Here is a 231,931-nt window from a genome sequence, read left to right as displayed (position 1 = left end):
AGAAGCCAATAGAAAGATGGGACGAGTCACGGAAAGCCAGGAATTTTGATTTATTTGTAGCTGGCGCGTTTCCTGTTGGCACAATCTTTTCCCTAATTGTGGATTGAATGATTGACACATGCGTACATGCAGTCGGCATATATCTATTAGGCCCCATATATCTATTAGGTTCCAGATTTCCCAATTTAGCTTTCAAGACACCAGAGTTTTACTCAGGATTTTAAGGCTATGTCAGCTTCCCTTTCACTTAGTATTCTACAAGAGACACTTCACCAAACACTTCTCTGAACTCACTTCAGTATTACTGAGAAAAAAACAAACAAACTTTGTCAGTTTGTCCTTTGCCTGATTTTCCCATAGCACACAGCCACCTAATTTTCACTATATGTTTAGAAAACAAACAAGTGATAGGGTGGGGGATACAATTTCAGCAATATCAGTGAAAGACTGTTGCTGGTTTCCTGATAACTATTATAGGCTGAGCATGAACGTAACCAGATTTTCTTTAGCTGTTCTTCACATGGAATCTACACAGATTTTTGCAGTTGTGTCTGAAAGGGAAAGAATGCATTTTGTTAATTAGCTTGTAGTGGGAAATGCATGGTCTTTAGATCCAGACACCGATAGTTTCAAATCCTAGTCCTGTGATTCACCAGATTTGTGATCTTGGTCAAATTTCTTAATCACTTAGGCATTAGTTTCTTTTGTGTAAAAGGGAAATAATACTCTTTTTATACAATTGTTGAGAGAAGTAAATTACAATGAAGATCATGTGTGTCTGGCACTTAGTAGGCACTCAACAAATGTCAGTTTTCTCTCCTCTTTCTTTAAATGGACTCAACTGAGCACTTATTGCATGCCAAATACCATGCTAGGCTTTGGAAATACAGTCGTGAACAAGATAGACACCATCCTGAAGCTCTAGTGATCATTTATGTGGTTATGATGGTTGACTTTCAAACAACTTTTACATTATGAGTAATTGGTCTAAACCGTCTCCATACAAATGACCAATACAGACTAATGAGAAATCAGAGGAAATCTAATGGGGACTGTGGGGTAAGATTTCCTAGCATTTTTAGAAGAGATGCAGGAAGAAATATCATCTTTTCCCTTTGGCCATTGTTGTGCCTGGATGAGACACCTGGAAGCACCACAACCGTTTTGCAATTATGAGGGAAGGCAGAGGAGAATGAAGCTAGACAATAAGGATGGTAGAACAGAGAGACTGAAAGAATTGGGATTCTTGAATGTAGTTTTTAAACTACTAATTCTCCCTTGCCCAGACACTTCCCTATTGCTGGCCTTGTAGTTATGTGAGATAATAAATTTCCAATGAGTGAGTTGGGGGTTTCTATTAATTGCAGCCAAAAGCATACTAGTTTGTGTAAAAGGATATAGACAAAATAAACAAGTAAACAAATAAGTAAAATAATTTCAGTCAGTGGCAAATGCTATCTAGGAAAGAGCTAAACAGGTGATGTTATGGACAGTGACTATTTGGGGAAAGGAGAGGCTGCTTTAAGTAGCATGATCAGGTAAGTGCTCTCTGAAAAGGTGGGTTGAGATCTGAAAGGTGAGGGAGAAGCAATCCAGGTGGAAAGCTGGGAGAAGAGTGTTTCAAGTAGAGTGAATAGCAAAGGGAAATGACCTGAGACATAAATAAGCTCATCCTGTTCAAGGAACTTAAAAAAAGCCACTGTGAGTAGAAATAATATTAGATATGAGGTAAGAAAGATAGGCAAGAACAAGATCATATATTGTCTTGAAAGATATTGTAAGAAGTTCAGATTTTATTTTAAATTCTATGGAAGATATTTGGAGATATTTCAGCTCAGTTTAGGTTTAACAGTTGATCCTAAATTCAAAACCTTGAAAATTAGAGGAGAAAAATGTGGATGTTCCATATTAACTATAGGGACAGTCACATGTGGGAAAGAATACAGATCAATATTTCAAGAACTGTTCTTGCTATGGCTGATGGAAAATAAAGGCAGATTTTATTTGATTAAATTGGGGATTTTAATAAAGAAATGTTTCCTTGGTAAAATTCAATAATACAATTAATTAATGGCTATAATCCAAAATAACTGCCGTCCATAGCTAATCATTAGTCCCAGAGTGTGTTAATGACTTATAAAGGAACCAAATGTAGGCACTAAGATAGCTCTCAGTTTTTACTTTCTCATCTGGGAATTTAAGGTTGACTTCAGATGCAAAATAATAAGACTAAGCCAGAAAGCAGTGAGTTTTGAGTTGGGGATAGGAAATCCTAGGGAGTTTTAGGATATCAGGAGGGGTATGTGGTTGGTTTTAGGTAGATTTAATTTGAATCTATGATTTAACATCCATGAGCTTGGATATCTTGTGTAAGCAACCCAAATTGTGCTTATATAAACTCCTCTGTAAAATGGAAAACAATTTTACAATATTCATAGTGCTATAGGAAGTAGTAGATAATAATCATCACAAATTCTACAAAAATATCCTTAAAAACAAAACACTAGGAGAGAGAGATTATCCTCACTCTATAGATGAGGACGTTGAGGCACATATGTGTTAAATGATTGACTTAAGATTCTGCAGCTAGTTAGCATTAAACTAGTAAGTGATAAAGTATAGAGTTAAATAAAATCAATCTAATGCCACTCCCCCTCATCTTATAATTAAAAAATTTGTCACATGAATTGTAGGAAACTCTTCTGCACAAAATGAAAAGGCAACCTACTAAATGGGAGAAAATATTTGCAACACATATATCTGATAAGGGGTTAATATCCAAAATATATAAAGAACTCATACAACTTAATGGCAAAAAACAAACAAACAAAAATCAACCTAATTTAAAAATGGGCAGATGACCTGGATACACATTTTTCCAAAGAAGACATACAGATGGCCAATGGGCACATGAAAAGTTGCTCAGCATCACTAATCATCAGGGAAATGCAAATCAAGACCGTAATGAGATATCACCTCACATCTTTTAGAATGGCTATTATCAAAAAGACAAGAAATAAGTGTTGATGAAGATGTGAAGAAAAGGGAATTTTGTGTACTGTTGGGGGGAATGTAAACTAGTGCAACCACTATGGAAAACAGTATGGAGGTTCCTAAAAAATTTGAAAATAGAACTACCATATGATCCAGAAATTCTACTTCTGAGTATTTATCTGAAGAAAATGAAAACACTAACTCGAAAAGATATATATACCCCCAAGTTCATTGGACCATTATTTACAATAGCCAAAATATGGAAACAACCTAAGTGTCCATCAATGGATGAATGGATAAAGAAAATGTTATATATATATAATGGAATATTATTCAGCCATAAAAATAATGAAATTTTATCCATTTGTGACAACATGGATGGACCTTGAGGGCATTATGCTAAGTGAAATAAGTCAGACAGAGAAAAACAAATACCATATGATTTCATTTATATGTGGAATCTAACAAGCAAACAAAAAACAAGCTCATAGATACAGAGAACAGACTGATGGTTGCAAAGGCAGGAGGTGGGCGAAATGGGTGAAGTAGGTCAAAAGGTACAAGCTTCCATTATAAAATAAGTAAGTCATGGGGATGTAATGTACAACATGGTGACTATAGTTTATAATGCTGTATTGCATATTTGAAAGTTGCTACGAGAGTAGATCTTAAAAGTTCACATCTCAAGAAAAAATAGTTTGTAACTATGTATAGTGATAAATGTTAATTAGACTTACTATGGTGATCATTTTGTAATAAATGCAAATATCAAGTAGTTATTCTGTAAACCTGAAATGAATATAATGTTATATGTCAATTATACCTCAATTAAAAAAACCCCACAAAAATAACTTTTAGAAATTAAGGAGAGCAAACTTTAAATGAAATGGTATTGCTTTTGTCTTTAAAAAATATATGTATATGAATTGTAGGCAGATTGTTACTGTTTAAATGGCAAATATGTTAATGTTTGAACCTCCTTTAAATGACTTGCTTTAATCATGCTCTTTGAAAACTATAATTATATTCCACCCTTGCTTAAAATATAACATAGACTCAGTTATCCACAGGATAAAATTTAGACTCATGATTAAATTAAAGCCTATCAAAATCTATAAGACTAGTCAGCACCTAATTCAGAGGTTCTAAATCTGAGTGCTGTGTATGCCTTCAGTATACTGTGAACCCTCTGCATTTATTTTTTTTTCTTTTTTTAAAATTTTTAATGGAGTATAGTTCTTTACAATGTTGTGTTAGTTTCTATTGTACAGCAAAGTGAATCAGCTATACGTATACATATATCCCCTCTTTTTTGGATTTCCTTCCCATTTAGGTCACCAGAGAGAACTGAGTAGAGTGAAGACATGTGATGTGATTGTCTCCAGAGTCCCATTGCTTTCATTAAGGAGAAAGTGACCTAATTTAGTTTAGAATTTGAAATCTGTTCCCTGCCTCCTACTAACCCTCCAGTCATATGATGAATAAGTCATTAGCTAAGGAAAAGCAAAGTTATCTCACAAAATGGGTTTATTTTGTGGTAGAGAAGCAATCTAACATTTAAGCAACACTAACCACTTACAAATGGGTACCATTTAAACTAATTATTAATGGCTTATAAGGTAACTGGAAACTGAGGTCCATAAAAATGGAGGCAGACTTTAGAGCTATTCCCAGATGTGAGGAAATAGAAGATTTAAAAAAAGTAGAACTCTAAGCATGCTGTGAGCATATTTCTGAGGAAAAACATAGTAAATCCCCTTAGATGAGTTTTAGTCAGATACCCGTTTCTCAAGACTGCAGATACAGAGTAAGAGTGAGAAATTCTTTGCCAAGGACAGCTACAAATCTGAGTTTTTCATGACATCATGATACATCTGATTATAGCCCTGGGTTAGAGCCACAGGGATTTGTATAATCCTGAGTAGCTGATCATGATCTGAGACATTAAATTTAGAGAATTTACTTACTTGGATATATCAGATTCCCTCAAGGCTCAAGGAGGAGCCACCCATGCAGACTTTTCTATACATAAAAGTGAAGGAGAATTCCTAAAAGAACTGGGTTAATTCTGTTTTTTTTGTATGTTTTTCATAATGCACTGTGAGCCATCCTGTTAGTCACAGTAAAGTAGGTATGGAATCATAACCTTACCAACATAGGATGTGTGAGAAATTTTCTCCTGTACATTGCAGTTCGACGGAGCCCATTTAAATGCAAATCCTAAGGCAAAGGCCTCATGCACAATTAAGATCTCCGTGTTGAGTAGAGAATTCACATGAGAATCTGTACATATTTATATGTATTTAAATATGTGTGTGTGTGTATACAGACACACACACACACATATATATACATGAAAAATAAACCATACCATTGTAAAAACTATGAAAAAGCTTCATTAATAAAGAAAAAAATCACAATAATCACTGAAGAATCTACTTAGGAAATACACCTAATAGTGTTTAGAGTGTGCTCAAACTTCTGCCAGGTGGAACCCTTTCAATGCTATCAAAAAATGTATATTTTAAACACCAGAATATACATGCCCCAAATAATACCTAATCAAGGTCATGTCTTATCCTGGTCCAAGAAGAAAGTTAATGATGATGTGCTGTCTCGACTTATGAAGAATAAATGTCGTGATACATGTGAAGTACTTAGGAAGTCCCTGGAACATCATAGATGTTCGACAAATGCAATTACCTAGATTTTTAAATGAAAAATTTAAGGGAAAGCTCAGTGACTCACAGAAGAGGATGAAATGACTATGAGATAATTAAGAGATAAAAATGGTTCTTAAAAAATGAAAGATGGGGGCTTCCCTGGTGGCGCAGTGGTTGAGAATCTGCCTGCCTAATGCAGGGGACACGGGTTCGAGCCCTGGTCTGGAAAGATCCCACATGCCGCGGAGCAACTGGGCCCGTGAGCCACAACTACTGAGCCTGCGCGTCTGGAGACTGTGCTCCGCAACAAGAGAGGCCACGATAGTGAGAGGCCCGCACACCGCGATGAAGAGTGGCCCCCGCTTGCCGCAACTAGAGAAAGCCCTCGCACAGAAACGAAGACCCAACACACCCAAAAATAAATACATAAATAAATAAATTTTTTAAAAAATATTGTGCTTGGACCCAAGGTTTAGCAGTAAATAAGACTCACAAGGTTCCTTGTTTTATGGAATTTCATTCTTGAGGAGACAGGGGTTCTAAAATGAAACCATGAATTACACAATTAATTGTTTAATCACTATTGGGATAATTGTCTGAAAGAGACCTCTATCATGCTAAAGAAGATATATAGTAGGGAGCCCAGATCTGGTCTGGAGGATCAGGGGCAGTGAGATGGACAATCTCTAAGATGGCTCCTGTCTTGGTTCAGGCTGCCACGACAAAATACCACAGACTGGGTGGCTTAAACAACAGTTTTGGAAGCTGGGAGGTCCACGATCAAGGTGCCAGCTGATTTGGTTTCTGTGTCCCACATCCTTATAGGCCTTATCTTCAAATGCAGTCACATTGAGACTTAGAGCTTCAACATGTGAATTGGGAGGTGGCGGGGCACAAATTAGTCCATAATAGCCCCCAATGTTCTCTGCCTCATGGTATTCATGCCCTTGTGCAACTTCCTTCTTTGACTGTGAGCTGTATCTAGTAACTGACAAATAGAATATACTAAAAGTGATGGAATGTTACTTCCAGGATTAGTTACAAAAGGACTGTGGCTTCTGTTGTGGATGTCTTCTCTCACTTCCTTGTTCTGACGGAAGTCAGCTGCCATATTGTGAGATGCCCTATGGAGAGGTCCTCATGGCAATGAAGAGAGAGAGACCTCTGGCCAACAGTCAGTGAGGAACTGAAGCCCTCAATCCAATAGCTCATGAGGAACTGAATCCTGCCATCAGCACCGTGAGTGAGGTTGGAAGCAAATCTTTTCCCAGTTGAGATTTCAGATGAGATTTCAGACTTTGTCGATAGCCTGACTGCAACTTCATGAGAGACCTTGAGGCAGAAGCATCCAGCTAAGCCATGCCTGGATTCCTGATACACAAAAATTGTGAGATAATAAATGTTTGTGTTTTTAGTTACTAAATTTTGGGTAACTTGTTATGCAGCAATAGGTAAGTAGCACAAAAGATTTCCCTGAGGGAGTGACTCTTACGTAGGAATACAAAGGATGATGGGAGTTACTAGGTGACAGAGTTTGAATGGAGGGAGGAGTGTTCTAGACAAAGACACGAAAGCCAGAGAGGCAAGGACATCTTGGCAAGAGTTCACTGGAGAGAGCAGTGTGAGACAAAGCTGGTGAAATGGGAAAGTGCTTTGGAAAGTTCAGGAACATAACAGGAGGAATGAGCACAAATCAGACAATGAAAGAGCATTTTCCTAGTTGCCTAGATGCATCCATAGAATTATAGGGTGGAGAGCACCATGATGAGAGCCAGGAGACCTGAGTCCTAGTGCTAACTCTGTGACCTCAATCGATCACTTGGTCATTCTGGTCCTCAGTTTTCTCATCTATAAGATGGAATCTGAATTCTTTACAACTCTCATTCCAGGGTCATTATAGTTATATGAAACCTATATGAGGAAAGCCATAAGACACTCCTGAAAGAAACAAAAGTAGGCTTGAGCAAAGAGAAAGACATCCTATGTTACTGGAGAAGAAGACTCAGTTTCATAGAGATGCCAGTGCTCCATAAATTAATTTATAAATTTAATGCAATCCAAGTAAATCAATATCAGAGTTTTGACAGAGCTAGATAAGTTGATTATAAAGTTCATATGGAAGAATAGACAAATGAGAATACCCAGAAATAGTCTAAAAGTAGAAAGAGCAAAGGGGAGGGCTAGCCCTAACATATTATTACAACATGTTCTAAACCTCTATAGTTAAAACTGTGATTTTGGTGTATGAACAGACAGATGAATAAAGCAGGGTAGAAAATCCAGAAATAGACCTAGGAACACATGGAAATTTAGCGTGTGATAAAGATGATATCTCAAATCAGTGGGGAATATATGGACTGTTGCATAAATGATGCTATACAACTATGGAAAAAGGTAAAATTGAATGCATTCCATATAAGGAGTTGAACCCCAGTGCAGTCTCAACAAAGGCCTCTGAAGACACTATGGGACGCTTAGAAGCAGGGATGGCCCCTCAGAGTTTTCACAAGTTGGAATAAAGGAGCTGGGTCTTTCTATCCCACAACAACCAAATGTATCAGAAGTTTAAATGCAAATAATGAAAGTATAAAAATAGTACAGGAAAACACAGATGAATTTTTTAAATTAAGTGTGGAGGAAAACTTCCCTGTGATTCAAAATCTAGAGGCAAAAAGATAAATTTGACTGCATAAAAAAAATTTCCATGGAAAAAATGTTACAAATGAAGTAAGAAAATGACAATTAGGAAAAACATATTTGCAATATAGGACTCATAATGTACTACATCCATGGCTCTAAAAAATGGAGAAAAAAACCAAATAATACAGATACTTGGGCAATATATGGACAAGCAGTTCACAGAAATAGAAATGGCCCTTAAACACTTGAAAATATATTCAGTCTTATTCATAATAAGATAAATGCAAATTATAGCTATACTAAGACATAACAGGTAGGCAAAAATCCAGAATTGGACAACATGCTTTGTTGGCATGACTGTGGGGAAAAAGGCATTCTCATTCATGGCTAGTGTGTGTGCAAAATGATTGAACTTCTATGGAGGGGGATTTGGCAAGATTTAGCAAAATTATATTTGCATTTACCTCTGACCCAGCAAACTCACTATCCCAAGGAAACACTTGCGAAAATTAAAAAAAATTATGCACCAGGCTATTAACTGCAGGATTCTTTGTGGGAGCAAAAGAATTGAAACAACTCCAAGGCTTCTCAATAGGGGACTGATTGAACGAGCAATGGGATATCCACATAATGAGGATTATGCAGCTAAAAAAAGAAGTGAGGACAATCTCTGTATACTTACTGCAGCATGATCTTCAGGATATATTATTAAGTAACAAAACCTAAGTGAACAGTGTTTACAATATGCTAACTTTGATTTTAAAAGGGGTAGAAATATGTGTGAGTGTATATATGTGTATTTACTTATTTTTTAAAAAACAATGGAAAGATAAACTGAGAATTAATAAAAATGGTTAGCTAGAGGGGAAAGGAGGGAACAGGGTAGAGGAATTAGAGATGGAAGCCAGATTTCTCTGAAAGTATTCAATTCTATATTTTTATTTATTAAATGTTCTTAATAACTAAAAATTCATTTAAGCAAGTTACACTTTCATTTATTATAAATTTTATTTTATAATAAAAATAGATTTTTAAATTTAATTTTATTTAAATAAAAATTTATTTTATTATTATATATTATTAAATAACATTTATTTTTTATTTCAATAAAATTAAAGGCATTTTATTTAAATATCTTTAACAATTTTTAAACAAAATTTAATCAAAAGAGAAAAAAGCAATACCTGAATATTGAAAAACAAATGGGCCAAACAAATTGGTGGCATATGGTGAATCCTGTAATGCACCAGTCAGACATCTTTTGGGGAATGAGGGACATGATCCACCAGCCACTAGAAGTGCTAGTGGCAGAGAGATCTCAGCTGGCAGCCCTTTGTGGGAAGCACCTTGGTGGAAGAGAGGGGCTTCCTGCCCAAGGTCTCACTCCCTTCCTGGGGCAGCCTGCAGCCAGTAACTGGTTGACGCAGGGGCACAAGGTACAGCTCCTTTGCCCCATCTTGGGACAGCTCTGAAGGGCCACCCAACTTCAGAGTTCCCCAGATGGTCTGAATCAACCTTTGTTGAGACCATATTGCAGCCCAGATTCTCCTTGTGCCCTGTTTCCTTACCTTTCTTTCCAGGTGTTGCTCTCAAGAGCACTCCCTAATAAATTTCCTGCATGCAAACTCCATCTCAGCATATGCTTCCTGGGTCACTCAACTATGACAGTTGGTTCCAGGAATGCCAAGAGTGGGTCAAGAAGCAGTCACTAAGATAGTGGTGTTGGATCACCTGCTGCCAGGCTGGCAGAAGATATCATCACTTCTAGTAGAAAGTGTACAAATAGTCCCTGACGCAATTGCAGTGCATATGTTAAAAACTTTCACTATTAGCAAACTGGTGGGGAGGAAATATTCTAGTGGGTACAGTGTATCAGGTGTTAGAGATATATAGAAGAAATATGGGTGGATGTTGCTAAGCTTATTTGATGCTATTTAATGAAATACTGAGAGTGATTAATTGGTTATTAAAAACTAAACATGAAAGCTAAAGGATTTCCCTGGTAACAAATATAGAAGCTCTCATCTTCTGCAACTGGAGAGCAGGAATAGCTGAGGACCAGGTCCAGGGCTTAATCATAAGAGTAGCAGAGCCTCAAAGGAGCTTAAACTCTCAATATTGGCAAGTCTGGTATGCCAAGGACGTGGTGCTAATTAGGAAAAAGTGGGACCTTGACATATGGAATGGGGATATCTGGGTTCATGCACCTAAAATATTTAACTCCCAAAGGTCCGTGAACACTTTGAGCCAAGGAAATGACTCCCACCTCCCTAGGGCTAGTCCTCCTCCTTTCTGCAGGACAACTCGAGCCCTTTCGGGGTCAGCTCTACCTTCCAGGCCAATAGAGTAACTAGAGTTAAGTCACTAACTGGGGATGTGATGGACCTGATGATGAAGGAAAGGGACTATACGTTAAGGTGGTCAGGATCCAGGAGGGTACACATGATGATGGAGTAAAAGGGACTATATCCTAGGAGTTCAGGATGTGCGTGAATACACATGGGACTGAATTCTGAGAGTGCTGGATCAAGAGGGATAGAATACAGAGTTGAGTAAGGGAGTTTAATTAATTTGGAAGCACTCTCCTGGGATACAGGATTTAACAACCTGGCAAGGATCTCAGGACATGGTGTAAACATGCTGTCAGAATGGTTTCATACATATGGATAGTGATGGCCCATACTAAATGAGGTAAAGATGCCTGAATTGCCATAGAAGGCAGTAGAACAAGGGATTAAAAAGTTCAAAGAAGTGAGCATGCTAAAATGGATATATGTACTAAATATGTAAGCCTGGAAAACTCACCAGGCAATAATATTCCATGGGACAGACCAGAGGATACACCATTTACCAAAGTAATAAGGAAGGTGCTAGAGAGATGGGAACCCAGAATCACTAATAAGTTCAGTAGTGGCTCTCTGTAGACCAGATTGATGGTAGGAGATTCCAATACAAAACTGGGCTCACTGATTGCATTGCGGATGTTAGAGATGGCTCGAGAGGCCGAGCTGATGCTGCATGACCCATGGCCCCACCATAAAGCACATTATTAGCACAGACTATGCAGCATGGTCCAAGGCCTCCAGGTAAACAAAGACAGGCAGGACATACCAAGGGTTTAGAGGTTACCTCCAAGAAGCTGGGGGGAAAGGGCCAACTTTTCTTTGGACAAGGTTAATCCTTTACTGTTCATTTTCTCACCAGAACTTTTTATCCTCATGCACCTTTGTCCTTCTGTCACACCCACTTCAGATCAAGCTGGATGTCTGAGCGTTGCTGGAGAAAAGCACTTGACTCTGCAGGTTGGGGGTCACTAAAATTCATGGTCTCCAACCTCATTCACCTCTTCAATGCCATCAACATTTTTAAACTTTATTTTGCCAAATCTTCAAGCCCCTCACTCATCCCTTCCTCCCTCAGTTTAAGCATACTTTGTTCAAGGCCATCAGGCTTGGTTTCTTTAACTTCCAATACCACAGTCCAGAAGAATTATCTGTATCCACACCACTGCTACCTTTTCTATTTCAGAATTAGAGGACCAAGCCACGTTCCTCCTCGCTGAGGCCAACCCTCCCATCTATACCTTAACCCTTTTCCCTCTAATTTCCTTTAGGATCTTACTTCACCTGTTATCTCCTTTCTTAATCTTCTCTTTCTACTAGTTCCTTGCTATCATCCTATAGATACACCCAGGCTTCTGTGATCCTCCCGCTGCCAAGACATCTCCCTTAACACCGTGTCTTCCTTTAACTTCTGGGCAATCTCCTCCTTCCACATCTTAGTCAAACTTCTCAAAAGAGTAGTGTATATTTACAGCCAGCACTTCATTTCCAATTATAGTTGTTAAATTGATGACCCTGATGTTGTATCTGACAAATGCCAAAATTATCTTACATTAAAAATAAAGATATTTCTTGCATTTAGAGAGTCCAAAAAAAAAGCCTTTAAAAAAAGAAAAAAAACTTAGTGGTTCTACTTCCTGACCTCTCTCATTCATTCCTCAGTCCACTGAAATCTTGATTTTGCCTACCACCCTTCACTAAAACTGATCCCACAAAGGTTACTCCTAAGTGTCAAATTCCATTGTCATTTTTTCAGTCTTTTTTGAAACTATTTCCTTGGCTTCTATGTTGTCACACTCATCTGGGTCTGTTCATTCTCAGATCATTCTTTCCCTATCTTCCTCTGCTTACTTCTATGTAATTGCTCCCCAGGGCTCTGTCCTCAGCCCTCTGTTCTTTCATTCACTCATCTTGGATGACTTCATCTTCTTTTCAGGTTTTTGATAACATTTATACTCCAATGACTCCCAAATCTATATTTATATCCTGGTCTTGTCTACTAAGCTTTGGATTCAAATATACAGTAACTGATATCAGGCACACTGATATTTCTACCTTTTCTAAGACTGAACTCATTATCCTGATTCTGACCCAGCCCTTCTTCAAAATCTCTCTTATTTAGGAAACCACAAGCCACAAACCACCTGGTCACACAAGATAGAAACCTGGGAGCCAGCCTTGGCTCCTCTTTATGCCTGCAGTCTTATCCTCTCCAAACCATTCTCCCCATTGCTGTCTGACCTCGTCTAATCTCCCTAACTACGTCTCTTGCCTCTCTCCCAACCACATAGTCTCCTGCTACTTCAACCTACTTAGGTATTCACTAATGCACTTTGCTGTTTATTTTGTGCCTCGTGCATTTTTACATTTCTTTTGGGTTGCCTTTTTCTACTCCTTTGCCTGTTGAATTTCTAGTTATCTTTTGAGTTTGGATTTTCACTCTGCCATCCTCTCTCATATTATTTATTATTCCAAGCCTTGGGTCATCTGATAAGTATGCCTTATATAGTTATATTTGTCACTAACTCAGAGATGGTGAAATGGAGAGGGTGACAGAATATTAGGGCATTTTACTAGAAACCTGCCTCCAGGTTAACATTGATCAACTAACCAATAATATTCAAGCACGGTTGTTCTAAGTGAAACTCGTAACTGCAATATTATCCTTCGCAAATTTCAGGTATTTACCCCTAGGGATAGCATGTTTCTAAAATAAAGCCATCCTATATATTCCCCCCCTCCATATTATGGGACACTGATGTTACAAGTAACAAAAATCCAATCTTTGTTTGAATTAGAAAAAAGTAATTTATTGACTTACACAATTGAAAAAGGGGGGTAAAAAATGGCTTTGGGTATTTCTAGCTCCAGGGCTCAAGGAATGGCCTCAGGATTCATTTCTTGGCTCTTTCGTTGCTCTGTCAAACTCTCTCCATATAGTGGCAAGATGGTTACTGGCAATTCAGGCTGACCTTCTCTCATCAACCCCTGCTGAAAAAAGAATGCCTATTTACCTACTGCTCTGGCAAAAATTCAGGATTAGCTTTGATTACACTGATCTGTGTTCCATGCTTTTTCCTGACCTAATCACTGTTATCAGGGGTGTAGAAAACACTGCTTGGCTGGGACTTGATCTGGAGTGGGACTGGCCCTACCCAAACGACTTGGGCTGAGAGTGTGTGAAAGGGGTCCCCTACTAGAAAACTGTGTGCTGTAACCAGAAGAGGAAGGATGGGCAGGCAGAAACAATGGATGTTCAGTACATTCTCCTTCCAGTTTCAGCTGTGAAGATTAGCTATATGCAGAAACAGTCCTTTAGTCATACAGCAGGAGTGGTATTGATATTTTCTAATTACTGCCAAAACGATGGCTCAAGAAAGATTATTTAAAAATTAAATTATCAGTTTGGATGGGCATCCTCTAATACATAATTAGTTTATAGCTAACCAGTGGCAATCCTGTGGTAATTTAAACCACACTGACCTAGGTTCAAACCCTGGTTCAGCTCTTTTCTAGCTGTGTGGTCTTAGGTAGGTGACCCAACTTTGCTGAGTGTCAGTTTGAAGAATAATAATACTACCTTCACAGAGTTGCTCTGAGGATTAGGGATTATTTATAAGAATCACTTCATAGTACTCAGCATATGATAGGCTTTTAGTTAATGAAATATGAATATTAATATAGTACATTAAGTTACCTTGGAGTAACTTTCTCAACTAATTTATCCTGTTATTTCACCAGAAATTAACTTGTATAAAGAACATGATTCTCAGTCTATGAACTATGGAATTTAAGAAATATAATAATAATTAAAATAATTTAAATTCTTTTTTTAAAATACATTTATTTATTTATTTTTATTTTTGGCTGCGTTGGGTCTTCATTGCTGCGTGCGGGCTTTCTCTAGTTGTGAGCAGGGGCTACTCTTCATTGTGGTGCGCTGGCTTCTCATTGTGGTGGCTTCTCTTGTTGCAGAGCACGGGCTCTAGGTGCGTGGGCTTCAGTAGTTGTGGCACATGGGCTCAGTAGTTGTGGCTTGCGGGCTCTAGAGTGCAGGCTCAGTAGTTGTGGTGCACAGGCTTAGCTGCTCTGTAGCATGTGGGACCTTCCTGGACCAGGGCTCAAACCTGTGTCCCCTGCATTGGCAGGCAGATTCTTAACCACTGCACCACCAGGGAAGACCAATAATTTAAATTCTAATCAGAGGACCCATTGTCCTAGAGTGGAAAAAATGAATTTCAATCAATTTGGAAACCTCTCTACCATAATTTTTTGGAGCTGACCTGATTTTAGGGGGGCTTGAAGAGTGCTTACCTCATCTGCTCCTTAAGTAATTTGTACATCAGGCCTTCACTGTCTTATCTGGACCCCCATTGTTAGTACCCACAGGTTGTTGTCAACATGTCTCTTGTACATCCATTTGCCCCCTTCAGATCCAATGGCTCTTTATCCCAAGCTTTGGGTGGCGAGCATGGGAGTTAGAGGTGATCGTAGGAGTCTATCTGCTGCATCTGGGCCACACTGGAGGCAGGAATCTCCTTTGTAAGGCTGTTTCTAACCTAGTCTGCCCCAATGAATCATGCAGCTGTTTCTGACATGGAGTTAAGAAGAGAACAAGGCCCCTTTGATTTTAGGTTTCTCAGACCTATTTAGTGTTTTCCCACCCTTTCTAGCATTCAGAGTACTAAAAGTAATCTTTAAGAACTCTATTTAATTTTTAGTTATTTAATTCAATTTAAGACTTTCAAGAAACAATTGTATTTGGGAATTCTTCACAACCAATGAAGATTAATTAAAAACATAATCATGCACAGTCATGCATCATAAGTCATCTTGCATTCAGACATTAAAAGACTCTCCCCAAACCAAAGACTATGAAAAAGAACATATTAAAAGTGAAATGCCTAAAATGTCTTGCTCCTCCACCAACTTCAGTAGGAAATGAGTGTTTAGTAGAGCAAATACGCTGTATCGGTGATTGCCGGAGCAAGCTAGCAGCTGACAAAGCTTCTAGACTACTGTCTCTGTCTACAAAGTCATCTCTACAATTCTGATTACCACAACTTATCTGAATAAGAAATTTTAATACTACAGTTTAAAATTCTTTCAAAATTCCTCTTGTATTTCAGAAGTTCAGATCTATGACAGTGATATTTTGCTTGGGCCTTAGGCCAAATATTCACTTTAAAGCTAGGCTATTCAGCCTTCAGCTAAAATGTTTGGAGTTTCTCTAAAATGGTACCTCTTCCTTAATGATTTCCTTGTAGAAACAGATGATGAAAGAAATGAAGGTTTTTTTCCTTTTCAGTACAAAAACTTCCCGGTCTTCGCTCCGTGATCGATATGAACATTTACATAATTTCTGGGTAAGCTTACCTCTTCTCTACTGGTTTCTTTCGATGCTCCTATCCCACCTCCACTCTTTTCCCCCTTTTTAAAGGTCGACTGTTTTGGATCTTAAATTCCTGAATCAAAAGAGACACAGTTTCCAAACTGCTTCCGCTCCTGCCATAGTTGGCGCTTGTGAGGTCTCAAGAAGCGCCTTTTGTTGGTGACAATGACTGTAAACCATAGGAGAAAGATCTTCAGTAGACTAGAAAATTAAGCAAGTTGTCCGTTTTATATTTACAATCTTCCGTTGTTTTAGAATGCATCCTCATATTTCCTGAAAATTCTTTCGTTTAAAGGCCAAACGTCTAAGACTGGCCGGCAACCAATATACACACCTTATTTTTAATTTATTTATTTATTTTTGGCTGTGTTGGGTCCTCATTTCTGTGCGAGGGCTTTCTCCAGTCGGGGCAAGCGGGGGCCACTCCTCATCGCGGTGCGCGGGCCCCTCACCATCACGGCCTCTCCTGTTGCGGAGCACAGGCTCCAGACGCGCAGGCTCAGCAGTTGTGGCTCACGGGCCCAGCCGCTCCGCGGCACGTGGGATCCTCCCAGACCAGGGCTCGAACCCGTGTCCCCTGCATTGGCAGGCAGACTCTCAACCACTGCGCCACCAGGGAAGCCCCACACCTTATTTTTAAATTTTATTTTTTAAATTTGTAATATAAATATGGACCATATTACTGAAAACTTACAAAACAAAGAAAAAGCTGGCACGCCACCGTCCAAACACAGCAATTTAAATCATTTTGACGAACTCCTCCCCGCCTTTGGCCTCTCGCTTCACTGCACCTTGTACCCTTGACGTTTGCGCGCAGCAGGAGCCGCCGCGCTCGGGGTGGCGCTGCCGCGCTCGGGGTGGCGCTGCCGCGCTCGGGGTGGCGCTGCCGCGCTCGGGGTGGCGCTGCCGCGCTCGGGGTGGCGCTGCCGCGCTCGGGGTGGCGCTGCCGCGCTCGGGGTGGCGCTGCCGCGCTCGGGGTGGCGCTGCCGCGCGCCGGTGCGCCGTCGCCATGGTAACCGCAGAAGCCCGGGGCCTAGGGAGCGGTGAGTCCGGGTCGGAGGGTCGCGGGTCCGGGGTCCGAGGGGCCTGGGGTGGGCGCTCCGCGTGGGCGTGGAAGAGAATGGGCATCTCCCCTCCACGCTGCTCGGCAGGGGCTGGAGGGGAGTGGGCTTCAACCGCGGCGTCCTCAGTCTTGGCCTTTGCCCCGAGCTTTGCGTAGCCGGTCACGCTCCGCGGGCGGTCCCTCGGGCTTCAGGCGGAAAGGCGAACTATGGTGCCCAGAAATGACCGGTATCCCCTCCGCCCCTCCTCCGTGTTCTCGCACTGGGGCTGCCACTGTCTGTATCCTCGGGTCTTCCCTCTGTTTAATCCTGGGAGCCCAGGGCTGCCCTTTGAGGCCTTTCCCTTGAGCTGGGACTTAAAATCCTTAAGGGACTACACTTTTTGAAGAAAAAATTCAATTGGCTTAAAAGGCCCTTAAGATCTATTCCTCTCCCACAACTTCATAGTGTCTTGTCTGCCTTCCTTGCCCTTTGTTTATGCTAATCCCATTACTTGGATTGTGCTTTTCTCCTCCTTTTAAGACTCCTGCTCTTCCATACTGAAGGGTCACCTCTTCTAAGAAGCCTTTCCGGGACCTCCCCACTCGGGAGTCTAATTTAGAGGTCCAGCCTCTTTACTCTCCAAGCCCCCTTTGCTTATGTCCATTATGCCCCTTATCTCACTCTGTCATTGCTGATTTACTTGTCTCTTTCCCACCAGACTGGGATGCCTGTGGAGTAGGGACCTATGTCATTTTCTATTATTAGTGCCTTAGCAGCCTCAAAAGAATTCACACTTAATAGTTAAAATTCACACTAATTCAGTAAGGCAGAACTATTCTCAATTCACAATTGAGGAGAGTAAGTTCAGAAAAGTCGCATAATTAATAAAATAAGTACAAGAATCAGGACTAAAGCATGGGTCTTCTGACTCACAGTCATTCTGCCTTCAGAGTTCCAGCCCTCCCTCTCCCCTCTCCACGCTCATTTTCTATGTGAACTGTTGGTTATATGTAGTGGGGTTGCAATTTTGATTCATGTTATAACTTTTCTGGGCAAAGAAAGTATCTATCCATACAGTAAATATTATAGGTATAGTAAAAATTAGAACTTAAAACTGAGAATTAAAAAAAGTTTATTGTTTTAACAATAACACAAATAAACCCACTATATATTAAACATAAGTTACATATTTCTCATGGGAAAAACTGTTTTCTAAAACAAAAATATTAGTGAGTTAAGTTTTTTCAATATCTAGAATGTTGATAAAAGGAAGAAAGGAAAAGCTATGTATGTTAGTATGATCACCCTGTTACAACTTATATTCACAGTAAACATACTTTAAAATATTCTAAATCTTCTATGTTATAAGAAGAAAAAACCCATAGAAAATAGAATTCTTTGCTCTGTCTTCAAAGGACAATATGATGAAGGGCATAGTCAACAATAGACCACCAAACACATGAGAGTTATTCTCCTAATTAGATATTGTCTTTCAAAAGTCAGGCCTAAGGATAAATGGCGTATAAGACTTCACTTTGTCCTTTTATTACAGAAAGGCTGATCCTAGTTCAGTCTAGATTTGGATTAGAACAGTCTTGGGAGCTTGCCTATAGACTGGAGTGGCTTGAGGGTTAGTCTTAGTGCAGTGGTTCTCAGAGTATGGTCTGAGAATCCCTGGGGATCACTAAGACATTTTCAGGGAGTCTGCCAGTCAAACTGTCTTCATATTAATTCTTCGATGTTTTTTGCCGTTGCACCCTCATTCTCTCACATGTCACAGTGGTTTGCTAGAGGCCACATGACACGTGATATCACAGTATCACACATCATTGCAGAAAATGCAGAAACAGATATGAGAATCCATCTGTCTTCTATTAAGCCAGACATTAAAGAGATGTGCAAAAATATAAAATAATGCCACTCATCAATTTTTTGTCTTTATATAGTTATTTTTTATAAGCTATACTTTTATGTTAACATGTAATTGTTTTAAGATGAATTAGTTAATATTTTAAAGGTTTCTCAGTTTTAATTTCTAATATGATAAATACAGATAGATATAACTCTCATAAACAAAAACTTTTGGTGTTCTCAATTTCTAAGAGTGTGAAGAGCCCTTAGATCATAGAATTTGAGAACTGCTGCCCTAATCATATTACTTCTGGATTGGTATGGAAATTACACTCTATTCAAGGGTGTACCAAGGGTAGCTTTTAGTATTCTGGCCTGAATCATATTCCTAGATTTGATCTAATTTATCTCCAAATCTCTGAATTAACCTGGGATTAGATTGATCTCTAGATGCAGAATAATCTGTCTGTAATCAACTGTTCGGTGGTCGTAGAGTAGAAAGTCATTTACTCAAACCCTATGTAGGAAAACTGTGTATTAAAAAAAAAAGAATAGAATTACCATCTTGTCTTTTGCTTCATGGATGCTTTTGCTCTAGGAATGACGGTACAATGATGATGATAGGGTCCGCATACCAAGTGCTCACCATGTGCTTAGCACATGCATCATCTGATTTATTTTAAGTCTCACAATAATCATATAAACTAGGTTCTAGTGTTATTTCTAGCAGAGATTAGGTAAACTTCCCAGTATTATGTAGCTAATAAGTTGCAGGGTTGCATTGTGAACTCAAGTCTTTCTAACTCCAAAATTCATTGCTCTTGGCTGTGAAGAAAAGCAGGGGGAATTGCAAGCCTGATGTTAAGAGTTATTGAATGCATACGACAAGCCAGGAATTGTGGTAAGTCTGAAAGTGACAGAAGAGAAACATAAAGCTTGCTACTTGCTCCTATCCAGTTTACAGTCAAATTGAGTTGGTGTCTTAAGTACTTGAAACAAATAGAAAATAATACAATACCATATTTGGTAGGTTGTATGGTACAGAATATATATAATGACCTTTGAAGTTCAGAGGAGGGAGAGGCCTGGGTACATTTTAGAGAGGAGTGAAGAAACGTTTTAGGAAGAAGGTAGGTTTATAGCTTGGCCTACATAGGATTTGGCTAGTAGGAGTGGAGGAGGAAAAAAAGCTATTCTAGGCCTAGCAGGAATACATATGAAATACAAATAGAATTTTCTCAGTATCTTCAAGGTATGTCTGGGCCCCTGATGGGCCAGTGAGGAAAGGCATTTCAAACACATCCTGCCTCTATTCTCTAAGGTTTGAATATGGATATCTTTAGTAGAGTGTTCCAGAATATCACATTATTAGTAAGGTGACAAAATAATTTATTGTGTAGTAGTAATGGACGTTTTGAGAGTGAAAGAGGATGCTATTAAAAATCACACCAGGGCTGAGGCTTCCCTGGTGGCGCAGTGGTTAAGAATCCGCCTGCCGATGCAGGGGACACAGGTTGGAGCCCTGGTCTGGGAAGATCCCACATGCCGCGGAGCAACTAAGCCTGTGCGCCACAACTGCTGAGCCTGCGCTCTAGAGCCCATGCTCCGCAACAAGAGAAGCCACCGCAATGAGAAGCCCACCCACTGCAACGAAGAGTAACCCCCACTCACAGCAACTAGAGAAAGCCTGTGCGCAGCAACAAAGACCCAATGCAGCTAAAAATAAATTAAAAAAAAAATCACACCAGGGGAAGAGATGTCACTGGAACTGTCCTGGGTGCATGAGGACATATGTCACCTAAGCTATAAACCACAAGCACATGCTGTCTAACTTCTGTTAGAGTCTCTCTTGTTGATTTCATGGTAGAGTTTCCTTAGTGGTTATTCAAGACTAATATTTTTTCACACTGTGGGTTGCAACCCGTTAGTGGGTCATGAAATCAGTTTAGTGGGTGGCACCCAGCCTTAAAAAATAGATGGGATTAAAAACATCAGTATGTTACATGTAGTAAGGATAAATGATATTTTGTTTAATTATATGTATGCAAATATACCCATAAATGCACTGTGCCCAAGATAAAAATGTCCATTACTACTGAACAATTAATTCTTTGTTTACCCTAATAATAGATGTTATATATGTTTACATGTATAATTAAAACAAGATATGACAAACTACTATATGCTATGTATTATAATTGAAGTAATATGTATGTATTTGGACAGGACATCTACCTCATGGTCTAAATGAGCTGTGCAAGCTCTAGGTATCAGGCTTGCAATCCAGTGAGAAGGAAGTACACTTTTCTAGAAGTTACATACTATCAATACATATCTACTTACATCTTATTGTTTACTACTTGGACATATGGCCACACCATATTACAAGAGTGCCTGGGAAATAGTTTTATTCCAATATAAATATTGGTTAAAAAAAGTATGGTTAAAAGAAAAGAGGGAGGGAGATTAGATTTTGAGAAAGAACTAATGTCTAAGTGCTATACTTACCAGGGGCCCACATGGTTAGGGAGGCTGGATGAGCAGGAACTAAGGGAGCTCTGGGGGGCTCAGACCACAGGAACCACAGCATGTTCTCATAGCAGGAAGTTCGATCAGTACACTGTTGCTGTCACTTGTGTTGAATGTCCTTCGAATAGCCTCATGTCCTTGTGGCCCATGTCAAGAGTCAAGATCCTGTTTTTTTATATGTAGAAGCTAAAAAAACCCAAAGTCATAGATGCAGAGAACAGATTGGTAGTTGCCAGAGGCAGGTGTAGGGGATGGGTGGAATAAATGAAGGTGGTCAAAAGGACTTCCAGTTACAAGATAAATACCTTCTGGGGAAATACTGTACAACATAGTGACTATAGTTAACAATATTGTATTGAATTGAATACAGTATTGTATTTGAAAGTTGCTAAGAGATTAGATCTTAAATGTTTTTGTCACAGGAAAAAACTTTTGTAACTATGCGAGGTGATGGATATTAACTAAATGTATTGTGGTAATCATTTTTCAATATATACATATATCAAATCATTATGTTGTACACCTTAAACTAATACAGTGTTATATGTCAACAACAACAAAAATAATACAATGATTAACAACAACAACAACAAAAAGTCAAGATCCTGGGACTTAGTAGCTGATTGGCCGAGCCTAACTTATGTGCCTGCTCCCAAGCTTTTGCTGAGATGGAGAGAAGGAGGATCGTGCCTCTCTGGCTTCTGTAGTGGGAAGTTAGCTTTATCTCCCATTAGAAGAATTTTTTAAAATGGAGATTGGGATTCTTTAAGGAAGTGAGTGTGTGTGTGTTTATGTGTACAGGGATGTGTGTTGGGAGGGCGGATAGTGGATGTCAGGCACTCAAAGGATTATAAGTTTCCTCTATATTCATTCTGTAAAATGAAGGAATTGACTAAAACAGTCTCAAAGATAAGATTTGGATCAAATTTTATGGTGGAGTCATGACTGATTGGCTAACTCAACTCCCATCCCAACTCCATCTACCTTGCTTGCTTCTGTTATTGAGACAGGAAAATCAAGAAACTTTTTTTTTTCCTTCTCTTAAATATAAGGAAACAATCTGGCCTTTGAGATATAACTGGAAGTTTGTTGGGTCTTGTTAGGAAAGATTTTTTTTTTGCTTTCCTCTCAAAAGGGATGAATGCCACTAGTGTCCTCAGGGCGATTCCCCCTTTTTACTGCCATAAATGCAGACGTGATGCCAGGAATTATGACAGTCATCTTGTCACCATTAGGCAACAGCCATGATAATGAAAGTCTTATGAACTGTGATAGAATAGAAAAATAGAGCTTAGATCTATATTTTTGAGCTGCTGAACCATCTCCACCTTTAAACTTCCTGCTATGTGAGAAAATCATCTCCTACTTTTAAAAGTCAATCCTATTATTTTTCTATTATTTGCAATCAGAGAATTCCTAACTTCAACAGATTACAAGTATTATACACATTTACTGACGGTAGAGATTAATATAGGGCTATGGTATAAAGAGATGTTATTCTGTCTAACTAGATTTCCCTTCCTTCTGACTTGTGAATGACCAAATCTTGCCAATTTTTTATGGTGCAGCTTAAATGCCGTATTCTTTACTAGAAATGTGATTCCCTTTATCCCATTTCCTGCATCTTTACTCACCCCCTCAACACTATCCTGAATCTTGTGTTCAATCTTGCTTTTCTTCTTCTTTTTAGAATAGTGTTATTGTACCTACTTATATTCCTAAAAAGTCTGTTTTAACTTAAGTTAATTTTTATTATTTTAATTTTTTTCCTTGTTGGTTATTTATTTTAAATATAACAGTGTGTACATGTCAATCGCAAACTCCCTAACTGTCCCTCCCCCCATCCTTCCCCCTTGGTAACCATAATTTTAATTACTTTGAACTTTACAAAAATATATCTTGGTATGTTTAATCTTTTGGATTTACTTTTTTCAGTTAATACTGTATTGCTAATATTCATTCATATCGCTGTGTGCCTTAGTTATTTATAGCTGTATAACAAATTATCCTCAAAGTTGGTAGCTTAAAACAGCACATTCAGTATCTTACAGTTTCTCTGGGTTAAGAGTCAGGGCACAGCTTAGCTGGATCTTTTACTTCAGGGTCTCTCACAAGGCTGCAGTCAAGGCGTTGCCTGGGACCACAGTCATCTCAAAGTTCAGCTGGAGCATATCCACTTCCAAACTCATTCAGTGGTTGGTGGCAGAATTAAATTCCTCACTGGCTATTGTACTGAGGGCCTCGGTTCCCTCTGGCTGTTGGCCGGAGGTTACCAGGAGGTGGGGTAGGGTCATGGGAGCCATATCAGAAGCCGCCTTCCACATAGTGTATTACTGTAATTTCTTCATTTTAACTACCATATACAATTTTGTGTGAATATGCCACAGTTTATGCTCCTGTTCATAGGCATTGGGTTTTTTTTCCTGCCCAGGATTTTTGCTTTTATGAACAGTGATGCTGCAAACATTTTTGTACACATGAGGGAACCATGCTGCTCTTCTCTGAATCATCCCCAATTTAATATGTGTTCTGACAGAGTGAGTACTATTAAGACTTACTTGATTAACTTTACCAGGACTTAATCTGGTCCCTTCTAAACTCCCATAGCACTTCATCTTTTATGATTCTTAGCACTTGTCACCATTTATTAACTTATTTTATACATGTCATATTTTCTCCTTTGAAATAGTGAGTTGTTAAGGGCAGGAAATAAATTTGATTCTTCTCTGTAATTTACATAGTGCCTATACAGCACTTAGTATATTAGTAGGCTTTCAGTAAGTATTACTGAGTGAATGAATTCTGTCTAAATGTCAGTGCCTGATTTTTAAGTTCTTAATAATCTGGCTTCAATGATCCAACTGTATTTTTCACTTCTCCCCACCAGGGACCCTTGTTTAGGCAGGTGAGCCTCTTTAACATTCTCTTTCAATCTTTTCCTAATGAATCTCACCCATGTTGATATTTCTTCTCCTGTTCCTACTGAATTTACTGTTTACATCACACATTCAGCATTTTAGTATATATTCAGGCAGTGTGTTGGTGCACAATAAACTTTATTGATTGAATGGATGAAGTATCTTATTTTATAACTGGTTTATTTTGAACCAGTTAAGTACTTTCATTTCATTCAGTTGACTGAATGTCAGTTGACTGATCAAACAAATAAATAAAGAAATACTGATTTGTTTGAGTAGATTTCTATTACTTTTTTTGGTCTCAGGTATTTTTGCAGTTAATGGAGTCAGAAGGACCCCCAGAGTCAGAGAGTTCAGAAAAATCAATATTTTTCTCACAGCAAGAAGAAGAGGAAGAAGATGATAATGAAGGAAGAGAAGAATCCAAAGAAGCAGAGGAAACTGCCACCATTAATCCCCTCTTACCACCTGCTCTCACAGGGGATGTAGAAGGTTTGCAGAAGATTTTTGAGGATCCTGAGAACCCTCACCATGAACAGGCCATGCAGCTACTCTTGGAAGAAGACATCGTTGGGAGAAATTTGTTGTATGCAGCTTGCATGGCTGGGCAAAGTGATGTGATTAGAGCTTTAGCCAAATATGGTGTGAATCTGAATGAAAAAACCACTAGAGGTATTTTGTCTTTTTTCTCTTATCAGTATTACTTATGACTACCTAAAGATGCTATGTATTATCTTTAAATTTGGATAAATTTGATGTGCCTGCTTTATATTTTGCATATGTTGTGTGTGTGTGTGTGTGTGTGTGTGTGTATATATATATATACACACACACATATGAATGTGTGTGTATGCATGTTGATGTATTTAGTATAGCATAGTAGTTAAGAACACAGAATTCACTATTTATTAGCTGTGTGACTAGGGCAAGTTACTTAATCTTTTTGTGTCTCTGTTTCATCTACAAAATGGGGATGATTGTATTTTCTTTATAGGGTTTTCCTTATAGGTTATGAGGATTAAATATGATAATAAATATAAAGTTGGTATACAGTAAATGCTCAATAATATTATTATCTCTTTCCTTTGAAGATTTATTTGTTTTTGCAGTCATTATCCAATTAACTCTTTAAATTCAGTCACTTGTTTTTTTCAGATTGCAAATATAAAACATGGTCATTGTAGAAAATAAAACAATGATCTTTAGCAAATAGGGACTATACATTTTCTTCATGCTCACATGGAACATTTTAAAAAATTGATATGTTAGGCCATAAAGGAAGTGTCTACAAATATCAAAGAATCCGTAGCATGCAGTCTGTGGTCTCTGACAACAATAAAATAAAATTAGAAAATAGTAACAAAAAGATAACTGAAAATCCCTATAATTTTGGAAACAAAAACACACTTTAAATTATCTGTTGGTGACAAAAGATATAATAGAAGTTATGAAATATTTAAGTGGCAACAGGATCTAGTTATGTCAGAACCTGTGGAATAAAACTAAAATTAAAATTCTAATTTAATGCATATATTAGAATATAAGAAATATTGAAAATTAGAAAGCAGAGTATTTAACTCAAGGAGTTAGAAAAAGAACAACTGAAAATCCAAAGAAAGAAGAAGAGAAAATAATAGAGTAAAATAATGACATTGAAAATAAAGAAACAGTAGAGAGGGAATTCCCTGGTGGTCCAGTGGTTAGTACTCCACTCTTCCACTGCAGGTGTCCCAGGTTCAGTCCGATCCCTTGTTGACTAAGATCCCTGATACTGCAAGCTGTACAGTGCAGCCAAAAAAACCCACCAAAAGACAAACAAACAAACAAAAAACACAATAGAATCAACAAAACCAAAATCTGGTTTAGTGAAAAAGAGTTGAAAAACCTTTGATAATATTGATAGTTTTTGATACGTGATATAAGAAAGAGAGAGCATAAACAATATTTGGAATTTTAAAAATGAAGCATTCACATAGGAAAAACTAAGATTTAAAAAATTACTAGAAAGTGTCATAAACAACTTCATGACGGTACATTTGAAAACTTGGATGAAATGGACAATTTTCCAATAAAATATAAATTACCAAAATTGATTCAAGAAAAAACTAGGAACTTGACTAGAACAATAGTTATTTTAAAAAGTTGAATAAGTAATCAAAACCTGCCTCATTGTCCCACCCCCACCTAATTCCAAACTCAAATGTTTTAAAAGGTAAGGTTTACTACACTTGTAGGGAAAAAGTAATCTCTAGCTGATACAAAGGTTCCAGAGAATGTAAAGAGAGTTGGAAAACTACTTAACTTATTTTATGAGAGATAACTTTTATAGCAAAACTAGTTAAGGACAGCACTAGAAAGGAAAATTATAGGCCAGTCATTTAATAACACAGATGCAAACATCTTAAATAAAATATTAACAAATTGAATCTAAGATTGTGTGTTAAAACATTTATTGGACTAGGTTGGGTTTATCCCATTAAGGCAGGATGGTTTTAACATTAGAAAAAAATGTTAGTATAATTCACTACATTAAAAGATTAAATAAACAAAACCACATGATCATTTCAATAGATGTAGAAAAGTCTTTTGAAAGAAAATGCAGCACTCGTTCATGATGAATGCTTTTAGGGAAGTAGGAACAGAAGAAACCTTCCTTAAGGCTATTGAAAACCTGAAGCAAACTTACCTAGTATTGAATCTTAGCTATGACTTGGGCAAATTACATAACCTTTCCATGCTACAGTTTCTTCACCCAAAAAATGGGACTAATAGTAATATCTAAAATCATACTACATAAAAGAAAATGAGAGCCCCAAATCAATATCTGACAGTGTGCCTCTAATACTATTCAAGGAAGGTGGTGTCCTGACTAATTGATATGAGTATTGCCATCCTCTTGTTAGGTATTTTCCAGTGTGTGGGTATAGGTGTACAGTCTTTCAAGTTTGATGATGTGCTCTAAGATAATCCATTTCTTCATTCTGATATCATGCTCGCCATGAAATCTTGTTTAGCGGAGGTTGAAGGTGCATCCTGCTTGCTTCTTGCTGCTTATAGTAAAATGGAGAGGAGAGAAATTGAGAGAACTGGTAAATTAAAAGGAACCAGGACTTGATGATTTGGGAAATTCTAAGCTTATTTGGCATTCCATGAAAATGATTTTATAATGGAAAGTATGCATGAACTGGCCAACCTAATTGTACCAATTTGACAATTATTATTTTAATCATTATAAAATAATGAATTACATTACAGTTTACCAGTAAATTTCTTGTTTGGTTGGTATTGACTCAGTTCCCACGAGCTTGTTCATGTGGGAGAACAGATCAATTCAGGGTTTTTTGCATTTTTTTTTGTGAGAACATTTACGTTCTACTCTCAGCAAATTTCAATTATACAATATAGTTATTACCTATAGTCATCATGTTATACATTAGGTCCTCAGACATTTTTCATCTTATAACTGGAAGTTTGTACCCTTTTACCAACCCCTCCCTGTTTCCCCCACCCCTCAAGCCCCTGGTAACCACTTTTCTACTCTGTTTCCATGGCTTTAACTTTTAATTTTTATTTTAGATTCCACAATATAAGTGATACCATGCAGTATTTGGCTTTTTCTCTCTGGCTTATTTCACTTAGTATAATGCCCTTGAGGTTCATCCACGTTGTCACAAATGACAGAATTTTCTTTTTTTTTTTAAAGGATGAATAATTGTGTGCGTATATGTGAACACTATTAATTTTTGGAACATAAGAAGCCATTGGCCTAAACTTAAAGGACTTTTGGGTGAAGAACTGCAGGTAGATATCTCTAAAGTAAGAAGATGTATGCCATTTGTTTGTGGATGATACTCAGATGGATAGGAAGGAAAATGATTTTCCAGGTGATTGATGGATCACATTTATGTTCAGGATTTCCTTTCCTTTTAAATACTGAAGAATTGGACACTTTTGATCCAAAGGGAGGAGAATGAAACAGTTCTTACAGTCTCAGCTCTCTGTACTACTGACTTCTGGTGAATTGGGAAGTGCCTTGTTTTCTGTTTGAGCCAAGGACAGGTGTGTGCAGTTTGCAGTTTATTGATGGTGGAACCTCCTCTGGTTCTGGCAAGTCTTTGGTCTCTAAACCTGGCCATACTCAAACAGGCATGATCGGAACTAATTACTGTTTTAAACTCTGTCTTTCCATACAATCAGCAAACATTTGTTAAGGATGGAGGACTAGCCAGGTCTTGTGCTGGGAACTGGGGAAAGATGAATGAATTCAACAAACTTGGACAAGTTCACAGTTTAGCAGAAAACAGATGTGTAAATAGATAATTAATATACAGTGGGACAAGGTACAGTGATAGCTCAGAGGAGAGATTAGTCAAGTTTACGTGGAAGTGTTGGACATGGTCAAGGAAGGCTTCACAGAGGAGGCGATATATTGAATCTTTTTTTTTTTGGCTGCACCGCGCAGCATGCGGGATCTTAGTTGCCTGACTGGGGATCGAACCTGCGCCCCCTGCAGTGGAAGCGCGGAACCTTAACCACTGGACTGCCACGGAAGTCCAATATATTGAATCTTGAAGAATGACCAAGAGTTTACCAGACAAAGGAGGTTGAAGGATTGGTCATGGCAGGCAGTATAGTAACTGTAGTATCAGATTTTAGTGTTACAATATTGTTGTTATTCTGGTATACTTACCCACTATTTTAGGTAATGAAATACTGGCCTTTTTATAGGTATAATAGTTTTATTTGGTATTTAAAAAATATGAAATCAGAGTCATTTATGGGTTGAGAACAATTTCAATGATTTAATTGCTCAGTGTATATAAAAAGACAAACTGAAGATTACAAACTTAAACGGTCCATATTGTGGTATTACAAAATTTCTACTGTAAGAATAATTTTTAAGTTCACAAACTTCCCAAACAAGTAGAATGTGAATCTCATAGTTTTGAAATTGATCAGGAAACTGAAATGGAACCTCTCTCTGTATATGTGGAAACTAAAAAAGACAAATATGAACCAGCAATGTTTTCTTTGGTGATAAAGATTACAACTTACTCTCAATAAAAAGATTGCAGTTCTATCAAAAAAGCAAAAAGCTGTTCGGAGATATCGCTCTCTTTTAAAATTAGAGTTGAGGTAATTTGAAGGAAAATATTTGGTATTGGTTTATAACTACTTCCAACTAATGTTGAGTGAGAAAAACTTCAGTAGCTGAAAAAATTTGTACAGAAATATCCTGTTGATACCATTGACACACTTAAAAAATCAAATAATGTGTTTTTTGCAATTTTCATGATTATAGTTTCTTCATTTTTATAGTATTTGTGTTTTTTAAAAATTAATTAATTAATTAATTTTTGGCTGCATTGGGTGTTCGTTGCCACGTGGGCTTTCTCTAGTTGTGGTGAGTGGGGGCTACTCTTCGTTGTGGTGCATGGGCTTCACATTGCGGTGGCTTCTCTTGTTGCAGAGCATGGGCTCTAGGCACACAGGCTTCAGTAGTTGTGGCACGCAGACTCAGTAGTTGTGGCACACAGGCTTAGTTGCTTCGCGGGATGTGGGATCTTCCCGGACCAGGGCTTGAACCCGTTTCCCCTGCATTGGCAGGTGGATTCTTAACCACGGTACCACCAGGGAAGTCCCTAGTATTTGTTTTTTAATCTTTAATTTTGATTTGTTTTATCTAACAATTTATATTGCTAATAGAATGACAATATATACTTAATATTCCTATTTGATAGTTATGCTTTTATCTGATATTTTATGCTTATGCATTTTCGTATTTAAAGTGTATTAGTGGGCTTCCCTGGTGGTGCCACGGTTAAGTGTATTAGTTACACTAATTAAAAAAATGAATTCTGAACTCTGAGTTTTACAAAATACCAGTATTAATGCTAAGTAAATATAAAATTTATACTTCTATTTTTTATTTTGCTACTGTAATTACTGTATCAGTCAGAAAAAAGCAGCATATGCAAAGTTATAGAGGCATGAAACAACATGATTTGGGGAATTCAAAGAGTCTGGTACTGCTGGTGGTAGGCAGATTGTGAAAAATATTCTAGGTAGGGGAGTATTTTGCTCCATGGCCTATTACTTGTTTGTGTCTATCATCATCGGAGTTTTTGGATTTTGACCTTATTAATGACCTTCATCAATTTATAGCAACCTTGAGAACAGTACTTATCCTCTCCATACTTTTGTTTCCTCATCTATAAATGAGAAAAATACTCGTGCCTACGTCATAGGATTGTAGTGAGGATTAAATGAGTTGATACTTGTGAAGCACACAGAACAATGCCTGCATAGAGGAAAAAGATTACTTTTCTTCTTGTCTGATCTTTTGCCTTACTGTGAACTACCTGCTCAATTGACTCTCTCTATTTAGTAACCAGTAGTCTTCCACAAAGAAATTATTTTTCTCTTAGAACCAATCCCAATTTTTCAGAATTCCATTTACGGTCCCTTTCTTCCTGCTGGGATTTCTAAATGTAACCTTCTTTATCTCCCTTCTGGGATCAAATACTCATTGCCAATATTATGGGAGAACTTTAGGAAAATCCCCTTCTTGTCTGGATGCTTTTGAAATCATCTTATTTAAATGTTCTTCTTTTCCTGGGAAGGCTGTGGGGTTCATATAGTACAAAAGATCTGTGTGTTTTCTTCTAGAAAACACACCATCTCTCACAAGGGGAAAAAGAAAACATAACAATGGTTTTTTTAAACCCATGGTTTAAACCCATAGGTTTTAAATTCCTTGGTCAAAGCCTGTCTCTGTTTAGAAATCGTGTTTTCTTGTTTTTAAACTATGTATATTAAAAAATAGGAAAAAAATTTAGATGTTACTGCTGGCCTGGCCTGTAACTTCAGCCTTGAGAAAAGCAATATCAGGACCCAGAATATCTCATTTGGAATGGCCTCCTGCTCCTGCTACTGCAGTGTCTTTTCCGTAGATAGTGTCCCCCTCTCCCAGCAAACCAGGGGCCCTGGGCCGTTTGGCTGAAGAAATGCATCTTCGGAAGGCAGGAACAATGAGGGTTGGTATCTGGGTATTTCTTGGCCCCCCATTTTGTAGGGGCTAAAGCCATGATCACATTCTTGGGCCAGTCTTTATCTCTTGGTGTTCTGAAATGTCTCACTGTTGTAACATTAAAAAAAAGAGTTGGGCCAAAGAGCGGAGGTAATTCCACATTTGGCTGATCGTGGAGTAGCTTACTTCATGCTCCTTTTGATTCCTTATTAATTCTTTATTATCCCTTCTGGTTATGATAGCCTCAAGACAAAGATAGTTTACAACTTGGTCTGAGACCCAGGACTGTGGGAATGTGGTAAATAGGGAGCCAAGGGAGAGGTTTCTGGAAGGAAGTGGAGGAGTCCTTGTTCTCTCTTTCCCTACTCTAACCAGTGGCAAACATTTGAGTGCTATTTCCTTTTCCTTATAAACCTTTTATCTGGCAACAGATCTGGGTTGGATTTTGCTTTGGCTGCTTACTACCAGTGTGGCCTTGGGCAAGGTATAGTCTTTCTGATCTGCACTTTCCTCTGTATCCTTTAATGGGGCTGATAATACCTACCTCATAGTGTTAGTGGAAGGATTAAATGAAGTAGTAGCCCATAAAGTACCTAGTACTTAATACATTTAATACATGCTAGTTCATTCTTTTGCTCAACTCTTCTTGTAGTACTACATGCCTCTTTGGCCAGTTAAGTGAATCACAAATGTATCCTCGTGGGTAAGTTAAAACAATCAGTCTTGACTTGATTTTTTTAAACCAGTCTGAAAAAATTTTAAAGATGCCGCCCATGTTTTTCACCTTTACAATTATACCTCATGGTAGTTGCCTCAGTAAATCTAAGAAATAACTTTCTGATTTGATAGGTCATAATTTCCATTTTAATTCAAATGATTAATTTCCAAACCAAAGGCATACCAGTTGTAGTAATTTGTACGATTGTGTTAACAATAATAGAGTAATTAGAGTTGATGCAGATTCCTTAGACTAAAGTCATAGGTCTAATTGTGTTCCAGTAGATGACTGTTAGGGAGATTGCCATCTTCCTTAGAAGATGTTGAAGAGCTCAGGCTTCAGACTGCCTGTGTTGGTGCCTTGTGTTCATCATTTACTGGCTGTGTTCCTTGGGCAAGTTTAGCTTCTCTGGACCTCTGTTTCCTTATCTGTAAAATAGGGATTATAATAGTTCCTACCTCATAGGGTTTTTTTATGAACTAAATGAATTTACTGTATGTGAAGCACTTAGAATAGTGCCTAGCCTGTAGTAATTGTTCAATACCTGATTGCCATTGTGATCTTCTAGTCCATAAAATAGCCTAAAGCAGTGCAGTCTTCTTGACCTGACCATCCTCATTCTATTTGTTAGGTTACACGCTCCTACACTGTGCTGCAGCCTGGGGTCGTTTGGAAACTTTGAAAGCACTGGTGGAATTGGATGTTGATATAGAATCTCTGAACTTCCAGGAAGAGCGAGCTCGAGATGTTGCTGCTCGGTATTCCCAGACTGAGTGTGTTGAGTTCCTGGACTGGGCAGGTAAGGAAGCTCACAAGGTAGTAGCAAACTGACTCAAGTTACAGGGTTATAGGCTATGCATTTAACAAAGCAAAGAGGTGATTAACATTTTCACCTTCTATCAAGATGTTTTATTTGTAGACCTAACCATAGTCACTGGTGGTGATAATACGTGAAATCTGCCTTTTTTTGTTGTTGCTATTTTGCTATTGGCCTAAAACATTGTACTTAATAGAAACTATATTGGTTGGAAGCTGGTTGATTTATCACCTTCTAACAATTTCACCAATAATTTTCTGTAAGAATATATGTATAAAATATGTTCAAGGCCATTTTCTGAGAGACCTAGGCAGAGTGGACCATTCCTTAAATGTTTAAAAAAAATGACATACTTGAGGAATATATTTGATTCCCCAGGTAGAAACAATTGTAATAATTTAAAATGGTTTGCTAGGCAAAATTAATCTATGGTGGTAGAAGTCAGAATAGCAGGTATCATTATGGCATGAGGGGGACTTCTGGGGCATAATATTTTTTTCTTAATTTGGTTGCTGTTTCCAAGGTGTGCTCATGTGTGAAAATTCATTGAGCTGTACACTTATAAATTTTGCACTTTTCTATATGTATATGATGCTTTAATCAAAGGTCAAAAAACTATGTACTGTTTTGAGTTTCACTAATACTTTTCTTGCATCATTTCCGTAATCCTGTAGAATAGAGCTTAGAGATTTCACGAAGATATACCTGTGTAATTATGTATGCATACAAACATTGGTTAAAAAACTAGTACTAAGGAAGTTCATGGCATTCATTTTACATAGTTATCTGCATTTGTGTTTTTTTAGCAAGCATTTATTAAATGCCCACTATGCGCATAGCACCGTTGTGGTACAATTAATTGTTCCTGCCCTCTGGACATTTGTTAGGCAAGGGATGATAACCTATAGACACACTCCAGAGTTAAATAACAATATCAGAAAGACTATAATTAAGGGTTAAAAGAGGCAGAGCAGGTGGTACATGCTGTGGGGTGGTCAGAGAACATGAAGTCAGAGCATGGTGGAGTTGAGGTGGGCCTTGAAGAAAGGGTGGGATTTACATACACAGTGTAAGGGGAAAGGGTGTGAGCAAAATCTTATGAATGAAAGTGACACATTGGGGAAAAAGTGATGAGATTGCCTTACTAGAATAGCAAGTCATAATTTACACAGCTAGGCTACAGCACAGGCAGAAGTAAGTACATGGGCTTTTGAATCAGATTGCTTGAGTTTAAATAGTGGTGTCTCTACGTGAAACCTATGTGACCTTGGACAAGATACTTAAATTCTTTATACTTCAGTCTTAATTTCCAGATAAGGGAGCCAATAATAGTTCTTACCTCTTGGGGGCGTTGTTGTGAGAATGAGATGAGATGATATAAAGCACTTAGCACAACGCCTGGTGTGTGATCACACTCGGAGAATGATGCTACTATTATTACAGTCAGATTATACTCCCAAATGTCAGGCTAAGGTGATTTCGTTTCTGTAGCCTTTGGAAGCCACTGAAAGATTTTACGTAGACGAGGGAGAGGATTAGAGTGATATTTAGGAAGATTCATATGGAAACCATAACGAGCTTGCTTATTAGTAAAATGAGAAGGGTACTGGGAGAATTAATAGAAGTAAGGAAATTGAGGGAAGGTAACATATTTGGGAAGAAAAAGATGAGTTATACTTTTTAGATTATTTTATACATAATTGTCCACTTGTACTGAATATTTTCTAGGGGCATTATTTCTGTCAATACCTTTGATTTTGTGATTTTGTATATATATATATATATATATATATATATAAAAGCAAAAAGAAAATAGCAAAGAATTTAATTGATCCCTTCATGAATAGTTATTGTAGGTGAAATTCACATTATATAATTTAAAATCCGTTTTTGAAGAATGACCCATGGTACTTAAAAAACACAATCCAGGAACAAATTTTGCTGTAACTTTTCTGAAAGCCTGGGGCTTACGGTGTTGAGTTTCATTGGTTTTGTTACCAAATGCAAGTCCATGTGCCTGACATTCAGTGAGGCCAAACAATACCAAAATGTTGGAGTTTGGAGCAGAGAAAGGTTTATTGCAGGACCATGCAAGGAGATGGGTGGCTCATACCTTAAAAACCCCGAACTCCCTGAAAGCTTTCAGCAAAACCCTTTTATAGGAAAGGTGAGGGAGGGTCATGGTTAGTTGTTGCAAACGTCTTGGTGTCAGATTCTTTGTTCTTGAGGTCAGGTCATGGTCAGGTCACGATGTTCCTGTAAACCTCCACCAAAATAAATGTTATTCTTTGTTCTGACAAGAAAGGGCAAGGTCCCAAGGCTCTACTTTCGTCCTCTGAGGTCCAGGCCTGGCCAAAAGGAGGGGTCCCTGCACGGGCTGGTTACCCTGCTGGGGAGCGTTTGTCCAGCACCCAGTCTGGGTCCTCCTGCCAGTGCCCAGCCCCGGGTGAGGAGGCAGATCTCAGCTGGTGGCACCCTCAGGGCCAGACCCTGCCCAGCCATCATCACTGAGGAAGCCAGGCTCCCAGGACCCAGCTGGCCCTCTGACTCCTCAGGGCACCCAAACAGTGGCCGGGACCCATGGAGACAGCCACCGCCCTTTGGTCGAGGAGGTGGGGATGGGGGAGAGGTTTGCTGCTGCTTCCAGGCCTGGGCCTGGCCAGTGGGCGGCTGTGGAGAGGGCTCTAGAGCTCTGTGGGACACAGCCCTCAGCCTGTCCCTGGGCCCCCCAGCTCACCCGCCAGGCCCGAAGCCAGAGGGCCTGGAGGGCCCGGGGGAGAAGGACGCCATCCGCCTCTCACTGCACTCTCTGCCATGAGGACCACTGTGAGGCTGACTGTTGGCAGAGCGGGACCTCTAATCGCCAAGCCAACGGTCATGCTAAAGGCTGCGTGCCCACCCCACTTTCCATCTCCCTAATGTCCGTCTGTTTAGTTTGGGTCCTTACAGTCTTAGGCGAATTAGACCTACCATTTCCTAGTGATGAAGATAAGAAGACTATAATACTAAAAACTAGTCTTCTGTTTCCAGATCAATGATGGGATTGCAAGGATTGGCGCTTCATGGTAATGTAGCTGTGAAATGTCAAAACACAAACTACTCAACATAAAATGTAACGTTTGTTTAATTCAGACTGAACAAGAGTATAAACCACTTCCATTTCTTGCTCTAATGATGAGAGGTTTACGGGGCTGAGGACTCCCTACCCCAGAGACTCCTCTATACTACTGAAAATTTGACTATTAGAGATAAATTTCATTGGGTCTTCAAGGTTTGTAGACTTTTGAAGTGTTCAAGGGTCCTCCATTAATAGAGATACATATCAGTGTTCTCTAGAGGGAATTAGTTGACAGTTCAGAACTCTGAAGGTACGGAGCAGACATTCATGGAAATGTGGGAGTAGGGTTGTGGTTAGGGAAGAGTGGAAGTAAGGAGGGGAGTGGAAAGTGGAACCATAAACAAACTTTTAATAATCCACAATAACCCAAGGCAGGCACTGTTCTCTTCTGTTATTTATAAAGACTGTAGCATTATCTATTACTGTACAAAGGATTGTTTTTTTAAAAGTTTTTTTCCCCTTATATTGATGGGAGGTATATTATAGATCTGGCATATTTTTCTGGGATTCTTCAACATGTTGTTAAGAAAATGTGTCCTAGTCTCAGACCAGTCTCTCAGTTTTTGTTTGGAAAATATGGAAACCATACTTTAAAAAATTGAGGTGACTGATCAACAAAAGTTTGGAATGTTTTAAAAAACTGAGGCATCTTATCAACAAAAGTTTGAAATTAAAAAAGTGTTGATACTTAATTCCTCATTTATTTTACTGAAAATGGAAACATTTATACTTTAAAAAATTAATCTGTTCCTTAGTATTTCCATACCATTTTAATAATATGAGATGGGAAATTAAACGTCTCAGTGTGGCCATAAAATTTGCTCAGGAAACCAAGAAAAATCACAAATATTATTTAAGTCAGAGATTTATTGAAACAGTAAATGAAGATTCTGTTCTACAGATTGCTTAATGATTAGTAATCTAACGCATTAAAAAGAACAAAACACTTAAACATGAAGCAGTGATTGTATACAGTCTTTCCCCAGTACTTTTAGTGAGTATGGAGCCGTTTTAGCTGAGTAGAAATAACTGTTCAATCCAGACTTTGTTGGAAAGTTTCAGTAAAGAATGTGGCAAAAAATTTACAAAGCATCCCAAAGAACCATTTTTGTCCTTACATGAGTTCTTGCAATAGATTTCTTGTGTAGTCTCCATAATGGACTGAGCTATATTTGCATATGGATATGTCTTGTATCCTCTGGCTCCTTTTCCTTCACTCTCTTCCCCTTTAGTTTTTGGCGCTTGACTTTCTTAGCTGGAGGATGATGGGACACCTGATTCAGGTACTTGGTGATCATTGATGTTGTGGCCACCAGTCTGCAGAGTATTTGGTCAGCGTCATTGATGGACTGGCTTTCTAGATCATTACCAGCTGTATCTAAGGAGGCTTGTTTCTTCAGCTAAAAGGAGAAAAAAAATATTAGAGATTTTTTTATTACTGTAGTTCAAATTAAATTTTTCTGGATATATACACTTAAACTCCAAATACCACATGTTACTTATTTATACAAAGAAAAAGTTACTGTAGATGAAAGGTATAAATGCAGAAGAAATGCTCTTTTGTATATGCCCTTGTGTAAGGTTATAGCAATCATTATCACCATCGGCAAACATTTAATAAGTACTTTCTGTGATTAGAGCATTCTGCTGGGAGAAATTATTTGAGTATTAGTAAAATATTTTCCTTTACTCTAAACAGCCTTAAGGTATAATGTGATAAAATCATAGTCATTTTGTAAATATCTAATTGTTGTGAAGGTCAATGAGCTTTTAAGATTGCCTCAAAATATGGTGTCACTGGCAAAGTGGGAAATTAGTTTAAGAGTGCTATTTTCCAGAAAGTTATACTAAAATTAGAAATTAGTTTACAGTCCATTAAAAAAATACGTGCCGACTTTTGTATACTTAGCTTTCTTAGATAGATCGGGAAGGGATCTAACAAGATGTCGTTCCATATCCTTAATTTTATGGATCAGGCAGCTGAGAAAGATACGACGACTTACCTAAGGGCCCAGACAGATACCTTCACTTCCTATGCATTCTATTCATTGTAGCTCACTACTTTCTTGGTGTGTTTTGTAACTTGAAATAATCTATCTAAAATTAATAGGTTATTTTAAGGACCTTCTAATTGAGTACACCTTTGCTGAACACCCGACATATGCAAGAAACTGCTACATGCTGGGGATGAATGGTGGAAATTGGGGAGGTTATGAAGAAGAATAAGACATGGTTCTTTCTCTCAAAGAAGATGATAATCTTATCTTTTAAACTCTTTGATATTCTATAACTATTACTATTTGCATCACTAATTCACCTTTTTTTGGTGTTTCTTCCATTTCACCCACAGGTAATGAGCAGATAAAACAGACAGGATTAAAAAGAGAGCTTGTACTAAAATATAAATAAGATGTAAACAACTCTGAAAGATATCCATACTAGCAAAATTGCAGCATAGTTTGTCCAGAGGGTAAGGTAGACAGTGAGATGGAGAAGGCTTAACTTTCAAATAATGCGTTTCTTCTGGAAAAATCTCCCATCCAACCTTTGTCCAGGTAGTACCATCACAAATGCAGAAGCTCTCCCTGAAGAAGCAGATAAACAACAGAGGAAAAATCAGGGATAGTCCTTGAGAAGGCATCTTTCTCTCTCAAATGGAAAAAGCGTTTATAGTCAAAAATTGGTTAGAGACAGAGCAGAAATGCCCTGAGTACTAGTTAATATGGTGCTCCAGTCAAAGCACTGAAGATACTTTTCCTAGTCAGCAAAATATACACTGATGGTCACTGTAACATCATCAGTCATTGTGATTCAGGGATAAATTCAGTGATGTCATAAAGAACCACACTGGACTGAAAAGGTGTTGCCTAGCCAATCACCTTGGATTTCTTAGGAACACTTTTTCTTGTCTTTTTCCAGAATAGTTTGAGCCTCTTCAGTTCTCTGAAAAACAAATACTTTACTAATATTTTGCTAGCTAATAAATTTAAATTGTAATTATATTAATAGAATTTCATGGAAACAACTTACCTATATCCTTTCCAACCCTTTCTTTTTTTACATCTTTATTGGACTATAATTGCTTTACAATGGTGTGTTAGTTTCTGCTGTATAACAAAGTAAATCAGCTATATGTATACATATATCCTCCCAAATCCCCTCCCTCTGCGTCTCCCTCCCACCCTCCCTATCCCACCCCTCTAGGAGGTCACAGAGCACGGAGCTGATCTCCCTGTGCTATGCGGCTGCTTCCCACTAACTAGCTATTTTATATTTGGTAGTGTATATATGTCCATGCCACTCTCTCACTTCGTCCCAGCTTACCTTTCCCCTCCCAGTGTCCTAAAGTTCATTCTCTACGTCTGTGTCTTTATTCCTGTCCTGCCCCTAGGTTCTTCAGCACCATTTTTTTTTTAAGATTCCATATATATGTGTTAGCATACAGTATTTGTTTTTCTCTTTCTGACTTACTTCACTCTGTATGATGGACTCTAGGTCCATCCACCTCACTACAAATAACTGAATTTCATTTCTTTTTGTGGCTGAGCAAAATTCCATTGTATATATGTGCCACATCTTCTTTATCCATTCATTTTTCGATGGACACTTAGGTTGCTTCCATGTCCTGGCTATTGTAAATAGCACTGCAATGAACATTGTGGTGCATGACTCTTTTTGAATTGTGATTTTCTCAGGGTATATGCCCAGTAGTGGGATTGCTTGGTTGTATGGTAGTTCTATTTTTAGTTTTTTAAGGAACCTCCATACTGTACTCCATAGTGGCTGTATCAATTTACATTCCCACCAACAGTGCAAGAGGGTTCCCTTTTCTCCACACCCTCTCCAGTATTTATTGTTTGTAGATTTTTTGATGATGGCCATTCTGACTGGTGTGAGGTGATACCGCATTGTAGTTTTGATTTGCATTTCTCTAATGATTACTGATGTTGAGCATCTTTTCATGTGTTTGTTAGCAATCTGTATATCTTCTTTGGAGAAATGTCTATTTAGGTCTTCTGCCCATTTTTGGATTGGGTTGTTTGTTTCTTTGATATTGAGCTGCATGAGTGCTTGTATATTTTGGAGATTAATCCTTTGTCAGTTGCTTCGTTTGCAAATATTTTCTTCCATTCTGAGGGTTGTCTTTTCGGCTTGTTTACAGTTTCCTTTGCTGTGCAAAAGCTTTGAAGTTTCGTTAGGTCCATTTGTTTATTTTTGTTTTTATTTCCGTTTCTCTAGGAGGTGTGTCAAAAAAGATCTGCTGTGATTTTTGTCATAGAGTGTTCTGCCTATATTTTCCTCTAAGAGTTTTATAGTCTCTGGCCTTACATTTAGATCTTTAATCCATTTTGAGTTTATTTTTGTGTATGGTGTTAGGGAGTGCTCTAATTTCATTCCTTTACATGTAGCTGTCCAGTTTTCCCAGCACCACTTATTGAAGAGGCTGTCTTTTCTCCATTGTATATTCTTGCCTCCTTTATCAAGATAAGGTGACCACATGTGCGTAGGTTTATCTCTCGGCTTTCTATCCTGTTCCATTGATCTATATTTCTGTTTTTGTGCCAGTACTATACTGTCTTAATTACTGTAGCTTTGTAATATAGTCTGAAGTCAGGGAGCCTGATTCCTCCAGCTCCATTTTTCTTTTTCTTTTAAATTAATTTATTTAATTTATTTATTTTTGGCTGTGTTGGGTCTTTGTTGCTGCGCGCGGGCTTTCTCTAGTTGTGGCGAGCGGGGGCTACTCTTCATTGCGGTGCACGGGCTTCTCATTGTGGTGGCTCCTCTTGTGGAGCACGGGCTCTAAGCGGGCGGACTTCAGTAGTTGTGGCACGTGGGCTTCAGTAGTTGTCTCACGTGGACTCAGTAGTTGTGGCTTGCAGACTCTAGAGCACAGGCTCAGTAGTTGTGGCACACGGGCTTAGTTGCTCCGCGGCATGTGGGATCTTCCCGGACCAGGGCTCGAACCCGTGTCCCCTGCGTTGGCAGGTGGATTCTTAACCACTGCACCACCAGGGAAGCCCTGCTCCATTTTTCTTTATCAAGATTGCTTGGGCTATTTGGGATCTTTTGTGTTTCCTTTCAAATTGTGAAATTTTTTGTACTAGTTCTGTGAAAAATGCCATTGGTAGTTTGATAGGGATTGCATTGAATCTGTAGATTGCTTTGGGTAGTATAGTCATTTTCACAATGTTGATTCTTCCAATCCAAGAACATGGTATATTTCTCCATCTGTTTGTATCATCTTTAATTTCTTTCATCAGTGTCTTATAGTTTTCTGCATACAGGTCTTTTGTCTCCTTGTGTAGGTTTATTCCTAGGTATTTTATTCTTTTTGTTGCAATGGTAAATGGGAGTGTTTCCTTAATTTCTCTTTCAGATTTTTCATTGTTAGTGTATAGGAATGCAAGAGATTTCTGTGCATTAATTTTGTATCCTGTTACTTTACCAAATTCATTGATTAGCTCTAGTAGTTTTCTGGTAACATCTTTAGGATTCTCTATGTATAGTATCATGTTATCTGCAAACAGTGACAGTTTTATTTCTTCTTTTCCGATTTGGATTCCTTTTATTTCTTTTTCTTCTCTGATTGCTATGGCTAAAAATTCCAAAACTGTGTTGAATAATAGTGGTGAGAGTGGGCAACCTTGTCTTGTTCCTGGTCTTAGTGGAAATGGTTTCAGTTTTTCACCATTGAGAATGATGTTGGCTGTAGGTTTGTCGTATATGGCCTTTATTATGTTTAGGTAAGTTCCGTCTATGCCTACTGGAGGGTTTTTATCATAAATGAGTGTTGAATTTTGTCGAAAGCTTTTTCTGCATCTATTGAGATTATCATATGGTTTTTCTCCTTCAATTTGTTAATATGGTGTATCACATTGATTGATTTGCATATGTTGAAGAATCCTTGCATTCCTGGGATAAACCCCACTTGATCATGATGTATGATCCTTTTAATGTACTGTTGGATTCTGTTTGCTAGTATTTTGTTGAGGATTTTTGCATCTATGTTCATCAGTGATATTGGTCTGTAGTTTTCTTTCTTTGTGACATCTTTGTCTGGTTTTGGTATCAGGGTGATGGTCGCCTCATAGAATGAGTTTGGGAGTGTTCCTCCCTCTGCAATATTTTGGAAGAGTTTGAGAAGGATAGGTGTTAGCTCTTCTCTAAATGTTTGATAGAATTCACCTGTGAAGCCATCTGGTCCTGGGCTTTTGTTTGTTGGAAGATATTTAATCACAGTTTCAATTTCATTACTTGTGATTGGTCTGTTTTTATTTTCTATTTCTTCCTGGTTTAGTTTCGGAAGGTTGTGCTTTTCTAAGAATTTGTCCACTTCTTCCAGATATGCATTTTATTGGCATATAGCTGCTTCTAGTAATCTCTCATGATTCTTTGTATTTCTGCAGTGTAAGTTGTTACTTCTTTTTTTTTAATTAATTTATTTTATTTTATTTATTTTATTTTTGGCTGCATTGGGTCTTCGTTGCTGCACGCGGGCTTTTCTCTGGTTGTGGCGAGCGGGGGGCTACTCTTCGTTGTGGTGCATAGGCTTCTCATTGTGGTGGCTTCTCTTGTTGGGAGCACGGGCTCTAGGCACGCAGGCTCAGTAGTTGTGGCTCACGGGCTCTAGAGCACAGGCTCTGTAGTTGCTCCACGGCATGTGGAATCTTCCCGGACCAGGGCTTGAACCCGTGTCTCCTGCATTGGCAGGGGGATTTTTAACCACTGCGCCACCAGGGAAGCCCCTGTTACTTCTTTTTCATTTCTAATTCTGTTGATCTGAGTCTTCTCCCCTTTTTTCTTGATGATTCTGGCTACCAGTTTATCAATTTTGTTTATCTTCTCAAAGAACCAGCTTTTAGTTTTATTGATGTTTGCTATTGTGGCCTTCATTTATTTTTTTATTTATTTCTGATCTGATTTTTATCATTGTTTTCCTTCTGCTAACTTTGGGTTTTTTTGGTCCTTGTTTCTCTAATTGCTTTAGGTGTAAGGTTAGGTTGTTTATTTGAGATTTTTCTTGTTTCTTGAGATAGGATTGTATTGCTATAAACTCCCCTCTTAGAACTGCCTTTGCTGTATCCCATAGGTTTTGGGTGGTCGTGTTTTCATTGTCATTTGTTTCTAGGTATTTTTTGATTTCCTCTGATTTCTTCAGTGATCTCTTGGTTATTTAGTAGTGTGTATTGAGGTGTCTGTGAACTTATTATGCTTTTAGGCAGCCTCTCAGCTAATGGGTGGGGTTGTTTTCCTGTGTTGCTAGTTGTTTGGCATGGGGTGTCCAGCAGTGGAGCTTGCTGGCCGCTGAGCGGAGCTGGGTCTTAGCGTTGAGACGGAGATCTCTGGGAGAGCTCTCGCCGATTGATATTACGTGAGGCCGGGAGGTCTCTGGTGGCCCCATATCCTGAACTCGGCTCTCCCACCTCAGAGGCTCAGGCCTGACACCCGGCTGGAGCACCAAGACCCTGTCAGCCACACAGCTCAGAAGAAAAGGTAGGGGAAAAAAGAAAGAAAAATAAAATAAAGTTATTAAAATAAAAAAATTAAAAAACTAATAAAAAAAAAGGAGAGCAACCAAACCAATAAACAAATCCACCAATGATAACAAGTGCTGAAAACTATACTAAGATAAACATAAAAATCAGAAATTAGTCTGTTGCATACAGCAAACCCCAAGTCTACAGTTGCTCCCAAAGTTCACGGCCTTAATTTTGGGACGATCTGTTGTCTATTCAGGTATTCCAGAGATGCAGGGTACATCAAGTTGATTGTGGAGATTTAGTCCGCTGCTCCTGAGGCTGCTGGGAGACATTTCCCTTTCTCTTCTTTGTTCACATGGCTCCTGGGGTTCAGCTTTGGATTTGACCCTGCCTCTGCATGTAGGTCATCTGAGGGCGTCTGTTCTTTGCCCAGACAAGAGGGGGTTAAAGAAGCAGCTGATTCGGGGGCTCTGGCTCACTCAGGCTGGGGGGAGGGAGGGGTACGGTAGTTATAATTCGAATGCGGGGTGAGCCTGTAGCAGAGGCTGGTGTGACGTTGCAACAGCCTGAGGTGCGCCGTGTGTTCTCCCGGGGAAGTTGTCCCTGATCCCAGGACCCTGGCAGTGGCGGGCTGCACAGGCTCCCAGGAGGGGAGGTGTGGAGAGTGACCTGTGCTTGCACACCGGATTCTTGGTGGCTGCAGTAGCATCCTTAGCATTTCATGCCTGTCTCAGGTGTCCGCGCTGATGGCCGCGGCTCGCACCTGTCTTTGGAGCTCGTTTAGGCAGTGCTCTGAATCCCCTCTCCTTGTGCACCCCGAAGCAATGGTCTCTTGCCTCTTAGGCAGGTCCAGACTTTTTCCTGGCCTCCCTCCCAGCTAGCTGTGGCGCACTAGCCCCCTTCAGGCTGTGTTCACAGAGCCAACCCCAGTCCTCTCCCTGGGATCCGACCTCCGAAGCCCGAGCCTCAACTCCCAGCCCCCACCAGTCCCGGCCGGCAGGTGAGCAGACAAGCCTCTCAGGCTGGTGATTGCTAGTTGACAGCGATCCTTTGTGCGGGAATCTCTCCGCTTTGCCCTCTGCACCCCTGTTGCTGCGCTGTCCTCTGTGGCTCCAAAGCTTACCACACACCCACCCCCCGTCTCCACCAGTGAAGGGGCTTCCCAGTGTGTGGAAACTTTTCCTTCTTCACAGCTCCCTCCCAGAGGTGCAGGTCCTGTCCCTATTCTTTTGTCTCTGTTTTTTCTTTTTTCTTTTGCCGTACCCAGGTACGTGGGGATTTTCTTGCCTTTTGGGAAGTCTGAGGTCTTCTGCCAGCATTCAGGAGGTGTTCTGTAGGAGCTGTTCCACTTCTAGATGTATTTCCGATGTATTTGTGGGGAGGAAGGTGATCTCCGCATCTTACTCCTCCGCCATCTTGAAGATCCTCCCCAACCCTTTTGAAGTATGGTACTTTCACATCTACTTACAAAGTAGCTATAGCTGTATCATTTCATACAACCTAGCATCTGCTTCTGTTTTTTTCGTTCTGGAATGTCCTTCCCTTCAAATAGTCAAGCAAATACTGAATCCCTCCCCCTTTCGACCTATGTCTTTTTGGTGGCAATGTGGTACTATCAGGTAGTGGGTGAGGGGTGGGTAATTTGGCTTGGTAAGTGAAAAAGAGATGGTGAGGTAGAATGGTATATGATAAGAAGGTGATACAGACTCTGCCTTTAAGGAACTTATAGTCTAGAGGTAGAAGCAAAAAACAGGATAACAAAAAATTACAAGACAGATTAAATTCAGAGCTAAATCAAATGATAATCACTTCACAGTTGATAGAACAATGAGATCTACCTGGGGGAATTAGGAGTTTCACAGAAGTGCATTTTAAAGTAAGCTTTGAAGAATGAGTAGAATTTTGGTGGGTGGCAATGCAGAGAGGGCATCTTAGGTTGAGGAAACATAATAAGCAAAGAAATTCCGTGTAAACCTTTAGACAACCATTTATAAATATTTATTGAGCACCTCCTATGTGCTAAATACTGTTCTAGGAGCTGAGAATACATACACAACTAGGCATAAAACAATCTTTATGTTTATGGAGTTTACTTTCTAGTAGGGAGACACAGAAAATAAAATTATCTAAATCTATGTATCTATGCAGTGTTACAGAGAAAAATAGAGTGGTAACAGGGTTATGAAGTTGCCAGCAAGTGAATGAGCGAGAGTGTGTTATTTTATAGAGGGCAATCAGGAGAGGCTTCTCTGTTAAGGTGATGCTCGAGCAGAGACCTGAGGAACGAAGGAGTGAGCCCTGTTGACATCTGGGAGCAGAGGGAACAGGGAGTAAATAATGGACAGGGTCTCTGGATGAATGTTGCAAGGGATGAAGCTGGAAAGATAGTTTGTGGCTAGATAGATCTTGGAAGGCCCTGCATTTTATTCAGTAGTCAATAGGGGGTCATTTACAGAGCTTTGGGGAGAGGAGTGACATAATAATAAACTTATTGAGGGCTTTACTGTGTGACAGGCGCTGTGTCAAGACATCTGCGTGCATTATCCTATAATACGTTGTGTTTAATTCTTACAACAACCCTATGAGGATGTTACTATAATACTTCCATTTTCTAGATGGAGAAACTGAGGTTAGTGGGGTTAAGATATTACTATGGTCTGAAAGTTTGTGTTCCCCCCAAGTTCATATGTTGAAATCCTAATGCCCAATGTGATGGTATTAGGAAGTGGGGCCTTTGGGAGATGCTTAGGACATTTGAAGGTGGAGCCCTCATGAATGGGATTAGTGTTCTTATAAAAGAGTCCCCACAGAGTTCCCTAGCCCCATCCACTATGTGAGGGCACAGTGAGAAGGTGCTGGCAATGAAGGAAGAGGGTTTTCACTAGACTGCAACCATGTTGACAGCTTGATCTTGGACTTCCCAGCCTCCAGAACTGTGAAAAATAAGTTTCTGTTGTTTATAAACTATGTAGTCTGTGGTATTTTGCAGACTGAATGCAGTAAGACAGGTATGGTGGCATTAAGAGGATGCTTGCAGTAAGCTCCTTTCTCTACCAAGCCACCCAAAATACATATATGCTGTTAGTAAAATCAGTGTGCTTATTATATAAATGCAGTTCTATGACAAGTCCCTTAGTCCCCTCTTCCAGCTAATTCCTCTGCTAAACTTCATCCTGTATTGAAATTCTGGAGCCACTACTGACTCCAGGTCACCCAGCTAGTGGAGCCAAAACCTAAACCTTGGATTCCAGTTTAGGGAATTAATTCTGCTTGCAGCATGAATGGTGGGTTTGAAGCTGTGACTGACAAAACTATTCAGCTGCAAAAACGTGCTGTCTTTCATGAAAAAGGAAGGATGACTCAGGCTGGAGCTGAAGGCCAAGAGGATGGAGCCTTACACCACAGATGATTATCCCCAGGCTTTGATACCTAATAGAGTTTGCCCTGTGGGATTTCAAAATTACTTGGGAGTGTGGTGACTCCTTTTTTCCTCTAATTTCTCACTTTTTGAATGGCATTATCTATAACTGTTGCTCTGTGCCTGTTCCACAACTGTATTTTGGGAGCAGAGAACTTTGTTTTCTAGTTTCACAGGTCTACAGATGGAGAGGAATTTTACCCCAGGATAGATGGATCATACTAATGTCTCATGCAAACCTTGTTTAGATGATGAGATGAGACTTTTGAGCTGATGATATTTTAGATGAGCATTTGGACATGAGTTGATGTTGTAATGGGTTGAAACTTTTGGATGTTGGCATGGGGTAAATGTATTTTGCATGTGGGATAGGTGTGAGTTTTGGGATGTCAGAGGGCTGACTGTGGTAGGCTGAAAAAAGTCTGCCAAAGATATCTAGGTTCTAATCCCTGGAACCTGTGAATGTTACCTCATATGGGATTTTGCAGATCCTTAAATTAAGGATCTTCCGATGGGGAGATTATCCTGGATTATCCAGGTGGGACCTAGATGTAATTACAAGTGTCCTTATTATAAGTGAGAGGCAGGAGATTTGACACAGAAGAGGAGAAGGTGATTTGATGATGGAACTAGACATTGGAGTGGTGTAGTTTCATTGAAGATGGAGGAAGGAGCCACAGCCAAGGGGTACAGGCCGCCACTAGAGGTTGAAAACAGCAAGAAAATAGATTCTCCCTTCAGAGCCCCCAGAAGGAATCTTCCCTGCCAACACAATCAGCTAAACTGATTTCAGGCTTTTCGCCTCTAGAATTGTAAGAGGATAAACTATAAACTTGAGTTGCTTTAAGCCACCAAATTTATGGCAATTTGTTATAGCAGCCACAGGAAACGAATACATCAATTGTTAAATTAATTTGAGGCTAATCTACCATTTATTATATTCAGTTGTTCCATCTAGGAATATGGTAAATCTTCCCATTTATTTGAGTCTTATTTCTCTCAAAGTGTTGTAATTTTGTTTAACAGGTCTTGCAAATTTTGCGACGGGTGCTATAGAGAATGGAATTATTTTAAACACTTTTTTTTTTAAAGAGGGAAGCTATTTGAATTTATTTTGCAGGATAAAGAAGGGTAAAGCAAGTGACAGTTTTTCTCTTGGAAATGTTTTTTGTTCCTTTCCCCAGAGTAGATATTTTGATAGACTATAGTCTCTGTGGTATCAGGTATCACATTTTATATTTATTTGCTCTTTAAAAATTTTAGTGCAATTCTAGGAATACAGTGAGTGCCCCAAAGTGCTGTGCTAGTTGAATGTTATCCTTTTGAAGTTCCCCAAGGAAAACAACTGCAACAAATCTCCTATGCAGTCTTTATAAAGCTCTGGAGATATAAATGTACATTACAAACATGTAATGTTTGTAATGCATATTTTTTGGTCTTTGTCTTATTATTATGCACTTTACTGTTCTGTTCTTTCAGATGCAAGGCTGACGCTGAAAAAATATATTGCAAAGGTCTCTGCAATTGTTACAGATACAGCAAAGGGACCAGGGAAGCTTTTTAAGGAAGACAAGGTACTGCATTGTGATTATAGTTTGCTCTGAAGTCTTCTGAGATTTTTGCCTTGTATCTTTAATTTCTACACTAATGCACTAGAGGTAGATAGCAGTCCTCACTGCTCTCCTCTCCCTCCCTTCCTTCATTTTTTCCTTTCTTAATAAACTGCTGTATAGGGGAGGGGCACAGGAACAGCATTAATAGTACTGGCAGTGTTCTTGTTCCTCTGTTGATTAGTGGGATCCACTGATACTCATTTCATTATTTTGCTTTAAAACTTAGATATACATCATGTATTTTTGTAAATATGTATATACACAGTACATATTTTTTAACATATCAAATTTAACATAATGGTGAAAAAAGATACACAGATGTAAAGATAGCTAATTGTAAAGCCAGCTTGCCACATTTACTATATACTAAGTACTGCATGTGAACTAGTTTATTACTTTGGATGTACACTAAAAAAAAGATACACTCAAGGTGTTAGAAATGTGTTTGGGTTTTAAATTATTTCCTGCATTTCTGTACAGGAAGTTCTATGAATTTTCTGTGACTTATAATTCTGATGAAAAAGAATAGCTATTGCTAAAAGTATAAGACATCATCAAGTCTGAGAACATGCTAAGTTACACATTTCACTTGTTTGTAAAACACTTTACAAAATCTCTTATGAAACAAAATATAGGCAGAATTCTATTAGAATAGCTATTGCAGCTATTAGATCTGCAAAACAATCTTTCTGGCATGGACAGTGCTTTGTCAAACTAGTTACTATAAAAGCCTTTTTAATTTCAGTTTTCAAATATTTGGTTATTTGAGCTAGAAAATATAGTAATGATTAGAATAAAATAAAAATAAAACATCTAAAGCAAACTTAATAGTTTTCTCTTTTCCCTTTGCAGTCTTATTACCGTGTGGTTCTAATAACAATTTTGTGTTAATCTCATCATGCTTTCCCTTCACTTATATAAACATATGTATGCACACAGAGTTTTATAAGAGATTTTGCTTTTATAAAAATAGGATCATACTATACAAATTGTTCTTTAATTTTTTTTTCCTTTAAAGAAGATATTATGGATATCTTTATAAATACACTTTATTCTATATACTTCTGTATATACTACTGCTTATTTAATAATATGGACAGGACATATAATACATTTATTCATGTCTCTTTATTATTACAAACCATAGAGTAATGAACATCTTAAATCAGATATCAGCAGTTTGCTGCTCATGTACAAAGAGATGGTTTTGCAATGCAAACTGAGAGGTTTTCAGTGAGGTGGAGCTCTTTTTGCATTTCTTGCACTTTCTTCTCCTGTGAACCACCTGAGAAGGAATAAAATATCCTTGGCATTGTCCGTTGAGTTGCATGTAGCTCATACCATCCACCCATTTTTTTCCAACCTTTGCAAACACTTTTCTTTATCACAGGGCTCATTGAAAATAAAGAATTAGGGAGAAGGTGTAGACTGGCCCAAGGCTTCATGACTCTAGATTATGAGTTTCTTTATACGCACATTCCACTAATGTTAGAGCTGCACTGTCAGATATAGTAGCCCCTAGCCATATGAGATTATTTAAATTAGAATTAATTAAAATTAAAAATTCAGTTCCTCAGCCACTTTTCTAGTGCTCACTGGCTGTGTACGTCTAATGGTGACTGTATTGGACAATGCAGATACAGAACATTTCCATCATCACAGAAAGTTCTGTTGCACAGTGCTGGTTTAGAGATACTATAGAGTTTTATTTTTAAATAAACAAGTGGAAAGTAAATTCTTTGTTTCTGTCTCTAGAATACCATCCTCAATGCATGCCGTATAAAAAATGAATGGCTGGAAACCCATTTAGAAGCTTCCATTAATGAGCTTTTTGAGCAGAAACAGCAATTGGAGGATATTGTGACTCCTATCTTCACAAAAATGGCTACACCACGTAAGTTTTGGATAAAAATGGTTTGAATGTCAGAAAAGGTGAAAATTAGGTTCAATGTTGTTATTTCTGAGATAATCTGATTTCGACACTCTTCATTAAGTAGCCATTAACCTTGTTACAGGCACTAATCTGTAACTCAGTTTCATTGAGTTACAATATTAATAATAACTAAAAATAATGACAGAGTTATTTCTACAGAGAATGTCTAGTACTAATCTTATTACCATCATTAATCATTTAATTTTATGTAATTTACTATGGTTTTGACCAGTGACTTTCAACCAGGAAGACATGTCCTTCAAGGAGATAGAGTGGCAGAATTTGAAAAAAACATTTTCAGTAATGTAACTCTATAGTTTGAAAAACCTATTGTGGGAATACTGTCCTGTCAGTGGAGAAGGTGCACCATCAGAACCTTGGTGGCAGGTGTACCTAAGATTTAAAAAATATCAGCTTTATTGAGATAGAATTCTCATACCATAAAATTCACCATTTAAAAAATGAAAAATTCAGTGGTTTTCAGTATATTTTCAGAGTTATATAATCATCACCACTGTCTAATTTTAGAACATTTTACCAGCCCGAAGAGACACACCACATCTATTAGTAGTCACTGCCCATTCCTCCCTTCCACAAGTCCCTGGCAACTACTAATCTACTTTTTATCTCTATGGATTGCCTGTTCTGAACATTTCAGAGATAGATCATATAGTCTGTTGCCTTTTGGGTCTGGCTTCTTTCGCTTTGCGTGATGTTTTTAAGGTTCATCCGTGTTGTAGTATGTGTCAGTATTCCTTTTTATCGCTGAACAATAGTCCATTGTATGGATTCAAATTTATCCATTCATTAATTGATGGACACTTGAGTTTCTACTCATTTGACTATTATAAATAATGCTGCTATGAATTTTTGTGCACAAATTTTTGTGTGGCCACATGCTTTCATTTCTCTTGGGTATATATTTAGGAGTAGAATTGCTGGGGTCATATGGTACCTCTATTTCTGACCTTTTGAGGAATTGCCAAACTGTTTCCAAATTTCCATTCCCATAAGCAATATATATGAGGATTCCAATTTCTCCACATTGTTATCAACATTTATTATTATCTTAAAAAAATTGTTTTAGCTGTTCTAGTGGGTATGAAGTATCTTAATGTAGTTCTGACTTGCATTTCCTTAATTACTGGTGATGTTAAACATTTTTTCAAGTGCTTACTGGCCATTTGTATATTTTCTTTGGAGAGATGTCTCTGAATCTTTTGCCCATTTTTAAGTTGGGTTGTATTCTTATTTTTTTTAATTGAAGTATAGGTGATTTATAATATTATATTAGTTTCAGGTGTACAGCATAGTAATTCAATATTTTAATAGAATTTAAAGTTACTACAAAATAATGGGTACACTTCCCTGTGCTGTTCAATATAGCCTTGTTGCTTATTTATTTTATGTGTAGTGGTTTATATCTCTTAATCCCCTACCCCTATCTTGCCCCTCCCGTCTTCTCTCTCCCACTGGTAACCACTAGTTTGTTCTCTGTATCTGTGGGTCTGTTTGTTATATTCATTTGTTTTATAAAAAATTTTTTAGACTCCACATGTAAGTGATAACATAGAGTATTTGACTTTCTCTGACTTATTTCACTAAGCATAATACCCTCTAGGTCCATCCATGTTGTTGCAAATGGCCGAATTTCATTCTTTTTTATGGCTGAGTAAACATACATATATAAACACACACACACACACACACACACACACACACACATACACATATACACACACACACGACACATCTTCTTTATCCATTCATCTCTTTGTTTTGTTTTATTTTTTTTGTTTTTTGTTTTTTGGCCATGCCAGTCAGCTTGTGGGATCTTAGTTCCGCAATCAGGGATTGAACCTGGGCCCTGGCAGTGAAAGCACCAAGTCCTAACCACTGGACCGCCAGGGAGTTCCATATCCATTTATCTCTTGAGGGACACTTAGGTTGCTTTTATGTCTTGGCTATTGTAAACTGATGCTGCTATGAAAATTGGGATGTATGTTTCTTTTTGAATTAGTGTTTTCATTTTCTTCAGATATACACTCAGGAGTGGAATTGTTGGATCATATGGTAGTTCTATTTTTAGTTTTTTGAGGAATCTCCATACTGTTTCCACAGTGGCTGCACCAATTTACATTCCCACCAACAATGCAAGAGGGTTCCCTTTTTGCTATATCCTCGCCAACATTTGTTATTTGTGGACTTTTTGAAGATGGCCATTTTGACAGGTGTGGGGGGATAACTCATTGTGGTTTTGATTTGCAGTTCTCTGATGATTAGTGATGTTGAGTGTCTATTTGTATGCCTGTTGACCATCTGTATGTCTTCTTCGGAAAAATATCTGAATTTTGAAAAATTCAGATCTTCTGCCCATTTTTTAATCGGACTTTTTGGTTTTTTGATATTGAGTTGTATGAGCTGTTTGTATATTTTGCATAAAAACCCCTTGTTGGTTGCATCATTTGCAGATATTCTGTAGGTTGTCTTTCCGTTTTGACCACGGTTTCCTTTGCTGTGCAAAAGCTTTTAAGTTTAATTAGGTCCCCTTTGTTTATCTTTGCTTTTGTTTCTTTTGCCTTTGGAGACAGATCCAAAAAATTATTGCTATGATTTATGCCAAACAGTGTTCTGCCTATGCTGTGTTATAGGAGTTTTATCATTTCAGGTCTTACATTTAGATTTTTAATCCATTTTGAGTTTATTTTTATATATGGTGTGAGAAAATGTTCTAATTTCATTCTTTTACGTGTAGCTGTCCAGTTTTCCCAGCACCACTTATTTAAGAGACCATCTTTTCTCCATTGTATAGTCTTGCCTCCTTTGTCATAGATTAATTGACCATAAGTGTGTGGGTTTATTTCTGGGCTCTTTGTTCTGTTCCCTTGATCTAATTATCTGTTTTTGTGCCAGCACCATGCTGTTTTGATTACTGTAGTTTTGTAGTATACTCTGAAGTCAGGGCATGTGATACCTCCAGCTTTGTTCTTTTTTCTCAAGATTGCATTGGCAAATTGGGGTCTTTTGCGGTTACATATAAATTTTAGTATGATTTGTTCTAGTTCTGTGGAAAATGCCATTGGTATTTTGAGAGAGATTGCATTAAGTCTGTAGATTGCTTTGTGTAGTGTGGACATTTTAACAATATTAATTCTTCTAATCCAGGAACATGGGATGTCTTTCCATTTCCATTTATTATCTTCAAATTCTTTCATTCATGTTTTATAGTTTTCAGAGTATAGGTTTTTCACCTCTGAGGTTACAGTTATTCCTAGGTTTTTTTAATGTGATTTTGAATAGGATTTTAAACAGGCTTGTTTTCTTGCTTTCTCTTTCTGATAGTTCATTATTAATGTATGGAAAAGCAACAGATTTTTGTATATTAATCTTGTATCCTGCAACTTTACTGAATTCATTTATTAGTTCTAATAGTTTTTTGGTGGAGAATTTAGGGTTTTCTATATAGAGTATCATGTCATATGCAAATAGTGACAATTTTACTTCTTCCTTTCCAATTTAGATGCCGTTTGTTTCTTTTTCTTCTCTGACTGCTGTGGCTAGGACTTCCAAAACTGTGTTGAATAAAAGTGGCGTGAGTGGTCATCCTTGTCTTGTTCCTGATCTTAGAGGAAATGCTTTAAGCTTTTCACTGTTGAGTATGATGTTAGCTGTGGGTTTGTTGTAAACGACCTTTGTTATGTTGAGATATGTTTCTCATTACCAACTTTGACGAGAGTTTTTATCATGAATGCATGTTGAATTTTATCAGATGTTTTTTCTGTGTCTTTTGAGATGACTATGTGATTTTTATTCATGTTTTATAAATGTGGTAGATCACATTGATTGATTTGCAGATACTGAACCATCCTTGCATCTCTGGGATAAGTCCCACTTGATCATGGTATATGATCCTTTTAATGTATTTTTGAATTCGGTTTGCTAAAATTTTGTTGAGAATTTTTGCATCTATAGTCATCAGAGTTATTGGCCTGTAATTTTCTCTTTTTATAGTGTCTTTGACTCATTTTTTTTTGCTTTTTAAAAAAATTTTAATAGATATTTATTGGAGTATAATTGCTTCACAATACTGTGTTAGTTTCTTTTGTACACCAAAGTGAATCAGCCATATGCATACATATGTCTCCATATCCCCACCCTCTTGAGCCTCCCTACCATCCTCCCTATCCCACCCTTCTAGGTTATCGCAAAGCACCAAGCCGATCTCCCTGTGCTATGCTGCTGCTTCCCACTAGCTAACTGTTTTACATTTGGTAATGTATATATGTCGATGCTACTCTCACTTCGCCCTAGCTTCCCCCTCCCACCCCGTGTCCTCAAATCTGTTCTCTACGTCTACCTCTTTATTTCTGCCCTGCAACTAGGTTCATCAGTATCATTTTTTTTTTTAGGTTCCATATATATGTGTTAGCATGCGGTATTTGTTTTTCTCTTTCTTACTTCACTCTGTATGCCAGACTCTAGGTCCATCCACCTCACTACAAATAACTCAACTTCATTTCTTTTTATGGCTGAGTAATATTTCATTGTATATATGTGCCACCTCTTCTTTATCCATTCATCTTTTGATGGACATTTAGGTTGGTTCCATGTCCTGGCTATTGTAAATAGTGCTGCAGTGAACATTGTAGTACTTGTCTCTTTTTGAAGTATGGTTTTCTCAGGGTATATGCCCAGTAGTGGGATTGCTGGGTCATATGGTAGTTCTATTTTTAGTTTTTTAAGGAACTCCATACTGTTTTCCATAGTGGTTGTATCAATTTACATTCCCACCAACAGTGCAAGAGGGTTCTGTTTCACCACAGTCTTTCCAGCATTTATTGTTTCTACATTTTTTGATAGTGGCCATTCTGACCAGTGTGAGGTGATACCTCATTATAGTTTTGATTTGCATTTCTCTAATGATTAGTGATGTTGAGTATCTTTTCATGTGCCTCTTGGCCATCTGTATGTCTTCCTTGGTGAAATGTCTATTTAGGTCTTCTGCCCATTTTTTAATTGGATTGTTTGCTTTTTTGATATTGAGCTCCATGAGCTGTTTGTATGTTTTTGAGATTAATCCTTTGTCTGATTTGCAGTATTTTCTCCCATTCTGAGGGTTGTCTTTTTGTCTTGTTTATGGTTTCCTTTACTGTGCAAAAGCTTTGAAGTTTAATTAAATACCGTTTGTTTATTTTTGTTTTTATTTCCGTTGCTCTAGGAGGTGGGTCAAAAAAGATCTTGCTGTGGTTTACATCAAAGAGTGTTTTTCTTATGTTTTCCTCTAAGAGTTTTATAGTGTCTGGTCTTACATTCAGGTCTTTAATCCATTTGAAGTTTATTTTTGTGTATGGTGTTAGAGAGTGTTCTAATTTCATTCTTTTACATGTAGCTGTCCAGTTTTCCCAGTACCACTTATTGAAGAGGCTGTCTTTTCTCCACTGTATGTTCTTGCCTCCTTTGTCGTAAATTAGGTGCCCATATGTGTGTGGGTTTATCTCTGGGCATTCTATCCTGTACCATTGATCTATACTGTTTTTGTGCCAGTACCATACTGTCTTGATTACTGTAGCTTTGTGGTATAGTTTGAAGTGGGTGAGCCTGATTCCTCCAACTGCATTTTTCTTTCTCAAGATTGCTTTGGCTATTTGGGGTCTTTTGTGTTTCCATATGAGTTGTAAAATTTTTTGTTCTAATTCTGTGAAGAATGCCATTGGTAGTTTGATAGGGATTGCATTGATACCGTAGATTGCTTTGGGTAGTATAGTGATTTTCACAATATTGATTCTTCCAATCCAAGAACATGGTATATTTTTCCATCTGTTTTTGTCATCTTTGATTTCCTTCATCAGTGTTTTATAGTTTTCTGAGTACAGGTCTTTTGCCTCCTAGGGCAGGTTTATTCCTAGGTATTTTATTCTTTTTGTTGCGATGGTAAGTGGGATTGTTTCCTTAATTTCTCTTTCTGATTTTATGTTGTTGATGTATAGGAATGCCAGAGATTTCTGTGCATTAATTTTGTATCCTGCAACCTTACCAAATTCATTTATTAGTTCTAGTAGTTTTCTGGTGACATCTTTAGGATTTTCTAGGTATAGTATCATGTCATCTGCAAACAGTGACAGTTTTACTCCTTCTTTTCCAATTTGGATTCCTTTTATTTCTTTGTCTTCTCTGATTGCCATGGCTAGGACTTCCAAAACTATGTTGGATAATAGTGGCAAGAGTGGACATCCTTGTCTTGTTCCTGATCTTAGTGGAAATGCTTTCAGTTCTTCACCACTGAGGATGATGCTTGCTGTGGGTTTGTTGTATATGGCCTTTATTATGTTGAGGTAGTTTCCCTCTATGCCCATTTTCTGGAGAGTTTTTATCATAAATCGGTGTTGAATTTTGTCAGAAGCTTTTTCTGCATCAATTGAGGTGATCATATGGTTTTTATTCCTTAATTTGTTAATATGGTGTATCGCATTGATTGATTTGCATATATTGAAGAATCCTTGCCTCCCTGGGATAAATCTCACTTGATCATGGTGTATGATCCTTTTAATGTGTTGTTGGATTCTGTTTGCTAGTATTTTGTTCTGGATTTTTGCATCTACGTTCATCAGTGATATTGGTCTACAATTTTCTTTTTTTGTGATATTTTTTCTGGTTTAGGTATCAGGGTGATGGTGGCTTTGTAGAATGAATTTGGGAGTATTTCTCCCTCTGCAATTTTTTGGCAGAGTTTGAGAAGGGTGGGTGTTAGTGCTTCTCTAAATGTTTGATAGAATTCACCTGTGAAGCCATCTGGTCCTGGAGTTTTGTTGGTTGGAAGATTTTTAATTATAGTTTCAATTTCATTACTTGTGATAGGTCTGTTTATATTTTCTAATTCTTCCTAGTTCAGTCTTGGAAAATTGTACCTTTCCAAGAATTTGTCCATTTCTTCGTGGTTGTCCATTTGATTGGCATATAGTTGTTTGTAGTAGTCTCCTATAATCCTTTGTATTTCTGCGGTGTCATTTGTGAGTTCTCCTTTTTCATTTGTAATTTTATTGATTTGAGTCCTCTCCCTCTTTTTCTTGAGGAGTATGGCTAATGGTTTATCAATATTGTTTATCTTCTCAAAGAACCAGCTTTTAGTTTTATTGATCTTTGCTATTGTTTTCTTTGTTTCTATTTCATTTATTTCTGCTCTGATCTTTATGATTTCTTTCCTTCTACTGACTTTGGGTTTTCCTTGTTCTTCTTTCTCTACTTGTTTTAAGTGTAGGGTTAGATTGTTTATTTGAGATTTTTCTTGTTTCTTGAGGTAGACTTGTATTGCTATAAACTTGATTCTTAGAACTGCTTTTGCTGCATCCCATAGGTTTTGGATCATCGTGTTTTCATTGTAATTTGTCTGTAGGTATTTTTTGATTTCCTCTTTGATTTCTTCAGTGATCTCTTGGTTATTTAGTAACGTATTGTTTAGCCTCCATGTGTTTGTGTTTTTTATGTTTTTTCCCTGTAATTGATTTCTAATCTCATAACGTTGTGGTCAGAAAAGATGCTTGATATGATTTGAATTTTGTTAAATTTACTGAGGCTTGATTTGTGACCCAAGATGTGATCTATCCTGGAGAATGTTCTGTGTGCACTTGAGAAGAAAGTGTAATCTGCTGTTTTTGGATGGAATGTCCTGTAAGTATCAATTAAATCTATCTGGTCTGTTGTGTCATTTAAAGCTTGTGTTTCCTTATTAATTTTCTGTCTGGATGATCTGTCCATTGGTGTAAGTGAGTGATCTGTCCATTGGTGTAAGTGAGGTGTTAAAGTCCCCCTCTATTATTGTGTTACTGTCGATTTCCTCTTTTATAGCTGTTAGCAGTTGCCTTATGTACTGAGGTGCTTGTGTGTTGGGTGCATAAATATTTATAATTGTTAACTCTTCTTCTTGGATTGATCCTTTGATCAGTATGTGGTGTCCCTCCTTATCTCTTGTAACAGTCTTTATTTTAAAGTCTATTTTGTCTGATACGAGTATTGCTACTCCAGCTTTCTTTTGATTTCCATTTGCATGGAATATCTTTTTCCATCCCTTCACTTTCAGTCTGTCTGTGTCCCTAGGTCTGAAGTGGGTCTCTTGTAGACAGCATATATATGGGTCTTGTTTTTGTATCCATTCAGCCAGTCTGTGTCTTTTGGTTGGGACATTTAATCCATTTACATTCAAGGTTATTATCGATATGTATGCTCTGATTACCATTTTCTTAATTGTTTTGGGTTTGTTTTTGTGGGTCATTTTGTTCTCTTGTGTTCCCACCTAGAGAAGTTTCTTTAGCATTTGTTGTAAAGCTGGTTTGGTGGTGCTGAATTCTCTTAGCTTTTGCTTGTCTGAAAAGCTTTTGATTTCTCTGTTGAATCTCAAGTAGATCCTTGCTGGGTAGAGTAATGTTGGTTGTAGGCTTTTCTGTTTCATCACTTTAAGTATATCCTGCCACTCCCTTCTGGCCTGCAGAGTTTCTGCTGAAAAATCAGCTGATAACCTTATGGGGATTACTTTGTATGTTATTTTTTGTTTTTCTCTTGCTGCTTTTAATAGTTTTTCTTTGAATTTAATTTTTGTTAGTTTGAGTAATATGTGTCTTGGTGTGTTTTTCTTAGGGTTTATCCTGTATGGGACTCTCTGCACTTCCTGGACTTGGGTGACTATTTCCTTTCCCATGTTTGGGAAGTTTTCACCTATAATCTTTTCAGATATTTTCTCAGACCCTTTCTTTTTCTCTTCATCTTCTGGGACCCCTATAATTCAAACGTTGGTGCGTTTAGTGTTGTCCCAGAGATCTCTGAGATTGTCTTCAATTCTTTTCATTCTTTTTTCTTTATTCTGCTCCTTGGCAGTTATTTGCACCATTTTGTTTTCCAGCTCACTTATTAGTTCTTCTGCCTCAGTTATTGTGTCATTGATTCCGTCTAGTGTATTTTTCATTTCAGTTATTTGTTTGTTCTTTAGTTCTTCTAGATCTTTGTTAAACATTTTTTAATTTTCTCAATCCATGCCTCCATTCTATTTCTGAGATTCTGGATCATCTTTACTATCATTACAATGAATTCTCTTTCAGGTAGATTGCCTATTTCCTCTTCATTTGTTTGGTTTTGTAGGTTTTTACCTTGTTCCTTCATCTGTGACATATTTTTTTGCTGTCTCATTTTTTTCTCTTTTTTTAATGCGTGGGATTGTGTTCCTGTCTTGGTGATTGTTTGGCCTGAGGCTTTCCGCACTGGAATTTGTAGGCTGTTAGGTAGAGGTGGGTCTTGGTGCTGAGATGAGGACCTCTGTGAGACCTCACTCCAATGAATATTCCCTGGGGACTGAGGTTCTCTGTTAGTCCAGTGGTTCGGACTCGGAGCTCTCACTGCAGGAGCTTCGGCCTGATCCCCGGCTCGTGAACCAAGATACTGCAAGCCACATGGGGTTGCAAAAAAAGAAAAGAGAACCATAACAAAGTAAAAAATAGAATTAAACTAGTAAACTAACAGATATATGAGAAAGAATATAAAAATAAAAATGTAGATAAATAAACAACCAGAATTTACAACTGTACCACAATAGTGAAAAAGAGGAGGGAAAAAAAAAAAAGAAAAAAGTTGGGGGGTGGCCTTAGCTGTGGAGAGCGGGGCCTAAGCAAGGGCAAGGTTTGGATGGTGGGCGTGGCCTATGCTCAGGACCCACAGGGCTGGAAAAGGCCCTGGGGGCTGTGGGGGGCAGGGCTTAGCCTCAACGCAAAAGAAGGGGCTCAGGCTTGCCCACCACCCCTGGTCTCAGAGGGTGGGGGACCTCACCTGGGAGCCCAGGAGGCTTCCTGGGCGCGAATGGGTGGGGCAAATGCCCTCTGCTCCTCTCCTGCTCCTCTCAGAGGACCCCTCCTGCCTGCCTCTCCTGATCTCCCTGGTGTCCCCCCCTATGCCCCCAGTACCAATGTGGCCATGGGGAAGGGGAGCCCTGGAGGGTAGGAGACCACCCTGGGAACTCAGCAGGCTCCCTGGGCCCGAGTGGGTGGGGCAGTTGCCCTCCGCTGCTTTCCCACTCCTCCTGGAAGGCTCTTCCTGCCTGCCTCTTCTGATCTCCCGGCCTCAAGGGTGCTGATCCTGTCTGGCCTCCACTTCTCTTCCCCGCTCAGTCCCACCATTTCACTTGGGGGTTCCTCCCGTCTCCTTGGGCATCAGGGTTTCCCACCAGCGGCTGGCAGGTGCCCTAGTTGTGGGGAGACGCTAACTTGGAGTCTTCCCACACCTCCATCCTGACTCATTTTGGTATTAGGGTAATGGTGGCCTCATAGAATGCATTTGGGAGTGTTCTCCCATCTTAAAAATTTTTCAGAATAGTTTGAGAAGGTTAGGTATTAACCCTTCTTTGTATGTTTGGTACAATTCTTCTGTGAAGCCATTCAGTCATGTCTTTTGCTTTCTGGAAGTTTTTAAAATTACAATTTCCATTTCACAGGTAGTGATTGGTCTGTTCAGATTGTCTATTTCTTCTTGATTTAGTCTTTGAAAGTTGTATTTTTCTAGAAATTTAACCATTTCCTCTAGGTTGTTCAATTTGTTGGCATGTAACTGTTCATAATATTCTCTTATGATTTTTTGGTATCTCTGTGATAGCAGTTGTTATTTCTCCTCTTTCATTTCTTATTTTGTTTATTTGGGTCTTCTCTCTTTTTTTTCCTTGATGAGCCTGGCTAAAGGTTTATCAATTTTATTTACCTTTTCAAAAAAACAGTTCTTCGTTTCATTGATCTTTTCTATTGTTTTTTGGTCTCTATTATATTTGTTTTCACTCTGATACTTATTTTTTTCTTTCCATCTGCTAACTTTGGGCTTTGTTTGTTTTTCTTTTTCTAATTCCTTTTTTAAAAATGACAGTACTTTAAATTTATTATTTATTTTATTTATTTATTTTGGCTGTGCTGGGTCTTAGTTGTGGCATGTGGGATCTTCATTGTGGTATGTGGGATCTTTAGTTCTGGCATGCGGACATCTTATTTGTGGCATGCGGACTTCCTAGTTGTGGCATGTGAACTCTTAGTTGTGGCATGCAGGCTTCTTAGTAGCAGCATGTGGGCTTCTTAGTTGCGGCACACAGGCTTCTTAGTTGCAGTATGTGAACTCTTAGTTGTGGCATGCATGTGGGATCTAGTTCCCCGACAGGGATCAAACCCCGGCCCCCTGCATTGGGAGCACGGATTCTTACCCACTGGACCACCAGGGAAGTTCTTCTAATTCCTTTACATGGAAGGTTAGGTTGTTTATTTGAGATATTTTTATTTCTTGAGGTATACCTATATTGCTATAAACTTTCCTCTTAGAACTGCCTTTTCTACATCCTCTATAGATTTTGGAAAGTTGTGTTTACATTTTCGTTTGTCTTGAGGTATTTTCTGTTTTTCTCTTTGGTTTATTTTTTGACTCATTGGTTTTTTAGTAGCATGTTGTTTAGTCTCCACATGTATGTATTTTTCTTCTTATTGTTGAATTGTAAAGGTTTTTATGTATCTTGGGTTCAAGTCTCTTATCAGATATATGACTTGCAAATATTTTCTCCCATTATGTGGATTATCTTTTCATTTTCTTAATTGTGTTCTTTGAAGCACAAAAGACTTTAAGTTTGATGAAGTCTAATTTATCTATTTTTCCTTTTGTTGATTGTGCTTTGTGTCATATCTAAGAAACATTGCCTTATCTAAGGTCACCAATATTTACTTTTATGTTTTTCTGTAAGAGTTTTGTAGTTTTTTTAGCCCTTATGTCTAAACATGTCTGTGATCCATTTTAAGTTAATTTTTGTATATGGTGTGAGGTAGGGGGTCCAGCTTCATTCTTTTGTATGTGGATACCCAGTACTTAAGATTTTTATGTTTATCAAAAGGGACCATGGTTTTTTAAAGGTTAAGGCACTGAATCTGTTCTAGGTAGTATGACAAACTGTCCCTTGCCAACTGTACCTAACGTCAAATGAGCATATACATAGCACTCTCCTAGGTCCCCTGAAGGGAAATAGATGCCTTTGCACCATCCTTGTCTTTAAGGAGTCCACCAACCACTTTGTGAGTAAACATGCCTACTTGAAAAGATAAACTAAGAGCTGTGTATGTTCAGGGAAGCCTAAGCATAAAGAGAAGGCATCATGAAGAAAGAGGAATTGCCTGAAAGGATAGGTTACCAAGGTGGAATATGTAGGGAATTCTGGAATGAAAGCACAACATAATGATGAAAAGTTGAAATATGGGACTAGGGAAGTGGTCAGTATCCATTTGGCTGATTGTAGTTGAGTACGCATTAAGGAAGAGTAGAAAATAAGGTTGGAAAGTTAGCTTGTGATCATTTCATTAAAAGTACTGAATTAGGGACTTCCCTGGTGGTGCAGTGGTTAAGAATCCGTCTGCCAATGCAGGGGACACAGGTTTGATCCCTGGTCCGGGGAGATCCCACATGCCATGGAGCAGCTAAGCCCGTGTGCCACAACTACTGAGCCTGCGCTCTAGAGCCCGTGAGCCACAGCTACTGAGCCCACACGATGCAACTACTGAAGCCCAAGTACCTAGAGCCCGTGCTCTGCAACAAGAGATGCCTCCGCAATGAGAAGCCCACGCACTGCTATGAAGAGTAGCCCCCGCTCGTTGCAACTAGAGAAAGCCCGTGCATAGCAACAAAGACCTAACACAGCCAAAAATAAAATAAATAAATTTTTAAAAAGTACTGAATTATAAGCTTCAAAGTTTGGACTTTACTTTCAGTGCAGTGGGTTGCCATTAAAGGCTTTGTTTGGGGTAGGAGAGACGAGGGATTAAGTAGTGGAGAATAATCTGGCTGTCCTTGCAAAATGGATTGGAGGAAGAGACCAGAGGGAGTGAGACCAGTATAGTCCAGGAATGAGATGGTTAAGACGAGTTGTTGGTTATACAGTTCAATTCCCACCTTTCCCCCCCAAACCACCACTATTGTTAGTCTGGACCAACAACCCTCCCTCCTTCCCTTCTCACCTCTGAGGAAGAATTGCAGAGGCTCCAATCAAGATGGTGGAATAGAACGATGTAGAGCTCACCTTTTCCCACAAATACATAATGAATACATCTACATGGGGAACAGTTATCACAGAATACCTATTGAATTCTGGCAGAAAATCTCAGACACGCAGAAGTGCGAGGAAGATCTCCATGTAACCGGGTAGGATGGAAGAAAAAAAAAAAAAAAAGGAAGCAAGCAGGATAGGACCTGTGCCCCTGGGAGAGAGCTATGAAAGAGGAAAGGTTCTCGTACCCTGGGAAGCCCCAGCACTGGTGGGGAGATCACCTGGGACAGAAAGGGAGCTTCAGAGGCTTGGAGGGGAGCGTAGAAGCTGGTTTGTAGCAGGCAGAACAGAGAGAGACCGGCACAGAGGATCCATGCTACCTTGCTGCAGTCCCCAGTCCGAGACGTGGACCTGCTAGTAATACATGCGAAGGCTGGTTGCTAAAACTCGGGCTTCAGAGGACAGACCTGGGGAGAGGACTGGGGTTAGCCCTGCGGAAACAGCCTGAAGGGCCTGGAGTGTGGTAAGGGCTGCAACCAGGAGTGTATGTGGAAGAAGCCTGGCCCACCATAGAAGTGAAGTGCCATTGTTAAGAGGCACTCGAAGAGAAGGGCAGGACCCGCCATTGCAGCCTCACTTTTGGCATGCTTACGGCCAGTGTGTGCCGCCATTGAAACCCCATTGTTAATGCATGAGTGAAGTGGGGGGTGGGGCTTGCCATAGCAGCCTCTTTCTCATTGCCATCTCTACGAGCTCTGGGAGCATGCAAGCACCAGCAGGTTGCCCACATGCGGAGGCAGGGCTGAAAGCAGAGCCTTCCCCCCATGGCATGTGATCCACAGCACCGCCGCTTGCTTTGTAAACTCAGTGCCTGTGGGACATCCGAGTGGAAAACGGGTGCTCCTATGGCTGGGACGGGTCTGACCTTAGCAGCTGTGGGCTTTGTGGGTGCATGCACGTGGAGGTGGGGCCAGAGTCTGGGCTGCTTCCCTAGCTCCCATGGCAGGTCAAGGTACGCAACTGCTGTGGTCCTGGTACCTGATTTCAGTGGATTGACGCCTATGGATCTGTGCTGGTGGCTTTGTGATCACAGTGCCTGAGGGGCACCAGGGCTGATAGCCTGCATTCCCACAGTGGAGGCGGGGCCGAGGGTAGTGTGCACAACATTGTACTTTGTGTGCTCACGCAGTGGGTGACAGGTGACACCACAGAGTGCACTCCCCGATGGACAGCTCTGGTGGAGGAATACTCAGTGGCTTCTCTTCCAGTGGGAGCGCTCCAATCCTGCCTACGTCACACTGCAGCTTAGAAATGGATCTGGGGGTTTCTATGCCAACAACTAGGGAGCAGACCCTGCCCCCAGCAGGGCTGTAACAACACAGAGCAAAGAGGAGACCCCGTTCAACATCCAGCACCTGCTCCGTTCACCACAACATCAGCCATACCCCCATCAATGGGATAACAGCCAGCAGACACTGAGGAAAGATGCAGCAGCCATCCATACTAAAAAACAGCCCTTGCACCAAAAATATTAAACCCACACAAGCTACACAGGGACACTTCTACATAAAAATAGCCCTCCAAGACCACAGTAGGTAATTGTTTCTACTAAACTCATAGAGTAAGAGAAATATAAGTAAAATGAAGAATGAGAGGAACCACTCCCAAATAAAAGATCAAGAGAATTCCCCTGAAAGAACAAATAATGAAACAGACCTCTTCAGTCTAATAGACACCGAGTTTAAAAAGGAGATACTGAAGGAATTAAGAAGGGCTATTGATAGAAATGCAGATTACTGTAAAAAGGACCAGGAACTATAAAGAGGAACCAAGACAAATTAAAAGACTTACTTGCTGAGACGAAAGCTGAGTTTAAGGTAATAAGTAGCAGATTGAATAATGTAGAAGAACAAATAAATGATCTGCAAGTTAGAATAATGGAAATCACCCAATCAGAACAGCAGACAGAAAGCCAAATGAAAAAAAAATGAAAGCAATATAAGAGACCTATGGGATAATATAAAGCACGCCAGTCTACACATAATAAGGATCCCAGAAGGAGAAGAAAGAGAAAAGGGAACCAAAAGTGTATTTGAAGAAATTATGGCTGAAAACCCCCCAAACCTAAAGAAGGAAACATCCAGGTACAGGAAGCACAGAGGGTCCCAAACATGATGAACCCAAACAGACCTACACCAAGATATACTATAATTAAAATGGCAAAAGTGAAAGATAGAGGATTCTAAAGGCAGCAAGAGGAAAACAAGGAGTTAATTACAAGGGAACCCCCATAAGACTATCAGCTGATTTCTCTACAGAAATGTTGCAAGCCAGAAGGGAGTGGCAAGATATATTCAAAGTCCTGAAGGGAAAAATCTGCAGTGTAGGAAACTCTACCCTGCAAGATTATCATTTAAAATAGGAGAGATAAAGAATTTCTCAGACAAGCAAAAGCTAAAAGAATACAGCAATATTAAACCTGTTCTAAAGGAAATATTGAAAGGTCTTCTCTAAATAGAAAAGAAGCAAGAATCTATAGGAAAGAGAAAATCACAATTGGAAAGTAAATTACTTAAATAAATCAGTACACAGATTTTTTTTTTTTTTGGCCAAGTTTCATGGTTTTATTAACACAAACACAATGTGCCCATGAGCAATCTATTCATTTTCTTTGCTGCATAGCCTGGTGTTGGGATTGGTGACTGTGATAGCCAGCTGGGATGCTCTTTCCACAATGGCTTTGTGGTTCTTGGAGGAGATGTTGTGAGCAATCTCAGCACAGTAAGATTTGTTGCACAACAGCGGCACTTCAAGCTCCTTGACGCTGTGGACCAGGAATTTCCAGATGCTGCTGGGCAGCATGTGCTTTGTTTTCTTGTTGCTCCCATAACCAATGTTGGCCATCAAGATCTGGCCCTTGAACCTCCTGTGCATCCTGTTGTCAATGCTTCTGGATTTCTGTCAGTTCTGCTTAATTTTTAAAAAAATTTTTATTTATTTGTTTATTTATTTATGGCTTGTGTTGGGTCTTCGTTTCTGTGCGAGGGCTTTCTCTAGTTGCAGCAAGTGGGGGTCACTCTTCATCGCGGTGCACGGGCCTCTCACCATCGCGCCCTCTCCTGTTGCAGAGCACAGGCTCCAGACAGTTCTGCTTAATTTTGACATATTGATCTGACTGGTGCTGGATGACCTTCTTGGTCCTCTTTTTGACAACCTTGGGCTTTCTGAGGAGTCTGAGGGCAGCCATCATGCTGAGTAGGAGATGGCTGCCACTTCCATAGGCCGTGCTGAAGAAGAGAGCAGTACACAGATTTTAAAAAATAAAAAAGATTTTTCTGTGAAAGTGATGATAAGCACAATGAACAGCAAAAGAATAAACATGAAGATGCAAAATAGGACATCAAAATCATACAGTGTAGGGGAGGAGAGTAAGAACATGTTGATTTTTTTTTTCAGAATGTGTTTGAGCCTATTTGACTACCAGTCTAAAGAAAGTAGATATAGGAAGGCGTTAACATACTTCAAAAACAGGGTAACCACAAATCAAAAACATACAGTAGATTCATAAAAACCAAAAAGAAGAGAACACAAGCATAATATAAAAGAAATCATTAAAGCACAAAAGGAAAAACAAAAAGAAAAAGAAAGGAACAAAGAAGAAATACAGAATCAACAGGAAAACAAGGTTTAAAGTGGCAATAAATACATATCTATCAATAATTACCTTAAAAGTCAATGGACTAAATGCTCCAATCAAAAGTCATCAAGTGGCAGATTGAATAAAAAACCAAGAGCCTACAATATGCTGCCTACAAGAGACCCACTTTAGGACAAAGGACACATATAGATTGAAAGTGAGGGTGTGGAAAAAGATAATTCACGCAAACGGAAATGACAAGAAAGCAGTTGTAGCAATACTCATGTCAGACAAAACAGACTTTAAAACAAAGGCCATAAAGAAAGATGAAGGAGGACACTATATAATGATAAAAGGATCAATACAAGAAGATGATATTACACTCATCAACATATATGTACCCAAATACATAAAACAAATACTAACAGACAAAAAGGGAGAAATTGATGGGAATACATCAATGGTAGGAGACTTTAACATACCACTCACACCAATGGACAGATCTTACAGACAAAAAAATCACTAAGGCAACAGGGATCCTAAATGATACAATATAACAGTTAGACCTAATTGATATTTTCAGGACAATACATCCAAAAAAAACCCCTAGAATACACATTCTTTTTAAGTGCACATGGAATATTCTATAGAATTGACCACACTCTAGGGTACAAAACAAGCCTCAACAAATTTAAGAGTACAGAAATTATTCCAAGCATCTTTTCTGACCACAATTGCATGAAACTAGAATTCAACCACAGAAAAAGAAAAGAGAAAAAAAGTCAATTGCAATTTTTTTCTCTTTTCAGTCAAAAAGAAAAGAGAAAAAAAATCAATTACTAAAAAAAACCAATGGGTCAACGATGAAATCAAAGAGAAAACTAAAAATATACCTTGAGACAAATGACAGTGAAATTCTATGGGATGCAGCAAAAACAGTTCTCAGAGGGAAGTTCACAGTGATACACACCTTCTTCAAGAAACAAGAAAAATCTCAAATAAACAAACTAACCCACCACCTAAAAGAATTAGAAAAAGAAGAACAAACAAAACCTAAAGTCAGCAGAAGAAAGGAAATAGTAAAGATCAGAGAGGAAATAAATAAAATAGAGATTAAAAAACAATAGAAAAAATCAATAAAATCAAGAGCTGTTTCTTTGAAAGGGTAAACAAAATTGACAAACCTCTGGCCAGGCTCACCAAGAAGAAAAGAGAGAGGACCCAAACAAATAAAATAAGAAATGAAAGATGAGAAAGCACAACTGATAACTGCAGAAACACAAAAAAACCATAAGAGAATACTATAAACAATTATATGCCAACAAATTGGGCAACTTAGAAGAAATGGACACATTTCTATAAACACACAGCCTACCAAAACTGAATCAAGAAGATATAGATAATTTGAATAGACTGATCTCTAGAAGTGAAATAGAATCTGTTATAAAAAAAATTCCCTACAAACAAAAGTCCAGGACCAGATGGCTTCACAGGAGAACTCTACCAAACATACAAAGAAGAACTTATACCAATCCTTCTCAAACTCTTCCAAAAGATTGAAGAGGAGGGAACACTCCCACCGTCACCCTGATACCAAAACCAGACAAAGACACCACCAAAAAAGAAAATTACAGGCCAATGTCTTTGATGAATATAGATGCAAAAATTCTCAACAAAATACTAGCAAAATGAATCCAACAACATATAAAAAAGATCATACACCATGACCAAGTTGGATTTATCCCAGTGTCACAAGGATGGTTCAACATATGCAAGTCAGTCAGTGTGATACACCACATCAATAACAGACAAAAACCTCTCATTAGATTCCTCTCATTCCTCTCATTAGATGCAGAAAAAGCATTTGATAAAATTCAACATCCATTCATGATAAAAACTCTTATGAAAGTGGGTATAGAGGGAATATTATCTCAACATCATAAAAGCTATTTATGACAAACCCACAGCCAATACAGTACTCAACAGTAAAAAGCTGAAAGCCTTCCCGCTAAAATCTGGAACAAGACAAGGATGCCCACTCTCACCACCTCTATTCAACATAGTATTGGAAGTCCTAGCCACAGCAATAAGACAAGAAAAAGAAATAAAAGATATCCATATTGGTAGGGAAGAGATAAAATTGTCATTGTATGCAGATGACATGATACTATATGTTGAAAACCATAAAGACTCCACACAAAAACTATCAGAACTGATAATTGCATTCAGGAAGGTAGCAGGATACAAGATTAACGTACAGAAATCGGTTGTATTTCTTTACACGAACAAAGAAATATCAGAAAGGGAATGTAAAAAGAAAATCCCTTTTAAAATTGCATCCAAAAAATACTTAAGGATAAACCTGACCAAGGAGATGAAAAACTTATATGCTGAGAACTATAAAACATGAATAAAGGAAATTGAAGATGATTCAAAGAAATGGAAAGATATCCCATGCTCTTGGATTGGAAGAACTAATATTGTTAAGATGGCCATACTGCTCAAAGCAATCTACAGATTTAATGCGATCCCTATCAAATTGCCCATGACATTTTTCACAGAACTAGAACAAATAAGCCTAAAGTTTATATGGAACCATAAAAGACCCAGAATTGCCAAAGCAATCCTGAGGAAAAAGAACAAAGTAGGAGACATAACCCTCCCAGACTTCAGATAATACTGCAAAACTACAGTAATCAAAACAGCGTGGTATTGGCACAAAAACAGACATATGGATCAGTGGAACAGAATAGAGGGCCCCAAAATAAACCCACACACCTGTGGTCGATTAATCTTTGACAGAGGAGGCAAGAATACACAATAGGGAAAAGACAGTCTCTTCAGCAAGTGGTGCTGGGAGTTGGACAGCCACATGTAAATCCATGAAGTTAGAACACACCCTCACACCATACACAAAAATAAACTCAAAATGGCTTAAAGACTTAAATGTAAGACATGACACCATAAAACTCCTAGAAGAGAACGTAGGAATAACATTCTCAGACATAAATCGTAGCAATGTTTTCTTAGGTCAGTCTCCCAAGGCAGTAGAAATAAAAGCAAAAATAAACCAATGGGACCTAATCAAACTTACAAGCTTTGAGAAAATATTTGCAAATGATGCCACCAACAAGGGCTTAATTTTCAAAATATACAAATGGCTCATACAACTCAATAACAAAAAAACAACCCAATCAAAATATGGGCAGAAGACCTAAATAGACATTTCTTCAAAGAACATACAGATGGCCAATAAACACATGAAAAGATGTTTATCATCATTAATTATTAGAGAAATGCAAATCAAAACAACAGTGAGGTGCGACCTCACACCAGTCAGAATGGCCATCATTAATAAGTCTACAAGAAACAAATGCTGGAGAGGGTGTGGAGAAAAGGGAACCCTCCTGTGCTGTTGGTAGGAGTGTAAATTGCTGCAGCCACTGTGGAAAACAGTATGTAGGTTCCTCAGGAAACTAAAAATAGAGTTGCCATGTGATCCAGCAATCCCACTCCTGGGCATATATCCAGAAACAATTGTAATTCGAAAAGATACATGCACCCTTATGTTCATGGCAGCACTATTAACAATAGCCAAGACATGGAAACAACCTAGATGTCCCTCAACAGATGAATGGATAAAGGTGTGGTACATATATACAACAGAATGCTACTCAGCCGTAAAAAAGAATGAAATAATGCCATTTGCAGCAATATGGATGGACCTAGAGAAAGGGAAAGGCAAATATGATGATATCATGTATATGTGGAATCTAAAATATGACACAAATGAACTTATCTACGAAACAGAAACAGACTCACAGACACAGAGAACAGGCTTGTGTTTGCCAAGGGGGGGGGGGTGGGGGAGGGATGGATTGGGAGTTTGTAATTAGCAGATGCAAACTATTATATATAGAATGGATAAACAACAAGGTTCTACTGTATAGCAGAGGGAAGTATAGTCAATATTCTGTAATAAACCATAATGGAAAAGAATATGAAAAAGAATATATATGTCTATATATACATATATATGTATAACTGAATCACTTTCTGTACAGCAGAAATTAACACAACATTGTAAATATACTATACTTCAATTTTAAAAAATTGCCTCTTTATCCAAGTCCTCTCTGTCCCCTCCAAGCACCCCAGTATCTTGCATGTTCATATTATAGAAATGTTAGATCTAGATGGAACCTCTGAAACGACCCCCTTGTTTTACAATGAAGAAAGTGCAGACACATGAGGTTAAGCAGTTTATTCACATGGCTGAATTAGGAACAGTAATACTGATTATGTAAGTGTGATCTCACAGCTTTAAATATTAAAAAAAAAGGTGGGAATACTTGAATTGACATACAAACATCAGGGTTTCATTAATGACTGGTTCAGCCTTGGACATTATGATTTATTTCATGCCCATTGTTTTTAAAAACTGGCTTCATTTTTGTTTTCTATAGCAAGCTAATTAAATGTAATTTAAAAATCTGCTTCCTTTCAGGTCAAGTGAAAAGTGCCAAATCTGTATTCTAAGCCATGGTCAGAAAAGAAGTCTTATTAAAAGGCCGCATCTTCTTCTATATCTATAAAGGCAAACCTATTCATGCCGACTGAAGTTAAATAGATGTGGGGTTTTATAAATATGTTTAAGTATGAAGTTAAATCACCCTCGTTTTGTTTTACCCCATTCAGCATGCTTATGTCCAGACTCTCTGGCCTTGCCTCTGCCTCAGCAAGTCAGTTTCATGTGAGTTCCACGTGCTCCTTCCAGAGAGCACTTGGCTGTGAGTCACTCACAAAGACCATATGGAAGCTTTAAAAGCTACTTAGAGAATCTAACAATCTTCTGTGTAACTGAGGCAGGAAATTTCTGTTCAAGTGTGGAATTCTATTAAAAAAAAAAGACATATTGGCCATTTCCAGAAGAAAAATTTGTTTTCCCTCTCTCAAAAGGAAAGCTATGGGATGACATTCTGGAGCAAGGAACTATTAAGGATGGTTTGAATCAGGGTCCTCTGCTTATACAACTATTAACTTTTTTATGTCCAAATTGAAATTCACCTTTAAGGTGGGATATAGTCTCTTAGTAAATCTTCCTGTTTCTTTATCTTTAACACCCTTGTCTTTAAATTAATAAATACAAATCTGTTTCGTTTTATATTTAGATTTCCCCTACTCAGTAGGTTTAGCAATATAGTTATTATATCTGTACTACATGCCATTTTCCTTTTGTTTTATATTACCTACATTTTAGATATCATTGTTGGTTTCATATTAGTGATTTGGAATGTCCTTTTTTCTACTTTGTCTAAGAGTCCCTGAACCTTCTACTACTCTGTGACTTTCCGGAAAAGTTTTATAGAAAGAAAATTATTCTCTTCTTTGTCCCATCCTGAAAGCTAGTTTTTCGTTGTTGAGGGGAAGGAAAAGAAATGAGCAATTCAGTAATTCCTTGTCAGTTGGCATTTTCTCAACCATGATTTTGAGGTAACACTGTCTCACAAATTTAAAAGTTTTGAGATCTTTTTTTAATGTATGAGCAATTCAGTTTCAGTTGCCTTAAGCAGAAGAAAAGGTCAATGACTCTCACTCCCCTCTCTGGTAGATCCAGTGGGTGTTTATGGAGTAGTGCAAAGAAGCCCTTTTTTGCGCCATTCTCTTAATATTGTAGATTGTGAGAAGTCTATTATCTTTAAGCATCGCAATAATTTGGGAAAAGGCCAGGTGCCGTTTTTGTCATTTCTACTCTAATTCTACATTTTCTGAGCCTTGATCTCGAATATGACAATATTCAATTATATTGTCAATTATACCTCAATAAAGCTGAAAAAAAAGTCAATCCTGACTCTTGGCGAGGCAATCTGTAATTCTCCATTCCATGACCTCTATCCCCAATGTTAGGAAGAATTAATCCCTCCTTCTTTGGGGCACGCATAGCATTAATAGCTTCATACTGTATTCTATTTAATTGTTCACATGTGAACTATGAGCTTTTTGAGGGTAGGGGCTTTGTCTTGTTTTTCTTCATTCCTAAAGAACCTATAACATAGTAAGTTAGTAAATAATAGTTGAATGAATTCTCTTCCGGTGCCACGTTTTTCATAGAACTCAGTAGTCTTCATTCATTTATAAAGCTTGTTCACCTTTATAGAAATGAATCCTGAATCCTTTTCTCCATATTTTGCTAGTGCCAGTGCCCCATTTCAACTCCTGCTCCTCCAGAAGACAAGCCACACACACGTCTAGCATTATGACTGTACATCTAGTTTCTTCTCTAATTGTCTATTTTTAAACTTTCTTCTTGAATGCCACCTTACTTTTTAGGCATATGAACCTGGTGGTTACCAAGGAATTCCTGGATCTCATTTCAAAGATTTCATTGATGTGACAGTCTGAATATACATTTATATCTATAGATCTGTTACTTTAGTATGTTTTGAGAGATACGATATGTCTTGTGACCTATTGTTGCATTGAATTATAAGTATATTCACAGGAGTGTGAAAGGTCCTTATACTTTGAGTTTTAGCTATTACTCGAGTAGCTGCATGACTTTTTCCACACACCCACAGAGTAATTAATTACTATTTCAAGGTGCATACTAGTAAATTAAATCACATTATTTGAGAGGTAGTAAAGCAAAGGCTACGTTAAGTGTTCTGATAACTTCTAGATAGTGGTTCCTTAGGCTTTTGTATTTTTTTTCATTGACTGGAAAACTGTAAAGAAAAAAAAAAACAGGGAGGAGATCGGTATGACATCATTAAGAAAACAGCTATTATCTGTTATCGCTATCATTTAATAAAAGAAAAGACATATTAACACCAAAAAAGGGGAAGATATGATCTCAGTATAAGGCTCCACTCTTTAAGTTGAATAAATTAAGTTTTATTATAGACTTTTATGTTTTCATTTTGCTATATATGATGGAACTTTTGTCATGAATCACAACTGGCACATGGTCTACCCTTTGATAACTACTGCTCTAGACTGAGCTAAAGCAGTCAGACTGCTCCTTAGGTTACCATGATGTCCCAAATTACAAAGGGCTGATAATCCATCCCAATGTTTCATCTAATTTGTGATAGATTGTATTTTCCAAGATGGTCACATCTCCCATCCCACGGTCATGACATTCTTCACATAGGGAGGTGGGTCTCTGTTCTCTCATCATGAACCTGGGCAGGCCTGTGATTACAGTAGAAGTAATACTATGTGATTTCCATAGATCATAAAAGATAAAAGGTGATACAGTTTCTACCTAGTTCTCTTGAGATGCTGCCTTGGAGAGAGCCATATGGACAGGCACTGAGGCCCTGGCTGAGCTCCAGCCAGCAGTCATCAGTGATACGGGTGAGTCATCCTGGAAGTGGATCCTCCAGTGGAGCCACCACAGCCGATGCTGTATGGAGCAGAGACAAGCCTCTGTTGAGCCCTGCCGAAATTGTTGATCTCAGCCAAATAAATGATTGTTGTTCTCATCTACTAAGGTTTGTGTCTGTTTGTTATGCAGCAATGTATAGCATAAAAATTTTGGAACCAGGAAGTGAGAAATTGACATAACAAACCCAAAAATGTGGCGTTGCCATTTTGGGACTGGGTAGTAGGCAGATGCTGGAAGGGGCCAGAGGAGAGTCTTAGTGAAAGCCTGCAGGGCCTTAGATTATTAGCAGAATCTCTAAGGCTGTCTAGGAGGCTATTAGTGGGAATTTACAGGGAAGAGAGGAAAATGTTATTAGAAGCTGGAGAAAAGGGGCCCTTGTTATGTGATGGTGGTAAGTTTGGCCACACTTTTGTCTAAGTAATGAACTCAGTGATCCTGCTAAGGACTTTTCCAGTGTTCAACTGCCACCTGGATTCTCCTACTAAAATATGAGAGGAGAGAGATGAGCTGAAAAGGAACAGTTCAGTTTTCAAATAAAATTTAAAAGAAATATAAAGGATTCAGTACTTGCTAGGTTTGAAAATAAAATTAGTTCTCATTTCTAGCCTTTCTAGATGGCCAAAAATTCTCAAACTAAGAAATGGCTTCAGAGAAAAGATAAAATCTCAGGCAGGATTGTGAGGTCATTTTTTTAAGACCTCAGAGATATCCAGGTGGTATGTCATGGAAACTTTCAGACTCAGAAAGGCTTTTCTCAGCCTCAGACTTGAGGTGGGCTTTCTCAGTGCAGCTGGGAAGGTGGCCTCTAGCTGTTCTAGGCAGTCATCACCACAACTAAACTCAAATGGAAAGAGAACAGCTCTCTCCCAATAGTGGTATATATATCAAGGCATCATCTGATTGGTCTTGTCTGAGTCCCATGCTCTGAACCAATCACAGTGTTAGAGGGATGGGGAACTATGACTAATCAACCTGTCATGTGCCTGTCTCAGTCAGACAGTATAGTCTATCATCAAAAGATGGAGTTTGGGGGAAACACACTGGAAAGCCTCTCACCTCTCAACATTCAAAGCCACCAAAGTCTATTCAACTGGCTCTACCAAAAATGGTGAAATATACATTTATTATTGCTTTCTTTTTTACTCTATGGGAAATACTGTTATGTAGAAAAATGTGATCATCTCTGTGTATTTTAGTTATGTGCTATCTGTAGCTATCAGAACTATATGTAATCTAGAGCCGACTCTATGAATTTTGTTCAAGTTTTCTTGAGGTATGAGTATTTTTCCAAAAGCCATGGAGAATCTGACTTTTGAAATGTAAAACTGCATGAGTCTTACCTGGAGGGTCTAGGTGACCCAGGTGAGCCTGAGAGGACAGCATTGGGATAGGAACTAGATAGAACAGGAAGGATATGACTCAGAGTGACCTGAGGCATTGCAGTGGAGGAGAGAAATCAAGGTGACAAGCAATGTAGATAAGGTTAAGATGAAAATGGGAGAAAGGGTAGTGAACTTGGTAACCAGAAGAGTTCAGTAAGGGCAGGATGGGAATGAGTAAGGAATGGGTCTCTCAGGAGACAGCCTGAGAATAAGACAAATTTTTTTTTCAACATGGTCCTTGGGATTTATGGTAGGGAGGGACCCAGTGGCTTAAAAGAAACATACCAGATGACAGCAACAAAATGCTGTCAAACATCTATTTTAGGGGAATGGCGTGTGAGTGCCAGTGGTGGTTGCTGCAGTCAGAGGGAGACATAGAGCTGTTGACTGATACTACTTAGTCTCAGGTAGGAATTGGGACTTCTGTTTGTTCACGTTTCCTTAATATAGTGACGGAGAAGATCGACGATAGAGTTAGTAATCTCACTGCTGTGGTATTATCCTTGGTGCCCAAGGGAAGAGGATTTGATTAGTGTGGCACAGGGATGAGAGGGTAGAATTTCATTGTCAAAAAATAACTTTCTTGAAAGTAAACTACAAATTAATAACTTGTTCATTTGTTTAAATTTATGCTGTATTTGTTTTTAATGATTAGATTTGAGGTAAAAATATCACGTTAGGCATCACAGAATTTGGGATGCATTTGTCCTGTGAAGAATGGGTGATATTGTTTCTTCAAGGACCAAAAGCCAATGACAAATAGGAGTTAAGGAGGAAAAGGCGAAACTCCACTGAAAAGAAAAGAGAGATGGAAAAAAGAGAAAACAGAAAAGGATGAATGAAAAGGTCAGAGGGGAGACAAATCAGTGTTGAAAAGGGTTAGGGTTGAAGAAAGAAAGACAGTATATATTAAAAAACCGTATAGGAGGAGGTTCCATCTACATGGTCCATGACCATTTCAGCCATTACATCAGGCAGAGAAAATCAGTTAAAACAGTTGTAAATATAGACACAGCTTAAGCATTAAGAAATGCAAACTTCCCTGGAACTGGGATCACTTAGCTTCTTCTGGATTGGGGGTGGGGATAATGTGTGTAACCAATCAGAATGAAAGTAAGTTGGCAAGAAACCAATAGGAATTAGGCGTGGAAACGGCTTTCATGTGAAATCAGTTGGCAGTACCGTCTGTGGCAAACAGACACAGAGCTGAGCATTTTTTGTGATTTCGAGTGCCTTCATCTTGATTTCAACTCTGAACCTGCTTAGCTTTGGCAGAAGGTATTGCTGGTCTTAATAGTTTAGAGAACTTGATTTGAGTAATGATGAGTGGGCTGTGAAGGTGCCAAGGATGTGAAGTGCTACTTGAGGGACAGGTTTGAAGATACGACGCTTTGAATCCCATCTCTGGCCCACCCTCTGCTTCACACCAGAATCATTGTGGCTTGCAGACCAAACAAATGCAAATAAATATCCAGAGATGAGCTCCACATATTATTGGGGATACTTCAGGAGCCTCCAGGAATTTTAGGTTAAGTCTAGCTGCAAGGAAAAGAAAAAAAGAATGAGCCCTTCTCAGGACCCCACATAGATTTGTGCAAGCCATGTCCTACACAAAGGTGGCAGCTGAGGTGGGGTGGGTATTGGGGCTGAAGTCCAGCCTGTTATTCATGTGCCAAGCCATGTGCCCTGTTGTTAGCAAGGGAGACTTTTTCTAATTCACTCAAAGCTACCATATGAGCAGACCTCAACTTTCGTCTCTTCCTTTGTTATTCACATCCTTCCCCATCCCCGACCTTAACTGGTGTGACTCAGCTTTGACCTTGTTTCTCATTTGCCATTTTGGATTTGGAGGGGCCTGAGAGAGGAAAAAAGGGACAAGGGATTGCAGTAGTAAAAGAAAATTCTAGAATGATTTGTACCCGTAGAGAAAGAGTTCCCCCTCAAAGAGTTCAGTTCATCAAATATTTATGGAGAGCCTATTGTGTGCCACATACTGTGTGCACAGCCTTAAGGAAAATCAATAGTCAGCCCTGACCCTCAAGAAATTCACTGTCCAATGGGGAAGGCAAACATTACCATATCGTACAATAAATGGTATGGGCAAAAATCAATACAATCCCTCCCCCATACACACGGAGCAGTATGAGGAAGAAACTAACATTGCTGTTAATGTTCTTAGAGCGAAGGTGCAACAGGCAGTATTAACATGTACCTTGTGGCAAGAAGACATGTGCTCAGATCTGAGTATGGTATAATCTTAGGTAGAAAGAATGTGGATGGATTGGGTCCTGGCAAGTCTCATTTTCTTCTTTTTTGTGTATCATAACGGATTAGTCTGTACTAGTGAAAGTGTCAACAGTAACTCTCATCCAGGTTCATCAGTTGGGACTGAAAAAGCAATGGCAAAAGCAAATGTGTCCTTTTGGGTGCAAAAAGAAGGTAACCAGCCTGATTTACTCTGTGGACGGTCAGCTGACTACATGCCAACAAAGGGGCATTTCCCAATTCTTGTATGTTCCACTGTTGTTTTGGGAGGTAGGTGGTCGTTTTTATACCTCATCTCTCCTCTGCCCTCTGAACCTTTCTTACTGCAGAATGTAATCACAACTATAACAAAAGAAGGGGACCAGTGAAATTATAAGATGTTAGTGAATGCTATTAGTCTTGTTTCATTTATTTGTAAGTATCACCTTTACTGTGCTCCTTCATTCAGTGACATTTGCTGGGCACAGCAGTGTGGAGAATAAGATAGTCCTTAAGCTCAAGGAGACCTCTCGTGGGGGAGACAGGCAGACAGATAATTACAATGCGGTGTTGTTAGTGTAACTATAAAGGTATGGTCCAGAATCTCTGGGAACAAGGGAGAGGGAGAGCCTTACACTGCTTGGCTGCCTGATTGCCTGCCAGGCCTAACGTGACCAAAATATCTGGGCTGAGGGGACGGCAAATAGAACTCAGATATATGGTTTACAATTTGCTTAGTTAACATCATCAATTTTGTCCATTCTAGTATCGCTTTTATGTGATTTTTCTTTAGGGAGGATGCACCACCCACCCCACCCCCTAGTGGGGAATTAGGAAAAGCTTCACCTGTAAGGTCTCTTAAACAATGATTAAGAATTCAATAGGTATGGTGAATGATACTCATGCAGATAAAATAACGTATTAAAAAACACAGATGCGTTATTCCATAATTCAATGCTGGCGGTTAGAGAAAATTTTCTAGTCCCCTTAAAAATTTTTTTATTTGGGAAAAATGTCAGCTGCTTTAAAATCCTTTCTGGAACTAGGAAGACTATAAAGAAACAAACAACGAAGCACACACGCATGAAGAACTTCAATTTTACTCATTTCAGGGAATGAAATTGCTTTCTCTGGGGTCTTTAAAACACTCATTAGTGACCTTGGTCCCTTTTGGTACTAGGAGGTGCTGTTGACCATGAATTTCGCTAGCTTTGGATCCTTTATGATTACCTAGAGACAAGTGCTCCAGCAGTAAAGGGCATTGCAGAAATAGCTTGAGAAACATTTCTTTGGCTAGCCTTATGCATAAGAAGTATTCAAAAAATATTTACTGATTTGTCATGACCTCTGGCTGGAAGGAAGGAAATGCAGACTCTGAGATGCCAATGAGTCTTGCCTTAGGCATAAATTAATTGGATTGTAGTCGATATATTGCCTCAGGAGGTAATGAGCTGAATAATCTTAGAGTAGGGAGTTTTAAGGCAAGAAAATGCATATAAATAGGATAGCTAGTGTCTTTTGACACTTGCTGGTGAAGGCAGTTTTCCCTATGGTTAGATCTCAGTTAAAAGTATTTCTGGCTTTTAAGAAAACTATAGAATATATGTTACTGTAGCTTAGGAGGAGTAATGATTAATATAAGGCATACTTTGTAGGTATGAAATTTGGTTTTTCATAATTTCTCATCATCAGATCCATAGGCAAGATACCCATACAGTGATCCTAATGTGCCACTGGGTGGGCAAATGGGAGGTTGTTGAAACTTCAGTATTTTCCAAACTCACCTATGAGTGATGCCTCATTATGTGTGAGACAGCATTTCTAACAGCTGTCAGTTATTTATTCATGATGATATGACATTCAGAGGAAGTTTAAAATCAAATACCTAGAGAGAGGTAATATTAAATTGTTTTTAAACCATACCTTATGTCTAAATAACACATACATGTCTTTTTTTTTTTTTTTTAGGACTTCTGAGGGCATTTTTAAAGAATTCTGAAGTCATTGTCTTGACGATTCTTTCTCTTGTTGGATTTTTGATAGGACAACTGGCCTACAATTTTGTTGAGGTGACGTACATACGAAAAATTAGAGAATAGATTAAAGAACAAAGACCAAAAACAAGGTCAACTCCCATCCCCGTCCCTGAATGAGTGGAATTATTTTTTTTTTTATGTGAGGAGCTACTGAGAAAATTTTATCTGGTGTTAAATTTTTGAAAATGAAAAACCATCCAAGAAAGGAAACAAATTAGAGAGGCTTAAAATAAAGCAGTAATTTGGAAGTGAGTAAAATGTGATTGCATTCTTGGGTTCTTCCTCACCTGCCTTTGGTCCTTACTCTTGTTTCCTTCCCCTGTACATACGCTGGACTCTCCCCTGCTATTGTCTTCAGCACCCTCGGAGACTCTAGTTACAAAAGGCAGCAGTTACTGTCATGATGAAGCAAGGTTACTATTTTCTAACTGCCAGATTAAATGCAAAGCGTGTATCATATGAAACATAATATAGATCCAAGAAAAACTTCATTAATTTAATTTATTGACATGATTTCAAATGTATAGCTGTGTGATCAACAACAGTTTGTCTCCACTCATTCTTTTATTTAAAAAAAAATGGAGACAATGCTTGTACCTATTTAGGATTGTAAAAGCCTTCTTGTTATTCTTCTGAAACACCACACAACTAACATCTTTTGAGTGTTAACTATGTGCCAGGCTCCCTTTTAAGTTCTTTGTTTTTTTTTTAAATAAATGTATTAACTTATTATTAACTCTTGAGTTAATTCATTCATCCTCACAGCAACCCAATGGAATTAGGTACTCTGTTCCCATTTTACTGATGAGGAAACTGAGGCACAGAGATGTTAAGCAGTGAAGATTAAACTATTAATTGGGCCAAAGACTTTTGAGGAGGGAATATTTACAGCACTTCAGTCGTTGTTGTTAGTGTTTTCCATTCATCTGTGTATAACCTTCATGATTTATGTCCTATATACACGATCTGTACTATTATCTAGGTATTATTTTTCTCTACTTGACTCACTGAAAGATTTTAAAATCCTAAGCAAATATCTGTGAAATCCCAAGTATCCATGCAAAGTTCTTTTTTTCCTCTTATGCAAATTAAAATAATTATCTAACAGTCAAATAAAAAATACCTATCTGTGAACCACCTAAAATCCCCTCAGGGATCACCGATGGTGAAGTACGACTTTTTTTTTTTTTTTTAAACATCTTTATTGAAGTATAATTGCCTTACAATGGTGTGTTAGCTTCTGCTTTATAACAAAGTGAATCAGTTATACATATACATATGTCCCCATATCTCTTCCCTCTTGCATCTCCCTCCCTCCCGCCCTCCCTATCCCACCCCTCTAGGTGGTCACAAAGCACCGAGCTGATCTCCCTGTGCTATGCGGCTGCTTCCCACTAGTTATCTATTTTACATTTGGTAGTGTATATATGTCCATGACACCCTCTTACCCTGTCACATCTCACCCCACCCCCTCCCCATATCCTCAAGTCCATTCTCTAGTAGGTCTGTGTCTTTATTCCCATCTTGCCACTAGGTTCTTCATGGCCTTTATTTTTTTCCTGAGATTCCATATATATGTGTTAGCATACTGTATTTGTTTTTCTCTTTCTGACTTACTTCACTCTGTATGACAGACTCTAACTCCATCCACCTCATTACAAATACCTCCATTTCATTTCTTTTTATGGCTGAGTAATATTCCATTGTATATATGTGCCACATCTTCTTTATCCATTCATCTGTCGCTGTCGATGGACATTTAGGTTGCTTCCATGTCCTGGCTATTGTAAATAGAGCTGCAATGAACATTTTGGTACATGACTCTTTTTGACCTATGGTTTTCTCAGGGTATATGCCCAGTAGTGGGATTGCTGGGTCGTATGGTAGTTCTATTTGTAGTTTTTTAAGGAACCTCCATACTGTTCTCCATAGTGGCTGTATCAATTTACATTCCCACCAACAGTGCAAGAGTGTTCCCTTTCCTCCACACCCTCTCCAGCATTTATTGTTTCTAGATTTTTTGATGATGGCCATTCTGACCGGTGTGAGATGATATCTCATTGTAGTTTTGATTTGCATTTCTCTAATGATTAATGATGTTGAGCATTCTTTCATGTGTCTGTAGGCCATCTGTATATCTTCTTTGGAGAAATGTCTATTTAGGTCTTCTGCCCATTTTTGGATTGGGTTGTTCGTTTTTTTGTTATTGAGCTGCATGAGCTGCTTGTAAATCTTGGAGATTAATCCTTTGTCAGTTGCTTCATTTGCAAATATTTTCTCCCATTCTGAGGGTTGTCTTTTGGTCTTGTTTATGGTTTCCTTTGCTGTGCAAAAGCTTTTAAGTTTCATTAGGTCCCATTTGTTTATTTGTGTTCTTATTTCCATTTCTCTGGGAGCTGGGTCAAAAAGGATCTTGCTGTGATGTATGTCATAGAGTGTTCTGCCTATGTTTTCCTCTAAGAGTTTGATAGTGTCTGCCCTTACACTTAGGTCTTTAATCCATTTTGAGTTTATTTTTGTGCATAGTGTCAGGGAGTGTTCTAATTTCATACTTTTACATGTACCTGTCCAATTTTCCCAGCACCACTTATTGAAGAGGCTGTCTTTTCTCCACTGTATATGCTTGCCTCCTTTATCAAAGATAAGGTGACCATATGTGTGTGGGTTTATCTCTGGGCTTTCTATCCTGTTCCATTGATCTATATTTCTGTTTTTGTGCCAGTACCAAACTGTCTTGATTACTGAAGCTTTGTAATATAGTCTGAAGTCAGGGAGCCTGATTCCCCCAGCTCCATTTTTCGTTCTCAAGATTGCTTTGGCTATTCGGGGTCTTTTGTGTTTCCATACAAATTGTGAGATTTTTTGTTCTAGTTCTGTGAAAAATGCCAGTGGTAGTTTGATAGGGATTGCATTGAATCTGTAGATTGCTTTGGGTAGTAGAGTCATTTTCACAATGTTGATTCTTCCAATCCAGGAACATGGTATATCTCTCCATCTATTTGTATCATCTTTAGTTTCTTTCATCAGTGTCTTATAATTTTCTGCATACAGGTCTTTTGTCTCCTTAGGTAGGTTTATTCCTAGGTATTTTATTCTTTTTGTTGCAATGGTAAACGGGAGTGTTTTCTTAATTTCACTTTCAGATTTTTCGTCATTAGTGTATAGAAATGCAAGCGATTTCTGTGCATTAATTTTGTATCCTGCTACTTTACCAAATTCATTGATTAGCTCTAGGAGTTTTCTGGTAGCATCTTTAGGATTCTCTATGTATAGTATCATGTCATCTGCAAATAGTGACAGCTTTACTTCTTCTTTTCCGATTTGGATTCCTTTTATTTCTTTGTCTTCTCTGATTGCTGTGGCTAACACTTCCAAAACTATGTTGAATAATAGTGGTGAGAGTGGGCAACCTTGTCTTGTTCCTGATCTTAGTGGAAATGGTTTCAGTTTTTCACCATTGAGGACAATGTTGGCTGTGGGTTTGTCATATATGGCCTTTATTATGTTGAGGAAAGTTCCCTCTATGCCTACTTTCTGCAGGGCTTTTATCATAAATGGGTGTTGAATTTTGTCGAAAGCTTTCTCTGCATCTATTGAGATGATCATATGGTTTTTCTCCTTCAATTTGTTAATATGGTGTATCACATTGATTGATTTGCGTATATTGAAGAATCCTTGCATTCCTGGGATAAACCCCACTTGATCATGGTGTATGATCCTTTTAATGTGCTGTTGGATTCTGTTTGCGAGTATTTTGTTGAGGATTTTTGCATCTATGTTCATCAGTGATATTGGCCTGTAGTTTTCTTTCTTTGTGACATCTTTGTCTGGTTTTGGTATCAGGGTGATGGTGGCCTCGTAGAATGAGTTTGGGAGTGTTCCTCCCTCTGCAATATTCTGGAAGAGTTTGAGAAGGATAGGTGTTAGCTCTTCTCTAAATGTTTGATAGAATTCACCTGTGAAGCCATCTGGTCCTGGGCTTTTGTTTGTTGGAAGGTTTTTAATCACAGTTTCAATTTCAGTGCTTGTGATTGGTCTGTTCATATTTTCTATTTCTTCCTGGTTCAGTCTCGGCAGTTTGTGCATTTCTAAGAATCTGTCCATTTCTTCCAGGTTGTCCATTTTATTGGCATAGAGTTGCTTGTAGTAATCTCTCATTATCTTTTGTATTTCTGCAGTGTCAGTGGTTACTTCTCCTTTTTCATTTCTAATTCTATTGATTTGAGTCTTCTCCCTTTTTCTCTTGATGAGTCTGGCTAATGGTTTAACAATTTTGTTTATCTTCTCAAAGAACCAGCTTTTAGTTTCATTGATTTTTGCTATTGTTTCCTTCATTTCTTTTTCATTTATTTCTGACCTGATCTTTATAATTTCTTTCCTTCTGCTGGCTTTGGGGTTTTTTTGTTCTTCTTTCTCTAATTGCTTTAGGTGCAAGGTTAGGTTGTTTATTCGAGATGTTTCCTGTTTCTTGAGGTAGGCTTGTATTGCTATAAACTTCCCTCTTAGAACTGCTTTTGCTGCGTCCCATAGGTTTTGGGTCGTCGTATCTCCATTGTCATTTGTTTCTAGGTATTTTTTGATTTCCCCTTTGATTTCTTCAGTGATCACTTCGTTATTAAGTAGTGTATTGTGTAGCCTCCATGTGTTTGTATTTTTTACAGATCTTTTCCTGTAATTGATATCTAGTCTCATAGCGTTGTGGTCGGAAAAGATACTTGATACAATGTCAATTTTCTTAAATTTACTAAGGCTTGATTTGTGACCCAAGATATGATCTATCCTGGAGAATGTTCCATGAGCACTTGAGAAAAATGTGTATTCTGTTGTTCTTGGGTGGAATGTCCTATAAATATCAATTAAGTCCATCTTGTTTAATGTGTCATTTAAAGCTTGTGTTTCCTTATTTATTTTCATTTTGGATGATCTGTCCATTGGTGCAAGTGGGGTGTTAAAGTCCCCTACTATGATTGTGTTGCTGTCGATTTCCCCTTTTATGGCTGTTAGTATTTGCCTTATGTATTGAGGTGCTCCTATGTTGGGTGCATAAATATTTACAATTGTTATACCTTCCTCTTGGATCGATCCCTTGATCATTATATAGTGTCCTTCTTTGTCTCTTGTAATAGTCTTTATTTTAAAGTCTATTTTGTCTGATATGAGAATTGCTACTCCAGCTTTCTTTTGATTTCCATTTGCATGGAATATCTTTTCCATCCCCTCACTTTCAGTCTATATGTGTCTCTAGGTCTGAAGTGGGTCTCTTGTAGACAGCATATACATGGGTCTTGTTTTTGTATCCATTCAGCCAGCCTGTGTCTTTTGGTGGGAACATTTAATCCATTTACATTCAAGGTAATTATCGATATGTATGTTCCTATTCCCATTTTCTGAAATGTTTTGGGTTTGTTATTGTAGGTGTTTTCCTTCTCTTGTGTTTCTTGCCTAGAGAAGTTCCTTTAGCATTTGTTGTAAAGCTGGTTTGGTGGTGCTGAACTCTCTCAGCTTTTGCTTGTCTGTAAAGGTTTTAATTTCTCCATCACATCTGAATGAGATCCTTGCTGGGTAGAGTAATCTTGGTTGTAGGTTTTTCTCCTTCATCACTTTAAGTATATCCTGCCACTCCCTTCTGGCTTGCAGAGTTTCTGCTGAAAGATCAGATGTTAACCTTATGGGGATTCCCTTGTGTGTTATTTGTTGTTTTTCCCTTGCTGCCTTTAATATGTTTTCCTTATATTTAATTTTTGACACTTTGATTAATATGTGTCTTGGCGTGTTTCTCCTTGGGTTTATCCTGTATGGGACTCTCTGTGCTTCCAGGACTTGATTAACTATTTCCTTTCCCATATTAGGGAAGTTTTCAACTATAATCTCTTCAAATATTTTCTCAGTCCCTTTCTTTTTCTCTTCTTCTTCTGGGACCCCTATAATTCAAATGTTGGTGCGTTTAATGTTGTCCCAGAGGTCTCTGAGACTGTCCTCAGTTCTTTTCATTCTTTTTTCTTTATCCTGCTCTGCAGTAGTTATTTCCACCATTTTATCTTCCAGGTCACTTATCCTTTCTTCTGCCTCAGTTATTCTGCTATTGATCCCATCTAGAGTATTTTTAATTTCATTTATTGTGTTTTTCATCATTGCTTGGTTCCTCTTTAGTTCTTCTACGTCCTTGTTAAATGTTTCTTGCATTTTGTCTATTCTATTTCCCAGATTTTGGATCATCCTTACTATCATTATTCTGAATTCTTTTTCAGGGAGACTACCTATTTCCTCTTCATTTGTTAAGTCTGGTGTGTTTTGACCCTGCTCCTTCATCTGCTGTGTGTTTTTCTGTCGTCTCATTTTGCTTATCTTACTGTGTTTGGGGTCTCCTTTTCACAGGTTGCCGGTTCGTAGTTCCCGTTGTTTTTGGTATCTGTCCCCAGTGGCTAAGGTTGGTTCAGTGGGTTGTGTAGGCTTCCTGGTGGAGGGAACTAGTGCCTGAGCTCTGGTGGATGAGGCTGGATCTTGTCTTTCTGGTGGGCACGTCCACGTCTGGTGGTGTATTTTGGGGTGTCTGTGGCCTTATTATGATTTTAGGCAGCCTCTCTGCTAATGGATGGGGCTGTGTTCCTGTCTTGCTAGTTGTTTGGCATAGGGTGTTCAGCACTGTAGCTTGCTGGTCATTGAGTGATGCTGGGTCTTGATGTTGAGATGGAGATCTCTGAGAGATTTTTGCCGTTTGGTATTACGTGGAGCTGGGAGGTCTCTTGTGGACCAGTGTCCTGAAGTTGGCTCTCCCACCTCAGAGGTACGGCCCTGATGCCTGGCTGGAGCACCAAGAGCCTTTCGTCCACACGGCTCAAAGTAAAAGGGAGAAAAAATAGAAAGAAAGAAAGAGGCTATAATATAGTGAAGTAAAAATAAAGCTATTATAAAGCAAAGCTATACAGACAAAATCTCACCCAGAAGCATATACATATACACTCACAAAAAAAAGGAAAAGGGGAAAAATTAATATATCCTGCTCCCAAAGTCCACCTCCTGAATTTGGGATGATTCGTTGTGTATTCAGAGATTCAACAGATGCATCACATCAAGTTGTTTGTGGAGTTTTAATCCGCTGCTTCTGAGGCTGCTGGGAGAGATTTCCCCTTCTCTTCTCTGTTCGCACAGCTCCTGGGGATCAGCTTTGGATTTGGACCCGCCTCTGCGTGTAGGTCGCCTGAGGGCGTCTGTTCCCCGCCCAGACAGAACGGGGTTAAAGGAGCAGCTGCTTCGGGGGCTCTGGCTCACTCAGGCCGGGGGGAGGGAGGGGCACGGAGGCGGGGCGAACCTGCGGCGTCAGAGGCCGGCGTGACGTTGCACCAGCCTGAGGCGTGCAGTGCGTTCTCCCGGGGATGTTGTCCCTGGCTCACGGGACCTTGGCAGTGGCGGGCTGCACAGGCTCCTGGGAGGGGCGGTGTGGAGAGTGACCTGTGCTCGCACACAGGATTTTTGGAGGCGGCAGCAGCAGCCCCAGCATCTCACGCCCGTCTCTGGGGTCCGCGCTGATAGCCGCGGCTCGCGCCCGTCTCTGGAGTTCGTTTAGGCAGCGCTCTGAATCCCCTCTCCTTGCGCGCCGCGAAACAAAGAGGCAAGAAGAAGTCTCTTGCCTCTTCGGCAGCTGCAGACTTTTTCCCGGTCTCCCTCCCAGCCAGCTGTGGTGCGCTAACCCCTTCAGGCTGTGTTCACGCCGCCAACCCCAGTCCTCTCCCTGCGATCCGACCGAAGCCCGAGCCTCAGCTCCCAGCCCCGCCCGCCCCGGCGGGGGAGCAGACAAGCCTCTCGGGCTGGTGAGTGCTGGTCGGCGCCGAGCCTCCGTGCGGGAATCTCTCCGCTTTGCCCTCCGCACCCCAGTGGCTGCGCTCTCCTCCGTGGCTCCGAAGCTTCCCCCCTCTGCCACCTGCAGTCTCTGCCCGCGAAGGGGCTTCCTAGTGCGTGGAAATCTTTCCTCCTTCACAGCTCCCTCCCACTGGTGCAGGTGCCGTCCCTATTCTTTTGTCTCTGTTATTTCTTTTTTCTTTTGCCCTACCCAAGTACCGGGGGAGTTTCTTGCCTTTTGGGAGGTCTGACGTTTTCTGCCAGCGTTCAGTGGGTGTTCTGTAGGAGCAGTTCCACGTGTAGATGTATTTCTACTGTATCTGTGGGAAGGAAGGTGATCTCCGCGTCTTACTCTTCCGCCATCTTCTCTCCTCCCCCCTGAAGTACGACTTTTGAAAATACTGATTACTTACCACAAGCAATGTTTGTGTAGCCTAAACTCACACACGTTTCTGGTGAATAGAGGACTATGCATTTAACTCATGTGGATGGTTAGTTAGATGGAGAAATCTACCACAAGACCCCCAGGACTGGCCTTGTAGATAATTTCTCATTAGTTGCAAATTGGAATGTTATAAAATTTATATTGATTGACAGAGCATCAACTTAATTTCTAATACTTCAGAATGGTAGCAAACTAACTTTTTGTTTGCCTTTGTTACTTTAGATGCACCAAGTCGTCTACCCTCTTCTAAGAACACCAAGTTTTTCACTTTATTGTTATTTTTCACCTTTAATTATATTTATGGCTGCTTTGGATGTGGACTTCTATATACTCAAGAATGTGTTTTGGCAGGTAAGAACACATTTTAAGACAAATTATGGTCCATTCTTGCTTATTCATGTTGACAGAGAATCTGTCTCTCTAGAAAGAAGATTAATAATTCATAAATCTCACATTTTTAGTTGTTTTATCCTGTTCGTTCTGCAGAACCACTAATTAAAGAAGTTGAGGGGAGGGAGAAAGAATGAATATTTGCTGAGTGACCACTGGGACTAGGCACTGAGTTATTATCTCCATTTCACATATAAGCAGAGTGTAGTTCAGAGGTCACAAGACTGATAAACGGCAGAACCTGGATCCTAATCCCACCTCTGACTTCATCTCAGCTGTCTATCTGTAGATTTGTCCGTTTTCACTGCTCTGGTTGTTTTATTTATGCATTCTCTCTCTCTTTCTTTTCTTAATCATGCTTGCCAGATTATTTTATGTTTCTTTTCAAAATATTTTATTTTCTTTGATTTTATTCTGTACTTTTTCTAACATCTTGAGCTAGGTATTAGTTGATTGACTTTTAGCTTTTTTATTTTTGCATTTTGTACATTTAAGGTTTTAAGTTTTCCTCTAACAACTCTTTTAGATTCACCTCAAATGTTTAGATTTAAGTGTTTTCATTTTTATCCCTCCTACCTAAATTTTATTATACTTTTTTCTTTGACCTGTTAATTATTTAAAAGTCGTTTTTAAATGTCCAAATACAGCTTTTAAATTATCATTTCTCTTGTCACATTGTGATCAGAGAATGTGCTTTGTATATCAACTCTTTGATTTTTGTGGAAGTATTGTTATTTTCCTAATTTTTTCCTCATTATTTAGTTACCCTTTTGTCCCAAATAATGCCTTTGCCTTAAGTCAGTTTCATCTGGTATTATTATAGTTATACTAGCTTTCTTTTGGTTAGTATTTGCCTGCTAAAAATTTTCCATTCTTTTACTTTCAAGATTTTGATGCCCTTATACTTAGATGTCTTTTTGATAATGTACAGTTGGATTTTGTTATTTTATCCAGGTTGAGAATCTCTGCTGGGCTTTTTTTGGATTTTGGGGGTAATATTTGTTGTGATTAAAAATAGATTTAGAAGGGAAGAAGATTTTAGCAGATTTGAAACACCAAGGAAGATATGTAGATGTCTTGGAAAGATGCTCAACATCTTAAATGTTATTAGGGAAATATAAATTAAAACCATACTGAGATACCACTGACATTCCTATTAGAATGGCAACAGGAGCAAAAATAACAAACCTGATTAATACCAAGTGGTGGTAAGAATGCAGAGAACCTAGAACTCTCATACATTGCTGGTGAGATTGCACAATGGTACAGTCACTTTGGGAAACAGTCTGGGAGTTTCTTATATAGTTAAATATACACTTGCCTTATGACCCAGCAATTCCACTCTTATGTATTTATCCAAGAGAAATGAAAACTTAATTTACACTAAAACCTCTGTGTGAATCTTTATGGCAGCTTTATTCATAATCTCAAAAGTCTGGGGAATTCCCTGGTGGTCCAGTGGTTAGGGCTCCGTGCTTCCACTGCAGAAGGCGTGGATTTGATCCCTGGTCAGGAAACTAAGATCCTGCAAGCTGTGCAGTGCAGCCAAAAAAGAAAAAAGAAAAAAAAAAAAATCTCAAAAGCCTGGAAACAGCTCAAATGTTATTCAGCCAGTGATGAATAAAGAAATTGTGGCACATCTTACAATGGAATCCTATTGATAGGCACAATATGGAAGAATTTCAAATGCATTATGCTAAGAGAAAGCAACCAGACTCGAAAGGGTACATATTGTATAATTCCATTCATCCATTCGTAGACCTTCCTTCTAGCAAAGGCAAAGCTATAGCTTTGGAAAACAGATCATTGGTTGCCAGAGAGTGGGAATGAGGGAAGAAATTGACTACAAAGGGACAGCATGAAAAAATTTTTTGGGGTGATGGATCTGCTTTGTGTTTTCATTGTGGTCATGTTTACATGACTGTATGCATTTGTCAAAACTCTTATAACTATACATCAGAAGAGTGAATTTTACTGTATGTAAATTAAAGATAAATTTAAAAAAATCAATTGATTCAGTTTTCTTTATCCTTTTTGTTCCTTCTGCTTGTTTAAAAGTTTTGCATTCTGTTGCTGTTTTTAAGGCAGGCATTGCTGATTGCCTATTCCTTTCTTTCTCACTAACAGAGTGACTTACTGTATTTTGTATAGAATGGTAGTGGGCCTAGTGTAAAATAGTGCTACATTTCCCAGCATCCCTGACAGATGTGGTAGTGTTAGAAAACCGTTGGGGAATGAAATGTATACAAAAGTTTGCTGACCATGGCTTCTTCCAGAAAGCACTTAATAAGGGAGCCAAATCAGCTGGCATGTGCTTTTTGCCCACTGTTTTACCTTTTTTTCTGCCTGGAGCCCTGCAGATCATCACTTCAGAAACACCAGGAAATGTTTTACACAGAAGCAAGAAAAATTTGCATTCCATTTTAGAACATTTTGATGTGGAGAACTATTAAGCTGGAATAGCGACAAGAAAGATGGGTGAATTGGTCTTTTCATAGTCAGGTAGAATTTCATTTGTTTGGAAGGGATGGTTTCTTTGAGGCAGGTAAACTAGAATACCTTTTACATTTATCTTCCCGAGTAATTGTATAAAATATATAACGAGATCTGATTCTTACAAGAGTAAATGCAGTCATACCATGTTTAGGTGTTAAATCTAATACTGTGTTATGAATTTGTTTCACAGGTTGTGTTAACCGGATTAATTAGCTTCTCTATGGCATTCATCGTAATTGGATATGTGGTTCTGAAATTCAATAAAGATTCATGGGATTTGCAATCTTGCCTCCTCTTTAGCATGACCCTTGGCATTACAGATCCTGTTCATTCTGTGAATTCACTGAAAACTATTGGTATGTCAGATTTACTTCTCTCTCTTATTTTGAAGATATGAGGATAAATTATTTCCTTTTGATAATATTTTTCTTGCATGAATTGTGCATCCAGCAGAGTAGATATTTGTGCTGTTTTTCCTTGGAGATGAGCATTGATTGAAGTATGCAAAGTGAATAAGGCAACCTGGGATCTGGGATAAATAATCTCAAATAATTTTTTTCAAGAGAAAATGTTATCTTTCTAGAAGGTGATAAAAGTAAGCATTCTACTCCATTCCACTGAGTTTTAAGCCACAAGGTAGGGACTCGGCTCTACCTCTAATGGCACTTTTCCGAGGCCTAGGTACCTCTTGTTAGAACTGCCTTTATTTTGGAGCAGCTAACCTTGGGCATGTGGGAGAGGGAGTTGTAGTTTATTTAAAAGAAATGGGGTGAAAGTATATAGTCTGGCAAATATGATATTCAATAAAAGCTTATTCCCAAGAGGGTTAGGGGTTCTCACTACTTCCCATCTTATTTGGTAAAAGGTAATTGCACTCTGAAATATCCTGTTTTTTAACACAGCAGTAATTTCACTGTGAAATATCCTGTTTTATTAACACAGCAGTAAAAACATAAAATGGTTAGATGCTATGATTTCTGTTTTTGACTCAGAAATATTTAACCAATTTTAAGGTTTCAGTTATATTTAGTGGAAAAATGTTGCCTTACAACTGGGGTGGGACAACCCACCAGACAGGTGATAGTCCCATTTTTACACCCATTTATACTTACAGTTGAGAAAACATAAGAGGTATTGACACTTTTGCTGGTGATATTCTAAATTGTGCCAGATATTTCTCAGAGAGTCTGATCCTGTCCTCTTTCTCTCTTTTTTTCCCCATAGGTGCAGTTTTTTCTATCTTTTCTTCATCTCTTTTTCTCTTTTAGCCATTTGTATTTGCCACTTGTTTTATTCCCTTCATTATCTTCCTGCTCCCTTTTCTGCAATCTCTTGAGTGTAAGAGGCTCTAATAAACTATAAACTTTAGTTATTGCAGTTTCCATATTCAAAATTTTTTTTCAGAAAAGGAGTAGAAGTCTTCTATCTCTTTAAAAGAAAACTAGTAAAGGTATTTGACTTAGTTGATATTTTCTTTATGTCAATAATACTAAGGTCGTGCATGGTTCTGGATTCAGTGACATCCTTACCTAGTGACATCTTTACCTAGTGACATCTTTACCTTTGTGTGAATTAGATAAAAAATGATCCTTTCTAATTGTCCTAATACATTACTTTTTTAAGGAAAAATATTTTTTGCCATATGCCTAAAATTACCATAATCATATACAAAACTGCAGTTCCTACAGTGTGACTGGTGTTTCATTTGATGTGGTACCCTTGTGCACTACAAAACCTGCACAAGCTAAGTCTGAGGTGGCCTGACCCACTGAAAAAAGTAGTGGATGTTCACATGCAAGTTAAAAGGAACTTGTCTATTCATTACCTATTTTAAAAGAATGCACAGGGCTCAAACAATTTTTACTTTAAAACAAATCTGGAATGGGAGCTTGTAAAGGAATAAAATACAAAGTTTTAGTATGACCTCAATTAAGTAAAAGGAATTATATGCTTTGAAAAAGACTTCAACATTCAAATGGTTTTATCTGGGTCGTGGAATTACAGATGATTTTTGTTTCATTCTTTCCTTTTCCAAATTTTACAGTGAATTAGTGAATATAAGTTAGTTCACATTAAGCCAATAAAAAATGTGGGGAGTAATTCTTGTGGTGTTTTACTATTAAAAATAACTATACATCAAATTCAAAACTTCATACAACAAACGTTATGCTTTACTTGCTCCTGGTTGACTCACTGAATCTGAGGGAAGAATTAAAGCGTTTCTTGACCAGCTAAGTCAGATGTGCTAACAATAATCTTCAAACCTGTGTAACCAGTATTTTGTGTCTTCTGTCATAGTCAAAGTTAGTAACAAGTAGTAATATAAGATGATTATAACTTACCTTACCTTTTATTTTCTTTGCTGTCTTTATTGGCTACAATAATGAAGCACAAAGAACAGAAATAAACAGCCTGAATACTGATCCACAATCAGGCACTGAGTTATCAGAAATTCTGTATTATCCTGGTATTTATCCTATCATTCAGGAGAGTTTTTGTAAAGATAAATAGAATCTGAATATTCTGATATTTCATATACTCAGATCAAACACTGGAAAGCGGAGATTTACTTTCTTTTCAACTACATAGAGTATCTTAAGAATAGTAATAATGAGAACCCCCAGCTATATATTTTTAATTGTTATGTGTTTCAAAAACACCAAAGCAAAAAAAATAGAATCTTAATCAGATTCGGTTCTGCTTGGATTAAAAAAATAGTATCATTTAATGTGATCAGTTTGGATTTTGATGCAACGGAATATATTAAACAGCTGCTTTAAAAAACCATGTAGTTGTATAATTCTTTCTATATCAATTTGTGGTTATATTAGTGTGTCACATGTTCTTAAATTTGGGTTTATGCTCTTAAGTAAAAGAAGTCCAGGGCTGGCCCGCAGCTCCATGAACTCATCAGGGACACCGGGTCCCTCTATATAACTTCTGGAGTTAAGATAGAGTAGCAGGGACTAGATTTACCTTTCTGCCTGAACCAACTAAAAAACTAGACAAAATATATGAAAATGAAAAACAGTTCTCAGATAGTGTACATCAGGCCATGCAGGACAGTAATCCCCAAGAAAGGAAAAAAAGAGGTGTGTTCTTGATTGCCCTTGCCGCAGCTTGTTACCTGGAGAGAGTTTCCAGGTCTTCATGTAGGGAAAGGTAACCTAGGTGGAGCCTAGTGGTTTCTTTGAGTAGGGGAGATCCAGAGTTGGGTGTCCAGGAAGGCCAAAGCAGTTAAGAGTTCATGGGGCAAATTACTGCAGAAATGAAAGCTGTACTGAAGAAGGAATTCTGAGAGCTGCAGAGACGCCCACTTGAGTCTTTGGGTGACTACTCATTAGTGCATGCACGTGAAGAAACTTCCTAAGGCTGGGAAGGAAAATACTAAAAGGAGCAGAAGGAAAAATCCCTTATGTTTACCACAGCCAGCGTGGAAAACCATCATAATTCATAGGACATCAGGTAGAGGACTCAGAAGTTTATTGCCTCAGTAGCATGGAAAATTAACCTTCGACTAAAGGCTGCTCTGGCACTACCTAACAAATCTAAAAAGCAAGCCTCAAAAGGGTCAAATTGTTTCCAAGTAACAACTGCATTCCAGAACAAAGTTCAAGAATATTTATAAGAATACAAAAAAATACAGAACTTAATTAGGTAAAACATACAGCACGTAATTAGGTAAAACATACAGTTCTGTCATCTGTAATAAAAACTTGGGAGGCATGCAAAGAAGCCAGAAAATATGACCCATAGAGAGTATAAAAATAATAAGTAGAAACAGACCTAGCAATGCTGCAGATGATAGAATCATTAGACAAATATATTAAAACAGTTGTTGTAACTATATTCCATTGGTTCAAAAAGTTAGAAGAAAGATTGAGTATGGGGTATAATTGCTCCCATCAGCTTATGAGAGCCACTTGTTAAATAATTAGGAATTTTGCATGCTAGTGGTTAAACCTTTGGTAGCTTTGAATTAGTTATTGTGGGAGTGTTTACACATGAAGTTGGCAAACGCTACAAATCAGGCCTTTTTTAATTTTGGAAAGCTGGTTTATCAGCACACCACTGGACATGGTAGATGTAAAAGAGACCTAAATCAGACTTCTAGAGATGAAACCCACAATGTCTGAGATGAAAAATACACTGGATGGAATTAACATCAGATTAGACATAGCATAAGAAAGGATTAGTGAACTTGAAGATGTAGCAATAGAAACTATCCAAGATGAAGCACAGACAGAACAAGACTAAAAAAAAAAAAACTAAATAAATAAACAGAACATTAGTGAGCTGTGGGACAATTTCAGTGCCTTAATATACAAGTTCCTAAAAGAGAGGGGAGAGAGAGAGAGGGAGGAACAAAAAATATTTGAAGAAATAATGGGTGAAAAATTTCTAAATTTGATGAAAACTATAAGGCCACAGATTCAAGAAGCTCAACAAACCTCAAGCCAAAGAAACACAAAGAAAACTACACCATGGCACATAAAAATCAAATTCCTAAAAACCAGTGGTAAAGAGAAAATTTTGAAGGCAGCCAGAGAAAAAGGATACATTATATAAAGAGAAACAAAAATAATAATCATTAACAGACTTCTCTTCAGAAATATTGCAAGCCAAAAGATGGTGGGCAATATTTTTAAAGTCCTAAAACAAAAATACTGCCAGCTTAGAATTCTCAGTGAAAATATCTTTCAAAAGTAAAGGAGAAAAAAAGACTTAAACGTATAAAAGCTGAAAGAATTTATCACCAACAGACCTACACTACAAAAAATGTTAAAGGAAGTCCTTCAGGCTGAAAGAAAATGGAATCAGGTGGAAAATTTCATCTACGCAAAAGAATGAAAAGTACCATAATTGTAAACAGATGGGAAAATATGACTTCTTATTTTTAATCTCTTTAAAAGATAATGGATATTTAAAGCAAAATGATAGCAGTCTATTGTGGGGTTTATTTATCTGCTCCTCCCCTTTGTGTATGGCTTCCATCCTCAGGATCACAAGTTGGCTACTAAAGTTCTAGCCATCACCCCATATTTCAGGCAGGAAAAGGAAGAAGAGCAAGGGTCAGGAAGGTGCTCCTTTCAGCCAAGTCTCCTCTCCCTCCAAGAAATTTCCCAAAAGTTCCACTCAGTAACTTCCACTTACATCTCAGTGGCCACTCTTAGAAGCCCAGGAGTTGGGGAAAAATTGTCATTTATCTGAGCACATTGCCACCCTGAATAAAACCAGTTTTGTTACCAAGAACAGAGGATAGATACTGGATGGGCAGGTACCAATCACTATCACCCTACTTATAAATTGTATAACACTAGGCAATTAATTTGATTATATTTTCCATTAAACTAAACTGTTAATGAATGTTAAGTGCCAATAAGATTTTGTGCTTAATTTTTAAATACCAGCTTAATTGAGATGTAACCCACATATCATAAAATTCACCCTTTTAAATTGTACAATTCAGTGGTCTTTAATATATTTACAGAGTTACGGAACCATCATCACTGTCTAATTTTAGAACATTTTCATCAACCTCAAAAGAAATCTCATACCTATTAGCAGTCATTCATCCTCATTCCCTCACTCCCAAGTTCCTGGCAACAAGTAATCTATTTTCTGTCTATGGATTTGCCTATTCTGGACATTTCATATAAATCAAACCATACAATGTGTGATTTTTGTGTCTCACTTCTTTCCCTTTGTATAATGTTTTCAAGGTTCATCCATGTTGTAACATGTATCAGTCAGTACTTCATTCCTTTTTGTGGCTGAGTAATATTCCATTGTAGGGATAGATTACATATGTTTATCCATTTATCAGCTGAAGGACTATGTGTTGTTTCCACTTTTTGACTATTATGAAAATGCTGCTATGAACATTCATGTACAAATTTTTGTGTGGACATATATTTTCAGTTCTCTTGGGTATATGTCTAGGAGTAGAATTACTAGCTCATATTTTGTACTTATTTCTAAAATGTGATTCTTTTGGAGTCTAACGATTCATATTTATTCAAGCTAAATGTAGTGACCTGAGAAGTGTTTTGTCTCATTGCGAAGCTCTGTCACGCTTTGAGGCAATGGACACTTCAAGAAGTGCTCTTGCCATGTTCCTTTGCCATTGGAGATATAGAAGGCATACTGGAAAAATTTAAAAATGATCATGATTGTCATATGGACCCATCCCATTATGATCTCCTTTTTTTCTAGCATATTCCTTCTCTTCTATGTTTGTGTTTCCTGTGAAAGAGCATCATTTTCATGCATTATATTAAATTATATTTTATATTTCCTTTTCCAGGCATTTCTAAAATGTATACTGATATCATTAGAGGAGAATCAATGATTATCTGTGGCTTCACATCCATTTTTTTTGGAGTTTTTCGGAGCAACATACTTAGCATTTCCAATTTTAGGGGTAAGAGCATTATTTTCTCTGTATATTTTCTAAAATCATTATTATATGGTACATTTCAATTCATACTGAAATTAAAATATATTCAAGATGTCTTAACTTTACTGCTTTCCCTATACTTTACTCATGGACCAATTAAAGTAGTATATCAGGTAACAAGAAAATAATTACCATCTATGTGTTTTCTCAGAGATTATGGGAGAAAAATTGTTAAAGAAATGATTTCATCTCCCCCAGTATGCATGCACACACACACACACACACACACACACAATTGTGTCATCTAGCTTAGATTTACTTCTTTCCTAGACCAATATGGATCTCAAAGAGTGCATGTTAAGAACTGGCTTGGTCCTGGATTTGAGTCTGAGGGTGAAAGCAGAATGGTTCAAGCAGTTCTGGAGAGTCAGGTCCTAGAAGTGATAATAGTCAGACTCATGTGGTTAAAGTTTGCTGGGATATGGACTAGGTTGATATCCTGGGTTTCCAGATGTGGTACTAAGGAGAGAAGAAAGGAGGGAAAATCACAGCATGAAGAGGGAAAATGTGTCTTCCTGATACATTTATGAAATACTAGTCAGAGGAGAGAGGTGCTACAAGGAGAAAGAAATTTTGGTAATAGAGGTTTGCAGTGCTTCTCAGTGGGGGAGCTAAAGGCATTTGGGGTGGAACAATCTTTGTTATTTAGGACTACCCTCAGCTTTGTCTGGTATCTGCTCACTGATTGCCACTATTGCCCCCAGTTACTGTGACAATGGAAAAATTTCCTTCTCCATTTCCCAAATATCCCCTGGGATGGGGGCAGGAGTCACAAATAGACTGCAGGTTGGTGGGGATCCTGGACATGGTGTGCTTGACCCTGCCACAGTTTGTAAAAAAAAAATTGAATTTGAATGTCTTTTGGTTGAGCATTCACTGTCCAGCTTGTCATAGCTTTTTCACATTTATGCTCCTTGCCTGACTCCTGAGGGCGTTTGAGTCTGCTGTCCCCAGATAAGCAAACCTCAAGCTGCAGACTGTAAGGGAAATATATCCCCAGAAAGCCTCTTTTGCCAGGCTTTCATGGGGAACTCCCATCTGCTGAAGAACAAGGTCCCCACTCAAAATCTCAAGAGCAAACCAAAGTGCATAGACCCAAATGCCATTAATGAAAGAAAAAAATTATAGCTCAACTTTTGTTTTTCTTATTTTCTTTTTCTAGAGTTACATGTAATCATGGGCCTCAGCTTGGACATTCTGGGAAGCATAATATGTGGATATTGGTGTGCAAGGATCATTCAGTTTATATTGACTGACCTGTTTAGCAATACACTGACCAATATTGTTCTTTGTATCTCAATGGTGTACTTGACTTTCTACATTGGTAAGGCAGAAACAGATTTTAAAAATGCCATCCTTAAAGTGAACTTTATGCATTTAAAGTTTTCCTTCTTCCTGAATCCAGTTGCTTCTTCCCAACCACTTTCCCCTTGATGTGGCTCCTCTGTGTGTCTTGTCATATTATCTTGCTGCCACTTCTAGCTCTTTCCTGGTCTCTCTTAACATCCCCTCAATTTCAACTCCATGTCCCTTCCCTTTGCATTCCTCCTCCATGTGGTAACTCTCTTACTCTTTTTTAACTCCACCCTTTGATCTTATGTTTACTCACTGGCAGTCCCCTGGAAGAGGAATCAGATCTGAGCTGATTTCTGCTCTGACCCTTAGCAACCCATCTCTAAAATGAGAAAGGTGGGAGACATGCTCCTGAGGTCTTTTTCCAGCTCAACAGTACCCATTCAGTGGGTACCAAACTGAGGGGACTGTAGAAATGGCAGCCCTTACCTGGGACTAGGAGGTAGAAAGGAGACAGAGAAATCAGGTATGTCTACATCTGGAAGAGAAGCAGGAGAGTGGAATGATCGCAGGAGTCAGAGTGCCTAGCACTGGTAGACCTTTAACAATGATTTCCTAGTTTAGTCCAGTGAGATTGGGAGCTAAAGTTTTTACCCCACTGACTGGGGTAACCAGTCCCCCAAAGCCGTAGTAACCGTGGTAAAAACATGGCCCAATTCTGCTTCTGCTCTTACCTCACACAGTGGAGCAACTTCCATCCATGAAAGCCCTCAGGTATCAAGAGGTTAATTACTCCTCTTTTCACCTCCAGTGACCAAACAGAACTGCTTCCTCTACAGATAAATTGCTACCTATTGTTGCTCACTACCCCAAATCAGTAAAATACAGAAAACATTCACTGAAGAGTCATTTCTTTCAACTTTCTTCATGTTTTCCCTCCCTTATGTACCTAGTAGGAATGCCTTAAGTGTCCGAAGAAAAAAAATTAATTTAATATTTCCTTTTTTTTCCCATTAGATCCTAAGTTCCTTGAGGTGGAGGCTGTCTCTTATTCACCTGTATATTTATTCTCTTTTCTGTGTCCCCCCAGCCAAGCCCAATGCTTGCCATATGCCCAACAGTAAATTAACACATGTTGGTTGAATAAACTGTTAGTCCTTAGAGAGCTCTGAAGTTAGGCAGAGCTAACTTGAAATCCAATCTTTATAATTTATTAGCTCGGTAACCTTGGAATATTACTTAACCTCTCTAAGCTTTAGTTAGTTTCCTCATCTCTAAAAGTGATATAACCTAATTTAGAGGGGCGTTACAGGCATTAGTGAGGTAACTTGTGTTGGGTGACTCCCTCATGCTGGTGTCCTGGAGGTAGCTCTTGCTGGCTCATGAGAGCTGATGGTCCACATCTCTTCCCAGCACTCTATTCAAGTGACATAATGTTGGTAGCTTGAAACTGGCCATAGTGGGACCATGGAAATTGGCAGACACTACCAACTGGGGCTTTTTTTTTTTTTAACCCCCAGATTGCCACTTTTAAACATTTACCAGCATACCACTGGGCTCAAGGTAGGGCAGCCAATAAATGTTGGTTCCTTTCCCCTTTCCTCCTAATTCATGGAGGTGCTCTCGGTCAGTGCTTGAGAGGTCTGGAATAGATCTTCTCTCGCAGCTCTCAGAAGGAATCACTGCTGCAAAGCCTTGGTCTTGGAAATCTAGCCTCCAGACTATGAGACACTAAATTCCTGTTGTTTATGACACTTAGTTTGTGGCCCTCTGTTACAACAGCCCCAGGAAATGAATACCCCTCCCTCATCCATTACACTTTCCTCTGCTTCAGGAATTAAAAACAATTTCGGGCAGTTCTTTCCTCTTATACTTAATCAGATCCTGACAACAAAAGTCAGCAATAGACAGTTAATAAGGAGAAGTTCCATCGCCAGAAAGCTAAACATAGGTAAAATTTTCATTTACACATTCTCTAATGTTACATTTCTGTCATGTTATCTAATTTTATTTTTTTCCTTCATTAATGAACACACTGATAACTGGCTCAAATCCAGGGAGTGTCTGATTGAGGTTAGAGAGTCACCTCTTTGGGCACATTTTTGTCTCTATTGTATTAAATTCACAATACTTGGGCTTTTAGAAATCACTTGTATCAACACATTCATTCTTTTTCATAAAATAAAATAGTCCAAATATTGCACAGACATTGCCGCACAGAAAAAAGACATATTGAAGCATTGTTGGTTGACAGGTAGTGCAGCTAGAAATATTAATATATCAGCCCATGGAAGAAAATGTGAATTTAGTGTATAAAAGGCAGCGTATAATTCGTGAAAGATGGTGGGTTATATAAAAGTCTAGCCCAGAGGTACAGCAAGAGAGGTGGTGGGAGAGGTCTGTCCTAGCAGAAGGAATATTTTATCCAGTGACATTGGTCAGAATTTCTGGTGAATGGAGATAATAAAAAGTAGACAGCTTTTACTCAGTTTTTTTTTTTTTTTAGTCAGTTTTATTGTTTTAAAACTCTCTACAAACAATGCATTCCTTTCTTACCCGTGCCAGGGCTGATTGCTCTCACTCTTTTTTGTTATGTCATTGGTCTAGGCCAGAAATGTCAAAGGACTTCAGTCATCACCCTAATATTTTCTAGTTAGGAAATGTCCATTCCTGAATCCTGTTGTTTTTTGGAGACAAAATCCCTTTGATTCTCCTAGTAGGAGGACCTTCACTTTTTCTCAGCCAGAGAAGGAAAGAGAGAGACAGAGTTTGATGGAGAGAGCCACTTTCCTGTGGCATCAGTTTTCTGTGGTGGTTTCTTTCCATTGAATCAGAAAAATTTTACAACTCTATTTTTAACTGCTTGGGTTTATGCTGATGAAAATTACTTCCTTTATTATATGATCTATGACTTTTTTTCCCCTTCTTGAACATTTAAAACACCATTTAATGTAATAACGTTTGTAATTTTTAAAAGACTTTGTTTTTCTAATTATAAAAATAATACATGTTCATGTAGAGTTTTGGAAAACTTCTGAAAAGTCAAAGAAGAAATCACCTATAAACCTATGTCATAAATTTAACCACTGATACATTTTGTTAAATGTACTCAATCTTTAAAAAATACATATAAATGTACATACATGTATTAATGTATGCATTCACACCATATGTTCTTGTAACGTTGGGATTATACTAAATAATATCAGTTTTAAAATAAAGTTATTTAGTGGTTTCCTCATAGCAAATGTTGTCTCTAAGTAGTGACTGTTACTAAAAAAGACTATAAGCTTTAAAATCCCATACTACGAGTCATAGGGAATTGGAAATAAGACTTTGAGAAACAGTTTCCCTCTTATCACAGTTCCCAGTACCACTGGTTTTATTGTCATTTGTTATTTTTATTAAATTCAGTTAAGTAAGTAGGTTAAAAGAAATCTAAAGTGGATTTAAGTGATTAGATAAACCAAAAGAATAATAAAATCCTCTTCAAATGAATAAACAGTATAAATTTACTAAGCGGTAAGGTGAACATATAAAAATAATTAATAGCGTAATAATAATGATGATCATTTATTCCTTGTTCTAAAAGTGTGCCAAGCACTTTTCATGTTATCTAATTTTATCCTCACAACAACTCTGTGAGGCATTATTCTTTTACACCCGTTTTACAGATGCACGGACACTAATGGAGAAAGGGGAGGTCACATTCCCAGGGCAACTAGCTCTGCCTTGCACCAAAGGGCTTCCACTCCTACCTTGCACGTACTTTCCCTTCTGTCTGACATTTATAATGTGCTATTTGAAGGTTCTGCAGCTAGGACTGTTAGTATTTATGGTGTTCAGACATTCTTCATAGTTGGTTTACCTGCCTCAGACTACATTTACACATCTGTTTAGAGCCCAGAGAATTACAGTTTTAGGGGAGCCTGTATCATGCAAAAGAACCGTAGGCTTCAAGACCTGCAGTCACCAAGGAAGCACTGAGCTTGGACCACAACCCCTAGGACATGCAGCACAGTGTCCTTGAGGTGCTGGGCAGAGGTTGTTAAACTTACTTTTCATTAGCTCCATCCTCAAGGATGGTCTATGGCAGGGGTTGGCAAACTATAGCCTGTGGGCCAAATATGCCTATTTTTTGTATAGCCCATGAGCTAAGAATGGTTTTTACATTTTAAAATGGTTTCAAAAAAAAAAAAATTGTTTCAAAAAACCCCCAAAGAAGAATATTTTGCAGCATGCAAAAATTATGTGCAATTCAAATTTCAGTGTCTATTATTTATTGGGCACTCATTAGTTACGTACCATCTACGGCTGCTTATGCACTAGAACAGCTGAGTTGAGTAGTTAACTGAGTAGCAACTGGGACCATATGGTCCACAAAGACTAAATATTTACCATGTGATCCTTAACAGAAAAAGTTTGTCAACCCCTGATCCTAAGGATTAGGCCAATCCCTTTAAGCAACTTACCGAGAAATACTACTACCCTTTTAAGTTTCCCAGCAATTCTTCACTCAAGATAAAGTAGCTCAGTGTACAGATTTGAATGCAACTAATTTTATTCATTTTTTTTCTCCCCAGTGGAATTTTTGGGAATGTCAGGTATGGTTGCTTTAGTCGCTGTAGGACTAAATTTAGATTCCTTAAGCTTTAAACCGAGGATCGAGTTAATAATTACTAAGTAAGTCTATTGTGTACTTTATATAGATCTCATAGAAATTAAGTGCTTAAGTGGTCCTGCCTTCATGAACACTAATAAAATTTTTTTATAACTTTTTTCTATGTTTTAATTTTTAATTTTACTGCCAATTATATTTGAAAAGAACTTAAGCTACCAACAATTATTAACATTAATTGGTATTCCTATTATGAATAATGTATCAGTGGCTCAGAGATCATAGTACTTTCCATACATAACTCTTTGATAAAAAATTTACTTTGAATTGTGGGAAGTTTAAAAAATACTTTATTCCTTTGTTTCCTTCATAACTTACCTGAATGACAGTATCCAAGTATGGGAAGAGCTGGAAAAGAAAGGTAGCAGAAAGATGCAACACCAGCACACTCTTGTCTAGCCTTTACATCTGGTGTCATATGGACATCTGTGGACAGAGGGAAAGCCATTTGTCTTTTCAGACAAATGAGTTAGCCATTCTATGAGCGACTACGCTAAATTATAGAATTGTTTCAGAATTATCTCACACCAAATCATAGTCTAGTGTAGAAATTCTCATATCGGATGAAAGCAAATGTTGAAATGAGAAAAATAAGCATTATCCTGAGTTTTCCCATGAAGATTCATTGCTTTAATATAAAGGACTATTCTTTGTTCTGAAATTATGTTCTTCCTACTTTTTTGGTGTTTAATATGTAATTTCTCTCATGAAATTCCACTCATAGAAGATGGTACTTTTTTTTTTTTATAACTCTACTTGGCAAAATTTTTAAAAAAATGGCACCTGTAACTTATTCTAGTTTTGTGTATATGTGAATGATACTTTACCGGTTTTTAAAAGCCAGAAGCTTAGGAATAACTAGTTCTTGGAACACATACTTTTTGTCTGTATTTGGACAGTTTTCTGAGCTCAGTCATGCTGTCTGTCAGCATCATTATAAATTACTCATTCTATTCATTCAATTGTTTATTCTTTTAGCTATTCAACCAATCCTTTCTTAATATCTCCTGTGGCCTGGACATTGTATCCTAGGTTTGGGGATAGGAAAATAAGTCCCTTCTCAGAAGACACTCATGTTAAGTGGTGGACATGTTTATGTAAGAAACTAATAATAAGTGTAAATAATTATATGTTTACTGGGATCTTACTATATGTAAGGCATTTTTTAAGGTCCTGTGGAGACATTTTAAAAAGTATTCTACTCAGTCAGTTATTCCATCATTTCTGACTTTTTATAAAACTAAGCTTTGGGGTTTGGGGTCCCACTCATACCCTTTTCTTCTAGGAGTTCTGAATCAATTGAATCAAGAGACAGGAATCGGATAGAGAATTGGACTATCTGCTTGATTGGAGTAATGCTGTATCAGAGAACATGGTTTATATCTGTAGCTAAAATGAGGCTTCCTAATGCTTCCTTCCCAGTGTAGATCTTGAGACCTACCTATAGGGAGACTGGTTTGTGGGACAGACACAGTCACCCAGTCCTCTGAAAGGGAAGGTCTGAATAGAGGGGACTAAGAAGAGACAGGACTTGAGATCTGCTCATGGAAGTCAGACCTGGCCCAGACCCAGATGTGTTACCACATGGAATCAGAACAGCTCCATGCCCTAAGCACTGTGCTCTGGTCTTGCATTAGGAATCTCTGGGGGTGAGGCTAGATGTGTAGATTTAAAAAACACATCCCTTAAAATGTGATTTCCTTTCCATTTATCCTAGGTTTCTAATAATGTTTTCATGTGTATACCAACATTTAATATACACTTTCTTTGGCATTGTCATTGGATGTGGAGAAATCAAGTATTTTCAGTTTCACACTTTAGTTTTCATGTTCATCTTATTTGCAACAGTGAATTTTGTAAGGTAAGAATTATAATTTAAAGTTTGCTTACTAGACTTAGGTTCTCAAGCCCAGAATTAGAATTGAGAAGAAGTGGGTTATAGCAAGAAGAGCTGTGGACATGCAGTCAGGAAACCTGTATTGTTGTCAATAGCTTGCTGCACAACTGAGGGAAAGTCTGTTTACTCTTCAAGCTTTCATTGTAAAATGAGAAGGCGCAGAACAACAGCATCAGCATAACCCATGAGCTTGACAGAAATGCAAATTCACGGGCCCATCCCATTTTACTGAATTGAATCTCTGAAGTTGAGATCCAGGAAACTGTTTCAACATGCTTGTTAAAGTCTGAGCACCACTGGACCAGATTAATAGCTCCTAACATCTTGTTGACTTTCATCATCATTTATTATCATCATAACTATGATAAAGCCATTTGTTAAACATTAACCATGTACACTATGCCATTAGTATTAATGCAACCCTATGCGGTAGGTGTTACTGTATCATTTCACAGAGGAAGCCCCAGAGAGGTTAAAAACTTGCCCAGACTCACCCAGATTGTGAGGACAGAGTTGGGATTTAAACTTGACTCCCAAGAGCGTGCTATTTCTAGAATGACATTGCCCACACGTGGCAGTTGTGTCTTCCATAAGAATTCGTAACAGGGTCTCTGAAAGTATTGTCATTTCCACTCAGGTTAAGCCTGGCTGAGTGAGCTTACTTTATAAGATGTTCTCATGAAACATTGCTTTTGCTGACTCTGAAGGCACTGCAGGCAACTCGGATAGGCACTGTCACACAGAAGGGTGGGTGTACAATTTATGTTTCTTTCCACCATGGGAGCACAATTGCAAGGTGAGGTTGGTCTCAGTGTACGCAGAAAGATACATGGCTTTTTGCACAGATCCATTATCTCATTTCATCTGCATAATGACACTGGGAGATAAGAATTATTATCTCCATTTTATAGATAAAATAACTGTCCAAGGGACTTCGCTGGTGGTACAGTGGGTAAGACTCCGCACTCCCAGTGCAGGAGGCCGAGGTTCCATGACTTTCCGTAAGAGACTTGTTGAGAAAAATGTTTCAGAGACGATGAGCCAAACAAAGGCCTGGACATCATAATCATTGCTAACGTGTGTTAAGTGCTGACCACATTCTAAACATCATGCTAAGCCCTGTGAATTTTATTTATAGCCCTCATTTTATTGAATCTTCATAAGAGTCCTTTGAGGCAAGTTCAATGACTATTATTTCTCCATTTTTCAGATGAAGAAATTGAAGCTTGGAGAGGTTAAATAACTTGCCTAAGGTTACACAGTAAAAGACATCTAAATTTGAACCCAGGTAGACTGACTCCAGAGCCTTTGCTATACTGCCTCCCTGTTTTTGATATCAGGAAATGACATAAATTGTTCTATTTTGGCTGGAGTCAGTGGTATTTTAGAGAAAGATCATTTAGTAAGGCTGAAAAGGTTGATAAGAATTACTTTGCAAAAGGCTTTAAATGCAAGGTGGAGGAGTTTGCCCAAATTAATTATATATATTATAGATGGCAAATTGTAGATTTTCTGTTTCTCAATGACAGGAATTCCCTAAATTGTCATACGAATTTCCCGGTTAAGCGACTGATACACAGGATCTTTTTTGAGGCTGAGAACATGTCAATTATATTTCTGCTGAAATTTCACTTGAAGGACAGTGCTGATATTTTTTTGGTGCAAGTCTGCTATAGATAGAATCTAGATTTTGGCATAGGGTCCTATAGCAAAATGATCTGTAGAGAAAGGAGGCACAAGTTGAAATTATTTACATGGCGTTTAGTGTACGATTCTTGTGGAAGCTCAAGAAAAATTTGGTTGAGCTAAATTTATTAAAGTGTCTACAATAATTTTACTTTTTCGGCATGATCTACAAGGTCCTTGTGGTCTAATTTCTGCATCTAGTCGTGGCCTTCCAGGGAGCTTGTTAATGTTATTTGAAGAAGTTTCCCTGCAGGAATTTACTACCAAGATCCTAAACACTACACCCTAGTGTTAATGATAATTTCTTATATTTGTATAGAATTTCCAGCATTATTTTTCAAGATCTGAGTATTATATGCAAAATTTAGATCGTAGGTTTGGTTAGTCTCAGAAAGTTTGAACAACCTATCAATAAACTAGATCGTCTTCTCTTTTCTGAAAAAATTGTACATGAAATTTAGTATTTACTAGCTAGTATCATCCATAAATAACATTAATACATAAGATGCGATATAAAAATAAATGTTTTTCTCTCCACAGGTTACTTACTGTTGTATTAGTGAGCCCTATTCTGAGGCATTCAAATTATGAGTATAATTGGAGATGGGGAATTGTTATAGCATGGTCTGGAATTAAAGGAGTTTTTAGCTTACTCTTGGCTCCTGATATTCATAATCTGGCTGAACAAAAAGTAGAGTCACCACAGCTGGTAAGAAAAATCATATCCCATGATTATTCATATTTACTCATTTTAGTTTTGTGGCACTTGTCATAGTACCCAATAATAAAGCTAACCATTTAAAAAATTAGGTTTGAAGAATGCAGTCTTCTAAGTAGGAAGGAACTTTTGGGGGAAAGTTTATTTATGTTGACAGTGTGAAAGGGACCAAAAGTCAAATAACAGTTCCAGATGTGGGAGTTGGGTGCACTTGGGATTGAACCCTGGCTGCACCATTCACAGGCTGAGTGGCCTTGGGTAAGTTCCCCAGACTTGTGGCACTTCAGTTTCCAGTGGAGGATCGAAATGATGCTTAGCAAAGTACCTGACACTTAGTAAATGTTCAACATATGTTGTTGAATGTATAAATGCTGTTTTTCAAGAGCTGTCAGAAGGTATGAAAAAAATAATTCCTTATCTAGAGCATTCCAATTCCTATAGCTATTAGAGCAAAAACTGAAATGCTCATTAAATATGCTAAGGAAAGAAAGATTTTGTAAATTTTCAAATTCAGGATCTAGTCATATTTATGTCTTTTAGGGCTAAATAAAAAATTAATTTCTTGAAAAATTTTGGCTGAAGACTATATTATACATAGTGAAAGACAAATCTCGGTTTCCTTTCTACTCTCTCTCAAAGCCTTTTCCCCATGGGCCAGCCAGTGGATTTCTGGGCCTTCTGGTGGTGGCAGCGTTGGTGAGACTCCAGGGAAGGTCCAGAGAGCCCAGAGCATCTGTGGACAGCATGAGGGTACCTCGTCATTCGTGACAGTACTCTGTGAGCTAGCTGGAGAAGTTGTGAGAAGTTTCTAGAAATCCCCAGGACACCCCCACCACTTCCCAGTCAGATGAACCCCAAACCTGCTCCTGGGAGGGAGAACACTTGAATAATGTAAATTAAGAACATTACCCACCTCCCAAGGAGCTTTAATCTGGAGGTAGATGTACAGAGTTTCTTGATAGTATCCAACTTCAAGTTCAGAATTTTCTCTTCTTTGCTATTTTACTCCTGTCCTAGAAGACCCTAGGAGCCCAGTATTTTTCAAATATCTTTGTTGGGGGGAGCAACTATCACCCTCTCTATCTTGTAGGTAGGGAAACCAAAATAAAGAGAATAGCATGTTAGTGAAAGAACTCAGGTACCCTAACTCCCCAAAGAGAAAGAGTTTATTTATTTTTTATTTATTTTTATTTTTTAAGAAATTCATGTTCTTTTATTTATTTATTTATTTTATTTATGACTGTGTTGAGTCTTCGTTTCTGTGCGAGGGCTTTCTCTAGTTGCGGCAAGTGGGGACCACTCTTCATCGCGGTGCGCGGGCCTCTCACCATCGCGGCCTCTCTTGTTGCGGAGCACAGGCTCCAGATGCGCAGGCTCAGTAATTGTGGCTCACGGGCCCAGTTGCTCCGTGGCATGTGGGATCTTCCCAGACCTGGACTCGAACCCGTGTCCCCTGCATTGGCAGGCAGATTCTCAACCACTGCGCCACCAGGGAAGCCCGAAAGAGTTTATTTTTAATGTTGCTTTTTAAAAAGTGGAGTATCATAGTCCTCACCATCTTTCCTGAGGATTTACACTTCATATCTGTGGGCATGGTCTGGGCATTAATTTGGAGTTCAAACACACCTGTGGTTTTGCAGGGACTTTGGGTCCTTCCATGTTCCAGAGGAAAAGAATAATGAGCTCCTTCAGTTTTCTTTTGTGCAAGGAATTGGCCTAAAACCAAGTCAAAGAAATGTTAACTAACATTTGAGTATCATTTTTCAGTGTTTCCCAAATCTGTCTGATGTTAAAAATCCCTTTGATGCCACCCCAGACCTACAGAATCAGAATCTGCAGGGAATAAGCCTGGGAGTCAGTATCTTTAAGAAGCATTTCAGGTGCTTATTGTGATCAGTCATTTGGGAAATACTCTCTGAAGACATACTGCTATTAACTCCATTTTTCAGTAAAGGACATTGAGACTCAGAGTGGTAACCTGGCCTCAAATTACATGGCTAGTAAATGGCAGAGCCAAGACCTACAAATGTGGTTCTGCTTCTGCCTCTGCACGGTGCCTCTCCTGACCCCAGCGCAGCTCCTGTCTGCTTCTTCAGAGCTTCTCGTATGGCTGTAGTAAATGCTTGTGGCAGGTGTACTTCCCTGTCACCACTGCCTGCCATTGCCGGGGTTGCTCCCCAGCCCCGCAGGTTCCACAGCAACGTCTGAGAATCAACCACCGTGCTGGCTTTGCAGGCTTTGCACGGCCAGTGTTGACGGCAGGGACCATGGAGAGCTCCTCTCTCAGTGTCCTTATCCCTCCCAGAAACTACAAAAGCTATTTTTTTCTCACTCTGATTGAAAACTGATTTCTACCCCAGTGGATTATATTCAAGCAGTGTCCACAAAATAACTCTTTTGCCTCTTCTTATCAGAGGCAGGATTTTAAAATGTGGATTAAGGTAGAATTTTGTTGGTGGTTAATTGAACAATGATTCCCCTTGGAGAACTTATTAATGTTTTGACTCTGTGTGTTTTGTTTTTCAGTTTATATTGTATGTACAAGTAATATCATTAATGACTATGGGAATAAATTCATACATGATGACTTATTCAGCCAGGACATTAGGTAAAGTCTAATTAATTGGGGAGAGTAATGCAAAGAGATTATTGTTGGGGGGGTGGTGGAGACATTTCTTATGGGGCTCAAGGAATTGATTATGAAATCACTCATTTTTCATTCACTCCCTATTTATAGATGATGTATGAATTGGGATATTGATTCAGCCAGTTTAACAGAACCCACATTAACAGTGGCTTAAACAAGACAGAAGTTTGTTTATTTGTTTCCCCTCCACCAGAAAGTCCAGAAAAGTGGGATGGTTCTGTTCCACAAGGTTGTCCAAAGATCTCAGGTCCTTCTCTTTTGTTGTTCCTCAGCTTCCCAGGGTGTTGCTTTTTTTTTTTTTTTTTAATTTATTTTTATTTATTTATTTATCTATTTATGGCTGCGTTGGGCCTTCGCTTCTGCGCGAGGGCCCTCTCCAGTTGCGGCGAGCGGGGGCCACTCCTCATCGCGGTGCGCGGGCCTCTCACCATCGCGGCCTCTCTTGTTGCGGAGCACAGGCTCCAGACGCGCAGGCTCAGCGATTGTGGCTCACGGGCCCAGTTGCTCCGCGGCATGTGGGATCCTCCCAGACCAGGGCTCGAACCCGTGTCCCCTGCACCGGCAGGCAGACTCCCAACCACTGCGCCACCAGGGAAGCCCCAGGGTGTTGCTTTTGTCTGCAGGGTAGATGCTGGCTCACTGCCACTGTATCTTCAATCCAATCAACTAGAAAGGGAAGATAGGGCGGGGGTGATGGTGGTGGTGATGGTGTTAATGGAGGGTAAGCAGCTTCCTTTTAAGGGCACAATCCAGAATTTGTACATATCATTACCACTCACAGCATTGGCCAGAACTTAGTCACATGGGCACACATGGGCAAAGGAAGCTGGGGAATATTATCTTAACTGACTGGCCATGTGCTTAGCCAAAACTCAGAGGTTCTATTGTTAAAGGAAGAAGGGGAGAATGAATATTGGGAGCAGTCAGCAGGCTCTGCCACAGTTGCCTATTTCTAGAAAAAAACTGAAGCTGTTGATAATAAAATACATAAATATAATAAAATCACAAATAGACCGATGATCAGTAGAGAAATCAGGGTAAGATAATCAGTGGCAGTGGAGTCAAGGGGGAGAGAAAGGGCAGGGTGGGATTGCACAAAGGTTTAGAGTAGGGCCTTAGTATCCTCCAGTGTCCCGTGGCCTGGTCCTCAGCTTTGCTGTTGCAGAGACCTGATTTTGTCAGGGTATCTAGAATTAATCAAAAGGCTGGAAATTTACATATATTGCACTCACAGGAGAATATAGATGCAGCAGAAAATCAATTTATTAATTTATAATGAGGATGATTTCTTTCTATGTCAGAAATAATCGTGATCATTATTCAGGGTATTCACCTCTAAATACCAATTTCCTTGATAAATCAAATTAGTAATCAGAAGGTTTCTTGGAAAGCGTGGAACTGGTGAGAGGTCAAGGAAGGGTAATGCTGAAGGAGAGTTCTTATAAACAGGGAAGTAGCCCGGTGAATTTAACCCCTCTGCTTGTGTCTTTTCACAGTTCTGCCCACTCCTGAAACTGTGCCCCATCCACGCTATTGCAGAACTTCCTGTGATAGCTTACCTCAAAGTCCATGGCCCCAGTATGCGAATAGGACTAGTAAATGGGGCAGATTTTTGGCAGCTCTCCTTCTCCCCACGTCATGGGTTTGCTCTTGTTTGCAGTGGAAAGTAGAGCTTGGATCAGCAAAAGCCTACACTGGAGCATGACTAAAGTTAACTTGATCCATGAAGGTTTGCTCACACCTCCCTTCCCACCAGTTTTCTTTGGCTTTCAGGGATCCAGACCCACTCTGCTCTCTTTGCTTATGATATAACATCTGGTTTTCTCCCATGCTTGCTTTCTTGAGATTGCTCTTACTTTGATACCCAAAGGCAAGAGCAAGAGGTTTTACTATCATGGAAATATTTTTTTCTCCTCCTTTTCTTCCCATACAATTTTTTTTTATTGTATTAACTGAACCTCAGAATTTTCATTGTGAAACAAACATGTATGGCAAGTACTTTATCCTCAGAATCAGTGCTCATCCTTTCTAGAAACACTCGCATGTTAACAGGTAATTGACAAAATTGAGTTTTATCAGGAAGAGTTTCAGACCAACTTCTTCCATCGGGTCTAATGCTTTTAAGAGATTCATCCTCTGGACCTAGAGATTATCATACTAAGTGAAATAAGTCAGAAGGAGAAAGACAAATTCCGTATGATATCACTTATATGTGGAATCTAAAATATGGCACAAATGAACCTATCTACAAAACAAAAACAGATTGACAGATATAGAGAACAGACTTGTGGTTGCCAAGGGGGAAGGGAGTAGGGGAGAGGACTGGGAGTTTGGGATTAGCAGATGCAAACCATTACATATAGGATGGATAAACAACAAGGTCCTACTGTATAGCACAGGGAACTATATTCAATATCCTGTGATAAACCATAATGGAAAAGAATATGAAGAATATATATATGTATATGTGTGTGTATATATATATATATATATATATATATATATAACTGAGTCATTTTGGTGTACTGCAGAAATTAAACACAACATTGTAAATGAACTCTACTTCAATAATATTAAAAAAAAAAAAAAGAGAGAGAGATCCATCCTCATATTCTTCCAGGATCATCTTAAACACAGGAGTTTGTTCAAATGTACTGGTGCCATCAAGTGGTCCACTTATACCCATGTTTCCCCAGAGCAACTGGAAAGTGGCCGTTGCTCCATCCTAATGGGTGGGATGTAATTAGGCAAATGAATAAACTTTCTCCTTGTGTGCTCTCAGCCATGGAAATTTTAAATCCAAAGCTGACACGTTCTAACTCTTTAGCATGGCAGTCAGATGCATCTTTGCTCTGGACCATAGAGAACCGAGAGGGATATGATTACAAACCTTTTTGAATCCCTGAAAATTTGAAATACAGCACACCACAGTGTCCTGTAGAGAATGCAATAAAGTTAAACTGAAACATTTAAAACTCTTTATGAGACATCTCATATGCAATTATGAAGAGAGAACAGTTTTATTATTTATTTATTTATCTATTTAATTGACGTGTAGTTGATTTACAATGTTTTGTTAGTTTCTGCTGTACAGCAGTGATTCAGTTATACATATGTATACATTCTTTTTTATCTTCTATTCCATTATGGTTTATCACAGGATATTGAATATATTTCCCTGCGCTATACAGTAGAACCTTGTTGTTTATTGAGAAGAGTTTTATTGAGGTGGAATTCTGAATGAGTAGGCTAAGCTCATTCACTAATTAAATTCTTCTTTTTGGTAAGCAAGCCTCATATCTATAACTTCAAATTGATACTTCAAGATGATACAAACTGCTACAAGTTTTGGACATGTAGATTTGCTGGCCAGGAAACAGAGATGTTAAATTTGAGGGATCTCTATTGCAGTGGCCATTACATTTTATTATGTATAAGAATCAGTTGGAGAAGTTGTTAAAATGCAAATTCCCAGGCCACTCTGATTCTCCAGACATGGCGTAAAGCTCAGGAATTTGCATAATTTAATAGGCAGCTCCTTTACCTGTAGACACAGGTAGATTTCCATACTTGGAGAAATACTGATTGGATGCCTTTAAATAGTGAGTCACGTTTCTAGCTATAGGGAACAAAAAGAAACTAAGAAGACACTCTTTAGCACTTGAGTCAGAAAAAGTTGAGCTGTACAGCCAAAAGGAAATGGATAGTTGGGTAATTTTCTGGAAAATTTTGGACAAATAGTTGTCCTTGCTCTAAGCACTCTGGTTTGGCTATGCAAGTGATGCCAAGATTTCACTACATTATGCGACATTTCGCTTCCCTGTGCAATCTTCACTGTATTTTATTAAGGCCCTTCCTTTTCTTTGTCACAGGTTTGTGTGCCATCTCCCTTCCAAGACAAATGGCCATGCAAAATGCCATTAAGCACATCCAGGAGATAATACAGAACAGAATAACTTTATTTAAAACAGAAAAAATTTTGACAAATGTTAACTGGACCTTAGTAGAAGAAAAAACAAAAATTGAATACATCATTCCTGTGAGTTGATACCTGGCAAAAAATAGTCCTTTCCCTTTCTGGCCTGCCTCTTTCTTTAGTTTATTATAAAAAACTTGATTCTGCTAGTTATATGTCAGGATACTGAAGGGAGATACATTTACTAGCTTTGCTATATTGGCAAAAATAGTTTGAATTCTGTCTCTAAAGAGAAGGTGTTGGTGATCTAGCCTTATTTGCCAAATACAGGAGAACTGGTGTTTTTACAAACTGGCTGATTGAGTAACTATGAATGGCCTCTGCCAGGGTGACGTTTCCAACTGGTTGAGGAAGTGAGAGATCTCTCCCTGTATAAGTACTATCAAAAGCAGAAAACATAGGCTGCTCCAGAGAGCAGTCAAGCATACACTAGCTTGGGGAAGAATTTGGCTTCTAAATCTCCCCAAATGAATAGTTACTTCACCACAGTTGAAAGCAACATTTCTAATATGGAGAACGTTTTTCACTTATACACCCCTTCATTTTAGCGATTCTGATCTGAGTTATTGGAATCTTGGTTGAGCGAAGTATTTGACAGCTCCTAATCATTTTTACTTATTTGTAACTTTATCTCTGTGTGTTTTTAAACTTAGTCTGATACTGTTCAGTTTCCTCATGTTTCATGTGATAAAAGAGTGAAGGAGGAGTCCCCAACAGATGAAGTTTTAATAGAAGAGGCCAGATTGCATGTAGCTATAATACAAATGGTTGGTACCCTTCACATAATCTGCTTTTTATTTATTTATTATGCTTGCAATGCTTTTAATTCTTACGTATGGTTTTCAGGTGACTAGAAGATTTTTTTCCATCTTTTGATTGGTTGTTAAAATTTATGTTTGATTTATGAAAGTTAAAAAATAAAAGAAAGAACTCTCTTAGGATTTAAATTCAAGTCACAAATGTTATTATTCTATTTCTAAGTCTAGCTAATTTTAGCAGTTCACTTTTGGGGAGTCTTTGAATAATGTTTGGTGCCATTTACGTACTTAATTAAAATCTTCAAATATTTGAAACTGCTTTTATAAATTTAACATATTTGAGTTCCTTTTATACAAAATTCTCTCAAGTGCTTATTTAACTCTTGTAAATCTAATAAGTTAAAGTAAATCTAATGAAGCAAAATTCTCTTAAAATATTTATGATTTAATATTTAAATGTTATAAATGTAGGAAGATTACTAGATAAAATCAAGTTTAAATCAACTTATCAAATTGCACATTTAAAATTGGGGTTTTATTCTAATAGTACAAATTTAATCAATTTTACAAGTATATAAAATACTCGTTATGCCCAGAATCCTTCTTTTTTACTTTCATTTTAGAACTTATTATTATGAAGAATTTCTAAAATATACAAAAGTAGATAAAATAGTGTAATGAACTCCCAAGTACCCATCACTCAGCCTTAAAAACCATCCACACATGACCAACTGTGCCCCATCTGCACCCTCATTCACTCCTCCATCTTCCATATTATTTAGAAACAAATCCCAGATATTATATCATTTCATCTGCAAATATTTCAGTATGTATCTCTAAATTTTGGTCTTTTAAAAAACATAGTAAAATACTAATATTTCACCTAAAAATTAATAATTCCTTAATAACATCAAATATTGGGTCAATGATCAAATTTCCAATTATCTCATAAATGTGATCAAGGCGTATTTTCACAGTTTATATTTTTAAATTACATTTCATTAAAATCACGTATTGCAATGAATGAATATATACTTTGTCTCTTTTAATCTATAAATTCCTCCTTTTATTTTTTCTGTTGAAGAACATATTTCTTCTTAATACAAAAATATTAACACTATATTTTCATTTTAAAAACATTTCTATACTTAATTTAAAATGTTCTCAGAATTTGAAAAGTTCTTACCCAGAGAGGTAAAGTATGGTCACAAATTCTTTGTAAGACCTCCTATTAAGAGGTGGTGTCTATATCCCTCCCCACCATTAAATTTGGGCTGTTCTTGTGACTTGTTTTGACCAGTACAATGTAGCAAAAGGACTTTGGGAATGTACTGGAGTCTAGGCCTTGAGGAGATTTGCAATTTCCCCCTTCTTCCACTTTGAATACCACCCTGAGATTGTCATGTGAGGAAGCTGGCCTAGCCTCTGAAGAATGAGAGGCCACATAGAAGTAACCTGAGGCATACAGCTGAGAGTCAGTACCCTACTACCAGACTTGGGAATGGAGCCACTTTAATTTGAGGCTTGGGACAGTAGATTCAACCTCACGATGGTAAGAGATGCAAAGAATTTGTCACCATATTTAATGTACCACGTTCCACTCACTGGCCACAAATATTTTTACCCCTCCTACGAAGCAAAACACATTCATCTTTTTCTAAGACACTGCACGCCCGCCCCGAACCCTGGCAAGCCTTCATCCTATTATGGTATCAGATTCAATGTCCAGTATCTCATGATGTGCATTTAGTCTAGGTCTGCTGAGGCCTCTGGGTTGTATCTCCTGAAGTATGATTCCTCTTGATCCAGAGAACTGTGGACTAAAAAGAGAAGTTATCTGTCTCCCCCACCTCCACCCACAACATTCAGTGGTGATCAATAGACACCTCTGTTCAAGAAGGGGAAGAACAGGAAGCACTGATTAATCACTGGTCCTTGGCAATTCTGAAATCCAGCTGGGCATATGTCCCAGTTCTCCCCATTCTCTACATTTTCATAGGAAATAATCCATGTTTGTGGCTGAGTAACCTTCTCAGACTGATTTCTGCCAGTAGAAATGGAAATTCCTATTTATTTAGAACTCTTTCTGTCTTTTTTAGTCCAATCTGATACAGTTTCCTTAAAAACTCATGTGTTTTCAATGAGTCTGATTGTAGGCCGCTCTACTCTGTAATTCCTTTTCATGCAGGCCACATGTCAGACAATGTGAGTCTGAGAAAGCCTTTAGTCTGCTTGAGAGGGTAGGCTAAGGACCACCTTTAACCTTTCAGTGGTCTTATCCAAGGGTCTTGAGCCACACCCTTGATTTGATCTTGAGCCTGAGGCCATATTTTACTGGCAGAACTCTAGATTTGATTTTTACTTCCAGATCTTTTGCCACCTGGAGAGACTTGCAGATGAGAAGTAGGTTTGGTTTTCAACCTGGCAAATCATGGCCTCTTTATATTTTCTGTAATACCTGCTTGCAGATTGAACTGTTGCCCTTCGGTTTATCTCTCTCTTCCCACACCTTATCATATGCAGCTAAAAAGGTTGACACTTTAATATTTCTAGAATATTAGAAGCCAGATTCATAAATTCATTAGGTACATCCTCTACTTTCCAAGTTTGCCTTAGGTGACAGTATTGCCAATTGTGCTGTCTCTTCATAGCACAGCTGCCTCCCTCCAGCCTTCTACATCAGTTTTCTCACTGCTCTTCCAGCTTCCACTAACAGTCTAGCCTCTCCTTCTAGCCTCTGCTCACCACCTCGTCCCAAAGCTAATGATACGTGGTTTAGCGTTTTGTTATGGAAGCTCTGCACAGTTGGTACTGATTTCTGTTTTGGTTAGCCTTTGCTGTATTACAAACCTTAGTGGCTGAAAACAACAATGATTTGGTATTTCTCACAGTTCTGTGGGTTGGCAACCTGGATGATTCTGTTGTCGGTCTTGCCTGGGACCACTCATATGTCTGCCACCATCTTAGCTCAACTGGGGTTGGAGGGTCCAGCATGTCCTCACTCGCAGATTTGGCAGTTGACTCTGGTTGTCTTTCAGGGCACTTTGGTTCTCCTCCACATGGCCTCCTATCTTCCACTAGAGTGAACTGGGCTTCTTTGTTACATGGTGGTCTCTGGGTTCCAACAGGGTGAGAGGACAAGATGCAAGCCCTCTGTACCTCCTAGGCTCTGGAAGTTGAATAACATCACTTTTACCCCCATTCTATTAGTTAAAGTAAATCACAAAGCTAGCCCAGATTCAATGAGTGAAGAAGACCCCACCTTTGAAGGAAGGAGCAGCAGTGTTAGTTACAAAGAGGCATGGGACAGGCATGCTACATTGGGACCATTGTTATAATGACCTACCACATTTACTTTTTAAACCAACAATCCCATGTAATGACCCACTCCATGTTATCTTTTCTAAAAAAATTGAAATATATTTGATTTACAATATTGTGTTAGTTTCAGGCATACAGCATAGTGATTCAGGTTTTTTTTTCAGATTATATTCCATTGTAGGTTATTATAAGATGTTAACTATAATTCCCTTTGCTATGCAGTAAATCCTTATTGCGTATCTATTTTATGTATAGTAGTTTGTATCTGTTAATCCCATACCCCTAATTTGTCCTCCCCACCTTTCTTTTTGGTAACCATAAGTTTGTTTTCTATGTCTGTGAGTCTGTTTCCATTTTGTGTATAGATTCATTTGTATTATTTTTTAGATTCCACGTATAAGTGATATAATATTTGTCTTTGTCTGACTTCACTTAGTATGGTAATCTCTAGGTCCATCCATGTTGCTGCAAATGGCATATTTCTTTCTTTTTAATGGCTGAGTAATATTCATATATATATATATATATATATATATATATATATATATATATATATATATATATATGCCACATCTTCTTAAGCCAATTGTCTGTTGATGGGCACTTGGGTTGTTTCTATGTCTTGGCAATTGTAAATAGTGCTGCTATGAACGTTGAGGTGCATGTATCTTTTTGAATTAGAGTTTTGGGGTTTTTTTTTTTTTTTGATATATACCCAGAAGTAGGATTGCTAGATCATATGGTAGCTCTATTTTTAGTTTTTTAAGGAACCTCATACTGTTCTCACTAGTGGATGCACCAGTTTACATTTCCTACCAACAGTGTACAAGGGTTCTGTTTTCTCCACACTCTCTCCAGCATTTATTATTTGTAGCCTTTTTGATGATAGCTATTCTGACCAGTATGAGGGGATACTTCATTGTGGTTTAGATTTGCATTTCTCTAATAATTAGTGATGTTGAACATCTGAAGTAAACTCTTTGAGTTGTATAGATTTTGAGTTTCCTGAAGCCAGAAGTCTTTGTATCTTTTATAACATCCAAGAGAGTACTTTGCAAAAATGGAATATTCTGTAAATATTTAAATTGAATGAAATTTATTTCTTGCTCTAGAAGTTTTTGAATAGTATATTTTCATATATTGAGTTCAATAATAATAGTGAGGGGTATGTAAAGGTCAAGCAGAGTACGTTACATTAATGTTTTGGTCCTTTGTAATTTTTATTTAAAATTGTATGTTTAGAGTAGCTTTGAAAAACAGTGTAACGATGGAGTCCTCAGTGTAGAGGCAGCCCGGACATTAATTGGTGCAACCAAAAGCTATTGCCACATCCAAGGAAAGTAAGTGTAATACTTCTTTAATTGATATTTCCAAAATTGAATGGGTATGTGATAGAGAATGAACAAACTGAGAGTTCAGTGTCCAGATTGATCAATCTTTTTATCTTATCTATCTGTCTTTCTATCCATCCATCCATCCATCCATCTACTTCCTATTTTACTTTACTTTTCTATTTTACTCCCTATTTTTCTTTTTCTTCTTTTTTTTAAACATCTTTATTGGAGTATAATTGCTTTACAATCCTATTTTTCTTGTTTATACTTTTCTCCCTGAAAATTCATAACTCTGATGACATTGGGAGTTTCTGGAGGAAGATTTGACTACAGAGCAATTATATGAGAGACAAGGGGAGCCATGAAAAAGAACCCATATAGTTTTAATTATGATGATAATTATTTTGTCTTTATATCATATTCACTAAATTACTGCATAGGGGAAGTCAGGAGGCCTGGAGCCTGCCATTAAACTGCTCTCTGGGGTGGAATAGGATCATAGTTTCTGGAGGAATTGATCCAACCCATGGAACTGATAGATGCAATTAAATATGATGGGAAAAGCTCAGTATCTTAGAGATATATTGATGTCTGGTTACAGTCCTGAAACATTAGATAGTGGATGGTCTAAGACAAACCTGTGGGGCAGCAGTGACAGGAGAGTCTGTCTGGATGATAGTTAACATTTCAGCAGCCTGGTAATATATCTGGGAGATGTAGCATCAATTCCTAAATAAAGTTTGGGAAGGACAGGGACTTCAGGGCCTTGGAGAATCTTGGGCTAGGCAAGGCGTGACAAAAGGAAGCTTGATTCTGAACCCCAAAGAGTTGGATTCTGAAGTTTTAATTTTGTTCTACCTCAGGTCACGGATAGTTCCAGGAACATGGACAGCAGGAGTCTCCCACTAAAAATGTTTCTGTTCCATAACCATGGGTGGGTAGGTGGATGGATACAGAGGCATATTTAATAAACCCATATTACATTTATATTTAGTATAACTTTCTGTTTTATATTACCCAAAGGTATAGCATTTGCTTTTCATTATAACATGTATGTATATTTTTCTCTATTAGATTCATGAGTATTTATGATGTTTCAACTTATGTAAGAGCTAGAAGTTGGCTTATGAAGTTTAAAAACATATTAACTTTCTTGGAATATCATAAAGAAAAGGCACCTCTTTCTCTATATGGGTAAGTACTGTGAACCTTTAATAGCAATGTACTTGAAAATATGACCTTTTCTACATTGTCTGAATAGATTACTTTGATTTTCCCTAAACAAACAAACAAACAAACAAAAAACCCAACTAATATTATAGTCAAGTCTTATTGATTGAGTGCGGAAGGAACAAAGTGCTTGCTTCTCTTTCTCCATTCTGTTTTACCAATTTCATTGGCACCTCTATTAGAGAGTGGGTAGAAAAAAGATGAAAAGGATGGTCATATTTGGATTCTTCAAGTTTTAATTACCATGTCTTAGGGTCACATTACATGTTGGACTTCTTTCATATTCTTCTGGTATTCTTCTGGGATGAGCAGGGGTGAGAAAGAGCAAACTCAAAGACTAAATCTAGCTCTCAACTTAATTTCATCTGTGCCATGGGATGGTTCTGTTGATGTCTGTAATTAGGAAAAACACAGCATGGCCTTAATAATACTTATAACCAACGTCCAAAATATCGCAAGATACAGATTTTTCTTAAGTTGCATAGACTCTTTGTTGTATAAGTTGTGAGCTTATATACTTTTTAGAGCAGAAAGACAAGGTTTTTCTACTAACAAAAGATGTCAAATGAGAAAATACTGGGACCATTAACGCCAATAAATTTTAAGTGGGTGTTAACATACTTTTCATAACAAATTATGATAATTTTTTACTTTCTTCCATTTATTAAGTTTACAGAAAAATATAAAAATTTAAAACCCTAGGATCTTGACATATATCCAGGTAACCTCTTTTTGTCAGCTTCTACTTTAGATGAATAGAAAAAAATTTTTTAAATGTCATAGTAATATTGAATAGAATATTACATTCTGTTCCTAATTTTAAGCAGTGTTGATGTCTTTCTCTAAATTAAGTTGTTTCTTTCTTTTGATGTATGAATTTTTACATTGTTCCTATGTGCAATTAGCCTTGATTTTAAAAAATGCTCTCCAGACAAATCTCAAACAAACAATCCAACCTTACACCTAAAGGAGCTAGAAAAAGAAGAACAACAAAAAAAAAAAACCCTTAGTTAATAGAAAGGAAGAAATCATAAATATCAGAGCAGAAATAAGTGAAATAGAGACTAAAAAACAATAGAATAGATAAATGAAACTAAGAGCTGGTTCTTTGAAAAAATAAACAAAATTGATAAACCTTCAGCCCAACTCACCAAGAAAAAGAGAGGGCCCAAATCAATAAAATCAGATGAAAAAGAAGTTACAACTGAAATCACCAAAATACAAAGGATCACAAGAGAGTACTACAAACAGTTATATGCCCATAAGATGGAAACCTAGAAGAAATGGACAAATTCTTAGAAAGGTACAATCTCCCAAGACTGTAGCAGGAAGAAGTAGAAAATATGAACAGAACAATTACCAGTACTGAAATTGAATCAGTAACGTAAAAACTCCCAACAAACAAAATTCCAGGACCAGATGGCTTCACAGATGAATTCTACCAAACATTTAGAGAAGAGTTAATACATATCCTTATCAAATTATTCCAAAAAATTGCAGAGGAAGGAACGCTTCTGAAATCATTCTATAAAGCCAACATTACCCTGATACCAAAACCAGACAAAGATATAACAAAAAAAGGAAATTACATGCCAATATCACTGATGAGTATATCAATAGATGCAAAAATCCTCAACAAACTATTAGCAAACCAAATTCAGCAATACATTGAAAGGATCATATACCATGATCAAGTGGGATTTGTCCCAAGGATGCAAGGATGGTTCAATATGTATGTATATATTCCATATATATAATGGAATATTACTCAGCCCCAAAAAAGAGTGAAATCTTGCCATTTGCCATGTGGATGGACTTAGATGGTATTATGCTAAGTGAAGTAATTCAGACAGGGAAATTCAAATACTGTATGATTTCACTTATATGTGGATTCTAAAAAACAAAACAAATGAATAAACTTAACAAAAGAGAAACAGAGTCATAGATACAGAGAACAAACAGGTGGTGTCCAGAAGGGAGGGGTCGGGGGAGGAAAGAAATATTGAGGGAAATTAAAAGGTACAAACTTCCAGTTGCAAAATAAATGAGTAACCAGTATGAAATGTACAGTGTGGGGAATATAGTCAGTAACTATGTAGTATCTTTGTATGGTGACATATCATAACTAGACTTATTGTGGTTATCATTTTAAAAGGTCTAGAAATATTGAATCAGTGTGTTGTGTAACAGGACCTAACATAGTGTTCTAGGTCAATCATACTTCGAAAACAAAGTAACAAACAAATCCATAGAAAAGAAGATCGGATTTGTGTTTACCAGAGGTGGGGGGTGAGAGAGGGGGAAGTGGATGAAAACAGTCCCCAGGTACAATTTCCATTTATCAGATAAATAAGTACTAGGGAGGTAATGTACTACACCATGATGAATATAGTTAACACTGCTGCATGTTACATATGAAAACTGTTAAGGGAGTAAGTCCTAAGGGTCCTCATCACAAGGAGAAATTTTCTATCTGTTTAATGTTGCATCTATATGAGATAATGGATGTTCACTACACTTACCGTGATAATCAGTTTGTGATGTACGTAAGCCAAACCATTATGTTGTATACCTTAAAACTTACACAGTGCTGTATGTCAATTATATCTTAAGAAAACTGGAAGAAAAAAACACGCCCCCTCCCCTAAAGGCCACCGTCCCAAATGAATATGTATTTACAGTACCTAATGTTTTGGCAAAGGTTAATGAAAATGTTTCTTCTACCTGGGTGCATAATAAGCATAAGACATTAACTTAAATAAAAAGCTCATCAGCCCTGATCTAGATTACCAAAAGGCATATTTTTATCTTTTTCCCTTATGATTTTTATGTATAGAAAGTATGGTTTAGATTTTTGCTTAGCTATGGTTTCATATTATTTGTATCTTTCTTCAAATTAATGTTAATATTTATTTAAACAAATGAGCTTCAGATTTTAATTCTTATACTTTTAAAGTGATCTGACATTTTATTTGATCTCTTTTTTTTCAGGAATAATAAATTTCTGATTTTTATATATCGCATTGTATTTTCAGAAGAATTTGAATATGCAGGACATATTATAGGAATAATGTACATTTATCCTATGATAATGCATCTATGGCCAATGGCAAGAGAATTAAATGTGTCAGCACTGATATTAGTAAACTACTATTTTGTATTTTTATATCTGTTAGAATCAGCATTGAAGGTACTGTTTAAAATAGAAATGTATCCTATAAAAAGAACAGTTTAGATAATTTGAATCTATTTTTGTCATTTTTTTGAAATAATTGATACTAGAAGCCTTTGGCTGTAACAGTTGATAGGATCCTGGAATTTTAGTAGTCTTTTTGAATTTTCTGAGTTTAATAATGAAATCAGTAAAACAGTTAGTCTTGGATATCAGATAAGAGAAGTAGCATAAAAGTGGAGACAATCTCAAAGATCAGGCAAAAAAGAATTGAAAATCTAGACATTTGCTGTTTCCCTCAAATACTCCCTGTAACGATGCAAAGAATAAATAAGTGAATAAAACCAAAATGGTTTGCTAGTTACTTGTCATAATATAAGATGAGAACTACTTTTTAGGATAAATGCTTCAAAGATGATTTATCAGCATTACTGTTTTCATACTTTAATTATAATTAATAGTATTGCAATGAATCTGTTTAGTATTTTTCATTGCTTTTCTTTGGCATTACAGCTTCATAATAGATTACGTATATTTGGAATCAAATTATAATTTTTGATGTGGGATTTTTTTGAATTTCAAATGAATGACTTAAAACCCAACTTTTGGAATATAACTCATTTGTAGTTGAGGATTTAACTGTTAATTTTTAAGAATCCCCTCCCCATATCATTGTATAGTGCTATGAAATGATGTACATTCTATATGTTTTCTAAACAGATAACAATTTTGAAAAGCAGATATTTTCATCAACATTGGAATACTTTGGAGTTTTTTATCGTGCTTATTGGAATCGTTGATATATTTTGTATACACTTTGTCAGATTGAGACCAGACCACTTGGTTCTTATTCAATTTACAGTAATAATAGGTTATTTCAGAATAATTAGATTTATTCCTCTTATCAAGGTAAAACTTCACATTTTAAAATACTGTTTTTTTTCTATACTATTTGTCGAATGAATTAAGAAACCTCACTCTTTTGAAAGAAATGAGAGAGGGAGCTGTCTTTTCTCCTGGAACCCTCTCTTTATAGGTATCTGCATGGTTCACTCTCTCACTCCCTTCAAGTCATTGCTCAAATCTCACCTTCTCATGGAGAAGGTCTTCCCTGACCTTCTTTTACGCTACATAAAATGGCAACCTGCCCTCCATACTTCCAGCATGTTCCACCCATCTCCCTGATCCCCCTCCACTTGCTTAAATTTTAATTTTTCTGCATAGCACTTATCACCTTTTTACTGTATGTTATATGTGCTTTCCACAAGGTAGGGATCTTTGTTTTGGTCACTGATGTAACCTGTGGCTCCAGAATGGTACCTAGTATATAGTAAGTACTTAATAAATTATGTATTGAATGAATAAATGAAAACAGTGGTGCCCCTTGCAGCAGGATAACCCAGAAACAAGTTCTCCAAGTTTTAGTAAAATTTTCTCATAAAGCCCTAACTGTGCAGAAGCATAAAAATATTTACCCTAGAGCCCACACTACTTACATAGCCCACTGCCTATGAAGTTCAGTTTTACTGTGGCCTTCAGTCTCCTTAACAGTGACCATTTCTTCTTTTCGTGGCTCTGGTTTTGATTCTGAAGGTAGAGCTTCAGATTTTCAGTCTCCGTTCTTAAGCCTCCTTTCTCTTTCCAATGTAGTTGCATTATATAAGCTTTTAGCTTGGGTGCTTTAGATGATTTCACTTGCCACTCCATATTTTTGAGTTGCTTAATTCTTATGACATCAAATAAGTCTGTTAGTATGTATTGAAGTTATAGAGGCTTAATATTAAAAAGCATTGCTGTAAACCCTGACGGCAAAAGGCATACATTAGAATCCTCCAGCTAGTCCCCATTCTCCAAGCAATTTAATAGTGATCTTAAAGGCAGAATCGTCTGAATGCCCAGACTTGTGCGTGTTGACTTCCTTTTTTTGTTCCTTCCTTGATTCTATATTAATGTTACCAAACTTTTAGTGTTCATAAGAATGACTCTACAGAGTTGTATACACAATTTATTTATGATTTTTTCCCTATGAGCTGAGTTTAGAGCAAAGTGCCCACATAAGGTATAACCCACCATAATACAAACGACTCTAGAAATGAGGATATGTAGAATGAGGCTAAGTCTTAATGTGGAAGGTAGAGGTGTCCTTAGATAATCAATTTTTATACAGGGATCTTATGCAGATGAATGTAAAATAATTATTTTAGAAGGAATACTTTGCAAAAAGTCTCTCTGAGTGAAATAAAGATTTAAAGATGTGTTATTGTGGAAGTCAACCCTATTTAAATTGTGAACTAGTTGCTATTTCTGTTTAACATGCTCTGACAAGTCCCAGTGGAGTGTATTTAAGTAAATATAGTCATGATTAGCTTTTGTTTACTGAGCAGTTACTATGTTCCAGGAACTGTGCAGACCACTTTACTTACATTATCTAGTTAAATTGTTATAAGAGCCCTGTGAAGTAGGTGTCACCACTTTATCAAGTTAGGTGTCCTAATGGCCAGTCTCAGCAGAGTATGGCTTTCAAAAGAAACAAATCTGTGTTGGAAAACTTTGAAGAATATTGGAGACCTTTACTTCAGATCGGCCCAGGGGGTGCCAGTGCATCATGGAATAAAACTTTATAAAAATCCTCTTTAATATCTCTCCCTCTGCCCAAAGTTTCACAACCAGAATAACAGTTAAAAAAAAATCTGTCCCTTCTCTGCTCTTGTGACTCCTTCTCTGTGATGTTCTTTTCCTGGTCACATCTTCCTCTTGTGTTACCTGGCCCCTCACCATCCTCCCTGTGCTCTGATGTGCATCTGTCTCTGTGGTTCACTGCATTGCTCGTGAGGGCCACTCCACTGGAATTCTGGTACTTAGGTATCATTATCCTCATTGAACAGATGAGGACACTGAGTCCTTGGAGTCACTAAGTAACTTGCTCAAGGTCACAGAGCTGGTGAGTAGCAGAGCTGGTATTTGAACCCAGGCAGGTTTATATTTAAAAGTCCCACTCTCCTCAGTCACTGCACTCTCCTTCCTCAGCTTATGATTTGAGAAATTTAGAGCTAAGGAGGATCTTAGATACCCTAAGGTCCTTATCTTACAAGTGGAGAAACTGAGGTGTAGAGAGAAGATTTATTCGGTTGGTTGCTATCACCACCAGGTTACTGGGGTGACCTCTCTTGTCTCCTGAAAACTGGTGATATGGAGAATGAGGGAAAGCTCAGGGTAGGGATTTCCCCTTAAAGCTACAGAACAGTTATTCATTGAGCTTTCATTTCTTTAGAGTGGCTCTCAAACTTGAGTGAGCATAGAATCACCTGGAGGACTTGTTAAAGCACCGATTTTGGGACCCATCCCCAGAGTTTCTAATTCAGCAGGTCTGGAGTGGGGCCTGAGAATTTGTGTTTCAGCAATGGCATCGCATTTGTGTTTCTAACAAGCTTGTGAGAAATGACACTTTGAGAACATCTGCCTTAGAGGGTGCTTTTCCTCATTAAATTTTCAGTTTTTTTCTCTCCGTTATTCCAGGTACTAATACCACTGCTGATGAATATTGTAGATGTGCAGATCAAAAAGCGCCTCAGCTTGATGTATAGTATTACAAAAGGCTATGTCAAAAGTCAAGAGGATACCAAGTTTTTAATAAAACAAATTTCTAGCCGAGAATCAATAAATCAGGTGAGAGACAAGCACTGGTCATTTGGGGAAAACATCACTTAGGTGTCTTGATTTCTTTGAAGACCATTTCTGCATGTATCTGACCCAACAGATAAATTATATCAAGTGAAAGGGATTCAGTTGTTTATTATGTGATACGAGGTGCTGCAGAGAACAGTCTCTGCTCTTTAAATTTCAGCTATGATTATCACACTCATTTACGATCTTCAGAGAAGAAAATCTATTCGTTTTTATTTTCTGAGTGCTGAGCAGAGATTCTGTCTGTCTCTGTAACACTATCGAAGGGTAGGACACTTGAAATAGGCTTCATGTAGGAAATGAGACATGAACAAGGCTTTAAGGAAAGGGTAGGTCTGAAGTGGCGGGAGAGAGAGGGAAAGAGCACAAAGATTTGACAGTGAAAACTTCAAATGCTGCTACTGAGGAGTGCATGAGTGGTAGTATTTATTATTATTATTTTTTATCATTCAAGATCCTCCTCATTTCTAGGCAGGATGAGGTAAGTACCAAATGGGAGATGAGGACGTAAGCACATTAGGAACTCATAGGTGGAATGAATCACCTCCTAACCAGGTTCCGTCACACCAGCTGTCCACTTCAGGCCCCTCTGCAATTTAGCAGAGTCACGTTCCTAAAAGGGCTATTTTAACTTTCATATATGATTTTCTGCTTCAGAGTATTCAATGCCATGGCCTAAGAGGTAAGGTCTTTGAATATACACACACAGACACACACACACACACACACACAGAACACTTATGGTAAAAAATATTCATGCATAATTTTGCAACTTGAAAATAATATAATAAAAGAAATAAAATTATCCCTCTCAGCCCTCCACTCTACCATCTCCCAGAGACAGCCCCAAAGCCACCATTCCTGGGTTAAATTCCTCTACTATTTGCCAATAATAATTTAAATAATATGCATATGTATTTAATTTTTTTTTTTTGAATTTTATTTATTTTTTATACAGCAGGTTCTTATTAGTCATCAGTTTTATACACATCAGTGTAAACATGTCAATCCCAATCGCCCAATTCATCACACCACCCCCCGTCCCCCACCACTTTCCCCCCTTGGTGTCCATACATTTGTTCTCTACATCTGTGTCTCAATTTCTGCCCTGCAAACCGGTTCATCTGTACCATTTTTCTAGGTTCCACATATATGCGTTAATATACGATATTTGTTTTTCTCTTTCTGACTTCACTCTGTATGACAGTCTCTAGATGCATCCACGTCTCTACAAATGACCCAATTTCATTCCTTTTTATGGCGGAGTAATATTCCATTGTATATATGTACCACATCTTCTTAATCCATTCATCTGTCGATGGGCATTTAGGTTGCTTCCATGACCTGGCTATTGTAAATAGCGCTGCAATGAACATTAGGGTGCATGTGTCTTTGTGAATTATGGTTTTCTCTGGGTACATGCACAGTAGTGAGATTGCTGGATCATACGGTAATTCTATTTTTAGTTCTTTAAGGAACCTCCATACTGTTCTCCATAGTGGCTGTATCAATTTACATTCCCACCAACAGTGCAAGAGGTTTCCCTTTTCCCCACACCCTCTCCAGGATTTGTTGTTTGTAGATTTTCTGATGATGCCCATTCTAACTGGTGTGAGGTGATGCCTCATTGTAGTTTTGATTTGCATTTCTCTAATAATTAGTGATGTTGAGCAGCTTTTCGTGTGCTTCTTGGCCATCTGTATGTCTTCTGTGGAGAAATGTCTATTTAGATCTTCTGCCCATTTTTGGATTGGGTTCTTTGTTTCTTTAATATTGAGCTGCATGAGCTGTTTATATATTTTGGAGATTAATCCTTTGTACATTGATTCATTTGCAAATATTTTCTCCCATTCTGAGGGTTGTCTTTTCGTCTTGTTTAGGGTTTCCTTTGCTGTGCAAAAGCTTTGAAGTTTCATTAGGTCCCATTTGTTTATTTTTGTTTTTATTTCCATTACTCTAGGAGGTGGATCAAAAAAGATCTTGCTGTGATTTATGTCAAAGAGTGTTCTTCCTATGTATTCCTCTAAGAGTTTTATAGTGTCCAGTCTTACATTTAGGTCTCTAATCCATTTTGAGTTTATTTTTGTGTATGGTGTTAGGGAGTGTTCTAATTTCATTCTTTTACATGTAGCTGTCCAGTTTTCCCAGCACCACTTATTGAAGAGACTGTCTTTTCTCCATTGTATATCCTTGCCTCCTTTGTCATAGATTAGTTGACCATAGGTGCATGGGTTTATCTCTGGGCTTTCTATCTTGTTCCATTGATCTATGTTTCTGTTTTTGTGCCAGTACCATATTGTCTTGATTACTGTAGCTTTGTAGTATAGTCTGAAGTCAGGGAGTCTGATTCCTCCAGCTCCATTTTTTCCCCTCAAGACTGCTTTGGCTATTCGGGGTCTTTTGTGTCTCCATACAAATTTTAATATTTTTTGTTCTACTTCCGTAAAAAATGCCATTGGTAATTTGATAGGGATTGCATTGAATCTGTAGATTGCTTTGGGTACTATAGTCATTTTCAAAATATTGATTATTCTAATCCAAGAACATGGTATATCTCTCCATCTGTTGGTATCATCTTTAATTTCTTTCATCAGTGTCTTACAGATTTCTGCATACAGGTCTTTTGTCTCCTTAAGTAGGTTTATTCCTAGGTATTTTATTCTTTTTGTTGCAATGGTAAATGGGAGTGTTGCCTTAATTTCTCTTTCAGGTTTTTCAGCATTAGTGTATAGGAATGCAAGAGATTTCTGTGCATTAATTTTGAATCCTGCTACTTTACCAAATTCATTGATTAGCTCTAGTAGTTTTCTGGTGGCATCTTTAGGCATCTCTATGTATAGTATCATGTCATCTGCAAACAGTGACAGTTTTACTTCTTCTTTTCCAATTTGTATTCCTTTTATTTCTTTTTCTTCTCTGATTGCCGTGGCTAAGACTTCCAAAATTATGGTGAATAATAGGGGTGAGAATGGACACCCTTGTCTTGTTCCTGATCTTAGAGGAAATGCTTTCAGTTTCTCGCCATTGAGAATGATGTTTGCTGTGGGTTTGTCATATATGGCCTTTATTATGCTGAGGTAAGTTCCCTCTATGCCCACTTTCTGTAGAGTTTTTTTTTATCATAAATGGGTGTTGAATTTTGTCAAAAGCTTTTTCTGCATCTGTTGAGATGATCATATCGTTTTTATTCTTCAGTTTGTTAATATGGTGTATCACATTGATTGATTTGCATATATTGAAGAATCCTTGCATCCCTGGGATAAATCCCACTTGACCATGGTGTGTGATCCTTTTCATGTGTTGTTGGATTCTGTTTGCTAGTATTTTGTTGAGGATTTTTGCATCTATAGTCATCAGTGATATTGGCCTGTAGTTTTCTTTTTTTGTGACATCTCTGTCTGGTTTTGGTATCAGGGTGATGGTGGCCTCATAGAATGAGTATGGGAGTGCTCCTTATTCCACAATTTTTTGGAAGGGTTTGAGAAGGATGGGTGTCAGCTCTTCTCTAAATGTTTGATAGAATTCACCTGTGGAGCCTTCTGGTCCTGGACTTTTGTTTGTTGGAAGATTTTTAATCACAGTTTCCATTTCATTACTTGTGATTGGTGTGTTCATATTTTCTATTTCTTCCTGGTTCAGTCTTGGAAGGTTATACCTTTCTAAGAATTTGTCCATTTCTTCCAGGTTGTCCATTTTATAGGCATAGAGTTGCTTGTAGTAGTCTCTTAGGATGCTTTGTATTTCTGCGGTGTCTGTTGTAACTTCTCCTTTTTCATTTGTAATTTTATTGATTTGAGTCCTCTCCCTCTTTTTCTTGATGAGTCTGGCTAATGGTTCATCAATTTTGTTTATCTTCTCAAAGAAGCAGTTTTCAGTTTTATTCATCTTTGCTATTGTTTTCTTAGTTTCTATTTCATTTATTTCTGCTCTGATTTTTATGATTTCTTTCCTTCTGCTAACTTTGGGTTTTGTTTGTTCTTCTTTCTCCAGTTCCTTTAGGTGTAAGATTAGATTGTTTATTTGAGATTTTTCTTGTTTCTTGAGGTAGGCTTGTATAGCTATAAACTTCCCTCTTAGAACTGCTTTTGCTGCATCCTGCCAGTTTTGGATCATCGTGTTTTCATTGTCATTTGTCTCTAGGTATGTTTTGATTTCCTCTTTGATTTCTTCAGTGATCTCTTGGTTATTTAGTAACGTATTGTTTAATCTCCATGTGTTTGTGTTTTTTACGTTTTTTCCCCTGTAATTCATTTCTAATCTCATAGCGTTGTGGCCAGAAAAGATGCTTGATATGATTTCAATTTTCTTAAATTTACTGAGGCTTGATTTGTGACCCAAGATGTGATCTATCCTGGAGAATGTTCTGAGAGAAGAAAGTGTAATCTGCTGTTTTTGGGTGGAGTGTCCTATAAATATCAATTAAATCTATCTGGTCTATTGTGTCATTTAAAGCTTCTGTTTCCTTATTTATTTTCATTTTGGATGATCTGTCCATTGGTGTAAGTGAGGTGTTAAAGTCCCCCACTGTTATTGTGTTACTGTTGATTTCCTCTTTTATAGCTGTTAGCAGTTGCCTTATGTATTGAGGTGCTCCTATGTTGGGTGCATATATATTTATAATTGTTATATCTTCTTCTTAGATTGATCCCTTGATCGTTATGTAGTGTCCTTCTTTGTCTCTTGTAACATTCTTTATTTTAATGTCTATTTTATCTGATATGAGTATAGCTACTCCAGCTTTCTTTTGATTTCCGTTTGCATGGAATACCTTTTTCCATCCCCTCACTTTCAGTCTGTTTGTGTCCCTAGGTCTGAAGTGGGTCTCTTGTAGACAGCATATATATGAGTCTTGTTTTTGTATCCATTCAGCAAGCCTGTGTCTTTTGGTTGGAGCATCTCATCCATTCATGTTTAAGGTAATTATCGATATGTATGTTCCTATGACCATTTTCTTAGTTGTTTTGGGTTTGTTTTTGTAGGTCCTTTTCTTCTCTTGTGTTTCCCACTTAGAGAAGTTCCTTTAGCATTTGTTGTAGAGCTGGTTTGGTGGTGCTGAATTCTCTTAGCTTTTGCTTGCCTGTAAAGCTTTTGATTTCTCCATCGAATCTGAATGAAATCCTTGCTGGGTAGAGTAATCTTGGTTGTAGGTTCTTTCCCCTCATCACTTTAAGTATATCATGCCACTTCCTTCTGACTTGTAGAGTTTCTGCTGAGAAATCAGCTGTTAACCTTATGGGAGTTCCCTTGTATGTTATTTGTCTTTTTTCCCTTGCTGCTTTCAATAATTTTTCTTTGTCTTTAATTTTTGCCACTTTGATTACTATGTGTCTCGGTGTGTTTCTCCTTGGGTTTTTCCTGTATGGGACTCTCTGCGCTTCCTGGACTTGGGTGGCTATTTCCTTTCCCATGTTAGGGAAGTTTTCGACTGTAATCTCTTCAAATATTTTCTCTGGTCCTTTCTCTCTCTCTTCTCCTTCTGGGACCCCTGTAATGCGAATGTTGTTGTGTTTAATGTCATCCCAGAGGTCTCTTAGGCTGTCTTCATTTATTTTCATTCTTTTTTCTTTATTCTGTTCCACAGCAGTGAATTCCACCATTCTTTCTTCCAGGTAATTTATCTGTTCTTCTGCCTCAGTTATTCTGCTATTGATTCCTTCTAGTGTAGTTTTCATTTCAGTTATTGTATTGTTCATCTCTGTTTGTTTGTTCTTTAATTCTTCTAGGTCTTTGTTAATCATTTCTTGCATCTTCTCGATCTTTGCCTCCGTTCTTTTTCCGAGGTCCTGGATCATCTTCACTATCATTATTCTGAATTCTTTTTTGGAAGGTTGCCTATCTCCACATCATTTAGTTGTTTTTCTGGGGTTTTTTTCTTGTTCCTTCATCTGGTACATAGCCCTCTGCCTTTTCATCTCGTCTGTCTTTCTGTGAATGTGGTTTTGTTCCACAGCTGCAGGACTGTAGTTCTTCTTGCTTCTGCTCTCTGCCCTCTGGTGGATCTAATTCTTGATTTATTATTTCTAAACAGCCTTTATATACTCTTTGCCGTGAAATATAAGGAGATTAAACATTCATTCTCCTTTAACCTTTTCTTTTTATCTCTTAAATTTTTTGGAGCTCTTATTTTTACAGGGAAACGGTTTATAACATTACATTCTATGCTGTAAGTATAATTGTCTTCATTCTTTTCAGTAAATGACTCTATACTTGGAAAACCAAAAAACAACCTCTACTTATGATTATATAAATATTATGATTGTATAAATGTTATTCACTCTAGAACCTATCATTTGATTGAATCCATAACAAAGGAAATATGATCCAATGTCATTAAACCTTACGTACTTGAAGGAGACTCTTCTCTATGAAACAGGAAATGAATTAATTTTTTTAACCATACCTTTCTTCTCTTCCTTTAGGTTATATTCCTCAGCCACTCTTTCTGGAGTCTCATGTGAGCTCCCTTTTTACTTTCCTTTCTATTATGCCAGATTATGTCCATAAGAAAATTTTTCCATATGTCCAGAATTTTTCTTGTAAGTCCAAAATTCTTTTTGTTTTGATTTTTATTTAATAGTTTGACTCTCCAAAACCATTTTCCTGAAGTCATTGCCCCTCTGTCTTCAGCATTGCTTGTAGAAGACTGATTTACTTTGCTTTTTAAAAAAATTTATTTATTTATTTATTTATTTTTGGCTGTGTTGGGTCTTCGTTTCTGTGCAAGGGCTTTCTCTAGTTGTGGCAAGCGGGGGCCACTCTTCATCGCGGTGCGCGGGCCTCTCACTATCGTGGCCTCTCTTGTTGCGGAGCACAGGCTCCAGACGCGCAGGCTCAGTAGTTGTGGCTCACGGGCCTAGTTGCTCCGCGGCATGTGGGATCTTCCCAGACTAGGGCTCAAACCGTGTCCCCTGCATTAGTAGGCAGATTCTCAACCACTGCACCACCAGGGGGAAGCCCTTACTTTTGCTTTTGTAGGTGACTTTTCCCCTCACTATTTAAAGTCTTTGGGATTTTCTTTTTATCCTTGGAGTTCTGAAATTTCACCAAGATGTGTCTACGTGTGATTTTTTTTTTTTTATTTGTCCCATTCAGCATGTGGTGGAGCCTTTATAATCTGAAGATTACCATCCTCCTTCCATTACTTCTTGGATTATTTTCTCCCCTCTGTGGTTTCTGTTTTCTCCTTTTGGCACTCTTTTAAAGAGAGTTTTGAATATCTGTGTTTAGTCCCTCTTTCAACTTTCCTCATAACTTTCAACTCTTTCCTCTTTGCATTGAGAACCCCTAGTTTGATTTTCAGGTTCCTAAGTCAGTCTTTAGCTGTGTCTATTCTGTTATTCAGCCCATCTGTTAATTTTTTTTTTTTGACAAATACTTTTTGTCAAGCAATCAAGAACTTTGATTGCTTCTTTTTCATAGTAACTGTTTCTTTTTTGTTTTTAAATGAATGTGATATTCTCTTGAATCTCTTTATTTTAAGAATTTCTGTTTCCTGTATCAGTTCTGGTTCTTTGAGGTTCATTGTTCTATTTGTTGTGTTTGGTTCTTATCTTTCATTCAGTTTTTCACCCAGTGTTTGGTGATTTTGGGTTATATTTTCATATATGTAGATGAAAGTCTAAATTGAGTAGTAGCAATAGCTAAAGGGTGTTTTCTCAGCCCAAGTGAGACTCCTGAGTTTTAATCCAAGAATGAATTTAAATCCTAATTACTGAAGCCCTAGATCTTATAATTGTGTGCATAAAAACAAAATCAGGATGGGCTGGGGGTTATGTTTTCCAGTTGTTATGCCTATTTTTTTGTGATGACTGTTGGTTGCCTCAGGTTCTCAGTCAAGAAAGAGAGCCTCTTTCTTTATCAAATTCAGGAGAGGGAGAGGTTGTGAAGACACCTAATTTAATGTTTTAATTTTTAATTTCTAAAATACATAAAAGATATATTGTTAAATATCTTTAGCATTTAAGATTTCTTTTTTTATAATCAGGTACCACTATAGGAAGAGTATACCTAAATTTTAGGAAGGCATCTGACATCTTTTATGATATCCTTATAGACTGGATAGAGAAATATTGTCTAGATTTATCACAGGAGTATTGATTATTGGATCAAATATTAATGTGCAACAGAATTCTATCCTGTTGATTTACTTAGAATATTGGAGAAGAAAATTAAAAGAACTACTGAAAGTTTAGGTTGATCTATATTAGAAAGAACATAAAGCTATTCATAGGAGAAAATATTTCAGAAACAGGAAGAGGAGAGAAGAAAAACAAGAGCCAGTGGGGGAAGTTAAGAATGTGTTTTGAGGAGTTTGGGTGAAGGCGTAGCGATTTGGGGGCAGAGATTTGCCTGGAAGTGTAAGACATGAATTCCCCTTTGGCATTTTTAAAGGAGACTTCAGTAAACATTTAAATGTCTTATTGAGATGTGTTTAGATATCAAACTGGCGTTTATTCTGAAAGTGACACGGTTCAAGAATCTGGTCAGTGGCACCTCACCTTTAGAGAAGTCACATGTATGTCCAGGCTTTCATGATTTTCTCTTTGTGGGAGGAGTCGGTTCCTATTGGTGTCTTATGCAACGTCATTCTGTGGCAGTTTTACAGAGCTGGTAGTATGAAGGGGTCTTAGCTGCTGTCTGTGAACCGTTGCAAGCAGGGCTGGAACACAGTATGTGGGTGTCATGTGCAGGCTAATAATTTGGTACCTTCCCATTGCTGATTCAGTGTTATCAAGTGAGAAGAAACAATTTAATAAAAATTGTATACTCAGGGAATTCCCTGGTGGTCCAGTAGTTAGGACTTTGTGCTTTCACTGCCAAGGGCACGGGTTCCATCCCTGGTCAGGGAACTAAGATCCCGCAAGATGTGTGGTGGCAAAAAAAAAGAAAAAAAATTGTATACTTCATTCCTATATCCAAATGAGTGATTAATGTGACTTCTCTAAACCAAAAGCACACACACTTAACTTAATTGCTTAAACTTTAAATAACAAACCAGTTGTTCCTTGTAAATAGGAAGATACCATGCATGATTTGGGTGCGAATTCAGCCATCTGTACCTGACCATCCTAGAGAACTTTCAGTTGTTTAGTCCCAGGGCTGTTGATGTGGCCAAGTGGAAGCTCCAGAAGGACTCAAACCTAGAGGACAAGCTCCATGTAGAGCCATGCTTGGGACATGGTGGGAATTGGACAAATACCTATTGCATGAATGAACAGAGATTGGTTAGCCCAGAGTGGACCTCTTTCTTCAGTTATGTCAGGAGTTATCTGTAGGAAACATGACCTACTTGACACCATATTTTCTCATTATTCCACTTGTTTTTGCACTCCCGATAGACTGGCTCCCCAAACAGCTTCTCTGTTGGCCACCCTCTAGTGGCACGCTATCTATGAGAATTCTCCTTGATGCACAGTGAAGTGTACACTAGTGTTATCTAAGAAATATTAGGCACAGTAGTTATGTAAGCTACTACACAGCATCCATTGCACTATGAGTGTGAGCCTGGGGAAAAGCAGCAGAATTGACAGGGAAGATTTGAGCTAAATATCTCCCCAAACGCTAATCTAAGTGAGATTTCTTCTACCTTACTTCTTTTTTAAAAAATTTTATTTATTTAATTTATTTATTTTTGGCTGGGTTGGGTCTTCGTTGCTGCACGCGGGCTTTCTCTAGTTGCGGCAAGCGGGGGCTACTCTTTGTTGTGGTGCGCAGGCTTCTCATTGCGGTGGCTTCTCTTGTCGTGGAGCACGGGCTCTAGGCACGCGGGCTTTAGTAGTTGTGGCTTACGAGATCTATAGCACAGGCTCAGTAGTTGTGGCGCACGGGCTTAGTTGCTCCGTGGCATGTGGGATCTTCCTGGACCAGGGCCCAAACCTGTGTCCCCTGCATCGGCAGGCAGATTCTTTTTTTTTTTTTAATTAATTAATTAATTTATATTTTTGTCTGTGTTGGGTCTTCGTTTCTGTGCGAGGGCTTTCTCTAGTTGCGGCAAGCGGGGCCACTCTTCATTGCGGTGCGCGGGCCTCTCACTATCGCAGCCCTCTCTTGTTGCAGAGCACAGGCTCCAGACGCGCAGGCTCAGTAGTTGTGGCTCATGGGCCTAGTTGCTCCGTGACATGTGGGATCTTCCCAGACCAGGGCTCGAACCTGTGTCCCCTGCATTGGCAGGCGGATTCTCAAACCACTGTGCCACCAGGGAAGCCCCTACCATACTTCTTTCTCTCAGATTTTAAAGCCAGTAATGCACTGGTGTAATTAGAAATTAATGTGTTTCTTAACTTCTCACAAGAAATTATATGAAATTTGGAAACCAGACAAACGAGATGCTGTCAAAGAACTAGGTAAGTAGTTGGAATATCTAATTTCCTGAAATCACACCTTATCATCCCGTAATTTAACCAAAGGAAGACAAGTTCATGTTTTCATTCAATCATTGACTCATTCGTTTATTCATTCAATAAGCATTTATTGAACCCATTTAATAGGCCAGGTGTACATAAAGTGTAGATCCTGGTGGGAAGTGGTGAGCATGTCAATAGATAATTGCAGAAGAGGAGTTCTATTATTTGCTATGGAAGCATAAAGAAAAATGAAGAGTGCAGAAAGTGTATTAAGGTGGCAAGATCAGATTCCTTAAGGCAGAGGTCCCCACCTTTTTGGCACCAGGGACCAGTTTCTTGGAAAACAATTTTTCCACAGATGGGGGGATGGTTTTGGGATGATTCAAGCACATTACATTTATTGTGCACTTTATTTCTATTATTATTACATTGTGTTGCTTATTGTCCAGTCTACCTCCGTAATCTCGTTTTGGTGGCTGTCACTGCAGAAAACCCTGCTTCACAAAGATGGGATGTTGGAAATGGAAGCAGCCTTTTCAGTGCTTTTTGTGGCAATCTCAGGGTATTCCGCCTTGACTTTAATCCAGAACATAGGAGATTTGAAGTTGTCTCAAACATACTTTTAAGGCCACCGTCATTTGCGACCTCAAGCAGTTGATCCTCTTCTAGCACAGACAAAGTCGATTCACCTGGCTTATTCACAACTGGGTCGCAGATCCATTCCTTCCCAGTTCGGGGATCTTTTGTGGTTGGAAGTAGTAATGCTCAACTCTTTTGAAAGCTGAGGTAGGTGATCATGCACCAGCTGGGAGGAAGAAGGCCCTGGCTCAGTCTCTTTCAAAATCTCTGCTAATGTTTAAAACATGTCAAAAATCCCAGTGTTCCCTCGTCGTCCCCATAATTCCAGTTGGCTTTGAATGCAGCCACTTTACTGCCGACTTGAACACAGTAGTGTCGTTCTCCCCTGAAGTGACAGATTGAGTTCGTTGAGCAGGTTGAATATGTCACACAAGTAAGCAAGTTTTGCGACCCATTCTGTGTCACTGAAATATGCTGCCAGTGGTGACTGTTTTTCTAAAAGAAATCTCTGGAGTGGCTCTCGTAACTCAAAAAACCCTGGCCAGTGATCTACCTTTAGAAAGCCATCTCACTTCTGTGTATAAGAGAAGACTTGTGTGCTCTGCGTCCATCTCCTCACAGAGCTGCGCAAACAGACGTGAGTTAAGGACATGTACTTTAAATTTAGTTGATAATTTTAATCATATCCTGCAAACGTTGTTAAGTTCAGGTGACATTTTTCGGCTAGCCAGCATTTCTCTGTGGATGACACAGTGCATAGACTCACATTCAGAAGCGACCCTCTTTGACCCGAGTAGTGAAACCAGAAAGATGTCTAGTCATGGCAGCCGTTCCATCCATGGCATATACCGACACAAAATGACCAATTCAGTTTTCCTGATATATAATCATTCAGAGACTTGAATAGTTCTGCAGCTGTGGTGTTGGTTGGCAACAAAAGTGCACATAACATATCCTCATGCACATCCTCCTGAATATATATCGCACAAAAACAAGCATTGTTGCCTTGATGTCAACATCAGTAGACACTCGTCAACCTGGATTGTGTACCACGGTGACTCATTAATCCTCTCTAACAGTTGTGTGCCTCACTAACCTCTGCTATTTCACCAATTCATCTAGTTTCACCAATTCATCTAGCCAAAAGAGGAACACGTGTCACCTTTTGAACTGCAGGCTCTCCTAAAAGTTCATGACAAATGTCCTTAGCAGCAGGCAGGATCAACTCTTCACCAATAGTAAAGGGCTTCTTAGCTTTAGCAATACGGTTAGCCACTAAGAATGATGCTCTCAGTGCAGACACATTTGATGAAATGGTGGCCTTCAATAATTGCTTCTGTTCTTCGTGTTCACACTTTTTTCTTTTGAAAACTCCAAAGGCTTGTCTTTTAATGCAGCATGCTTGGTCTCCATGTGGCAAAGCAGTTTTGAAGGTTTCATAGTTCCATTGGATAGCATGTCGCCACATATTATACAAAGTGGGCTTGGAGAATGTGAATCACCTGTTGCAATGAACCTATAATTTAAGTAAGACTCTTGGTATTTTCTTTTCTTTCTTTTTAAATTAATTTTTAAATTTTTATTGGAGTATAATCGCTTTACAATGTTGTGTTAGTTTCTGCTGTACAATGAAGTGAATCAGCTATATGTATACATGTATCCCCTCCCTCTTGGTCCGCCTCCCACTGCCCCCATTCCACCCATCTAGGTTGTCACAGAGCACCGAGCTGAGCTCCCTGTACTATACAGCAGGTTCCCACTAGCAATCTGTTTTACACATGGTAGTGTATTTATGTCAAACCTAATCTCCCAATTCGTCCCCCCCCCCCCCTCCCCCCCCGTGTCCATATGTCTGTTCTCTACGTCTACATCTATATTCCTGCCCTGCAGATAGGTTCATCTGTACCATTTTTCTAGAATCCACATATATGCGTTACTATACAATATTTGCTTTTCTCTTTCTGGCTTACTTCACTCTGTATGACAGACTCTAGGTCCATCCACATCTCTACAAATGACCCAATTTCGTTCCTTTTTATGGCTGAGTAATATTCCATTGTATATATATACCGCATCTTCTTTATTCATTCATTTGTTGTTGGACATTTAGGTAGTTTCCATGTCCTGGCTATTATAAATAGTGCTGCAATAATCATTGGGGTACATGTGTCCTTTTTTTAAAAATTTTATTTAAATTTATTTATTTTTGACTGTGTTGGGTCTTTGTTGCTGCATGCAGTCTTTTCTCTAGTTGCAGTGAGTGGGGGCTACTCTTCGTTGCGGTGCGCGGGTTTCTCATTGTGGTGGCTTCTCTTGTTGCGGAGCATGGGCTCTAGGCGCGTGGGCTTCAGTAGTTGTAGCACGTAGGATTCAGTAGTTGTGGCATGTGGGATGCAGTAGTTGTGGCACATGGGCTCCAGAGCACAGGCTCAGGAGTTGTGGCACACAGGCTTAGTTGCTCTGTGGCATGTCAGATCTTCCCGGACCAGGACTTGAACCCTTGTCCCCTGCATTGGCAGGTGGATACTTAACCACTGTGCCACCAAGGAAGCCCCCATGTGTCGTTTTGAATTATGGTGTTCTCAGGGTATATGCCCAGTAGTGGGATTGCTGGGTCATATGGTAGTTCCATTTTTAGTTTTTTAAGGAACCTGCATATTGCTCTCCACAGTGGCTGTATCAATGTACATTCCCACCAACAGTGCAAAAGGGTTCCCTTTTCTCCACACCCTCTCCAGCATTTATTCTGTGTAGATTTTTTGATGATGCCATTCTGACCAGTGTGAGGTGATACTTCACTGTAGTTTTGATTTGCATTTATCTAATAATTAGTGATGTTGAGATCTTTTCATGTGCCTCTTGGCCATCTGTATGTCTTCTTTGGAGAAATGTCTATTTAGGTCTTCCACCCAGTTTTTAGTTGAATTGTTTGTTTTTTGATATTGAGCTCCATGAGCTCTTTGTATATTTTGGAGATGAATCCTTTGTCCATTGCTTCGTTTGCAAATATTTTCTCCCATTCTGAGGGTTGTCTTTTCATTTTGTTTATGGCTTCCTTTGCTGTGCAAAAGCTTTTAAGTTTAATTAGGTCCCATTTGTTTATTTTTGTTTTTATTTTCATTACTCTCGGAGGTGGATCAAAAAAGATCTTGCTGTGGTTTATCTCAAAGAGTGTTTTTCCTATGTTTTCCTCTAAGAGTTTATAGTGTCCAGTCTTACATTTAGTTCTTTAATCGATTTTGAGTTTATTTTTGTCTGTGGTGGTGGGGAGTGTTCTAATTTCATTCTTTTACGTGTAGCTGTCCAGTTTCCCAGCATCACTTATTGAAGAGGCTGTGTTTTCTCCATTGTATGTTCTTGCCTCCTTTGTCATAAATTAGGTGACCATAGGTGTGTGGGTTTATCTCTGGACTTTCTGTCCTGTTACCACTGATATATATTTCTGTTTTTGTGCCAAGTACCATACTGTCTTGATTGCTGTAGCTTTGTAGTATAGTCTGAAGTCGGGGAGCCTGATTCCTCCAGCTGCATTTTTCGTTCTCAAGATTACTTTGGCTATTCGGGGTCTTTTGTGTTTCCATATAAACTGTAAAATTTTTTGTTCTAATTCTGTGAAGAATGCCATTGATAGTTTGATAGGGATTGCATTGAATCTGTAGATTTCTTTCAGTAGTATAGTCGTCTTCACAATATTGATTCTTCCAATCTGAGAACATGGTATATTTCTCCATCTGTTTATGTCATCGTTGTTTTCTTTCATCAGTGTTTTATAGTTTTCTGAGTACAAGTCTTTTGCCTCCTTAGGTAGGTTTATTCCTAGGTATTTTATTCTTTTTGTTGCGATGGCAAATGGGATTGTTTCCTTAATTTCTCTTTCAGATTTTTTGTTGTTAGTGTATAGGAATGCCAGAGATTTCCGTGCATTAATTTTGTATCCTGCAACCTTACCAAATTCATTGATTAGTTCTAGTAGTTTTCTGGTGGCATCTTTAGGATTTTCTATGTATTGTATTATGTGATCTGAAAACAGTGACAGTTTTACTTCTTCTTTTCCAATTTGGATTCCTTTTATTTCTTTTTCTTCTCTGATTGCCGTGGCTAGGACTCCAAAACTATGTTGAATAATAGTGGCGACAGTGGACATCCTTGTCTTCTTCCTGATCTTAGAGGAAATGCTTCAGTTTTTCACCATTAAGAATGATGTTTTGCTGTGGGTTTGTTGTATATGGCCTTTATTATGTTGAGGTAAGTTCCCTCTATGACCACTTTCTGGAGAGTTTTTATCATAAATGGCTGTTGAATTTTTTCAAATGCTTTTTCTGCATGTATTGAGATGATCACATGGTTTTTATTGTTAATTTGTTAATATGTTGTATCACATTGATTGATTTGCATATATTGAAGAATCCTTGCATCCCTGGAATAAATCCCACTTGATCATGGTGTAAGATACTTTTAATGTGTTGCTGGATTCTGTTTGCTAGCATTTTGTTGAAGATTTTTGCGTCTATGTTCACCTGTGATATTGGTCTCTAATTTCCTTTTTTGTGATATTTTTGTCTGGTTTTGGTATCAGGGTGAGAGTGGCCTCATAGAGTGAGCTTGGAAGTGCTCCTTTCTCTGCAATTTTTTGGAAGAGTTTGAGAAGGATGGGTGTTAGCTCTTATCTAAATGTTTGATAGAATTCGCCTGTGAAGCCATCTGGTCCTGGACTTTTGTTGTTTGTTGGAAGATTTTAATTACAGTTTCAATTTCTTTACTAGTGAAAGGTCTGTTTATATTTTCTATTTCTTCCTGGTTCAGTCTTGGAAAATTGTACCTTCCAAGAATTTGTCCATTTCTTCGTGGTTGTCCATTTGATTGGCATACAGTTGTTTGTACTAGTCTCTTATAATCCTTTGTATTTCTGCAGTGTCAGTTGTGATTTCTCCTTTTTCATTTCTAATTTTATTGATTTGAGTCCTCTCCCTCTTTTTCTTGATGAGTCTGGCTAAAGGTTTATCAGTTTTGTTTACCTTCTCAAAGATCCAACTTTCAGTTTTATTGATCTTTGCTATTGTTTTCTTCATTTCTATTTCATTTATTTCTGCTCTGATCTTTATGATTTCTTTCCATCTACTGACTTTGGGTTTTGTTTGTTCTCCTTTCTCTAGTTCCTTTAGGTGTAAGGTTAGATTGTTTATTTGAGATTTTTCTTGTTTCTTGAGGTGAGGTTGAATTGCTATAAACTTTCCTCTTAGAACTGCTTTTGCTGCATCCCATAGGTTTTGGGTGGTCCTCTTTTCATTGTCATTTGTTTCTATGTATTTTTTAATTTCTTCTGTGATCTCTTGATTATGTAGTAGTGCATGTTTAGCCTCCATATATTTGTGTTTTTTACAGTTTTTTTTCCCTGTAATTGATATCTAATCTCATAGCGTTGTGGTAAGAAAAGATGCTTCATATCGACATATATACACTACCGAGTGTAAAATAATTAGCTAGTGGGAAGCAGCATGGTATAGGGAGATCAGCTCAGTGCTTTCCGATGACCTAGAGAGGTGGGGTAAGGAGAGTGGGAGGGAGGCTCAAGAGGGAGGGGATATGGGGATATATGTATGCATATGGCTGATTCACTTTGTTGTACAACAGAAACTAACACAGTATTGTGAAGCAATTATACTCCAATAAAGATCTATTAAAAAAAAAGAAAGAAACGATGCTTGATACGCTTTCAATTATCTTAAATTTTCCGAGGCTTTATTTGTGACCCAAGACATGATCTGTCCTGGAGAATCTTCCATGTGCACTTGAGAAGAAATTGTATTCTGCCACTTTCAGGTGGAATGTCATATAAATATCAGTTAAATCTTTCTGGTCTGTTGTGTCATTTGAAGCTTGTGTTTCCTTATTTATTTTCTGTTTGGATGGTCTGTCCATTGGTGTAAGTGTGGTGTTAAAGTCCCCTACTATTATTGTGTTACTGTCGATTTCCCCTTTTATGGCTGTTAACATTTGCCTTATGTATTGAGGTGCTCCTATGTTGGGTGCATAAGTATTTATAACCGTCATATCTTCGTCTTGGATTGATCCCTTGATCATTATGTAGTGTCTTTCCTTATCTCTTCTAACAGTCTTTATTTTAAAGTCTATTTTATCTGATATGAGTATTGTTACTCCAGCTTTCTTTTGATTTCCGTTTGCATGGACTATCTTTTTCTATCCCTTCACTTTCAGTCTGTATGTGTCCCTAGGTCTGAAGTGGGTTTCTTATAGACAGCATATATATGCGTCTTGTTTTTGTATCCATTCAGCGAGCCTGTGTCTTTTGGTTGGAGCATTTAATCATTTACATTCAAGGTTATTATCGATATGTATGTTCCTATCACCATTTTCTTAATTGTTTGAGTTTGTTTGTGTGGGTCTTTGTCTTCTCTTTTGTTTCCCTCCTAGAGAAGTTCCTTTAGCATTTGTTGTAAAGCTGGTTTGGTGGTGCTGAATTCTCTTAGCTTTTGCTTATCTGTAAAGCTTTTGATTTCTCCACTGAATCTGAATGAGATCCTTGCTGGGTAGAGTAATCTTGGTTGTAGGTTTTTCTCTTTCATCACTTTTAGTATATCCTGCCACTCCCTTCTGGCCTGCAGAGTGTCTGCTGAAAAATCAGCTGATAACCTTATGGGGATTCCTTTGTATGTTATTTTTGGTTTTTCTCTTGCTGCTCTTAATATTTTTTCTTTGAATTTAATTTTTGTTAGTTTGAGTAATATGTGTCTTGCTGTGTTTTTCATAGGGTTTGTCCTGTATGGGACTCTCTGCACTTCCTGGACTTGGGTGACTATTTCCTTTCCCATGTTTGGGCAGTTTTCGCCTATAATCTCTTCAAATATTTTCTGACTCTTTCTTTTTCTCTTCTTCTTATGGGACCCCTATAATCTGAATGTTGGTGAGTTTAGTGTTGTCCCAGAGGTCTCTGAGATTGTCTTTAATTCTTTTCATTGTTTTTTCTTTATTCTGCTCCTCGGCAGTTTTTTCCACCATTCTGTCTTACAGCTCACTTATTCATTCTTCTGCCTCATTTATTCTGCTCTTGATTCCCTCTAGTGTATTTTTCATTTCAATTATTATGCTGTTCATCTCTGTTTGTTCTTTAGTTCTTCTAGATCTTTGTTAAACATTTCTCTTATTTTCTCGATCTGTGCCTCCATTCTATTTCCAAGATTTTGGATCAGCTTTACTATCGTTACTCTGAATTCTTTTTCAGGTAGATTACCTATTTCCTCTTCATTTATTTGGTCTTGTAGGTTTTTACCTTGGTCCTTCATCTGTGACATATATTTTTGTCATCTCATTGTTTTTTTTCCTGATGGGTGGGATTTTGTTCCTGTCTTACTGGTTGTTTGGCCTGAGGCTTCCAGCACTGGAGTTTGTAGGCTGTTAGCTAGAGCTGGGTCTTGTTGCCAAGATGAGAACCTCTGGGAGACCTCACTCTGATGAATATTCCCTGGGGTCTGAGGTTCTCTGTTAGTCCCGTGGTTTAGACTCAGAGTTCCCACTGCAGGAGCTCAGGCCCGACCCCTGGCTCATGAATCAAGATCCTGCAAGCTGGGGAGATTAACCAAGATGGCGGAGTAGAAGGACGTGCTCTCACTCCCTCTTGCGAGAGCACCAGAATCACAACTGGCTGCTGGACAATCATTGACAGGAAGACCCTGAACTTCACCAAGGAGGATACCCCACGTCCAAGGACAGAGGAGAAGCCACAGTGAGACGGTAGGAGGGGCGCAATCAGAGTAAAATCAAATCCCATAACTGCTGGGTGGGTGACTCACAGACTGGTGAACACTTATACCACAGAAGTCCACCCACTGGAGTGAAGGTTCTGAGCCCCACGTCAGGCTTCCCAACCTGGGGGTCCGGCAACGGGAGGAGGAATTCCTAGAGAATCAGACTTTGAAGCCTAGTGGGAATTGATTGCAGGACTTTGACAGGACTGGGGGAAACAGAGACCCCACTCTTGGAGGGCACACACAAAGTAATGTGTGCATCGGGACCCAGGGGAAGGAGCAGTGACCCTGGGGGAGACTGAACCAGACCTACCTGCTGGTGTTGGGGGGTCTCCTGCAGAGGCGAGTGGTGGCTCTGTTTCACCGTGGGGATAAGGACACTGGCAGCAGAGGTTCTGGGAAGTTCTCCTTGGCGTGAGCCCTCCCAGAATCTGCCATTAACCCCACCAAAGAGCACGGGTAGGCTCCAGTGTTGGGTTGCCTCAGGCAAAACAACCAACAGGGAGGGAACCCAGCCCCACCCATCAACAGTCAAGTGGATTAAGGTTTTACTGAGCTCTGATGGCCACAGCAACAGGGAGGGAACCCAGCCCCACCCATCAACAGTCAAGTGGATTAAGGTTTTACTGAGCTCTGACCGCCACAGCAACAGTCAGCTCTACCCACCACCAGAGCCTCCCATCAAGCCTCTTAGATAGCCTCAACCACCAGAGGGCAGACAACAGAAGCAAGAAAAACTATAATCCTGCAGCCTGTGGACCAAAAACCACAGTTACAGAAAGATAGACAAGATGAAAAGGCAGAGGGCTATGTACCAGATGAAGGAACAAGAAGAAACCCCAGAAAAACAACTAAATGAAGTGGAGATAGGCAACCTTCCAGAAAAAGAATTCAGAATAATGATAGTGAAGATGATCCAGGACCTCGGAATAAGAATGGAGGCAAAGATTGAGAAGATGCAAGAAATGATTAACAAAGACCTAGAAGAATTAAAGAACAAACAAACAGAGATGAACAATACAATAACTGAAATGAAAACTACACTAGAAGGAATCGATAGCAGAATAACTGAGGCAGAAGAACGGATAAGTGACCTGGAAGACAGAATGGTGGAATTCACTGCTGCGGAACAGACTAAAGAAAAAAGAATGAAAAGAAATGAAGACAGCCTAAGAGACATCTGGGACAACATTAAACGCAACAACATTCGCATTATAGGGGTCCCAGAAGGAGAAGAGAGAGAGAAAGGACCAGAGAAAATATTTGAAGAGATTATAGTCGAAAACTTCCCTAACATGGGAAAGGAAATAGCCACCCAAGTCCAGGAAGCGCAGAGAGTCCCATACAGAATAAACCCAAGGAGAAACACGCCGAGACACATAGTAATCAAAGTGGCAAAAATTAAAGACAAAGAAAAATTATTGAAAGCAGCCAGGGAAAAACGACAAATAATATACAAGGGAACTCCCATAAGGTTAACAGCTGATTTCTCAGCAGAAACTCTGCAAGCCAGAAGGGAGTGGCATGATATACTTAAAGTGATGAAAGGGAAGAACCTACAACCAAGATTACTCTACCCGGCAAGGATCTCATTTAGATTTGATGGAGAAATCAAAAGCTTTGCAGACAAGCAAAAGCTAAGAGAATTCAGCACCACCAAACCAGCTCTACAACAAATGCTAAAGGAACTTCTCTAAGTGGGAAACACAAGAGAAGAAAAGGACCTACAAAAACAAACCCAAAACAATTAAGAAAATGGTCATAGGAACATACATATCGATAATTACCTTAAACGTGAATGGATTAAATGCCCCAACCAAAAGACATAGACTGGCTGAATGGATACAAAAACAAGACCCATATATATGCTGTCTACAAGAGACCCACTTTAGACCTAGGGACACATACAGACTGAAAGTGAGGGGATGGAAAAAGATATTCCATGCAAATGGAAATCAAAAGAAAGCTGGAGTAGCTATACTCATATCAGATAAAATAGACTTTAAAATAAAGAATGTTACAAGAGACAAGGAAGGACACTACATAATGATCCAGGGATCAATCCAAGAAGAAGATATAACAATTATAAATATATATGCACCCAACATAGGAGCACCTCAATACATAAGGCAACTGCTAACAGCTCTAAAAGAGGAAATCGACAGTAACACAATAATAGTGGGGGACTTTAACACCTCACTTACACCAATGGACAGATCATCCAAAATGAAAATAAATAAGGAAACAGAAGCTTTAAATGACACAATAGACCAGATAGATTTAATTGATATATATAGGACATTCCATCCAAAACAGCAGATTACACGTTCTTCTCAAGTGTGCACGGAACATTCTCCAGGATAGATCACATCTTGGGTCACAAATCAAGCCTCAGTAAATTTAAGAAAATTGAAATCATATCAAGCATCTTTTCTGACCACAACGCTATGAGATTAGAAATGAATTACAGGGAAAAAAACGTAAAAAGGACAAACACATGGAGGCTAAACAATACGTTACTAAATAACCAAGAGATCACTGAAGAATCAAAGAGGAAATCAAAAAATACCTAGAGACAAATGACAATGAAAACACGACGACCCAAAACCTATGGGATGCAGCAAAAGCGGTTCTAAGAGGGAAGTTTATAGCTATACAAGCCTACCTAAAGAAACAAGAAAAATCTCAAGTAAACAATCTAACCTTACACCTAAAGAAACTAGAGAAAGAAGAACAAACAAAACCCAAAGTTAGCAGAAGGAAAGAAATCATAAAGATCAGAGCAGAAATAAATGAAATAGAAACAAAGAAAACAATAGCAAAGATCAATAAAACTAAAAGTTGGTTCTTTGAGAAGATAAACAAAATTGATAAGCCATTAGCCAGACTCATCAAGAAAAAGAGGGAGAGGACTCAAATCAATAAAATCAGAAATGAAAAAGGAGAAGTTACAACAGACACCGCAGAAATACAAAGCATCCTAAGAGACTACTACAAGCAACTTTATGCCAATAAAATGGACAACCTGGAAGAAATGGACAAATTCTTAGAAAGGTATAACCTTCCCAGACTGAATCAGGAAGAAACAGAAAATATGAACAGACCAATCACAAGTAATGAAATTGAAACTGTGATTAAAAATCTTCCAACAAACAAAAGTCCAGGACCAGATGGCTTCACAGGTGAATTCTATCAAACATTTAGAGAAGAGCTAACACCATCCTTCTCAAACTCTTCCAAAAAATTGCAGAGGAAGGAACACTCCCAAACTCATTCTATGAGGCCACCATCACCCTGATACCAAAACCAGACAAAGACACTACAAAAAAAGAAAATTACAGACCAATATCACTGATGAATATAGATGCAAAAATCCTCAACAAAATACTAGCAAACAGAATCCAGCAACACATTAAAAGGATCATACACCACGATCAAGTGGGATTTATCCCAGGGATGAAAGGATTCTTCAATATACGCAAATCAATCAATGTGATACACCATATTAACAAATTGAAGAATAAAAACCATATGATCATCTCAATAGATGCAGAAAAAGCTTTTGACAAAATTCAACACCCATTTATGATAAAAACTCTCCAGAAAGTGGGCATAGAGGGAACCTACCTCAACATAATAAAGGCCATATATGACAAACCCACAGCAAACATCATTGTCAATGGTGGAAAACTGAAAGCATTTCCTCTAAGATCAGGAACAAGACAAGGATGTCCACTCTCACCACTATTATTCAACATAGTTCTGGAAGTCCTAGCCACGGCAATCAGAGAAGAAAAAGAAATAAAAGGAATACAAATTGGAAAAGAAGAAGTAAAACTGTCACTGTTTGCGGATGACATGATACTATACATAGAGAATCCTAAAACTGCCACCAGAAAACTGCTAGAGCTAATTAATGAATACGGTAAAGTTGCAGGATACAAAATTAATGCACAGAAATCTCTTGCATTCCTATACACTAATGATGAAAAATCTGAAAGAGAAATTATGGAAACACTCCCATTTACCATTGCAACAAAAAGAATAAAATACCTAGGAATAAACCTACCTAGGGAGACGAAAGACCTGTATGCAGAAAACTATAAGACACTGATGAAAGAAATTAAAGATGATACCAACAGATGGAGAGATATACCATGTTCTTGGATTGGAAGAATCAACATTTTGAAAATGACTATAGTACCCAAAGCAATCTACAGATTCAATGCAATCCCTATCAAATTACCAATGGCATTTTTTACGGAGCTAGAACAAATCATCTTAAAATTTGTATGGAGACACAAAAGACCCCGAATAGCCAAAGCAGTCTTGAGGGAAAAAAATGGAGCTGGAGGAATCAGACTCCCTGACTTCAGACTATACTACAAAGCTACAGTAATCAAGACAATATGGTACTGGCACAAAAACAGAAACATAGATCAATGGAACAAGATAGAAAGCCCAGAGATTAACCCACGCACCTATGGTCAACTAATCTATGACAAAGGAGGCAAAGATATACAATGGAGAAAAGACAGTCTCTTCAATAAGTGGTGCTGGGAAAACTGGACAGCTACATGTAAAAGAATGAAATTAGAATACTCCCTAACACCATACACAAAAATAAACTCAAAATGGATTAGAGACCTAAATGTAAGACTGGACACTATAAAACTCTTAGAGGAAAACATAGGAAGAACACTCTTTGACATAAATCACAGCAAGATCTTTTTGATCCACCTCCTAGAGTAATGGAAATAAAACAAAAATAAACAAGTGGGACCTAATGAAACTTCAAAGCTTTTGCACAGCAAAGGAAACCATAAACAAGACGAAAAGACAACCCTCAGAATGGGAGAAAATATTTGCAAATGAATCAACGGACAAAGGATTAATCTCCAAAATATATAAACAGCTCATTCAGCTCAATATCAAAGAAACAAACACCCCAATCCAAAAATGGGCAGAAGACCTAAATAGACATTTCTCCAAAGAAGACATACAGACGGCCACGAAGCACATGAAAAGATGCTCAACATCACTAATTATTAGAGAAATGCAAATCAAAACTACAATGAGGTATCACCTCACTCCTGTTAGAATGGGCATCATCAGAAAATCTACAAACAACAAATGCTGGAGAGGGTGTGGAGAAAAGGGAACCCTCTTGCACTGTTGGTGGGAATGTAAATTGATACAGCCACTATGGAGAACAATATGGAGGTTCCTTAAAAAACTAAAAATAGAATTACCATATGACCCAGCAATCCCACTACTGGGCATATACCCAGAGAAAACCGTAATTCAAAAAGACACATGCACCCGAATGTTCATTGCAGCACTATTTACAATAGCCAGGTCATGGAAGCAACCTAAATGCCCATCAACAGAGGAATGGATAAAGAAGATGTGGTACATATATACAATGGAATATTACTCAGCCATAAAAAGGAACGAAATTGAGTCATTTGTTGAGAAGTGGATGGATCTAGAGACTGTCATACAGAGTGAAGTAAGTCAGAAAGAGAAAAACAAATATCGTATATTAATGCATGTATGCGGAACCTAGAAAAATGGTACAGATGAGCCAGTTTGCAGGGCAGAAGTTGAGACACAGATGTAGAGAATGGACATATGGACACCAAGGGGGGAAAACTGCGGTGAGGTGGGGATGGTGGTGTGCTGAATTGGGCGATTGGGATTGACATGTATACACTGATGTGTATAAAACTGATGCCTAATAATAACCTGCAGTATAAAAAAACAAACAAAACAACTAATACTAAACTTTCATTGGGTTATTTGTATGGAAATATGTTAATATAAATGTTTCAGACATTACATGAAATTTCTAAAAATCTTATATGTTCTGGTATAATGTTATAAGTAATAATCCTAGTTATTACTTTAAAATGTACATCTCAGAAATAACTAATTTTCTTGTCAACTGCATTATTATGAACTTTCATCAAATCTTTAACTGTGGTCATTTTTAAGTCTTTTATCATTTACAGACAGTTCTGGGTGTACTCTGATGATTTTGCAAATATGTTCCTATAAAAGGGTTTCATCTTCAAGAAATTCATGGAAAAGACTCTGAGAAGTACAGGTTTCTGGTAACTGACTGTACTGCTGAACTGAATGAATAAGCATTTTCAGAACTCTAATGAAAAACTGATGAACTCATAAAAGTGCTAACAAAAGATCAAGATAAAAAAAAATTAATTACATGGGACTGAGTGAACTGATGAGGATGAGTATAATTTTTGTGACTTTCTGTCTGAATAAAAAAAAAAAAAAATCCCACAAGGACTCAGAGGCAAAGAATATACAAATCAATTTTCACTGCAAAGTAAAGGAGCTGTTACAGTGGAGGATTACTGGACTGAATGTCAATATTATGACATAGTATGAGTGTGTTTCATGTTTGGTAATTGCAATCATTGTTGCTTTTGTTGTGGTCATCCATGTACAATGCTTGGTGTCAGTCTATTTATCTCTTGTAAAAATAAAATACAGTGTGTGTATGTGAAAAAAAAAAAAAAAAAGATCCTGCAAGCCTTGCAGGGCAGAAAAAGAAAAAAAAAAGGAGCAGAACAATAACAAAGAGTAAAACAGAAAATAAGATTAGAAAACTAACAGATATGTTAGAAAAAATAAAAATATAGATGAAACAACAACTGGAAGGTGAAACAGAATCACAATAGTGAAAAAGAGGAGAAAAAAAGGGGAAAAGGCCTTGGCTGTTGGGGGTGGGGCTTAGGCAGGGGTGGGGTTTAGGTGGTTGGCGGGGCCTATGCTTAGGACCCACAGGGCCTGAAAAGGCCCTAGGGGGATGGGGGGTGAGGGTTAGGCTCAATGTGGCGAGAGGGGCCCAGGAGTGCCTCGGGCCTCAGAGGGCAGAGCACCAGGTCCAGGACCCCAGCAGGCTCCCTTGGCACCAGTGGGTGGGGGAAATACTAGGCATGTCCCCCTGATCCTCCGATCCCAGAGGGTCCCTTCCCATTGGCCTCTCTTCTTCTGCCCCCCACCCCATGCCCCTAGGACCCCTGCAGATGGAGGGAGCCTTGGAGGCGGAGGATTAGGCCCAGGAGCAGACTTCCTAGGGCCCGAGTGTGTGGGGAAAACGCCCACGGAACTTCCCCTGCTCCTCCAATCCCAGAGGGCCCCTCCCTGTCCGCTTCTCCTTTTTCTCCCCCCTCCCCAGGACCAGCATCATTCAGAGGGGGCCTTGGAGGCTGAAAGACTCAGCCTGGAAGCCCAGCAGGCTACTTGCAGGCCGATTGGGCAGGGAAAACACTAGGTGTGGTTTCCTCTGATCCTCTGCATCCCTGAGGGTCCCTGCAGGCATGGGAACCCCTCCCCTCTCCCAGCCACCCCTTAGCGGTGCTGGTCCTGTCCGGCCTCCACTTCTCCTTCCCCCTCACTCCCCCCACGTCCTATCCTGTCGCTCAGGGGTTCCTCCCGCCTCCTTGGGCATCGAGTTCCCCCACCAGTGTCCAGCAGGTGCCCTAGTTGTGGGGCAACGTGAACTCCGCATCCTCCCATGCTGCCATCTTGACTCCGCCCCCCCCCCCCCCCCGTATTTTCTTTTAAGTGCAGCTTTCTTTTTGTTGGCAGTCTTAGAGTCTTCTGCTGTATCATCATTGGGTCTTAACCCCTTTTCAAAGAAGCTCTCCAGTGATGCTTGTTTTTTATTCATTTTGGCTAGGGTTAGCTTGTGGGCTTACCAAAACTGTGATTGAGACAAGTACAGAGTGCGGGAAAGAGGTGCAGATGGAGGTGGAGAATAAAATAATGGGCAAAAATAAAATAAAATAACGGATGGGCCATGCACGGCCTAAAATAACTGTCGGATTCTGACTTAAAGCCTGCCCCCAGATGCAGCTGTACAATTGAAGTACCTCAACTCACTTGCCACTATAAAGCCTGCCACCAGGTGCAGCTTAATTGTCACTTGCCACTCACTGATACGGTTTTGATATGAGTCTGCAAGCAATTGATTTATTATGGTCTCTGTGCAGTCAAACCTCTCTGCTAATGATAATCTGTATTTGCAGCCGCTCCCCAGCACTAGCATTACCGCCTCAGCTCTACCTCAGATCATCAGGCATTGGATTCTCATAAGGAGCACGCAACCTAGATCCGTTGCATGCGTTGTTCACAGGAGGGTTCACACTTGTATGAGAATCTAATGCCACTACTGATCTGACAGGAGGTGGAGCTCAGGCGGTAATGCAAGTGATGGGGAATGGCTGTAAATGTAGATGAAACTTTGCTCGCTCACCTGCCGCTCACCTCCTGCTGTGTGGCCTGGTTCCTAACAGGCCACGGATTGGTACTTTTCCGTGGCCCGGGGCTTGGGGACCCCTGCCTTAAGGTTGTAAGAAAAAGACACATGAAGATTACCTTTGACAGAGGGTGTTGTTTTTGTTTTGCTTTACTTTGCAAAGGAATGTGGAGCTGCAAGGGATGTCATTTCTTGAGCATCTACAGTCACTCTGCTGGAGTTGAAACGTACAGGGGAGTCCTAGGATTTTATACAAAACTTCTCGGGTCTTTTTTTCTCATATGTGGGCTGTGGGCCAAGCTCTCAGTGTGTGCAGAAGTATCTAATAGAGAGCCTGGCATATGGTAACATCCTAACAAATGGACGTTATTGTAAAAGAAATAAAGCAAAACCACTTTGTATTCATAACCACATTGTAAGATGCCATATGGATTTATGAGGATCATACTTTCCACATCAAAACTGAAAGAACATGGTCTAATGAACGAAATTGTAAGTTTGGAGACAATAGGTCAGAATATTTTGGCAGCGTCTCAGAAAATCCAGGACCCATTGTTTCCATTTACATATTAAGCAGATTTTTATTTCCGTGCTTTTAAAGATTAGGGGCCTAGGAGTTGCTGTTTTATGTTTTAGACCACTATGGAATATTACGAAGTTTTCTTGATTCAGTCATGTGAAAGGGAGTGCCTGTTCCTATGTGGTTACTGCAACCTATTACTGAATGCTAATTATATCAGGAATTGTGTTAATGGCTTTATATGCATTATTTCATTTAATCTGTATAATTGCTCCATGAGGCAAATACCATTATCATCTTCATTTTATAGATAATGAAACTGAGGCTTAGAAAGGTTAACTCCCCTGAGGTCCTATGGATGGTAAGTGGTGAGCTAGATCTCAAGCCCAGGTGTATCAGACACTAAAACCTATGTTCTCCACCATGGTGTCCTTCATTTCACTGCTCAGCTCATTTCAGTTAAAAAATGATTGAGTACCTTCCAGATGTCAGGCGTTGTGCTCAAGGTTAGGATTACAAGGATGAAACAGATGCAGTTTAAGCCTTGACTCCCAGTCAGTCCCTTGACTTCTCATGCTTGTTGAGGAGGAAAAATATGAGATTTGATCTCAGAAAGACCCACCAGCGAAAGTCCAGGGGCACTTTTATTCAGTCATTTGTTCATCCACCCACCAAAAATTATATAATATGGAGAATGAGACAAATAAGGAAAAATAATAATATTACAATGTAATGAGTTCATAATGTAGATATGTAGGAGATGCCATGGGAATAAGATGGAGTGATTTTCTCTTAGCTGGTGAAGGAAGCCTTTTTTCAATTCTCTCATCCGTAAAATAAAGATGAAAATAACTTTAGTCCTACTGGTCTCACAAGTTCTATATGAGACAAGAATGAAAGGATATTGTATAAATACTTTGGAAATTATAAACTATTATGCAAATATTTGTTATTATTGTGGTTATTGAATTGTTTGCTTACTGATAATTTTATTTGCTTCAGGACTCATAGAGCATGAGGGTCGTGATGTTGTCATTGCTTTGAAGACTAAGCAGGCAATCCGGAACGTGATTGCTAAAGCTCTGAAAAGCCTCACCTTCCTTTGGTCAAGAGGCATTATTGATAAACATGAGGGCATTGAGATGAATAAGGTAAGAAAGCAATTTTCCATATTGCTGGATTCCATAAGCCGAACACTCAAGCCTGCAGTGCTACTCTAGCAGAGTGTAATTAGTGAGGGAGATTGGGAAAAGGGTGAGTCATGACAGTTGTAAACTTTGTAATTGCCTAAGTCTTTGTTAATGCCAATGGCAACTAGTGCCAGCACTACCTGGTTCACTCCATGTCAAAACCACTTGGTTGCAAGTAACAGAACCAATCTGAGCTAGGTTTAGCAAAGAAATGGAGTTGGAGGATTTATTATAAGGACACAGAGCACTTTACAGATCCCATGGTAACCAGACCACATGGCCAGACCTCAGGAAGGGACTTGAATAATGACCTAGAAAGCTTTCAGATTCTGCATTTCTTATCAGGGTTGCCCCTCTGTGGAATCTTCTTTTGGCTCCCTCTACAAAGTCATTAGATTTTTCTGCCTGTCTGTCTATTGGTGGAATATGTAATGCCCAGGCCCACCAGCTGTGGCAAGGGAGGTGGTAATTTCATAATGTTAACATAGACAGGAGGGGACTATCGTGTGTGTGTGTGTGTGTGTGTGAGTGTGTGTGTGTGTGTGTGTGTGTTGGTGAAGATCAGGGAGGGGACAGTTCTGAGAGGAACAGGGAAGACACCCTAAGTGGTTAGCTGATAAATGGACTTTTGAAAAATTATAAATTTGCAAAAAAAAATTAGGAACATAAGACAGAGGAAAAAATGTTTAATGTTTAATCCTACCACTCTATCACTTCTACCATCTAGACTGCAAATTGTGAAAATAGGAAAGTTTTTTTCTATTCTGTACAATGGTGTATCGGCTTCCTAGCATAAAAAAGAAAAATGGAAGTTCTGGTCTCACATTCTGCCTGTGTATTCCCAAGGATAAGCTGCTCCTGGGTGTCACATGCTTTTCCTTGTCACTGGTCCCTTTCAGCCACAGGCCACATGGACTGTGCTTCTGGATATTTCCTGCACATAGTCCCTCTCCTTGGCCCCAGAAGGGAAGTGGGCGTGGGACAGGCCAGCTTTCCCTGTTATAGCTCTACCTCATTAGTCTATAAGGTCATGGCACAGGACTAAATGGGTAATATGATTTCTCCTTAGTGTCTGTCAAAGGGACGAAAAAGACCGCTTTACAGTATTCTTCAAGTTACACCTCTGTGCACATTGTGTTTTGTATTTTTGTATATTGTTCCCTTCTTACTTTGGATATTGTATAAGATTCAATTGAATGCTTGATACCCATTAGTTAAAATAAATAAATAATAGCCCTTATGAAGAGAAAGTCTTATTTTTTCCTATAGGTTTATTTAGAAAGGTAATGGGTAAATCAATCATTCAACAGTTATTTATTGAATGCCTACTAACTGCCTAATTGTCAGCTAAAGAGATATAATTATCAATCCCAGGTCATAAAGAGCTAGGTAAATCTAGCCAGTTTAATTGAGTAAATATTTGTTGAACACCTACTACATGCCATGGGGTCTTGAAAAGTCCATGGACTCTTCCTCTTTTTTTCATTTAGTCACTTATTCAGCCAATCAACAAAAGCTACATGTAACAGATAAGTAGAAATAATAATACTACAATGTAATGAGTTCCATAAGGGAGATTTGTAAGAGATACCATGGGAATAAGGCAGGTAAGTGATTATCTCTTACCCGGTGGGGGGAATCAGAGAAGGCTTCTAAGAGGCTACAAAACTAGAAATATATCCTCCAAAATTAGAAGAACTTAGAGAAGCAAATTATTCACATGAAAAAAAATTTGAGAGAAAGTGGCATTAAATCATATGGTAATCAACTGTGAATTTTAGATAATTTGAGTTTAAGATAGGGTAGACTACAACTGTTAATTGGATTATAAAAATGATAAATTCAATATGAGTTAATATACCAGTGGAAATAGTAATAAAGATAGTAATAAGGGGGAGAATAGGGACAAAAAAAAAAAAAGGTTAGAGGACAATTTAAATAGGGTGAGAGAAGCTCTGAGTCAAAATCATGGTTAGATTTGCATAACAGTATTTTATTTAGATTTCCTTCATTTTTACTTAATGTCCCTTTTCTGTTACAGGATCTGATCACCATTATTTTGATTGTTTCTTTTAGGTGCTTCTTGCAAAAATAAAATCACTGAATAACTTTCCAATGGCAATTCCGCCCCCTACTCCTGACAAATATCTTCATAATATCATTTGGCTAGAAAATAAAGATGTTCTCATTGAGTTCTTCAAGGTAAAGATTCTGTCTTCTATTCTAGCTCAGGTTCAATGATAATTGTTTTTCATTTTTTCCACTCCCTAATGCAAGATTAACAAAAAAACTTATCCAAAGCAAGAATCCTTTAATGACCAGTGAAAGGTAAGTCAAAACGGAGGCCTAGAAAACCCCAGAAGAGTAGATTTCATTTTGAGCCTAAAGGGCAAAGATATTTTTTATAATTGCTTATCTGCTTAGGGTGAGTTATCTATGTTTCCTGATTATTACCAATTCCATCTTAGCCTCTGTGCCAGAGACTGTTCTAGGTTTGGGGATATGGCAGTGAACAAAATAAATAAGTCCCTGCTTTCATGGACTTTGTATTTTATGGATAGAGATTGACAATAAACACACCCACGAGTAAATGTATAGTCTGTCAGATGGTGACAAATGCTATATGGAGAAAAGGTGAGAAAAGGGAATATAGCTAGACAGCTATTTTATATGGGTGGTTAGGGAAGACTGCTCTAATAAGTTTCCTTTGGAAAAAGATCTGAAATAAGTGTGGGAGCATACCATATAGATACCCAGGAGAAGGCAAGTGCAATGCCCTGAGGTGTGTTGTGTTCAAGGAACATCACAAAGGCCCCTGTGGTCGGAACAGTGATGGAGGGAGGAGATGAAGCCTGAGCAGTTGTGGAGAGCCTGAGTTTGTAGAACTTTGTAGGTCATTGTAAGGACTTTGGCTTTTACTCTGAATTAAATGGAAACAGATTGAAAGGTTTTGAAGAGAGAAGAGACATGATCTAACTTATACTTAGAAATGATCATCTGTTGATGTGTTGAGAACAGGCTGTAAGGGGTCAAGAGCAAGCCAGGGAATCCAGTTAGGAGGTGATTACAATAATGTAGGCAAGAGATGACAGTGGCTTGGATGAGTGAAAGTGGTGAGAAATGGTCAGACTCTTGATAGGTTTTGAAGAGAGAGCATATAGATGTTGATGGAGTGAATGTTAGAGAGAAGGAATGACTTCTAGGATTTTAGTCTGAAATTAGAAAATAGTCTGAAAATAGAGTAACCATTTACTTGGATGGGGAAGAGAAGATTTATATGGGGAGGGACAAGAAGTTGCTTTTGAAGAGGTTAAATTTGAGCAAGCTATTAGACATCCAAGTGGAACTGCTAAGTAGGCAGTTAGATACATGACTGGAAGGCAGGTGGGAGGCCAAACCGGAGAAAGACATTTCAGAGCTGTCAGCATAGAGCTGATATTTAAGGTCTTGAAACTTGATAATTTAAGGAATTATTATAGACAACCAAGGATCGAGTCTTGAGCTATCCAACATTTAGAGGTGGGGAGATGAGGAAGAATTAGCAAAAAGAATTGAGGATAGAAAAAGTGATCAGATTGATGGTTACCGGAGGTGGGGAGAGGAAGCTGGGTGAATTGAAGTGGGTCAAAGGGTACAAACGTCCAAGTTATAAGATAAATACTGGGTATACAACATGATGACTGTAGTTATATAGTCATATATTTATAGTATGTTTGAAAGCTGCTAAGAGAGTAGATTCTAAAAGTGCTTATCACAAGGAAAAAAAATTTTTTTGTAACTATATGAGGTGATGTATGTTAACTAAACTTATTGTAGTAATCATTTTGCAATATGTGTATGTCAAGTCATTATGCTGTACACCTTAAACTTATATAGTGCTGTACGTCAATTATATCTCAATAAAACTGGGGAAAAAAGAATTGAGTTATCTATCACATAGGAGGAAAATAATAAAGAATGGTGTCCCAGAGCCAAGTGAAGAAAATATTTCAAGAAGGAGAAAGTGATCAACTATGTCAAATGAGGCTGAGAGATCAAATAAGATGAAGACTGAAAATTAACTATTAGATTTAATAATGTAGACGTCAGTTTTTTAAAAAAGAGGATCTGTAAATCTGAATTTTTAGGTGAAAATTCCAAAATTTTAAAACTTGGTAACAAGTTCAGAATTTTAAAAATACAGTGCAAGCCAAACAAAATATATCTGTGGATTGGGTGTGACTCACAGACCACCAATTTGTGGCTTTAGTTTTAAATGGCTATTATATGAATTATAGGGATAATAACTTTTTTGTTAACTTGTTAAAACCTGTTAGATTTTTGGAATCAGGAAAACTCTTTGACGAAGAACAGTACTTGCTTTACTACAAATTTGGTTGTACTGTACCTTGTTGTCTAGTCATGGAGATATATGTCATCTGTTTATCCATAATGAGGGGACATTTTCCTTGTTTTCTAGAAAGACAGTGATCATAGTGGAGTTTCTACTGAGCTTTGAATGTCTGATTTCATTTAGGCCATACTAATGTTTTCTTCATGCCAGAAATATTTGAATTTTTCTTTTGAAATTGATTTCATATTTTGAATTGAGTTAAATTAAGACTTCTTTGGTTGAAAGTAACAAAACCCTGCTTGAACTAGTTTAAGCAAAAGGGGAGCTTACTGAAAATATATTGTGGTGGTATACAGAAGCTAAGAAACAGTTGACAAACTAATCTTGAGCAGGGTGGGAATCAGGCCAGCTCTGGGATGTCAGTGGTAGGAATTTGTGGACCCTTCCTGTAGCACTTGGCTATGATGACTCAGGTCTCAACTCCCAGGCTCTTTGTCCCTCAGTTCAAATTCTTGAGAGAGAAATCCAACTGGCTTAGCTTGAACCAGATCTCCAGCTTTGGGAAGGACAAGTGTGGCTGTGAGGGAGAGGAAACCTGATGGGCAGGGGCCATTGGGGGTAGTTTGGAAAACAGACCTCAAATAAACGAGGGTGGGAGGTGAGGGATGGGCCTGGACTGGTAAGAAGGTATCTAAACGGTGTTTATTACAATCTGCATCCTGTTCAGTTTTTTAAAATATCCAACTTGAAAATAAAATTTGAATTTGGGGTTCTTTATAGGTAATACTTTCACAAGTATAATTAATGGACCATCCTGCAGTGAATGGGGGAGGAATGGGAAAAACAATGAGAGAGAACTCCAGACATTAATGGTTTCCATACACCTGAGGTGACTCTATAACCAGGGCACAACCTTCTTCTCCTCCTTAACCTGCCATGCCAATGCAAAGCTGCCGGACCCTCTCCACCCACTTACAGATACGGCTCACTCTTTAAGTGGCCCTTTTCCTTAATATGTTGGTTCTTGATAGCCATTTAAGTCAGATTTCATTAGGGTAAAGAAAAATGTGATGAATTGGGAGCACATGGGCATTATTCTCATTAGGAACAGCCCAGGGATTGCGTGGATAACTAAAATTCCTATAATAAACAAAACAAACACCCCTCATTGTAGACATTGATTTCAGTCTTGGTCTCCATCACAGCAACAATAGTTAATTTTCGCTACTCCTCCCTTCTTTCACCCTCCAACTGGTGTGGTTAATTAAAAAGGTAATAGTATATGAAGATAAGCCTAAAGACAACAGTTGGAAAAAAAAGGTCCAAAAGAGCTAGAGGGAGGATTTCAGAATGGCACCTGGGAGATTGGTTCAAGATGGCAGAGTAGAAGGATGTCCACTCACTCCCTCCTGCAAGAGCACCGGAATCACAACTAACTACTGAACAATCATTGACAGGAAGACACTGGAACTCACCAAAAAAGATACCCCACATCCAAAGACAAAGGAGAAGCTGCAACAAGACGGTAGGAGGGACACAATCACAATAAAATCAAATCCCATAATTGCTGGGTGGGTGACTCACAAACCAGAGAACAATTATACCACAGAAGTCCACCCACTGGAGTGAAGGTTCTGAGCCCCATGTCAGGCTTCCCAACCTGAGGGTCCAGCAACGGGAGGAGGAATTCCCAGAGAATCAGACTTTGAAGGCTAGTGGGATTGGATTGCAGGACTTTGACGGGACTGGGGGAAACAGAGACTCCACTCTAGAAGGGCACACACAAAGTAGTGTGCACATCAGGACCCAGGGGAAGGAGCAGTGACCCCATAGGAGACTGAACCAGACCTACCTGCTAGTGTTGGAGGGTCTCCTGCAGAGGCGGGGGGTGGCTGTGGCACACTGCTGGGACAAGGACACTGACAGCAGAAGTTCCGGGATGTACTCCTTGGCGTGAGCCCTCTCAGAGTCTGCCATTAGCCCCACCAAAGAGCCTGTAGGCTCCAGTGTTGGGTTGCCTCAGGCCAAACAACCAACAGGGAGGGAACTCAGCCCCATCAGCAGACAAGCAGATTAAAGTTTTACTGAGCTCTGCCCACCAGAACAACACCCAGCTCTACCCACCATCAGTCCCTCCCATCAGGAAGCTTGCACAAGTCTCTTAGGTAGCCTCATCCACCAGAGGGCAGACAGCAGAAGCAAGAAGAACTACAGTCCTGCAGCCTATGGAACAAAAACCACATTCACAGTAAGATAGACAAAATGAAAAGGCAGAGGACTATGTACCAGATGAAGGAACAAGATAAAACCCCAGAAAAACAACTAAATGAAGTGGAGGTAGGCAACCTTCCAGAAAAAGAATTCAGAATAATGATAGTGAAGATGATCCAGGACCTCAGAAAAAGAATGGTGGCAAAGATCGAGAAGATGCAAGAAATGTTTAACAAAGACCTAGAAGAATTAAAGAACAAACAAAGAGAGATGAACAATACAATAACTGAAATGAAAAATACACTAGAAGGAATCAATAGCAGAATAACTGAGGCGGATAAGTGACCTGGAAGACAGAATGGTGGAATTCACTGCCACAGAACAGAATAAAGAATAAAGAATGAAAATAAATGAAGACAGCCTAAGAGACCTCTGGGACAACATTAAACACACCAACATTTGCATTATAGGGGTCCCAGAAGGAGTAGAGAGAAAGGACCTGGGAAAATATTTGAAGAGATTATGGTCAAAAACTTCCCGAACATTGGAAAGGAAAGAGGCACCCAAGTACAGGAAGTGCAGAGAGTCCCAGGCAGGATAAACCCAAGGAGAAACACGCTGAGACACATAGTAATCAAACTGACAAAAATTAAAGACAAAGCAAAATTATTAAAAGCCACAAGGGAAGAACGACAAATAACATACAAGGGAACTCCCATAAGGTTAACAGCTGATTTCTCAGCAGAAACTCTACAAACGAGAAGGGAGTGGCGTGATATATTTAAAGTGATGAAAGGGAAGAACCTACAACTGAGATTACTCTGCCTGGGAAAAATCTCATTCAGATTCGATGGAGAAATCAAAAGCTTTACAGGCAAGCAAAAGCTAAGAGAATTCAGCACCACCAAACCAATTCTACAACAAATGCTAAAGGAACTTCTTAGTGGGAAACACAAGAGAAGAAAAGGACCTACAAAAACAAACCCAAAACAATGAAGAAAATGGTAACAGGAACATACATATTGATAATTACCTTAAATGTGAATGGATTAAATGCTCCAACCAAAAGACATAGACTGGCTGAATGGATACAAAAACAAGACCCATATATATGCCATCTACAAGAAACCCACTTCAGACCTAGGAACACATTCAGACTGAAAGTGAAGGGATGGAAAAAGATATTCCATGCAAATGGAAGTCAAAAGAAAGCTGGAGTAGCAATTCTCATATCAGACAAAATAGACTTTAAAATAAAGACTAGTACAAGAGAAAAAGAAGGACACTACATAATGATCAAGGAATCAATCCATGAAGAAGTTACAACAATTGTAAATATTTATGCAGCCAACATAGGAGCATCTCAATATATACGGCAAATGCTAACAGCCATAAAAGGGGAAATCAACAGTAACACAGTAATAGTAGGGGACTTTCACACCCCACTTTCACCAATGGACAGATCATCCAAAATGAAAATAAATAAGGAAACACAAGCTTTAAATGAGACATTAAACAAGATGGACTTAATTGATATTTATAGGACATTCCATTGGGAAACAACAGAATACACTTTCTTCTCAAATGCTCATGGAACATTCTCCAGGATAGACCATATCTTGGGTCACAAATCAAGCCTTGGTAAATTTAAGAAAATTGAAATCATATCAAGTATCTTTTCCGACCACAACGCTATGAGACTAGATGTCAATTACAGGAAAAAAACTGTAAAAAATACAAACACATGGAGGCTAAATAATATGCTCCTAAATAACCAAGAGATCACTGAGGAAATCAAAGAAAAATAAAAAAATACCTAGAAACAAATGACAATGGAAACACGATGACCCAAAACCTATGGGATGCAGCAAAAGCAGTTCTAAGAGGGAAGTTTATAGAAATACAATCCTACCTCAAGAAACAAGAAACATCTCAAATAAACAACCTAACCTTACACCTAAAGCAATTAGAGAAAGAAGAAAAAAAACCCCCAAAGTTAGCAGAAGGAAAGAAATCATAAAGATCAGATCAGATGTAAATGAAAAAGAAATGAAGGAAACAATAGCAAAGATCAACAAAACTAAAAGCTGGTTCTGGGAGAAGATAAACAAAATTGATAAACCATTAGTCAGACTCATCAAGAAAAAAAGGGAGAAGACTCAAATCAACAGAATTAGAAATGAAAAAGGAGAAGTAACAGCTGCACTGCAGAAATACAAAGGATCATGAGAGATTGCTACAAGCAACAATATGCCAATAAAATGGACAACCTGAAAGAAACAGACAAATTCTTAGAAAAGCACAACCTTCCAAGACTGAACCAGGAAGAAATAGAAAATATAAACAGACCAATCACAAGCACTGAAATTGAAACTGTGATTAAAAATCTTCCAACAAACAAATGCCCAGGACCAGATGGCTTCACAGGCGAATTCTATCAAACATTTAGAGAAGAGCTGACACCTATCCTTCTGAAACTATTCCAAAGTATAGCAGAGGGATGAACACTCGCAAACTCATTCTATGAGGCCACCATCACCCTGATACCGAAACCAGACAGAGATGTCACAAAAAAAGAAAACGACAGGCCAATATCAGTGTTGAACATAGACGCAAAAATCCTTAACAAAATACTAGCAAACAGAATCCAACAGGACATTAAAAGGATCATACACCATGATCAAGTGGGGTTTATCCCAGGAATGCAAGGATTCTTTAACGTACGCAAATCAATCAATGTGATATACCATATTAACAAATTGAAGAATAAAAACCATATGATCATCTCAACAGATGCAGAAAAAGCTTTTGAGAAAATTCAACACCATTTATGATAAAAAAAACTCTCCAGAAAGTGGGCATAGAGGGAACCTACCTCAACATAATAAAGGCCATATATGACAAACCCACAGCAAACATCATTCTCAATGGTGAAAATCTGAAAGCATTTCCTCTAAGATCAGGAACAAGACAAAGATGTCCACTCTCACCACTATTATTCAACATAGTTTTGGAAGTCGTAGCCACGGCAATTAGAGAAGAAAAAGAAATAAAAGGAATCCAAATCGGAAAAGAAGAAGTAAAGCTGTCACTGTTTGCAGATGACATGATACTATACATAGAGAATCCTAAAGATGCTACCAGAAAACTACTAGAGCTAATCAATGAATTTGGTAAAGTAGCAGGATACAAAATTAATGCACAGAAATCTGTTGCATTCCTATACACTAATGATGAAAAATCTGAAAGTGAACTTAAGGAAACACTCCCACTTACCATTGCAACAAAAAGATTAAAATACCTAGGAATAAACCTACCCAAGGAGACAAAAGACCTGTATGCAGAAAACTGTAAGACACTGATGAAAGAAATTAAAGATGATACCAACAGATGGAGAGATATACCATGTTCTTGGATTGTAAGAATCAACATTGTGAAAATGACTATACTACCCAAAGCAATCTACAGATTCAATGCAATCCCTATCAAACTACCAATGGCATTTTTCACAGAACTAGAACAAAAAATTGCACAATTTGTATGGAAATGCAAAAGACCCCGAATAGCCAAAGCAATCTTGAGAAAGAAAAACGGAGCTGGGGGAATCAGACTCCCTGACTTCAGACTATACTACAAAGCTACAGTAATCAAGACAGTATGGTACTGGTGCAAAAACAGAAATATAGATCAATGGAACAGGATAGAAGCCCAGAGATAAACCCACGCATATATGGTCACCTTATCTTTGATAAAGGAGGTAAGAGTATACAATGGAGAAAAGAAAGCCTGTTCAGTAAGTGGTGCTGGGAAAACTGGACAGCTACACGTAAAAGAATGAAATTAGAACACTTCCTAACACCATACACAAAAATAAACTCAAAATGGATTAAAGACCTAAAGGAAAGGCCAGACACTATAAAACTCTTAGAGGAAAACATAGGCAGAACACTCTGTGACATAAATCACAGCAAGATTCTTTTTGACCCACCTCCCAGAGAAATGAAAATAAAAACAAAAATAAACAAATGGGGCCTAATGAAACTTCAAAGCTTTTGCACAGCAAAGAAACCATAAACAAGACGAAAAGACAACCCTCAGAATGGGAGAAAATATTTGCAAATGAAGCAACTGACAAAGGATTAATCTCCAAAATATACAAGCAGCTTATGCAGCTCAATGTCAAAAAAACAAAAAACCCAATCCAAAAATGGGCAGAAGACCTAAATAGACATTTCTCCAAAGAAGATATACAGATTGCCAACAAACACATGAAAAGATGCTCAACATCACTAATCATTAGAGAAATGCAAATCAAAACTACAGTGAGGTGTCATCTCCCTCCAGTCAGAATGGCCATCATCAAAAAATCTACAAACAGTAAATTCTGAAGAGAGTGTGGAGAAAAGGGAATCCTCTTGCACTGTTGGTGGGAATGTAAATTGATACAACCACTATGGAAAACAGTATGGAGGTTCCTTAAAAAACTAAAAATAGAACTACCATATGACCCAGCAATCCCACCGCTGGGCATATACCCTGAGAAAACCATAATTATAATGGGCCATGCCACGTAGAGGGGTGGGATAGGGAGTGTAGGAAGAAGACACAAGAGGGAGGAGATATGGGGATATATGTATATGTATAGCTGATTCACTTTGTTATAACAGCAGAAACTAACACACCATTGTAAAGCAATTATACTCCAATAAAGATGTTAATAAATAAATTTTTAAAAAAAGGGTCATGTACCACAGTGTTCATTGCAGCACTATTTACATTAGCCAGGACATGGAAGGAACCTAAGTGTCCATCGACAGATGAATGGATAAAGAAGATGTGGCACATATATACAATGGAATATTACTCAGCCATAAAAAGAAACCAAATTGAGTTATTTGTAGTGAGGTGGATGGACCTAGAGTCTGTCATACAGAGTGAAGTAAGTCAGAAAGAGAAAAACAAATACCATATGCTAACACATATGTATGGAATCTAAAAAAAAAAAGTTCTACTGAACCCAGGGGCAGGACAGGAGTAAAGACACAGACATAGAGAATGGACCTGAGGACAGTGGGAGGGGGTAGGGTAAGCTGGGACGAAGTGAGAGAGTAGCATTGACATATATACACTACCAAATGTGAAATAGATAGCTAGTGGGAAGCAGCTGCATTGCACAGGGAGATCAGCTCGGTGCTATGTGACCACCTAGAGGGGTGGGATGGGGGGGTGGGAGGGGATATGGGGATATATGTATGCATATGGCTGATTCACTTTGTTATACAGCAGAAACTAACACAACACTGTAAAGCAATTATACTCCAATAAAGACGTTAAAAAAAAAAAGATAATAAAAACTTGCTGTATTTAAAAAAAAAAAAAAAAAAGAATGGCACCTGCCAAAAAAAAAGAAAAAGAAAAAACAAGGTCTGAATAATACATAAGGGGGATAATTGGCTTTAGGTGAGCTTTTAAAAAAATATTGTGAAGTCATCCATGTTTATTTCTACACTGTAAAATAAATCAGAAGTGAAAAGTGAAAACCTTTCACTCCCCACCCCACACTTCGAGATAACAACTATGCGTGACTTAAAAGTATGTTTCCCACACATCTTTGTAAAATGCAAATCTGTCACCATAATTCTCCTGTTACAAACCTTTTAGTGGCTACCCCCTGGTTTTGGGAAAAGCCCAGACTTTTTACCGTGCCTGTGAGCCCCTTGGAGACTTGGCTTCGGCTCACCTCTCCAGTCCTGCCTCCACCTGGGCTACAATATGACTTTCCTGGGCCCCAGGCACTTCTGCCTTTTCCTCCATAAAAAAAGCACCAAAAAATTATACTTTATGATCATGTTAGTATAAAGATGAATATATTAGTATTAGATGTTTTAGTATTAAGACATTTTACTCTACCTAAAAGTTCTTTTATTTTCTTTTGATTTTAAAAGAAACTAAAACGTTGTAAATCCCGAAAAGTACTGTGAACCCTGGACACTGTGCCTATTGATGCCTAATGGATAACTCAGCCCTGGTCTCCACCCCTCCTTGCCTGCCTGAGATGTACTGAATCTTCTGTGGTTACCCCCAGTGCAGTTATTCTGTTTGCTTCTGGGTCTTTGCATAAACTGAATCCTCTGCCGTAAATGGTCGTCAACTCATCGTATCCTGGCTATCTGTTACTCTTCCTTCAGGTCTCAGCTTAGCTGTTCCTTCCTCTGTGAAGTCTCCCCTGGACACCCAAGACAGGACCCTGTGGCCTTTCTGAATTTTTTTCCCAGAGTGCCATGCCCCTGTCTCCTGATCAGAATTATTACACTTTATTGTAAACATTTATCCAACCTAGCATTTATTGGGTGTTTCTACCACTCTGCTAGGTCCTAAGCACAAAGTCTACAATTTTCTTGCTTGTCCCTTTTTTACCTAAAAGTTAATGAGGTATGCAAAAATGTTGTAATTCATTAAGAAACCGAAGAATATAGTTTGTTTTTATGCTTTAAAATCTTATTTCTATTTACAGAAGTAGACTGTAAAGATTTGTGTTAATTCTTTTTTTCTTTCATTTTCTTTTCTTCTTTTTTGTTTCTTTCAGGAGAGAGCCAAACTTGCCTATTTTGACTATGGAGATGTCATTTGTAAAGAAGGTGAAATGCCACAAGGAATCTACTTAATTATTTCAGGAATGGCGATCGTAAGGGACTATTTATTATTTACTGAAAATGTACTTTGAAATATGTAATTATCACATAAGGAGAAATTTAGGAACTAAGATATTTTGAAATTTGTAACATAATTTGTTTTCCAGATGAAACCATTTCTGTTCAGAGTGAACACTACAGCTGAGAGATAAATACCCACCATCCGAAAGGTGCTTCCCATCTTACAAAATGCTTTCATAATTATTACTTATTCCTCACAACAGTCCTGGGAGGAACAGTCTTTTCCGTGATGTTCAGATAAGGAACCCAATACTTGGAGTGGTTGGGTTACTCACCTAAAGGAAATGAGTGTCAAGAATGAGGAAATAGACCACAACATCAGTTTCTCCCAGAGGTCAGATAGGATGAAAATCATACAATTTTTAATCCGTAGGAGGCTTTTGGTGTCAGTAGAATGATAGGGACAAGAATCCTTTAGAAACTGAATACTAGTAGCTGAATCCATGGGTGAGCCCCAGCTATGACCAACATAATTCCTAGATGACATTTACAAGTGACAAACCCTTATTATAGTGCAAATAATATATTTGGCTTTCTATTTTTGGAATGGGTGTTTCAGACCTTAAAAATACCAAAATTAATCATGGAAATAAACTATTATAGTAAATCCTAACTAACACATGTATAGCATTTATTAAGTGTCAGGCACTTTTCATTCATCCGTTCACTCATTCATTCAACAAATACTTACTTCATTACTATCATGCAGCAGGCACTGCTCATTCTAGGCATAGAATTGACAAAAACAAAAATCGCTGTCTTCTTAGAGTTTAATTCTAGTAGAGGCATAGAAGGAGATGGGACAATGGACAAAATACATAAGTTAAATATATAGTATGTTAGCGGTGATGGAGAGATGAAGATGGCTAATTGTGACATTTAAAAGGATGGTCGAGAATGGCAGTATGTTATGACATTTAATCCTTACATCAACCTCATGTAAGGTGGAAAACTGATGGACAGAGAAATCAATTCATTTGTCCCCCCGCCACCAATCTTTGACAACTATTTCCTCTTCTACTTTTGAGGGCTCATGTGATTACATTGGGCCCAACAGGATAATCCAGAATCATCTCTTTAAGTTTAGCTGATTAGCAGTAACCTGAATTCTATCTGCAAAATCCCTTCACAGCAGTTCATAGATTAATGTTTGATTGAATAGCAAAGAGACAGGAATCTTGGAAGGATTTCTTTAGAATTCTGCTTACCACAGATGTTATCCCCTTTCCTTGGTTTGCAAAAAAGCAGAGACATTCTTGATTACTCAGAAGGCCTTTGAACTGCATTCAAAATTAAATTAAAAAAATATCAAGTCCTTTGGAAGCATGAATGCCTCTAAACGTTTGAATGATAATCACTAGGAGAGGGTACAGTTTTCATAGCAACTCCTTCAGTGACCTTTTTTTCCGTTTCCTGTGTCTTGAACAATAGCTTTCCTCTTTGATATTTACAGCTAAACTTTCTGGAAAGTTGTGTAATCCTTCTGGTTGATTCCTGCATCTTCCTCCTGAAATCTGATACCTTTCTTTACCCCCACCCACACCTACCAGTTCTTTTCCTGAAGTAACCCAACCGTCCTGTGTTCATCCTAAAACCTTTTCCTGTTAATGTCTCATGGTGATTATTCTTAAGCATCTTACGGGAAGCAAGGCTTCTACTGAAATCGCGGCTTGGTTTGGAGGCATATTAATTCGTGATATCCGATTTATGCATCCATGCAACCAGAAGTTTTTTCCACCTGAGACACTAGCCTATTATGCTAAGAATATCTAATAGACTTAGAGTGGGTGCTTGCATTAGTGGCAGACTGCAGTGACTACTTTTGGTGGAATTTTTATACAAGGAAGGTAAATAGGGGTCATCTGTAAAGCTAAAGATTAGAAATAATGTTGCCTTGGAGAGTTGAAATGTGAAAGAAACCATAATTCTTGTGAAGCCTAATTCCTCCTTTACACCTGAAAGGATTCATAAAGAATCTTTTCCTTCCACTGTAATAATTGCAAGAAAAACTGGGAGCTCCTGGGGTTTGGTCAAGGGCTTTTAATTTTATATTTCCCTTGGCACAATTTTTTCCCCTTTGCAGTTGCAGAGTTCACCTCCTACCTTTGGAATAGACAGGAGCCTAAGCGCTGATAGAGAGTCCACGACCAGGTTTACAGAGTACTGTACTAGTGGAGACATAATTGGAGAGTTGAGCTGTCTGCTTAAGCGTGAAATTGAATATACTGCCATCTGTGAAACTATTTTACAGGTAAGAAACTGGTTCCGTCTATATTGTGGGTTGTTAGTTAATTCTTCCTCAAGTCAATAAGGAGTGCCAGCATCTTTGCTTTCTCTGGGTTCTGATATCTTACTTAGTCACCCAACCAGCTACTGTGAAGCAGTGTAGACTAGCTGAGAGAGGCCAATTTAGTGTCTCACATCTGCTATGGGATCTGGAGGGTGATATTTTAATCAAGGAGACTATGTCAGTTTTTTTTATTAAGAGAGAAAGTATCTAACTTTTGATGTTATGAGGATAAGGAAAATATATATGTAAAGTGCCTGGCATGTTTAGGTGCTCAATAAATGGCCACCATAATGAGAGTGGTGTTTTTAAAGTATACTTGTGTTTCAACCCTCTTTCTTCCATTTTTCCCTTGCTAAGTAAGAAGTTTATTTAACAAATAAATGGCCTGATATTGCACTAGCTGTGGGCGGTTCAAATAGAAATTAGTGAAAGTTCCCACTTACAAAGAATTTTCAGGCTTTTGGGACTGTTAGATGCAACAGAGCAGTGTCCAGAGTCTTAGGAGTGTGACAAACAGAAAGGAATGTCGCCTTATTGGTTTCATACCATTTCATTTTTGGAAGAGGATAGAAGGCATGAATATATTCACAAGGCTGAATTGAATTCACTGAATTTCGGGTAATTGAACTTCAGTGAATTCTGAAAGAGTTGTCTTCCTTATTTGGATTGGCACTTTGCTGGAAACAAATACTATGAATGAGCCAACGTGACCTACTGTGACAATAAAAATAGATAAGTTTATGTGGCTTAGTTCCTTAATCTTGGGCTCATGATTATCCTACCTATTGACTGGTATAAAATTTCCTGGCCTGTTTTTAAGTTTATAGCTTCAATTGGACTGTACATTTTATCATCTTACGCTTAAACGGCAGAGTATCATAATTACTATACTAGAGTTGATAGTTCCTTCTAGGAGGTTAGGTGAAGATGAAATCTACAGCCATTTTTTTTCTGATGGTCTTGTAATTTAGTTTCAAATCAAGCATACTGTTCGATACCTTGTCATTTCAGGCTTGCTTTATCTCCCTGGAGGATTTATATGAAGGCTTTGATGTCTTCTGGCCATCCCTGGAATATAAAATATGGCTGAAGCTTGCTCTCAGTATTGCCTATCAGTATTTTGAATCAAGTCTTATTGATGAGGTAAGTTGCATGATTAAAATATGAATGAAATTTTATTTACTGTATTTTTTACAAAATGCATTTCATATTTTGGAGACAAAGAAAGGAAGGTGTGTCTGATCTTTCAAAGTAATATTTCAGAGTCCTCATCACTCACTTATCCTGACTTCCTATAGGTCATCAGTCCCCTTGTGACAGCTGATTTTCCCAGGCTACCTGCAGTCATCCCTTAAAAATAATAAAGTCAGCAAATCTTAAATAAGTAGATCCCCAAGAATCAAGCATAACATTAATTAGAATGAGTTAATGAACATTCAGTCTGGTGTTTATTATAGTCTACTCTATCTACCTACGTTAATATAAATCTCCTGCCTTTTCAAATTTTTACTGAGTTTACTAAGCCTCATCTATGAACTTTCTCTCCAAAAAGTAGTGGTTCAAGTCTGTTCTTGGACTGGCACAATTTACAACCCCATATTTACGTCCCATTTAGTAATTTTTTGAGCCCCTATCATGAGTCAGCAACTGGAGAAGTGACAGACCTGAAGTTCAACAATATTCATTGAATTGTGAGATATATATATATCTGAATATAAATATTGGGTTAAAAAATTAGCATGTCTCAGGAGAATGAGAAGAGAAGCCACAGACTGGGAGAAAATATTTGCAAAAGACACATCAGATAAAGAACTATTATCCAGAATATACGAAGAGCTTTTAAAACTCAACAGTAGGAAAAAAAACCAGCCTGATTAAAAAATGGGCCAAAGATCATAACAGACACCTTATCAAAGAAGATATACGAATGACAAATAAACATAGGAAAAGATGCTCCACATCCTATGTCATCAGGGAAATGCAAATTAAAACAACAATGTGATACCACTACAAACCTATTAATTGGCCAATATTTGGAACACTGACAACACCAGTTGCTGGCAAGGGTATGGAGCAACAGGAACTCTCATTCATTGCTGGTGAGAATGCGAAATGGTACATAGCCACTTTGGAAGACAGTTTGGTGGTTTCTTACAAAAATAACATACTCTTGCCATATGACCCAGCAATCACGCTCTTTGATATTTACCCAAAGGAGTTCAAAACTTATGTCCACACAAAAACCTACACATGGATTTTTTTAAAAATTGAAGTATGTTTGATTTACAGTGTTCTCTTAGTTTCAGGTATACAGCAAAGTGATTCTGTTATATACATACATATATATATACTTTTTCCTTATATATTATTATAATATATTGAGTATAGTTCCCTGTGCTATACAGTAGGTCCTTGTTGGCTGTCTATTTTATATATAGTAGTGTGTATTTTATATATATTAGTGTGGATATGTTTATTCCTCCCTTCTCTTTCCCCTTTGGTAACCATAAGTTTGTTTTCTATGTCTGTGGGTCTATTTCTGTTTTGTATATAAGTTTATTTGTATCATTTTTTTTTAGATTCCACATATAAGTGATGTCATATGATATTTGTCTTTCTCTGTCTGACTTACTTCACTTAGTATGATAATCTCTAGGTCAATCCATGTTGCTGCAAATGGCATTATTTCATTCTTTTTTATGGCTGAATAATATTCCATTGAATATATATACCACATCTTCTTTATCCATTCATCTGTTGATGGACATTTACGTTGCTTCCATGTCTTGGCTATTGTAAATAGTGCTGCAATGAACATTGGGGTGCATATGTCTTTTCAAATTATGGTATTCTCTGGATATATGCCCAAGGATGGGATTGCAGGATCATATGGTAGCTCATTTTTAGTTTTTTAAGGAACCTCCATACTGTTCTCCACAGTGGCTGCACCAGTTTACATTCCCACCAACAGCATAGGAGGGTTCCCTTTTCTCCACACCCTCTCCAGCATTTATTATTTGTAGACTTTTTGACGATGGCCATTCTGACCAGTGTGAGGTGATACCTCATGGTAGTTTTGATTTGCATTTCTCTAATTATTAGTGATGTTGAGCATCTTTTCATGTGCCTTTTGGCCATCTGCATGTTTTCTTTGGAGAAATGTCTGTTTAGATCTTCTGCCCATTTTTTGATCTGTTTGTTTGTTTTTTTGATATTGAGCTGTATGAGCTGTTCGTATATTTTGGAGATTAATCCCTTGTTGGTTGCATCATTTGCAAATATTTTCTCCCATTCTGTAGGTTTTCTGTTTGTTTTGTTTATGAAAAACCTACACACAAATGTTTATAATACCTTATTCATAATTGCCAAAACTTGGAAGCAGTCAACCAAGATGTTTTTCAGTAGATGAGTGGATAAACTGTGGTACTTCCAGACAATGGAATATTATTCAGTGCTAAAAAGAAATGAGTTATTAAGCCATGAAAAAGACATGGAAGAAACTTAAATGCATATTACTAAGTGAAAGAAGCCATCTGAAAAGGCTACATACTCTATGGTTCCAACAATAGGACTTTCTGGGAAAGGCAAAACTATGAAGACAATAAAAAGATCAATGGTTGCTAGGAGTTAGGGTGAGGAGGCATGAACAGGTAGAGCACAGAGGATTTTTAGGGCAATGAAAATACGATACATGTATGATGGATACCTGTCTTTATACATTTGTCCAAACCCAGAGAATGTACGACACCAACAGTGAAACCTAATGTAAACTATGGACTTTGGGTGATTATGTGTATCAGCGTAGATTCAGTGGTTGTAATAAATGTACCACTCTGGTGGAGAATGTTGATAATAGGGGAGGCTATGCATGTATAAGGGCAAGGGGTTATGAGAAATCTCTGTACCTTCCTCTCAGTTTTGCTGTGAATCTAAAACTACTCTAAAAAATTGTCTTAAAAAATTAGCACATCATGCTAAGGCAGTCATGTTTCTTTTACTATGTGGCAATAATAATTTTCAGAAAAATTTTAACAGAAGGGTAAGGAGATTTAGATTCTTTTCCTTTTGCTTTGCCTCTTCATGAGCAGTAGGACAAGTTTAGAGTCTACTATGAAACTCCAGAGGAGAGAATTGGGACCCAAAAGTTGAAACTCTATGGAGTGAGACTTAACTCAATAATAAGGTGAATGTCCTTTCATTTTTAAAAAATTCACAAGCAACACATATTCATTATATAAATTTAAAAAACACAGTTACAAAACATAAGAAGATAATAATAATTTTCTACCCCAATTTACTCCCCAGAAAATCTCTGTTTAACAATTTGGCTTATTTCCTTCTAGTCTTTTACCATTAAAGAACTAACCAATTAAGACTTTTTAGAACCCCCAAGGACTAATAAGATTATGCTGAACCCCCTCCTCTAGACCACACAACTCAAAATTTATATGCATTTAAAAACCAAAATAGCTTTTTAAGAGATTTTTCTGGTTGTAAAGTTCTAGATAAGTTTGCTAATTTTCTTATGTTTTTGGTGCCCCAGCTATGCTGGTGCCTTCGGCAATTACGTGTTTGATTTGCATGTCAGGGACCAAGATCTGAGGGCTGAATCATGTAGCTGTGTACTTCCTGTGGCTGGAAATGTTCAGAATGAGCTGATGGCCGCTGTCAGGGCACCATCCAGGAGATTACTACTGTTGGACTGACCTCTAAGCTCCTATATTAGTTTGCTGGGGCTTCTGTCACAAGGTACTACAAACTGGGTGACTTAAACGACAGAAATTTATTGTCTCACAGTTCTCAAGGCTAGAAATCTGAAATCAAGGTCCTGGCAGTACTGGTTCCTACTGAGGGCTATGGGGGAGAATCTAGTCCAGGCCTCCCTCCTTGGCCTGTAGATGGCTGTCTTCATCTTCACATGGAGTTCCTCCTGTATGTATGCCTGTGTCCAAATTTCCCCTTTTCATAAGGACACCAGTCATATTGGATTAGGTGTCCAGCCTGTTCCAGTTCGACCTCATCTTATCTTAAACAATTACATCTGCAATGACCGTATTTCCAAATAAGGTAACATTCTGAGGTACTGGGGTTTAAGACTTCAATATATGAATTTTGGAGGGACACAATTCAATCCATAACAGCTCTCTTCTAGCTCTAAAATCTATGATTCTGAGCCTTGGCGTATGCTTAAGTTTTGTTTTGTTTTGTTTGTTCCCTTGTCAAGTGGGACGTTTGCTTACTGCAAGGTAAAACCTGTGCATATTTAGGACTCTGGTTCTTGTGTGAATAGAAATCCAAGAGGCATAGCTGACTGCCCTGCTGTGGCTGATTATAAATAAATCAGGGCTGGGCAACCACATTCAGGGCCACTAAACAGTAGCAATATAAAAGCTCTGAATTCAGAATCTTGTCAGTATAAAAGTTCTGAATTCAGAATCTTGTCAGAAGTCATTCTGAACTCCAGATAAATTCTATCTGTTGGCCCCAGGGTCTATTTGCCCTTTGGCACCCTCAAAGAACTCAGCTAAATCAGTGAATTTGCTTTCTTCTTCTTTTTTTAAACTTTTGATCTTTCCTTTATTTTAGTCATTTTTTAAATTGAAATATAGTTGACGTACAATGTTATCTTAGTTTCAGGTATACAACATAATGATTTGACATTTGCATACATAATGCAATGATCACCATGATAAGTCTAGTAACCACCTGCTCCAAAGTTATTACAATGTTATTGACCATATTCCTTATGCTGTATATTACATTCCCGTGACTTATTTATTGTGTAACTGGAGGTTACTACCTCTTCATCCTCTTCACCTATTTTATCCAACCTCCCACCTCCCCTCCCCTCTGGCAACCACCATTTTGCTCTCTGTATCTGTAAGTCTGTTTCTGTTTTGTTTTTTTTGTTCATTTGTTTTGTTTTTTAGATTGCACATGTAAGTGAGATCATATGGTATTTGTCTTTCTCTATCTGACTTATTTCACTTAGCATAATACTCTCTAGGTTCATCCATGTTGTCGCAAATGGCAAGATTTCATTCTTTTTTATGACGGAGTAGTATTCATTCCATATATATATACTGACTTAGAGGCCAGTCCAACAGTCCAACAGTATATCTATATACCACATCTTCTTTATCCATTCATCTATCAATGACATTTAGGTTGCTTCCATATCTTGGCTCTTGTAAATCATGTTGCAGTGAGCATAGGGGTGCATATATCTTTTCAAATTAGTGTTTTTATTTTCTTTGGGTAAATACCCAGAAGTGGGATTGCTGGATCATATGGTAGTTTTATTGTTAATTTTTTGAGGAACCTCCTACTATTTCCCATAGTGGCTGCACCAGTTTACAATCCCAGCAACAGTGCACGAAGCTTCCCTTTTCTCCATATCCTTGCCAACACTTATTTGTTGTCTTTTTGATGATAGCCATTCTGATAAGTGTGAGCTGGTTTCCATTTCCTTGATGATTAATGATGTCGAGCATCTTTTCATGTGGGATATGCTTTCTTCTTGATACCGTGTGTCATTTTGTATGATTTATAGGACAAAATCTCATTTTATTTTAGGACTTAAAGTTTCAGAAGTGCGTGGCTCTCAATCATGCATATGTGGAGACTTTATCAAGCTATAACGAAATGACTATTGATAATGTGAACACGAAATTCGTTATTCTTGTATACGGCAGTGTTATTGATACTAAGACAGAGGTACCATATCTTGCACCTTGCATTTTACCTAAAACCTGTGAACAGGTAAGGAGGATCATTTCTAAAGAGTCATTTGCTTTTCATGGTGCCCCATAAGTGACTTTAAAACTCAACCAACCACCTTAAAGAGAAATTTAACCTAGAAAGACCGTACAGTTCTCACCTGCCCTTAACAAAACAGTCAAAATGTACCCAGGGCTTCTGTGTACTGTTGTACAAGTTGTGCCCTGCACAAGAGTGTCACTGAGGGACAAGGGGGGCAGGAATCTGCCTGCTCTTTGCTTGCCAAGCTCTTTGCCCTGGCATGGGCTGTGCCTCCCCAGAGGAAGGACGGGGTACGTTTTTCCTAGTTCACGCCAAGGCAATGACACTGCTTGCTAGCATGGCTCTGGAAGTTATCTGCACTGGTTGATACGAAGGGAGATGAGTTAGGGCCATGTCACTTTGTTGACACATTAGGGGCTAAGGGCACAACTTGATAGAGGGCCCTGGGCCTCATCATTCCACGCCTCTGTAAGGAAGGGGGGAGTGTGAACACCTAGGACAAAACAGGGGATGGGAAGAGTAGAAGCCAGGTCCCTACTGGGCCAAGCCATCTGCCGTCGGACCACAGGAGTGATGTGAGGGCAGAGCCCAAGAATGAAGAGGATCAAGAGGCCATGAGAAGAGCTGACATCTCTTTAATCTGGTAACAAGTTTGGGAGAGACCCTTTCTGCTTGTTCAGGCTGGGAACGTTCACTAATTTAATGAAATTTTATGTCCTGGAAAAGTTGGTAAACCTCCTAAAAAGTGCATTTGCCACTTGCCTAACTAACGTTCTTATTTTGTCAACCTCTCAACAATTCAGAGGGTGAAGGTAATTTAAATGTTTTTTTAAAATAGAAAATGAAAATCACTTTAGCTTTGAAACAAGGGGTGGGAGACAGTGGGAACAAGCCCACAGTTTAGTTTGTTAAGACACCAGAGTTTGGAGTCAGGCATACTTGGATTTAAAACCTGACACCTGTGCCCACTAGGTGTGTGAGCGGAGGAAAGGTGCCTTCTGACCCTCAGTTTCCTCTTAGTAAGATGAGGATAACAGCAGCAGTCGTCTCCTAAGTTTCTTGTGGGGATTAAATGAGATAATACGTGATAATATCTAGAAATGATAGTTATAATTGTTACTTATGTATGCTCCTTGCATTCTGGGAGGGCAGATTTTGCGGCACATGGGGCAAAAGCTTGAGGAAGAGAGCTCTTTTTCCTATCTGGGAAGGCTGGGGCCTGAGCCCTTGAATGTCAATGTCGGAATAAAAGTAACTCAGTGGATGCTGGGGATTGCATTTTCCAAATTCGTTCCAAGTAAGGTGTAGAAATTTCCTTTCTGATGTTTATAAATATCCAAAAGATAACCTCCTGGTCCAAGACTTTTTGAAACAAGGTTAAAGAGGATTTGAAATGAAAAAGATAGAGCTTAGATTGGAGGCCGAGTTCTAGGTTTTGGCTTATGTCTTATATTCTTTGGTAAAGGTTAGGAAGCAGCCATCTTAGAGATCAAAGAATGCTCTTTTGACTAATTTTGACTTTTCTCCTTTAGGTGCAGGGAACTTCAGATTTAAGCAAGCTGCTGGTTATCCAAGCACCTGCGCCTGCCAAAAATAATAATAATGCCAAGGTCATGGGTAAGGGGTAGCCCTTTAGTGGTAAGAAAACCACTGAGAAGGAATTTTGTTACATATGAGATTCATTTTATTCTAAGAAAATGGTTTGAGGGCCTTGTGTGGGTTTATCATCCATCTCCATTCTTGGGCCCTCCCTGGCTGCCACATTGCTTCTGGGAGGTCACATATCAGAGACTTCCAGACACTGAAATCCAGGTGGCTCTTGCTCTCTCTCATGCCTGTCCCTCCACAGCCTTGTGGGAGGACAGCAGCTTCTACCTTGTACTCTGATCCTATAGGCTGGAGTCCCGTAGTGCTGTTGGGGGCCAAGCAGGCATGGGGAAGGGATAGACTCACACAGCAGGCCCAGGTGTGGGAGCCGGTTTTCTCTCAACGACCAAAGGGAATATAGGATCTGACCCATGCTCATTGAAAGCCACGGTCATAGCCACAACTCAAGTGACTTGCTTTGAGGTGCACTTTGATAGTCACTAAGTAATTATTGTCACTAAATGCATATTAGTACCCAATTGCTTATATCATGGTGCTGAGCATACTATAAAGAAGACTAGATAGGAAGGCCTTGCTGTAGGGAAAATATGTTCAAGATCTTTCACTCAGTGCTCAGCATCCTGCCTTACCAAACCCAGTGTCACCATTTTCCCAGCTACCCCAGCTTGAAAACACAATCAACCTTGATTTGCTCCTCTAATTAGCACCATCCCAGTGCTTACGATTCATGTAACCTGCTAGCTCAGGCATTCTTAATGAATTGTTAATTTGTGGGAGAGGGGGTTACATGATTTCAAACTGTGTGCATAAAGGGCACATTTTATCAATAGTTTGCATCTCAGTGTTCCTCATTTGCATAATTCTTATAAAATGCAACCCCACAGTATGCTGGGCACTGTGCAAAGCACTAGTTGGTGAGTGAGCGAACAAGGCCTCTGCCCTTGTCAGGAGGAGAGATATTCAAGAAGTAATTTCACTTCTCCCCTAGAAGCGAATTCAACCTCAGACATTCTTACAGCTCACTTTGCATGCCCTGTTCTGGGGTCATATGCAGCACCATGATATTGGGAGCTCCCTGTGCGCCTGGGTCTCCTGTCCAAGTTGGCTAACACTGAGATGACCATTACCCCAGCCTTCACACTGTCTTTAGGTCTGCCACTCTGCTACTTCCCCAGCACTCTTGGGGCACAGGAGTGTATGGCAAGGCTGGGAGCTCAGGGTCTAATGTCAGCCCCCTTAGGGCACCCTGAGGGCTATTTTAGAGTGAGGGACATATATCACTCTGCATTCCCCGATGTGTTTGGGAGGAAGGTCACAAATGGTAGGCCCATGGACTTGATCCAGCCGGTACACTGGATTTGGCCCACATACATGTTTTCTTTAAAAATTTTAAAATTGTCAAGTATGTAAACATCCAGAAATTCACATTTTAAAAAAATCCAGATTTTGAGCTTTACTTGAAAAAAAAATCAGAAAGTCTGCCAACCCTCGGTCCTCATATCTATGTGTGGCAACAATCAGAGTTGAGCATCTCTGGCTCCTACAGGGGAAGCAGATGCTCTACGGTTTGCCTCAGTCCACTCCCTCTTGTGTTATATCCAAACCATTTTGTTTGTGTGACCTGCCTCTTCTCATTTGGGTTTGCCAGCCCTTGTATTGGACTTTTGGGAGCCTAGTAACAAATGTCCTTGAGGGAAAAAAGTAAAAAGCCTATTTGAAAGGGGAGAAGAGAAAGGCGACACTTACAGGGAGGAAGTAAGTTGAAATTTCAAAATATCCTCCTGCTACCTATACACTTAAATTCCTAATTTAGTTTTTCTGTTTAATGCATTTATTTGGATTGGCTCAGTCAACACCAGTCTTGGAATGACCAGGAGAGACTATCACTGGAAGAGAAAAAATGAGGTAATAAACTTGACCCTTTGATTAGATTTTTCTTACTGTGAATATTAAACTACACAGTGAAAATAAATTGTAAAGTCAAGTAGCAACATGTAGGTGGTGAGAAAAATGGCAGCTTGTTAATATGGGAAAATTGGGATGAAAGTTCACCTGAATTACTTAACAATTAAAATTATAGGATATTTTTGAAAACTGTAATTTTGCCCTAGCCCCCCTCTCCCAATTTCCCCCCCGCAACTCCCTTCCCCCCTGATATTTAGTTCAAAAGTAGGGCTATCTGGGATTAAGGATGGGGAGGGCCGTTCACCATACACACAGTTAGACATTAGTATGTAAATATGGATGCTGCTCTCTTTGGAGGGCGGGTTCCCACGGATGTGTGGGCCTCTCTGGTGGGGGGTGTGTGGCGCACAGGTAGATCATGGACATCTTCCTAGGGTATCAATTTTATGTGACAGTCTTTCAAAGGGAGAAGTTAACTCATTTTACTGTTAGGTTACTTAAAATATTTTATATGGAAACAAACATACTATGGAGTAGGATGACAAATTTGCATGAATTTAAGATGAAACACGAGACCTCAAAACATTTTATTATGGAGAGTCACTTATGTGTTGCCCTGACATTTTTTCCTAGTTTCCTCAGCAATCAGAGCTAATTTAGAAAAGTTTGAGAAGTGCTGGAAGCCAGGCCTAGAGTTGGGGAGGGAGAGGGCTGGTAGAGGCAAATCTGGTGGGGAGAAGGGTAGCCTGCAAGGGGGTGTCTCTGTGAGGGCCCCTAACAGAGTTCTCTTGGGCCAGAGCCCACTGCTGAGTGGAGGGGAGGAGAAGACAGCTCTGACAGAGCAATAGGGTGATAGGCAAATGCAGAAGTGGGCCAGGTAGCAGTAACGGTGCCAAGAATGGGCTTCAGGGGCCTTCAGCACCCTTCCTCCGCCAGTTGCCAAGTCACTCCAAATACCCGTCTTCTAAGGAAAAATGATGTGCTGTGTAAATGCAGCTTCATGAGAAGTCCCTTGGCCCATCACATCCCCAACCAGATAGCCACCCTAAGACCCTCCTAATAGAAATTCTGGTCCTGCCACTATTATTTATGACAATCACGGTGGTTTGCAGTGTGTTTCTTGGGAGAAGGACAGTGGCATTGACCAAACTGACAGTTCTTTGTTCCTTTAAACAAAGCAATTTAAATCTTTTTAGGCGGTCTTCCTAGGTCATCCTCTCCTTTCTTAAAGGGACCCTATTTCACAAATGGGGAACCTAACTGGGAGTCTAGTGATTTGGCTCCACACTTGCCACTGTCTTTTCCAGGCCTCATTATTAAAAAAATTCTCATTCCAATTTAGGAAAAAAGTTTCCAGCTTACCTTGCAATCAGTCACAAAGTTAACTGGAATTCAACTCTCCTAACATTTCTCTTTAAGTGCGCCTTTGATACACTACTCTAATTGAATTAATGTATCTCTCTTTACAAGATGATGTTTGATGGTATAGAGATGCACATGTACTTACTCAAAGTCCTTAATATGTAAGATGTTTTAAAGGGAGTGTTCCAGATAATGGAAGCTTTTCAGTAAGTTTTCTGATTGCACTTGAGTTTTTTTCTGAAATGCTCATAGTCAAATATTTTACTTTTGACTTTCTTTTACAGTTGGAAACTGGATCCCATTTTAGAAAAGGACATTAATGGCACTTATGTGATACGTGGAGTCAGGTTAAAGACCGAGCTAATATCCTGACTCAAGTGCTGAAAGACTGTCTGGCAAGGAGTTTACTTAGAAGTTGCTAAAACAATTTACTGCTGCATTTATTTTACAAGCAATTGATGGACTGCTGCAAAAGCTCTAATTTTAAGTAGTTGCATTATACTTAAGATATTCAAAATCCCTCAGGATAATATAAGATATCCTAAAGCTTATGGCCTAGCAAATGAAATCCTGCATCCAGCTGAGAGCAAGTTATAACAGAGCAGGAGTTATCAAAAGCACTGTACAATTAACATACTACTATCTAAAGCATAGGACCTATAATTTTGATTTGTGATATTGCTACAATTAGTGCCTCCCTAATGTTTTTCAGAGTAAAATCATTTCTCCCATCCCCAGTTTAGTAAATATTGAAAAACGGAATAGTTTCCATAACTTTAGTTATTGAAAGCACAGTTTAGGAGAAATTAACAATCTTACATTGCATAGTACTGTTTGATATCACTTTTCATTTTATTTTAAAAAGTCAAATAAAATAGAATTTTATGATCTGATTATTATTTAGAATCTATTATTCCTTTTACTATTATTATTACTTTTACTATTATTCTCTAACACAAGAGAAAAAGTCAAGCCTTTTACGAACCTTCTGGATACCTGGAATAGGGCAGTATTTCTCAGAGTGGCCTGCGGAGCACCTGTGTTTCAACAAGTGCCAGGTGTGGCTGCACGTTACAGACCCACAGGACCGCCTGGCAGTTTAAGGAAGTTATCACAGACCCAGTCTCCTTTTAGCCTCCTTCTCCTTCAGCTTTGGCTTGTGACTTTTATCCTCAGGGTGGCAAAATGACATCTGTAACTTGGGCATCCCATTTGCTTTTCAGTGAGGCAAGGTGCTTTCTCTTTATTAGGCTTTGCCTTTTAGTCAGGAAGGGACCCCCACCCCAGGCCAGCACTATCACATGACCACACTGATCTGTCATCTTAAGATGAATTTTAACTGGCACCTCAGCTTGCCACCATTCATACAATCTGGGTATTTTTCATAAAGAATAAGGGGAAATGGATACTGGGTGAACTACAGTGTCTGCTGTACTCTGCATCACAATCCCATACCTGTTATAGATAGGGTTGTTACAGATGAAGAACTTCTGGCCATCTGTAGAATCCATCTCTGGGGGTAGGCCCCTGGCCTGCACATTTTAACCCATTCCTCATGTGATTTAATGCATACTGAAGCTTGAGATGCCTAAGGTAAGGGATAAAGAAGTAGCAGAAAACAGATGTCTGCTCTACAGTCTTGCTTACGAGGCACACTGCCATGTATTTGAAACAGCTGGAGGATACTTCATTCCATGCATATCAGTTAGGATGCTTTTGGCCTCAGGTACCAGAAAACCCAACTCGAAAAGGCTTAAACACTAAGGTTATTTATTATTTTATGTAATAGAAGTCCAGAGGTAGGACAGGTTCGCAGTTGGTAGATTCAGTGAAGATCATAAAGAATCAGATGTTTTTCTTTCTCTCCACTTGGCTGTTGACCTTTACAGCCTCATTCTATGGCTGGATCCCTGCTCCCAGGTTGTAACTTGGCTGCCAGCAGCAGTTTAATGTTTTCTTGTTCATATTCAGTGTGAGAGAGAAAAGTGCCTCCCAGTTGCTCTCGTGTGAGAAAGAATTCTTGTAGAAACTCTGATGGTCTTCTATTTGTGTCTCAATGCCCATTTCTGAACCAATCACTGAGAAGGTGGCAATGACCTTTTAACTAGTTAATGCACCCTTTAAGCTTGAATCAAAGCTGTACTTCCTCAATTTGCATTGCCCCAAAGTGGAGGGGTCAAATGGAGTAAATCACTGTGCCAGTTCACTGCATCCAATTGGCATCTTGACTTGGCCCTTTAGACACAGCCATTCTGGCTCCTTACCCTTTCCTGAGCTTCTTAATGCATATCCCTACCCTTAGGGTAGAGGTTGGAGGGGAGGTCAGACTTCTGGCAAGACCACACAGGAGCCTCAAGTTGATCACTTTGCTAATCTTAGATGACTATCTCTTCTAGCCAGAGCATTTGCTGATTGTCTGAGAAGGCGCATGGTGGACTGCCTCTCAAATTCCTATGCTTGTCTCATAGCCACAGTGGCCGTATAATTCACTTACAGTTAATAAATCTTTGGATTTATTAAATCTGTTCTCCCTATGAAAACTGAGAGCAACAATCCTGGAAAGGGGAACTCTCCTCTCCAAGCCCCAAAGTATATTAAAAAGTGTACTTAGGATCACTTCTACCCTGGCAATGCATATTCATTATGTAACATTTTATATTTGGAGAAGAATACTTTCACAGTCTCATGGCTTCATGGCTGCTTCATGATAGAACCAGAAATCATTTTGTGGGTACATGACCTCCCTTTTCCTTGAGCTTTTCAGCGTTTTCACACTGGCAGCATCTATGTGGGTAGAGTAGATATAGCCCACCAAAGTTTGGGTGCCTGAGTGAGTGATAAAAGGGGCAATAGATTTATTGGGGGAAGAACTGATAATTTGATTTTGAATTTATAAATTCAATGGCCAATGTTCCATTGATCAGTAAAGATAAGACTCAAGTTTGATTAATGTTGGAGATTTAGACTTTGAATTGTCACCATAAAAGAAAGTTGAAGCGAGACTCTCCGAGAGACAAGGACTGAAAAAGCAAATAGCCAAGGGAAGACAGCAGTGTGGAACCTCACAGTTAGGGAGGTGACAAAATGCGAGGACTCAGGGATTAGTTCAGAAGAGATGTGCTAAGGAGGACCAGATAGTCTTAGTTCTTTTTTTTTTTTTTTTAAGTATTTATTTATTTATTATTTATGGCTGTGTTGGGTCTTAGTTTCTGTGCGAGGGCTTTCTCTAGTTGCGGCGAGCGGGGGCCCCTCTTCATCGCAGTGTGCGGGCCTCTCACTATCGCGGCCTCTCTTGTTGCGGAGCACAGGCTCCAGACGCGCAGGCTCAGCAGTTGTGGCTCACGGGCCTAGTTGCTCCGCGGCATGTGGGATCTTCCCAGACCAGGGCTCGAACCCGTGTCCCCTGCATTGGCAGACAGATTCCCAACCACTGCGCCACCAGGGAAGCCCAGTCTTAGTTCTTTAAGGCCAAAACATATAGTGACTTGGATAAGAGGTGACAGCAAGATGCCAGTCTTAAGTCTCTTTCAGACCAGCATTACCCAGGATATAATGTAACTTGGAATTTTCACCTTCCTTCTCAACCTTCTTAGTGTCACCCAAATTTTACATGTGGAGAAATCACGGAAACTAAAAGCTTACTGACTTCTCTAAAACATGGCGCCAGGAATCAGCTTTTACATTATTATACTCAATAGAAGTATAGAGGGCTACAGGCAAGAGACTATACCAGGTATGGGACACTTCCTTCTAAACCTAGGACTTAGCACAGCATAATAAGTCTGAGAGACTATGAGTTCAGAATACTTAGTACTCTTTCCAGAAAAGCAAAAGATGTCCCATTATCCTCAAGATTCATATTCTTTTTTTTTTTTTTATAATTTTTATTTATTTTATTTATTTTTTGGCTGTGTTGGGTCTTCGTTTCTGTGCAAGGGCTTTCTCTAGTTGCGGCAAGCGGGGGCCACTCTTCATCGTGGTGTGCAGGCCTCTCACTATCGCAGCCTCTCTTGTTGCAGAGCACAGGCTCCAGACGCACAGGCTCAGTAGTTGTGGCTCACGGGCCTAGTTGCTCCGTGGCATGTGGGATCTTCCCAGACCAGGGCTCGAACCCGTGTCCCCTGCATTGGCAGGCAGATTCTCAACCACTGCGCCACCAGGGAAGCCCCAAGATTCATATTGTTAAATCTAGGAATCCCATTAAGGTATCAGGTTAGGAGAGTTCTTTGTAGCGGGGGTCACAGATTTCACAGGACCCAGGCAAGTAACATGAAGGAGCAAAGTAGGCCAAGAGATGTGGTGGAATACATTTTCTTTCTATTTTTTTTTTTTTCAAAGCAAAGGAAACACATTTTATTTTATTTTATTTTTGGCCGCACTGGGCAGCATGTGAGATTTAGTTCCCCGACCCGGGATCAAACCCGTGCCCCCTGCAGTGGAAGCGTGGAGTCTTAACCACTGGACCACCAGGGAAGTCCCTGGAATCACATCTTCATCAGCCGCTCCTCCATTTTCATTATATGAAATTTTATGTATCTGTCTTTGGAGAAAAGCATCAGTGTCAAGTCTAGCAAGGAAACATTTGCCCTCAGGACATGAGTCTGAACTAGTACTTGAAAATGTGACAACAGAATTTTCTGATCACGTTTTAACAAAGGATTTACTTGCTGATCACTAAGAAGTAAAATTCAGAAAATAGTCCCCCTCCCCCACCGCAAGAATAAATCTATAATAAAACATTTTCAGTCATCCTCTCCCCTCTTCCCAAGGTGTGCCCTTTCATGTGCACTTCATCGTAGAGCCAACTGACATCCAGAAATACTCTGAAAGGCACCTGGCACTGTCGTGTTGCTCATGCCTCTGGTACACCTCCCTGGCAGGCAAGTGGAACCTTTTCTGTAGCTTCTCACTTTCAATAGAAATTTATTGAAAAATTTTCTTGATAGCAAAATACTTAAAGATTCCTTCCCCCTGCTCATCCTTCAGTTATCCACTGGAAAATTACAGAATTGAAAAGGTTTTGCCCCCAGTTGTGATCAAAACATGGAATACTGAAGAACATCTGGGTTACTCTAAGTTCTTAGGTTACACACGTAGATAGGTACAGAGGAAGTTGAACCCCAAGTTCTATTCCTTCCCAAAATGGGTAACAGAAGAGAGGATTTGATTAGAACAGCTGAAAAAACCTGATACTCATTCTATGATGGAGCAAAGCAGGCTTTTTCAACCATAAACTGATACCACCTTGTTGGTCATAAACCCTGCAGAGATCCAACAAGATGAGCGTCAAATTTCAAAGAGAGTCAGCAGAGAATGCTAAGATATATGAACAGAAAAGAATGCTGCTAAAGGCACAGAGCAAAGAACCCCAAGGAATTTTCAGTGCCATTTTCATTTAATAAGCCAGTAGTATAGCAACCTAAAGACCTTGGCTGTGATCACACCAGGATGTTTTTATGGTACTGCTGCAGGAAAACATGATGGGCAGCTGGCATCCTCTGGCTCACGGTGCTCAGTGAGCAGCTCCAGCACCAACTCCGTGGAGAGCCTATGGCTGGGGGGTGTAGCGGAGGTATTTCTTGCCAGATGGGAGCTCTTTGGTGAAGACTCCTTTAGGGAAAAGTTTTTTGGCTTCCTCTTCAGGGATGGTTGGAAGGACCATCACGCTGTCTCCATTCTATTGAAAAGACATTGTGAATGGTGAAATTCAATCTTATAGTGAAGGCTAAAGGCAATAATTAACTTTAGAAAAGTAGCTACAGTTGCTGATGAGAATAATCAAATCTCCTTTGCTCTATCCCCTCTGAGGAATTTTGTTTTCACAAGTTGATCTTTGACACTTTTGGGAAGGGAAGTATTTCCCCACCTTAACAAGAAATAGTCCTGTTTTAAATCTAGTAATGGCTTGCCACCTAAGTCCTTATCATTGCCCTGCGTGACTGAATCCGGCTTCCTCTCCCATCCCCGGCCTCTCCCCACACCTCCTGCTGCTGCTTTTCCAGCATGGTGGCTCTCCCATTCCTTGAACATGCCAAGCTCACTATTAGAAAAGCTTCTTAGCTGTTCCTTCAAGCCTGCCGTGCTCTTCCCTCCTAAATATGCGTGACTTGGTCTCTCACTTTCTTCATGTCCTTCCCAAAGGTCCCTTCAGAGAAGGGCCTTTCTTGACAGCCAAATATAAAACCAACCCTCCCACCTGTGCTCCCCTTCGCCCCACCTCTGCTTGATTACTCTCTGTCGCACTTATCGTTACCTAATATACTATAAACTTGTTTATTGTTTGTCTCTACCGACTGGAATTTAAGTTCTATGAGGGCAGGGACTTTACACTGATTGTTCATTGCTGCATCCCAGTGTCTATTGTCTGGGCTCAATAAACATATGATCAAAGAATGGATACAGAATATAAATTGTTTGCCTGTCAGAAGAAACAAAATAACAAAACCAGGTGTTCAGGTTAGCATATTAAAAAAATGTAGCAATGGTAAGACACTCTTGTGATATTATCCATGTCCTACATATGGCAGGAATCTTAGAGATTAAAAGTTCATGAACAGGTTTCAGAGAATTCTACATAGGTGTAAAAGACTGAAGCTTAAGAGAAATGAAATGTTTCAAGACATTAATATACCACATAGGTTTATACCCATGACTTAAGTGGCCAGTCTAAGTTCTGCTATAAATATTTTGCCATCAGGGAAGAGTTAAAGGTTTTTTAAAAAATCCTTTTATTAGGAAAAGGAATCATTCTGACCAATTAATTTGTCCAAATAATCTAAAAGTTAGAAATACAGGGAGTTTGTATAAAAGGGGTTAAAGACCCTGAAAATGGCCTCTCAGCAAATCTTAAACTCAGCCAGGAGGAAAAGCCCTCCCAGTGTACTTGCATGCCAGAAACAAGAGCCCCACGTAACACTGACCCTGGAGGTAGCCACTGAGAGACTGGCCCCACAGGCCTTCCAGGCAAGTTGGGTATCTGCCCTTTTAACATCTTTACCTTCCAATCAACTGGGGTGGCAACCCTCTTTTCTGCTGTCAGCTGGAGAGAGATAATTACTCGGAGAATCTCATCAAAGTTCCTGCCAGTGGTAGCCGGGTAGAGGATGGACAGTTTTAGCTTCTTATCAGGACCAAAAATAAATACCTGCAAAGCACACAGACATATAAACAGGAAGAACTCTTTGAATGTTTTTGATACTAAAGCCTCTTAGAAGGCTCTTAAGTCATTAAAAATGTTCAAGGGTATAACAAAACAAAACAACAACAAAAATCTGCAAATATCTAGAAAGATACACCAAACAAACTGGGTGGCTGGAGTAGATATGATTTTCTTCTCCATGTTATATTTCTAAACTTGAAGGAAATTATATTTGGCTCTGGCTGTCTCAGAAAAACTTGACTTGCGAACTGAATCCAGGAAAGGCCTCAGGAAGGTACTATGTTAACTACGGAAGATTATCATAAAAATAATACTAATGGGAGTTGATCCCGGTCCTCAAATTGTTGTATATTTCTGCACATGTGAGAATAAGTTTGTTCTCTAGTGGGTACGGACAGAACAAATAAGAATTCAAAACCAGGGATGCCTTATGAAGAAGGCTATGACCCACCGCCTTAAAGAGTGGGCCGTCAGGAGGACTACAGAAAAAGATTTCTCAATTCCAGGTGACATCCTAGGATAACTATTTTTATGTATTTTCAAAAGCTGTGAATTAAGCAGTTTAAGAGTTTAGCTGAAAAATTTTACTTTGTACCAGCATTTAGATAAAAAGTGAGAGTGCCACCAGGACACTTATATCCTAATTGGACATAGTCCCCCATCTCCTTTAGTTGGTCCAAGCATTTACTTGGACATATGTAGCCTGGTCAGTCACAATGACTAGGTAATGGACGTATACAACTCACCACACGAGCTGTTACAGGCATGCCCTTTTCGTCCTTCTCTGCTGGGTCCAGCATGCCCAACTGGATGGCAAGGTCCCGATTCTTATCATCAATGATGGGAAAAGGTAACTTTTCTGTGGGCTCGTCACCATTGTAAGCATTGATATCCTGAAATGCAGGGGAAAGAGAAAAGAGAAATCTAAACCAGGCATATCCTCTGAATTCAATCAGTTAACAGTCATCATCTTGTAAGACAGGGAGGAGAGGACCATAATCATCATAATTTCTCTAAGCAATTTTAATAAGAAAATTAATGAATGAACACTCCTCATCCCAACTGTTCATTGACAGGAATAACGGTAGGGTGTAGTACTTAGGTTATAACCCAGAGCCTTCTCATGCCCAAGTCTCTTAAAATTCAGCAGGCATTTACTCCTCTGAGAAAGCAGCATTAAACTCTTTAAAAGTTGAATAATATAGAGTTAGACTTCAATCCAGAGTACCTCTCCGTACCCAAACACTATAAAAACCATCAGTAACGATGAGTTCACATCCAGAAATTATAGCACGTACAAAGATAATTTTATAGATCTGGCCCCTGCCTCAAAAGCACCCTGACTCAGACATTAAGCTATTGTAACAAAGATATTACGACATGAAAAGAAAACACAAAACTTAAAGCAAACACAAGAATGGAGAGTTGAATATTCACTTCAAGGACAAGTCAAAGGTAAAAATGGGTGAGAAGGCAGAGGTGAATTTACACTAGGGTGAAATCCACATAAAAACAAAGCATTTCAAGTCTGAACTAAAGGACAATAATGTACTTGCTTCCACTCTCTATCCCTTCCTCCCCTAGTTAAAAACTTCATTCATTTTTCTATCCTGGGAAGTTTTTGGGAGAAAAAAAAAATCTAGCTTCGTTATTTGATCTGGTGTTGACATTGCACTTAAGGTGGGCTAAGCATTATGGTAAGTACGTGTGGGATACAGATGAGGAAGACACGGTTCCTGCCTTTAAAGGAACTTCTAATTTAGTTGGATGATTGCCGTAAGAAGTAGCAACAAACGCCAAGACGGTAATATGTAAATGGCAAATGCTGAAGTACACCAGCATCCCCATTTGTAAGACTGCTGAGTTAGGAGAGGCTTCAAGAAAGGCGTATGACTTTTACCTGGGCCTTTGAAGGGTGGATAAGATTTTCACAGGGCAAAAAAAGGCATTCTAGGGAGGGGGAGCAAAATTAATGAAACATGTAGGCAAGTCTGAGCATAAACTATTGACTAGCGAAAGAGGAATTTATCTGGGTAGAGTTTTAGGAAGTAGTGAAAAAGAGGCGTTAAAGCTGGAATAAGGTCTATTTATTATGTGGAGCCTTGAAAGTAAAACAGGAGTTGATGGCATAGCAGATATAGAACCTTGGTGGATTTCTCAACAGAGATGCCATAGGATAAAAGTGGCATTCGTGAACTTTGAAATGGATAACAACAAATTATAACATGTTTCTTAATTTTATTAGCTTAACTTCCCTTCTGCTGTCACTGGCGGTCTATCAGGTCGCCACAGCTAAAATAACAATCAATATGGTTTCATGCTAGAGGCACCTTGAGGTTCCCTGCGTAACCAGTTGTGTGTCAAAGTTTGGACACTGCTTCTGAAAGTTGGGACTTGTTTCCTATATAATGCAATCACAATTTTGAAAATTCTAAGGCACAAGCTCACCCGTGAAAATGAACCTGGGTGTGTTCCTATACTTTAAAGGGTATTATATAATTGTCTATAAACTCTTCCTTCAGCCACCTGTACCTTCAATGATTGCTCTGCAGTAATTCTCAGCCCTGCCATTCGCATGATAGGCATTACATTACACCCATGAAAAGCAAAGAACAATATGCTTTGGCTTTATCCTAAAATCAAGCAAATTCCTACTCTCTATCATCTAGTATCAACGAGAGTATTGGTTTGGGGTTCAAATCCCACTGCCACCATTTTCTTGCAGGGAACTCTTTAGTGTGTCCTTCCAGCTGCCTGGGTGAAAAAAGTATTCTCATCTGAAAAGCTGGGGGCAGGAACCATATATCTCCCCTGAAGGGCTGCTCCCAGAAACTAATGAGAAACTGCCTGTGAGAATACTGTGGAAATGCCAGTGACCATTCACAGCCAAGTGGAAGGAATGAAAACAGTCCACCTCAAGAAAGAGAAGTGCCTTCCCTTTTCTCCTATACATGATTCTTCTAATCTCAGACACTTAGAATTAACTGGTATAAAGTGGCCATGGGATGCAGCCCCAGGTGGCCAGCTCATAAGTCAGCACTACATCGTATATTCAGTTGCATGTGAAGTGCCTGACATAGTGCCTAGTGCACAGTAAGCATCCTTTGAAAGTTCCCTATCATTATTTAGTAGACACTGTAGCAAAGTCATTAAAATGCTCTCAAGTTAAATCTAGGCCATCACATTTATTATCCAAGTAAATCCTTTGGTTGGGAGTAGACAGTTCCTTCAGTTCCTTCATTTGACAAATACAGACTGCCTGCCTGCCTAGGAGGTCCTGAGTACTGAGCACTGTTCCAGCCGTGCAAGAAACAGGAGTCTGCCCTGCTGAGCCTCCACTCTGGTGGGGAGAAACAAACAAACGAAATCAGCAATGTGCAGAGTATTTTAGATGGTGACAAGTGCTAAGGAGACAAATCAGGGGAGGATGGGGAGTACAGAGGGGAGTTATAATTTTAGACAAGGAGGCCAAGGGTGGCCTTAATGGGTATCATTTGAGTTGAGACCTGAAAGATGTGAGGGCAAGCCACAAAGATACCTGGGGAAAGAGTCTTCCAAACAGGATTCTGGATATATTTTGAAGGTAGAGCAGGCAAGTCAGCTGATGAATCAGACATGTGAAGTGAAAAAACCAGAGGAATTAAGGATGACTCCTGGATTTTTGCAACTACAAAAATGCAGATGCCATTAGCTGAGATGAGTAAGACCCTGGGATTAAGAACAGGAGCCCCGTTTTAGACATGCTGGATTTGAGATGATAGGACATCCCAGGGGAGATGCTGTAGGCGGTGGTTTCACCAATCTGGAAGCCAGGAGAGTCTGGCCTAGAGATGGAAATTTGGGAATCATAGCATATAGAGGTGGGTGGATGAGTTTACCAAGGTGAAGAGTGTAGATAAAAAGAGAAGAGGTTCAGGAAGTGAGTCCAGGGCAACTCCAGCATATATTCAGTATTAGGAGTTGGGAGATGAGGCAGCTCATGCCGCACATGAGCAGGAACGGCTAGAGAAGTGGTGTCCTGGAAGCCAAGAAAGAAGGGGGCTGAGAACTGACCACTGGATTTAGCAAGGTGGAGGTCACTGTGCAGTCCAAGTCAGACTTTCAAATAATCAGTGAAGTCTGAATCTGAGCCTTACTTGTACCTTCACCTCAAAAAACCAAGCTACTCTATAAAATTTATAGCTTAATCTGTAACCTCAAAGCATATGCCAACGGGTACTGTACCTTGCTCCAGGCAAGATGGTCTTCAACACTGTCTATTGAAAGGGCAATCATCTTAACGTTCCTCTTGGCAAATTCTGGTGCCAGCTTTGCTGCTCTGCCAAGCTCCGTGGTACACACTGGGGTAAAGTCCCGAGGGTGGGAGAAGAGAATGCCCCATCTGAATGAAGGAAAAGAAGGTCACAGTTGAATGAAGAGATTATCACCAGCGTCATGTACAATGAAAAACCACAAATCCTAGATCAAAAATGACTTTCTTTTTCAAATGAATGCTTATGAAGACAATTACTTTTAAACTTTTCTGTTGAGGAATGCTTTTTGATCTTATCTCCAGAAAAGCCTATGTTTAAAGCCCAATTCAATCAAAGATATGAAATTCAACATGATAAATATTTAAAGAGACTGTAAGGATGTTGCCTCCTTTAATAACTCTAGAGCCACCCTGAGTCCTTTTCAGCTAATGAAATCTGTGCTACGTAAACCAAGTACTTATTGAAATATTTTTTTTTCTTTTTACCCTTTCTACATTTTTTTCTAAGCACAGATATGCTGACATTCACCTCCAATAATGGATGTTCCAATATGCCCTGAATCTAGACCAATGCCTGACTACAATAATAAACAGATTATGTAATCTGAAATAAAGAGGCTTCTATCCTCTATTTATATGTAAAATGAAAGCTGACACTTGGTTCTTTGAAGTGAACAGATATAAAAACTTTTGTAAAACTAGTTTACTGATCTAACCTGCTAAACAGGACACCCAATATTTGTACCCTGACCAAACAACAGTATTTTAAGAGTTTTACCTATCTCTTCATTTGCAGTTTATTCTTCTTTTTGCATTAGACTAAGTGGGTAGAAAAATGATAGCCTCCAATGTCGATTTCTACAACTACAGATTCTTAGGGAAATACTAATATCTAAATCATCATTGCCTAAGGTTAAACTGGTGTAAGTTTTAAGCACATTTCAAGCTAAAAGTCACCAAGAACTTTGGAGTACTGTTTCCTTCTCCTGGGCAACAGAAACTACTCTTTCGACTGAAAAGGAAAACCTAACACGCAGTTTCCACACTCCTGTTGACTTAACAACGTTAAAGCAGGATCCTAAACTAGTAGATGACTAACTCTAGCCTAGATGCCAAGCTGACCTCCCTAAAGTTTGCCAAGTTTCCTGAAGCACAAAGAAGAAAGCAGAGACAAGGTACCTAATTCAAGGTACCTAATTCCCAGCTACATCTGCCACTCAACTCCCAAGGTTTCAGGAAAGGAAAAGACCTTCTTACAAAAAGGATGGATGGCCCTATGGCAAGACTGGAAAGAGAGAGGTAATATTTTTATGGTTGTGGAGGGGTGTGGTATGTTTACTTTTGATAAAGGGCAATAAGACATACGTATATTTTGAAATAAGCTAGCTATGAGTAAAATTTAGGCCTTAGAGTCTGTGGTAAAGGATCTGTTTAAGGGTCAGATGAGACTTAAGGAAAGTCTCCAGAACTTGAGAAAAAATGAGCAGGGCACGTCTTCCTGTATTGTTAAAGAGGTGATTAATTAGAAAAATCAGGCATTCTCTTTCCATTGTGAGTCAAGAGACTGTATTGCTGAATCACGTTAAGGAACTTGTTTGAGGCCACTTCACATCCTCCCCTCTCCCAGAAGCCAAAACTCTATAGTTTGCCACATGGCTAGGAACAGGATAAACTCTGGGAATGTCTTACTATGGCCTGCCTCCACTCTAAGTCTCCCTACTGCTGCTCTTCAGAGGAATACAATTACATTATCCCCTTTCCTTTTTCCTCATTTTCAAAAGACAAAAGGTTTCTTCATTTAAGGGAGGGGTCCCCACTCACTAACCCCCAGAAAACCCAAGGAAAACCCAGGTTTTGTTTGGTGAAGATGTACTGTGAGGAAGCTGCTTATACCACACACATACAGAAACAGTGACTGGCCTCAATAAACTCACTAAATGCAGCACCCAAGCCCCTTAGTTGTTTCCAGCTGTCAGGGGCAGGGTAGAACCTGTAACGTTTGAAATTAATTTTCTCCAAAACACACCTGGATCAAAAATTGATAGTATGAATTGAAATCGCATTAAGAATGGAGTTTGATAAAATTATATCGGGCAAAAATCCATGTATTACAATGATATAAAGGGCTCAAACTTATTTTCGGGGTAGGGCGGGGAATAGTACTATCCCATGCCTGACCCAAGGCAGACTTGTATATTTTTGTTTATAGATGCAGATAGATTTCTCATCTTCCTACTTATGGCTCCCTGAGAAGGTACCACTTTTAATCAAATTAAGATAGATCGAGGACAATAAATGACAACAAAAAAATCCCAAACGAATAGGGTTAGCTTAAATAGTGACATCATTTATAACTATTGCTACAGTAAATATGCTTTATATTAATATTTATCTACAACCTAAGAGTTCTGGGAAAATTTTGTTTTATGAGGGTGAGGGCTGTAGGTAGGAATGGGAAGGAACATTATCTGAAAATCCCATGGAGTTTTGGAGAAATACCAATATCTAAATTCCGAGTATGAGACTGGACGTAGTCTGTATTTCTGAAGTCTTTCCCTGCCTTTATTGGCTGAATGTACCATTTCTCATCCTTTCTCTAGCCTAGTCCTCGCTTGCAAAAAACTTAGCTCTTCCCTTAATCAGTAGCTGGAAAATGGATTTAAGGGACTGTAAGGGGTTGGTTAGGCCTAAGGTATAAGAATCTCTCCCAGGTGCTCTGCACAGGCCTGTCCAATCCTTGATTAATCTTATAAACTGCACCCTCTGTCTGTAATATATGTACCTGGACACTGTATATAAAAGGGATACAAAGCAAGAAGGAACTCTAACACCTTAGACCACAGTGTAGTGGGGTCACTGGAACTCCAGAACCATAATATAACTAGACACATCTGGAACGTTTCACATTAAATCTAATCAACTTAAAGTTTGCTGATTCAGGAGCTGTAAAACCACAGTAACGCCAATATACTCCTAGTAATAAAGGTATGATTGCCAGGCTAGATCATGGGTCACCAATTTGGCAAGTCTACCTGCGGCTGGAAGCGAGGCAGAAGGGGGAGGGGGCAGTGAGAGGCACTCTGCAGTGAAACAAAAGGGTCTCAAAGGGGGGGAGGTACGGGTGTCCAGATGCTTGGCTATCCATGGCCACTGCAACTGAACAACCTCAGAAAGCCCTTCCCTCAAGGTGTTGCAAGTTCTGGAATGAAGGACACACACACATACAGAGTGTTCTGGGTTCCTCCCAAAGCTGTTATCAAATCACATTCTAGCAGCTGGGGGAGGTTCTGGACAAAAAGTCTTTCAGCCACTATCTGGCAGCTGGTGGTTTCAAATTTTTTGTGCTGAGAAGCCTGCAAATACCACTGCAGCAACTAGAACCCTCACATAACACGCTGGGCCCTTCCTGAACCTTCAGCCAGTAGCAGTGTCCTCTGACTCTGGCCTTGGACACCAACCTTCCCCAGGGAGCAAATTCCATAACGGAGGGAGGGAGGAGGTGCGACCCTGGGCACGAGTACCGGGGAATTGACCGCCGATGCTGCCCCCTCCGGCCCTCGGCTGGACCATACTACTTGCACAGTTTACCAAACAGAGGCAAACAGACAACGAACTCTCCTCCGCACCGGCCTCCCGAACCCGGGACCTGCGCGATCCCAATTTTGTTCCCCTCCCCCTTCCTCACCCCGGAGCCGGCCCAACCACGCAGGGGACGGAAGGCGAGAGAGGATCCAATGGCCGGCGCAGGGCGGGCCGGAGGGTCGCGGCCAGCCAGCAGCGCTCGGCCGCCGCGGGGCAGGGGCCACACGACGAGAGGCACGTGCAGGAATCGGTGCGGGGAGGAGGCGGGCGGCGAGCAGGGGGCTGAGCGGTGAGGAGGACGGAAGGGAGAAACAAGGGAAGGCACCTCTGAGTCCGGGCGTAACCCGAGGTCAGGGTAGGGTGAAGAGGTGGCCACTTACGAGTCTCCCAGATAGTCATGGAAACGGATGCGGCCGATGGTAGTATTGGCCTCGAAGTTGGGAGCCTCGTCCCCGAGAAGGAGCCCTCCAGGCATGGCGGCAGCGGTGACACGGAAGGAGGACTAGGTGCAACGGCGACAACCACCAGCGGACTGGTTCCGGCGTGTGTGCTGTGGGGCGGAATAAATGGGGCTTCCAGGGGCGGAACGGGAGGGGGCGGGGTGGGCGGGACCAAAGCAAAGTCTAGATAGATGGAGTCGCGGCGGGAGCGATGGGCGGGACAAGGGGCGGGGCCAGGCCGTGGGCGGGGCGGGCGGGGCCGCGGCTGGCTTGGGCGCGAGCGAGAGTCCGGAACCGGCGTGAGTCTGGGGCTGGGCTAGGGGAGGGCAGACCTGGGGCGAGTCCGGCACCCCGCCAGGCCTCTGCCCTGCCGGGAGCCTGTGGACATTATCGCGCTCTCCTCACGTGACAGGGGACTCAATGACGTCGCCCTTTGGAGGCTTGGGGGTGCGTTCTGGGCTTTGGAGGTAAAGGAAGCGGAACGCAGTAGGAATGGGAGCCCCACGGCGGACAGCCGCCCTGAGGAGCCGCACGAATCCGCTGCTACCCTCCTGCACACCCACTCACGGCCGACTCCTGGCAGAGGGTTCTGGCGACCCCTGCACTCCCCGCTCTGTTAGTGTGAGCGTCTGGCATCCTGAGCGCCCCAGCCAGACTAGCCATCCTGATTTCTGTATCAGAGGATGTGGCAAGACCCAAGCATGTGGGGCACCTTGCGTCAGAGGAAGTGGCTTTCTTGTTGCAGCAAAAATTCCAGCACCCATATCAGTAAGTGCTTGGGGGAATGTGACCAAACTTTTATTTTTATTCCACTCCCAGAGTTCATTATGAACCATAAGGTATTCAACACAATTATCCTGAAGTTTAAATATAAATTTTAAAACATAGTTATTGTGATCTATTGTGTGCAAGTCCACTCTGCCACCCAAGGAAGTGGGAAGTTTAGATTCATTTATTTACTTTCTATGTGCCAAGCACAAGGTAGCCAAGATGACTGTTCTCTTGGAGCTTTCATTATAGTGAGGGATACATTTAAAAAAAAAATATTTTATTTATTTATTTATTTATTTATTTATTTATGGCTGTGTTGGGTCTTCGTTTCTGCGCGAGGGCTTTCTCTAAGTTGCGGCAAGCGGGGGCCACTCTTCATCGCGGTGCGCGGGCCTCTCACTATCGCGGCCTCTCTTGTTGCAGAGCACAGGCTCCAGACGCGCAGGCTCAGTAGTTGTGGCTCACGGGCCCAGTTGCTACGCGGCATGTGGGATCTTCCCAGACCAGGGCTCGAACCCGTGTCCCCTGCATTGGCAGGCAGGTTCTCAACCACTGCGCCACCAGGGAAGCCCAGGGATACATATTTAACCAAGAATATATTAGACAACAGTAAATGCTATTCAGAGAAAATAAGATTATGTGCTAGAGGGTAAGTGAGGTGCTGCTTGGATTGGGTGGTCTGGTCTGGGAAAGCCTCCAGGGTAATGCAGGTAAACTATAAGTAGTTACTGCCGCCATTGTGCCTGGAGTGTTCCTTTTTGGGGATGAGCTCCCAACTTCGAGGCCAAAACAACCAGTTATCAGCTGCATCTGTTTCCACAACTATTTTAGTTTACATAGTAAGTGCTCTGAAAATGGTAGCTATTATTTGGATGATGATAGTAGGTTATGCAATAACCCTTGCTTTGCCAACTGTTTGCTAGGCACTGTGCCAGACCTGGTGATACAGAGAAGAGATACAGTCTCTGCTCATACAGGGAAAGCAGATGTACGTACAGTTACGATAAAAACGTAAATGCTGATTGGAGGGTTGTGGGGAGGGGTGGGTGCCAGACTGTTAAGAGTCCCACGGTATGAAAAATTCTCTGGGTGGGGCTCCTCAGGCTTAAAAAAGGCACAGGGCAGTGTGAAGAGAAGTGACTCACATACTAAGATTTGTTTTCATCATAGTGATGTTTTTGTGTGTGGGCATGCTAATCATACTTTCTCAGTTCTCCTCTGAACAAGGACTTGTTGTAAGATTACTGGAAAAATTTCTTAGCCACTCTGGAAAACTCTGTGAAGCTACTATATAAGTTAATCTGTAAACTAATATGACTCCAAGCTTTGGTTTTAAAAGTGCTATGTTTTAACTCCTTTTGTAGGGGAGAAAGAGAAGAAGAGGAAAAGGAGGGTAATTTGAACTTAAGGCACTATTAATAATGTTGTGGAGATAGGCTGGAAAATACAGGTATACCACAAATATGGAGAATGAACACAGAAACAGATTACGGATCTCTAGAAAAGGCATAGTTATCAAACTGTCTGTTGTACAATAAATTAAGCAACTGTGATAAAATAAATGTCTGTTCCAGAGACTGCACACTGGCAGTCCTCTTGTCGACTGCAGACTTGTTTGCTTTAGCCTTTCTAGCATTTTTAATTCTTTTGAGTTAGCCGTCAACATCTAAAAAATGCGATTTTCCACAAAAATATCTGGATTTCTATCTCCTCAAAAGTCAGAAGAGCTGGCCACACTGGGCTCATGTTGCACCTGGCAAACAGTGACTGGAGAGTAGCCTTCTAAGAGCGCATATATTTCCTATTTATTCAGAAGACGCCCCACCACTTACTGACATTGTCTATTGGCAGTTTAACCACACTCTTGCCCTGTTATTTTTCTTAGGTTAGAATTAGGAGGAAAATGAGTCCCATCCTAATGTAACCCTATCTCTGGCAAAAATTGTAAAAGTGAAAGGTTGACTAAGGACCATATGTTTCAAGGTGGAACAAGGTAGAGCATATTTCTTTGTAAAAGCAGAGAATGTTCCCATATACTTAATATGCAGACAAAGTCAAAAGAACACCAACTGTCCTGCCTGACTCTTGTAGGTAGTTGAGTTTAACCTCTGTACTACACTGAAGGAAGATGTAGTAGCCAGGAGAAGAGTGGAGAGTGGGAGGAACTCGAGAAGCAGAGCAGCAGGTGACTGATGCTGAAGGGTGCAAGATAACCTATCTAGTCATTAAAGGATACTTTACACAGGATACTAATAGCCTGCTAGCTTCCAAACTTAAACTACAGTGGGCTAAGCCCCACTGTAGAGGGAAAAGCAAGAAGTGCCATGAGAAAGGAGGAGGGGCCAGGGAGGCATCCCAGGGAGAGACCAGAATGTGGAAAAGGGAGAGTTAGGCTAAGGGGAAGGATTTACTTTGCAGAGAGGGTGGAGGCTTTATCAGAAAAAAATGTCTTCTGACAGCTGGCAGGGTTGGGGAGAACTTGAAGTCCTTAGAATTAACTCCTGATTGACAGGAAGGAAGGGTTTGCAGGGGTTTTCAGAGGGCTCTGACTCTTGGCTGATTGATAGTCTCTTCTGTCCTTACTGCTTTGGACAGACTGAAGGAAAAGGTGAAGGGATTGGCAATGGCCATTTGGAAGAACAACAGTACATTAGGATGTCTCCTCTCTCACTAGGTTGTGAACTCCTAAAGGTTAGACCGTATGTTATTGATAAATATTTGTGACCTGTTAGACATAGTGGTGTGGAGCTAGATTGCACAAAGTATTGAAGAAGCGTTTGGGCACCTTCCTACAGGCACACAGCAAAGCTTCTTGCCCACCTTCTGCTGGAAATAAAAGAGCAATGTGTCCCTAGTTATAATTGTAGCTAGGTAAAAATTCTTATGCATGTGGGAGGAGATATATAAAATTTGAAATTAATTTTAGGAAGGTGGGATGATGTTTTTAAAACAATTCTTATAAAGCTTTCTTGTTAAATTTGATTTTCTTTTCAGAAAAAAAAAAAAAATAGAAAGAGGGCTGGAGTACAGGAAACTCTACTGATCAGGGCAGTGCTATCAACCTGCTGTGTGAGTGGGGCTGATAATCTCTCCACTGCTCTTCTTTATCATGTTTTATGTGGGTACTCCTCCCTATCATATCCTACAATCTGGAAAGAAAGCAAAGTATTGGGCTGGCCAAAAAGTTCATTCAGGTTTTCCTATAAGATCGTACGAAAAACCTGAACGAATTTTTTGGCCAACCCAATAGGATACGTAGGAGTAAAAATGAAAACAAAACAGCTTTTAAAATGCTAAAACGATGAATCGTTCTCAGAGGGGCTTTGGAGCAGTAAGTTCTGACACTTCTTTTCTCAAATAAAGCACTTTTCCTGAAAGTTTACTGCTTATACTGAAAGAGACTGTTAAGTAAGTTTCACAAATTATGATTTTTTTGGGGGAAACATTTATTCATAAATGGTTAAAGGATTAGATTTTAAAACATGATATAATAAAGACCAAAAGCCAATTTGGAATAGCTTAAAGGATGTTGAGTTAACCAATTTTTTTCTGCTTTTACTTAAGCATAAAAGGCCTGATGCTCTAAAGGAAAAAAAATTAAGATTTTTACAGAGTGGGCAGTGAATATCAATTCTTGAAGCTTCATATCTGTGTGTGTGTGTGTATATGTATATATATATATATATATATATGTATATATATATAGAGAGAGAGAGAGAGAGAGAGAGAGAGAGAGATTGTCATAGAGAGGAAGGAGGGGAAAGGTAAAGAGAGAAAGAGAGAAAGCAGAGAGCAAAGAAGTCATAGGAGCTGGGAAAGGGAAGAAGAAAGAAAAAGGGGAAAAAAAAGAAAAAGAAGTGTTTTGGAGAGGAACCAATCTGAATGCCTGCCTTGCCCAGACTCCTCCTAAGGAAAACTGACCACATGGCCCTGCCACTCTTGCCATCAGTGGTTGCACAGGACTGGGTGTCTGGCTCAAAGGCAATCAACCTACAGACTGCCTAACAGCTTGTAGGGGCCTGGTACAAAATGCGTTATTATTGGATCTTCTTTTGGTGGCTGGAATGCAAGAAAACAGATTCAGGCAGCAGTTCACAGTAGGGGTAGAAGCTGAAAGATGGTCAGGTAAGGTAGTAAGCAGAAGCCATGAGACAGCCAGGAGAAGAGTAGAGAGTGGCAGGAACTCTAGAAGCAGAGCAGCAGATGACTGATGCTGAAGGGTGCAAGATAACCTATCTAGTCATTAAAGGATACTTTACACAGGATACTAATAGCCTGCTAGCTCCCAAACTTAAATTCTTTGAGGCCTAGTGCCAGGGTGAACTAAAGCTGGGTGGTGAGAGAAGTCCTCCCCAGGTACAGGCAATCAAGCTATGGATTTTCTGAGAATTTAGAGATGGTGACAATGATAATAATAATATTAACCTGCTTGCTATTATCACCAAGATCTGGCTGTTCCAAGCAATGTTAGTGATACAGTACTCTTAGACAAATCTTGATGCTGGTCTAAATCATAAACAATTGCTGCAGTCACTGTTGAGTTTTAATAATGTATATACCTTAGCTGCAGATTGGCACTTTTTAATTACTTATCCTTTATTTTTAAAAAGGTCTTCTACATAGAAGTTAATTTGGAGAATTCTCCATTATATAATCAGCTCTCTCTGTATATAGACCTCATTTATTTCAAGAGTGAATTGGTTGTGGTTCAAGCTGTCTTCTAGCACAGTTTCTGTCTCCAACTCCTGTGGTAATAATTCCTGCATTTAAACAACAGATTTGAAGTAAGCAACAATAACTCAATGATTATAAAGTTAAAGTAACAGAACTCAAGTTACTTTATTACGAGTGACCACTTGGAATTTTTGTGTTTAAAATTTAAAACATGTACGTACTATCGTGTCATCTGCAAACAGTGACGGTTTTACTTCTTCCTTTCCTATTTAGTTTCCTTTTATTTCTTTTTCTTCTCTGATTGCTGTGGCTAAAACTTCCAAAACTATGTTGAATAAAAATGGCGAGAGTGGGCATCCTTGTCTTATTTCTGATCTTAGAGGAAATGCTTTCAGCTTTTCACTGTTGAAAAGCTGTGAGGTTTTCATATATGGAATTTATTTTGTTGAGGTGTGTTCCCTCTATGCCCGCTTTCTGAGGAGTTTTTATCATAAAAGGATGTTGAATTTTGTCAAAAGCTTTTTATGTATCTATTGAGATGAACATATGGTTTTTATTCTTCAGTTTGTTAATGTGATGTATCACATTGATTGATTTGCAGATACTGAAGAATTCTTGCATTCCTGGGATAAATCCCACTTGATCATGGTGTATGATCTTTTTAATATAAAGAAATAAAATATTTATTTAATAAAGAAATAAAATGAATCCAAATAGGAAAGGAAGAAGTAAAACTGTCACTGTTTGCAGATGACATGATACTATACATAGAAAATCCTAAGATGCCACCAGAAAACTACTAGAGCTCATCAGTGAATTCAGTAAAGTTGCAGGATAGAAAATTAATATACAGAAATCTGTTGCATTTCTATACACTAACAACACGTATCAGAAAGAGGAATTAAGGAAACAATCCCATTTACCATCGCACCAAAGAAAATAAAATACCTAGAAGTAAACCTACCTAAGGAGGCAAAAGACCTGTACTCTGAAAACTGTAAGACACTGATGAAAGAAATTGAAGACGACACAAACAGATGGAAAGATACACTGTATTCTTGGATTGGAAGAATCAGTATTGTCAAAATGACCATACTAACCAAGGCAATCTACAGATTTAATGCAATCCTTATCAAAATACCAATGACATTTTTTACAGAACTAGTACAAAAAATTTTAAAATTTGTATGGAGACCCAAAGACCCCAAGTAGCCAAATCTTGAGAAAGGACAATGGAGCTGGAAGAATCAGGCTCCCTGACTTCAGACTATATTACAAAGCTATAGTAATCAAACAGTGTGGTACTGGCACAAAAACAGATACATAGATCAATAGAACAGGATAGAGAGGCCAGAAATAAACTCACACACTTATGGTCAGTTAATCTACAACAAAGGAGGCAAGAATATACAATGGAGAAAAGGTAGTCTCTTCAATAAGTGGTGCTGAGAAAACTGGACAGCTATATGTAAAAGAATGAAATTAGAACATTCTCTAACACCATATACAAAAATAAACTCAAAGTGGATTAAAGATCTAAATGTAAGACTGGATACTACAAAACTCCTAGAGGAAAACATAGGCAGACACTCTGACATAAATGTAGCAATATTTTTTTGGGACACATCTCCTTAAGTAAAGGAAATAAAAGCAAAAATAAACAAATGGGACCTAATTAAACTTAAAAGCTTTTGCACAGCAAAGGAAATCATCGACAAAATGAAAAGACAACCTACTGAATGAGAGAAAATATTTGCAAATGATATGACCTATAAGGGATTAATACCCAACATATATAAACAGCTCATACAACTCAACATAAAAGAAAACAAACAAACAACCCAATTAAAAAATGGGCAGAAGAACTGAAGAGACATTTTTCTAAAGAGGAAATGCAGATGGCCAACAGGCACGTGAAAAGATGCTCAACATCACTAATCATCAGGGAAATGCAAATCAAAACCACAAAGAGATGTCACCTCACACCTGTCAGAATGGCTATTATCAAAAAGAACACAAATAACCAGTGTTGGCAAGGATGTGGAGAAAAGGGAATCCTTGTACACTGTTGGTGGGAATGTAAATTGGTGCAGCCACTGTGGAAAACAGTATGGAGGTTTCTCAAAAAACTTAAAAATAGAACTACCATAGGACCCAGCAGTTCCACTCCTGGCTATATATCCCCAAATCCCCAAAACAGTAATTTGAAAAGATACATGCACCCCAATGTTCATAGCAGCATTATTTACAATTGCCAAGGTATGGAAGCAATCTAAGTGTCCATCAACAGGTGACTGGATAAAGAAGATGTGGTATATATGTACAGTGGAATACTAATGAGCCATAAAAAATAATGAAATTTTACCATTTGCAGCAACATGGATGGACTTGGAGGGTATTATGCTAAGCGAAATAAGCTAGACAGAGAAAGACAAATATTGTATGATATCACTTATATGTGGAATCTAAAAAATACAACAAGCTAGTGAATATAACAAAAAGGAAGCAGACTCACAGATATAGAGAACAAACTAGCGGTTACCAGTGTGTGTGGGGAGGGGCAGTATAGGAGTGAGGGAGTGGGAAGTACAGCTTCCCATTGCGTGTAAGATAGGCTCAAGGATGTATTGTACAAATGGGGAATATAGCCAATATTTTGTTATAACTGTAAATGGAAAGTAACCTTTAAAAATTGTATACAAATAAAAAATTTAAAACATGTCTACACTGAAAACTATAAAGCATTGCTAAAAGAAATTAAAGAAGATACAAATTAATGGCAAGACATCCCATGTTCATGGGTTGGAAGACTTAAGATGGCAATACTACCCAAAGCAATTTACAGATTCAGTGCAATTCCTATCAAAATCCCAAAGTTATTTTTTTCAGAAATGAAAAAATCCATCCTAAACTTCATATGGAATTCTAAGGGATGTTGATTAGACAAAATAATCTTGAAAAAGAAGGACGAAGTTGGAGGTCTTATTTTTTTTTAATTTCAAAACATGTTACAAACCTATAGTTATCAAAATAGTGTGTTACTGGCAAAGACAGACAAATAGACCAATGGAATAGAATAGACAACCCAGAATAAACCATTACATATATTGTCAAATAATCTTTGACAAGGGTGCCAAGGCCGCTTGATGAGGAAAGATAGTCTCTTCAACAAGTGGTGTAGGGAAAATTGGACATCCACATGCAAAAGGATGAAGTTGGACTCTTACTTTAGACTATATACAAAAAAAAGTAAAAAGGAAAAAGAAGCTTTTTTTAAAAATGAACTGCTATGGAAGCTTTCTTGACCAAAATCTAGCCCATAACCTCCGTAAGATTACCTATCAAGGGCAAATGCAAATGCTAAAAGTCTTTTCCACAAATATTAGTAAAAAATCTTTAGTGACCTGAGTGGGTAACCTTAACTTGTTCCATCTGCTAGAAACACAATTTGGAACCAACTTTTCTTTTATAAACTAGTGAGTTTTGTGTTCTCGTACATGTCTTATGGCCAAAATTTGCAAATGAAAATGGTAAGATTTCTCTTTGCGTCTGTATCTTTATGTATGTCTGTGTGTGTATGCTATGTATATGTGATACTTTTCTACCTTCAGATGGTATTGCCAAAAGTAACTTGTAACAGAGCTCTATTTAATTTGCTTTTAAAAAGTGCTTATATAAATTAAGACTAGCCAAATGGGCTTATGTTGTCTCTGTTACATATTTAGTTATAAAATTATGAATTCATAATCTAAGAACAAAAATATAATAAAAAGAAATTGCTTAATGTTTGTAAAGCACAGAAGTAAAAAGAGAGAGAGAGAAAAGCCACATGTTTAACTTTTTAGATGCTTTGTTTCTGTGATGTTTGCGGTTTTTTATATATATATTCATTTTATATGTGTGATTCATTTTCAGCAATGATTGTTTTATAAAATATGTCTGCTTAAACGTAGTTTCCAAAATATTTTTGGTAACTGGAATCCTTAAATTTACAATAAATTAAATTAAATGATGGATATTCATTGAATATCTATGTCATTTCCAAGTAAGATAAAATACTGAAATATTAAATGCTAAACATACATGTATCTAATTTTAGCTTCTTATTACAGAGAGAGAAGAGATAGTTAGGTCTGTTAATAACATATTCTTCTAGTCACACTGAAAAAAAAGTCTATTAAAAAAGTCATATGCATCTAGAAATTATGAAATGATGTACTTATAAATTTGCCAGTCTACTACAGAAGTTAGTATGTGACAAACAGTTCACAATTGCCTGATTCTTAGTTTTCACTGAAAATTAGCATTACTAAGAGTTAAATATTTAGATCAATACATGTAACTAAAAGTACTAGAAATAATAAGAACAAAAACTATGCATGCAAGTATACAAGTAAAGTAGGATATGATTTTGGTAAAAAAAAAAAGATATGAGGTATAAAGTTGTGTTTTTGTTAAGGAAAATGGAAAGAAATTTTGTCCTAGTTTAGAGGTTATTTAAAGTTGGTTCAGAATTTTTTTAAAAAAGAGGCGAATAAAGGACAAAAACTAAATGGATATAGAAAGTTGGGAAGAAGAGAAAGAAGGAGAGAGAAAATTTTATCTTATGTAATCAAGCTGGCTAAAAATTAAATGAAATTATTATAAGGATTTAAAAAATAAGCTTCACAATCAATAGTGTCCCTATGCAAAACTAAAATTTAATTTTATTTCTCTGTTAAAATGACAAAGTTTTCTTGAATTATTGGTCTGCTCTTAATAAGAGACTATAAAAGGTTTCTTTACCTTTTAAGTAATCCTACCTAGGATACCATGTTTTGTTTTTTAGATTGTTTTGGTCTTATCTAATTATTTTCTGTGCTTTATTGTTGTCTTTAACAGGGCTTTGATTACTTAACAAAAACTGAATTTTCTCAATATTAAAAGAGCTAAGGATTTTTGTTCATTTATTTTTAACAGCTATGTAACGTTCTGTATTTGCCTTCAAAATCTTTAGTTGTCACTTTGGTTAATCATGTCACAATTACCTGTGATCCTATTTAATGCTGTGTTTTAAACCTTTGACATTTTTGACAAACTTCCCAAAATCAAGTTCTAAATGAAGTCTGTTGACCCTGATCTAACTTTGGGAATTTTTTGGAGAGCCCCAGAATATCTCAAGAGATTTGTTCTCTCTCTTTATAAAAAGAGAGATATTAAATTATTTAGGCTCATTTGATATGTCAAATTACGTGGGAAGCATAGTCAAGTAAGAAGTGATGTTTGGCCTTTTGGGGTTATATTTGTGTGGATATATATTATTAATGTAAGTGTTCCAGAAATTGTATGAAATTCTTAGAAATCTGAAATGTCCTGGTATAATGTTATAGTCAAATTCCAGTTATCATCTTAAAATGTATGTCACAGAAATAACAAAATTTTCTTGTCTATTGTATATAAACTCTTATTAGATCCTTAACCGTGGCTATTTTTAAGTCTCTTGCCATTCACAGTTATTGTTTTACTCTGATGCTTTCCTGAAAGCTTTTGCAAGCAGCTAGGATCCAAAATTGCTTGTCCTCAAAGAGATTAATGGAAAGGACCCTGACAGATACTCTAGAATACAGAATTCTGATAACTTTTAAGATCATACCATTGTACTGGGTATGAATTTTCAGAACTCTAATGGAAAAATTGGTGGATTCATAAAACTGCAAACCCAATATTAAACATAATAACAATTAATTACATGGCACTGAATGAACTGATGAGGATGATTATAATTTTTATGAGTTTTTGTTTGAAACATTGCTGGTTCTTTAATATTTTGTTTTTCAGATTTAAGAAAATGTTTTCCTCTTTTCTCTTAGCTATCTCTAACTTACAGCAACTTGGTAAGTTAGGAAAAGGTGTGGACAAAGGTGAAACAATGACTTTTTCTCCCTACCTGATCCCTCCAGAATTTGGAAAAGCTTGTTGAATATTCTTATTTTTGTGACAGTGTAATTATTTTTATAAATTCAATAAGAATCTGTTCTCCTTATAACAGGACACAATTGGAAGCATTGGTTATATTACTGAGGCTTTGACGGGAATGTCATATTTGAGAATGATGCATAGAATCAGATCTGACCAGATAGCTTTAAGGAAGTAAGGTTGACTTTAGTGAGCTAATAAAGACCACTTTGAAAAACCAACTTGTGTCTCGCTTGTAGTGTTCTCACCTCACAGTGAGTAAGGGAGATCACTACCTGGCAGGCCCAGGAACCTCAGAATATTTTGGGGACCTTAAGAAGAGAGGAATTCACCCAAATCCATAGGTGTTACAGGCGAAGTCTTGTGGTGACTCCTTGGCTTGGCTTCCTAGCCTTGAGATGCTTTTTAAAAGCCCAAATCTGAGATTCCTTATGAAAAGTTCCAGCAAAGCAAACTCAAAAGACCCTTGGTCAGTCACTATTCTTGCTGCACTTACGTAAGTAATCAGGCCAAATTTAATGAGATTAGAGTTATTTTGAAAACAAATTTGTCTTATTGTAGACAGAAAAATTATCAGTGCTAGAAAAAGTGGCACACTCTTGTGGATATTAGATTCTAGTCCTGTTCATTGTCTTTGAGATTTTACTATTTACCTATAAACTGTACTGGATCCTGAATTCTTCAAGCTTCCTCCAGCACCTGGCTACAGCTCTCCAAATTATTGTTTTCAATTTTTCTCCCAACCTTCTGAACTTGGAATCACTAAGAACTACAACTGCCCTTTATCCAAAGCACTGCAAGTTGCAGCTGGATGAATTGATATGAACTTCAGAGAAATCACCACAACAAATGTGATATATGGACATCCTTCATGCCTGCTGCTATGTAGGCCACTCAGAAAGTTTGCCAGAACACCCAACACCAACATTATAGGCATTCAAACTACAAACCAGGAAATTCATCAAAGACTGCCACTGCCATCCTCACTCCACCATCAAATGAAGCCCCATATCTAGATATGGTCTTTACTGGCTGCCCTCCAGACTAAAAAAATTAATTTATAATTCGCTCCTATCATTAAAATTTGTTTTTAAAAACATTTCCATAGGAATGCCTCATTAAATACCTGATTGCTTGCACATACAGAGGCTGAATTTAGGTGGAAGCCCACCTGCAACACTGACTCCTTAAATGAAACACAACTGTTTAACTGGACTGACCTATTCCCAAGACTAAGAGACTAATTAAGATATGGGACAATGTAATTAGATTTGTTCTTTTCTGCTTGTTCCAATTTATGGTTTTCTTCTCCTTGGCTTGATCTCTTATCTCACAACATCTAACTCGTCTTTCTGCAGTGACCAACTCAGCCTTTAATATATGAAAATTTCCAGGACTTCCCTGGTAGCGCAGTGGTTAAGAATCCACCTGCCAATGCAGGAAACGTGGGTTCGATCCCTGGTCCGGGAAGATCCCACATGTCGCGGAGCAACTAAGCCCGTGCACCACAACTACTGAGCCTGCACTCTAGAACACGTGAGCCACAACTACTCAGCCTGCGTGCCACAACCACTGAAGCCCACGCACCTAGAGCCCATGCTCTGCAACAAGAGAAGCCACTGCAACGAGAAGCTTGTGCACTGCAATGAAGAGTAGCCCCCATTCACCGCAACTAGAGAAAGCCCATGTGCAGCAATGAAGACCCAACGCAGCCAAAAATAAATATAAAATAAATTTATTTAAAAAAATATATGTATGAAATTTTCCGAAGATAAAGTGTCAAATGGGAAACTGAAGGAAACCAGAATGTCACCTCAAAATATGCCTCTTTCTTTGACATAAAAATTATTTTGAGCTGAAGGCAATTAAGGAGCATCAAAGTCAGAAAAACCTGCCTCTTTCTTCCTAAAGGCAGTATATAAATTCTCCTTTTGCTGGAGACAGACTCTTAGCTCAGAGATGGCACCAGAGAAATCTGCAAGTAAACTTTACTCCATTAGTTTCCTCACATATATTTACCTTCCCACAGCTCACCACTCTTGGAAGCCTAAAACAACTTTCCTCTGTCCAGCCATTTCTGTACTAATTTATTTCTCCTTGTTGAAGATGCTATGTAAGCCACAGTTCTAAGCGGGTATCTATCCATCTTCCATCCAGCCAGGTGCCTCGGGGAAGCTGACCTTACCTCCAGCTCCAGAGATAGTCCTAATTGGTCCAAGATAATCCAGCATGACCTGGGAACTTATTAGAAATGCAGATTATCAGACCCCACACCAGACCTACTGAATCAGAAACTGGGGATTGGACCCTGTGATAATGTGTTTTAATAAGTCTTCCAGGGGATTCTGATGCTACAGACTAAAACAAAACCATGCCATTAATCGGGATTGGTTCAGGGACAGGCATTTGATCTAACTCTTTCTAATGAGATATGCCATCCACTAGGGCAACTTCTGGGAAAAGTGTCCTTGCTCCTAAGTGAAAACCAAAGGGAGTCATTTTTTCATCTTCCTCTGAGAATTGTGCCTGGCTGCTTGGAAATATTGCAGTCATGTTTATAAAAGACCAGGAATGACATAACACCAAGAGTGGCAGAGCAGAAAGATGGAAAAAAAATCTGGATTCTTAATAACACGATTGAACTACAACCCATCCTGAAACTTATTCTACCTCTAGCCTTCCTGCTGAGTCAAGAAATACCCATATTGTTAAAGATAATTTGAATCAGGGTTTCTGTTACTTGCTGTCAAAAGTATCCTATAGTCATAAATTAGACTTACTAATATTTTACTTTGGATTTAAAAATTTTTATTCATTAGTGAAAATGACCCAAGATTTATTTTATTTTATTTTTGCTAACATTGATAGTCAGGATAAACTTCTTAATAAAGTAAATTGGGAAGCTTGTCCTAATTTTTATTATCTGAATAGTTTAAATAGCTCAGGAATTATCTGTTCTTTAAGATATGTTGGACTTTCTGGTAAAACAGTCTGGAACTAGTGCTTGTTTTGAAGTTAGAACTTTCGGTACATTTTCAAGTTCTTCTCTGATTATTGGGCTAATTTTCTCTCTTCAAGAGTCAATATTAGTAATTTATATCTTCCAAAATGTGTCTATTTCATGTAGATTTTCTAAGTTATTGGCGTATGTTGGAAATTTTATAATTTAAATCTATTTTTGGTTATATTCCCTTTCTCATTTAATGTGTTTTTATTTCCTCTCCCTTTTTCTTGGTTCTACTTACTAATGGTTTTTATGTTGTAGTATTCAAAGACAAAACAAGAACAAAACTATTGTTTTATTTATCAGGTCTATTCAGTTTTGCTATGCTTTCTAGTTCATTAATTTCTACTTTTATTTTACTTAGTTTCTTTCTCCTATTCTCTGTTGGTTTATTTTGATGTTCTCTTTCTAGTTTCTTGAATTGAATGCTTAAATCATTTACTTTGTCTTCTATATGTTAATCAGATCACTAAAAATTCTGAATTTTTCTTTCAGTTAAGCTTTGGTGGTATCCCATAAGTTCTGAAATGTAGTATGTTTTTCAATTTCTAAACATTCTGTATTTTAGCACTGATTTCTACTTTAACCCAAGAGTTATTAGAAAACTGTTTTATAATGTTCATGGGATTAGATTGGGTTTGCTACCTTTTTCTTATTAATTTCTTGTTTTCTTGCAATATGATCTGTACCTTTGGAAGCATATTGAGATTTTATTTGCAACCTAGACCTTGATAAGTGTTTATCAATGCTTCATGGCCATTTAAAAAGAATGAATAGTCTCTGTTTAAAGACTCTGACAAATATTTGCCTGTGTACATCTGTCTTTCTGTCTGTCCATCAATCTATTATTGTTTCCCCATTCCTCCCTATCTACTAAAACTTATTAATGTCTTCCTTCTTTTCCTTACTCTTTCTCTTTCTACAGCATCAATCTCTGCTTCTCCACTGCTCATTCTATTAGCATACAAACATGCCCTCATACAGGTCTGTCTAATAGGGATATAAGGTGAGCCACATATGTAATTTAAAATGTTATGATAGACACCTTAAAAAAGTGAAAAGAAATAAGTAAAACTAATGGTAATATATTTTATTTAACCCAATATATATAAAATATTATCATTTTAACATGCAATCAACATAAAAATTATTAACAAGATATTTTATACTTTTTTCTACTAAGTTTTAAAAATCTGATACATTATTTACACCTATAGCACATCTCAGTTTGCAATAGTCACATTTCAAGTGTTCAATAACTACCTGTGACTAGTGGCTCCCATATTAGACAGCTCAGTTTAAAAGTCCTACCTTGACCCAACATTTCCTCCTGCTACAACTCACTTCTCTGTTCCTTTCTCTTTTTCTTCCTCTACCCATTAAAACTCATCTCGTTAAATCCAATGGAATTGCTGTTTGACAGAACTGACTACTTTTTGGGGAAACGCTTCTTACTCTGCTTCCATAACAACAAATTCTCCTGATTTTTTTCTCCTCTCTCACTCGTTAATCTGTCTCCTTTACTGACTCCTCGTCTTTTCCCTGATCTCTAAGTGTTGGAGCTTCACAGGCACATTCCTTGACCCTTTTATCTAACTACAGTTTCTCTGTAAGTGATGTCATCTAGTCCTATGACCTTAAATAACAACCACATGCTGATGCCCATTTTTATCTTCAGCCAACTTCAAGATTTGCATTGCCATCTATCTGCCATTTGACATTTTGACCTCTGTCACAAACATATGAAATGTGTCCAAGATTTAATTCTTAATTCCCCACCTCCCCCACCAAACAAACTCATCTGATACAAGACTGAATATCCCCAGTTTTCCCCTTCTCTCTTAAGAGAAAGTCATCCTGAGTCCTCCTTTAACGCACCTCCAAAAGGACTCGACATCAAGTACAAGTGATTCTGCCTCCCAAGTATATCTTGTAATTGTTTATCTCTCTCCATCTTTACTCCTAGTCTCTGTATTCAGGTGTTCCAGTTATTAATTTATTTTCCTTAAGCTCCAAATCTACCTTTCTTTGTCCTGCTTTATGACCCGCGAGCTATACTCTGCAAACTACATTTTTTTCTCTGCCAGATGTTGGGTTTGGCCAGTTGGGGGTGAAGAGTGTGCTGAAGGGATTCTCAAAGCTGGAGAAGGAGGCACTTATCTTGATTTTTTTCTCCACATGACAGTGAATGAATCAGCATACAGCTGGCCCTGGCGGTATTCCTTGTGGTGGTGGATTGCTCCCATGGTTCCAGCTAGTAAATGTCCTCCAGAAGCTTTCTTCTTCATCCTAGCGGTGGGTGACATGTTTCTGAGCCATCCCCCTTAGAGGCCTGAATCTTAGCCTGGTACAGCCTTTCTCTACATTTTGACGTTTCCTCCTTGTTTACCTTTCCCTTGGCCTTAAGAGTGATAGCTGTAGTCTGTGTTTGCTGCCTCTATTCCCATAAAATTCTCTTCTGCTCTTTTAGTAGCTAACCACCTTTTCACCAAGTGAACAATTCTTTATATTATGCTCCCTCTGTTTGAATTGCTGTGTGGTTTCTGTGTCTTGACTGGACCCTAACTGAAATAGAAATTGGTACTAGGAGTAGTCCTAGGAGAAAAACTCTCAAAGATTGCTTTCTGTTGTTGGTTTGGTCTGAGCCCTTGCCAAGGGGAGATGCAGTGCTAGTTATACATGACATTCAGTGGCATCACAATCAAATAATCACACGTGTTGACTGTGATGAAATGCATGTGCTTTGGGGGCTCAAGTGGCTGCTGCACCTGACCCAAGTGGCAGTAGTGATCACTGCAGTGACCTCGCTGCAGGTTAGATATTTCTGAGTACAGTGAGTCCTTACAGAAAGAAAATGAAAATCTCAGGACCTTAAACTCTTGGTTCAATTCTTGGTCTGAGAACCAGAGAGCTTCCACAGCAGCCCTAAAATGATCTTTTTTTTTTATAGTCACAGGGCTGATATTATTGAAAATCAAATGCAAAATTTAGTTGTGCAGATTGCAGAATTACATCAGTTGAATTCACAGCCTTGCAAAGTGTTCCATGTGAAAGTTAGGTCATTAGTCAGAAAGGAATGACCTCCTAAAACTTGAAATGAGGAGTTTTGGTTGGACTCAAATAAAACTGAGACTATTGAGTCACTCTTAGTCCCCCTTGCCTGTACCTCTGTATCTGAGGAGTCTTCTTCTCCCTCAAAAACCTACAATTACCTCACCTGGAGCAGATACCTCACAAAAGAGGGGATGCCCATCCTCCTAAAAACCTACCCCAAACACTCCTATTGTCATTAGACCCATAACTAGGGTTAAGTTTCAGCATGGTTCTGGTGGCCTGGAAGTGGTAGCAGGTCCCTGAGTATAACTGGTGCTGAGTCCAGATTCCCAGATTTGCCCCTTCTTCCAGGAATCACTATTTGCTCTGTAGAGTGAGTTTGGACTAAGATAAGCTCAATAAACACTTGGCTCCAGATTCTCAGCCCATGTCTTTCAACACCATGGCTTCAAAAACTATTTGAGAGGTAATTTTCAGGCTCTTCAATGGAAGAATTCTCCTTAAACATATATGGTAACTATTGTTCGATTCTGGACCTGTCAGCATTGTTTCTCTTTGATAGCTTTCAGACCACATGGGTGATACTTAGGTGGCATATAGATATTGGTGGGAGAAATGAGGCATTGGCAGAGGCAGTTTCTCTTTCTCTGAGACTTTTTCTCCTGAACTTCCTGGGCACTGAGTCATCTTTAGCAAATGGCTGGGATTTAGCCATTGAAATAAAGGATCTCTATGTTCCAAGGAGAAGGAAAGCAGTCCTTAGATACTGAGCTCAAGTGTCTCTGAACTAAATTCCTTCATTTTTCAGGAAGCCAGACAATTAAGGTTATATAAACAAAGTATTTACATGTATTATGCAGTCAGTGACACTCTTTCCCAAGGGTCGTCGTGGGCAGATAGGTTTATTTTGCAATTAACAATCAAAACCTTTTGTGAAATTTAGATTTGTGGATTGGAAGTGCAGAATTTCATCTTATACCTCTGGTTTATTTTTTTTGTGTACCCACTATGGTATGTAGTCAGTTATTGTCAATAAGTATTCAGCCTTCATTTCCATCTTAGGTTGGTTGAGAGTACAGTTCCACTGAAAACCAAACCGTGGGTTTGGGCCTAACGGACATCTCTTAATCTTGCTCTGTTCCATGGCTGATTTATATTAATAGAGGATAAACAATAGAAAGTACACATTTCTGATTAGAGGAGCTGGGAAGGAGTATCATTGGTGTTGTCTTTTTATATAAAAACAGATTTGCTTAATATTTAAAGAGCTAAAGCTATTTACAAGTTAAAACTTATTCATATATCTCGTTTCTCTCCCCTTTTTCCTGTTCATTCATTCATTCATTCATTCATCCATTGAATAAGCATTTCCCTCTCTAAGTGCAAGGAACTGTACAAGGTATTGGTATATGGCCTCAATGAGCTTATAGTGTAATGTTCTCTTTCCTAATCTCTTCTCTACTTTTTCATCCCTTTGTCCTCCTCTTTCCCCTAAACATTTCTTCTTTGTCCTCCTCTTTCCCATCCCCTTTTTCTTTTATACATTATTATTTAAGCATATGATAATTTTTTTTTTTTTTTTTTTTTTTTGCTTAAAGAAACAGCTAACTCATATCAGGAAAGTTTGAGGAGTTCTTACAGCAATGATGGGCTGCAATCCTGCATTTTACCTTTGTCACCAACAATACCTGCTAGTGAGACAGTTGGAGACTTGGGGTAGTACAAGCAATGAGACCCTTACCTTACTGAGATCAGTTCCATGATGATGGACTCTAAGCTCTAACCATGTGCTATTTCAAAGTCTATCTCCTCCAGCATAAGTACAACCCCTACTTCCCTTAGAAATAATTTGAGTTTTAGGGGATTCTCTCTGCCCAGCTACCTTGCCCATATGGAGCCTAGAAAATTTAGTCACACAGAGGCATGTCGCCCAATGAAGAGAGTTTGGAATTGCTACATAAACACACTCTGTGAAAACATAAAGGTGTATGTTTACTCTTCATCTAGAATGGACTATGTAGGATTGGGGACTCTGGTTTTGTGTCTTCTCATGGTTGCATAGCACATGACCTGCTTTACTTGTCCAATAAATCTGTTGTAATTACTTAATAAATATTTACTGATAGCAATGAATAAAAATTAAGAATCTAGGCTGGTTATTTCAGTGGTCAAGGGGACAAATTCTGTGAGAACAAACTTTTCCACCTTCCCTTCCAAGCTGGAGTTTGTTTTTGTACTTCAGCTTTGGGTCCTCAACTGGAGCCAGAAACTGTGGGTCAAAGGATTATATAACCACTGATAATAAACAAGGCCAGAGATGGGAATTATGCATACCCCAGCCTGTTTTATAGTAGGTGTTTAGTGAAGACATAATATATAGATTATCTTGGTCCATACTCACTCTGAAGAGCAAGTAGTGTTTCCCTGGAAGAAGGGGCAAATCTGGGAACCTGGACTCAGCACCAGTTATATGCAGAGAACTGCTACCACTTCCAGGCCACCAGAACATGCTGAGAGTTAACCCTCGTTATGGGTCTAATGGCAATAGGGGGTGTTTGGGGTAGGTTTTAAGGAGGATGGGCATCCTCTCTTTTGTGAGGTATCTGCTCCAGGTAAGGTAATTATAAGGTTTTTGTGTATTGGGGAAGGCTCCTCAGATCCTCAGATACAGAAGAGCAAGCTCCTTTTTTTTTAAAAAAAAAAAAATTGAGGTATAATTGACACACAACATTATATTAGTTTCAGGTGTACAGTGTAAGTATTTGATAATTATATATATTGCAAAATGGTCACCACAATAAGTCTAGTAAACATTGTCACTGGACATAGAGAATTTTTTTCTTGTGATGAGACTGCAAGCTACCTTTTTTTCTAGAATCTTATTAGTTTTAGATTTTACATTTAGGTCTGTGAGTTGATTTTGTATAAGGTGTGGGGTATTGGTCAAGATCTATATTTCTTATGTATGTGTATACATATACATATATATATGAAATACATATATTAGTTGCTTTTAAATGTCCAAACGTTCCAGCACCATTTGTTAAAAGTACCATAATTTCTCTGCTGAACTCTTTTGTAGCCTTGTCAATAGTCCACTGACCATAAATACAAGGATTTATTTCTAGACTCTCAATTCTATTTCATTGATCTATATTCCTATCTTTTTGACATTATCATACTGTCTATAAGTCTTGAAATTAGGTGGTGTGAGATCTCCAACTCTGTTCTTTTTCTATTTGTGTGTGTGTGTGTGTGTGTGTGTGTGTGTTTAAACTATTCTGGTTCCTTTGGCTTTCCATATAAAATTTTAAATCAGATTGTCTGTATCTATAAAAAAAGTCCTGCTGGAATTTTGATGGGGATGGCCTTGACTCTATACGTTGGTTTGGGGAGAAACAATTTCTTAATAATATTGAATCTTCCAATTCATGAATACTGTATGTCTCTGCATTTTTTAAAGATCTTTTGTTTCTCTCATCAGTCTTTTGTAGTTTTTAGCATGTAGATTCTGCACATATTTTGTTAGGTTTATACCTAAATACTTCACTTATTTTTGGTACTATTGTAGACGGTATTTTAAAAATTTCAAATTTCAATTGTTGTATATACCAATAAGATTGATTTGTATATTGATATGTATCCTGCTACCTTGCTAACTGATTTATTAGTTTTAGGATTTTTTTGTAGATTCTTTGAAATTTTCGACATTGCCAATTTTGTTATCTATAAGTAAAGATATTTTTGTTTCATACCTTCTAATCTATTGGGTGGGGCAAAAAGTGCCTTCAGTTTTTAAGTAAAAATAAAAGACACATTTTTCATTTTCACCAAGAACTTTACTGAGCAACATATTCACCCTTTTGTTCTACTACCTTCTGCCATTTTCCAGGCAACTTCATAATTCAGTCTTCCCAAAACTTTTTATCTTTTTGAGCAAAGAACCGTTCCAGGTGCCTTTAACAGTCGTCCAGGGAATTGAATTTTTTTCCATTAGGAGAATTTTGTAAAGACCTAAATAAGTGGAAATCCGAAGGTGCGATGTCTGGTGATTACGAAGGATGAATCAGAACTTCCCAGCCAAGCTGTAACAGTTTTTGCCTGGTCATCAAAGAAACATGCGGTGTTGCCGTTATCCTGATAGAAGATTATGTGTTTTCTGTTGACTAATTCTGGATGCTTTTTGTCGAGTGCTGCTTTCAGTTGGTCTAATTGGGGGCAGTACTTGTTGGAATTAATCGTTTCGTTTTCTGGAAGGAGCTCATAATAGAGGACTCTCTTCCAATCCCACCAGATACACAACATCACATTCTTTGGATGAAGACAGACCTTTGGTGTGGTTGGTGGTGGTTCATTTCACTTGCCCCACAATCTCTTCCATTCCACATTATTGTACAGTATCCACTTTTCATCGTCCGTCACAATTTGTTTTAAAAACAGAACGTTTTCATTATGTTTCAGTAGAAAATCACATGTGGAAATATGGTCAAGAAGGTTTTTTTCGCTTAACTTATGTGGAACCCAAACATCAAAGCAATTCACATAACCAAGCTGGTGCAAATTATTTTCAAAGCGTGATTTGGATATTTTGAGTATGTCAGCTATCTCCCGTGTGGCATGACGTTGATTGTTCTCAATTATTGTTTCGATTTGATCACTATCAACTTCAACTGGTCTACCCAACTGTGGAGCATCGTCCAGCAAGAAATCTCCAGCACGAAACTTTGCAAACCACTTTTGACACATTCGATCAGTCACAGAACCTTCTCCATACATTGCACAAATCTTCTTGTGCATTTCAGTTGCATTTTTACCCTTCTTGAAATAATAAAGCATAATATCCTGAAAATGTTGCTTTTTATCTTCCATCTTCAATACTAAAATAGCTATACAGGGCTTCCCTGGTGCCGCAGTGGTTAAGAATCCGCCTGCCAATGCAGGGGACACGGGTTTGAGCCCTGGTCCAGGAAGATCCCACATGCTGTGGAGCAACTAAGCCCGTGTGCCACAGCTACTGAGCCTGTGCTCTAGAGCCTGCGAGCCACAACTACTGAGCCCGTGTGCCACAACTACTGAGCCCATGCGCCACAACTACTGAAACCCACGCACCTAGAGCCTGTGCTCCGCAACAAGAGAAGCCACCGCAGTGAGAAGCCCGTGCACTGCAACAAAGAGTAGCCCCCACTCGCCACAACTACAGAAAGCCCACGCACAGCAATGAAGACCCAATGCAGCCAAAAATAAATAAAATAAATAAATTAAAAAAAAATGGCTATACAAAAATACACCAATTCTGATAAGTCTTTTTTTAAATGCACGCTGGTATGACAGCTGTCACATACAATCTAATAAAATTGTTTCGAATGAAGTTAAAGACAACTAAGTGCTACTAGAACCATCTTACAGAAAAAAACCAAACGAACATTTTGGCCCACCCGGTATATGTCTTTTACCTCTTTTTATTGCATTATTATACTGGCTAGGACTTTCAGTACCATTTGACTAGGAGTAGTAAGAGAGGGCATTCCTTCCCTGTTCTCAGTTTTAGGGGGAAGGCATTTAGTCTCATCATTAAGTGTGAAGTTCCTTGTAGGTTTTTCATAGATACCTCCTTTTAGATTAAGGAAGTTCCTTCTATTCCTAGTCTGCTGAGATTTTTTTATTATAAATGGATATTGAATTTATTCTAATGCTTTTTCTGCATCCAGTAAGATGTTTATGTGATTATTCTTCTTTAGACTGTTGATATGGTAAATTACATCGATTGCTTTTCAAATGTTGAACACACCTTGCGTTCCTTGGAGCAACCCCACTTTGTTGTGACGTATCCCTCTTATAGACTGTTGGATTCAATTTGTTAATATTTTGTAATATTTTTGTATCTATGTTCATGAGGGATATTGGTTTGAAATTTTCTTAATTGTAATGTCTTTATCTGGTTTTATCGTTTAATGCCAACCTCATAAAATGAGGTGAGAAGTATTGCCTCCCCTTCTTTCTGGGGAAGAGATTGTGTAGAATTGTTATTTCTTCTATCAGTGTTTGATAGACTTCACCATCTGGCCTGGAGTATCCTTTATGGAAGGCTTAAAACTACAAATTCAATTTCTTTAATAGATACAATATATATAAAAAATAAATAGATTTATTTAATAGAAATATATCCATTTCTTCCTGTGTGGGTTTGATAGTTTGTTCATCAAAGAATTGGTTCATTTCATATACATTATCAAATTTATAGACATAGAGTTTTCCCTAGAATTCCGTTATTATCTTTTCAATGTCTGTGGGATCAGTAGTGATGTCCCTTCTTTCATTCCTGTTGTTAGTAACTCATGTTCTTTCTATTACTCTTGTTTAGTTTGACTAGAGGTTTATCAATTTTACTGAACATTTCAAAGCACCAGCTTTTGGTTTCATTAATTTTCTCTATTATTTGTTTTCTTCCTGTGAAAAATGCCATTGGAATTTTGATAGGAATTGAATTGAATCTGTATATTGCTTTGAGTAGTATGGAAATTTTAACAATATTAATTCTTCTGATTAATTTCATGATCATGCAATATCTTTGCATTTATTTGTATCTTTTTCAGTTTTTTTCATCAGTGTCTTGTAGTTTTCTGTATACAGGTCTTTCACCTCCTTGGTTAAATTTATTACTAGGTAGTTTATTCTTTTTGATGTAATTGTAAATGGAATTGTTTTCTTAATTTCTCTTTCTGATAGTTCATTATTAGTGTATAGAAACACAACAGATTTTTATGCATTGATTTTGTATCCTGCAACTTGACTGAATTTGAGTAATATCATGTCATTTGCAAATAGTGACAGTTTTACTTCTTCCTTTCCAATTTGGATGCATTTATTTCTTTTTTCTTGCTTAATTGCTCTGGCTAGGACTTCCAATATTATGTTGAATAAAAGTGGTGAGAGTGAGCACTCTTGTCTTGCTCCTGATTTAGAGGAAAAGCTTTTAGCTTTTCACTCTTGAGTATGATTTTTTTTTTTAGTCTCAATTTTAATTGATTTCTGCTCTTACCTTAATAATTTCCTTCCTTCTACTTGCTTTGGGTTTATTTTGCTCTTCTTTTTCTAGTTTTTAAAGGTGTACAATTATATTATTGATTTGAGACATTCTTCTTTTCCAATATAATCATTTAATAGTATAAATTCCATTTGAACCACTGTTTTAATTGCCTCCCACAAAATTTGATATGTTGTAGTTTTATTTTCATTTCATTTCCCCCTAGTTTCCTTTGTGGCTTTTTCTTTGACCCATGGGTAATTTAGAAGTGTGTTGTTTGATTTCCAAATATTTGTAGATTTACTAGATATCTTTCTTGTATTAACTTCTAATTTAATTCCATTATGATCCAACAAGATATTTTATGTGATTTCAATTATTATAAGTTTGTTAAGATTTGTTTAATGGCCCAGAATTTGGTGTATCATGGTGAATATCCCATGTGCACTTAAAAAAAATTGTTTTCTACTGTTGTTAGGTAGAGTGTTCTGTAAAGGTGAATTATGTCAACTGGTTTATAATGGTGTTTAGGTTTTCTGTGTTGGTACTGATTTTTTTGTCTACTTCTATCAATCACTGTGAGATAAATGTTGAAATCTCTAAGTATAATCGTGGATTTATCTACTTCTCATTTCAGTTCTATCTGTGTTTTTAAGTTTTTGGAAGTTGTCTTGTTAGGTGCATACACATTTAAGATTTTTATTTTTTTTGGTGAATTCACTCTTTTCTTATTATATAATATCTTTTTTTCCCCCACGCCTGGTAGTAGTCCTTGAAGTCTATTCTGTCTGATATTAATATAGCCACTCCATATTTCTTTTGATTAGTGTTTGCATACTATTTTTCCATCCTTTAACTTTTGACCCATTTATGTCTCTATTTTAAAAGAGATAGCATATGTTGAATTGTTTGATTGTTTTAACAGATAATCCACTCGGTTTGCTTCAGACTGTCTATGTTCTGTGAGTGATAGTTCCAATAGCACCTCAGTTTTTGGAACCTTTGCTAGGCTGCTTTGAATATGTTGTGTGCTTGTGCAGTTCAGGGTTAAGCATCTTCTTTATCCATTCATCTGGTGATGGAAGCTTTTATTCTTTTTTTTGTTGTTGTTAATTGGCGTATAGTTGTTTTACACTGTTGTGTTAGTTTCTACTGTACAGTGAAGTGGAGTTCCCTGTGCTATACAGCAGGTTCTTATTAGTTATCTGTTTTATACAGATTAGTGTATATATGTGAATGCCAATCTCCCAATTCATCCCACCCCCCAGAAGCTTTTATTCTTATTTTCCACTTTATTGTTTATTTTTGACAATGAGAGTATTTTCTCATGGAATTTTGAACATCTTTACCTTGTGGCAAAATTATTTAGAATTTAAGATTTTAGTAGTTTATATTAGATCATGTAAATATAGCCTGTATTTTGCTTTGATGGCTTTTAAACTTGACAGATTGTATTATTTTAAGAGAGATTTAAAATGCCTCATCTCACAGTGTGTATAGATTATACCTGGAAACAATGTTTATTTAAAAATAAATCTGTTTTTGGTCTATTTAGGACTTGATATGAAGAACATACAATGCAAACAAATATAAATGAGAAAAGATATTTCAACAGGAGGCTTCACTGATTTATTGTTTATTTAACTGCTTTAGCAAAATGCTTGGTTCTTACTTGAGTGAGAAAGTGAATGAGGCCCAGTCATCTACAAGGATGAAAATTAGATTCTGATTGAGGCTTCTGCTGTAAGACAACACTGTCTCCTCTAGCATGGAAGAACAGTATCATCTTCAAGCTCTTGGAATTAAGAATGTACAGAACTGGGTTTCCCACCTGTGAGGAGGGTATATTTGAGAGATTATTTACAAGTTGTGTATTTGATGGTGGTGGTAGGGGCAGGGGTCATGCTTGCCTCTTGGTCACAAGCGAGTCTGCAGAATCATTCAGCAGCTTTTCTGGCAGACTTAGCCTGTGTCCCAGTGTCACTGACTGTCACCTAAAGCAGGGGTCTCCAACCCCTGGACCGCAGACTGGTACCCATCTGCAGCCTGGTAGGAACAAGGCTGCACGGCAGGAGGTGAGTGGCAGGCAAGCGAAGCTTCACCTGCCGCTCCCCATCGCTCGTATTACCACCTGAACCATCCCCCTGCCCCCATCCGTGGAAAAATTGTCTTCCACGAAACCAGTTCCTGGTGCCAAAAAGGTTGGGGACTGTTGACCTAAAGCAATAATCGGTGGCCCTTAACTTCTCATCACATACAACTTTCCTCTCCTACTCCTCTCTTCTCTTGCTCCTTCTTTCCTTGACTTCTGTGAGGGATAGTGGGATTGTGGCCACTGGCTGCCACTCAGGGTGCATGAAAGTGATGCCCAGGGGTGGCATGGCATCCACTCTTTGAGGAGATCGGGTAGATGGAGGCCACTGGTACCCCTATTTTCACATGCTGTAGACAGTCGGAGATTGAAAGGAAGGCAGCTGTGATCAGAAATGGTGGGGTCTCACTATGGAGATGGTAGAGGATTCTGGAGAAGAAAAACGTTGTCTGGTGCTGAGTCAATAGGAATTGAATGTTGTAGGTAGAAACTGGCAGAGCAGAAAACAGAAACAAGAGGATGTGAGACTGATCAGGGAATAATTGGAGTGAGAAGAGTCCTAGTGGCTGAACATTGTCAGATATTTGCAGGTACAGCATGTTGTTGATTAGAAAAGAGGCTCTTTGCTCTGAAATGTCTTCATCAGTGAAAGTCAAGGAAATGAGCTCAGCAGGGGCACAGTGAACTCAAGTCTACTCCTCTGCATTAACAGGGCATTAGGACTGGTCTGAAGAACTCAAACTTACCTTCTGTAACAGCTTCTCCTGGCTCTCAGCCTACACACTCTCTGTCTCCGAGTTCCTACAGCCTGTCAGCTCAACATGCATTGTTGATTGATGGTGGGAGCAGTCTCAAATTGTTTTGCAAGTTTTTTAACTCTGTTAGGTCAAGGATTATGCTTTATATTTCCCATATACCCCCCTTTATTTGTCACATAGTAGATGCACAAACATACATTCTAAATGGAAATAGAGAATGCAAAGAGTTCTGAACTTGGAGGCAGATGACCTCAACTTTAATTCGGTTTTGTACTTGTCAACTTTCTCATTTCTATGCAGGGAAGAGCGATCTCTGCTCTGCCTACTTCACTGGGTTAATGTAAGAATTCATGAAAAATGCTGTTGGTTCACAAACTCCTCCCTGTACGTGAAGGGCAAGGAGAGACTGACGAAAGAGTCAGACCACTCCAGATGGGCAGGTGATGGTTTTAATAAGCAAGGGAACTTACTTGCAAGGCTTGCCTTGGGGGGAGGGCACAAGATGAGTAGATCTCGGTACCTGCTCACCAAAATCTTAAAAGTTTATATATAGCTGGGTTCAATCACGTGAACTGTCCAGATGGTCTCAACAACACCTTACTCCTTCAAGGCTATGTCTTTGAAAATGGTTCCCAAGTGTGAGTTGGTGCAGGGAACGTACATTCTAAGGACAGGGGGTGCTAATGAGGCACCTCCGATTGCCTGGGTCCAGCTCTAGGGTCAACCTGCGGTCACACCTTCTGAACAACTTTTATCCAACAAATGTGAATCTCCTTTTGTGAGCTTGGAACTACTATAGAAATGTAACACACCCATCCTTTAAGTCTTTATTCAGCTGTCACCTTCACTGTGAGAACTTCCCAGTTCTTTAGCCAGATCTAGACTTGGGGAAGTCCCAAGCCTAGACTTGCCCTTGCCTGTCACACCCTGCCCTGTGGATGGGTTACTTGCAGAGTCTCAACTGTTTTTCTAAATACAGATTTTTTATTGCGGGTGCTTAGAGGTCTATGCTGCAGAGGTGGTACAACATTGGTCTCTTGTCTATAGGCTGCTGGCAGGCTATTTTTCTTGCTTACTTATTTATTTGGCAAATTGTGTTAGATGCTGAAGAATCAGAGATCAATTTAAAAAAAAAGCTTACAGTTCAGTGAGGGAGACAGAACACAAACAAGTAGTCATAAAAATATATGATTATAAATTGTGATAAGTGCCAGGAAGGAAACTAACAGGGAGGGTATGGTTGGAGGGAGAAGGTGTCCTCTATTAGCAGGGACCTGAGGAAGAAAACAAGCCAGCCATGCAGAGAGCTGTGATAAGAACATTCTGGGCTGAGGGAACAGTATGAAGGAAGGCCCGGAGGCTAAACAAATTTTCTAAATGAAGAACTGAAAGGTGGCTGGTGGGGCTGGAGTCTAGGGCAGAGAGGAAGAGAATAATGCCCAGGATGAGTTGGGAGGGTGGACTGGGGCCAGGTCATGAGTGACTGAAAACTGTGGAGTGTGTAGTTCTAAAATCACCTCATTGTCTGAGTCCAGGACATTCCCTGTCTCAAAGTCAGACTCAAAACATTGCCTTTGATGCTCACACTTACATACTCATTAAAGCCTGGGAGGTATTCTTATCTCTCCCCTCTCCGTGACCACCCCATCCCATATCCAATCCGTCAGCACATTCTGCTAATTCCATCTGCAAATAGCTTTCCAAATCCATCCACTTCCCTCACCTCCACTGTCACCACCCTGGATCAAACTGCCCTTCTTGCCTGGTCTCCTGTAGAAAACTTCTAGGCAGTACTGTGCTGGTAAGCTGGCTCTTGAGAGCAGGAAGGTAGGAAAGCCCTGATTTGTAGCATTTGCAAGTTTTCTTGGTATAAGGAAACTTATACCATGGCCTAGTTCAGTCTACTAACCTGATGGCACTAGATGTGGCCTTGGGAAGATACGGACACAGTCAAGTTTCTTGAGCCAGAGCAAGCCAGCAGCTGTACACCACGGCTTAAGGGTTCCTGCTCCCTTCTTGCAGTGTTCCCCTCTGTTGTTTCTACAGCAACCAGAGTTCTTTTTTTTTTTTTTTTTTTTTTTTTTATGGAAGTAGAGTTGATTTACCATGTTGTGTTAGTTTCAGGTATAAAGCAAAGTGATTCAGTTATATATATATATATTTTTTCAGATTATTTTCCATTATAGGTTATTACAAGATATTGAATTTAGTTCCCTGTGCTATACAGTAGGTCCTTGTTGTTTATCTATTTTATACATAGTATTGTGTGCCTGTTAATCCCAAACTCTTAATTTGTCCCTTCCCCCTATGGTAACCATAAGTTTTTTTCTCTGTTTGTGAGTCTGTTTCTATTTTGTAAATAAGTTCATCAGTATCATTATTTTTTTAGATTCCACATATAAGTGATATCATATGATATTTGTTTTTCTCTGTCTGACTTACCTCACTTAGTATGGTAATCTCTTGGTCCATCCATGTTGCTACAAATGGCATTATTTCATTCTTTTTTATGGCTGAAAAATATTCTATTGTGTATATATATATATATATATATATATATATATATATATATATATATATATATATATACCATATCTTCTTTATCCGTTCATCTGTCAATGGACATTTAGGTTGCTTCCATGTCTTGGCTAAATAGTGCTGCTATGAACATTGGGGTGCATGATCTTTTCGAATTAGGCTTTTGTCTGGAAATATGCCCAGGAGTAGGATTGCTGGATCATATGATAACTCTATTTTTAGTTTTTTGAGGAATCTCCATACTGTTCTCCATAGTGGCTACACCAGTTTACATTCCCACCAACAGTGTAGGAGGGTTCCCTTTTCTCCATAACCTCTCCAGCATTTGTTATTTGCAGACTTTTTGATAATGGCCATTCTGATCTGTATGAGGTGATAACTCGTACCCAGAGTACTCTGTTTAAAGGACAGATCTGATCATGCCCTTCCCCTCCTCAATGCCTTCCCATTATGTTTTGACTTTATCATGACTTGGGCAGTTTTCTTGAAAGAAGAGCCCAGACTTGGTCCTGGTGCATGTCAAGAATTTTAGACCTAATTCTTACAGATGCACAAACACATCTTTGAGCTAGCTAAACTTTTAAACCATTTTACAAGTATTCCATTGACTCCACCCAACTTGCATGTAAATTTCTCTCTCTTTCCCAGTCCTAATACTGCCCAAGGGTGGAAATGTAGTTCGTACTTGCAAACACCCTCTGGCCTGTGATATATGTTGGATCATTATGGACCTCATGAGTCTGGTACAGCTGAAAATTAAAGCAAAAAGTGACAGGACTGTACTCACTCATCTCTATTTTGCTGGCATATCTTTCAGTGCTCCACACATGGTAGGTGTTCAGTAAATGTTATTCCTCTTTTGCCTGCCTAGATGCAGTGCTTACTTTCTTGAAGGCCCTAGGCTTAAGCTAATGTATATGTCTGTCCTGGGAAGTGTTGCTGGCAGGAAGCATGCGTGGTTCAGAAGTGGGGCATGATTGGAGGGGAGGTAGCGGGCGTCCCGGTAGCGTTTCCCCAGGACAGGATGAACAGGCCACGGACAGCAGGTGCTACCTTCTCCTCTTCAGTTAGAGAAGTAGAATAAGTTCAATTACAGGCTAATTAATAACTACAAATATTTTGACCAGTGCTTTACAGTTTACACAACACATTCATATAAATTTTCTCATTTAGTTTTTGCTACAGTTCTATGAGGTCACCAATTTCATAAGAGAGGAAATTGACACCCATTAAAGTGACTTACAAAGATCAAATCATTGGTGTTGGAACAAGGACTTCAGGTTTTCAGATATTCAATATAATATTCTTGTACTGTACCGTATTTGATTTCGGGAGAGGTTTCTGCTGCTCCTTAGCTTTGCTGTGTAGATAGTACATTGCTGGAAATCTTGGATCAGGTCTGCCAAACACATCTGATTTCTCAGAGGGTTATGTTTCCCATTGTTTGAGCAGCTTTCTGTTAAGAATGCCAAACTTGTGACTGTAAATTAATTCTTTATACCCTTGGGGGATTGAGCCTTCCAAGTGAATTGTAGAAACACATTTTTATAGAAAGTGCTGGTAAAATAACCTTTTTAACTCTTTGCAGCCTTTCAGAGGACTCACAAAAGCCCCAGTGGAATGGCAGCTGGCAGTTGAATGATATTCCACATTCTTTACGCTAAAATGTACCTTGTTAGATACACTAGTAAGAAGGCTTCAGATGTAATTGCTTAAATTCCTTTCATAATGAGAACATTTTATTACTCCACTGAAGAGTGTGTGCCAAGAAATTCTGTACTTAAAAATTACTAAGTAAACCAAATAACTTTGACACAGAATAACTTCTGAAAAGAAAATGACCATGGTTCAATATACAAACTCAAACAAACCAACCCTTAAAACTCAAAATGAAACCCAATCTTTATTTCATTTATATCATAAACTGATATGAATCCAATGTGGATATGGGAATTAAAATTTAAACAAATAGAAGAACATATAAATGACTAGAAGAAAATTTACACAAATATATGATCTTTGAATTGGAGGACTTCTAAATATAAATGAAGAAACCATAAAGAATAGATTTGCATAGATGGAAAATTTTAAAATTCTATATATCAGAAAATGTAATAAACAAAATTAAGAGGCAAATAATGTACTGGGAAAAATACTTCTACTTTGTAAGTCAAAGTGTTATTCTTCTTAATATAGAAAATAGGCAAAAGTTCACAAAGAAAGAAATACAACTAATCAATAAATACATTCAGAATCATTCAACCTCACGAAGAGTCAAAGAAGTGCACATTAAATCTATAGTGAGATACTTTTTTTACCTGCTCAGACTGGCAAGGGGACATTTTTAATCTTATATTTTGTGAAAATTTTCTAGAGATATAATATAACAATGTGCATTAAGAGCCATAAAAATTCTTATTTCCTTGAGGTTAACAAGAAACCTGCTAGACCTGTATAAAGAATATCAACTTAAACATTTTTTTAATGTATTTATTTTTACTGTGGGACATATA

The 231,931-nt window shown here is 38.6% G+C and overlaps 4 protein-coding genes and 1 long non-coding RNA gene across 8 annotated transcripts; 1 reads left to right on the top strand and 4 right to left on the bottom strand.

Annotated features, from left to right (window-relative positions):
* Positions 1–13,483: 13,483 nt before the first annotated feature.
* Positions 13,484–16,830, bottom strand: LOC118880026. 3 transcript variants are annotated; one of them, XR_005016210.1, is made up of 3 exons: positions 16,726–16,830; positions 16,016–16,200; positions 13,484–13,630 (listed from the first exon to the last, which is right to left on the bottom strand). It is a non-coding gene; the product is annotated as an uncharacterized LOC118880026 (long non-coding RNA). The 3 variants fall into 3 exon arrangements; XR_005016211.1 differs by having other exon boundaries at positions 13,484–13,627; XR_005016213.1 differs by lacking the exon at positions 13,484–13,630 and adding an exon at positions 14,801–14,856.
* A 166-nt stretch (positions 16,831–16,996) lies between these two features.
* SLC9C2 (solute carrier family 9 member C2 (putative)) lies at positions 16,997–185,048 on the top strand. Of its 2 annotated transcripts, XM_036825109.1 has the most exons (32): positions 17,019–17,074; positions 24,853–25,044; positions 32,752–32,919; positions 48,437–48,531; positions 50,326–50,464; positions 78,319–78,480; positions 80,158–80,258; positions 88,729–88,857; positions 91,583–91,748; positions 97,700–97,816; positions 99,015–99,176; positions 103,729–103,828; positions 105,541–105,684; positions 107,947–108,115; positions 110,651–110,732; positions 114,644–114,810; positions 115,416–115,514; positions 120,069–120,166; positions 121,235–121,354; positions 124,382–124,580; positions 125,283–125,471; positions 128,079–128,228; positions 138,538–138,589; positions 156,744–156,892; positions 159,008–159,133; positions 170,062–170,160; positions 172,272–172,439; positions 173,490–173,621; positions 179,055–179,240; positions 180,773–180,857; positions 182,698–182,753; positions 184,400–185,048. In XM_036825109.1, exons 1-32 carry the CDS (start codon positions 17,041–17,043, stop codon positions 184,433–184,435), a joined length of 4,071 nt encoding a protein of 1,356 aa, XP_036681004.1. In that variant the 5' UTR covers positions 17,019–17,040; the 3' UTR covers positions 184,436–185,048. The 2 variants fall into 2 exon arrangements, with proteins under 2 accessions (XP_036681008.1, XP_036681004.1); XM_036825113.1 differs by lacking the exons at positions 78,319–78,480; positions 80,158–80,258; positions 88,729–88,857; ... (22 more) ...; positions 182,698–182,753; positions 184,400–185,048 and adding an exon at positions 71,681–73,906 and having other exon boundaries at positions 16,997–17,074; positions 24,678–25,044.
* TEX50 (testis expressed 50) lies at positions 36,908–38,840 on the bottom strand. Its single transcript, XM_036825140.1, has 2 exons — positions 38,373–38,840; positions 36,908–37,455 (listed from the first exon to the last, which is right to left on the bottom strand). The coding sequence occupies exons 1-2, from the start codon at positions 38,694–38,696 to the stop codon at positions 37,222–37,224; spliced, it is 558 nt and encodes a 185-aa protein (XP_036681035.1). The 5' UTR covers positions 38,697–38,840; the 3' UTR covers positions 36,908–37,221.
* On the bottom strand, positions 66,195–66,797 carry LOC118880924 (60S ribosomal protein L32-like). Its single transcript, XM_036825126.1, has 2 exons — positions 66,670–66,797; positions 66,195–66,494 (listed from the first exon to the last, which is right to left on the bottom strand). Exons 1-2 carry the CDS (start codon positions 66,784–66,786, stop codon positions 66,195–66,197), a joined length of 417 nt encoding a protein of 138 aa, XP_036681021.1. The 5' UTR covers positions 66,787–66,797.
* Positions 185,049–188,753: 3,705 nt separating the features above from the next.
* On the bottom strand, positions 188,754–199,732 carry PRDX6 (peroxiredoxin 6). The gene is made up of 5 exons (XM_036871648.1): positions 199,489–199,732; positions 195,499–195,655; positions 192,021–192,167; positions 191,113–191,259; positions 188,754–189,792 (listed from the first exon to the last, which is right to left on the bottom strand). Exons 1-5 carry the CDS (start codon positions 199,581–199,583, stop codon positions 189,664–189,666), a joined length of 675 nt encoding a protein of 224 aa, XP_036727543.1. The 5' UTR covers positions 199,584–199,732; the 3' UTR covers positions 188,754–189,663.
* Between the last annotated feature and the right edge of the window lie 32,199 nt (positions 199,733–231,931).

This window comes from Balaenoptera musculus, chromosome 1 (genome assembly GCF_009873245.2).
Source record: "Balaenoptera musculus isolate JJ_BM4_2016_0621 chromosome 1, mBalMus1.pri.v3, whole genome shotgun sequence".
In the NCBI taxonomy this organism is placed as follows: domain Eukaryota; kingdom Metazoa; phylum Chordata; class Mammalia; order Artiodactyla; family Balaenopteridae; genus Balaenoptera; species Balaenoptera musculus.
Note: the sequence above shows the minus strand (reverse complement) of the source record. Positions and strands in the feature narration are given on the sequence as shown.

Excerpts from the sequence above, each read along its gene's own strand:
- PRDX6 (XM_036871648.1), bottom strand. The coding sequence starts at position 199,583 with ATGCCTGGAGGGCTCCTTCTCGGGGACGAGGCTCCCAACTTCGAGGCC. Across the intron at positions 195,656-199,488 it reads CATGACTATCTGGGAGACTC|ATGGGGCATTCTCTTCTCCC; the intron begins GTAAGTGGCCAC and ends TCCTTCATTCAG. Across the intron at positions 189,793-191,112 it reads CCACCCCAGTTGATTGGAAG|AATGGAGACAGCGTGATGGT; the intron begins GTAAAGATGTTA and ends TCTTTTCAATAG.
- TEX50 (XM_036825140.1), bottom strand. The coding sequence starts at position 38,696 with ATGCCTTCTCAAGGACTATCCCTGATTTTTCCTCTGTTGTTTATCTGC. Across the intron at positions 37,456-38,372 it reads GGAAGAAACACCAAAAAAAG|CTGAAGAAACAAGCCTCCTT; the intron begins GTGAATTAGTGA and ends TTCTCCTTTTAG.
- SLC9C2 (XM_036825109.1), top strand. The coding sequence starts at position 17,041 with ATGGTAACCGCAGAAGCCCGGGGCCTAGGGAGCG. Across the intron at positions 103,829-105,540 it reads ATCGAGTTAATAATTACTAA|GTTTCTAATAATGTTTTCAT; the intron begins GTAAGTCTATTG and ends CATTTATCCTAG. Across the intron at positions 125,472-128,078 it reads GATTTATTCCTCTTATCAAG|GTACTAATACCACTGCTGAT; the intron begins GTAAAACTTCAC and ends CCGTTATTCCAG.
- LOC118880924 (XM_036825126.1), bottom strand. The coding sequence starts at position 66,786 with ATGATGGCTGCCCTCAGACTCCTCAGAAAGCCCAAGGTTGTCAAAAAG. Across the intron at positions 66,495-66,669 it reads AGCAGAACTGTCTGGAGCCT|AAATCCAGAAGCATTGACAA; the intron begins GTGCTCTGCAAC and ends CAGAACTGACAG.